Source organism: Plutella xylostella, chromosome 4, assembly GCF_932276165.1.
Source record: "Plutella xylostella chromosome 4, ilPluXylo3.1, whole genome shotgun sequence".
Taxonomy (NCBI): Eukaryota; Metazoa; Arthropoda; class Insecta; order Lepidoptera; family Plutellidae; genus Plutella; species Plutella xylostella.
In genome coordinates, this window is record NC_063984.1 from 1632460 (window position 1) to 1920817 (window position 288358).

At 38.3% G+C, this 288358-nt stretch overlaps 3 protein-coding genes across 4 annotated transcripts; all 3 read right to left on the bottom strand.

Annotated features, from left to right (window-relative positions):
- Positions 1 to 1983: 1983 nt before the first annotated feature.
- On the bottom strand, positions 1984 to 149269 carry LOC119694535 (reticulon-4 receptor-like). Of its 2 annotated transcripts, XM_048630225.1 has the most exons (7): positions 148906 to 149269; positions 107482 to 107521; positions 80223 to 80273; positions 46994 to 47053; positions 10228 to 10287; positions 4706 to 6163; positions 1984 to 4633 (listed from the first exon to the last, which is right to left on the bottom strand). In XM_048630225.1, the coding sequence occupies exons 2-7, from the start codon at positions 107506 to 107508 to the stop codon at positions 4175 to 4177; spliced, it is 2115 nt and encodes a 704-aa protein (XP_048486182.1). In that variant the 5' UTR covers positions 107509 to 107521; positions 148906 to 149269; the 3' UTR covers positions 1984 to 4174. The 2 variants fall into 2 exon arrangements, with proteins under 2 accessions (XP_048486182.1, XP_048486180.1); XM_048630223.1 differs by lacking the exon at positions 148906 to 149269 and adding an exon at positions 115985 to 115999 and having other exon boundaries at positions 4501 to 6163.
- A 22548-nt stretch (positions 149270 to 171817) lies between these two features.
- LOC125489949 lies at positions 171818 to 173322 on the bottom strand. The gene has a single exon (XM_048627641.1). The coding sequence runs from the start codon at positions 173320 to 173322 to the stop codon at positions 171997 to 171999; it is 1326 nt and encodes a 441-aa protein (XP_048483598.1). The 3' UTR covers positions 171818 to 171996.
- Positions 173323 to 174166: 844 nt separating this feature from the next.
- LOC125489951 lies at positions 174167 to 179091 on the bottom strand. Its single transcript, XM_048627649.1, has 3 exons — positions 175655 to 179091; positions 174360 to 174597; positions 174167 to 174189 (listed from the first exon to the last, which is right to left on the bottom strand). Exons 1-3 carry the CDS (start codon positions 177521 to 177523, stop codon positions 174167 to 174169), a joined length of 2130 nt encoding a protein of 709 aa, XP_048483606.1. The 5' UTR covers positions 177524 to 179091.
- Between the last annotated feature and the right edge of the window lie 109267 nt (positions 179092 to 288358).

Below are 288358 nucleotides of genomic sequence, written 5' to 3' on the forward strand. Positions count from 1 at the left end.
ATACCTACTTAATATAAAATGGTCGGATGGTTTATCTATGAAATGGTGAAACACAGTTTAGGTGAGTGTTTTATTGCCCATAATGCCTAGTAATTGCTCACTGGGCAATCTAAATTGCAAACAATAAAGCTTAATGAGATTTATAACGTAATGTCCCAATAAACGACTGAATAGTTTCATCTAAAACAACCCTGATTACACCTACCGAGTAGAATGGTGACACAATATGCTGGGCTGATCCGCTACTGTCTCGCCACTCTAGTCGGTAGGTGTAACAATGGTACATATATGTATTCGGTCGGTATTATATTCTAGGAGGGAATCTTTACACCTAAGTAGATCTTAAGTTAGAGCTCAGCCATCCTAGTGTGAGAATTCTGGTTTTAAGACTGCATGTTTCAACTTCTGAGATAGGTGCTCGGTTGAACTAAGATATAACTGCAATAGGGTGAAAAGATAAGAATGGCGTTGGAACTTATCGATTTTAGACCCTGCCATAACTAAAATTAAGGCTTGTATTTAAACCTCCACCAGAAATTATATGATACTGCCGCCAATAAATTCGAAATCTCCGCCAAAACGGATAAATCATCACCAAATCATGCTTCCCAAAATATTTTTGAAATGAACCAAATTATTTTTTACTGCATACTGTAAAACTATATTGACACCATTAAAATTTATTTCAAACCAAATAAAGTATATCATCGCTATATAGATGTAACCAATATATTCTTTTATCAGTATCATTTTAATAATCCTTTCTAACCAAAAAAAGTAAAAGTAAATATTAAAAATTAAGTTTATACCAAATAATAAATAGCTTATCCCAAAACAAAGTCACTTGTTAAATTGCTTTATGAATTAATTAAATCATTAGTATGTGCCTAGTAAAATCTATCCGTTACGCCATCTCGACTCCCATTCGTGTGGCCGAGGGTTTAAATTTTGCCATGTGCCAATAAATTCTATAGAAATAAGGAATTGAAATACAATTTATTATAGTTAAGTGCTTGGTGCTTGGGGTTTCTCTGATGGATCGTATCAGAAATGAGGTTATCTGTCAGAGGACTAAGGTTATTGACATAGCTGTCAAAATATGCAAGCTGAAATGGCAGTGGGCTGGTCATATCTGCCGAAGAACCGATAACTGTTGGGGTAGACGAGTTCTCGAGTGGAGACCTCGAACAGGCAAACGCAGCGTGGGACGCCCTCCTGCCCGCTGGACTGACGACCTTAGGCGGGTTGTGGTTGGATGAGGAAGGCCGAGGACCGAGTGTTGTGGCGCTCCTTGGGAGAGGCCTATGTCCAGCAGTGGATGATTATTGGCTGATGATCATGATGATGATAGGTAAATGTATGTATATGAGTATGCGGGCGCGGGGGGATGGCGCCGCTCAAATTTGACCTTGTCCAGAAGGGGTGAATTTGCCGCGATGTATTGAGGTCGATGTACTAGACATCAACATTGCGTCCACAAGCATCGCGCAAATTCAAAATTCATGCCGCACCACTCTTAAAGCCGCAAATGCCTATATATTAAAATTAACGGGTAAATCGATTACCTTTATACTATATTTTATATTGTTTTTGGGTAGGATAATTTGGTGATATAAAAAAAAATTGAACACTTAGTTTTGGTGTCAATGTTTATATTTTAGTAGGTATAGCATAATTTGGTGATGGTTTATCCGTTTTGGCGACGAAAAAGATTTTCTATTGTAAACTTGCAATTATTTGGAGGCGTGTTTATTTATTTTGGAACGTAAACGTTTTTTTTTTGGGGTTTCGATTTTGGAGTTGATTTAATTAATTTGGTTTTAATTATTTTTTTTGGTGCAATGTATTAGCGTACAATTATTTTTTTTGGTGATGATTTAAATTGTACCCTAAAATTAAGTACTCAGTAGTTATGTCTGGTACATTGATCTGCGGTGGGGAAGTAGCAATATCAGGTAAAACTAGAGAAATAAAACCAATGAGTAAGTTTGAGGTATGTTATATTTATCGAGTTTGTATGTAGGTAATAACTACAATAAAGTACAGAAACGATCATGAGCTATTACAATGTTTTGTGTTACGCTAATCACATTTTTTCATATGTATCATCATTTTTGTATACTTTAGACAACGCCGCGACACTGGTTCAATACGTGACGTCTTTGGGTCTGATTGAACGATTGAACCAACTTGAAATTTGGTTTTGCTTTTAAAAATTAGTATAAGTATGGGTAATTTACTACAGGTTAGAAAAATAGTACATTGTTACCCTAAGGAGGAACCCGATTATTTAGTCCCCTCCTCGGGTTTGCCGTTTGAGCATAGCAGGGACGATGAAATAGCCCAAGGAATTAAATACAGGGTTCATCCGATGTAGAAAAACCTATGCTTTTAATTACGAATACGATGAAAGTGCATATTGAGCCTTAAGCGAGGTTTAGACTCCCAATATAAATTGCAGTAAGTACTCATGAGTTTTGTCTTGCCACACCACACTTATTTACGCACCGATAGAAGTCACTATTTTATTGCTAGCCTGAACCTCGTTTTATTAGGTATATAAGAGCTGTTAAATTACAGGTGAAGTGTCCTGAGAAAAACTAAATTACAAATCATAGATCCTTGAATGAGTCTCCTACAGTAAAAAGCTTAGCGACTCATAAACATACCACATATAAATAAAATAAACCTATTTTATACAATTTACATTAAAACTTTAGTTTAAGAAGACCATTCTTTTACTGAAGAAGACATCATCTAGGTATTATAAAAGTAGTTACTAATACTTTACTTTAGTACTGTAGTATTTTTAAAAACAAAACCAAAATTGATAATAATTTTGTCGTTCGTTAGTTCATTAGACCCTAAATATATCTTAGTCTTTAATTTCTCCATATTTACATGAAATAGGGATATACCTTCATAAGAAATATAGGCTTACTAATAAGTAGATTACAGGTATTTCAAAACAAAAATAACAAATTGTTACAGTTTTATAAAAGGGTAACAAGAAAATGTAGTAAGTACCTAAGTAAGTGATATGTTCATAGAAATAATGGATAGAAGGATAAATGGTTAAAAGGCAACAAAACCTCATAAGGCAAAAAATACGTAGGTACTTATATTTTTCCGGAAAGAAAAAATATAGTAATATTCCGTTTATTGACCACAACTACACTCTCACATGCTTTATTTGTGTTAACTATGTACCTATACCTATGATAAAGTTATGATAAAGAACAGAAAAATTCGATTTTCCAATGAATGAAAAGCCTTCACAGGTTGTTTGTTGAGATAACAGTTTCAAAATACGAACTGACAATGAAACCGTCCTTCTACCCATTATACTCTACGAACATGATTGAATCAGTAATTACAAACTTCTGAAATGTTTCCAGTGAATTATGAAAATGTTTGGTGCGGTTGCTCCTACGAGAGTGTATAAGTGGGTGACAGTGACAGTAGACCACGTATCAATCGTATAGGATAGGTACCTCAGTCGTATGACAAAATAATATACAATATCTTAAACCCGAAACAATCTCACGATAAGATTAAGAAGGACAAGATCGTATTAAATTTTATAAATATCTTCAATATAGTATAAATGTATTTACAACCGTTATTCCTAATAATATTCTTTATCATATTGGTGTCTTATCTTTTACGCACACGTATCAATCAAAATCCAAATAAATACATACAAGGTAATATTAAAAAGACTGCACATGGAATGGTTTTTTACAAAATAAAATATAATTCCGCCGCACTGGTAGAAATAATACAAATCACATTTTTCGTAAAGTTAATCATACACATCGCGGGCCGCGGCCGCGTCGTGCCGGCGTCGTGTCGTGTCGTGTCGTATCGTGCCGCGCCGGCCCGCGATCACTTACCGCGACTAGTCTGTACATTGTACGAGCTCCTCGCATGAAAGTCTAACTTTCAGCGTCTCCCCGAAATCTTATTGAAAAATAGATCACTACTTAAATTTATAATTTACAAATAAGGTACTCTTTTAAATCGAATACGATGCAGGATAGTCCCCGCGAGCGTGCGCCGACACTTCGCGCTAGAGCACTACGTCCATGTCCGCACGAAACTTAATGGAATGAAGATTTATTGCTAGAATTTCAAGATCACAAACGATAGAGATAGTTCAGTTCACGCACACTCAACAGTTGAAGGTGTTGGCGTGCGAGCACGAGCGCGGGCAGTCGTCGCGCCGCGCGTAGCTCTCCGGGATCACGCAGTACTCGGGCTCGGCGTAGCCCCCGCCCCCCGCGCCGCCCCCACCGCCCCCGCGCCCCCCGCGCCCCCCCGCGTACCCGTTCTCCTGCTTGCGCGAGTAGCGCGGGTCCAGGTTGCGCTGGAAGTTGTCCGGGTGGCACACGAGCCCGTTGGCGCGGTTCTTCTTCTTGTCGGGCAGCGACCGCAGCGAGCCGTTGTTGAGGTGGTGCGCCGGCGCGCCGTTGTTGAGCGTCGGCGGCCGAGTGTCGCCGCCGATGTACGTGAACCCGCTGGCGGGCAGCGTGCCCCCCGCCGCGCCCCCCGCGCCGCCCCCCCGCGCCCGCCGCGAGCCCTGCCCGCCGCCGGACATGAAGAACACGCTCGGGGAGGCGTAAAGCTCTAGCTACAGCTCCGTGACGGGCACGGGCCGGAGCGGCGGCGGCGCGGGGTACTGCGCGGGGTGGATGCCGCGTACGATGCAGTCCTCCTCCGTGGAGATGGGCTTGTGGTACTCGAGGTCCTTGCCCATGGAGCGCTTGTTCCACTTGTAGTCCTTGAGCTTCTCCTGCATGTTCTTGCGGTAGCGGTAGAGGATGAGCACGAGCGTGGCGACGGCGGCGCCGCTGGCCGCCACCACCACGCAGATGATGGTCTGCTGGCGCGAGTCGTGCAGCACGCAGCCCAGCTCGTCGGCCGACAGCGCGCGCAGGGGCCGGTCCCGCAGCGGCTCGGGCGCGGCGCACGTCACGGCCGTGAGGTTGCCGCGCGCCGCCAGCAGCTCGCGCAGCCACAGCACCGCGCAGTCGCAGAACAGCGGGTTGTCGCTCAGGTCCAGCTGCTTCAGCTCTTTCCCCACGAATATGGCCTCGGTCAGAGTCGTGATAGCGTTATCTCTCAGAGTCACGTGCTTGAGCTTGGGCAGCCCGATCAGCGAGCCATCCTCGATCACAGACAACTTTTTGTTGTTGGCGAGCACGAGTGTCTCCAAGTTGATATTGTCCTCGAACACGCCCTTCTCGATCCGCTCAAGCTGCGTCGCGCCCGAAATGTCCAGCAGCTTCAAGTTTTTGAGCCCCTTGAAGGAGTGGCTTTCGAGCGCCAAGAAGTCATTCTGACCTATATAAAGTTCCTCTAATCTCGTAAGGCCGGCTAACTGCTGAGTGGGCACAACGCTCAATCTGTTTCCGAAGAGGTTGAGGCTCCTCAGTCCGGGAAGACCACGGAAGGCATTGTCGCTGATGTTGAAGAGGCCGGCCCCGTTCAGGTCGAGCACGGCGAGGCGGTTGAGGCCGGCGAAGGCGTCGTCGGGGAGGTGCGAGAAGGCGTTGAGGCCCACGTGCAGCTCGGCCAGGCTGCCCAGCAGGCTGAAGGCCGGCGTGGGCACGGCGCTCAGCAGGTTGTCGTCCAGGTACAGGATGCGCAGCGCCGCCAGCCCGGCGAAGGCGCGCGGCTCCAGGCGCGAGATGCGGTTCTGGCCCAGGTTGAGCTCCTCCAGCCGCGGCAGCGTCGTGAACACGCCGTCGTTCAGCTCCTCGAGGAAGTTCCGCTTCAGGTTGAGCACCGTGAGCGAGTTGAGGCCCTGGAACGTGGAGTTGGCGACGGACGACAGCTTGTTGTGGTTGAGGTGCAGCTCCTGCAGCTTGCGCTGGTTGTCGAAGCTGCGGCTGGGGATGTTGACGAGGTGGTTCTGGGAGAGGTCGAGGTGCTGCAGCTCCGCGTAGAACTGCATGGAGCTGTCGATGGTCTTGATCTTGTTGTTGCGGATGATGAGGCGCTGGATGGAGGGGTTGAGCGCGATGGGCAGCACGTCCAGGCGGCTCTCCTCGCAGACCACGACCAGCGTGTCGTCGTTGCAGCTGCAGCCGCCGGGGCAGTTGGCCAGCGCCGCCGCGCCGCTGCGCCACGCCAGCAGCTCGATCGACAGCAGCACCACCTGGAATATACAAATAAAATACGTTTAGAAAAGCTTTTAACCCCACTTTGGTAACGAGTAAATGCAACCCATAAGCTTCTTGATATCTAAGATCTCTCTACCTTTAACCGAGGCAATACTGTAAAACTTGGATAGCTCTGAATAGGAGTTTTTGTTCGATGCAAGATGCGGGGCAGATTCCATTCGCGAACTATTTGAAAAGAGTCCGCCCAACTTTTAGCTACTTTACGTTTGGATGTTTTAACCGTGAGATCAATTCGTTCCTGAACACACACGACTGCTCAATTCGGCGCTGAAAAGGCAGCAAATAAATTGATATCGGTAGATGCTCGTATTATGCAAATGAAATCTGGCTGCGAAGTGTAAGACAAGCGGTAAGGAAGAAGGGAGATTGATATTGGAGAGAGAATTTTGCGCAGTTTTAATTTATTAAAATGTGCTCGGCGAGGCGCGCTCGGCTTCAAAGGCTAGCACTTTTATTATGTTTCCTCTTTGCAACAATTAGCAGGCAGAAGGAATGGAACTACGAGATTCGTCTCAGGAATTAAATGGATTTAACTCTGTTACACTGAAACAGAAGTGCTGACTACAGAATCAACAGTCCCGCTGCTGTCTGAGAGCCAATTATATTAATCCCAACTTTCTTTTAGTATGCAATGTTTCGTTCTCTGATTGAATTTTGTCTTATTCTGCAACTTAAAATGGTTCTTCTAATAAGTTGAAGCGCATTTATTCAATGTTTCCTTTCTGACGCTATGGGTATGGAAAGATCGTCGGGAACCGTACTGCCAGCGCTGACGGCGGCCCGATACATCCGGCGGCGCACATTGCAATGGCCGGTCCAATAGTCCCATTTATACAGGTCTGATCGGCGCCAAATCAAAATTCGATAGGGGGCTATTCGCAAACACGGCAGATGACTCGGCCCGTGTTATTGCTCGTTTTGCATCGGGGCGGCCCGAAATTTCCGTTAAAATCCAATAAACCGGCCAGTTTTCGACATGTGAACGAACAATTTTGAACGTATTTATGAACGTTGGCCGGTAATTCCTTAGCGCTATGAGAATAGAGCGTTATGGCGCCGAATGTTTTGTTGTTGTTCCGGTTCATTGGTCAATCTTGCTTTTCATATTATAAGCTGATGCCTTCATAAATCATAAAACGTGATAGTCCAGTTTCCCTGCACAAAATACTGAAATGCATACGAAAATTTGAGCTATTATTAAATGCGGTACATTAACTCTGCCAATACGGCGAACGTAAACCGCACTACAGTACAGACAACATAGAGCGGTAGTTCTACACAAGCACTTTTAGAATACTAATAAAATTTAACATCTTGAAATAAGCGCGATAACGTCGCCGTTCATAAAATTAATTCTTCAGGGCAGCCAAGTTGTTGTAGCTTAAGCTACTCAAAGTGTTCATAGCTTCTTATTAACAATAAAGTTACCTAATTCGCCTAACTCATACCAGTCACAAAAATCAGGCAAGCTTGTAACTTTACGGCCAAAACAAAGAATGCCCGATGCAATTTAAACTACATGCAACATCGACCATCGAGCGGTCATGTGAGGAATAAAGTGACGAAATAAAACTGCAAAGTGGAGGGAAATCGCTCATTTGTCGATTTGACGGCTGCAACTGCCACGGACCGCAACTTTGTAGCGTTTTTACGAGCGGAGCGTGAGGAATGCGGAACGGCGCAGCTAAAGTTGCGGATTGTATGTCAATAGTACAATGTAGTGGCTACGAACAAAGTGGTTTGCAAAGCGTGCCTTTTAGATGCTTTTAGATTTTGTCCGCTAGAGCTGTTGTTGGTTGGAATGGTTCTGGAAATATTACAAACGAATGAATAATAAAACAAGACTATTTTGTACCTATGAGTAACAACAAGTTTTGTGGTACCTGTTGGAAAAGACTTTAAAAAGGTGTCCAGCAGTGGATGATTTTCGCTTGATGGTGAAGGTTACGAGTATGTTACGGAAATTGTTGGGAATTGTTTGCATAATAACAATAACAGACAACAGCTATTCAGACTTAATTTTTTTAAGTATCTTGTATCTTTTTGCAACATACATGTCCATTTTTCAACTCTTTACATTTAAAAGAAACTTATTTGTGTGTTGTTTTTATTGTGTATGGAATAAATGTAAGCAGGTATTTTCTTTCTTTCTCAAAAGAAAAGCTAACAACATGGGTGATATTTCACATGCCGAGAATGGACAATGGACTTGGGAAAACCGGAAGGGCCGCCAGAAAAAGTACGACCCCAAGTATTTAACATGACAGACGAAACGAATGGAAATTGGCAAAAACCCGGGGTCGGCGGCGGCGGGGGGCGGGGGGCGGGGGGCTATGCTAATCACATAATTGTGAACACTACGTCCGACCGGCCCTTTGCGGATGGAAACTCTTAAATATTCACTGTAAGTATAAAAAGTAGTAATAAAAATGGTTGAGTAGGAGAAGGGTAGATCTCTGTAGGTAATAGGTAAATGCAAACCTAGGTAGGTATATATTTTCGTAGCTTTGCGTTGTAATACTGACACAAACATTGTAGCTTGTAGTAATATCTTTAGACTTCTTCACCTATTGTCGCCATCTTTTGATTAAATTTGAATAAACATTGCATATAAAGGTTATTATGTAACATATAAATATGATATCTTCCACGAAACCGATATAGGACGGAGTTGGAGATGCCACTCTACTTTTAAGTATACCTAATATTAGAATATTTTTAACCCTATCATTACAGCAATCTCGAGAAATGAACAGAATCGTTTAAAGAATCAACAGATAAGTAATTAATGGAGGGAAGTAATTAATAAAGGTAAGGACGGGAAGATCCCCGAGTGGAGTAACCAGTGTTGACACCCTTTATTCAAATTATCACGCAAATTCCAGGGGACCTTATTAAAAATGCGGCGAGCGACGGCGGCGGAGAAGATACGAAAAACTCGACTGCCGAAGCTGAATTATAATCAAAGTAGATTAAATCTTCGTAGGTATGTTTAAAATGCAGACTCATTCCAAAATGACTGCAAAAGTTTTTAATTTGGTTAAAACGTTGTCGGTGCTCGTTGAAGCTCCTCTGTTGCAAGATGGCTGTGTTGCCAGGTGAAAATATTAACCAAACTACCACGTGTAGCGGCAGCCAATGCAGCTGTTGGTTCTTGCATGGAATATGCACAAGCTCAAAAAGCATTATTAATATGCACGCCCTAAATACCAGGAATGGATCGATGCACTTCCACGGAAGTGGCTTAGGATAATATTATTATCATGTATGTATGAAAATTTGATTTTGGAACGCCGACATGTGTTCGATGTTGTAGCAATCGTCTCGGATGCGGTAATGGCGGCGGTGGCACGTGGGAGCGGAAGCGCGGGCGACGCACATGCACCGCGGGATAAATTGAGCGGACCCCGGAATATGGACGCAAACAATCATCGAATTTACGCACAATTAGAGATGCGCCGAGAGCGCGAATTTGTGTTTGCTTTAGCGATAATCCTTATTGCACCTGACCAGTCCGTATTGGTCTCTCGCGAAGTCCCACCGCGCCTGCACCTAAGTCAAGGACGGTGTCAGCGTTGGCTGGCAGAGCGATGCAGCGCTCCGAATATGAGCTTAATTTGTCGCTCAAACAACAGTAGTGGTAATGAGTTCGTCGAATTACTCGGTGTGGGAATCGAAACGCATTTGACCGATCAATGCTCGATGCGTTTAATCGAGAATTCCAACACTGTTAATTGTTATTCGCGCGTTTTGTCCCAAAGTCTCGTATAATTTAATATGCGCTGGAATACAGATTTAATTTAATCGTGTTGGTGCGACAAATTACACGGAAAGTACATAATTTTCGGCGATTTCGCGCGCAGCTCCGCCGTAATCAAGATTTACATCGCGATTTACGGCTGATGCAGCGAGATATTGTGGCTCGCCGGTATATCACGGGGCTCGCCTAGTTCCGCTACAAAGCACACTAAGTCGTTCGATTAAAACTAAGCTGCTTTTTCGCATTTGAATTAAACTGAATGGAGGTCAGTGAACTTACCATGAACATACTGCAGGTGAAGAAAGAAGCGACGCAGCGCCCGCGCCGCAGCCACGCCAACTGCGGACAAGACACAAACACATGATAAATATTACGACTCACGACCGATTACCGACTGCACCCAGTCATTCCAATCAGGAAAATTGTAGCGTTTGACTTGTCAATACTGGCCATAATTCTTGTCTTGTGGACATAGTTATAAAGGACACTAAGTATTGGGTGGATGTATGAGGAATAAACACAGTGGGGCACCTTCCATGTGCAAGCGTTTCAGGCAAGGAAGGAAATATAAACAGTCTGCTGTCCCTGTAATGGCGGCCGGTGCGAGCCGCCGCACATGTCGTCGCATTAGCCGCCATTACGCTATTGGTTCAAGTAATCGCTTTTCATCGGAACTATTAAAGCGCGCATTATGCCGGGAAAGTTAAGAAATTAGAGTACGCGAGTGCGTATTAGTCCTCTTTGAACTCGGACTTTCACCGGACTATTAATTTGATCGCAATTTAATCCAGCCTGCGCTCGGAAAGGGTAAATTGCAGCCAGAAAAACGCTTCCGACCACTTTGACGCAGCTGATGATAGCTCAGGCTAATTTGCCGCAATATGAACTGAGGCTAAATTGCCGCTCCATAAATCTGTTATTCGTCTGGTTCCTACAGGCGACGGCTCAAGACGAGTGCAGCGAAATGTGTGAAGTCATTCATTACACGCAGGACGCGGAAGTCGTTTAAATACTTTGTACGTACATAATTCCACGGAATGGCGCTCTAAAACTAGCAACAATGTGTGAAGGAATACCTATCTCGTCCTCGCACCACGCTCAAGGTAGGCGGCGGCGACGGCGGCAGTGTGTTCGTCGTACATTACAGTTTCAGCTGCGTGGCTATCCGGCGCTGTGTGCACAGCAGCGGCATTATACAGCACTTCCAGCAGATCGCTCTAATTTATGTCCGACGGCGACGGACTCGGCGGTCGTTCGGAGACCATTGTAAAGCGTTGTTTCAAACTTGGAACTTTTAGTTGGCATCGGTTTGTTGGTTTGTTTGCGGCAACGCGCGCCGGTCATTACGACAGTGAGCGCGCGAAATTTCCGCTTTAAAGTAATTTGCTACGTCACTAGGGCCCCGAATTAAACGAACGTATTTGCAAATGCAAAACAAAACGGCTGAGCTATAATGACTCGGCTAGTTGCGAAGAAATATATTCATTACGCTCGTTTCGCTTAACAACAGTGCTAGGGTATTGTAAGGGTAGTGTCATTGTTTCCGAGGAGAAAAGAAGTTTCTTTTGCAAACAAAGGCCGAAAGGGGGACGATGGAGCGCTTTTTACAGGCGATTTTAAGAGTAACGTAGCTATTTGTGATGTCCTTTCTTAGACATTCCCTATCGGTGGCGGATAAATACGGTCCAGGAGGGAGTCCCGAGGGGCTCCGGCCACGCGAGGGTCCGAGGAGGGGACGAGTCACTTCTCGACTTGAACTCGTTTTTTCAAGTATTTGGTAAACATCTGCCGGCGGGTCGGCCACGTAGCGACGACTCCTCGCCTGAACAATTCAACATTGACCTCTGAATACGAGAAAGGGTCCGCTCGTTCCCCGCATGTTGGAGCATGTCTGTCCCATTCAGTATTGACGCACGGAGACTATTCGCACAAGGTTGCAAGTGACACGCGAAATCAATTTCGGAATTGTTATCTCGAGAGATCCCAAATAAATATTTGCCGCTACTAAAATATGAATGAAAATATTATTCGTCTCCGAGTTTCTTCCATTTATATCGTCGGGCTGGGTTTATTTTTATTGCTTCCAATACGTAGGAGGCGGGAATATAATGAACACTGTGACAGCAGCAAACAAGCATACCTCCAGTGAACGTAAGACGTTTACTGCGGCGCGGATCCCGCAATCCCGAAAATGAGCGTCCTCCCCCTACGATCCCGGCTCGAAGGTGATCCCTAATTTTCAGATACATCTCCGGGAATAAATAGGGGATTAGGGGCGCGCCGCGGGCGTAAATATACCGCGTCACGCGAGCGCCCCAAGATAAGCAGCCGGCGAGATTGCCTGCGCCTGCTGGGCGGGCGGCGGGGCGGGCGGCGGCACTAAACCGGTTTTTCTCACCGTAGTTTAAGTTCACATTGCTCTAGTTGTGCTCTGTGACGCGATGAAATGCAATTTCGGCGGAAGCGCTGCGGGCTAACTGCTTTCGGATGCGGGTTTGCACCGCGTGTTTTATTGCACTCAAGATTTTATTAAGCATTTAATTTCTCGTGTGCTGCCGCTTGTTTATTCCGGTGCAAGTGTTCTTAATTTGCATGTTTAAGTAACAATGTAAAAAGTGTTAAGATGTTGCGGAAACTAGCGCAGTTTTAACGGCGGGTTAATGGGGCCGCGGGCGCGGAGTGGCTAACGGGCGGAGGTTGTTTTAGCCCCCGCGGCGAGAGGCGTACTACGGAGCTACAATATATTTCTATGAGTTACACGCTTTCTGTTCAGAACAAAAGGCTTTTAACAGCGAGTAGTTGTGTGGAGTTGTGCGTGCTGATTAGGAAACGGTACCTTCTTTGTTTTCGTTCTGAAACACGCGGGAGCGTCGCAGCCTTGCGTAGTTCAGCAACATTATGCTCGCGAGATAATGGGGTTATGTTGTAACTTGTAACTTGTACATTATGTTGCTCGCTGAAGTTGCTTACGGCTCACGTATGAGCACGTAAAGACTGGGAATTCCGCCTCATTAGGTACCTACCCAAATGGGACGATCTAATTAGATATTTACATGGCATCTTATACATACACATGGTATACATAATACCCTCAGTAAGTAGATGTAGTAAGAAGTGAAGGTGATTCGGTGAGTAGGGTTGAACAGCGCCCTCTGAACCGGTGACCCTTCTTGGAACTAAATTGTTCGTGAAACGCCCGACGGCTTTATACTGGCTACCGGAAAATTGTTACGATAGGTATTGTTTATTCCGGTGTTTTCCCTTCTGTTGTTTTGTAAATATATGTACCATATCTGCACGAAATACTCGGCGAGGTGAACTTTATACAATGCAGAATTGTAACACATAAGGAATTTCATAGTGAGTGCTAATTTTCAATGAGTGTTTATCATAATCAAATAAGATACTCATTCCATTGATTCCATTCTCATTACTCACACGCCCATTTCATATACAGCTTGTAGGGTTGTCAAGTCATATTATGAAAATAAATAAATAACTTAGGTATTGCCCGTGCTTTCTAAAAGTGTGAATGGGCTACGATTCTGACTATTCTAAGGACGTTATACGGCGAAAACGTTGTAAGAGTGCAGCTCAAATCAATCGTCAAAACCAATTATGCCAACTAACTTACTACCTCTAACTTGTTAAATGTCGCAAACCTGCCAGTCACATGCACACGCAACACACGCTATTTTCGCCTTTACTACTTTGCATTTAGCTGGGGGAGAGAACCAACTTCGCGTGGACCTAAGTTTGGTATTTCATTTTGAAATAGTTGAGGGTCCGAGAGTGCTTGAATAAGACACAGAGTTCAACCAGTCCTGCGCTTCCGAAGTATCGAGAGGTCAACTTATTCGTTTGGCATTCGAATTTTGAATCTTTTTGAATAAAGAACGGTAAATTGTGTCGGCAATTCGGGTGTGAGGTTCCCAGAAACCGCCATCCATTCTTCGCTTTCATAAATTAGATTTAGTGAGCGGAAGTGTAATGTAATGTAAAAGCCAGTTACTCCTGGTGTCTTGATTGACGCTTGTGTTAAGTCTTAACGGTGAAGTGAGGAGAAATTCTGAATATTTTACTCATTTCATTGAATAAGTTTCGCAGAATTGATACAAAATCTGTAGGGCCGCGCGAGTGGCTCTGGAAAAATAAGTTTAGAGATCCTTTGATCAATTCAACGATCCTGGGCTGAAGAGTGAGGTTCTACAGGAAATAATTATCCCCCTTGTGCCATCACCTTTGTCCAAGTGTAAGTTTAAAGACACTTCAAAGGCTGGAGTAAGAATGTGGCAGCCCTTGGGTCCCTGAGACCGCGGGGGACGCTAAGAGATTGTTACAGAGCCCTTTTGACCCGTCGCTTGTTAAAATCAAGGCTCTGTTTTGTTTCCTCTTTGGGTTTGTGGATACGCGTGAGGATTAAGCCGCTTTCAGTGTTCCGCTGAAAGACGTAGGTAGGTAAATTAATTAAAATGCCACTCCGACTTACAAGACACAACTGCTGAAGCTTGTGCCTATAGGTAGGTATCGATCACACTTAATAAATAAGGTCTGCATTTGCTCGATTTGAAAGCTTTTTCACTTGAAACTTGATTGCTACATGTGTCTACATAAAAATATATTTTATTACAGATATTTAGGCTCATACTCATACCTAAACAATATTACATATTTGGTAGAATTATTATACATAAGTATCATTGTCGGTACTCCTATCCGATAATATATAGGTAATATACGAAAACCTGTACCTAGAAGTTGGGTCCTATTTGTCGCAAAGGCGTTCTACCTTCAGGTACTTTATTAATGTGCCAGTTGGTGGAACGACGCACGTTAATAAAGAACCCTTGGACCTCTGTTCGGCTAATCTGAAAGGAATTCTGTGTATGAAAAAACCTTTTTTCGTTTTTTGTAGTTTCGATAACATGTTTTTATTCGCACGCACGCGATCCTTTCTGTTGTGAAGAAATATTTTTTTCATAGTACGGAAAGTAGAAAAATAAACCTAACTTAAAAATTGTGGTTAGAATATTTAGGTACTGCAACATCTATAAGCTATACCATAGACTAATACACTTATTAGTCTATGGCTATACCTAAGTAAATATAATGGATACTTAGGATATAATATAAATTATAAGAATGCAGATTACGTAGATATACTACGTAATGTTTAAAAAAAACTTACTGTAAGAAAAAACAGATGCACGACAAAAATATTTGCAAAATTAAAATGCATGTAGTGCAACAAACAATTGAATTTTATGGATAACCCGTTTCAACCCGTTGCCAAACAGTCACAGAATTTGGGGCAGAGAGGTATGTATGCCTACCCGTACCGTTAGAAGAAAACGACCCCAAGTATTTTATACAAATTATGTAGATATTAGAGGAAATTTAACTATGTAATCTTAAACGTGATAAGGATGTTCTCTATAAAAATCCTAAAGTACTTAAAATATAACATACCTCCTTAAGTTATTATCAAAATACGTACCTACTTATGTAAAATGACGGACACTATAAAAAAAAAAAAAAAAAAACACGCACTCACGCCTTGTACTAATGTACTCCCTTGCGGGGTAGGCAGAGGTGCATTGCTGCACCCACTTTTCGCCAGAGTGTTATGTTAGTCCCAATGTAATAGGGGGCGGGCCTATTGCCATTTTACGGGCACATCCAAGACCCGAGAACAAATATCTGTGTTTAAACAAATATCTGCCCCAGCCGGGAATCGAACCCGGGACCATCGGCTCAGTAGTCAGGTCACTAACCACTACGCCATTCGGTCGTCAAATAACACACTATAATATTAGGAATATTAGGATTGACCGTTATAAACGGTTTTTTTTTTCATAAAAATATTTTTATACAGCATGTTTTTGCTGACTCTACATGAAAACAGGGTTAACTGAAAGTAATGCGCGTAGCTCTGATACAAACTATGGCTGCCGATACTCAACACACTTCTGATATATCAATCTAACGAATGATACACGTATAAGTATATTATGAGTGCCTACGTATGGTTTAGGGGGGTTTGCGGCAACCATATCTATTTTTATTACTTTCTTAGGCCCGGGTCTCCTATTTACGCCGTAGGTCTCGTCCAGCGTCACGCCGTAGGCCGCGTCACGATGCTCACTATAGAAATGTACTGATGCGGTCTCCCTCACACGCCGACGTTGGCGCTTAGACGCCGTAGGTAGGCCATAGGACGTTGATCAAAACGTTTACGTCAAAGTCGGACGCCGCATATAGCATAAAATAGGAGACCCAGGCCTTACTGTCAACGATATTTTAATAAAAACTCGATGGAGTATAAGTGCTAAAGATACGTACATCTTGACAAATAATACTCTACTTCTGCCATTGAGCTCTTATTTTGAATTACTTCGGTTAGAAGATTTGTGACGTTATTCATTGGTAACTTAACTCACTGGTTAACTTATAACTTACTATATTGTACTTTTATTGTATTTACATATGGGTTTATTTTGTGATTATAATTTTAATGTAACAAATGGTGACCTGAAATAAATGATTATTTATTTATTTATAACGCGTATTTAAGACAGTAAACAAAATGAGGACAGTTTTTTGTTCTGTTTTTGTATGTGACACACCAACTAGTTCATATATATTTAATCTAAGCTTGCTGTACTGCCGAACCGTGACTGAAATATGCAAATATGTAGATAATCTCCAGTTCTATAAGATATCCTGGTCCACATTCAGTTCTTAACACAGTGTTGTAGCTATCACTGAGAGAGGGTAAAGCCAGCCACTGACGAAAGCTACAAAGAGATATTAACCTAATGGATTTATTATTCATAAGTGAAGTGAAGTGTTATCGATAGAAAAGCTGCCAAACCATATGAATATAAATGGAACCTAAAGGTAAGCGTCCACCTATCGGTAAGTATCGTAAGTATCGGACCAAACGGATTTTCATAAAAGTACCTATGGAGGAATGGCGTCGGCAATAGGTACAGATGTAGTGGACGCACTTGTGTGAATTTATATACAAAGAATAATGAGTGCCATGCCTCCGTTGAGTACGATGTCGAAACGTGGACGCTTACCTTAAATCCACTGAAAAATATTCAGTAGTTTCATGCAGAAAATCAAATGTCAAAAAGCTTCACCCATTCCTCACATCACAACTGTTGGTGTACGTTTTTTATTATTGTTTAGGTTTTATTTTTAAAAGTGCTGGCCACTGGGAAATCAGTTGCGAGAATATAATCTGAACTTTTATAGCCCGAGTTGTGGAAGATTGTTAATTTTGGAGAATAGCTCACTTTCACGAAAGGAGTACGGGGTGAAGTTATTTATAACCTCATTTTAAGGCTCCGTAGGATAAAAATGGTTATTCTGCTTACCGTTCTTTGCGGTAGGAAGGTATTTTATGTTGGGTTGTTGTTGCGTGGTGAAGGGAGTAGCCTGACCGAATAGATGATCAGTACATTTGCTTACACAAAAATTTACAGTTACATGTACCAACCCCTGATTATCCTATGTAATGTCGTACCCACATACCATTATAAAGAAATTAAGAATATTCATACTTTCATAGAAAAATAAATACTAAGCTATAATATATTGTCAGAAGAGATGGTAAAGGTATTATTTTGTATTAAATAATTATGATTTAACTTTTTTTTATATATACATACGATGAATAAAAACTTTTGACTTTGAATCGTATCGGGACATATAAATTTTCTAGCTTTTTATTTCCGATTCCTCTGAGCTTCCGTAGAAAGTAGGTACCTACATGAAGTAACATTGCGCCAAATAACGTTTCTATTTTCCTAATGTATGTGTGTGAGAATTTAGAAATCACCTCTCTCTTTATTTTCCCTGTGAGGAAAGGAGACGGGTGTCGCTAAAGGGAAATATTAATGTAGCTTTTCCTGATTTATTTCTCAAGTAATTCGGGATGAACTTACGCTTACTGCTTACTTTTGTTTTCTTTGTTCTTTTTCTTATGTTCTTAAAGTAATTGGTTGTTTTGCGTATGTAAGTGCATAAGTGTACGTTGTTATTTTGTAATTGTGTGTGACATGACAAAATAACAGCACATACCTTTTGCATGGCTAAACCGATTTTAATGAAGCTAGTGAGGGAAACAAAGGGTCTACGCAGATACATACGCACGTCAAACTTTTATCTCGTGTTTATGCAACGAAAAAAATTGGAATTCTAGACAAAAAATACAAAAATATTAAGTACGACCGAGTATTTCATTCCGACGTAAATAAACTACTTATGCTAATCAAATTTGCCTCCATCTCGAGCCTGCGATATCAGGCCTTTAATTTAGCCAAAAATAAATATGTATGCGGCGGGAATTAGCATTTTATCTCTTAAGCGAGTTAATAATTCATGCATTTGATAGTACATGCTCATGTCGGGAGTGCAGGCTGCATTCATTACGTGTCGCTGCGAGTCGCGAGCGCACGTGCCTGGTGGCTACCACACTGCGGCCTGGACCAGCCGAGCCACGAGCAAGCACGTCTTTATGAAGCACAGAAGTAGCGAACTGCGGTTAGAACACAGCAGCTTAGAAAACCAGGTTGTACTTATACGAGGGCCGGATCACCTGTGATATGATAATAATTTAGCTGGAATTTCTCTCCGAAGGAACTCGCTTGTTGGCGTAGCGTAGGTACCTTAGTGGACTTTGTTCCAAGCATTTTTGTTTGCTTGGTAGAAATACCTTCATATCAAAATTTATTAAAGACCTATTACTAAACTTTCTCGCCACAGTGGTGAAAAAAAGTTATCTAATTTACGCGCCGGAGGCTTTCCCTGGAACAATATAAAAAGGGGTTGGTTTTTTTTCTCTAAAACATCTCGTTACCGGGGATCAAGTGAGCCGAACCGGGGCAAGTTTTAACGAGGCCCTGTCAGCCATCTTTGACACTTGCCAAACTCGCATAACCGGCAATTCATCAAAATAGCTAGCAAGTTTATTTGCACGCGTTTAATCCACTTTCGAGGAGTCACGGGTGAAAGTGTTCAGGGCGGGGAGTCGGTGTGGCGCGAACGCTGCGACCTTTAAGGTCACGACTAAATACTCATTACAAACTCAAGCCGCCATGTATAAAAAAATAATGCCTTTTTTCTTAAAATCCTCTGATATGCAACCTACTTTTTATAGTGCCCTATAAAAGCAGTTCTTCTAAAATCTAGGTGCTCTTTTATTTTGTTGTTACCTCGATTTTTATGAATGCCTTTTTTTTAAAGACGGTTTACAGTGTTTGTCAATTTAAAATGAGAATCACAAATATTAATTGCTAATTGAATCTGCACGCATTTTCTGAGTGCCGCGTAGATTAAGTTGGCTCTCTTAATGGTCGCTTCTTGTCTATGGCTATGGCACCTGCTAACTGTAATAGTGGTATTGAACTTGCGAGAGCGGAAACTGAACGCAGTTCGCACGATTCGGAACGTGTCGTCGGAAGAAAAGCGTTCTGCTTCTGCTAATGAGTCGGTCAATTAACGGACCTCTTTTAACAAGCGACAGAGCGCCGACCAAACGTTGCATTCCTATTTTGAATTTTCATTAAACATGTAAAGTTGCCAGTTAGTAATGGACAAAATAAAACCGGTAAATTGCAAGGCTAGGAGTTCAACTTTTATAACCTTCAAAGCCAAGTTTAAAATTCTATTTAATGTTTGAAGTTGTTACTAAAAAATAGGGGAAAATAAAAGTTTCGGCGTCATGAAGCTTAATGACTTGAAAGCGGGTTCTGAACTCACATCTGGAAAAGTTTTCTCAAACGAATTTATTTACTTAACGTTACACGTTTCGGTGGGCCCCTAACAATATGAGTGGGGGGAGGGGGGCTTCTGTATACTTACAAATAACTTAGTTTTACAAGTGTTTAGAAGGTGAAACGAAGCAGCAATGATAAATAAGTACATAGGTATAAGGATAATTTTAGATAACGTCAGTATTATATTCGCATTGAACCATAACCTAGGCATGACCTACCTATTAAAGTCACCTTATGTAGGTAATCTATTGGGATATAAGAACAAGTGTATATCCGTTGAGTCAGTTAGTAACCAAGCAATTTTTTTATCTCAGCCTAAGTACCAATGTTGTGTAATTTAATTACAAATGGCTTCAGGCAGCGTTTACCCAGTATAAGTAAATGCGTTGGGCTTCTGCCCAGACGGGGGGCTCTTAATAGCTGGCTTTTCTAGCAATTAGACACAATTAAGGTGCTCACGATAATGCCTTTGGGATTCAGACGGGATCCAAATTGAGGCCTAAAATACCTGGATGCTTCGCCGGCGGGGAATCGCTTTAATTTTGTCTGTCAACGGTTAAAGTTTATTTTGCGCGGTCAAATAAAAACCTTTTATTGTTTCAGTAGGCGAAAAAATATTTAAAAAAATTTAGGTAGTTATGAAAATGCTATGGAAATAATGTAGAAATGAAATGAAATCATAATAACTTTTAACAATTATATCAAGTGAATACACAAGTGCGTACTACTACCTAACTAGCACTTTATCCATCAGTTATGGAATCGTTTAGAAATGAGAAATAATAAATGCCCCGGCACATCGACTGGCCGGGCCGTTGCACTTTCCCGATAGTCACCATTCCCCATCCACTATGGTCGGCGGACTATAATTTTGCGGCCAATGAGGTAATTGTGTCGGTCGATAGAAGGGTCAGTTCGGTGAAAGTTAGAAGTGGATTATTTAGCCATAACCCAGGGGTATTAGCTGCAGCTTCAGTCTATATAATCCTGTTTAGCTCAAAGTTCATATACCAATGGAAACTTTGACGTCTATGATATAAATGATATAAATACAATGTAAACAATACATTTACCACCATAGCAATAAGCTTCTGCATCTCCACTACTAGGTACACTTGCTTAACCGAGTTGACCTGTTTTGTTAAAAAAACACCAGCCATTTTAGCCCATAAACTGAATTAGGTAACAAAAAAATAAACCAACCAACTATTAACACGTTCGTTAAAGCATCATCAATTCAACACATCGGACCAACACTTTTAGTATTACAAGCACCGCATGCGTCTGAGCGGGTGGTCCATTCCGTATCGATAGCGGGTACATCACTAGCGATAGTGAGGCGCGTTACTTGTCGATGTTATCTGTGCTTTATCGCGTTTAATTACAATAGCTGGTCCACGGCGGCGCACAATCGGGATGGAGATGATAAGGGTAGGCCTTAGCGTTGTCGGATAGATAAATGATCTTCAGGTTTTCCTCGCGTGTCGTACGAAGGAGGTGGGATATCAATAATGGTAAGTGATCGCTCGATACCGCCAGACTTATGATACCGGTAGTCAACGGCTGATGATAAATGTTGATTAAAGTGAATCGAAATGCTTAGATAAGATAGTGTTCATGTTTTTCATAAAATAAAAGTAGAAAAAGTAAGGTGAAAGTAACCTTTAGACGACGATGTTAAATGACCCCAAAGTTTTCTAATGGCAAGCCAGTTTTCATGAATCACTGCTAACAATACCCTCTCTCTCCGATTTCAGTCAGTTCATAATTTTTGCTCTACATAACTTAATTTCGGTGGCGGTTTCACACCCAACAGCAAGTCTAAGACTCTACATTTTGATCCTCAGCTCTGTACATAGCCGATCAATAACCCTCCAGTGCACAGCACAGTGCACAAGACAAATGGCCGGCTGACCCGCCAGTGAATGCCGCATTATCTCAGACTTCTTGCGACCAATCTCTGCCTCTTAGGTCTATTCCGCACTCCTTATTAAATGTGTTTTATTTTGCAAACATTTTGTGATGAAATAAAGTTGTGTTACCAGTAGTGTTTGTGATATTGGAATGTGTTTTTCAGTAAAATTAAAAGCCTTGAAAACTTACAAATGATTAAATTTTCTAATCATGTGAAAAATCTCAGTTTTTTGTGCGAAAATTACCGCTATGTATCTTGAACATCAAATACAATATGGCTAACCTTTATTATTAAAAATAATATTTTTACAAAATTTCTAGCAGTAGCTGAAAGCAGCAACTAGCGTCTAGGAAACTACCATCTTAGGAGTAAACCTAATCTACATAGTCCCATAACGATAACGTATATAACGGCTGTGATTTATGCAGGTGCACATTGCAATCACGGCCTATTGTGCCGACCGCCGAGCAAGGGTTGAGTCGTCCGGTGTTAGCGAACCACTTTTCTTTTTCTGAAATGGCTCACCACACAACAGCCAGTCTTAGCTTTAGAATTTAGCACTGGTTGGTGAGACAAAAAAAGTTCCTAATACCGATTAGGAACCGATTGAGATTTAAAAATGGAATAAAGGATTAGGGTGGCTTGTAAAAGTATAAAATTATACAACTAAATCCAACAATTGTTAATTCAATGAACATTTCAAGCACATTCGCACACATGGCTTGGCACATAGTCCTATAATGCTAGATAAGTGAGCAATAATGAATTGTAATGGACGAAGAGATTAATAGCTGAGGGATGTGGCTTTGCGCCTAAACGACTGGGACCTAGACCATTCATCAACAACCAGATAAAATCTAGGCCAACCTAGAAATTCCTTCCCATCCATAATTTACACAATTCTAAGCTTTATAATCTGATGTATACGAACGACAATTTGATTGGCGTCGTAAAAGTGTTTTATTGAGTGGAAATAGAGTTTTATGTTTATGGCTCGATATTAAAGATTTCTTCAATCAAATAAGGAATCTTTACTCACAGTAGATTTACCATATCATGGCTTTTCTTTAGAAATCAAGAATAGTCCTTATATAAGTACTACCCTTCTCTCATAATATTGTGAAAAAACATAATTAAATAAATAATTATCGTTCAATAATTATCAACTTCCAGACAACAGCATAACCTATGGGATATAGCTATAGACACGATCTACGCACGCACAATGCAGCAATTCACCAGAACATTAACCAACGGATTTCCAGCCAATGTGACCATAGAGCATGCGCCGCGTGCGTGCCGTGTGCTCCGTGGCCGCGTGGCCGCCGTGGGCCGTGTGTGTTGCATCTCTTGCATTCCGGGCGTGCTAAGACGCACGGCATTCGATGGTCGGCCAAACAGTTTTGTTGGGCGTATCGAAAGCCACCACGAATTGCAAGCGTGTACGTGTAACGTAACGTAAACCAAATGTTTAATTTATGATTTGATATTGAAGTCATTTTATATTTAGATTAGAAGAGTCATCATATTATTTTCCATTAGCAATAAAAATTTGGAAGGTCGTTATTCGGTAGCTTATTAATTTCCGCCGGCAGTCAGAAGCTCAAGGTCTTCTATGGACGCTGGAGCGGAGCGCCCGCACTTTTTGCCCCCTACGATCAATTTGGACAGGGATTATTGGATCCGTATCTCGCCCAGTGATCGATCAACTGGAATAAGTACATTAAGCAGTAGTTAGACGTCCTCCGCGGCTGAAGGCTGATCGATGACTGGCCAGAGCCGCGAGCACAGGATTCGAAAACTCCGTTAACGTTGCGTATTGTCAACTGTCACTGTCAAATGTAAGGTGAACTATACGAGTAGATCCGAATGGAATTTTAACATTAGCGATACAACTTCGTTCGAATCTCTACGTCAAATTTTGATCGTGATCGTAAAATTTCAAATTTCTATGGGCAAAATACTTTCGAATCTATACGCGTTCGTTCGATACTAAGTCTCTCCTGTGATGTATGAAGGTGATTTCCTGATCGGATTTTTTAAGTTCCAAAAGTGACTACATTGGCGCTGTTCTTTTTCCATATGTTTGTGTAGTACCGTAGGACTTGCCACGTTGGCCTGTGATAGGCCTACAGAAATGCCGCGAAACGCTCCATTCATCAAACTTTTTTTGGTGACTCCCCGGCAACGGAAACCGGTATGCAGCCTGCCAATTTAGGAAAATTACCCTCCCAATTACCACTTATGGAAATCGAAATACGGGTAATATCGTTTGAGTAAAAATTGCGAATAAAATTTTACGGGCCTCATTGCATAAAGCGCAATATGAAAATTGTATAATGAAATGAACCGGTATTAAAAAATTTATTCGGTTGATTAAATAAATAGTAACAGTGCCTACATAGGTTTTTATTGTTGCAACCGGAGGCATTTTCGAACTGGGCTTGTTTTCTTTTAATGAGTATATTATTTTTTGATAAAGTTTCAGATCAGAATTAAGCATAATATGCAGGATGAAATTTCATCAGAGAAAAGCTGATTATAGTTTCATTATAATGGAAGTTGCTCATTAAAATGTACCCGACATTGACACATTCACTGATAAAATTTCACCCTGTATAAACAAATGAAGATCCCGGCGGGGTGGTCTGTCAATCGTCGGTACGTTCCGTTGAGCCACGAATGCGGGTGTGTAAATAACTCAATGTAGACGTTAATTGCCGAGACTCCTTGGATGAGCCGACGAGGCTGCTCCGTGTAAAGAAACGCAAAGTTTGATAGGTCCCTACTGTTGAATTTATTATGTACCCAATATAGAAAAAAACGTTATCCGACTGCATGTTTCCTGGGGAATGTTTCACCTGTACATTTCTTATAATAATACATAGAGGTAATTGACTGATTAATCCACATTTTAAGCATCGATTTCGAATCGAATGTATCGAATTCAAGAATGTATAAAATCTATTTTATTTACATATTATTATCAGCTGATGTTTATATCGAGATGCATCCCGTGTTCTATGCTAATTACATTACGACAACACGACTCAATGCCCGCAATAGCCGACTTGCTGCACTAAAACCGATAAAAACCACTCGAAACCGCTTAGAATTGAAAATCAACAAGGCAAAAACAAATGAAACGCGGCGACATCGCATTTGTATGGAAATGGTAAACCAGCTCGTTTTATCAGAAAATACACGACAATTACCGAAAACAGGCAACCATCCGTCCACCTGTTTATCAATCTTCGTCAGACTAATTTAAAATTTATTTTGAAAACCAGGTTTATTTTCGCAAATAAAATAAAATATTCATCAGTGTGAACACTGGCTGTGTGCATTTTTAATCAGTTGGCAATTTTATGGACATGGATGGGCTGCTTCATTTCATCATCATCATAGGTAATGGGGCTGCTGGATATAGGGCTCTATCAAGGAAACCATGATAACTCCATCATTGGCATTCCTCGTTAAACCACAATCGGCTACTTGGTGAAGTCCTAATTACAAAGCGTTTACTCGTACCAACGATTGCAACGATTATCTGTTCTTCGTCCCAACACCGCTTCAGCTGGGGTTACTTATGTACCACTAATTAACAATAATAATTACAGTCCTACAGTGGACTGAACCCGTACGTTATTAAAACGAAAAAAGAAAACATTGTACGTTGCGCTATTAAAACTCTTTCAATTTCGAATTAAGAACGAAATTTAAAAAACTCCGCTGCAATTTCAAGCAAACGCGGACTGGCCGGTAACATAAAATGTTATTAAAAATAAAATACCTACGAGAAGGTACGAGTACATTCACAGAGAAATAACCATTATAGTACGGTAATTTCAGAACTGAATGGTGCTAACTAGGTATTAGAGTAACGGTTAGTTCTGAAATGTAATATAAACTGGATTCGTGAGGGCTTCAGCCTTTTAATTGATATAACCGGAGGGACAAGCAGGATAATCCTCCGGGATTAAGCCGACAAAATGTGAGGATACTTGAAGGAACTCCGTTTAAACGGCCACTTCTCGGAAAAAGAACTACGCTCTCAGAATAAGTGTAGTGAATTTCGATGAAGACTTTAATTAAAAATAAAACAAATAACAGTGACCTAGTCTTGCACGAGAATTATGAAAGTTATCACGTGCAAGTTTAAATTAAAGTAGAGGCAAGATATCTTGTTCACGAGGTGCATTAATTATGCTGTCTCTCAGAGTCGCTGTTGCTTTAGGCAGTGTGCTAGTCATTTATCATTTTGAGCTGCATTTTTAATCTTTGCCATTTGTTAGACTTTTCTTTCTTATCGGTGGATGGCAGGCGCTGTCTTTGGTTTCACTAAATTACCTTAATTGTTTATTTTGTATTAAATATACTAACAAGCCGCAATATGAAGACGCAATTGCGATATTATTACCATCATGTAGAGTGAATATTTGACTTTTAATTAATCTTTTATAGAAGATTAATGAGCAAGTATAATTTAATCTAGGTTCCAGCCGGAAGCGGAAATTGAAGGCAGTATGTTGACGCGGGATATTTCATCAGTGAATTTAATTCAACAGAGCTTCGGCAATACTTATTCGGTGCCTCCAATTCCCTGGGAGCCTAATAAAGCGATTTTATCGATGTAAGGAAATTTCCTTTACGATATAGAATTTTTATTTTGGCGCGATAAAGTATCTGGGGCACTGTGACTTTACGAATATTGGAGTGTTGCCATGCTGTAGCCGCCTCTAACGGAACGTGATAGAGTCGTAGTTAATACAGCGTTGATCTAAACCTTCGTTTACGTAAAGCGAGAGTGTGGCTGCGGGTTTATAGTCGTTCGGAAATACGCGAGAGTTTGCTTGTTCGTCGCTGGCTGGGCCGCGCCGCTGTGAATTTCAGAACCGTTGTAAAAACGTTAATAGCGTCTTAAATTTAGCTGTATTTATTATGCTTATATATATAGCATTATAAATACAGTTACGCACGCTAAGCAAACGAGTAAGTTCATGGCAAATTTTCTCTAAAAGCCTTAATCAATTTGAAATTGTAGTAGATCTGCGGGTAGTCCAATCATAAGATTTTCACCTCAATATTCAGAAGCGGCGCTCAGTCTTTCTTTTTAAAGTCGGTCGGTAGGGTTGCCAGCTCAGTAATAAAGTAATTTATCCTGTGCCGATAACTGCGGATGATCCACGCAGCCACTCAGCGCCGAGAATGGAGAATAAACGAGAAGCAAAGAGATTGAGCCGAACTGTTGACAGCAAGTAGACTCTACCTAGGCTATGGCTGTCTTAAAGTTTGTTTTTAATAATACCAGAATCTTACGGTTCTTCCATGCAAAGCGAGCTCACGGGAAACGGCTAGTACAGTAGTTTAGTATAGTGCAAATATTACTTGAAATAATGGGATATACTAACTTACGGCAAAAGTCTCCTGTTGTAGCCAATACAGGTAGAAGGTAAATTAAGAAAATGCTGAAATCATTTTGTTAATTATTTTTTTGTTTACCTCTTCTGCTAGCGTTAACTGAGTTTAATGAAACGTACCTGAAAATAATAATACAATTTTATTAATAAAATGATCCATAAGATATACAGAATTTTAAAATAATACAAAATTAATATATGGCTACGAAAGAATCCGAGGACTAATAATGATCAATATCGTCTTTGTATTATGGAATAACTTTTACATTTCAAACCAACACTTATTAACCATACGCAATATACACAGGTACCTACGTATATTTGAACAATATACAACATCAACGAAATAATTAGTTTTATTAATAGTTTAATTTCAGCAAAACAATGGCAGCCGTGGAGCTGTTGAAAACAAGGCCGTAGGTCCAGCTCGGATATGCAACAAGATAGGGATCGCCATTTGACTCACAGGCAATGCAGTGCTGTCGTGATATTTGCATAATTATGCGATAAATTTGTTCCATTTTAATTAAATTCCATAACTCGGGGCGATATCTGCGCTCAACGCTGTACAGTGGCCTAAATTGTTGAGATGCACTGGTTTTGGGATTCCAAATACGAATTTTGAAGTGTGGCGGCCGTTGGAATTTTAACGGTTTCTTTTGCCTATAATTTGTTACTTTGTTTAGAAGACTAACAAATGATAAACTTGTTACATACATTTAAATAGAAAAATTAACAATACGTTGACTTAAAGAAGTGAATATCGGACTACTTCAAATAAAAAAAAATACTTTTTATCTAACTGGTAGTTTTCATGTTTTTGTAATAATACCGCAAAAAGTCAAACATATTAATATGAACATTTCATAAAATACAAACAGGGAAGTTATTCTTCGTAAGTCATACAAGTATGTAAATGTTAAGGGGCACGTGTATGTCTGGGTTATTTTAATACAATAATAAGGAAAGGGAAAATGTTAGAAAACTTTTATGGTAACGAGCGATACTACTGTATCTATGTGGCGAGACGAGATTCTGATACTTATGTATTATATAGGTAAATAGAAAAGTAGAAGAATATTATTTTTATTGAAAAAAACCGGTTGAATTGGTTAGTACGATTTTTTAAATCATTTTAGCTGCGATGTCATAATTATAATGTATTAGACGCACAATCGCATTGAACCAAATATGACTAGCAGTAATAATTAACACATTTATTAATTACCACTTTGAATGTTTTTGCGCAAAACTCTTGTAGTTACATCATTGGACGTTATAACAGGTTTGTGCTCCTTTAGTAAATAAACAGCGCTGTTCCAGCCAGACAGTTTAAATTAAAACTTGTTTCAGTATTTAACCGCAACATTTTCAGCTTGACATGCGACAGAAAGAGGTTACTATTAGCCGTGTTTTGTGCATTTCTGAACGAAAATGGTTTGTTTTTTCAAGGACCGCGCGGTGTAGTCAACGCCGGTGTTGCCAGTAATTAAAATTATTTTTAGACTTGTCATGAAATGTGGGTTACGGCTGTTGTAAAGTTGCATACAACTGTTAATAATACACACGCGAAAAATATGCAAGCGAAGGCTTTTTAAATCAAAAATATTTACTACTAATATTATAAATGCGAAAGTTTGTGAGTACTTTATGTGTGTATGTGTTTGTGTATGTTTGTTACTTCTTCACGTCAAATCGGCATAACCGATTTTAACGAAATTTGGTATGGAGTTAGCTGAGAGTCTGAGACCCTGGATTAGCACAAAGGGTACTTTTTATCACGGTATTCCCACGGGAATTCCTACTTTTTAAGGCGAAGCTCGCGGAAACAGTACAGTACAGATACGATATTTTGCGTAAGAACCTCAAATCTTCATCAAATTAACAGAGCTAAGCTAGTACATATTATTATTGTACCCTATTACGGAGGCAACAGATGATGCTGCCCGAAATGGTGATATTATCTAAATAGAGCCACCAGGCAGATTTACTGTGGCTTCCGAGATAGCGGCTAGCCGAATAATGTAAGCGTAATGTCAGTGTTACGTTGTCTCTAGGCCGAGACATGTCGCACACGAGAAATTACGTCTAAAGATTTTGTTTTAAATAATTAAGAACGTGAATAGGTACTTCAGTCATCGACCATAGTTATTAACAATGTCTGCAGACGCGTAGTAATATTAAATAAATTATGAAGACATCTCACTCACGGCCATCAGACCCCAAATAGCCTGAGCTAAGGCATCATCAAATGTTTGAACAGGCGCAAATTAGTAATCAGATGACATTTCGAAAGTTGAATTTAATCGCGTAAATAAATCTCTAACGGTTTAGTAGTAAAATGTCGTTCCTATTCACGCAATGCGTGCTAATAAGCCGGCCGTGTGAACAGAGGCTTCAACAAAATGGCGCTATATTCAAAACAGAACGGAACGCGGCCGACAGATTTATGGTTTTTATCCGATTAACGCGGATTAGTTTTATTGAACATCGTATTTGTGTGACGCTAATACCGAATTATGTTTTAGAGGAGAGCATTTCGGTTCTGCTATTCCGTTAATTTGATCTGCTAATTAGGTTTCGGTATCGTATTCGGTATACTATTATTAATAATTCGACAGAATCAGAGGTCCGAGCAATCTAATATCCCGTATAACCTACTCATATAAATAACCTACTGATACCTAATTTATTTATACCATATGTATGTAGTTTTTGTTACTGGCCAGTCAGCGAATGGCGGTACTCTGAATGGCTTATCTTTTCACCATGGTGACAACCCTAGACGCTCTCTAGTACAGTTCGGTCCAAACTAAACGTGGTGCTTAATTTCTCTTTCGTCAGAACAACTTAATAGTTTTTAAGTTAGTAGTGGAACACTTTTGTGCTTTGTCAAATCAAGGTTTGTTAGTTTGACACGGTACGAAAGTGGATTCTCTCCCAATTTCAGAACTATCAAGTTTTTCGAACCGTACTGTAACTCGTGATTGTCACCGCCAGGCTAAGAAGATTTTACGAACATAACTTCATAATAATTTATACAGACAGACAGACAGACACCGATAAAGGTGGAGCTGATGGTGATAACTTAAGCTTAATAGTTGAATCGGCTTAATGAATCCATCATAGAGCAAGATTGAACCATCAATTATGTTAATTGCTGAATTTGTATATGTATAATTATATACAATCATGCCTATTAACATAGCTTAGATGTATCTTGTATATCTAATGTAGATTTGATTTAGATATTCCATATATCCAGTCTTGGTTAGGGCGTGCAAAACCGGTTAACCGGACAATATATCACGGTTTTTCATAACCGGTTTTGAGAGTTCAAAACCGGAAACCGAAAACCGGGTTTTCACCGATTTTGATCGTATTTTTATATACTTTTTTACATACATTAGAAGTTGAACCCATAAACTCTAAAAATAAAAGAATTTGTATATCGGTTGGCACACTGATGGACACTAGATTAATGCTGAAACTCATAAAAAAGAACTAAAATATTGTATGGAAATTGAGTGACGATTTTCTGGTGCACATGCCGGCACTCTGCCTAGGCGCAGTAAAGCAAACACGACGTCAGTGACCGATGTGTGCGTGTGAGTTCACATTTTTTGCTGTATGAAAACTTATTGCTGTGTGAAAAAAAGGTACTCTGGGTGCACATAATTATAACGTTGAAATCTGGCCCAATAAAGCACAACAAGGTGGTCTTCATACTAACTCTAGGTAAAACAGGATAACAGGACTGCATTGACCGTTGTTGAAAATATAATTAGGCCAAGTGCGGGGACTGCATTCGACGTTATGGAACTTTTCATGAAGTGTTGAGGACGTCAAATCAAATGCAGTCGTGTCCATCAATGAGTTAGGCTTTCTTTCGTTGCGTTGATATGAACAAGTCTGTAATACATCAAAAAAACATTCATCATCTTACTGCTACTATAGAGTGGTCGTAAGAATCAGACGATAAAAGTTTTTTTTTCAAAATCTGCCTGTATGTTTAAAATATACAATTATTTATGATAACAGAACGATATAAAAACACCATTAAGGTGCCACACACTTTTTTTAGATGTGATAACAGTTAGTACTATGATAATTCTTATTTAACTTTTTTTCCTGTTCACTAAATTATTAATTTGTCATATGGTTGATTAAAAATAGGTAAGTATATCATAAAAAATGTTTTATTCGTATGTTTTGTGGATATCTCTATCTAAGATTATGGGTTCCTTGTTTAATTAGTACTGTATGACAAAAAATATTTAAGTAATATCAAAACCGGTGAAAAACCGGTTACCCGGTTTTGAGGCTAAAAACCGAAAATTCAAAACCGGTTTTGAAAACCTTCCGGTTTTGCACGCCCTAGTCTTGGTATATTATTGACTGACTTTGATTTATCAATCAGATCTGATGAGCAATAGGTTGTTTGTAATTATCTGCTGAGATTAGGCACAGTAAGTCCTATTATTTTATGACAATGATTTATTCAATATAGCTGTTCCCGCGCGCTTCGCTTCGCCTTCAAAAGTTTTCCCGTGGGAATTCCGGGATAAAAAGTAGCCTATGTTCTTTCCCAGGGTCTAGACCGTATGTATACCAAATTTCATTCAAATCCGTTCAGTAGTTTTGGCGTGAAAGAGTAACAGACAGACAGACATACAGACAGACAGACACAGTTACTTTCGCATTTATAATATTAGTTAGGATAACGTAAAAAAATGGTATAGTATGCCGAAGGGGGACTCAGATCGTCATTCTGAACAACTATAGCTCTACGACTTTTGGGAATTCGGAATGAAAGTCCTAGAACAAAAGTTGTTAAGAATAAGCCCTTTCCGTCTTTCTATATCACTTTTGCGACATCCTGTATAGAGAGGGAACGCACGCATATTACCTAGTGCCTAACATTGTAGGTGGAACGGCCGATACACAGGCTACGCTCTGTAGACATCTTGTGAAGCTGCTAACCTATGTACCTCTACTAGTGACTAGAGTCGGCACTGTGCCAAAATGGTGCAATATTGACAACACCGTCATTGTAGTAGTACTTCTGAGGTTATAATACATTTTGTATTTTTTCCTGTAAACAATAGGTCATCATCATCAGCCTATAGCAGTCCACTGCTGGACCTAGGCCTCTCCCAAAGCACGCTTCTGGATGCGATCGATAGCTTTCCGCCTCAAGTCATAACCACTTTTCGAAGTCGTCACCCCATCTAGCCGGAGGACGTCCCCCACTACGTAGAATGCCTAGTCAAGAATAGGTACTACTGTATTAAATCTAATTTACTGTATAAAGTTTTGATCATATTTCTAAGTGCCAAAAATAATTCTAGGTGCAATCACAGAATAAAAAGAGTAGAACTGAAAGTAATAAATGAGGCAGCTCACGACGGTAATACGAGTAAGTATCATACGATTAGCCCCAAGTAATAAAATAATTTCATTAGTTCCACATCCACACCCCATACGTACCTATCTACTAAGTTACTTAAGCGATTGCGGTCGATGCCTTCGCCCCGATTCAATTCATATCGATATTATCGATTCTATGAAAAGTTCGAAAAAAGGAAAGAAAAATCATAATACCTATCTACCTAATGGAAGTTCAAAAACCAGCAAAAAAAATCTGAACAAACCGGACCACAACGACGTCTCCATTCTCAACTTTGACTTGATATTATGTTAGACCATATAGTTTCATATAACTGTCTATTTCTATAGGAATAACGGTAATTATCAACATAGTTTCCCCCATGGTTCCGACAAGGGTTGCCATAAACCTTCATCCCGTGATAACGGGATATCTTGTCGGTATATTGGCCAAATTATTACATAAGACAATTCATAACCTCATAACACAATGGCTACATAATACATAACTGTAGTTAAGATATCTATATTACGAATTAATTAAGCAACGTGACCAAAACAGATAGATAGACGGAATACTACACCAAGAATAATAATAAAATGAACAAGTTTAGTTATAAAATAATTAGGGCATAAAAGTCGGATGGATGGACTAAGAGATTAAAATTGAGATGGATTGGATGGGACGTCTTGTAAACGCTTATCGATCGCTGGGCCCGATGGTCCACCGAATATCGATTGCGCTTGAATCGGGCCACAAGACAGATTAATCGCAACTGCAGTCGGACTGCAGACAGTATGTGGAAATGATCGCTTCCCAACCTCGTTAGGAGTTCCGTCCGATAATAGCCGAGTTTTGGCAAACCGATACACCAGCAGAGCAGACTAGCAGCGCCTAGCTAGTAATGTAGCAAGGGGCAGGCTGACCAAAACAAAACACACACGATTAATATTCAACACACGATGAATGTATACCAATATATTACTCATTTGATAAGTAATCTTTTTAAATTAAACTAAAATAAACAAATAAACCTAACAAACTTTGAATTTAGTTTTCATTTTGAATGGGTACGTGCAGTGTTAGCTTTGCCGACGAGTTTTGCGTTTTAGTACCGGATAACTGTGTGTAACCAATGTTCATTTTAAGAATTCATGAGTGTTGCAAATTCTACGCTATATTTTTAAAAGAGCGTAATTCGCCTATTTCTTTTTACCAATTAAACATAAGCTAGGCTAAAAAGCCGATAAAATCCGATACTTTTCCTGCTGCCTCCTTAAATTTCTACTCACGATACACCCAAATAAACCAGCCAGACAGGACAGAACCTTTTAAACGGAACCTACCTCCACTATTTATACAAAGGCGTTATCTGACACAAAGAAACAAAGAGCTTAAAAGCCTAAGTCTTGGACGAAAATACTTAACCCTTAGGGCGCGAGGTACGATTGATTAATCGGACCCGGTCCGATGTGCTGGCTTAATTGAAAAGTCAATGTCTTGCCGCCTGCACGATCAGTTACCGACACCAGTTGAGGGTTAATTTATTATATTTATCAGCAGTGTTGCCAGTTGTGTCGGGCGGACTTAGCTGGTTCATTTCACAATTATTATTATGAGATTATGAAGTTTGTTTCTATAAACGATAACGGAAATGTGCAACACTATAATACTAGTAAAACTATCATGTATTACGATACTACAAAAATAGTTGTTGTTATTATTATTCCTGCAAAAGCAGCAATAACTCCTACTGAGGCAGAAGGTATACTTTAATGGATGACCTACATTCACCTTAACATTATACAAAGACCCGCCTCCTTACAGGAAAAGAAAAGCTGGCTGCGAACTCATTACTTATGTTGGCAACACCGGCCACTACACGCGGTTAATTTATTATATTTGTTGCGGAGGCAATCAGGGCTCGTTCGACGTGGACCCGCACTAATTCCCGCTCGTTGGGGATTATCTGCCGCATTTTGTTTTTTTCTCGCGTGTACAAGACGCAAAGGGAATGGAGAAATATGCCTCAAGAGCGTTTAAGTGTTGCTGCGAGTGACAGAGATGGAACGTGTCGTTGCGTTTGTTTGTGTTCGCTATTCTTTTGATTTCGTGTTAATAAGATAAGGTATGTGATGAGTGTTATGAAACAAACACGGAAGTAGAGGAAAACATTTTGTTTTTAACACCCGACGGAAAAGAGGGTTGTTCTAAGATTAACGTGTCTGTGTATCTTTGTACTATCTGTCTGTAGTAGCACAGCTACTGGTGTCTACTATAAAAGCCAATAAAAGCGGTTTATTAAATTATGACAAATCAGATGCCAGAGGTTAGAACAACTCGATGAGTTAGGCTGAAAATTGCACATTTCAAAACACAATTAGATGTTTTAATGAGTTCCTGAACAAGCGGGACAATTCACAAGTGACCGCGGCGCGTCCGCCATTTTGTGCGAATAATTCAACAAGATTCGCGCCAAACGAGCGAAACTTCCGACGGACGCGGCGCGCAAACAACGCGACATTGTGAGCTCACGTTAATATTAAAATACGTGTTTAAACTATAGCCACAGCTTACTTCTGACGTTTTTGATGGAGTTGAAACATAAACTCGTCATAAAATGATTTTAAATGAATCCAAAATGGCTGCGGCGGTTTTATAGTGCATGAAACGGAACGCAATGCGTTTTGCGTTCGGGAACAATGCGCGGGTGACCAGTGACCTTTTGTCTGGATAAATAAATTTGCTCAGTGCTCGGCCAAATGCGCTCCGCGTTTCCGAGCGGGCGTCTGTGAGACTTATATTGCTTTAACATTGTTTGAATCTGTGCTAACGTTTCTGTTCACTCTATTGTATAGCGTGCGCGCCGGAGACAGATGTGCCCAATATTAAAAGACTGTCTGTAAAGAATTTTCTTTTTCATTAACCATCTTACATGTAGGTAAATTAACTGTATTTGCCAATCATATGCGAGAAAACTAAACACAACTGTCACGAAATAGTATTCTCGCATTGGGTTAAAAGCTTAGGTATCCACCCTTAATAAACTCTTGGTTAGTGTCGGTATATAGTAAATAGACAGGTAAGTTAATAATATAAAACGAAAAATCATAAACACGATTGCTCGTATAACCTACAGGTAAAAAGCACTTCATTAGCAGAGCTCTAGAATTATTCTTAATGAATTCATAAATAACGAGCTAATATTCCCTCTGAAATTAATAAGCGGGGTTCTGGCGTTGCCAATCCACATTAAATTTATTTACATAGTTGAATTTTGAGCTGGTTTGATCTTTGAGCCCTATGTCGCTGGATGGGTATTCTCGGAAGGTTTTTTTTGGGAAAGATCAATTGTTTATACTCTTTCTCAACTTTCTAAATCATAAGATTCATGAGTTACCGGCACGTGGATCAAAGTAGCGTCTATTAAAAACTCATTTTACGAAACGAAGCGTTGCTGAAGCGAATCAAATGTCAAATTATGTATTTTTATTACTCTTATTTCACGTCCATTCTGTTCCGGCAACCATTAAATACCTACTCATTATTTTCTCATTTTATACTTATATTTAGGTCGTTTTTAGGGTTCCGTAGCCAAAATGGCAAAAACGGAACCCTTATAGTTTCGTCATGTCCGTCTGTCCGTCTGTCCGTCTGTCCGTCTGTCACAGCCGATTTACTCGGAAACTATAAGTACTACAGTGATGAAATTTGATGGGAATATGTGTTGTATGAACCGCTACAAAAATATGACACTAAATAGTAAAAAAAAGAATTGGGGGTGGGGCCCCCCATACATGTAACTGAGGGATGAAATTTTTTTTTTCGATGTACATACCCGTGTGGGGTATCAATGGAAAGGTCTTTTAAAATGATATAAAGTTTTCTAAAAAACATTTTTCTTAAAGTGAACGGTTTTTGAGATATCAGCTCTCAAAGTCGTAAAAAGTATGTCCCCCCCCCCTCTATTTTTATAACTACGGGGTATAAAATTCTAAAAAAATAGAGGTGATGCATGCTAATTAACTCTTTCAACGATTTTTGGTTTGATCAAAGTATCTCTTATAGTTTTTGAGATAGGTTGATTTAAGCTACGGAACCCTTTGTGCGCGAGCCCGACTCGCACTTGGCCGGTTTTTTTCCTTTCCTTCATCCATCCGGTTATGATCTAATAAGTGGAGATTTCATATTTGGATGCTTTGGTGAGTATGGTAGACTCTTGAGGTCTTGGATAATATGACATGACTATAAATAATATATAAGCTTGTACCTTATGTACTAAACACATAAGGTATAAGGTACAATCCGCCGGTGAAACCTGGCCAGTCAGCAACTAACGCTAATAATTTGACTGGCTAATCTTATGATAGCAACAACATCTCATAAACCAACCAACACAAAACGAATTTAACAAAACCAACAATAACTTTATTTGAGTGTTAAGTTCGATCGTAAAATTAGAATGCAGTGAGCGGCAGCGCCGTGGGAACCAGCTACTCTAGAAACATGATTCGAACGGGAACGTTCAAATACCTAATAAAAGATGCATTTATTATCGGCAGTGGCGTCGACCCCGCACTCTAGCTTGAAAAAAACTAACTAACAAGAGCTGATATACATTCGCGAGCAATGAAAAAGTACCACTTACTAAATATCAATACCAAATATATCCAATGTTTAAAAAAAATGTTTTTTTATGTTTTAGTCCGTAATATTCTGATGCGCTGTTAAATGTACCTACTTCAATATTGTTGTCGGAGTCATTAAGCTAGACTTTTTTCGTTATGGAACTTTTTCATTGCTCCCGAGCGTACAGTCAGTGTGTTTAATACAAGGAAATAGAGTCATGGTTAGCGCAGCAGCAAGCCGAAACTAGTTTTTTCATAAACTAGCTTGAAACTTGCGTTATTTTCGTAAGCTAGCGTGGCCCGCGCGTTCGCGAGTGATATGTCGCAGTATGAACGACTTGCCGCAGCAAATTGTGGTTATTTCTCCCGTGGAAGTGTTCCGAACTGTTTATTGCCACCTTTTTGTTGCAGGAAGTGGAGAATGAGAGACGGTGAAGAAGATAAGTTTTATAGTCGTGCCTAGAGGAACAGCTACACTAGCAATATAGTATCTCGATATGTGAACCCACCAACCCGCAGTGGACTTGCGTGGTGGGAAATGGTCCAAGCTTAGGAAGGCAGTTTAGACCTTGGGGATATGCACTAAGGTTCCACTCGAGAGAGCCAGGTGCAGGTACTTACACCCCCACAGTGAATATAATAGAATATAGTATTTTCCTAACAGAAACAACGATAACTTTGCAACGGGTAAAATATGTGAGTTTTCTTTTATTAACTAAATATATTTCTGTGTATACTATTTAAGCCTAACACAATTCTGTTATAATAAGTCATATATGGCTGCTAGTTCCTGGGGAATGGAAGCCAGTGTCTATAGCACAGGTCTATTCCTATTATAGGCAATGGCTGTCACCTTTTATGTCACCTCGTATAAATTGAAATAGCCAACTTGTAACGTAACTAATATGTCTTACTAATTTAATTGTAACCCAAATATTGGCAAATAAATTATTAAATTATTATTAACTGTTAGCCCTTAATTAATAAAGAAGAGTAAGACCAAGGAACATACATAAGTACTTTACTATGACAGAAATTACAGATAATATTATAAATAAATGATAAAAAAATGGTGTTGGCACTTGTTTCTATTACAAAGTTAGTGCTTCGGAAGAAATAAAGCATTCAAACCTTTCGATAGAATTCACAGAAAACTTTATAATGATTCAATGTCCATCGACCAATTGACCGATAAATGTGTCTATTACGAAATAATGTACCACCGAAACAAATATACATGAACACAATACGTACAAATTTAACTCTAACGACGAACGAATTAAAAGCTAAAGTAACTTTACTTTTCACGTATTCCCCACTATACAAGTCAATAATTATCACTAACTTTTCATATTGATACAACCTTGATACGCAATTTCCATGGAATATAATTGATAACAAATTGATAGCAATTACTGGCCATGCTATTCCATCTCTAAATCAATAATAGCTCTTCGTTTAGCTTTCGGAATGTCCTCATGTATTACGAGTATTAGTAATCAATTATACCTAATTATTATCAGTAGATTCGCTATAAGACGTATGATATTATTTTTTTCCTTCATAGATAGAGGTGTACCCTAAGTGCATTATATTCATTTAAAAACGGCGATACGGCTCGCGACCTATCATGTGAGTGTAAATGTATAGCGTAAAGCGGGTGATTCGGTTGCGTATGTAGAGTATGTATTATTACTTTTTTTTATTATTTTTGTATTATTAAAAACACACCCATGTCGTACTCGAAGTTCGACCATATTATTCTTTGTTTTAGACCATATGGATCATCATTTCAACAATTATTACGGGGCTTGCAAGCCTCTTGTAAACTGATAGATCGTTCTATAAATTCGGTTAAATAGTTTCTATCGACGAAATAAAACTTGCCGGTGTTTTTGCGAGCAGTTTATACCTATTCCAATCTAATATTATGTTTGTTCTATTCTTTAAATAATACCTACCTTATTCCATGTATCTAAACTAATGTAATATGCATTTATAATAATAATCTTTGAATCTGCCAGTAGGTAGAGGTGCCACTTAAGGAGCTAGTTAGCGACTTGGCAATTAAGTATGGAAATAAAATAACATGGACGCCGTGGAAAATGAAGCTTGTTTTGCCCTATTCCAGCTCTGCAGTTGACATAATAGTATGTTATTAGTGAGAAAAACTCCTTTGTTTATTATTCACCCGTCAAGGAAATACGGTAACTGAGTATTTTTGTTCCAGTACCTACCTACTTACCTTAGGGGCCGTCCATTAATCACGTGAGGTCGTTTTTCTAATTTTTTGACCCCCCCCTCCCCCCTGGTGATATTTGGTGAGGTTTGGAACGAACCCCCCCTCCCCCCCTGGATCACGTGTATTTTTTTGGAAATCTATGTAAAGGCAATTATTGACTAGAAAAAATATAGGTCATACTACAAATCGTTAAAATTTTTGCGCCGTCCAAAATATCGGTTCAGAAATACCTAATTTTTGACAAAAATTAATACACGTGATGTCTAACGAGAACCCCCCCTCCCCCCTCGTGATGTTTCGTGAGGTTTTCAGTACCCCCTCCCCCCCCTTTGAGCCTCACGTGATTAATGGACGGCCCCTTACCTGTTTGCAAGTAGGTACCTGTAGGTATAGGAACCTACAGTAACCATAATTCTGCAGGTTTTAGGAAATTTACCTCAACGATAAACCAAAATAAGAGGAAGAGAAGAAACCTGCATATCTAGATCTAGCACATCTAAATATGTGAACCTACCAACCCGCAGTGGACCAGCGTGGTGGGGAAATGGTCCAAGCTTAGGAAGGCAGTTTAGACCTTGGGGATATGCACAACGGTTCCATTCTAGAGAGCCAAGTGCAGGTACTTACACCCCCACAGAGAATAGAATAGAACCAAAATAAATAAGATAAAACGTTAAGGATACATATTAAAAAAACCATCTGTTGTGTTTTTGGTCAAATATGCTACTGTGCCATCTGTTTAACCGCAATAAAACATAGAAAGAGCCTTTTCCTGTCTGTTTATTTATATTCATTCACGAAAGAACAAAAAACAAAACAAGCCACTATCAGTTAACAAATCGACTCGAAAATAGAACAATTCTAAATTAAAACGCAATTAATTTCTGAGTGGCCAGTTATTAGGTTGAAAAATAAATAGGCAGAACGCGATACAATCTTAGCCGTTTTTATAACAAAAAAGGTTGTGCCTCCCCTCGCGTGCTGGCCGGCCACACTTTATTCGACCAAAGTAAAAAAAAACATCCTACAGCTCGATTCTAAACTTTTTAGCGATTTTGAATTGGTTCCAAGTCTGATGCATGAGATATTATTATTTTAATGAACTTTTTAATGATCGCCACCGGACACAGAATACCACCGCGGCATCATTATACATAACGTAATTTGCCCGTCGTTACGTTATAAAGCTATAACTCATAGAAAAAAAAACCAAACTAATTTTAACTATATACTTACACAATTATATAATAAAAAAATACATTTGTTACATTCTTTGCGCTACCAATATAATAAAAATAATAATAATATAATGTTTTTATTAATTATTAAATTTATTTGAGTAGACTCTATATAGATCTATATTTTTATGAAATCAACGGCCTTATAGCGTAAAGCAATGTCTTCCGAGCTTTTAATAAACTCTCCAGCAGCCAAGTGACCACACAAGCGAAGAGCATTCCACATGGTGACATAAGGGTGCGTTTACACAGAGTAGCACAAAAGCACAAGTGGCTTTTCGTACTCGATAATCCTATTAGTATTATAAATGCGGAAGTTTGTATGCTGGACTGTTACTCGAAACTCGTATTCATTTTAAGGACGTAGGAAGTAGGTACCTTTATATTTATTATGTTCCTATTGTACCTATTATTGTTCTCTAATCTTGTAAGTTAAAGATTTATTTTTGTTATCCGTCCTTTGATTTGATGATGATAATACATATTGATGATATTCTTATTCTTACAGATTAGCATCCGTTACGTATAACCTAAAATCGTCCTGCGATTACCAGGACAACTACAACCACTCAATATATTATGTCTGTGTAAACACGGCCTTACAAAAGCGGTATAGTAGCCTCAATAATAACCTTTGTACCGAAAATTAGCATGCCGCTCTAACAAAGAGTGGATGTCAGCTTTCGGCTAAATGCAACTAATAAATAGCTGTTTCTATGCACTATGTACATTGGTGGGCTTGCAAAGCTCGACACATTGGACTTTGAACTGACTTTTGTTCCCCAAAAGAGTCAAATTTGTACTGCAAAATAAATTTTATGCGTTGTATTCACTTTTAGCAGATTTTATGAAAATACAAAAGTGAAACAGCATATTAATATGTTTTTTTAGTTTGCTTTAATAGTTAATGGAGACATTCAGTTACAGTGTCTAAAAAATTAAAACTAGAGAAGTTTTAGATAAAAAAAAAAATGTCACACTAATAACGTCCGTAAACCGTTAAAAGCCTTTTAACCCATATAACTGACAATGCGGTTTTAATGTCAACCTAATGCGCCATTGGCGCTGGACTAGATACAGCTAGTAATTATAAGCTTACCTATCCGTGGAATTAAATTAGATTACCCCATAAAAAAGTAATTTTATTAACAAACCTCTATAAACAGGTGACACGCGACGGAGATAAACGCTCTATGCCGCCTGAAAACTTCACGAAAATTACCGTAATTAGGTTAAAACACATTCATTTCCGCCATAACGATATCACGCTGTTAATTATTCCGACCTAAACCGCCCTTTACACTGACAACCAGCAGTTATCTTTTGCATACAAGGGGGTTATTCTGCACCTAATTCTGCGCTATCTACCACTCCCCTCCCCTGGGGGGTCACTCTATGTACTCCAACGAAGTTTCAGAGCGCAGCCACGGCTCTTTCTAGTTGTATTAAACGTGCCGATTGCACGACAGCTCTCGTTTTTCTTTAGTAAGTACAGACCCCCCTCACTGAGCTTTTCAATACAGAATACACTTTATTAAGCTCCTTATAAGAGCTTCACTAGGATGCTCCAAAAGTGCTACGTGATCGTTCGTTTTTCGTCAGTATAGACTAACCCCCTGGTTATCTCCCCCCCCTTCTCAATTAATTCGTGCCGCACCACGGCGTTGCGTGCAAGACCGAGTACCAATTTTAATAAGAGAAAGACACGGAAGGTTTGGAATAGGACCCCGCCCCCTAGATGAGATGTTTGTGTGAAATAAATAAGGTTAATTTATTATATTAAACTCCATTCCGAAATAACTGAAGCAACTGGTGAGTGGGAGAAAATCAGTGTGAGTAATGTGAAAATGCATTAGGTTTACATCAAGTTCTTGGTAAATAAATTGTGGTAAATTTATATTCTAAAGAGAAAATATGAAGAAACCTAACTACTCAAGTAAGTACCTACATGGTAAGTACATACGTATACGTACATAATATAATATTTTTATTCTGTTCTCATTTGGAATTCCGAAAATGTCCCGGCTGTACATTGTATCTGAATGTGAAACTCATAATAGAATTCCAATTCGGAAATTATTTCGAAATACAAACTCAAATAATTTCTTAATAAAATCACGCTGTTCTTATTTTGAAATTCATGAACTGTCCACTCTCCGGTGCGTTCGGAACTCGCCATTATTCACAGTCGAAACACGTTATTTAATTTGCGATATGCGCAAACTGCGGAGCGAAATAAACGGATAACGCTCTGTTTGGACACAACGTGTTACACTTATAACTTCATTTGCCTTTGTGAAATTTCAACAAACAGAGACACTAATAGGATAAAGAGTTAAAAATATAAAACCGGAGTTGCTCATGTGTACGGTCCCGTAACGTGGAACAAAGGGAGCTGGACGAATACCTATCCGCTACAAAAAGAGGTAAGTACTTACACTAAAATGGATACTCCGCGGAGTTTTAGAACTGGCTGATGACATAATCACATCGCACGAAACGGAACGCCGGGAAATTTAAAAACAAACTTTGTTCTTTGTTTTTTTACTGGCACTTATTGTTCTTGCCAAACCTTTTTCGTGCCATTTTAGCCTTATTGAGGGCTGATTGTTCGACGTTAATGTCCTTATTCTGAGAAATACTTCCAAATTATTATATTAAAAATCACTGAGTGTAAAATCATGTTACGGTACCGTGGGCTATTTACTTAAATCCGCAGGCAACTGATAAATCCCGGCTAATTTATCTTTGCCACGCGATGTTATAAACTAGTTGAATTAATGCTTCGCTTTCAAGAATGAAATGAGAAAGAGGTTTTTATAAAGCTGGAGGAAAGTTCTCTGCCGGTAAAAGTGAACCGCTGTTATTAACAATGATGGAAATTTATCCTAACTAATATTATAAATGCGAAAGTAACTGTGTCTGTCTGTCTGTCTGTTACACTTTCACGCCAAAACTACTGAACGGATTTGAATGAAATTTGGGTAAGAACATAGGCTACTTTTTATACCGGAATTCCTAGGGGAAAACTTTTTAAGGCGAAGCGAAGCGCGCGGGAACAGCTAGTATTTCATATTTTAGTAAGACCTAACTGCGATGGTTAAAAATCTGTAGACTTGCAGTCATTATTCTACTCAAAAACGAAGCTGTTAGAATGCCAAAAGAATGCTGTTGTTTTAATGCCAGTTTCACAACTGTGGACGTAAACTGATGCCCTATACGATGATATACTATAGGGCGTATAGGCCTATAAGTTTGTAAATTTCAGTGACAAAAAGTTCTCAGGCAGGACTGTGACCGCAGCATAGAAGTCTTCACAAAGCACAAATTGTATCTTCTAACAGCCAAAAAACAACAAAACAAAGCTATCCATTTGAAATGCAGACATGTAATTTCTACAAATGACCTAAGCAGAACGATCTACGAGGGTGCAATAACTCGATTTGAAAATAAATGGCTCGGAAGTTGATCTACCGCGAAGCTGGAACGCAACCCCGCTTCTAAACGACCTTTACTTAATGTCCATATTTCCATTGCCGCCTCACCAACAGCACCAAATATTTCATGCAAACATTGAGCAGCATTGTAAGCAACGCAAAAACAAAACCACATCAGGTGGCATACAGCATAGAATACTCTTTTCTGAACGACCTCTGACTACGCGATTTTCGCGCGCGGATTCGGTGTTTGAACGTTACGCGCCAAATGAAAAATGGCGGCTTAACTGTCTGCCGGTTATTGATGAGCGCGTCTGAAATTTACTTTTGCCGATATCGGATTAGCGGGAGAAAAAATGGTACTTACTTAACTGTAGCTTAGTGACTGCTGAATCCGGGTACAGTGAAAGGGTTAATAACATTTCAGATCACTCTAATTAGAAAGTTAAATATTCCCAAATCCCAGCCCTCTTCTAAATACTTTTACCTTTACTTATGAATTCGTTAATAATCATTACTGAACCAACCAAAAAAACTAAAAAAAATACTACTTACTTAAACTTGATAAACTATCCAACTCGCACATATACCGGGGTTCGCATTCCGAAATCAAGTGATCATGAACGCTAGTAGTGAATTCGAATGTGAGTTTGCGGGTTTGCGTTCTAGTGCCAATTAGTTTCGGAATAGGTTCCGTTAAGCGTCCCTGGGAGCACCCTCGAGCCGAGTGCCACTAACTTAGTGGTCCGTATCGCGTCCGGCCGAACCAACGGAATGCTAAGTAAGAGTCCATTTTTCCAGCTGCAATTTGTATCGAAATGGCAGCTCCCGATCGCATTAACTCGACATCAGACCCTGCCGGGAAACTGCCGACATTAACTAAGCAATAAACTTAATTAACGGCGTTTTTTCCCTGGGGGCCCTAAAGAAAAACCGGCAATTTAATTCGTTGTACAACCCTATGAATCAAACGTGGCTTAATTAGGCCATCATCATAAATTGCCGGTCATCATGGTGACGCAGCTAGTAATGGCGCGGGGCGCGGCCGGCGGTTCATCAGCGCCCGAATTCGAACAAAATGTTAATAATGTGACAGCTTATTTCTCGCGGAAAGTGCGCCCCACCTTTGGCGCGTTTTATTGCCTCTCTCGCGATTCTTGTCACGGCCGCCCCCGCCCCCGCCCGCACCCCCGCGCCTCTTCCACTTTCTGCATCTCCGCAAACAGATCCGAGAGGGTGCACTCATCAGGCCAAAACTTACGAATTAAAACGTGCCCGGATTCGTAGCGCTTAGCGCGGATGGCGAAACTTTTTCACAGAATTAAATCTTTTTCAAACATTTTAGGTGGAGTTTTCGAACGCTTTGTGTTTGAGGGCCACGGGAAAGTTTGGCCGGGAATAATGTAGTGAGTTTCACTTGATTTGTAAAAATGCGGTTTCACAGGCAAATCCATTTGGGGACTTTTAAAGTTACGATTTATTGAGCGTTTTGTCCCGCGGTGGTACTACTTTAGCAACTTAGTTCGGTACAGTCGGCCGCGACGCTCGGCTCAACCCTTTTAGTTCTTATTATGAGGAGCACAATGGCGGGCGTCTAACGTAAAGTTATAAATCAATTTAGGGGTCATAGTACCTACCCGACCTAGAAGAACTTGTTACGGAAGTTTATAGCATTCCATTTATAATCAGTTACATTCAAAGTTGTTAACAACTCTTTCTAAAACATGTTTACAGCTGGAACTGGTGTGTTCTGTCGCGGATTTCGTAACGAACCACAATTAGTTTTTTTTTCTGAAGTCCTGTGGAAGTTTTTTGAAAAAGGAACACTTGGCGTTCTAAAGTTCATTTCGCGCGGAGTGGACAGTGAACAGAGGTGCAATTAGTACAAAAGAGATCGAAAGAGCCGTTTCGCAGTCCGGTCACTCGGGGCAATCGACACGATTTCATTCGATACCATAGACATTTCGCACAAAGGTTTTAATTAAGTTTTCGACAAATAAAGGTTTAATTTTATTTTTGCAAGTAGAAACTTTGTGTTTTGTGTAGACAATGTTATTTTTATGTGCAGCTTTTGCTAACGTTTTTACCATGTCCGTAGTATAAATAATTAAGCTCTTGCTTGTTCACATAAATGTGAATTATTTTGCAATATTAAAGATTTACGATATGCAATCTTAAAGTTATGAGGCTAAATTGGTAATAAATAGAATTTTATGTTTTATAGCATCTCACCAATCTCCTAAATACTTTATAAGTCACCGGCTTTAGTTTCCGGTCAAGTAACATATCATGACTACTAATGCCTTGTACTGTACGCTATTCCCTCGAGGGTAGGCAGGACGACATTACTGCACCCTCAGACTGGTGTGACATTACAATCTAAATGGCATATCCAAGACGAAATATCTGTAATCAAACAAATAAAACACTCTTAGCCGGGTATCAACCCTGGACGTTTAACGCCAAAGGTCCCAGGTTTGATTCCCGTTCAAGCACTGCATATTCAGGTTTTCAAGTAAAGTAACATGCCCATTAATTGCCAATGTTATTATTACGAGGTTCAACCAAAGATTAATAAACGGCAACCCTAGCGCCGTCTAGCGGTAACTCCAGAAACTTTAGATAACCTAACTTAGTGCGCCTAGCTAGCAGCTAGATTGATACGAACCTCCGTAATTATTACTTCGTATGTAAGTCGGAGCAGCGAATACTGAGAAGCTGAATACATAGCTAGTGCGCTTATAAATTAATTAACCCTCTTCTTACACAGCAAATAAATATGGATTTACTGAAAATACGTTAAAATTTATATTTTGTCTTTCTACTCTTTGTCAATAATGTGTGTTTTTCTCGTAACAAGTAGAAAGCTTTTGACGTTACCTACCTACCAAGTTACAAAGACAACGGGCTATTTAACAGTTAGTGACTTTAATTGCCTAATAACTGAGTCAATTAAAATTAAATATCTGATAAATAAAATGAGCTTACCTCTGAAGTTCTCCGTCTAGGTCTGGTCTGGATATGGCTGGTCGAATCTGAATTTAGGCCCTGAAACAAAGAAAGCAATATTATGATTATGAATTACTTAAAATAACTGAGTAATTAATTTCCTTTTAAGTCCGTCTAGACAGTCATTACTGTTCAAGGGGATAATTTTTAAATTAGTCAAGTGTTGTCTGAAAAAATAAAATCCAACTTCACTAGTTATTTTATTTTTGCAAGCTTTTAACCTTGAAAGGAAAATAATACGGTGTTGTTATGAAACTTTCCACGAGTGTAAACTTTGGGTGTCTACAGTAAAGGTTATTAAGCAATTATTTTAATACAAATTTATTTCTGAGAATAGGTGGAGAAGGTGAATAATAAAATCATCAAATTTTACAGCATCATATAGCATTTTTGGGGTATCTTAAAAAAAACTTATAAGGAGCTTATTAAACTGTATTTTGTATTGTGAAGCCCAGTCAAGAGGGTTACTCTATACTGGCGAAATTCGAACGAACGAGAGCTGTCGTGCAATCGGCACTTTTAGTACAACAAGATAGAGTCGAAGCTCGCGAAGCAGCGCTCCGAAACTTAGGGTCACTTTTACCAAACGCTAAACGTATTTAAAATTGTATTTAAGTAAAATTTTAATAACATTTTGTACCAACTGACAAACGTTTGACAGGCTACTAAATACGTTTAGCGTTTGGTGAAATTCCATCTTAGTTTTTCGTCATAATAGCCGTCATATACCCTCCAGTGTTGTGTGACGGACGAAGGCCTACACATGACGGAAGGCGGTGACGTCACACGCGGCGGCATGAGATATTACCTCCTGCGAGCTGCGGGCTGCTCCCGACACCTCCAATAACTTTCACCTCGTGAGAAGAAAGAGGAGTCATAAGTTCCGTGCGTGCAGATATGTACCTATGTAGAGGCAGCGCCAAACAAATTTATACATTTTTGACAGGTTCATATCGATTGCATTACTTATGTTTCATCAAAATCGGTACTGATATCTGAAACAGTTGTGTTACCAATCGTTTTCTTATGCGAATCTTTAGTCGCGTTATACAGATAAGAAAAACCATGAAACGAACATCACCAGACAGGAAAAGCCCAAGCTATCGTGCTCAAATGGGCACCGTTCAGAAATTTACAGACGCACTTGTAAACGTGATTCATGCCGCGCCTTACCGCCTCGTAATAATGTGTTCTGTGCTCCGCGGCCCCACTCTTGAGATCTACTAGAATTAGGGATGTACCGGTCATTTCGCAAACAAGAGATATAGGAAAAAGCAGCATCTGTAATCTGTAACGTTTTGGTAGTTAGAAACCGGCGATAATTGGAATCAACTTAGCGATAGGTACATTACAATAAACATATAATCTTTACATTCAATAGAAACGTTTTAAAAATTAGATTAGTCAGTAAAAGTGATTAATTAATAATGTTCTAAGTTGTCAGCCATATTTTGATAACAATCAATCTCTTTCGGAGATACGGAATACAGTAGGGCTTATTTATGTATTTAAAAAAACAAAAAGAAAATTGGTTCAGCCGTTTCGTGCTACGCTACAGAGACAGATACAAGGCACGTTAAAGTTTAATACCCCTTTTATTACGTCGTCGTCCTGTAATTTAGTGATAGTGCGCATAAGTGATTATCATAATCAACAGTCTGTTAAATAAACAGAAACCGACTTACCCATTTTCCGAAGAGGTACCTTATACCGTCATACTCGCTTTTCATCGGTGTTTAATTATCATAATCATAAAATAATAAATGATTTGTTCAAAAAGTAAGATAATTTCGGTGTATTCTGTCTGGAAGATTTTCAGAGTAGGGCTCGTGAAACGTTCAGTTTCGGGAGCGGAGTTCTAGTTTGAATAATGAGGTCGATAGAACTCGAGTGTCTGGGGTTAGTCCGACCGAGGAGTCTCGAAACGAAACATAGCATTTAAATTATGATAAGTCGTATAAAGGCAAGTGTCGGTACTCTACTATGCAAGTTTGGTATTTTATAAATTACTTATACTTTTAAAAATGTTTTCTACAAGTGTTATTTTCAGATAAAAGAAGGTGGGAAGTAATCAGTACGAAACGAGCGTACACTTATAGCTAGCGTCGCGACGGCGACCGGAGCGAAAGTGTCCAAAACAACCAACTGACATTACCTGAGTTCATTTCCAATACAAAAACTTTTAATGAAACAGGGCGCGGACAAAATACTGGATTAAACAAGTTACCCTCTTGTTGCCTACCGACGTTTATATGCGTACAGAACAGGCACAATTTGCAGTAAATAAGAATATCGGTTTAGCTACATTATCTTGCGGGGGGCGTTATGGCGTCGGCCCTCATAAACGCTTGCTGTAATGAGTAACTGGCCACTTTGAGGCGGCAGAAAAAAAGTATAAGCGTGGAACCTTTTTTGATTGGGGTCATAGAGTTGTCTGTGGTATGTATGATCATGAGTACTTATGATTATTTGGGAAGCTATAAGCCTTCATGGTACCATTTTAAACTTAGATTAATATTAATAATCTCGCTTATTAAGTTCGTAATTTCAATACTAATGTATGTGTTGTGGTTCCTAATTTAGCCAAAAACAGATCATTACCAAATATACCATTTATAGTTAATTAACTAGGGTAAATCATTCGGTTTCTCTTTATTTTAACACAAACATTAATAACAATATAATACACTACAATACACTTAATAATAATATGATAAAAGATTTATTATTAATGCAATATGGTTGCCGGATCCGAACGTAATGTATAATAATAGCGAAATATTGGTCTGTGGCTTCGCGTCATTATCCTGGAGGCGGGCGTAATGACCTGCCGCGGTCTCCGGGAACTGTCCGGAGAGCGACGCCATTTTGTTTTTTGTATTCTTTTAAAGAAAAATCAGGAAGTTAATTGATTGCATGATTCTCTTGACTTTTTACAAAATTTTGCTAATTTATACGAGTAAAAAGCATTTGCAGAGTTGAAATGTTTGGTAAGGACATCATATTTTTATAAAATTGGTGATAAGTAGGTATACCTCTATATGATTTAGTTTGTGAATAAGTACATACATACATTAATGTCAGAAAGTCTGATAGGTACACAGACAACTAAGCGCATAAATGCAGATTCTCACAAAAAGCGCAACTTGCCCACGGCCTGTAGTTACCCATATACGTTCAAATTCAGGATTATAAAGCCCGAAGCGGTTAAATAGACGGCATTTTGACGTTGACCCGCCGACTTGACGGGACAAAGGGGGTCGGTCGAGATGGTTTCTAATTACGACACAGACCGTTATGCAAATCGGGACTCGTCTGGGGAATGCGGGGGAGAGGGGGTGTCTAATAAACATGTACGCCTCTTGTGGTCCTACCGTCAAATTGCTTGCTTTCTACTCAATGTTCGCTCCAAGACTACGGGCTACGGGTCTGCGCATTGAGCGCTGTAGAGAGATTACTCAGTAAGTACAATACGGTCGAATAGATAGTCGGTATGGAGTCCTGAAAATGTGTCTGGAAATTTAAATTCAGATAAATGGGATGCGTAATGATCTGGTATTCGGAGTCGCGACTGTATGGTTTAATAATTTATCTAAACGTGCGTGTCAAAGCGTTTAATTTGTCCGTGGACATTGAATTCCGAGTAAGCCGCGAGCGATATCTGCAAATCGCCGTTTAAACTCGTAACAAAGTTTACAGGTGGGTTTAAACCGGAACAATCCGCAATGAATGGGATTGACAAAGTGTTTTTATGGCGCCGAGGCCGTTCAGGTGCGAAAATATTCATTTTTCACACGCTGACAATATTCGCGTACCGGTATTCGGTATCGGGAGGACAATTGCCGCCTTTTGAGCTCGCATTTTCGATTGCGACCGAGTACAACGACCAAACGACGTGTCGAATATAGGAAGCGGTGCGGTATGAGTGTTGCCAGTGAAAAATACTTATTTCTTGCCGTGTTTATTCTGAGCTTCTCCTTAATCAGAAGTCGCAAGCTCATCCTGCCAGGTGTATACTGTATACACTTTCCTAGATTGCTTCTGTATCTGTGAGTAGTTCCGGGAAGTCACTACACACACCACATTGCTTTGTAAATCAAAGTAAACCACAGAAAATGTTTGTACGTAGAAAAATACGTCAAAGGAATATTTTCTTCTTATGCCATTATTATGAAGTAAATGTGATTATGCCGGCATGGTCCTGCAGTTGGTTTTTGAATCGTTTCGCTATAAACTAGTTTATAGTTTAGGCTACACAGAAAATACGAATTTACTTTCGAAAATATTGTTATCAGATAGCAAAAAAATAACTGGCTGCATAGAATATAAAAAAAAACTCACCCTCACACAATCCCCATAACTTTTTAAAAAATAATGTAAAAGTGTAAAACTTGCCAGTATTTTCGTAGCGCGTTTACATGAAAGTAGTTGGGCGCGCGAGCAAAAAGTATTGCAATAGTGCTGTGTGCAACCTTTGTGACGTCACACCTCCAGGAGATACCATCGGGCGGGCGAATACGACGCGGCTATTTTAAATTTGGAATTCTATTTTGTGGTCTCACATTGCGAGGTTCAAAGGCGTTCGCTACAAATAAATGATATGAACTTGCAAACGTACCTAAAAAAAAATACATATTAAAAGCTACATATTAATTTCTGCAAGGTATCCTTGTCCTCTACCCTACATACTTCCAATAAATAAAATAGGTACATATGTATTTTTTATATTGAACTCTGTACTTAGTTAACGTTTTAAATCAAAAAGCACAAATATATTTATTCGACTCCTTTCACAGAAACATCAGAAATAATTTCGTATTTAATTAAGCAATGTAAATTAATTTGTCGCTATATAATATTTGGCAGCGTTTAGAGTGCCAACAAACCTATTTACCGAACACAAACAACCGTACTCGTATGATTTATTTACTATAAATTATTCAGTCTCATAATTAAAATGGTGGCCGGATTCGTGGAAAATGACGAGACAATTTGAGCTTTCAGTGCGTTCAATTAGAGTATAATCTGCAATGGAACGGCTAATGGGCTGCAACGTGTTTGTTTTATATAGAAATTGTTAATTGCCTGGTGTTGTCGATGTTAGTATTTAATTTTCCGTCGAAACGCGTTTTCGTAGTTCGTAGCGGCTACGCTGCTACGCCGTAGCGCTACGAATGGTAAATGCTACAGGTCTGTGAATATAGCAGCAGAAACTAGCAGCAATTTTTGTATGGCCGAATATGTTTTAAAAAAAGGCAATTGTAGCAGAATTCTGTTAGCACTACATGCTAGAGAATATATCAATGAACTTATAGACATATATCACATTTACCAACGTGCTCCGGGAGATGAATTACGTCACAATTACTTTACGGCGTGGCGTGCGTTTGCTTCTGCTGCTATGTTCACGGCGGTAATGCTACACAAAAACATGAAGGAGGAAAATAAAAGGCTGACAATCTAATAATGTAGTAATAACGTAGAAATGGTGTAATAATCCTTGTTTAATAATTCAGCCCTATGCCGCCCGTAGTATGGAGGGTACTTATTGAAACAGGAATTGGTTATGGCGGTTTTATTACCGATAAATGCGGCCATCACAGTTTAATCGGCTTTTGCGCAGAATACCCTGTATTTACATCAGTTTTGGGACCGTTGTAATTGAGCTATTGGTAGCTACATCGTGTTAGCTTTACATGTAATTACTTGTGTATTACGTGTAAGTAAACGATTCTAATGTGGATGTTTAAAAAGCGTTTGTTAACTATGAGCTTTGACGAGAAAATTTACTTACTGAGTCAACCTTCCTGATTTCTGTTCAGAGATTCCTAAAATATTAAGCAACCACGGCTCCAATTCAACACTTACCATTGTATAATGAAACGAAAAACAACAAATTAATCATATTTTATGATATTCTCTACCAGCCACTATATTTTTTAGCGCAAAGAAAATTCGCCGCGTCAGCACTGGTGCCGAGTCGCCACATCTGTCGTCTTTTGTTATTTTTGTGAAAGAAGCAGCTGCGTCCTGTGTAGTGTATTGTTTCGTCAATTTAATAATATCTGGCTGAATCGCAGCTTTCTTCGTAAACAATGCTCGTCCAGAAACAAATGATACTGCTGATAAATGGGCCGCGCAGGGTTGCCAGCCCGGAGCATCTCTATTTTTAGTAATAAACTATAGTTGCGGTATAGTTTAACCGTACTCTGTACTAGACACATCTTGTTTTTGTATGGTTATGTAGTTTGTATAATATATAAATATAAAAATGTTGAGCATCATTAATGCAACACAGTCCAGTAAATGAGTATTTTACCCGACTACGGCGAAGCAAACTGGAGCTTCATTACAACTACAGTGATAAAAATTCTGAGATTATTCCAATGTGTTCACGAAAACATAAGATAATCCTGAACGGGCTGCCAAGTAACAAGAGCTAGTTAACGTTGGCAGCCCTGAAAGAAAAAAGAAAGTTTGTTCATTCCATTCCTTTGTCCGATTGATTGCGGACAATTCTAGACGATGCCGAGTGGAAATAGGCGGGAAAATTCCGTATTCTGTCATTTTGGACTAAGCAGGGAGCCTATGGGATGTCATTTGTATTCATGACATGATGTTCTGAACGTTTCAGAGGTAGCCGCGATCGCTATCTGGATGTCTAACTGAATATTGTTGAGAGTTTCATGGAGGTAACAGCTTTTATTGTAAGTGTATGAAGAAACAAAAAGTTGCGACGGAAATATTGATTTGTTATAGAGGAATTTGATACGGATTTTATTTGGCCTCAAAGAAGGTATTCAAAACGTTACTTAATTACGTAATTTATATAACTCTATGCAAGGAAGAGCCAATAAATACACATTGCTTCTATAAACTTTATTTACTAATCACGCATAACCTACGTCCACTGCATAAGCACAAATCACAGAATACGGACTAAGCTTTCGGACTTAATAGCGTCATATCTAACGCCCCGTGGTGGAGTGTGTACACCGGCTATAGCGGGACAGTCCCGCATGCATTATGTATAAACCGCTGTGTATGCGACTCTGATTAAATTAATTATTATTATGCACCTGTTGGCTGACTAATTGTCCGGTGGAACCACAATATCGGGGCGGGCGGTTCCCGTTCGGTGACGGAGTGTCGTTTTTATGGAGCCCCGAATTCATAGAAGGAAGTTTACAAGAGGCTTGGTAGCTTATATTAACAATATACGAGCAAGATGGTGTCTGTTAGTAAACATTTTGAAACTCCTAGTAAGACACCAAATGCATCGAACACCGTTGTGTGATATATGTTAACTACTATTCTAAAAACACAATGTACCTATACCATACTGAAACATATATAATATAGTAAGAACAAAGCAAATAACACAAGTATGAATACTAGTGAGTGGAGACTGGAGAGGAATGAACCGTACGATATTCGGGCTCTGTTGAAATAGTGAAGTGGCTTGATTTAGATTCGGTTTGTTGGATTGTAATTGGATTTCTGAGAAGCTCGATTAAGTATTAATTCATTGATAGGTTTATACTGACATTAACGTAGGACGAGTGTGGAGGTAGCTCTATTTGTACAGGTAATAGATGTATACTATGTAAAATATAGCATGATTTCATAGCATGTTTGGTTGACAGATCTTTATGCCTGGTCACTAAAGTTTATTTTCCATTGAACACTAACAAATGAAGAATAAAATTTATGGATTTGAAGACTGTCACAGGGCTCATGCTATTTTACAAAGGACAGTTCCATTGAGCATATTTTAATTATTACAGTAGGTAAAGATAAATATTTTTAGCACATAAATTGTAAAAAACAGCGCAAGCAAAAAAAATAAATGTTAATTTCTATAAAAATATAGATAGAGCTTATAATTCTCACATAAAAACCCACAAGTTTCTTAAGTAGATCTGTCGACCTGCACTTAACCCCTCGAGTGCAGCTGTATATAACAAAGTGCCGCGGCCAGACAGACCCCAACTCGCAGGTGACACACATAAATATACACCAGCCTGTCCCTCGCACGCGAAGGGTTAAAAATGGCCCGCGATGAAATATTTCGGCCCAGTTTCGTAACTCTCGAGTTTTTTTCGCGTTAAGCTCATAAAACTGTAGTTATGGGAGGAAAATTAAAATTTAAAAGACCAATAAATAATACAAAAAGTTTTAGTGAGTAAATGAAAGTGCGAGATAACCCTACATATTATTTAAACCCTAGTAAGATTATTATTTGATTGCATTGAGAAAGTACTTTGTTACATAGGTACAAGGCAGCAGTACTTCTAGACCAAGTTATCCGAAACAAATGACAGATCAGAAGATGTCGGCATTTCACAGATAACTAGAAACGCAAACATATCCGTTTGCGTGAATTATCGAAAGTTTCACTCAGCATGTGGCTAGGTACGGTGGCCTGCGCCTAAAAGTATACAGGCGGAGTTTTTAAAATAGTGATCTCAAGCTCACATGCTGCCCAAGCACATCCACATAAACACCACTGCTGCACACATCACACACAACACGTCCCCTGATTTATAACAGATGTAGCTGGTCCCTTCATCATCAAGGATCGCTATTTTAAAAACTCCGCCTGTATACTTTTAGGCGCAGGCCACCGTACCTACACTCGGTACACAAGACGTCTGCGGGCGTATTTGAACCACTGTTGTTGACCTTCCGGTGTTGTCCACGCCTCCATATGTGAGCAGGTCTAAGAGCAAATAATAGGTAGATCTACCGAGTACTATGGTTTGTGTGTTGTGCTATGATTGAATCTTATGATGTATGGAAAAGAAATAGTTCTGCAATTTCCGCTAGATGGAAATAAAATACATACTGAACGGAACTCTATACATCCTTTCTCTCGAGAATTTATAAGCTTCTCAAAATCGCGTCTTCTTAAGCCTTGTCTCTGGTTCTCCCCCACACTGCGAGCATGTTATCTGCAGCGAGGAGCTTCTCGTTAAAACATGACCATTTCCATCTGATCCCGCACTCCCTGATAGGACCCTTATCTACAGCCCTCCTTGCCGACGCTCGTAAACCGCGCTCCTGAATAACCCCCCCGCTCGCCGATCAGAAAACGCATAAAATTCAGTTTAGAGCACACGCTTAGCCCGGCTTCTATCTTTGTATCTAAATACGTTCGGGATGAAATGCATCAATGAACCCTTTATACGAAAAGGTTTTAGCTTCGGTTCTCTATGAATATATCATCAAATAGCACATAAAGGTATCGCTCGTGTAGCCAGAAAATGGGGACATTACGCGAGTATATCATACGAGAAGTATCAGCGGCCATGAGTGATGCATCTGGCGACAAAAAAGCTCTTAAAATCCAAGACGCGAATGTATGAGCTCCTCAAGCAACGACTCGTAAAAGATAAGAAAAACTTCGCCTCCATTGTGCGCAGTACAATACTAATACTTCTAGGAGACTATCCGTCATCCATTAGGCGCTGCTCAGTGAATGTTGCTAATGTTTCGGGTGTAATTTTAATGGCAAATAGTGTATTTGTATTCATCTGTCTTGGGATAATAGATTGGCGGAACGGAAATTGGGGGTTGTTTGCGATGGCGGAAAATGGCTGCTCTATTTTGATGAGCCATCAGCGTGTATTGGGGATAAATGGAATGTAATTCAATTCACGTTTCCCCGAATTTAGTACCGTTTAAAAGTCCAATAAAGTTTCTGCTGAACAGGTAGGTAGCTGTAGAAAGTGCCCGAACTTAACGACATCCGAGAAAATATTCAATTAGATTTACTTTTAGCGACGCAAAACACCGTTAATAGCTATCAACAGAAGCGGCATAGCGCGGTGGCCATAAAACACGCTTTTATCCGCAAACTAAAATATATTTGGAGCTCAGTAAAAATCCCCTATTACCTTTGGGCCTGCGGCGATCTCCTATTAAGTTAAAGGCGACTTACACCAGAGTAACCACGGTTCTAGGATTCTCTTATAATTTCTTTTTGATACCGGAATAAGTCCGGATCGGGCCGAAGTTAAATGATAGTGTCCGGACGTCCGGGGCGCTGGAGGCCCGTATCGCGATGCCATCGAGCGGGGTATAAATCCGGGATGTCGCCACCGACGCCATATTGGATTTTCCGGAAAGTATTCTCTTAAGTTTCATTAAGCGATTCGACTGATAGTGATAGGATTGTAACGTATTCTGATCAGTTGGTTTAAAAGTATGAAGTTAAATGTTTTAATTCTATTAAAATTGTTGGAATTTCGAGGGCCAACGAGTTGATGTAAAAAAACCGACAGAAGTACCTAGCTTGATTTTTAAAGGAATCACAACAAAAAATAATCTCTGTCTTATTCAAGCGGTTTTAAGTTAACGTGCTTATAACTTTTCTTGTCTTGCTTGTCGTTAATTATATGGCTGCTCTTGGCGTGCTTTTTGCTTTAGCACTAATAAAATTTCAATGTATGAAAATTCAAATTTACTGAAGAATATAATAATCCGATATCCCAGATATATCTAGTCGCTCAAGTCCACGGAAACTTTGCTCAAGGAACCTTTACCACAATATCAATCGGGAAACATGATCAGTCGATTCTTCTATCTGATAAGAGAATTCCAAATGGATGTGGAATCCTTTCGGCTGCAGTGGGATAAATGTCCGCAGGATTACCTTAAAGCTTGGTCACCCTACTGGAGAGAACGAACGCGCAGTAGGTATGCCATTTAATGGTTTATTAGCTTAAACGGGGATACCGTAAAATTTTGGAAAACCTACATAGTTTTTGATTCGTATATTGTACGAGTGCGTCTAAATTAAAAGGAACTCGAAAAAACGTATATATTTAAAAACATAATAATCTTTTGATTTTATTAAATCTAAATGTTAAAAGTTCACCCAGTATTCTATATCGACTCACGTGTACCTTTGGTTGTAACTGTTTTGAGTTTGAAGCTATACGGATGTATGTAGGTATTACCTGGAAAGATAAATAACTTTATTAGTATTTTAAGTCTTTTTATTTCAATAAAACATATTTAAAAAACGATAACTGATTAATCAGGATAAATAACTGTACCAGCAGATATACCTATACCTGTAACTGAACTATTACTGTTAGATGTTCGCTCTAGGGATACTAATATCTTTCATTTACAAAAACGAGAACAGGCACAAAAATCTCCGAAACAGAAGCCACTTTTTGACAGAGTCTGCACATAAAAATATTCATTCCCTATTTTATTTTATCTTTTACCCGAAACCACGTAATAATAGTAGCCATTATGAAACGTTTATTTGCTAAAGTAATATATCACGGCCATTGACAACACAATCTCCCTTATCCCCCCGAAATCATAATCTCAGCACCTTTTGTAAGCGAAATTGCCTCATTCCCCCCACTTTCCCCCAATTTAATAACACGTAGACAGTACGAATAAAATTCAAAATTAATCCTCACTAAATTAGGTAGGTAACTTGAACATTATACTACCGAAATTATGGCTTTTTATTTCTTACTGGTATTATTGCATATGATTATATCATCTACCTAATTATAATTTTTTTGGTCAACAGATCCGAAGCAATTTATAGTAGGTAATATACAAACACGTTGTATACCCTGAGGCCCATTATGTAGTATACCACCACAGTATATAATGTACATGTCACCATTCACACACCACATAACTAGGCTACAACTAAACATATCTGGCAGCACCTAGGGCATAATTTCATTAGTGGCTGGCCCGGGTTCGATTCCCGGTTTGGCATGCGAGCGATTAATCAACGTCGTCGAAATTACCACTCGGGACGGATGGCGCCTGCCCCTCCACCGCCGTCGCATTGCCAGTGTAAGGTTCTATTATAGCGCAGGCTATCGTTAAATTAAACTATGTTTAAGATCTACGTCTATGTCTGAGATTACCCGGATTGCTATCCAAAACCAGAAAATAACGCAATTTGACACATTTATACTGCGTTGGACAGCCTCTTGTCAGCGTTTAGCATGTGGCAGGTGAATGTTGATGGTTAGGGCCGTATAATGTCAGTGCCGGGAGGTCAAGATAAAACTAATAAAAAGTTGCGTTATCAATGTACGATAGTTACTTAAATATAAATTCCTCTTTTTGGAGTTAGTGAAACAAATCTAAATGAATAATATGAAAATGACCCGAAATATATCATACCCGAAAAAAATGCTGTGAAAAGCTTATACAATGCGGCGTAAAAGGCCGTTTCGGCGCGAAATACATTTTAATGCTCGCACAAACCAAAAAGACTGCGAAAATAAACCTCTAAACTGAAAAGGTTATCCTAAGCGCAATTTGTCACAATCGACACGAGGTCTACCCGGAAGTGGGTTGGAAAAGTGTCTTGGAAACATTCGCCCGCAGACTTCCGGTTGGCGGCCATCTTGAAAAAAAATATCTTGGCGCGCGCACTGAAACGTAACAGGAAGCGGCGGTTACAGCGTTTCCGGTCGCCGATTCACTCACTGAATTATGGATTTGAAAACAGTATTTATTTTAAGCCGCCTTTTTAATGTCTTTCAGTTGCAGTTTTGAAGTTAAGGCGGTTGTAGGAGTATGTTAAAAGACCCATCTATTTTAGACTAATAAGTTGAATCAGGGGTTAAAAAGTAAAATACCTTGATCTATTTAACGAATTCGATTAAACACGGACTGAAACAGTTAGGATTTATTAAATTTTCATGAATTTATAGACGGACCCTAGCAGTTATATTTAATTTTTTAAGCGAAACCATAATGTATTTTAAAGTGAAGTGAAACTCGCGGGAAACAGTAGTAAAAAATACTTCCGAAGCCGCCCTCAAGGTTTTATATTTTCACGCAAAATTACCCTCAACAATAAAACAAGCCCTTTGTGCAGGAAATGCCCGAATCGTAATCTATCCCGGAAATACGATCAACAATAAATACGAAGATTAAGAAAAGAAAAAATACATTAAACAAAGATTCAGAATTTGGTAGCCTGCTTTTGTTTTCTTTTGATATCGTAAATTAGAAATAGGTTTTTTCTTGTACACTTTTATAAACTGTTTATTCTTCGTACCGAATATATTAATTTGGCGGAGTAAAGTAAACATTTTGCACAATTATACATTTTATTACATTGTGTAAAACATGGGTCACATCAAATGTACTATACTGTCTATACTATAACTGACTATAACTCATAAATAATGTATATTTGCTGACAGCAACTTGTGGCAACTGGATTTCAATATCTCTAACTGTACTATAGGATTCCCTGTGCCACTCTCTGTCATCTCGTCTCGGTAAGTTGGCACCAATACCCTTCGCTTACATTTAGCTGGGAAACGAACAGCGCAATCCCAGCTCCCCTTTCTTATACTTGCAAGGAAAATTATTGCCAACCGAGTAAACAATACGGGACCCTCCTAAACGTCTAATGAAGCTTGCAGTTTCTGTATTTGCAGTTAAAGCTCCTGGTTATTTGTCAACCTTTGTTGAAACGAAAAGCTGTAGAAAGTCTCGCGTCAAAATGTACAACCGGTACTGAGCGGGGACGGTGCCATTATTTCAGAATATCTGTTTGTTAAACTTGAAATAGGAAATATAAGTATTTTTAATAGATGGTGTTGTTAAATGTTATAGTTAGTCAAGACTCAGGTAGTTGAAAACCATTACTATACGACTTTTGATTTCTTAATTTTGAAGCTTTACATTTCTATAGAGAAGCCATCAAAACCATATGAATAAATAAAACATAAATGAATACATTACAAGTGTTTAGATTATAAAACAAAATATCCCCTTAATATTTATAAAGCCTAAACATTACATAAGCAACAATAAACTCGCGCGTTCAATACATAAATAATAATTTCGCGTAACTTTAGCTCCGCGCCGTGCGTAGCGACTTGGCGCTGAAGCCTTCAGTTTTTCAGGCAAAAAGTTGTAATATACAGCGTCACATGTTGCGACAAAGTTGGATCTAAGATATTGCTGTTACAACGACATGAGATTTTTGGGCCTGGCTCAGTTCAATAACTTACCTTCAGGATTGTTTCACTCATTTGGATTATGGCTTTATCTATTGAATAAAGTTGTTTCTCAAAAATGTTGTTAAGGTAATAAAAAGCTATAAGCGAAAAAAACTTTTCCTCTGTCATCTGCTTATATTTTCTGTCAAAAGTCATCTTTCATGGCAGTTTTTGCTGAGAAAACATGATCATTTCTCGTTTATGCCAACTAAATAATATAGTATGATGTGGTTTAATATAATTAAAAATAAATTGTAATTTCGAATGACAAACTCTGTCCCTTCACGGCATATGAAAACCTTGTTAATGCCATTTTCAAATATCGCATTAAAATAACTTAATCAGTTATGATGTACGTGAATGAACAACTATTCCAAATATCTATTATTATCCTATAAACAGTTCATCTCATATCTGGAGCAAATCCTCGGAAGAAGAGGCGGCGACCTCTCGAGGGTCGCTTAAAAACTCTTTATTTAGGACCTCCTTCAAACAAAAGACAGTCGCGCACAAAAGGGAAAGGTTGTGTTGTCACTCATCTGTTTAACCTCAGGACGGTTCTTGGATTTCCCGGACAGAATTTCAAAGATTTTTCCCTCCCTTAGAAGAATATTAATGGGAGGAATTTCTATTATTAGATATATTGGCTTGAAAAGCTAGGATTGGAAAAAATAATTATAAATGACTGCTTAGCTAAGAACCGTAATGACAGAATACTTATTGCATATTGGTTAATTAAACAATGCCAATAAAAATGTGAATTTATTGAGTTTAATTTTACGTGGAATATTGAAAAATATAGGTAGCTATTTTAAAAGAGTCCCAAAACACAAAATTTATGTTCTTAAAATTTTTAAAGTTCCTGAAATATTATATTGGTTTTGGTTGTTCTGTGTACTTCTCAGTATGAGGCGTTCATATTTTTCGTGAAATCCTGGAAATTAACCCATCCAAATATTTACCTGAACGGACGAAGTTATACAAGCGACCATGCAATCTTGCTTCGCAACTATTTAACCTAGATATTTAGCAAAGTATATCTAGAACCAAAAACAAGATTTACCAACTCGACGCCTGTTGAGCTCCATTTGCATTTCTCTGATTGATTATTCAACAGAACACCCTGAAGTGTCCTCCCCCCGCCCCCGCGACCCGCGACCTCCGCCCCACCCCCGCGCGCGCCTGCGGTGGACGCCGCCGCATAATAGATACATAATTTAATGCTAATTTAAATTAGAGAAACGCGTCCAGAGGTGCTACTCTAAACAAGCACGAGATATCCTTTCCTCAGATGCCCGCCTTGTTTAAATCATGCAATTCCGACCTACGGATGTAAAAGCTTCCGTTTAAACTTTAAAATAAACACTTGAGCATTCACTGGCTCTTTTATCAAGGCACTGCCCGTCCATAAAGTATCGAGACACTCCATAAAGAGCGGCGCTGGAGTGCGCGGCCAACATTTATATCTCGAGCGGAGGTGCAACCTGTGGAGATACAACCCGCGCTGTATATAGATCGCTTCCCATTTTCTTTGCGAGAATATGCATGGTATGTGCATGGAAAACGGATCTGATTTTCCTTCACCGCGCCAATATTTGCCTCTTATTCAGAGCCTCGAAACACAACGAATTGCCGGCGATAAATTGAAATGCGAGGCAATCTTCCATTGTTCCAATTTCAAGTTGAGATCCGCTGCGAAGCCGTCACCTCGGCCGCCTGAGTGCCACGCGCGCCGCCCGCCGGCCCGGGTGAGCCCGGGTGAGTGACGGCTGCTCCATCCGCCGCGAGCCGCCGTCCGTGGCAGCCGGGGCGCCCAATCAGCGAGGAGCAATATCGCGGAACGCTTTTTCAATCACCACTCGTCCGCGACTCCTCGGGAAATAGCTCCTTCATGAAAAATTTATGGGTCGAGCCAGCGCCGCTCGTGGGCAGCCTTTTTTACTCCCTCTACGCGCATAACAGACCGAATAACATTAGTTTATGGATGCCGCCGGCACTGAGAGGGCACTAAAATGCTTCCACAAAATTTAATGCTCCTCCGCACGTACAAGATCACAATGTTGCCTTTACGACGGAGGATGCCGTAAAGTCGCAACTAGGATTATTATGAATTGACAAATCGCCAATTTCATTGAAATCGTACAAAGGCGTCTCTGTCCTACGCCGCTCTCGCGGGGTTGACTTCGCTTCGATAACTCGATATTCAATTTGAGTCAGTTAAATTTTCGCCGCGACTCGCGCTGCCACCGGGCCCTTGACGCGCTGTGATTGAATTATTGCCGACGAGAATTCGCTAATTATTATTAACGCAAGTTCCCGGCCGGGACAAAGTGGTAATTACGACTGTGTGAGGCGGTAAAAATAATTGCCATTTACGCTCCACGTAATTTAGACTTGCGTTGCGGCGTGCGGCGGCGGCGGCGGCGGCGGCGCTAGTAGCGCCAGGAATTATGGTCGTTGGAAATTAACATTCTTCCACAATGGCGGCGGTCACGTATGCCGCCCACTACAGCGCCCCTTTGTGAAGCGTGCCTCGTAATATCAACGTATTAGTTATGTTACGAGCTATTTTGTAGAGCCTTGTACGTCGTCATAACTACCAACTTACCTCTACTTTGTAATTAAAGCAGAGCAAGATTCCCGCGTCGCATGAGAGTGTTTTGTTGAGCCGGCGCGAGGCGTCCTTTTGTGAGCTCACGTTACGAAAAAACACCTTGGAATGTACTCACCGGGAACGTGTTTGTGTGAAAGGAAACACGTCATCGTTTTCACTTACGTCGTTTTGGCCTCGTCACGCAGTGGAGGCGTTCCATGCGTAAAGTAACTTAAGTATAGTGTAACTTACTGAAGCTTCGGCTTGTGTGTATTTTAAACTTGGCAATATCCATCTCTGTCTTGTAACATTGTCTGCCGTCGAGTGTCTGGCTGCCGTCGTTCTAAGACGGAGTTTCCCCGTACATCAACAACAATGTTTGCAGTATAACGCATCTCAGCAGTCAATTAACTCGGGGCTAAATAAAGGCATGTTCACACGGCGAGTGGAAGCGTGCGAGAAGTTTCGCCATATATTAGGTTTTATGGCGGGCGCGAGGATCGGCCGAAATGAAAAAAATATAGAACTCGGAATAATGAACCCGCGGTGGTCTCTCTCAAAGGGTCGTTAGACAAACTTTTCTTTATGAACACAATAATGTACAGCTAGGCTCACTTCACCGAGTTTCGGAACTTGCTTAATTCCTTCGTCGTAAGAGTTAGATTCGATCTGCGAGTGTCGAGATTGGTGCGTCTGTATCAGTACTTTCGTGTCGGTATCGGCGCGGTGCGGTTGTGTTGAATTATCGAGACGTTTACGGCCTTTTTGCGGGTTGTGTTATTGTTCACAATTTTGTTTACTTATTGCTAAATTTTTGGTCTGCGTTGATGATGGTATTTTTTATTCTCCATAACTATCATACTTTTGACAATGTCAGCCTAACAAAAGGCAGTTATGATTTTCAAAAATGAATGTAATGAATTTACATTGATAATAATGAGTGAAGCCAGTGCAGTAGGTATGTCCGGGAGTCACGTTCCATTCGCATATTATTTATTTTCCAAAACCGCGCGTCAGTTAGATTTAGTTCCACAACTATTTGAATTCGGAACGACAGAATTCGTTGTGTTTGCGTCAGCTCAGCCAGTAAAATACGGGCAGGTATTGCCTGCCAGTGACAGGTAATAGTCCATTTCAACGAAATACCCACATACGAACGCGTGCTTCGGAAGCCGATCGAAATTTATTCTGCACCTTAATTAAATATCCTCAAACGAACCAAACGCTTCTAAATCACAGAAAAAATCTCTGTAATTCCGAACTTCACTTGCCATTCAAAGTAAATAAACAGAGAGCTGAAGCAAAGCAATATCGCTGGCCGTCAAGTGCGGAAGCAAAAAAAAAGAAAAAGAAGAATAAAATCAATGCAACCGGCTCGAAAGCCCGATAGTGGCCATTAAAATATCGTTCGGTTTTCAAAAGGCGGAGACGTTCGGAATCCCGATAGTTAGCCGCGCGGCGATGCCAAGACGTATCGGCGACTTCGCCCGAAATGGACTTTTGATGTAAGTTTTTAAACGCACCTCTTGGCTACGTCCTCGCCGATTCGATTTATCGATGTTTTTCAAGCGTTCTATTAAACCTTCGTAAAAATACGTTTCTCGGCTCAAAGTGTAGATGATAAAAGCTATGGTAATATGGCTTTCGTTTGATCTTACTTTATAGAATAAAACCTTCAGCCGAAAATGCTTAAAAGAGGTACTAAGCACTATTTACAGAAAAACTAATAAAACGGTTAGTAAAAATCCACGGTAAACGATAGCTACTACATTTCCAAAGCAACCCTTCCTTTATCACTGGACGCATTTAATCGAAAGCTCTGTAATTAAAGGTATATATCGATAAAATAAGACGACCCTAGCATGGATCCCGGGACCGCATCGATATTCCGGCGACGTGCCGGCTACGTTCCCCTGTATTCACGGCTAATTGTAAACTACCCCCGAACTTGAAGCTGCAAACGATACGTCCAGTAACGAAGAATACTAAAATGTTGGAGCTGAAAATCCTTTACCTCCATTTTGTTGTTAAGAAAATGCACATTTGGGTAAAAGATGCGCAGAATAATTAATTATTTTCATTTAATATAGGCAATACTAAGATTCAACCAAATTGAATTTTAGTTGTGTGTGATAACTTAAATTTGGACCATCAAAATAAGATGGCGTGCCCATGACCAAGTTGAATTTTGTACTAAATTTTGGTACCTTTTGGTAAAATTTTAATTTAGGCCTTTGGAATCGCTACGAATGTTGTATTATTATTTCTCACTCGCGAGCACTACTGCCTAATATTGAATATTAATGTAATCCGTCTGAGGTCGGGTTACATTTTGGATCCGGAATTCGAGGTGCGTTCAGCATTAATTAATATCCAAGTTTATGTGCTGAGCTGGCTCCAGTTGTTAGTTCCACTACATAGCAAATTAAACTAGAAAAAAAAATACTCGGTTTGTGGGTTCCTCTAAATTAGTATATCATAATATACTTAATTCGTATTCACGTAACGTGGGACGTCATCCGCTGGCATGGACCGACCACCTTAAACAAGTGGCAGGTAGTGGATGGATGAAGAAGGCCGACAACTGAGTGTTACGTTATGCTGGTGAAGATGATGTTGAAATATTATTAAACAGGTCCATGCTATTATTAATCTTGATGGTGATGACTGCGATTACATGTCATGTTAACAGCCAATGATAGCTCTGCATTAAACCAACGCTAAACGCGTTGTAACCATTCAAAGCTTATTATTCCTTTATCTTTCTTCGTAGTCTTCACTGGCCTTAATGACAGCTCTTTAACAACCGTTTAGCGACTACCAGCTTTAATTGAATCCTGCCTGTGGTCTCACATTTTCATATCTCCTCTATTACGACTGTATAAGGACTGTGTTATTAGCTCAATGCGGTAAAGACATGTTTTCGTCTGAGGGACTGTTTTGATGGATGTGCATTGTAATTATAGGTGAAGGTAAATTGTCATTGTGCTTGGTTCTTGTATGGGTTATTGTGTATAGCTGAGTATGGTGACTAATATTAATTACTTGAAAAATATACAGGATTTCTAGGTACGATATTCGTTTTTGTGGCATATTTTGACCTTTTTGAATATTACGCCCGGTTAATACCTTAAATTACTTAAAAAAATATAGAATTCGATAATGTGTTTTTATGAGTGTAAGGCCTTAGAAACACTTCTTATTTATACGATACAAACATAGAACAAATATTTAACAAACCCACGACCTTCGGCATAGCAGTCAGGGTCACTAACCACTACACCACTAGTCGGCGGTAGTCATTTGTGTTATGTAGATACTACAATAAGAATCCCCCTTATTGTGTTGTACTCTTATAAATAATGTAAAAGTTTTCTATACCTATAAATAATTTAAGAGTCCTGAAAGCCTTCAAGTATATTAAATGTACGTTATTACGCGTTTCGAAAAACAAAGAAAATAAGGAAAACTTATTCCACTCCTTTTTATAAGCTGTCGCCGAACAATTCGCGTTAAAAATTGCTCATAAGCACACGAGCCCAGATGCGTACCGGCGTATATAAAAAAAACATGAAATAAGGAAAGCATTTTCAGGCGTCCTTATTCGATCAGCACGTTTTCTTTCGACTATCATAAAAAAATAATCAAATTGTGACAGTGACATATATCAGAATTAGCCACATGTTAGCTTAGCTACTACCATAGAATAACAAGTACAAGTTAGTTAGTTTAGGCTAGTCTAGTTATTCTATGGCTACTACACATGCTAGCTTAGCTACTTAGGTACCTACTTTAAGTTATAAAAATTACTTACGTAGGTAATACTTGATTTAACCCGTTGAAGCCTGTGAAATAGACACAGTATACATCTCTTGTTTTTGATATCGTGACTGCGGGACGCGAAAGGTTAAATCATATTCATGTTTGTGTTATTAACAGAATGCTGAGCTCTATAAGTGTTGCGGGATTTAACTTTTAATACAAATTAATACTCAGTTTGAACCTATCTCAATCACCACTGACGCTGCGTGCGAATACAAACACGCGTATCGTCACTTGTCTAACAAAGACCGGATTATCGAGTCGAAATGTATCGATTCATCAATAGAATATTAGTTCAGGGGTACCTTTTAACCCCTCGGCGGCAGCTTGTGTGAAATCGACGCCATTATTATTGGAAATTGTTACAATGGGGTGCCACGCGGCCTACCCTATGGGAACTAGTGTAAACTCACTTTTTGCAAGAAATAAAGCAAATATTTTACGTCAAAACATTTGGCGGGGTGAAGTGTAGTGTTGAATCTCGCGTAATGGAAGCGAAATAACCGTAGCTTTATAGTTAGCTATAGACTTTGGTACCTTAGACAGTTGTTTTAACGTTTATTATAAGTCTTATAATTACGTGCATGCCTTATTTTTTATTCTTCAAATAATTTATTTATATTACTTTATAAATAAACCTTTTAAACTGGCTTCAGTATTAATCGGCCGACGACACCACACGTCTTAAACTTAACCCTTTGCCTAAACCTCGAGTTGAGGCATCCCTTTATTTTTGTTTAGCTAATCGCGGGCAATTAGCACGGCACCTGGCACGGGACTTTCATTAGTTTAATCCCGGTAATAAATTGCGGCCACGAATAAATTTACTTGAGAGTTAGAACGAGCACTTAGCAAAGAAATTAACCGCCGCTTAATTGAAACTAGGCGAGTTTAAAAAATCCCAGCGCTTCTCCGCCCGGATGCTGATAAGCGACGGTGTAATCCTCTTCTAAACAAGGTTTAGAGCTGGTTAACTTTCGTTTAGTTGTGCGGGGCCACCGGGCTTTGAGCGCGTTGCTCCACATTCGGAAAATATTTTAATGTTCGTTATACTCGGAGTGGATATAAACTTTCGCAAAAATGGAATCGTACTAGTGGAATTCGAATCTTTTGCTACATATTTATTTTACTGCTATAATTATGGCGATTAGCATTTAAAGTCCTCTTAGAAACGTTTTTAATTAGTGCTTGGAATCGTTGAAATTATGTTACTGAAAGTTTTCTGACACGAAACTGGGTAACAACATCATACGTTTACGCAACCATAATCAGACAACGTTTAATACTAGAACAGTAATGAGCGAGCTTTTTTTAATTAAGCTGGTTCCACGTTTGTCATCCTAACTAATATTATAAATGCGAAAGTAACTGTGTCTGTCTGTCTGTTACTCTTTCAAGCCAAAACTACTGAATGGATTTGAATGAAATTTGGTATACATATGGTCTAGACCCTGAGAAAGAACCTAGGCTACTTTTTATTCCGGAATTCCCACGGGAAAACTTTTAAAGGCGAAGTGAAGCTTGCGGGAACAGCTTAAGTTTAATATGAATGATACAAATGTGGACCCAGCTTCAGTAGTCACGAGTCATCCATGTGCGATTGGTGTGTGCTTCGAACGAAGATTTAACCAATTACTATATAGACTCGCTATCATACCCATTCTTAGATTAACTATATAAGTAAGATGGAGTGTCAGAACGAAAGAACCGTCTCGACAAATAACACTCCACTTCTACCACTGAGCTGTTTTCAAATAGTTCAGTTTGTAGATTTGCGAATTTATGCATTGCTAGCATCATTAGGTTAAACTTAAAACGGTTTGACAGTAAATAAAATGCGGACAGTTTTTTTTGCTTTGTTTTTGTATTAGACACTCCATCTTGTTAATATATTTATTGTTAATACAAGACGCTAACGAATTAAAATAACTCATAGCTGCCGAAAAGTGTTCCTCCAAAATGACATGTTGGCACAGTCAGCTCTTAGTTACAAGTTTCTGCCTAGTAATTAGGCACCCACCTCAAGCACTAAGTTACATAAAATAACTTAGGTAGACCTAATGAGTGACGGCCTAACAGCCTACCGTCTTCACATCTCGTAAGACTTAAATGCTAACCTTCAAGGTATTTCATAAGGCTTCAGAATCTAAATTGTAGGTACCTTACATACAGAGACCTCTAAGATGTCTTAGTCAGAAACATCTTGGGATTCATGTGAATTTAACAATTTATGCTAAATGTCTTTCAAACTTTGTGCCTATCTGAAATAGGTATATGTTTAAGATGTTATGGTAAATGTAGTATGTATTGTACCTTATGGCATACCTAATTTCTTAAAATCGGGTTGGCTAAGATGCCTCCTCGAGTGACGTGTTAACTGTATGCGGCTGACGCACCCTGGGCATTCAGCAACTGATTAGTTAGTAGTTAGTCACTTTACAACTGTACCTACCAAGCCATAGTCTAAATTTAGTGTTTGTCACCACAAAAAAAGTTGTTGCCTGAATACATCTACATAGGTATACCTACTTATACACTGCATTACGCATAACTGCTAATGTCCAGAGCTGTGGATCTTACCTGAAAGAAAACATACACACATTATAGTTTATAAACGTATGTAGAGTACCTACGTATAAATCTTTATATAAGTATGTATGTATATATATAAGTATCTATTATATTTGTATGTATGTATCTAAGTATTTATTATTAAAACATAAAAATATCACTAGTATTTAAATGCAATACGTGTACACCTTCCTCTTCTACTCAATAAGTCTCTCATTCACCCAAAGGTTGCCTGGAAGAGATCGCTTTTAGCGATAAGGCCGCCTATTGTGCTTACTCCTTTTGTAATTTAATGTATGTTGTGTGTTTTGTTCAATAAAGTTATATTGTATTGTATTGTATTGTATTGTAGAATAGACGTGTAAGTCATAAAATAATAAATAAAAATCTAGAATTAAAAGTGTTGGACACAGCTTATACAGCATACAAAAATTGATTAAAATGTTAAATAGAACGGAAAGCTGACAATAAATGCGAATAGCGCTAGAATCGACACAATTCTCGATTTCAAATGAATCGATTCTACAAACAAAAACTCTTTGAATACTGTCAGCCATTCGAATGATTACAATCCGCGAGTGAATCGAACTTATTCGATTGCGGAGGGGCTTCTATTATCGTATCTAAAACACACACTTACAGAACAGGGAAAAATACAGGAATATAAATATTAATAAACCAAAATTACAAGGACGACTCAAAACTGAGCCGATTTCCTTTAGACTTTATACTTTGTTCATTAAAATAAGTATAGGTACCTAACTCATATTATAAACGATCATGTGGGAATACTTATTAAATGTACATTTTCTCAACATTCAATGGAAATTTCATTAGTCGTATCACTCAACAGTAATACCCGAAACAAAGATAACCCCATTTCTTTGCAACCCCAAAAGAGACAATACGTACTTAAGCTACGCCTACACACATGCGATGTATAGACACAATACAATCAGCATTAAGCAAAGAACAGCTGGCTGGCAACCCTTCGGCAGTGTTCGCTTGCCCGGAACGAAGGGCGCCGAAAAAGAAAAAAACTGTCAGTTAAAAAAGAAAATTGACAGTTTAATCTAGAGAATTGGGAAACTGGCTGAACACTGGCTGGATTGGCGCGGTGTTAGTGTGGATTAAAAAAAAACAACCATTTGATGGAGTAGAAAAAATGTCAGTTAGTCAGTATGTATGTAACAACTGATAGTGTTTTTTTATGGAAATGATAACTTTTTAAAATAAAGAAAAGTTATTCAAACTTTGTCATTTTAGAAACTTATTCAATGTCCTTTATTTTCAGGGCATATTAACAGCCTCCTATAAAAGCCTTTTAAAAGATTTATTCAGGCCGCTTAAGGCAATTTAGGAGCTCAAAATATTCTTGCATAAACGAATTTTCGATTCTATAATAAATAATTTACCTTCTCTTTCGAGAACAATGTTTTGTAATAAGCTGGCAGCTAACAAATTGTCAAGAAATTTTGCAAACCAGGTAAGTACTCACTTTGTATATTTTTTACCACATAATATAAATATTAGGTATTACGACCCAAAAATACCCGATTATTTATTTATTATTATCACCATATCTTCGGCCTTTGTCATTGTTTTGTATTTGTATCTGTATTCTTATAAGACAGAACAATAAACGTAACATTACATCGTATAATTGAGAACATTGTAAACATAAATAAGTACAGAAACGGGACAACACTGTATGATGCAATTAAATTTTGAAACAAATTTATATCGTGTTGATTCATTTATTGGCGTTCAAACAGCCAACGGCGATACACGAACACAATAGTTGTGAATATTGGGTATTGCTGAGTTATTGTTAGCAGTAGTACTCCACTCATAAAATTATATTTAAAAAAAACAGACATTTCTAATCAGACATTTTTTTAAAACACCATGTTTTAGCTATCCAAAAAAACACAGGTTAGCCTAGATTTTTGACCTACAATATTGATACCCCAGATACTGTAGTTTTAATTCTCTGTCACAATGTTGTGTAATTGCATATTTTGGTCTTAATAAATTAATTATTATTTTATTATAGGTATTTTTTTACTCTCGTGTAATAGACTCTACGGTTGCTGCACGGACGAAAGCCACAGAATAACATATTTGTTTACTCTCCCGCCGCTGTTGTTTACTCTACAGGCGCGTGCATAGTGTCTATGGTTACTCTGTGAATTACACGCACGTGTGTGAACGTTGCCTAAACATTCGGATCGAAGACCCCAAGCTTACGAGCTCTAATATTTGTATCCTGTTAGAGGTGAATGATACACATGGAGTTGCTGTTGCCCGCAAGCTTAGATTAACAATATATACGAACAACAAAACCAGAACATCTAGATTGAGATAAATAATAAAAGTATTAGAAATATTCTAAAATTTCGCTTTATGGATGTCTATTATTCACACAAATACAATTATCTAGCAGGGCTCAATCTAGGTGTTCTGGTTTTGTTGTTCGTATATTATTAATAAGATTAATTAGTTAAACTACACCGAAAAAAAAACCAAGTACCTACTGTAAAACTAACTGGCTGCTGAAAAAATATGAACGCAGTTCACATGCAACCTATATGCTCTTGACTTCGTGAAAAATATTTAGTTACACACTTCAAAACTTTTCAATTTGCAAAGCCCTACGTTATTTTTGCACCGCAGGTCGGCTTTTGCTAATTAAAAATTACAGTTCTGTTACAAAGTTTGCGGGTAAACGAGGAACGAGGCCAAAGTTATTTAATTTACATTACTTAACTGGAAAATATATTTATTAACGAACAGTATTAATGCCCGGAATATGTGAAATAATATTATAAGTATGTATGTTAAATGTTTGTCACTCGTAATCTGATGTTGATGTTGCGTTGTTCTATATTTATCACGGATGCACCTTTTTTAATTCAAATAGATTTATTCATCAAACACATTAGCTGCTAAAAATTATCTATGACTGAAGAAATTCGCTCTTTTTGTGTAAGAACTGACGATTCATCAAAACCGGTTGAGCCATTCAAATGCCTCTCATTTATCATTATCAATCGTTATTTAGACAGAGCTTAGTTTCAAATGATAGCAATATTCCCAATAATGCTCACCAATATTTGTTCGTCAGCTTCGGAAACCTATTCGGACGTCAGAATTGCCCCTCCCCTCATCCCCTTTTCTTACAACAAGAGGGTAGTTTGCAAATACGGGCTCGAATTAACAGAACGCATCGGACCCTAGGGATTGGACGCATGGGTTTAAAGTACCAAGATCGATCGTTGCTCCCTGTTTATGGGGTTAGGGTAAGACTTTGTGAGTAGTTTGCGTCATAAATTGTGACGTTAAAATGACGTAAATTATTATCTGTGTGCCTATCGCGAACTTGTTTTGACAACGATTTTCGGATTCAAAATGAATTAAATTTGACATTACTTAATTACTTCGTAAATGTTTCTTCGTTTTAACTTCGCGATAGGGACCCCGTTCTGTCGTGACTTAGATAACATTAACAGAAATCTTAGTTAATTCTAAAAGTTACTCCTACACAGTTAATTTTATTATTTGTGTTGTGTTATTTTATCTTTCAAGTATCCAAACCTGTGGTGAATATTCATTAGTGATTCAAGGTAACTTTGCCAAATACTCGGACAAGACTACTCAATATGGACATGTCGATACTCGTATTCATACAAAGAAACGGCTAGACAAAAAAAACTTCCCGGGTATATTTAAGTTAGTAAATAAATAATTAATAATACTCTTTGTATAGTTACTACTTGTATATGTGTCTACGCTGATGATTGAAAACCGACACTGTTTTCTTCTGGAAAAAAAAGTTTTCTGTGTTTTCTTTACGAGAGTAAACTCACGTAAACGTCAGCAAATTATGATCGAATTATAGTGGATTAACTAAAAAGTGGGACACTGAACTGGCTACTTAAGACATCATGAAAAAAAATAATTAAATCGTTTATTAATTTTCAAACATGACATATACATTTATGCATAACACCCCTAACAATACAATTGTTTCTCGGGGTAGTACACTCTGATATATAAAAAATGTATAACCACCGTATATTTTTCACAACTTCGCATCCGTCCCACCGCCCGTTTCTGGCTGTGAATGGGTAATTGGTACAGGGTGCTGCAATTCCAACAGATGCGCGTTCCCTCGTGCCCTACAGGGTGTCCCCCGGCAACTTAGCCGTCATTTGCGCTAAATCTTGTGACGTTTATTAGCCACTATTGTTGAGTGTGGAAAATTGCGCAAGGGTTTTATTATTTTGTGTGTATAAATAAGATTAAGAATGTAATCTAAAGTTAGCCAGAGTGACTCGCACGTGAAGTTCAGAACAAATATATTTTTAGGGTTCCGTACCACAAAAATCTCTTTATTGTCCGTATGTCTGTCTATTTTATAAAAAAATCTATATAACTACTTTTTTTCGAAGTACTGTAGGCGATTTTTTGACCCACAATCTCTTTTAAAATGAAGCAAAGCTCGCGGGAATATCCTTTCACAAAAATTAAAACATAAAACATAGAGAAACAAAAACTAACTCCAGTAACGAATGCGGCGAAGCCAGCGGTAGTTCAAAAGGGCCAAACAAAAAACTATACTAATAGTTTGTTAAGTTTATCTAGTTGATTAATTAACTAAAGTCCGAGGTTAAGTTAAATGTTAAGATAACTGTGCCACTATCGCTCCGGGGTAATTTGTCTAAGTTATTTATTAACCACTGTTTGTTTACTATAACTATAATATGATTTTCTTTGTTCATGTATCTTACAGTGTGTTCAGGGATAGTTAGACAGATGAAAAAAGCTATTATTTGTTAGCTAATAACAAAAAAAAATAATGTTAGAAGCCGATTTAAAGCTACGCTACCAAAAACATACACAAACAGACGAGGTAATCTTATAACACCCCTCGTTTGCCTCGCGGGTTAAACATATACTCTGTCACTTTTGACCTCCTTTAAAGGTATGCCTTTGTAGGAGCTTATTATTCTGATTGATAGTTTGATTATTATTATAATTTACAATCTAGCTTAGCTATTAAATATTTAGTGCTGTAAAGTTAGTTAAGAATATTATGTTCGGAACTTTGAACCTGCATATTTAATTTCGTACTTTGTTTCTTCCCTAAGCACAATTCGTGGAGCGTGTATAATAAATTCTGCAAAAAATGCAAACTAGATCGTGGACATATGATTACTTTTTTACGTACAAAAACCTCTATTTCTCTGTGTCTCTGTTTCATGAATTAAAAAAAACAGTCTCTCAGGCTTTATTGATGAATGTAAAAAAAGGCAAATAGTCTGGTACCTATATAACTTTTTACGGATTAAACAAAAAAGAGTTCTTGTAACCTGAAAAGTTACTCATTCATTGACAACATTTTTTTATGATTTTTTATCACAAACTATGTTTGATTCGATATTATTTTATAGCTGCAGGCCTATTCTATTCTGACGACATTAAATTCTACGTCAATCCCTCTAGACACAGAATAGGTAATTTTAATATTCTCGTTGCATGATGGCAGATTATACAACGAAAGGATGTATTGTCCGCGCAGCCTGCTAGATTATGGTATTACGTGGAACTTTAATATACATGAGCATTACATATTATGTAAATGAAGGGTCTAGGAAAGATCTATTCCCGGCGAAACAGAATTGGGTTAGAATTAAGAGATTAATGTATTTGAAACTCATTAAACACAAATCTCAGAGGTAATTTCTAGTTGTTGGTTTGGTTTGGACTGATACACTATAAATTAAGGCTGAATTACGTCATCAAAGGAGAATGGACATTTCTCTAAGGCGCCATGGCCCACCAGAGCAGCTATTGATGAAACATTTACTGATGTGTAGTCTATGACGACAGTATATCCTGGTGTAAATTTTATTATTTTGAGGCATGGGAGAACGAAGGTATAGGTCAAGGCAAGATCAAGTACTGACTGACTGTACTGACTAGATGTTTCCTCATACTATGTTTATTTTTTAAACCGTGGTTTAGATTTTTTAAAATATGTTTCCCTCATTTAGAGCACGTTTATCATTGAATAAAATATAGGTTTGCTTAGTGGCTGAAAAGCGGGTCAGATTTGTCCATTCTCATTTACACGCATATATGCACGTCTTGTTTTATTTGTTGATGATAATTTAACAAACACTGGCTTGTCACCTTAGTAAAGGGAGTGACCAGATTAGCGTCTGTCGCTGACTCTCTGGGGTGCGTACGCCTTTCGTACTGTTACGTCCGCTTTTTTGTACTGTTTTTTTTTTTAGTTTTTTTTTGTATTTTTTATTCTTGGTGCAAATAAATCGTACTGTATTGTAAAGAACCTGTGTCATACTTCACGCAGGAAGTCTCCTTACTGATCTGACTGGCTCATCCACTAACCTAGCTGACAAACCTAGTCCTACTCTATACTCTAGCTAGTGTTTGTCACCAACACGCTAAGTACGCACCGTATTGCCTATTCTGTCAGACTGTATAGCTTATGTGATTCACCAACATACAGCCATTCATAACGCCCTCGCGATGGCAACTGGGGGGGGTCACTGTACTGTACGAAAATTAAAATTTCGGTTCGCTGCTGCGCTCTATATCGTTGCATTAAACATGCTGTTTCGTTATTAATTCATTTAGTATATTCATTCAGTAGATTCATTCAGTAGATTCATTCAATCGTTCATTCAGGTATTCATTCTTTAATATCAGTAACCTATCCTTATCCTTACGAAGATACAGTCCACAATAACACTGACCACATGCCGATTGCACAAGAGCTCTCTTTCGTTCGTTTTTCGTCAGTATAGAGTAACCCTTCTGCTCTCTATTCGAAGAACTACTCGAACCTACGTATAGCACTGAAGAACATACAAGAGAAGGCGACGGAGGGGCGCGCCGGGGGCGCGGGGGGCGGGGGCCGAGTGCCGAAACAAACACCGAGCGCAGAGCTGTTTGTATCACAGTTGATAGAGAAATACCTATCTTTTGTATGCTGCAGGTAATTCCAAAGAGTTCCTCCTCTTTGTGCCTTTAAAGATTCTTTCAAGTTTGAAATGTAAGCGGCGGCGCTGTTTATTCTAAACTTGTAGCTCTGTCTGACTTCGTATTATACGTGTGTGTCGTATACTGTAGTGAATGTAGACTAGTAGTGTAGTTTATCTGTGGCGCGCGTTTTGTAAACGTTTTCTCTTATCTGGAAGTACTCCGATGGGGATGCGGGGGGAGATTCTAAACGTATCGTAAGTGTTAACGAGGGCCGCTGGTAGCAATGGTATTACAATTCGAGTTAAACACTGTCCAGTTTTTAGGTTCATTGTGCTTATTATCTAGCTAATTGTGAAACTATCCATGTATTTAAATGCGATAAAATTTTACCTAATTGCCTAATTGCTAAAATAAAATAACAAGTCTGAAATAAATAAATTGAATGGTTCGGCAGATCCACGCTGCGGCATCAACGCATCACTGCCTACCCTACAAGGGACTACGACATTAAGGCACGAGATTTTTAGAACAGAATAGACTTAAAGTACATAAGACAGTATCTTATCTTGCAAATAAAAGTTTAAGTGAATAAAACTTTCTCATCTCCATTTCTCGGGCACAGGGCTAATTTAGCTTAACAGAAAAACGCAAGAACATTGTCTGCCATGCAATCGAAGCGATTAACACAACGAGATAGAGTGGAGCGCTTCGAAACTTAGTTCTGCGTAAGCTAAAGTTACCCCTATGGACAAAAAACGCGACAAACAAACCTAATAATGTATTCAAACAAAACAATGGACTGGCCAAGTTTGACTTTAAAATCGGGTCGAAACACCGCGCAGGAAGGAAAGAGAACGCACAAACTTCGGTCGAGGGCTGAAAAACTCCCAAATTTCACACAAACACTGGAGCCCGTGTCAGAACAACGGGGTTAGTGGAAGAGATCACTACATAAGAGTATTGGATAGGGATATATTGTTATAACTAGCCTAAGATCCCCTAAAAATCCAGTGACAATTAGGACTAAATTATAAACGGAAAAAGCTAGCTTTATTACGCCGTCGGAAATATTGAAGTAAATATAACGGCGCATCAGAATATTACCAACTGATAACGTAAATATTTTGTTCACATTTTAAAATAAGTTAACAAAGAAACCGGAGTCATTTGGTGTCAACATTTTTTATGTGGAACTTTTTTATTGCTCTAGACTACTCTAGAGTGTATTATAGCAATGTATATGGTTGCCTGTAAGAGATCGATCTCAGCGATAAGGCCGCCCATTGTACACTAGTTCTAGTCTAATAAGTATGTTTTTGTATGTCTGATTTATGTGGTGTTCAATAAAGCAAGATTCTATTATATAGTTATACAAATGTTACAATCTTTTTCTGTCTTAAGTTAGGTTATGGACGGCCGAATGGCGTAGTGGTTAGTGACCCTGACTACTGAGCCGAAGGTCCCGGGTTCGATTCCCGGCTGGGGCAGATATTTATTTAAAGACAGATATTTGTACTCGGGTCTTGGGTGTTGATATTTATATTTCATATGTATCTATCTATGTATTTGTGTAGATATATCAGCTGTCCGACACCCATAACACAGGTTCTGCCTAGCTTGGGGTCGGATGGCCGTGTGTGAGATGTCCCCACATATTTATTTATTTATTTATTTAGGTTAGTTTAGTAAGACTGTTGAGCCTCAACGCGCTTCTCTCCAGCTTGTCCCGCGGTCCCGGAGTCCGCATAAATATTATTCGGAGTTTTCTTTTATGCCCCTTGTTTTAGTATTTTATTATGTGCCGTGAGGTGAGTGAGTTACGGGCCGTCACCGCGCCCTCTCGCGGCCGTTCCTAATATTTTATGTCTCTGCACCAACCTCTGTTTCGTACCTGGGAGGTCACTCTACTCGTAGTTCATGAAAAACAAAGTTTCAGAGCGCAGCAGCGGTAATCAAGTTTCTATGTTAGCTCGTAGGGTTGCCGGGAAGAGATCGCTTTTAGCGATAAGGCCGCCCTTATTGTATTATAGATTTTAAGTCTTAAATGTTATTTTAAGTGTTTTATGTAACATAAAGTTATACTACTACCATGTTTCGTTGAATTAAACGATTGTATGACGGCGACGGCGAGAATGAGAGTTCGTTAGTTTTTTGTCAAGTTAGAGTAACCCTGCAGCTCTTTTTTTTCACTCCTCATTCCGCATCCTCTGAATATTTTTGCAAACAAATGGCCTTTTAATACCCCATAAAGTTTGCGAAACTCAGCCACAACCACGGTTTATCGCACACGCGAAGAATTCCCTAATTTCGAAAGGAGAAAAACAATGATCTTCGAATGAGATTTTAAACTTTTTGCCGTTTACATTAAAAAGAACAAAGCGACACAAAAACTCGTCTAATTTATTTTGCTTTCGTCTCCTTCATACCCTCTTCAAAAGAGTAATTGACAAATTTTAACAAACACAAAAATAAATAAAAATGTTCCTATTCTGTTAGAAAAGTTTTTTTGACGGAAGATTCCGTTCTGTATAATTAGCATGAGGCAGGCCGTATCTTCCCGATATACAACCTTATTGCCGTTGTATCGTCATCGTCTGGCGAGCAAAGATTCCCTAGTAACGAGTCAAGACATTCCTCTGATCTCCAAATGGCATTTGAAAAAAGAATAGGGGGAATCCCATCGACTTTTTAGTGGAAAGAAATTTCGTAATTTTGCTCTTCTAAGGAGATTTTTGGGCCGAAGCGGGAGGCAGATGGCCCGATATTAGTTAGGGACTAGTTTTATGTGCAGAAGCTTGCAGCAAATATGGGCCCTTGGGAGTGTCGTAAAACAAGGAGGAATCTGTCAAGGGATCACATAAGAAGGGTGGATTTTCCTTTACGTCCGTAAAGTTAGCCGTCAAGTTACGTGAATGGTGTATGCAGCCTTGAGGGATCACGTCCCTACGATTGATATTTAACTGAAGAAGTATGGTTTATGAGAGAGACTTTCTAAGTGTAAGATCTTTCGTAACAAATGACACATTAATGATTGAAATAGGTATACATATATTCTCCAGACAGCAGGTAAGCGTAGAGTTTTACATACATTTAATTCCGTTGTCCAGTCTAAAGGGACCTTACAGGCATTAGTAGCAATTGCCTATTACTTATGAAGTCGACGGTAATTTTCCATAATAATTTATTAACTTACCATTGTAGTCCTGTAGTTACACGTGAGAGCTGATCCGTCCATCAAATTGTCCTGCAACAAAACAAACAGAAACATGAGTACATTTCTTAAAATTGCATCGTTTATCTGACAGTTTACAAAGGGGAAAGGATGCCATTATACTAAACTGGGCAAGAAAATGGTATTATTCGTCAGCGGGAAGTGCAGAGTAGACGCAGTATAGTGACGCTCTTCAAGTTTATAAATTAGTATAAATGTTGGTAGCAGTTTTCATAATTATCTTATTAAACCATGTGCTACTCAGTGTAAGTAAATTAATGTTTGTTTTTCTTATAAAGTTTAGTTTGCGTTAAATGATTTTTCATTCATAATTACCAACATAGATATTTTGAGGATGTGATCCACAAGCCACAGCCTACCCTATTTTTTAAATCTCACTTAACACCACACACTCTACTCTACAAGCAAGAAAGGGGTGCTTGGAAGACAAAACTGTTGATTCGTGCGAACAATTGCTTCCGACTTGGACACCTGAGCTTAGCTCCATACAGCTTAATGTGCTTCGGCTCCGTACCTTTAGAACGGGACAAATTATCTTCATAGCAACTGCGGGTACAACACAAAGGGGTTTTAGAACAAATGAAACGCGACACGGTTCGACACATTGACGCAATGCGTTAAAAACAAAACAGATTAAATTCTAAATTCAAATTCGGCGGCAATTCCGGTCCGCGTATAAAATAAACAACGTATTCTATTTAAAATCGGAAAGGCTTGTAGCGGCGTACGGCCATATTTCACTAGCCCCGCGTTGTCCCGCTTGTCCGGACGTGTGTGCGCCTCTTTGTGTCCGTGTTTTAGTTGTCGTGTGGACACCGGGCCGGCCGCGGCCATGTTCTGTGGTGTATGGCGAGCCGTGTGTGTATAGGCAAAACACGAGCGGATAAATTGTTTTTAGGATTGAATTAATGTCGGACATGATCGGCTGGGATGGCGCTGATGTCATCTGTCGTTGCTCATCGCATTTCCTCTGTACTCTACATTTGAGGCAAAGCCCGGCAAAGACGATGGTTGGAGACGACCGTCATAAAACGTCATCTAGTTATGTTTAAACTGCAGCGCTTGGTCGGCGAGCTTAACAACGCCCTCTGCAGTTCAAATCGCGCAACAAAGAGGATGCACCTGCGAGATTTCACAAATAAACCCAACCTGTATGCAACTCGCTGGTTTCATGCACCCTGTAGAATTCACAACATCAGCCGAAAAATGGAACTGACGCCGCGACTATGACAGCTTAGTGCGAATTGTGTGTTTTTCTCTAGGTACCTACTACAGAATTATGTTATGTAGTATGAATAAGGTCGGCATGTTTTAGTAGGTACTCACGTTGTAACGTAACTTTTATAACATGACTCATGTCATAAAAGTTTTAAAACATACCGAGCTTACTTGTATTCATAGCCTATTTTATTTTTAAAGTGTGTACACAAGGTCGTTTAGTTTTTTCTCCACTAATTACTGCGACGAGTGCCGTAATGACACTTCAAGGTTGTCACAAACAATATCACTAAAATAAACGTTACAAAACAAATATAAGTAGCAAGTACTTCGTAGGTAAACGCCAGCTAGCACCTACAAGAAACCAGCAGATTTATCTAGTCGGCGCGCCGCCTAACCAAACAGACACCTATTCTCAGAGACAGCATGAAAAATGAGGGCTGACACCGCAGCGCGGAAATTATTTATGAAAACTCGCTGCGAGACCCGGTACTCCGGGAACGCCGCCATTAGACCCGGGGGAGGGACAAATCGCGACTAGAAGCGGGACTAAACCATAATCTATTAAGCAATAATAGGCGCTTCTAGAGAGGAGCGGCGAATGCCCTAACTTACGACTAATTGGCGGCGAACAAAGGAGCCCAGACAAAGCCGGCGAGGAACATCTTTATCCGGAACTATTTGGTGCTTCGAATCGTCGCGCATTGGGAATAGAATAGCCCCCCGATTCACTGTGCTCGCTACTTTAACTGTGCGAGTGTGAGTAGTAGATAAAGTTTTTCAAAGCTCCATGTGGAGCTCTCTGTTTGGTCCCATTAAATGTTTAAGTGAACGTTGTAGTATATTTAATTAAAACATGTTTAAGGTAATTGATTAAACTGCTAAAGCGTATCGACACAAATACCTACCTATCTATAGATTGACATGCATGTACGCATTCCCATATCGTAATCCCAGGAAACAAACGTGCAATATAAGCTTCAAACGCTCGCGCTATCAGCCGGTAACCTTAGCAATGTAGGCCCGAGCCGCACAGTCGTCCGTCAAGCGCGCACGGAATCAGAAACGCACAGCGCACAACTATAAATACCAAGGGTTACTCTAGCTACAAACAGGAGCTGTCATTCAATCTGTACGTTAAACGAGAAAGAGTCGTATTTAGCGCAGCAGCGTTCGGAATCTTGAGTGACCCCCGATACGCTAATGCATCTGACGCGATCTGCTGACGTACGAGCCAAGATTGCAGCGAGCGTTCCCGGACGAACGAATGTTCACGCGAATTTCCGATCGGACTAACGATGTTAGATTTCACGCGGCCGTAAATCTTGCCCGTGGCCTATTCTTCTTCTGTACGTCGTAGAATATTTGATTATATGTGGCGGTTGGTACGAGTTCGTGCCTACCTGAGGTATGTCTATCTATCTTCAGGTACGTACTAGTTTCTGAGCAGTGTACACCTTGCCTGACGATAATTCCTCGCAGTGAAACTATTCCGCAGCTGTATTTTCCATTAGCAACTCCAAGCTCAGACGCTTCACTGTTGAAAATACGAGCATTCTGTGAACTCCTGGTACCGGAGTATGTATAACACGGAGATTTTCGATGCAATGCAACCCTAGTGTCACATCGAATTAAGAGCTGTGTGCCTGAATCCCGGATTTCGCGCTATTACGCCACTTTGTCTCGCTGCTGTCAAAACAGCTTAGCCCTTGTTCCAGTCACAATATTTCGGCAGACTCACGCTTGTTCATGATCAAACAATGAAGACTTCATTTGGAAGAGGTATTATGTAGCTTTGTGATAAAATATGAAAGGGTTTACTGGACTTTAGAGTCTCAATGAGACTGTTCTTAGCAATGACGAATTGAAGGGTGTTTAAAGTTTATTAAATTATCTATGTATTTTGAGGAGTGGACGATTGTTGGTTAGGGTTGATGATCATGATAACATTTCATCCTTAACAAATTAGGCACCGAAGACTTCTGAACAAATATGCAGAAATATACGACACAGAAGGCTGTGCGCCTGAAAAAAACTTGGTGACAGTCGGGGCAACATTTCGGCAGTCGCGGCACGCCTTGTCCCGCGGGCTGCGGGGCGGGCGCGGGGCGCGGGGCAGGCTGGCAGACTGTGCAGCAGACAAGGACTCGGTCGGGGATAGGTAATGCATAAAATTTCGGAGTTGACGCTCTGTGGCGACGACGACGCCATCTTAAGTGCCCGGAGTGAAATATTGTACGCTATTACGCGCGCTCCCGCGGGAAGCGAGCATATAACGTTTTGTTGTGTCAATATTTTTTTATTTCTCCCTGCAAAGTATGAATATAAAGCGGCCAGGATTAATACCGCGCCGCTATGGGTGCTGTAAAAGACTTCAAGACTTTTTCCTTATGAATTATGTTAATAACTTTTTTGTACATCGCATCACTACTAGGCCAGGCTGTTGGCTAAATTTAATATTCATTAGAATGTCGGTCCGGTGTGATTTATGCATAGAATTGGAAATTTATTTTATGTCGAAAGTTTTTTCTCGTATGCAGAATATTTTTGTAGGTACAATAGATTATTTAGATAACAATTCTGATTCAATAAAAGTCTGACATGCGTGAAATACCAACAACCACTCCGCCTATGCAGAACATATTTTTGAATTTTGAGTACCTTTACGGCTTCCTAACTTGTTAACTCCGCTCCGTATTTGTATGCATGTGAAATGCATATTCATTTGTGTATTGGTAGCTCAAATTGAAGTAATTAAAACATTAACCACTTGTATATTTATTAAATGCTAAAAAAGCATACTTCTTCAGTATTTCGCTTCATATCTATATTAAAACTAGCATATCGTCAAGTGCGCGCTTGCGACACAAAGGTGGAGCAAAAATGGCTTCCACCGGCATAAAGCTCGGAGAGACATTTTTAATCAAAGTGGCGTCCATGACGGCACACCAGCATTTGCCTAATATGGCGGCGAGACGGAAGTATTATTATTTTATTAAAATTGTCGTGACAGGTGAGGACTCGCGCCGACGACGGTCCTTCGAGACCAGTCCGTCGTATTCTGGACTTTTCATTCCGTTTCGCATTCGATTGAAGTTGTGGGAATCTTTCGAGCATCCTCGGGAGATGTCAATTGGGTGTCACGAGGAAATTTCATATTTAACAGTTATTTGGTACATAGACTTAGTATATACTAGCGTATAGACGAACAAAGCGAGCGAGAGAGAAGAAAATCCCTTACGGAAATTTGGCAAGATAGAAAAGGATAGCGAATCCAATGAAACTGTGACTGGTTTTGAATGACAGAGCGTCACAATTCAGCACGCGGAAAATCAACACCTTAGTATTTTGGATTTTTTGCGTACATCGTGGTTTATTTTCAGTAAATCTAATTGTATTCAACAATGGTAACATCTTCTGCGAGTGATTGTGGCGTTAATCATAGAAATAATCCTGAAAATTGCTCATTTCACAGGTAAATACCAAAATCGTCATCACTGCTATGACGCGTATATTTTTGGTTAAAACTTGTCTTTTATCCTGTATTAAATATAAAATAATGCCAATGCTGTTGTTTACTTTCATATTTTGTGTATGTGGAAGTCCATTTGTTAATAATTTACAAGATTTTAGTGGATATATTTTTCATCAATTTATTTTACATGTACGCTAGGGATTGACTCAAATTAATCGATATCATTATCGATATTTTATCTTGAATGTTAGCTATAAAAATAAGTCAGGGCAAGGCACATCTTTTAACAAATACATAAACTAATTATTTTCTATAATTTGTCCAACAGATTCCCTCTATAGAAATTATAATAAGCCGAAAGTGGTTGAAATAAGTTGGACGCGTTGGTTGGAATCCAAAGAACTCTACCATTTGCACCAATTCGACTTAAGAATGAAAGTAAACTTCATAATTTAGGAAACGAAACTGTAATGAACCAGTTAAATAAATAAATATGTGGGAACATCTCAGACTCGGCCATCCGAGGCAGAGCCTGTAATATGGGTCAGCCAGCTGATATATCTAAGATTGTTCTGTTTAAAAGTCAATAAAATAAGGAGCGAGGAAAAAAGTGTTTTTATTTTAATTTATGCATTTTTTTACACTATGTCAAAATTATAATCTGGACAACAACAGTCTATGGAACAACTCTCCAAGGGTCGAACATCGAACTTCAATAATTTATCGATGGTCCTCCAAAGTAAAGAAAGGTACATCACTAGCTAATGCACACACTGAAAAATCAAAATTGGTCACGTTTTATCGAGCTGTCAGTTCGTCTATACGCTAGTATATACTAAGTCTATGATTTGGTATACAGATATGTTATTTCAACGTGTCTAAATCAAATTGACATGCTACTGGCAGCCAAGGGCGTACCCAGGATTTCAGCTAGGGAGGGGCAGCTCATACCTGTTTCATTTTGCGCAGAGTTAGGTGATACGTTTTTAATTCCCACTTGGCAGGAAAATTTACGTTTGTTTTATCTTCTAGCCCTTTCGAACCTGAGTGATACGAATGTGCGCTCGATTTTGCACATTTTTTTAGCGTTAAACTTATTTCACCTTTTTGAACCGAAACGCATCGTTTGTGCTTATTGTTTTTAATGCCTAAAAAAATTGTGGTTGATATTTGAAGTCAGTTTGTCACAAACATAGAACAACGCGGACTCGGATGGTCACAAATGGCGGCGTACATTGATCCTGACACCGGGCGAGTTAAGAAATTAATGTTATTTTGCAGTTTTAGTTAATTTTCTTTAAGTACATATTTTATGCTACATTGTTATCTTTGTTGTAAGCATAGTAAAACACAATGATTCTATGATTATATTTGTTCGACAAAACAGCTAGGTAGTTACAAATGTGCAGTTCCGGTTCAAAATGCACAAAATTGTACTTCTTGTACCATGAACCAGCACCAGGGTCCCAAACACGAGGAAGGCGTTCATGGAGCCGAATTATTATGTAGAGACCCGTTAGACAAAATATGTAATTCTATATTAAATGTGACTCCAACCAACCATATTATATTCCCTGCTTAGACTATACAATTAAACCCAAAGAAAACCCCCAGTTAGTGCAGGACTATTCTAAGATATGGAAAAAAAACTGATAAAGGGTTCTCACTTCTCACACAAGGGTATACAACATGTTGTTTTTCGAACCCGACAAACTTTAAGGGGGGATTCTACGAGTAAATTCATCCCCGAGAAAAAACCCCCATATGTGGGGGTAAAATCTCAATATTCTAGAAATGGCGGCCATTTTAAAGTTTTAGATACTTAGTTTTCATAAAAAAACATATCTCGAGATTTAAACGCATTACGGACATGAAATAAAATGCTTTTATCCGCAAAAAGTCATCTCTATCCAATAAAAATATGCACAACTGCTAAATAGTTGAATAAAATTAGTTACAAGAACCGAAGCTAGTTTTTTAGACAAAAAAAACTGCAGGTAATATATCCTTCTACGAGTATTTTTGCTCTAGTGAAACACCACTCAAGCTAGTCAAGCAAAAGGTGGGAGATCCTGTTCCTCTTCAGTGTTTTGGACACCAAGATAAAGGCAAGCCAGAGATGAGTAACAGAGGTCCTCCCTCTGGAATCTGATGTCCCTAATGCCCAACAGCTGGCCAGAAGCTGCCCTGCCCCTTTATGATTATCATTATTATTATTTTCAATAGGTATTTACCTAATAATAGAGACTGAAACTGAAGATTTGGGCTAATAGTGTTCTCTTTTAATGTTTCACCCCTTAAAGTTGTCATTTATATGATAGAAGTCCAAACTATCTCATTAGAATAAAAAAATAAGTAAAAAAGCTAAGTTTTCTGAATTATATTTTTGATTTTATGATATATACCTAGTTGCAATGATTGATTTAAGAAAGTCATCTAGGGATCGTACTCTAAAATAGGAGCGAAATGACGAGAGTTGAATACGTTTAAAGTTCTATATTGTACTAATATTAATGCTTAAAGTAAATGATAATGAGTACACGGCGGCGATTGATTATGAACTGATTTACCGCTGCCGGGCGCGCGTAAACTGCTAACGTAGCAATAAAATGTAGGGCAGTGTCGTACAGCGATTAAGTAATTTATATTTTCTGTTTTTAGGGTTCCGTAGCCAAAATGGCAAAAACGGAACCCTTATAGTTTCGTCATGTCCGTCTGTCCGTCTGTCCGTCTGTCCGTCTGTCACAGCCGATTTACTCGGAAACTATAAGTACTACAGTGATGAAAATTGATGGGAATATGTGTTGTATGAACCGCTACAAAAATATGACACTAAATAGTAAAAAAAAGAATTGGGGGTGGGGCCCCCCATACATGTAACTGAGGGATGAAATTTTTTTTTTCGATGTACATACCCGTGTGGGGTATCAATGGAAAGGTCTTTTAAAATGATATAAAGTTTTCTAAAAAACATTTTTCTTAAAGTGAACGGTTTTTGAGATATCAGCTCTCAAAGTCGTTAAAAGTATGTCCCCCCCCCTCTATTTTTATAACTACGGGGTATAAAATTCTAAAAAAAATAGAGGTGATGCATGCTAATTAACTCTTTCAACGATTTTTGGTTTGATCAAAGTATCTCTTATAGTTTTTGAGATAGGTTGATTTAAGCTACGGAACCCTTTGTGCGCGAGCCCGACTCGCACTTGGCCGGTTTTTATTTATTTCAGTCAATAAGTAGGTATCCTAAGTAAAATATCGTAATGCAAAAATGTGTGTTAGTGGTGTTGAAACCCAGATAGCACGAATGTGATGTGCTATGACTCTTGGAGAAAACGGAAAATGTATTTAAATGTTTTTATAATCATTTTTCCCTAGCGCTTTTAGGCATAATATAAGGTGATATTATGCTTTTTTACATATAATAGGAAAAAATCTCAGGTTCGAAATTGCTAGGGGGGGGCAGCTGCCCCCCCCTGCCCCTACCTGGGTACGCCCATGCTGGCAGCTATAAAATTTCACAGAGTGGCGGGTCCTTATACCTAACGGTTACGCACCCTGGACAGTTAGCATTACCACTGACTGGCCAATCCTTTCACTACAACGGTAGAACCTACTGTACTCTTCTGTTTGTTAGAAACACTTATTTAACATGGGATTATTTTTTGAAACACCACATCGACTCTCACTTTGTAGATATAATGTACTATGAAGTCATTAAATCAATCAGCTTAGCATTTGATAGACCCACAGAATCTCACATAACTGTATTTCTTACAAGAAATCGGCATAAACAGGTAGGTTATTTTCGTAAAGAGTGAGAATCTCATTAATGTTAACCCCAAATTTGAACAGTTAAGTTTTGACATTGAAATTTCTCAGTGACGCAACTTCATGTCTTCGCAACTTCAGTTTAGTATTAATTGGAATATATCTAACGATCCAGAATACAGAAATGACTGGGGCTAAATCAAAATAACTGAACATTCCCTACAGGAGAAATATTAGTTTTCCCCGCCTACATTTATTTCTATCCAGAGTTTTTCTTTCCCTTGTCGATATTGGCCTTCAGTCATTCGTCCGAATTTCGCCTCCTAAAATATTTATGAAGGTATCAGAAAAATTGACAATCTTATAATCTACACTAATATAAAGAGCTACATTAGAGTCGGTATTGTATACTTAGGTATGTCTGGAAAATTAATACTTATTAAGTATTTTTCGTAATAGTCTTATTATAGTGATACATTACGTAAAGGTATGTACTTATATCCCTATCGTTGAATAATAAGCTCTTACTTAAATTAAGAAATGTAAGTACATACTTGTGTTATGTATACATAATTTATACTGTTATACATGGTATAAGCATTAGGAAATGCAGTTTACGAGTTCGTATGTTGCAAAAATATAATAAAATGGTTAATAAATTTATTCTACTCTCAATTCTTATTGTTCACTGAAAAGCTATTTGAGTTTTTATAGACTTTGAATCGTAAAAACTATTAATGGTTATCAGTCTATAGTCTTACTTGTATAAGTACATAATTATTATAAACTAAAAGGTTATAATAATGATATGTTAACGGAGCGGTGGTGGTAGCTCAGTCGGGTAAGCGCCCGCTTCTCACGCAAGAGATGCGGGTTCGAATACCGGCGCTGAAATGTACCAATGAGTTATTTTAACTTAAGTACAATGAATACCATCGCTCTTACGGTGAAGGAAAACATCGTGACGAAACCTGCATATCTAGACCTAGCACATCTAGATATGTGAACCCACTAACCCGCAGTGGACCAGCGTGGTGGGGAAATGGTCCAAGCTTAGGAAGGCAGTTTAGACCTTGGGGACATGCACAACGGTTCCATTCGAGAGAGCCAGGTGCAGGTACTTACACCCCCACAGATAATAGAATAGATATGTTAACATTGTCCTGTCTATCCATTTGATCAAATGTTACGGTAAAATTAATAAACCACTCCTTAACCGTTACTTCAGGGATTAATAAAGAACAAAATGTTCAATTTTATTAATCGTGACACAAAGAAGTATTATTAGTACAACTAATTAGGTGCTAATTAATATTGTGCCCAACCTCATCCCACGTGGCACACGAAAACTAATGAAGCAAAAATAAGGTATGGAAAAATATTATATTATTATTATACTAGCTGTTCCCGCGCGCTTCGCTTCGCCTTAAAAAGTTTTCCCGTGGGAATTCCGGGATAAAAAGTAGCCTATGTTCTTTCCCAGGGTCTAGATCGTATGTATACCAAATTTCATTCAAATCCGTTCAGTAGTTTTGGCGTGAAAGAGTAACAGACAGACAGACAGACAGACACAGTTACTTTCGCATTTATAATATTAATATATAGTTAGGATTATTTGCCTAAGGGTTCGGACTAATTATTTGTATGTAAGTTTACCTACGAAGGTGGAATTTCACCATACGCTAAGGTTCTGTTTCACAATGTCTGGTCAGTGGCTACCGGTAAGGTAAAATACATGCTGTCATTATTTTGTTTTTCTTTGTTATCATTTTTTTGGCAGTGACAGTAGGTATGTATTTTATTTTACAGGTAGCCACTAACCAGACATTGTGAAACAGGCCCTTAATGTATTTAGTCGCCTGTCAAAAGTCTGTCAGTTAGTAGCTACAACATGTATTTAAAATTATATTTATTTCAAATACGTTTCACTCTTTTATCTCACACTTCTTTATATAGACTATAAATAAAACAGCTATTCAGCTCATCATTTCCATTTCAGACAGTGTTTATAAATTAATATGTAAATAAAATATAAACAGAAATAAACATGCGACGATAATGATACAAATCGCTAATAAATTCCGCTCCAAATAGGATAACAGGTAGCAAGTAGCCACAGACCGGATTAGAACCTGCACCCGATAGTCTCGGACGATTCAGAGGGGTCTCTCTAGCATACGGAAAAAAAAACTTTCAGAGATTTGCTTGCTATTACTCTACCTCGTTGCATTAAACGTACTGATTATATGAACGACGACCGAATGGCGTAGTGGTTAGTGACCCTGACTACTGAGACGAAAGTCCCGGGTTCGATTCCCGGCTGGGGCAGATATTTGTTTAAACACAGATATTTGTTCTCGGGTCTTGGATGTGCCCGTAAAATGGCAATAGGCCCGCCCCCTATTACATTGGGACTAACATAACACTCTGGCGAATAATGTGGGTGCAGCAATGCACCTCTGCCTACCCCGCAAGGGAGTATTCAGCTCATCATTTCCATTTCAGACAGTGTTTATAAATTAATATGTAAATAAAATATAAACAGAGATAAACATGCGACGATAATGATACAAATCGCTAATAAATTCCGCTCTAAATAGGATAACAGGTAGCAAGTAGCCACAGACCGGATTAGAACCTGCACCCGATAGTCTCCGACGATTCAGAGGGGTCTCTCTAGCATACGGAAAATAAACTTTCAGAGATTTGCTTGCGCTATTACTCTACCTCTACCTCGTTGCATTAAACGTACTGATTATATGAACGACGACCGAATGGCGTAGTGGTTAGTGACCCTGACTACTGAGACGAAGGTCCCGGGTTCGATTCCCGGCTGGGGCAGATATTTGTTTAAACACAGATATTTGTTCTCGGGTCTTAGATGTGCCCGTAAAATGGCAATAGGCCCGCCCCCTATTACATTGGGACTAACATAACACTCTGGCGAAAAATGTGGGTGCAGCAATGCACCTCTGCCTACCCCGCAAGGGAGTACATTAGTACAAGGCGTGAGTGTGTGTGTGTGTGTGTGTGTGTGTGTGTGTGTGTGTGTGTGTGTGTGTGTGTGTGTGTGATTATGTGAAAGCTCTCGTTCTTTCACTTTTTGTCAACCTAGAGTAACCCTTCAGATGTATTTATTAGTACAGCGGCAGTGTGGGCGGCGGACCATAGAGACAAGAATGCGCCAGACAGGACTTATAAGGCGGTGCAGGCGGCTCCGCGCGACTAATGGTTATTATCTCGAAATTGCTTGTTAGATCTATACAAATCACTGGATTAGCTGTTAGTGGAATGGCGAGGCGCTTGAGGTTATAATTAGACTGTGACGGAAGTCATATTATGTAGGTACTTATTGGTGATATTAATTGCAAAAAATGCATTCAAAAACATAAGTAAATAGAATTTGATGTAATCGGCTCAGTAGCCAAAATATGAAATTATTGTTTAAGTTTTTTTTTTAAACAAGTATTTTTTTTTTTGAAAAGATGGCTCAGGATTTACCTTCTTGCCTCCGTTCTTCTCCTAAGACAGACAGAGCCCCCACTTATCCGAACGGAGAGCAGTTTGTAAAAAATTACATTCATCAGAAAATTTTATATTTATACGATGAATAAAAATATTTGACTTTGAAGATCTTTACGAAAACTTACTTACTTTGGCTAACCACCACTCTATATCGTTTTCATAATGTTAGCAATGGCATAACTTCATACTTGTTCAGGAAAGACTAGCCCTCCGGTGGTCAGCCCACGGCCCACCGTCTTTATCATAAAATATACTCACAAGTAAATAGGAAACTCATATTTTGCAATCAGTACGATGCGATGTAACGACCACAAAACGGTTAGCGGGCAATAGATAATCTATTCATAGATGTTTATGATGATTCGTTATAAAATGTTTAGTATAAAAACTTGTTAGTAAGCTCTTGAGAGCTTTTAGAGTATCGCTTAGGGCTAGTTTTATAAGGTTGTCTCTGGTAATCGTAAATAAAATACCATTGCTTCGTAAATTATAGCATTAGGTAGGTATCTGCTATCACGTTTGATTGCCAGATGCTTGTGCCAGGTAAATCAAGTTGATTTTCAAAAAGGAACTATTGACAAATAAAGTATATACTTGTATAGGCGCATGCTACATGTTTTACAGTGCTCCAAAATTGATAATGCGCATAGAAATCTTTGACAGATCGGTTGTTTTCGATTATGTGACACATGATATTGAGTCCTATTTCTTTCGAACAAGGTGCAAAATGCAAGGCAATTTTTAAGGCTCTTACGATTTAATGATTCGGATGTGAAGATCTACATGTGCATTATTAATTTTGGACAAGTGTACTTGGTTTTCTCATATTTTTTCTCGATTGTCAAAATGTTATGGAGAAAGCGTGTGAATTAATTTATCCGTGTTGGTGTTTACCTGCAAATATAACGTAAATTGTTTAATTTAGCCTAAACACACAAGTTAATGTTTATTTGTCACTTAACCGTGGAAGCTATTAGCGGCGCCAATAACATTTGAAGATACGATTTCAAGCTTGAAATAAGCGTAGGCTGAAAATGCATATATCGTATAGGAAAGTTGTGGAAAATTGTTGACAATAACAATTTTCCACAACTTTCCTATACGAATATAACATAATATTAGGTACCTACGTTATTGAACACTACATAAATCAGACATTAATAAGCATACTTATCGCTAGGTGAGCTCTCTAACAAGAAACCTTATATACATACGTATATTGCGGAAACAAAGTAAAAAATTAGAGGGTGCTATCCAAAAAATATAACTATATACCTATTTATAATACTCATGTTTATTATATTATAATTATATAACCTAATAATAAATATAAGTTCTTGCCAAAAAGCCTACCTAACACGATTTGAAAGTCCATAGACTTACAGCAAATAAATCAAAATGTAGCACCAACTGTCCGGCGATTCCATTTTCAAAATGGCCTCGCGTCCACAAACGGGACATTAACCCTAATATGCATGCGGTTTTGTAAAATACACAGCGAGCAAGTTATTTGAACATTCTAAACAAAACCTGCCAGCGACCGTCGACATCTCGATATCGATAACTCATGTGTCCCGCGACTATAAATCAACGAGATCTTCCGGGTTAAATCCCGTTTGTCCATTTGTTTCGACTTGAATGCAATATTTTGCGGCTGAAGTCAAACCACTCATAATAGCAGGCTGCGTAGTGCCAACTTTCTTTTGAAACTTTACAGTTTATTTATTTATAACGGCAAATTTGACTGTGTGAATGACTTATCTAGGAACCTATTAAGATAATTTTAAGGCGAGTGTTTTATTCAGAGGTTCAGTAGTGACATACTATGTCAAAGGCAAGTGCTACAAATACTAGAACCTAGGTCCGATAGGTCGGGTTTTCACAAATAAGGGTCAAATCAATTTGAGACAGACGGGGACATTGCGACCTTCGTATTAGCATCGCGATAGTGATGCCCACACACTCTACCTGACTTGTCAATAAATAATGTCACCGCAAAGGTGTGCCCGCCATCTTGAATTTTTTAAAACTATTCAGATGAAAATTTCACTTAAAAATCAGTTTTTTTCTTAAATATTAAAATGCTAATTTATGTCTTCGGAATTGTTATAAGATATAAATAATACTGATTAAATGATGGCCATCTATATTTTTAATAAACTTGTAGGTTAGAAATAGACCAAGAGTAATTATCCTCACAAAAGTTTAGTTAGAAAAGTCAAGAGGCTGGTTTCAATTAACTGTGTCAAGCTCCCTCGCTGAACAAAGCGAATAAACGTAAGAAAACATTGTCAATATCTAATTTCGTGTCATTTTTCCAGGAAGAGAACTCCAGAAAGGTTCTTGATTAACTTATTTCATTTGAAACGGCAACTCAGAATATATAAAATTAAATTAATAATTAATAATTCCGTAAATTTTAATTACAAAGTATTTACTGCCGAACAAATAAACAATTTCTGTTAACTTTGCCATCAGCATTAGCGTTAACGGGTTAATTAGGAGTGAGGGAGACGGAGCTATTGAATTCTCAGTATTAATATTTGAAGTGAGTGGGACAGGTATACTCTGTTGGCTCTCCTCAAATATTAGGCTTGTCTTGTTGAATATTTTCCGAGTAGGCTGAGAAATAAGTAAGATGAATAACTGTCTACACCGTTCGTTAAGTTCTTGAGTGAAGATCATTGTAAAGAATTAAGACTCCAATATTTGTTATTTGACTTATGTAAATGATTACGTATACTTAGAGCCCTTCGTATTAGTTCCCACTGATGATGACTGAGCTTGATGAATCTATGGGAGAATGTTTATATGTGAATATTACAGAACTCATCTAATTGTTCGGAGTAAGATGATGATGTTTGAAAGTTTTTACGCAAATTATAAAAGTTTTCATTTTCTCGCATTCAAAGTGTAATGAAATATTTGACATATAATGACGTAGACGAGAGAAGAAAAACATCATTTTTCACGATCAGCAGAGCGATCCGGAAAAAACGCAGCACATTCTATTCGATAGTCTATTCGAAAGTGCTGTCAACCTGTGCAGCGATCACAGGATTCGATACTATTTTCGAAACTCCACAAACATATGGAAAAAGAACAGTATCGTCAACTGTCACTGTCAAAATGTAAGGTAAATTTGTCAGTTCCAAAAGTGACATTTGTTTTTTCCATATGTTTGTGTAGATTCGAAAATAGTATCGAATCCTGTGCTCGCGGCTCTGTCAACAACAAAATGGCGGTGTATAGATTTGCGAAAGTTTGACAGCTATCATTCCATAGGTCATTGTCAGAATAATATTATGTACTCTGTGGTCATTCTTTTCGAAACTCATTCGAAAGGTAAAAAACCGGCCAAGTGCGAGTCGGGCTCGCGCACAAAGGGTTCCGTAGTTAAATCAACCTATCTCAAAAACTATAAGAGATACTTTGATCAAACCAAAAATCGTTGAAAGAGTTAATTAGCATGCATCACCTCTATTTTTTTTAGAATTTTATACCCCGTAGTTATAAAAATAGAGGGGGGGGGACATACTTTTTACGACTTTGAGAGCTGATATCTCAAAAACCGTTCACTTTAAGAAAAATGTTTTTTAGAAAACTTTATATCATTTTAAAAGACCTTTCCATTGATACCCCACACGGGTATGTACATCGAAAAAAAAAATTTCATCCCTCAGTTACATGTATGGGGGGCCCCAACCCCAATTCTTTTTTTTACTATTTAGTGTCATATTTTTGTAGCGGTTCATACAACACATATTCCCATCAAATTTCATCACTGTAGTACTTATAGTTTCCGAGTAAATCGGCTGTGACAGACGGACAGACGGACAGACGGACAGACGGACATGACGAAACTATAAGGGTTCCGTTTTTGCCATTTTGGCTACGGAACCCTAAAAAGTGATTCGAAAGTGCTGTCAAGTTGACAATACTCGTAGTCGCACTCGCATTCGATTCTATTCGTTAGCTCGAATTTTCGTGATACGGGTACAGTAGTGAGTGTTGTGTAAAAATCACTTGCAGTTTACTTTCGCAATCATTATAAGCATGAATTATTGCCCTTTAAAAGAGGTTTACCCACTTATTCTTGATATATTTTAAGCTAAAGGTTTCCAGAAGTATATTTCGTATCACTTTATGTAAACGCTGGCTTTAAAATGTGAAAGTTGACAAGTTTCTATTACGAAACAAAGGCATTTGGAGTATTTCTAAGGTAGGTACTTACTATCAAGTGATAGTTTTTTGTTTATATCAAACCCTTACGCATTTGGTATGCATCTATGGATAGATGTTAAAAAATATAGTGAAGTACCTAATAGGGACAATCATTATCTTAACTGAATACCTATAGTGTACGCTTATATTATATTATAGTTCTTATACTCTACAACTAAATTGATTAGATACATACTTAAGTATAGCTTCCATTAACCGAATTATTATTTTAGGGAAAACCACTAAACAACATTTCACCAAACACACTACCCGAACTAATCTTAACCTTCAAACCGTCCAATTTGCCAATTTGGGGCCAATATTTGTCCAACAACGCATTAGCATAATTCAAGTTAAACTAGTACAGTGCTCTACAGGGTGATCTGGCGGTGCTACGTGCCGGTGGCAGCGAGCCAAGCGCAGGCATTTGATTCCACGCTATCCACGATTAGGTAACACGATTTGGTTTGTTCGACAAAAGAACACCCCGTAGGTAGAGGGTAGTGATGGGAAGTTGGCAGTCTTATAGTGCCGGGATTACTGATTAGTATTGAGATTTCTTTTTTAAATTACCTTTATGATGGTGCTATAGATGCGTCTGTAGGTGCATAGTGCATGCAGAGTTAATTATTTAGGCTGCAGTCCCAGTAGGGAAACTGTTCGCCCCTTAATAGGCGTTTTGTCCTGCAAATTGCTTACAGTGAGCGCAAAACTAGCAAACTGTAAACACTCGACATATAAAATCGATACCGCGCTAAATCAGTCGATGGCTAAACAGTTTGCTTACTATGAACGCAGCCTCATGGCGATAGAAGTTCGTAGTAATGGCCACTTCAGACGGAATAGGGCATTCTGCGTTTGTTAGCACCAATAACCCGTCTATGGAAACCTTCAAACTTGAATGACAGTTCTGTACAAGCAACAAGACAAGTGCATTTAGGACACATTGCCGAACATTACACAAGATCTTTGTTCTAACGAGGCGGCACGGACGACGGTAATTGGCTGTTTGTCCTAGCTGTTGTTGTGGTAACACTGTTGCGCATATATTTGAATTTAGAATCAGCGGGTCTAATCTGGCCGGTTTATCCCCACCGAAATCCTTTCCTCTTTCCATCCTGTTTTGCAAAATTTGACACATTTGTCTAACATTCTGGTTGATTCAAAGGTATTCAAGTAATATTACCCATAAGGGTGCTTTTCCACCAGAGATGTGCTATGCTACGATGCTATGGATGCGTTTGATATCCACCAATCATATTATTGGTGCACATAGCTTAGCACTGGTGGAAACGGATTCAACTAAGATATGTTTTTTGTATGGAATGATGCGTGCTATGGATGTGTGCTATGGATGCGTGCTATGGATATGTGCTATGGACCATCGCGAGTGGTGTAGCTATGTATGTGCAGAGCAGACCTACAGTATCTTTCTCGCACAGCTACTTTGCGGCGGCGCATCTTCGTAGCGCATCTTCCTCGCACAGCTACCTAGCGTAGTATTGGTGGAAACGGTCACATATTTTCGTAGCGTAGATATCACATCTTCGCAGCATAGCTGCATAGCACATCTCTGGTGGAAAAGCACCCTGATGCAGATATAATAAAGTAGCTTGACAAATATTGACGTTCATAAAAAGTATACATATTTATACGATTGAGTTTGGGTTTTTACCTATTTCAGGATTTTCACAAAAGATGTCAAATTAGTTTAATTGAATTGAAAGAGAAAGGCATTTCAGTGTGGACAAAAAAGCCAGATTAGACCCACAGGTGCCATGGGACGTACATTTGGGGACTGCTTAAACGTTTTAGCACAGTTTTGATTCGATCTTAAATCATGCGGTGTACTTCTGTACAGGTCTGTTTTGTGTAAGAGTTGGTTTAGCTAATAGATCGAGGCTAGCAATTATTATCCAATTGTTTTAGATGACAATATATTTGTGAAGATATTCAAAACAGGTATTTAAATTAATATTATTATCTTTCAAAGGGCATTATTTTCAATCACAATTCAAACAGCAGTTTTTTCCACTATTACTCTGAATGAATTATTGTTTCTTAACAGAAACATAAAGTAACATCCCTCGGGATATCAACATAATAACCAGATAATTTTACGCACCAAAAATACATAATTTAGATCCGTAATAATACCCATTCATACTCTGTAAACAAGTGGAAAATGAGTAATGACACTCACGTAATGACCCATAAAATGAGATAACACATTATAATAAACGTAATGACGAGAGAAACTTGTCGTATACGAGTTTTATGTCAAGTAAAGGTCAGTGCCTGCCCGGGCAGATCAAGAACATGAACTTTAGTAAGTCACTTGTGCAACATTCACTTACGAATAGCACTCAAAAGTAACTAAGTAGCGTTTTAAAGGATAATTTATTTAATAGCAGCAGATTAATAAGTTAAAAAAAACTGCAACTTAAGAAAGAAAACGTTTTGCCGTCTGGCAACATTTTTCTACGATATGGAATACGTACTGGTCGTTATTTCACGCACCTCGATGAATAAAATAAAAACTATTCCATTTTCAAATTATGATATATTGCAGACATATCGGTCTTGCACAATATCAAGTTCTTGTTTACAGCCGAAGCCGGAGGGTTGGCGCTTCTCCAGCAAGTCTTATATTGCCTGCAGTTGGAAATAAATATTCAATGCATGGCTTAAAAAAGAACGAGCGTGCGAGAGTTTTGCACATGGGCCGTACAACGGAATACGACAGGGTAATACTGCAACTATTTGTAAACAGGCCTCGGTGACTATATTTTATTCCTCAGCCTGTATCTATGCGAGTGAGTAGAGCGCGATGGACTGCCAACGAGAAAAAATAACGTGAAGGAAATGCCACAACGCAACGATAGTTGGAATGGATTTGCAAATTTTTGAACATCCAACTTCCAAACGAGGTTTACATACCGGTACAGAGTTTACTGCGAGCCACAAATGAAATTAGTTTACACTGGCAAATGTTCTGATAGGAAACTCGATTAATTAAATTTGATCAATGCCGCTAGTTGGCAAAGATCAATAGAAAATGTATTTGTTACAATGGATACGTTGGGTAGCTTTGCTGATTATACTCGGTTTAATTACGGATTATCTATAGGATAAGCTGTTAGAATCTAACAGTTAGATCATATAATATTTCGTTGTGTATATTATTATAATGTACTTGCTTTGTTATGTCTAACCTCATAGTAAATAATTATAATCCGTAGGCACAGTACAATTAATAAAAGGAACAATTATAAAAAATGCCAGCTGGAAAATTTACCATAACATAATTACCATTACCAATAAAATAACAGTTACTTACAGTATGTGTAGATGATTGGACGGTATTATTTCTGCTACAATAGAGCCATTGGTTCCCGCGCGGTGGCAGTTACGGCTAATGGCCGCACGGATTTAAATTTGGAACCGTGGAATGGGCCGCAAAGAGGTGCGTTAGAATTGTTTTTTTTTCTGCTATTGGCAACACTGCGGTGGGCGGTTTTATTCTTTCCCTGAAAGGCGTAATCGAAAATACAGACGGGATAAAAGCGGGATTACTTTGTTTTGTATGTTTTTGCTATTACTTACCGAGTATAGGTACAGGTGGAAAAACAGGAGTTTGTAAGAGTGGGTTGTAAGCATGTTGTAAGCTCATGCACACACCTACAAATTTTCCATGAAAATGTTAATACTGTGCTTGTTAAAATTTTCACGGTGAAACAGATTAAGCCAAGTGGAATACCTACCTACTTACTAGTTATGAAATAGTGCACTCCGATACTTAACACTACTAGTACCATGAAAGTGCAATTTAACGACCCACTTATGCAATTTTAAATGTGGAAAAATCTCAAGAACTCTCTTAGTTAACCCCTCAGTGGGACACTATGCTTATCTGAGTCCCGGGCTATCGGGAACGTTACCAAACCCGTCGACACCCCCCTGTTGGGGGTTAATCGCGCCATTGGAGCTGCAGTAATGGCATTCACAGTCCTCTAAGCACTTACTCTATGGTTCCGCGGGTAGCGGGAGGTTACTCTATATTGACGGAAAACTCTATCTCGTTGTATTAAACGTTCCGATTGCATGGCAGCTCTCGTTCGTTAGTGTTTCGACAGTGTAGAGTGTAGAGTAACCCTTCGGAATGAAAAACTTGCGTCAGTCTTGTGAAAGGTTATAATGGTTCAAGTAAAGGTCTTTCTTTCGTACGTAAGTAACTTATTTTTCACAAGTTATTGCATTTTTTTTTTATAATTATTATATCGATGTTCTGCCAAATTCCGTAACTATTGCTGAAGACACTCATTAATACCTACTTACTACTTTTAAAAAACTTGCCAAGTAGGTATGTATGTATATAGTAGTTATGTAAGTAGGTATGTATAGTATTGTATAGTATGTAAGTATTCGTCGAATGGCGCGCACCGCATATCTGAATTGTTCCGGGGCCGTTTCGTTTTACGTTCAACGGTTATTTTCGTGTAGTGCTGTCGGCTGCAGCCCGAGAGCAGCCTGTATATGCGAAACTAGCGGAATTTCACATATGCGAATGTTTTCGAATGTTTTTCCAGAAATTAACCGGCACAAAGGCCCGCTCATTCTACTGGATAAGCGGTGTGGCGGCCCCTTAACACATTTACCGTGAACGGGTTAAGCGAAAAAAATGGTTGTCGAGCGAAATTGTTAAAAAAGGCGAATAAAGCCATGATAGCGAGAGGATTCACAAAGTACACAGCGTAAAAGGCTAAGAAATAAGCAATATCTACGGGAACGTAACAACGATACTCAACCCTTTAGTTGAAAGGGCCTCGTAATATTTCACCGGGCGGGCGGGCGGCGGCGGCGGCGGGCGGCCGCGGTGAAATCATAATAAAAGTCTTCGAGGTATCCTCCTTTTCAGTGCTGAGAGCTTTGAAATCCAAAATTGACGATTTAAGAGCTCAACCCGAAAGAAAAATCATATGATGAGCTAGAAAATTTCGTCTCTTTGATGTTGTATCGGAAAATTTTATATGTTTTTTTCAGATATTTTATTACTTTTTGCTAGTAAGCTAGGCATATAAGAACACAAAGGGTTTAATTTTACCTTTACGTACGTCGTGGTAAAGACAAAAGACGTGCGGAAGCAATAATAGAATACATTAGGAAATCAATGTTTTGATAATATTGTAAGATGAAAGGCAGAAAATTATACCTCTCTAGGAAAATTCTTTTATATACCTAAGTGTCTACGGAAACTTTTTCAAAGAAAATATTTATATAACGAGTGTTTACACGAGTGGTACTTATATCGGCACATTAACCCGTCAAGTGCCTCCATATTCCCATTCTTTCGACAAAATCACTGGAACTTGTTACGTATTCTGCAAATTAAATCTTAGCTAAATAAATTACTTGGAAATCTGAACGTATTTTTTCCCAAAGAGGGCGCGCAAAACTGAACTTCCAAATTTAAAATGCAAACTTTCGCCCAGTTCAGGAATTATAACCCCGTAATCCCGCCGTGAGGACGTAAATTACATTGAATGGGTAATTTTCTAACTACCTACTGATTATACGGTAAGTTATCGAGTAAAGCTAATCGATTGGAGTTGGCAAAGTAGGTCGTATGCCTTGCGTCGATGACTGTACGGCGTGTGTATGCAGTTCTGTGTGTGTGTGAGTGACGTGTGCTAGTTAAAAGTTCAGTTGCACGAACTTTTTGTAACATTACCCTGTAATGAAAATGATTGTCATATATTTTCCAAAAACTATATACTATCGATCATTTCGATTATCTATTTAGTTTTTTTTATTTAACGTGCCGCGGTAATTCAAAATGTGTATCTACACAAAAATGGTGCCAACAAATGCGGTTTAAAATTTAAACATCTAAATCTCTCCTTCCACACACAAACAGACAATTGTACACAACTGAGGCATAATTCACATCGCCTGTTTTCCATTTTCAAGCGAAGAGCGTTTATTCAGTGAATCGAATGTTTATCGAATACACACCTGCGAGTCGATGTATCGAGTCAAAGAATCGAGTCAAGGAATCGATGTCTCGCATTCACGGCTTTGCAATTTATTTTATGGCTGTGTGTTTACATTGTTCTCTTTAAGATGTTTCTTTTGGTTTTAGAATATACGTGAGAACAGGGTTTGGTGAAGTATGTTACATACGCACCCTGCATGGAGAAACAGTTGGCTAATTCTCTTCGTTACTAAAAGAGATTAAATTCGGAGCTGCAACCTGTATTTTATTTTCTTAGCTTGTCGGTGGTAGCTACGAGACACTAGAGGTCATCTAGGGCCTGGGGGTTACTCTAAATGACGAAAAACTAATTTTCGGAGCGCCACTGCCCGAGCCACGTCTCTATATCGTTGTATAAACCGTGCATATTGCTCAACAGCTCTCGTTCCACAGTATAGAGTAATCTTCCTGTAACCTTTCTGAAAGGATTAGCCTATCATAATGGCGTCAATCGCTGATTGCCCAGGGTGCAATGGAAGTACCTATACAAAGTACAGTTGGTCAGTCTGGGAGGCTTATTCATGTGAACCTCATACGCACGCACAAACTTTCACATTCATAATATTAATGCTATGTGATTGAACTTTTGAAATGATACTTTGCGAGTCCTTTCACGACGAATTAAATTAATTATGTTAAAATTGTCACTTCCATCCAAAGGTTGTCTGGTAGAGATTGCTTGAAGCAATAAAACTGCCTTTTTTGTACTATTTTATATATAAGTTGTGAAATTGTAATGGTGCAAAATGAAGAGGATTCTATTCTAAATTTATCTTGTCAGAACAGAAACTGAAGCAGCATCTGAAATAATGTATTAAACCCGGTTTATTTTTAAATCCTTACAGATCAAATTCAATGAAAAGGGAATAATAATAATGAGCTAGTTATTTCTCATTTCTCAATAATTATTGTGAACTGCCCTGAAAGTGGGATTTGATATTGAGATCATCCATTATTATACTTTGAATGGCAAACGAGGATCTGAAAAACCGTTTCTATTTATATTTAGATATTGCTGATTTCGTTTGAGTTACTAGGACTATTATATAAAATTTGAAATGATATATTAAGAAGTGATAAAATGATGAGCTCTCGGTTTAGAGTCAGTAGCTTTAGTTGACAGGCCCGTTCGGATCCTGGCTGAGAAATATGTTTGCAATCATATAGTTATTTGCTCTCGGGCTTTGTTTATGTACCTTATGTATGTGGAGTGGTAAATTTTACGTACTACTTTTAGTAATAGACTCAGACATAGATTGTCATACATAAAAAAAACGTACAGACGACTTGAGAACCTCCTCCTATTTTCGAAGTCGGACATAGGCGTCTCTGAGGGAGCGCCACAACACCCCACACAACAGTGTATTCAATGCGCCTCATGAAATATTAACACTGGGATAAAGCTGGGTTTACACCGCGCTGACCGTAAGTAATGTCACCCGATTCACTGGACTTAGGTATACGATGTGTGGAAGCGCAGCATGCCACTAAAGACTTTATGGCAAAGATATAGATATCTTTTCAGAATGGCAGCGGATAGTGCGCCCATTGAAAGCGTAGAGTAATTAAATAACAATCATGTGTAACTGAAATAATGATGCAGTCTTATGGTACCCCAGAGGTGCAGAGGGTCTGCGCTAACGTTCACCTATCTTCGGCTGTAGTTTTGGCCTCGCTCCAGCCGAGTCCAGCGGCTCGTAGCTTGGTCAACGCTTCAGCACCATGTTTGGACAGGGCGTCCACGAGAGCGCTTGCCATTTTTTATAATAATACGTATTTTTACATGAAACTGTGAGTTTGAGAGCGGTGGTAGCTCAGTCGGGTAAGCGCCCGCTTCTCACGCCAGAGATGCGGATTCGATCCCGGCGGTGACATGTACCAATGAGTTCTTTTAACTTAAGTACAATGTATACCATCGCTCTTACGGTGAAGGAAAACATCGTGAGGAAACCTGCATATCTAGATCTAGCACATCTAGGTATGTGAACCCACCAACCCGCAGTGGACCAGCGTGGTGGGTAAATGGTCCAAGCTTAGGAAGGCAGTTTAGACCTTGGGGATATGCACAAAGGTTCCACTCGAGAGAGCCAGGTGCAGGTACTAACACCCCCACAGAGAATTGAATAGAATACATGAAACTGAACAAATACTACTTATCAATATACCTAGTTCTGTGCATTGTCTGAAAAACATCTCCAGCGCATCCTTTCGCATGAACAACTAAGCAATGCCATATTCAAATTCAAATGCCGTGGCTGTTCCCACGGGCGCTAAAGGTCGCCTCCTGCACTTTGCACACTGCCTGGTATTATGCAAACTGCGCGGCTTCCGTGCGTTTCCGAGGCGGTCCGCGCGCTGTCGACCGCGTAAGATCGTGCATTGTGAGCGTACCTTTGTTTTCTATTCGATATGCGATGGGCAAGTGAGGTCACTCTATATGACGAAATACGAAGTTTCCGAGCGCTGTTGCGCGAGCCACGACTCTGTCTCGATGTGTTAAACGAGCCGATTGCACAACAGCGCGTTTTCGTCAGTGTAGAGTAGCCCTCAAGATCGTGCATTGTGAGCGCATCTTTGGTTTCTATTCGATATGCGATGGGCTTGTTGTAGCCACCGTGGGATTTTGGGAAGATGGCACAGCTATTGGTACAAACCTAACGGTGTTCTTGAAAGTGTATGATTGGATTAAGTTCTTGCGTTGTTCCAGGGGATACGGTGGATTGCTTATGAGAGGACAAAGATATATGTTCATGACGACCGAATTGTGTAGTGGTTAGTTAGTGGTTCCATTCTCGGCCGGGCATATATTTGTCTAAAGACTATATACTCGTATACATACATCTATGTATCTGAGTAGATATATCAGCTGCCCGACACCCATATTACAGGCTCTGTCTAGTTTGGGGTCTGATGGCCGTGTATGAGATGTCTCCACATAATATTATTATCATCTCGTTTAATAAAACGTAACGATGGAATTAGTTCTTTAAAACTTCGTTAATCGTCACTCCAGAGTAGCTCTCCCAGACCACAGAATAAATTAACAGGGCAGAGACAATAAACTGAACCGATCGTTAGATAAATATCTGTGTGGCTTCAATAATACTATGCGGTTGACCAGTAGAGGTCCAATCAATATAGAGTACGATTAAAGTACATACGTTTTAAAGATAAGGAAATACGGAAAAATTAACAACAATCTGTATTTTTACAGAAAATAATACAATACACGTTGCTGTTCAGAGTGTCAAAAACGCACCAGCTCAGCATGTGCTGTAAACAAAAAGGTCACAGCGCTGTTTTGGAAATTCTAGAACTTTTCTATATGCATGTAGCTTTGTAATAGTTTGTATGACTACTAGGGCATACTGAAACTGTAATCGTTAAAGTATAAGGGGATCTCAAAGTTCCTTCCCACTTAAGGTAAACTAAAAGGGAACCCTTAAAACTACTGGCCTTAATGATGGACTCTAAAATGTCCTAGGGATAATATTCTAATAGCGAAAAATATGAATCTTCTTATAATACCGCAATAAGCGCATCCAATTCTAATTCAGAACACAAACACTTCAAATTAACCTCAATCATAAAATACAAAACGGCAATAAAAGTCATAGGCAGTCTGATTAGGCATTCACGGCACAGAATGTATGTGAGAAGCAAAACGTATGCGTTTTGCATGCCACAGTACTATGTACGTACATTATACATAACTACGGTATAATGTAATATGCGTGTGCGCATAAAAAGTGCACTAAAATAATGTCTTCACATCGCGTCGGGGCATGCGCGACCGATGTGACCAATAGCGGTTTTCTTACGATTTAAGTTCACTCTTAGTTAATCGGTATTATAGGCTAATTATTAATTTATTGATATTATGAATATTTTTTGCAAAAAGGTGCTGGTTTTGACTAGATGCGAGAAGCTATATATCGTCCCCAGTGGCGTGCTTTGGGAGAAGCCTACGTCAAGCAGTGGACAGCTATAGGCTGTTAAAGAAAAATTAAGATTGTTTGGAACCTTCAACACATATTCACGGTGCCTCTGAGGTAATTCGTCAGAGAACTCAGATAACTGACATTGTAAAATAATACTACCTATATGCTATAAGTAAGTCATTTCGTTCAAATGCGATCTAACAAGAATAGCGAGAAAAAGAGACACAGAACAGAGCTAAATAAGGTGACGCACAGAGTAAGCCATCCAGTAAAACATCCACTTGCAATCTAACTCTTATGCCGTACGTATTAAGACCGATACAAACTTCACTCGCCAGTGTATAAAGAAGTTGTGGAGACAATCAAACAATACACCCCTCAATGAACACAGTTGGCTCGTTTCATTTCTACAAACACACGGATGATGTTTAAACCGCAGCGAAGAAGGGTTGGTGTTGTACGTTTGACTTGTATGTGTGTGTTGGTTTAGCTCAAAAATAGATGCTTCAATTATTTTATTGTTGTGTTTTGTTTTTACAGGAAGTGCGGAAATTTTGTTTAAAAGCCAACGAGTGAGCGATAAGATGATGAGATTTTTAATCGGATAGTTATAAATATTGTGATTGTGAAATAAAAGCTCAATGACACAAAGTTCATAATAATAATAACTACTCGCGAACTCGCCAACTAGCAGCTAGTAAACTGTGCAAGTGTGATGGAGGCTTTATTATTATTATTTAATTCTTTATTGCACAAATATATAATAAATGCACAAAAGGTGGGCTTAATGCTAAGAGCATTTTCTACCAGCCAACCTACAGGAGGTACAGGAAAACTGGTACAAAGATGTGCAAAAAAAATTAAATAAAAATGCATTTTAATACTTATATATATTTATATAAAGGATACATAACTATAATAGGTATGGAATGAAAATAATATAATATAATTTATCAATATTCCTACCAACCAACGCTTGGCCGTCTACCTAACTAATGTAAAGGAGATCATTGTTACTGATCTTTGGCCACTCACCTCACGTAGGCGCGGGCTGGGCGACATGGCTGCACCAGATCTGGAAAAAAAACATATTTTTATCAGACATTTGTAGAAAAAAAGAACAGAAAAAACCTTAAAACAACAAAATCCGTGCCAAATGGGTTACCAGCCAACCAATTACAATAAGGGCTCTCTAAAAAACCTCTATTAATAATAAAAAAAAATCATCTCTCGGAATTCAAAGAAAGCGAAGATGTTGACGGTAAGTCTCTATTCAGGCCGAATGAATGGGAGTTCAATTTATTTTTTTCAGCCGGCGCGCCTTAGAATATTCGCGCCCGTGATGGATGAATGGGGTTAGGCCTTTGCCTCGTCATTCTTTTATATTGCGAGGTTTATTTTAGCTGGCGCTAATGAGCTGGCCACCCCGCGCGTTAATGGCAACCCTTACACGGGGAAGTGCCTACTTACTGCTCTACGAATAGCAGAGGGCGCCACTTGCTAGCTATGGAACGGGTAGGTAGGTGAGGAAATGTTATGTTGCAGTCGCTTTCAGAATAGAACATAATATAGCTTTATAATAGACGCCATAAAGTAGACTTACTAAAAAATATACATAAAGACTTGAAACAATGTATCATAGTCGGTCTTATTGCTAAGAGCGATCTCTCACAGGCAACCAAGGTAAATGGAAACAATGTAACAAAGTAGAGGGTCTTATAGTATATTGTTAAAAAAACATTATTATTATTATCACTATCTACTAAGGTTTCTAATCAAGGTTTGGTATGGCAAGGCAAGATAGTTCTACTATTTTCAAGACAATTTATGTTCACTACGTATATTCCTCAATATTTTTCACAAAACATTTTACTTACGGTCAATCTGATGATGTTAGTTCATAGAAATAGCTGCAGCTAGCTAATGACCGAAGCTGAGATCCTTGTAAACGGAATGAGGATAAAAACTTTAAATCAGCAAAAGATTTTTGCTGGAAATTTTTATCTTGAAGAAATACTCGCGAAGTTCAAGCTGTGTTCAAGGAGTAGGTAATATAGCAGTCAACTCTACATCTTTCTCTATAGAATTCGTCTTAGAATTAGTTTATGATGAGATGAGAACCCATGAGTAGGTACTTATTAAACGCAATGTCTAAAAATATAAGTTAAAATCTCTAATGCAATAAAAAGGTCATTCGAAACATCTACAAAATTATCATAGTATAACATTAAATTAAATAATTACATTACCAAATAACATTCCAAATATATGTTTACACAATACGAGTGTACGTTATACAGTACGTTTAGTAGGATTCCTCAAAGGGTTTAAGGTTGCCCTTCCATAAACTATGGTCACTTCAATAGCTGAGTCCGCCGTAAGAACCGCACTAGTTTCTAAAAGTTCGTCATTAACCCTTAACGTGTTTTGAGCAATGCCAAAGGGCATTAGTAGGGTTCCCTCGTTAATGGTCTCACAAAACTTACTGGACAGTTTTGTTCTGAAGTTACAAGATTGATTACTGGTTTACTACTTTGCGGAATCTGCAAGTAAATTATCAACATAACAAAATCACAAACTTTTAAAGAATACATATAAAAACGAATAAACCATGTTGTTTAATGTGAAATGACTCTTATATAAAGACAATGTTTCTACCGAAAAGCAAAGTTTACGGCATAGGTACCTACCTACCTAAAAAAACCCATAAACTGATATTGCATTCCCTACATGAAATCGTATAGCGCTAAGAGATTTTTATCAATGATTTACTATAAAATTATGCTAAACCGTTCACTGAATCAATTCGAAACTAATATTATATTATTGTAAACGAGCCGATTTACAAATTATCTAAATATATTTCAAACGTATATATCTCCACGTGAAATTGTGTGTCAAATATTCAAACGCGTATTGAATTATGTAAATGGGATAATTTATGTATAATTACTGACTGCGATATATCATTGCCTACTTAAAATATCTACATTTTAATAACTTAATATTAAATTATCAACTCAGAGTAAATTATATTTAGTTTCACTAAATAAAACTATCTGACCTATTGACTCCGTTCTAAAAGAAATAATAAATCATGTAAAAAAATACTTTAAGAATTCCCACGGTACGCGGTGCTATAATTCAACGTCTCTAAGTATTGATAAATTCCTAATACAAGTCGACTTCTTAAAATATGTAGCAAAATGATCACATATTTCATTGTATTAAAATTGGTGACTGCTGGACACAGGCCCAAGAAGCTTTGAAACACTGTCCTCGACCTTCATCTGCCACTACAGCCTTTAGAGGGCATCCCGCGCTATGATAACCTACCCGCCACTACAGCCTTCTTTCAGAGGGCGTTCCACGCTCACCTATTCACGGTCTCCACATCGATCATCTGTGAAACGGAGTAGAACAACAACAATAATGAACAGGCAGTAAACACGCTAAGCTAATAGAATCCACTCATTCAGAAACAGTAATGTTGATAATATCGGTAATTGAATTGCTCTGCGGGCTCTGTACAAGGATTATAATTATCTGCTCAGTTACCTCATGAGTCTGGCCATCCGTCTGTGTGTTGTGTTTGCGATATGTACTAATTATTTGTTGTACATGTAACGTATAGTTATGCTGAATGTTATTCTAGTTATTATTATTAAAAGCCGTTGTGCGAGTTTAATTTTTAAAGCATTTTCTTGGGAATCTATAGGGATTTAAATTATGTAAAGTGGGTATATAAGTATTCTCTCTTCACTATCTTTGCATAAAAATAGCGTAGCGACGAGAAACATGCACAAAAAATAATTTTACTAGGAAACCGATGAGTTTAAATCTGCGTAAAACGGTGAATTATTTCATCTTTTGACTTCAAGTAATAATTTAACAATATCTTTCGTTGGTTCGAAAAAAGTAATCGAAAACAAAACCTTACGCCGAAGACGAAGGCAAGGAGAAAAGTGACGAAAAATATAAATCAAAACTCGGTCCCAACTTGGAGCTGTCAATAACAGAAAATAATGTTTCCGACAAAACAAACGGCGGTCAGCCGGCGGTACCGCCAGAAAAAAAACACAGAACATAAATTACTTATCACAGAGTCGGGATCAACAAATCATCCGGGTGTTATCTGGATCTCGGGGTGACAAGTTGACGTCTTCGCTCCCTAGATGGCGCTACAGTCGCGCCGGCGCACTCGCATCTAGTTTGACCACTAACAGCTAGGTTCTATTTAAGGAAATTCTGATCTGAATCTCACACGCAAAAGGACATCCGATTAAAGATTGTTTAAAGTGAACTATTTAATTTGCTTTTTATGTGTCTTCACGTGAGATGGTGTGGGATGTTGCGTTTAATCATAAAACATTATGTGAATGGTTAGGTAGTACGGTAGCGCGGTGGTAGAGCGGTGGTAGCTCAGTCGGGTAAGCGCCCGCTTCTCACGCAAGAGATGCGGGTTCGATCCCGGCGCTGACATGTACCAATGAGTTCTTTTAACTTAAGTACAATGTATACCATCGCTCTTACGGCGAAGGAAAACATCGTGAGGAAACCTGCATATCTAGATTTAGCACATCTAGATATGTGAACCCACCAACCCGCAGTGGACCAGCGTGGTGGGAAATGGTCCAAGCTTAGGAAGGCAGTTTAGACCTTGGGGATATGCACAAAGGTTCCACTCGAGAGAGCCAGGTGCAGGTACTTACACCCCCACAGAGAATAGAATAGAATAGAATAGGTTAGGTAGTACGGTATGTACCTAGGTAGGCTCGTGTAAAGATATGGAGAAGCACAAGTGACTTCTGAGTGATATGAAAACCAAATCGCTAATAGGCTCGTAGTCGTGTGATTATTGGCTCATTCAAAGCTGACATATTTATGTTCTATAACAATCAATTTAATATTAATTTTTTACATATTTAGATGTTCTAATTTTAAGCTAAAACCTAAAACAATCAAATTATTATTATTCCTATTTCGTCAAGCAGCAGATTCAAAATTAGAAAAGTTTTTTTCTTTCAATTTCATTATCTCGGGAACGAAGGCTGCGTTTAGAATTTACTCAAGCTATAAGTGTAAATTAAATAACATTAGGACGCAGCGGGATGCCAGTAAACTCGGGTTTTTATGTCAACGGTATAATTTAAAAACATTCCAACATAGTAAAGTTGCTATCTTTTGGGAAACATAACATCCATTTTATTTTGTTATTACAATAACCTGACGAGAAAATATGTTATGTTATGTTATTATAGCAAATTAAATGGTAAACATATGTCTTGATAAAATGTACGGATAAAATTAAAATTAATCAAGTGTATTGGGAAATCAGACCCCTATATGAAAGTTTCACAGTATTCCGGCGTTTCCTGACGGCGAGAAGATCACTAATCAAATTTCACCCTGTATTTATGTATTTCAAATATTAAATAAAATGATTTGAAAAATTTGAAATTATTGGTGTTTGTGTTTTGTAATTGTAACTTTTTCATTGTTAGCGAGTGTATTCAGAATAAGATAAGAAATCAATTGAATCACACATTTCAAAGCTCGAAAGTTCAGAGGTCAATGTAAATATAAATAGCAGCGATCACAAAGAAGTTATGATTTAATAACGGGCCAGTGACTGGCACTTCCGTTAGTTTCCATTGAGTGACAAGCAGATGTCTACAGTTTTATATCTACAGTGTAAAATTGTGAGAAGTATAACCCCCTTATTCATAGAGAAGTCTTGTAACTTTTCTTTGAATAAGGGTAATTTATGTGGTTTGTAAAATCTCTAATCTTCCTATATCTATACTGATTTTTATTTTGATTGTAAAACTTTTTTATACTATCTATTTAAATAACTATTACAAACGATAGCCACGAGGTATTTCTTTAAAATATTCGTCTGTATTATACTTATCTGTACTCTAACGGAATATTATTATATTAATGTATTGTATCTGAATTGATAATCATACGGCTCTACATTTAGCTAGTAAGTATGAAGCAACAGTTATATTTTCTCAATGCTAACGAATATTATTGAATTGTTGGGTGTGACGGAGCTGAATTGTAATTTTTATGATGCCGGTTCATTGTGAGATGATATGGCATTTATAAGGTAAGGCAGAAATTATATTTTACTTGTCCATATATTGCGGCTGTTGGAAATTTAAACGAATAAACTTTCTATTATACTATAAACTATGTCATTAGACAATAATCTCTATAGCAGAGAACATTCTCATGATATTTAAACATCAAATTTTTATAAGAAAAAAAAAACCTACTGACAATTTCAACATATTATTATATAATAGTTGTTTATCTCGATGCTATCTTTTATAAACATTATGGAGTTAATTACGATAACTGGACGCCGAAGAGGGTTTTTAAAAACTCAAATAGATTTTTGAGATATTTAATTAATTAATAAATGATTACATAGAAGTGATTAAAACTAATTTATAACTATCTGATCTCGATGATCAGAGGATTGACCTTCGGCTACCGCGATTGGAGCACAAAGACACCTTCAACACTAAAAACTGTCCCACGGAACTTTTGGAATTTACTTGTCAGCACTAAATGAATAATGAAGCAATCACAATACAGTTCCTTTGAATATGGGTATGACGAAATATGTTGTAGAGAGGGCTTGCACTCGTAACACCTCCCCTCCTAGACGAGTGACTATTTGCTGACGTGTACAGCAAATGTCGCGGCTTTCCTTTCCTCCAGGGACGTCATGGACTCATTCGTAGAAGAGGGCAGCTTCGTCTGAGCATTCGACTGCAGCTTTGGATTCCATTTTATGTTTCTCCGACGGCGTTGAATCAGTATAATAATTGTCAGTACAGATGCACCGGATAGTATGATGATATACACAGGTATAGTGGTGTGATACAGTGAACTCACATCAGCAGTATCGAGTTTCGCTGGCGATTCTGTCATAATTTGTTGTTGGATATTGTGCAATTTATTCAAGTCGATTGTTGTAAAGTTATAGCGAACTCGTGATTTTGATGACTCCGGCAATTTCTGGGAAGCGGTGATTTCAACGGCATATCCAAGAACTTTATTTTCGATGTTTTAAGCTGTGAATTCTGGGGATTTTATATAGCAATTATGTGGAATTGTAGCTAGGAAACTGCCTTCTAATAGTCGATGTTCTTCTTGACCGCATTCGAGTTGCACCTTAGTTGGTTTCGGGAATGACATGATATAGTGTTGACTATCTAGCTCCAGTAGAGCTTCCTTGTACAGAGAGATAGGCGTGGGGTGGCACGTTCCTTCTATCTCCTGTTGGTAGATGAGGTCATAGACGCAATCTCGATGTTCCTTGTTCTGGATCCGCGCTTTATGATTGCAGATGTACCACGTAGCGACTTTCTGGCATTCAGCCTCCATGTAGACAAATTCCTTGGAATTAGTTGCCATAAAAGGGAGTGTGGGTAGGATAATTTGGGAATATTTGTTAGGTACGGGACAGAGTCTATAGAGGTCATACGTGGGCAGTAAAACTAAAGGAAACTTTAATACTATAACTATTTTTTTCTCTATGAAATAGTATCCTAAGCTAATTAAATCATAGAAATACCTAATGTCTAAACTTAAAATATTATCTGAAGTATATAACTGTTTTAATTTTTTCAACATTCCTTTCAGATCTTTGCTAGATAGTAAAGAATGATGAATGGATTTAGTGCGGCTAAATGCTAATATATTTTCTATTCTACTAATTTCTTCGGAAAGCTTTTGAATATTATAGCTTAATATCGTGAACAGTTGCGACAGCTGCATATATTTTATTGAAAGGTCCTTATCAGTACTAGTGACATTAACTATGTAACTGATAGCCTTTTCTAATGTTCGCTGATTACTACTTATGTTATTCAATACCTGACTTTGCTGTAAGGATAGTTCCTCAAATAGACTAATGTGCTGAGACAAACTTTCAGACAGTAAATTTTCATTATTCTGCAGAATTTTGAGTGCATTTTCGAATCTCAGAGCGTCATTGTTATCTAGGTTTCCGGATATACTTTTTATAAAGGTGCCTAACGGGTTAAATAAACCGCGTTTAACTCGAATGGGTTCAAAAGTGCTGATTTTAGTTGAAATTTCGTTTAGTCTATTAGTTAAGTGAAAGATAATGTATTTAAAAGATAGGAAGTGCTGATTTGGAATCCTGTTAGCTAAGTCAGTAAGTTGAAGTTTTATAAGATCTATTTGTTGGTCTATTTTTTCAAGGTCTATCTCTTCAAGGAATGTGTGGTAGTGGGAAATAATTTTAGTGGGGCCAAGTCTGAAGGGTAGTAGTCCAGGGCTGTCAGCTAAACTGTCAAGTCGGATGTTGGTTGCTTGTGGACGGTCGGCTTGTGCTTGGACCACCATTAGGGTCATTATCGGTCTGTAACAATTGAGTTTTATTAGGCCTTTTAATTCTAGCTTTAGCGATGCGTCCGCGCTTTTTTGATGTATAGATGTGTATAGGTAAGTTTGTTACGACTTTATCGTGAGTGTATCGCGGGGCGAGCTTTTGTCGCTGTGCGGCAGGGTTTCGAATATATATCTCCTGGTTGACGTCATAGTCTACTAGAGGTTCACGGCTAATGTTTCGCTGTGTCATTAAGGACTCGCGGTTTGACAGTGAAGACTCATGAATGACACCATATACTGTTTCCATTGCTCGACGGTGATCTTGTATGTACTGTTGGTATAATCTTAGATTCAAATCTAAGTCAGTGGGGTCTCTAGGATCGTAATGTCCAGTTATTAATTCGAATGGTCTAGCTTTGGTCAAACTATGTGTTGAACTGTTATACGCTATTAGTGCTATTGGGATAAGGTTCGACACGGGCTCGTTTCGGTATTGTAATCTTAGTAATCTCAGGTGTTCAAGCAGTGTACTATGAAAACGTTCTATGGCGCCGTTCTCGTTTGGGGCGTGTGCTGCTGTGGTGTGGTGATGTATCTTGTGCAATTTGAGGAATTCGCTTACGACTTGATTATTAAATTCAGTTCCGTTGTCTGTTGTGCAAGTAAGGGGAAAACCGTGATGACTACTGAATAAGATAAGAGCTTTTACTATGTTCGGGGCGGTACAATCTGGTAACCGGTACGCTTGGGCGTATTTTGAAAATGTATCGATTATGGTTAAGTATTTTTCGTGCTCAATAGTTAACACATCCATGTGGATTATTTGAAATGGCTTTGAGGGCGGGGGAACAATCTGAAATTGCTGACGCGGGGGTGCACGATCGTACTTTGCTCGTCCACATATTGAACATTCATTAATAAATTTTGTGACACTCTCTTTTAACTTTGGCCAGAAATATCTTTGAGATAAAGAGAGGTGTGTTTCATTTATGCCACGGTGGTTGGTTTTTCCTGTGTGATACTTAGATATGATGTCCTGTTGTACTAAGTAGTCGGTTATATCTTGTAGTTCTCTTTTAACTAGGACGAGGTTAAGGGATGAACTCTGTATAGTTTTTTGTAAAATCGGGACGATAGTATACATTTTATCTAACGGTTCTACCAGGATTGCTGTCTTGAATTTGGGGTCAATATGATTTTTTGCCACTGAAATTATGTCATTTTCGAATGAATTCTCGCTGACTTCTATTATGGTTTTTTGAAAATTATCGAATGGTTTTGTGGTTTTTGGTTTCGCTTTATTGATTTTATTGACAATTTTAATGTGAATTTGTCTTTTGAATTTATTCAGGGGGTCATCAGTAGAAGGTATTTCTAAAATGGGATCTTCTACACTAGTGTGAGCTGTAGTTACGGGTAAGTCATTCTGTAAGTCGTCATCGAAAATTGGGTTTTGACTGGGGGCGGTATCAGTTGAAGATTGACTCCGCAATGGTCTTTCATCTGGGGCGGACAAGGTAAGGGATGACCGTCTGGATGATGAACTAGAGCTTATGTTCACAACTACTGACTCTAATTCATTATTATTAATTTCGATCCGGGATAGTGCATCCGCGTTCGTATTATTTTTCCCTTTTTTATATATAATAGTATAATCATAGGCTGATAAGCTGAGTCGCCATCTAGTAAGGCGTGGATTGGGCTCTTTAAGATTCATAAGCCACTGCAACGGCTTATGGTCGGTGATTATTTTAAATTTTCTGCCAAAAAGGTAGGGCCGAAAGTATTTAACGGCCCACACAATAGCGAGGAGTTCCTTTTCGATAGTGGAGTAGTTAAGCTCACTATCGTTAAGCGTTCTTGACGCATAAGCTATTGGTCGGTCAGACCCAATTGGTCCCTGCGACAAAATCGCTCCTAGGGCCACGTTACTGGCGTCGGTGGTTAATAGAAACTCTTTACTAAAGTCTGGGTAGATAAGTACGGGATCATTAGTCAGTAAAGTTTTACAGTGTTCGAAACACTTTACGTAGTCGGGTGACAAATTAATTTTCGCGCCTTTTTTCAAACAAGCAGTTAGCGGTTTGGTTAGACGAGCGAAGTCGGGGATAAAACGCCTATAGTATCCTAATAGCCCGAGAAAACCTTTTATTTGTCTGGGGGTCCTGGGGATGGGATATTTAGTTATTGCCGAAATTTTCTGTGGGTTGGGTTTCACTCCCTCGGGTGTAATCACATGTCCTAAATATGGGGTCTCGCGTTTTAAAAATTCGGACTTGTCCATTTGAATTTTGAAGTTAGATTGTCTGAGTCTGTCAAATACTTTTCCGAGGTTAACTACGTGTTCTTGCAGTGAAGTACTGAAGACTAATATGTCATCCAAGTAAACTACACAAATCACATTCTGGAGGCCTCTGAGGATGTTGTCCATCACTCTTTGGAATGTGGAAGGGCTGTTCTTAAGACCCATGGGCATACGGAGAAATTCGTAGTGCCCATGGCCGTCGGCTACGCTGAATCCAGTCTTGTGGATGTCTGCTGGATCCATTTCAACTTGGTAAAATCCACTACAAAGATCTATGCTAGAAAAATAGTTACATCTTCCTAGCTTATCTAAGATGTCTGAGATATTAGGGATGGGGTACTTGTCATCCACGGTCTTTTCGTTGAGCTTCCTAAAGTCAACTACTAATCTGTGCTTTATTTTGCCAGATGCATCGGCTTTCTTGGGTACGATCCATATTGGTGCATTCCAAGCAGATGATGAGGGCCTAATTATGCCTTGGCTAAGCATTTTGTCTATCTGATTCTTAACTTCCTCCCTATGAATGTAAGGGTACCTATAGGTTTTGCTATGTACCGGGATTTCGTCTTTTGTGATAATTTTGTGTTTGATTTGGTTGGTAAAAGTCAAAGGCTCGTTTTCTAAATAAAAAATGTCAGAGTACTCATTACATAATGATAATAAGTTGGCTTTCTCCTCTGGGTTCAAATGGTCGGTGCGCAACCGCGATAGGACTTCTTGGAATCGCTCGGTCTTGCCATTGTTATAATAAGTGCATGGCATAGTCTGTTCGCTAAATATATGTGCGCGCATTGGTTCGCTTAGGGTGAAAATTTGGTCATTGTGGGTCGGGTTGGAAATTTCTATTAGGGCATGACTATTTTTGGCAGTAGACAAACAGTCTATGATATTACAACCACTAATCGTTTGTCCGTCAATAGAAACGTCTCCTTCAGAAATGTCAATCGGCACATGTATTAGTTGGGTGGACTGTGCGGGTATGATAACTTCAAGTAAGTTAGTACTTTGTCCTGATTGATACATGTAAATGGGATTTTCTGTATATTCAGTCTTTAATGATCGGGACTTAAGGTCAATTTTTGAATGCCACTGTTCCAGCAGGTCGCATCCAATCAATCCATCAAAGTACTCATGAAATCGATAGATATAGAGTTTGATTGGTTTTTCGTCTTTGATTTCCGAAAAACATGGGATGGTTATAGAATAATGATTTTGGGTTGTCGCGTGAATGTTGGTCACTGTGAACGGATCATAATCGGGGGTAATGTCGGCAAAAAAGCTTTGTACTGCTTCGGGGCTGATGAAAGATTTATTCGCGCCTGTATCGATCAATAATTTTAATGGTGGGTTATTGATTTGGATGTACGGTAAGTTACGCTTATTCTGTGAATTAAGTTCTATTCTGGGGCCGTATTCAACTGGTCCTTGCAAAAATTTTCCTCGTTTTGGGTAAAATTTTCAGTCTGTGGTTCGCTAATAGTAACTACGTTTTGGTCATAGTTATAGTCAGTTATGTAAGTTTCTGGACAGTATTCATAGTAATTGTCTGTAGCATAGTCGAAGTCGCTGAAATAAGGGTCACATGTTTCATTAACATTAAGCTGCTGCTGCTGACGGTACTGCGGTGTAGGAGGCAGCGTACGGGCGGGTGGGTGAGTCACGCCACTCATAGGCCTAGGGTATTGCTGTTGAACGCTGTAAATGGGTTGGTGCATGTTAGGGCGGGGGGGAATCTTAAACCCTGTGCTCATGTTAGATCGGGGTAATGCTTTCATCATTTGCTGTGTCCTAGAAATACCCTGAAAAGGAGGTCTGAAATTCGGCACTTGTGGTTGTTGTTGCTGATTGAATTTTGGTGAAAAGTTAGAATTAATATTCTGCATTGGTACCATGATATTAGGCCTAAATTGTCCTTTAAACGGGTGATTAAATAATTGATTTGCACTGGGGAAATGGTCTTGCGAGTTGTACATAGATTGTTTCCTAGGATTGGTGCCATAATTATTTTTACTTTGCAAGTACATGACATTTAATTCTTCTTGGGCAAATTCTAATGCTTTTTCGAGTGAATCAGGACGCATGCAACGAATGCGAGAACCAAGTGGCTCGCTTAACCCACGAATATAGGTTTGTAAAGCTAGTTTTTTATATAGTTCGCGCTTAGCTTCAACAGTTGTTGAAACGGATTCATGCAGTTCTACATAGGTCATGATGGTACTTAGTAGATTTTGTACACGCTCATAGTATACTTGGGGGGTGTCAGATTTTTGGGTTAACATAGATAAGTCGGTATATAATGCTGTTTCGTCTCTGTGATCCGAAAAACTATTAATGAGGGCATTTCTTATGCCATTCCAGTCCCTGGGAATGCCATTTGTTGCTAGCATTCCAGCAGCGGGTCCCGTGATTTTATTGAGGATACCATTCAAAAGGGCTGAGTTAGTAAGTTCATTTCCAGGGGCTGGGTTTATATAATTTAAGATCAGTTGATCGCAAATGTCTAAAAATCTGACCAGCACGTTAGTGTTACCATTAAATTCAGGAACTAACCTAAGAGCTCTCCAAATTTGGTCTGTGACGTCGTGCATGTTGCTAGGACGTCCTTCTGATACTACACTCGGAGTACTGGAGGGTGTTCTACTCTCCATCTCTGAGTCTTCTTCTAACTCTTCTAATTGATCTAATAGGTGTTTATGAAATCTAAAAGATTGTCGAAGGCTAGTTGTACTGGGTTTAGAACCCTTATTACTCCTTGGGTGGAAAATTTTTACTACTTTAATTTACTACTAGTTAAAAATAGGATCTTAATGGGTAGGGAATGGGAATAGCAACTAATAGGAATATTGTGCTACTCACATTAACAGATGATTCTGCATAGCGCCTGGGCTCATCGAGGTTCGGATGAAGACGCGGGTGGGTCCTCTGTCGGCGACACTTGTAGGTTCGTAGAGATAGTCAACGCGGCGGCGATGCTGCTATCAGTAGATCGAAGTTGGATTCACTGACTCGACTACCTCTCCGTCGACTGCGCCAATTACGATAACTGGACGCCGAAGAGGGTTTTTAAAAAAACTCAAATTGATTTTTGAGATATTTAATTAATTAATAAATGATTACATAGAAGTGATTAAAACTAATTTATAACTATCTGATCTCGATGATCAGAGGATTGACCTTCGGCTACCACGATTGGAGCACAAAGACACCTTTAACACTAAAAACTGTCCCACGGAACTTTTGGAATTTACTTGTCAGCACTAAATGAATAATGAAGCAATCACAATACAGTTCCTTTGAATATGGGTATGACGAAATATGTTGTAGAGAGGGCTTGCACTCGTAACAAGTATGTAAATCGTTACAGTCACGTCAACAAACAGGGTAAACACAAAATTTTCCGGTAATAATTCTACGCCATTATTCAGTTTGACGTTTGCAATCAGTGGGACCAAACGAGCAAACATAGCACACAAATACGGCCCGAATCGATTATTGACTCGATTCTGTAGGACAAAAACATCGATTCTCCGCGTTCCGTTAATAATTTAACTGGTGTTGACTGAGCACGGTCGCTTCATGTTGGTAATTATGCTTTCATTATACTGCTTATTGTTCCCTATTTGATTATTCCGTTTTACTGGCTCTTCATTGATAGAATGTCTGCAATAATTTTCCAACGCGCCAATAATTGTCAGTATCATTCTATAAAAAGTGCGGTTAGTTCTAGACAGACCCTTCGAGTTTCGACCCTTGAAATTTAAATTTAGAACCCTTTCGGATGGCCGTTATTTCGCATGCACGTCACAGAGTAGCTCATTGGGCGCAATCAGTTGTGTAAACTCGCGAAATTTCTTGTCCAAACACAAACAAATGACAGCGCAGCCAATACCGCGATCGAGTCCACAAAACGAATGCCCAATTAGGAAAACACCAATAATCATTTGTCAAAACAATGGATTAACATTTTTACGTGCATACCAAGTGAACCTTATTCAGTGAGAGTTAAATGTCGAAATACATTGACTAAACGCGGTTACAGTGGCATATTTGAAAAGCCGAAGTTGGATTGTGAAAGTTAGCGAAATACTCTGGGCTTGATAATTTGGTTAAGCTTCGATGCTAATTTTAGATAACATTTATTGTTTCAAGGAAATATTTTGGCGCTATAGTTGCATTACATTTTTCGTGGAAAATTCATTGATTCATAAATTTAAGCTTCAACGTACCTACCCTGTTAAGTTTTTATATTCAGATATTCACTCTACAAAAATATTGTAGGTATTTACCTTTATATTTTATTTACCATATAATATATATAGCTGGATTACCACTGACACACTGACTGACAATATATACAATTGAAAGTATATAGGTACCTACATAAACCGAAACTCGCAAGGGGGACTCTCACCGCCAGAAGCAACATACCTGGAACAAAAACAACGCCATAATTAGTGAGAAAACTCATACAAAAACATCACATCATTAAACCAAACATTTCTATAGGAAAACGTGGAAATGTGGCGTGGGACGCCCCTCGCTCTCAACGACACTCCAGCAACCAAAAGGCCTACTTTTCGGAATTTCATGCCTGAGTGTGGCGCAATGCAATTTATATTATTTTACACATTGCACCGGAAATGAGGGGTGTTGTAGGTTTGTAATATTGTGTTTAGAGTCTAGGGAAAGTGGAAATATAATTTTATGGTTGGATATTAAGTTAGAATATTCAGTTTTAATTTGAATACATGGTGTTACAAAAGCGGCTTAGAATACCACTTTTGAACTACCTTTACCTTTAAACCGCGGGTTATACTACCTACCTAATACAATTTTTTTTTCTCAATTAGAAAATGGTTGAACATCGAGGCGGGGTCTAGAATCCGTCCACGGTAAGTGTACGCCGTAATTTTAATTTAGTGAATTGAATAGCTTAGCGAGTAGGGACGCCGTGCAGTATGAATGAATGCCTTTGATGTTCTTTTTATACTGAAGTTGGGTACATATCTAGTTAAATAAAAACAGTGAAGCGAAACAAAAATACGTAGAAAAAGAATACTATGTTCTGTTACATTTTGTGTATTTAAAGCTTTGTTTAATTGTAATAAAACACACACACTCACGCCGTGTACTAATGTACCTACTCTCTTGCGGGGTAGGCAGAGATGCATTGCTGCACCCACTTTTCGCCAGTGTTATGTTAGTCCCAATGTAATAGGGGGCGGGCCTATTGCCATTTTACGGGCACATCCAAGACCCGGGAACAAATATCTGTGTTTAAACAAATATCTGCCCCAGCCGGGAATCGAACCCGGAACCTTCGGCTCAGTAGTCGGGTCACTAACCACTACGCCATTCGGTCGTCGGTTTAATTGTAATGTAGAGAACATTAAGCTACTTATATTTAATAATTTACTAGTTAATACCCATACATAAACAAAGGCTGGGAAACAAGGTAAGTATTGCAGGCAGAATAATTTTCCGTTAAGTCGAATTCGAAGTCATTATTGATAGAAATTCGAAATTCTGTGAACAAGAGAGATTTGAGGCTTTCAGTTTGTGATGTAATTAGATCCATTAAGTGCTGATGGACAAAGTTTCAGTTAGGTACAGTAAGTGTTTACAAAGATTTGTTATACCTGAGTATTTGTATAAGTAAGTAGATAAAATAGATAGAAGAAGGTAATATTCTTTATTTGTTAAATACACTTAGATGAACAATATCGTTTTTTCTTTATCCCCCGCACTAAAAAAACCAATTCAAATACCTTCCATCCTTAGCGTAAATTCCCCAATATTGCTCCAGAATCAAGATAATACATGTCGTGAGCTGTCACCGGTGGATTCCGTCCAACATTGCGTCAACGTCGACGTCAACGACGACTACTCAACTCGCACTAGTCTCGAGTGCGTGATCGACGTGTAGAGGCAACTCTGGCTTACGTATGAGATGAATACTAGGGGCGGTTAACCACTGTGTTTATAGCATAGCTTTAGGTTACGTGTTCATGTTTTTGGTAATATCCTGATTCTCTGATAAATGTACTTCTATGTTGCAGAAGGCGTCATTAAGCTAGACTTTTCAGTTTAGTAGTAATTTGGTGTTTTTCTCAGTGGAACCTTTTCATTGCCCGTGAGTGTAAAAACAAAGATAAAACTAATCGTATTTCTTTAAATTTTATTTCGCTCTGACATCCATCTTATTCGTACGAGGTTTATGAAAACATAGAAATGAGAATTATCACGATTCGAGCTCGAGGGGACAAAAACCACGACGTCACGCTCTAGCTCGCTATTTTCGTTCGTCGAGGTCGTTTTGTACTAAAATAGCAATAACTTTTTTGTTAATTGAAACAATAGCAACGTTTCATACCATTTTGGAAACTGCATTAAATGAGCAATCTTTTCGAATAAGGTGCCAGGTTTGCGTGGTATATTTTTTTAGGGTTCCGTAGCCAAAATGGCAAAAACGGAACCCTTATAGTTTCGTCATGTCCGTCTGTCCGTCTGTCCGTCTGTCACAGCCGATTTACTCGGAAACTATAAGTACTACAGTGATGAAATTTGATGGGAATATGTGTTGTATGAACCGCTACAAAAATATGACACTAAATAGTAAAAAAAAGAATTGGGGGTGGGGCCCCCCATACATGTAACTGAGGGATGAAATTTTTTTTTTCGATGTACATACCCTTGTGGGGTATCAATGGAAAGGTCTTTTAAAATGATATAAAGTTTTCTAAAAAACATTTTTCTTAAAGTGAACGGTTTTTGAGATATCAGCTCTCAAAGTCGTAAAAAGTATGTCCCCCCCCCTCTATTTTTATAACTACGGGGTATAAAATTCTAAAAAAAATAGAGGTGATGCATGCTAATTAACTCTTTCAACGATTTTTGGTTTGATCAAAGTATCTCTTATAGTTTTTGAGATAGGTTGATTTAACTGTAATTTTGCTGCTACGGAACCCTTTGTGCGCGAGCCCGACTCGCACTTGGCCGGTTTTTTACAGTATGTAGAGTCAAAATTGTTTATAAAAAAATACGATTACCTTTCATGACTTTGAAAACCGTGTTTTTTTAAACATACAGCATTACTCGATATTTTTTTTGACTGCGATCAATAGCAGGGCTATACAGGGTGATGCAACACCAAACAAATTCTAACAATATGGATTTTTGTACCGGCGGCACGCAAAACACTGATCCAAGGTGTCAATTTTCAGCAAATTTATAAAAGTGTCAATATCTCGAAAATTATCGAGTTTTTACTAAGGTCATATTGTGATATTCTGGCCTCTCATGAGCTGACCTCTCAGCCCTTTAAGGGATGACGTTGACTTTTGGGACACCCTGTATATCGCTTGGGACACTGGAAGAAAAACCTAAGAGCTTCGTAGCTCAGTGCTAAGCGAGGGGAACTGTTGCCGATATGTGTGTGTGAATGTGTGTTTGTGTGTATGAGTGTGAATGTGTGTATGTGTGACGGCTGAAACGAGGTCCTGCAATGTCGAGCAAGGTTTGGGGAAGCGTCTAACCTTTAGCTACAGTCAGTCTAGCTAGAGCCATAGAGTGACAGTGAGTCACGGGAAGGGTCCCTGCTGAAAATCAGCGCTGCAGGTGTATTTATGTACGTGTAGCATATGCTGAGCTCGGGGCCTTTTTGGCGCTGCGCTGATGCACCACAAACACAGACTCGCTAGGTACTCCTTATTTGTTTCTTGTGTATTTTTTATTTTTTTATTTTTTGTATGTATCTTAACAATTTTTTTGTTTTGTGTTTTTGTGTACTATCCTGTGTTTGTGTTATTAGCGTATATGTAAATTGTTTTTCTGTGTAAGTGGTGTATTCGTGTAGCTCTAAATAAATGTCTTTTCTTTCTTTCTTTCTTTCTGAAAAATTTACCTGCATAGTCCTTGGTAGTATAAGGCAGAAAAATCTGACCCCTCTCAGAAGCTTTGCTACTATGAGAGGTGGGTCAGGTTTCTCTGCGCATGACCGTACTGAAGTGCGTAAGCGTAAGCTTCGATTACTTTTTGTGTAGTAGACTACTAGGTTCACTAGTAGTTATACTAAAAGGAAACTAACTGTCAAACCGTTATAAGTTCAACCACGGTTCAACCTAATGACAATCGAAAACAAACCACCGCACAATTTTTGCTCTACATGCTCGAATTCACTACTAAAGTTCTAAACTAGAGTAATAATAGTAATATTTATGAGCCTCAACTGAAGGGCACTGTAGAGAGTAGTCGTCACCGCAGCGCTCTGGTTTCACGATGCGTCAAAGAGTTGGGAGAAAGTTTGCAGATGTGACATACGGGTAAAGTTGTTGTGAGGGGTAGCAGTTGTTGTGCCGCTGATTCGGAGAGGCGTATCTCTAGAAGATAACGAATACGGGCTGATTATGGTAATAATAAGGGTGTAGAGTTCCTTTCTGGTGTATGTAAACCTAAGCACGAATATGAGTTGCTCCCTGGCAACTTAACCAATGTACACGTAGTTTCACGACATATTTTTTTAGAAACGCCTAAGCCCATAATTAGTGGGTATGAAATATTTTTCTAGCGACATTTCACGTCGATATTGGTCCTTGGACCAGCTTCCATACATTTTGCCTGTCCTCCTTTGCTTCTCCATATAAATTTTGATGGTCATTTTTACCACTTGGAGTTTTTACCATGGAGGAGCAAATATTTTTCAAATAAAATAATAATACAGCAGGTATATCATATAAGTACATGAATCTATGTGACCAATCTACACTTCCTTGTTCTTTGGTTCGGTGTTAAGTTACAGCGCCAGTACCGCAGATTTCATATGCGAAGTGAAAAGATTCGCACCGACAGACGATCCTTGTCGGGTAAGCGGGCGCAAGCGGGTGTTGATGAAAAACTGTCACTTCTGCTGGATGTGTCGCTGTTCTTTGTTTTTTGGTCGTTGACAACAGCTTTGTTTTGTTTCAGTCGCTCACCGTATCGATAGTGTTTTGTCTATGACGGTATTCCATGGGGGGTAATCGAAAGCTAAAAGCATCGAAGTAGAAAAAAAGGCAGAAGGAAGCTTCCTTACTAAAAAATGAGGCACCCTAAGTAAGTCAAAAGTTTATGTTACGACGAGCCGACACACACGCAAACACACATTCACACGTAAGTCAGACCGCTTAACTCTTTTACATATTAAGGTAGGTACAAATAAAGTGGAATATCACTACTATTCTATTTAATAAATGTAAGTATCTGGGATCACATTTTACATTTCTATAAGCACACCTGAAAATTTCAATGAAATGGATATTAATATAAATTCGAAACTTCCCATAAGAAGCTCAAATGCACTCTGAATTTGAGCAGAGCGATCCAAACCTTATCAGTTAATCCAATTGACCCACTGCCTAGGTTTAGCAGCTAGCCTAGGCCTAATCCTGTTAGAAATTGATCAGTGAACTAAAATCATCTACTAAACAGTACTACGTCCGTTCATAATTATGTGACCTGTAGCTTTGCTTTCCTTGATCCGTATGCTGAGTGGGGAAGGGTTGTTTTTGTTTAGGTTCAGAGGACCAGGTGTAGTGGGGTAATCCTGTGGAGACACTCACGCGTGCAAATACGTATTCAATCATCACGGAGTGCGTGCATGTGACGTGGGGCGTTGTGGAGTCATAGTGGGCCCTAGATAATCCGTATATCCGTGTTATTAGGTAGGTACCTATGACCTATACCTTGTATACTCAAATAAATATTTCATTTCATTTCATGAAGGCAGACAGGTACTTCTAGAGTAGCCTAGTTCTGGTCTCTTGACCAAATAAGTAATGAAAATAACCAAATAACCTAACCACCGTTAAAAATTGCCCGACATTCAACTCTAAAAGCCGTATAACTTTTGAACGGCCGATTTTGGCAAAATATGGCTAAGAACACTCAAGGTAACATTACTAATACCAGAAAAAACTAATCAAAAGTCGTTTCAGCCGTTTGGGAGCAGAACAGAGACATTTCTTTTGTCAGGGCGTTAAAAATATACGTACATATGAAACTGTTAGTGTGACGACAATAATATTATTATGATTTTCGCAACAGAATGGAAGAATCAGTTTCATTCAGAACGACTTCCTCAGCGATAACAACTGTAAACATTCAATTCCGAGAACAACAGCCTTGATTCAGCAGTCTTAACACCTCGAGTCTTATCGCTTATCGAGCATTACTCACAAGTTATTTTAATACGTAGGTACTTAGGTATCGAATGTTCTGGTCTGCGAACTAAACAATGCAGTCAGCACGACCCATCACGTCCCCACTGCTGGGCACGGGTCTCCTTCCAATGAAGGAAGGATTTTAGGCCTAAACAATAATACCTATTTATATAAGTAACACTCGCGAACAACGCTAAAGTCCCAATGACCTAGAAACTTACATAGGTATTTGGTACTTTTTCATTGCTCGCATTTTTATTTCCACTGCGTTTTACGTGCAGAAGCTCTATAATACTCAATATGGCATAAATACCGACATCCCTCTTTATTCAGCAAAATGACTGTGCCGCGGCTTCAATGGTGGCGATAAAATAATAATAAGCAACCATTGTTCCACGGCAATCATCGACAACACCTGCCTATTACGACTTTTGTTCTCATGTGTTAAGTGCGGTCAATAAAGAGGCCATTTTATTATGGTGATTGCGCTTTTTGTAAACGACGCAGATTTTTTAACTGCAGCAGTAGGCGGAGTGGTGGCAGCTATTTTGGGGCAAAAGGTTGTCAAGATGGTACAGTGCCACAAACTTATCTGTTCCGGTGAGAGTTCACATAAATGTCTAATATTTCTTAATTCTATAAGATTTTAAGTTGGCGCGTTGGTGTTAATTCGCTCTTGCGGTGTTAATAAACCCATCTAATCTTTTACAATATACAATTCATAAGTAAGTAATGAGATATGGATCAATTTAGTTCGCTCTCACCGGAACAGATAAGTTTGTGGCACTGTATAGTGATAGGCCCTTATCATTTTTTTAAGTAAATTAATAGTAGCCATCATTAAACATCATCAGTCACCTGCGCAAAGTAATGCCCGGCGGACGCGTCGCTAATCGCGAGACAGTGACCCGATTGTGAGGACAATGACCTCTAAAACTGTGAAATGTGCAAATTGCAATGTTGTTATTAGTGAGCTTTTGGCGTTTATTCGAAATGTCATGGACTTCATGGATGAAGAAAGTATGCATCAGCTGTGTACTACTGCTTTTTCGGAGGAGGAAATTGTAAAAGCCAAAACACTGCTGTTTGAGTCATTGCCAAGTGGGAAGAAGATGCCAGTTCGCCGTAAGGAAGGGAAGAAAAGAATGTCTAGAGATCTAGATGACATAATATCCCTGATGAAGAGTGCTAAACCAGAGATTTTCCCTATTTTTGTGGCCCAGAACTTACATAAACTCCCTCCGGTCACTTTCGATCATGTTGATGTGACCCGGCTCCTGAAGGATATTTTATATCTAAAAAATCAACTTGTTGCCTTGGAGGAGAAAGTCGTAAGTACTGAAAAATTTGAAAAACTCCAGCAGGAAGTCATGCATATGAAAAATGCCTCTTTAATTGAAAATAATGCGTCGACAAATGTTAATGTTAACAAAAGAAATCCATGCTTTCAAAATATCAGTTTCCAGCTTGACAGTGGTCCGATTGGTTTACAGTATATGCCTGAGTTTAGATCACCTGATTTATCAGCTGTTAATAAGGCTAACGACCTGACGGGGCACTCGCCCTTGAAAGCAAGCATAGATAAGGATGTCTCTTTCGAACGGGAACGAAATAAAGCGATAGAAGATTCTGCAGAGCGCGTGGAGGCCAGTACCGCGGTTACGAACGGAGTGAGCGAGAGCAGTTACCGGGCAAGTCCCATACGCGACGTCACTACTGGAGTAAGCGGGACGGAACGACCTTCGCACGTGGAGGCCTGTACTGCGGAGCACGCGCATCAAGCTACCTATGCGTCTACTGTGGCTGCGACAGGTTCTTCCACTAACGTAGACCTAACCTCGGTTTCGCGCAAACTAAACACGATCTGTGATACAAAACTGTGTGCGCGCGAGTTGGGTGTGTCGGCCCTAAACATGAACTGTGATCAAATGGTGATTAATGAAAAATCTGAATGGACTGTAGTAAGAAATAAATCGGCTAAGCAATATAAGCTTATCGGTCAAAAGGGTTGTGCTATAAATGAGCCGAGCGGTAAATTCAAAGCCGCCGAAGAGTCTAAGATACCGCTGTTAATCTCAAACGTTAGTAAAGAGACGTCGGAAAACGATATTGTATGCTATATAAAGGACAAAACCAATGAAACTGTATCGCTAAAATTAATAAATATGAAGAAGGTTAAAAAATATAATGCCTACAAGCTGTATGTTTGTAAAAGTAAACTTGACTTGTTTTTAAATGATAATTTTTGGCCAAATGGCATTATATTCAGAAGATTTGTCCGTTTTAGTAATTATAATAATGCAAAACCAGAGGATGTAGGTAGTAAAAGCTAATTAATATTTTAATAATAATGAATCTTAATTATAATTATAATTCTAATTTTAATGAATGCTTTAGTTTAGTAAGTTTTAATTGTAAATCTGTAAAGAGATCAATGGATGACGTACGAGATCTATGTAAGAATTTTGATTTGGTGGCTCTTCAGGAGCATTGGTTATTTCCCCATGATCTGCCGCTTTTAGGTACTATATCAAATGAATTTGATTATACTGGGAAGTCGGCTGTGGATACGTCAGCCGGCTTGCTGGTTGGAAGACCTCATGGGGGTGTGGCCATTCTCTGGCGAAAAGGTATTTTCGACAGCATAACTGTGTTGGAATGTAGTAGTGTTCGCCTGGCGGCAATCAGAGCGACAATTGGCGAGCGGTCTATTGTTGTTGTAACCGTTTATATGCCTACCGACTCGTCAGATAATTTGCCCTTATACACTGAGTTGCTGGCGAAAATAAACGCTATAATTGAAAGCGATAACATTGAGACAGTATTTGTTTTAGGTGACTTCAATGCCCACCCTCACGAACCGTTCCACAGGGAGCTGTCAGACTTCTGTGGTGATCAGTCTTGGGTTTGTGCTGACATTGAAAAACTCGGTATCGACTCCGGTAGCTATACATTTGTGAGTGAGGCCCATGGATGTAGACGGTGGCTGGACCATTTTGTAGTGTCCATCTCGGCTTGGCAAACCATTACAGATGTAGGTATTGTGGAGAATGTTTTTGTCTCTGACCATTTGCCTATATTTGCCAAGTGTGATTTTAGGATGGTTAGGCCTAAAATCAAGTCAGACGGCGGCTTCCACAGCTCAGTAATTTGGCGTGAGAGAGATGAGTCCCAGATTACAAAATACCGCCAACTATGTAACTCCAGACTACGGGACATTGATTTTCCAACTGAATTTACGGAGTGCAGCCGTGGACTCTGCAACTTGGCTGAACATAGGCATGTCTTGGACAAATTATACAGCGACATAAGCTCTATACTCTGTGTCGCGGCCGTAGAGTCGAGTGGTGAGCGTGTCAATGGGAGTAGGAAAGGCAGACATCTGTGCGGCTGGAACAAGCACGTTCACACTGCACACGCGGAGGCCAGGTTGAGTTTCGAAACCTGGGTATTATGTAAAAGACCGACCAGTGGCGTTGTATTTGATGAGATGAGCCAGGCTCGAAAGGTTTTTAAAAGTCGGTTAAAGTGGTGTCAAAATAACCAGGACCAACTGAAAATGGATATTTTGGCTAAACACAGGACCAATAAAAATTTTGGCAAATTTTGGAAAGCTACTGGGAAGCAAGAAGCTAAGCCTGGCCTCGCAGCGTGTGTAGATGGTAAAAATGAGCCTACTGCCATTGCTAACATGTTTAGGACTCACTTTAAAGTGCAGTCTCTCCTTGGTCTCTCGCCCTCGCAGGTGCCCGCTGAGTCTGTCCGTGTGGGGAAGGAGAAAACTTTCACTCATTTTACTGCTGGACAGGTCACAGATGTCCTTAGGAAAATGACAGGTGGTAAATCCCCTGGACACGATGGACTCAGTGTGGAACACCTCAAGTATGCTGGTGTACACTTGCCGAGAGTACTCGCTTTGCTTTTTACTATGTGCATCAGTCACTCATATTTGCCAGAGGACCTGACGAAGACCATAGTTGTGCCCATAGTAAAAAACAGAACGGGGGATATCTCGGACAGAGGGAACTACCGGCCCATCTCACTGGCAACGATTGTTGCTAAGGTACTGGACGGCTTGCTTGATTCTTGCCTTCAAAAACACCTGAACTTACATGACGCGCAATTTGGGTTCAGATCTGGACTTTCCACTGAAAGCGCGATATTAAGTCTCAAGCATGCTGTTCAGTACTACACAAAACGAAGTACACCGGTATACGCCTGTTTCCTGGACCTCTCCAAAGCGTTTGACTTAGTTTCATATGACGTGCTGTGGGGTAAGCTAGGTGACAGGGGGGTGCCGGTGGAAATCATAAGTATGTTTCAGTACTGGTACTCTAGTCAGTCAAACTATGTGAGGTGGGCTGGCTCCCTCTCGGAGCCATATGTGTTGGATTGCGGGGTGAGGCAAGGGGGGTTGACGTCTCCCAAGCTCTTCAACGTATATGTTAACGACCTCATTGTTGGGCTGAGCGGCACCCGAGTTGGCTGTAGTATAGGGGGCGTAAGCGTGAATAACCTAAGCTACGCGGATGACATGGTGCTGCTGAGCCCAACTGTGGGTGGTCTTCGAGAGCTCTTGGCAATTTGTGAGAGATATGCTGCAGAACATGGCCTCGCTTACAATGTAAGAAAGTGTGAGTACATCGTCTTTGGGGCCCCCGGTAAGTGCCAGGATAGTTCACCTTATATCACTTTGAATGGCAAAAGTATAAAAAGGGTGAACAAATTCAAATATCTGGGTCACGTCATTGCCGAGGACCTTAAAGACGATGCTGATATTGAGAGGGAACGTAGGGCTCTAGCGATCAGGGGTAACATGCTTGTCCGCAGATTCTACCGGTGTAGTGAAGAGGTTAAGCTAACCCTGTTTAAGGCGTATTGCCAGAGTTTCTACACCGGGAGTCTGTGGGTAGACCATACTAAAAGATCGCTGGATGTCCTGCGTATCCAATACAATAACATCTTTAGAATGCTGTTGGGACTGCCTCGCTTCTGCAGTGCATCGGGGATGTTTGCCGAATACCAAACGGATGGCTTCCACGCCATCATTCGGAAAAAAACAGTATCCCTGATCAACAGAGTGCGGGACAGTCACAACAGCATTCTGAAAACAGTGGCTGATGACCTGACGTCCTCCCTGTGGAAGTGCTTGGTGAGGAGGGTCATATGATCTTTTAAGAGACTAGTCTGAGTTCAATTTAATTTAATTTAATTTGTGTAATTTAGTTTATTTAGTTTAATTTAATTTATTAATTTTAATCTGAATATTCAATATTATATTATTTCATTTCTTTTTAAATTGTTTTAAGTATTTAATGTAAGATTTATAATTAATGACTGATTTTATACTTATATGGACCTCATTGTCTGAAATAAACGATTTTTATTTTTATTTTATTTTTATTAAAACAGCTATGGACACCAGGCTACCATGACGAAAAGGTTTTATTCTTATTTCGTAGATTAGGCAACAGCGGGCGCAGACAGCGATTACGTTACGGCACATAAAAAATATCACCAAATCGTTGAATGTCCACAATTTATTTTTATCATAAAGATAATATTAACGGTTTAGGTGAGCGGCAGTACTTTTGAATGCCATGAAATTTTCCCAATTAGTAAGGTTTTCTATCAAATTAATAGCACCATTATGGTTTACAATGCGGAGATGTGACGGTCGTTAAGACTTCGTTTACATAGATGATTTTCTAGTTAAGGCAATGTCACCGAGTCACGGAGGTCGTTAAACCTTTACTATCGCTCGTTTTCTAAATGTGAAAATTTATTACGTTTACAGCGTAACTTTCGTAAATTTTGGCAAATTGTAATAGGTTTTGAAATTACTTTTTCTTTTTGCTTTTGAATTACTCTTTAGGGTCAACATTTTGATTGTTTCTGAAATTATAATCATAAGCCGCGGTAGTTGGTCGGGCTAACAACCTAAATTCTAAAGCCATTTGATAGAAAATTTTTACACCAATGTCCAATAGTTGCCTTTAACTAAGGAATTGAAGAACAAAATTATTACGTGTCCTTATAATGTAATGAATGTGTGAAAATTTCCCAACAATAGGTACCATGAGACACTCGAAATTTCGTAAAAAAAAAATATGCATTAGATTAGGATTAAACATTTGAACTTTATCAAAGTCAAAATTGAAATAAGGAACGCAAAAAATTTGCTTTTCCAGCCAATCATAAAGTAAAATTTCAAACAAATAAAAAAAAACATAGTTCTAAATTTAAAATTGCTAGTAGGTAATATCTCCCCCTTAAAGTTCTCCAGTCTCAAGTGACAGTATAAAGTGACAAGCAAGTATTCCAACGCGTGGGCATTTTGTGTGTAGACAATTTGTTGCTTTTAACCGCAACTTCATTTTAAACACATTGACAATGCGTTTAGTTGCATAGAAAGCTTGACGTTAATAGAGAAACTGTGTTTAGAATTTGTGTCATTTTGAACTTTTGATACGGAATACGCAACTAAATTGTGTTTAAATCATTTTTTTTATGCGTGGGTCTTCTATTTGGTTCTATTTATAGTGATGAGCCTACCTTAGACAGGTATCTAGGTGTAGAATGCTGCATTATGACCATTTTACGCCGTTTACTCCAGACTTACAAGTCTTTCAAACCACATTAATTCCAATCCACTAAATTGACAAAGCGGTCTTTTGGCAACCATGTCATAATTAATTAATAAAAAAACTGAATCCAGCCATAACTCAAATGAAACGATTTGGCATTGTCACTGCAGCACTGAACGCTACGGAACCGGCAATTATGTGTGAGTCATAAATTTTATTGTTATTTCGCGACTCGAGTGCATGGCGCAAGGCCTTCCTGTGCCATCCGACGTGACCTTATTTTACCCTTGACCATAACTTTTTGTTCAAGTATATATTTCAGTACTGATGATGATGATGGTGTCAGCCATGCCGATGCGGCTACAGGCTACTGCTAATGGTTACTCAGGCTTCGTTGTTGTGCTATTGCAGTTTGCAGTAGGAACTTGTAGACTTGTCAGCCAGTTCATCATGTCGGTGACAGACACAAGACCTGGACTAGGGTCTGTCACCTAGGTGAAAGGAATGATCATTATAACACTAGCGTCAGTCTCTGACTCCTCAGACCCATAGATATAGAAAATGCTTTTAGCATTAAGTCCTCATAATTACTTCTGTATATTGTGCAATAAAAGAATAAATAATAATAATATTAATATAGGTTAGAGTTAGGATACGCACAGGTACTTCTACAAAATGCAAATAGCCGACCCCACATACACTTGTCTTTATACAAACGATTGCATATTTATGTAGTCGAGATACTAACTTAGCATATATCACAGATTAACTTGTAGCTATAAAATCAGCATAATGATCCAGTTGTTTAGAAAGTGGCCTGTGCTAGACAGTGGGCCACAGACCAGACATTACACCTTCGCATTGTGTGTTTACGTACTTTATAGATGAAACAAGATTTTACAGCTAGCTTCGCCTTAATAAATGATTTTTCGCGTGGGAATTCCTGGATGAAAAGTAACCCAGGATGTGATGTATTTATAGGTCTACTCTACTTCCGCAAATAGAAAATCGTTTAAATTCAATTCAAGAGTTTAACCACGATTCCTATTTATCGTTTTTTCCTTATGAAAATTATGTTCTACGTTGCAATAACAGAAAAATACTACCATTGGCCATAAAAATACACCGCGAAAATTTTAGTTATTAATTCCCGATAACCATAAACAAAAATTTAAACCGTCATAGACAAACAAAATACATTAATTGAAATGCTGCGTGTAAATAGGGTTCAACCCGAGGTCTGGATGGTAATTAACCTCGAGGACGAGGGCCTGGTCCGTCCTGTAAGCACCTGATTACCGACCCCACTTCCTGAACTCTATGCTAAGTTGCGACCATTTAAACAAGAGCTATTTGATTACTGATTAGAGCTTTGGACGTAAATCGGGGCTGAGGTAGTTTGTAACAATGGACAGAAGGGTCACTATAGTTTCGAAAAAAACCGACGAATGAGAGCTTTCATGCAGTGGGTATATGTTTAATACTAAAATGTACAGTCCAACTATAAAGTCGTTAAAACGGAAGTGGATCCTAACTAATTGTTTAAGATCGTATTTAATCGATCTGTTATATTTATTAAAGGACAAATCCGTTAAAAATCCATGATCAATCAGTAGGTATTTTATTTTTAAAATGTATGTAAAAGTAAGTAAATAACTGATGATCATAAAAAGTCTTAGCAAAATCTCACTCTTTGAAGTCAGGACTTTATAGTTTGACTGTACATGCGTGCGTGGTTACAGTGACCCCCTGTTCCAACGTATTTTTGGGATTTTTCATTTGTCATAATTATCACATTGTTTACAACTTTGATCTGATTAGTCGGATTCCTCGGTCCTAATTCACACAGGGAACTTATGACAGTCTTCTTTTCAGCCATGGGTGAAAGACCTAGCACAGAGTAAATAGAACAGTCCACTTTTATCACGAATATATATCGGCGTTCGACCGATACGGCGTCGATAAACCCGCGATAACAGAGAAACGATGTTATTCAAATAACAAGCGTTTTGTTGCAAAACGACCGAAGTTATACGTTGTAATATTTTGTATCCAGATTATTTGCGAACAAAAGTGTTATTATTATATTAGAGGTTGTTTTCAATGGTAACAACCTAGGTAGGTGTTGCTTGTAGCTACGGCTCATCTTTGCATGTTGGTTTTCTTTTAATTTTACTTAAATATTATAATGAATGGTCTTTTATTATAATGAATGGTCTCACAACACAATGGTGTAGAGTTGACTTTAGACTACGCATCACTTTGTTAAAGTTTTGGTTTAAAACTTACTAAATCATGTACTTAATTATACAAATAAGTAACTATCTAAAGCACATCTGTATTATATTAAATTAATTAGAAAAAAAAACACAAGCAAAAGTGGCAAGAATTTAGTACAAACATTCAAGTTTAATTTAAGATATTATAATTATAAGCGTGTGTTTACAATAACAAATTACATTTGAGTTAAGTATGTAACTATCGTTATCTATATCACATTACTATATTCGATATATTTTTTAACTTACATAAACAACTTAGCAGATATTTGGTAAATAACGTAGTAACTGAACAAACTCAATTAGAGCTGAGAGCCAATATTTACATTCAATATTAAAGTCTCCCACGATCTCAATTATTGCCGGCTATCTCTATAAAAGCCCCAATTAAATAATACACGTGTCGTTTATATTTTTGTTCCATATTTTTATAATAAAGAGCACGTGGTGTAGAGTTTAATAATAAAATTGCAAAACCGCTTCAATAACAACAAAAAAAACTAAATGTAACGTGCTACATTTTTAATAACCCGAATCAATAGATAGAAATGCTTTTTTAACGAACGTTTAATAACAGCCAACTGGAAAAAGAGTAGTTATTTTTATGTTTGAAATGACGTACCTACTGCAATCATGAGCAATGAAAAAGTTCCATCCTGCCATTGACATTGCATCCAATGGAACATTTGCATTGCTCGGGAGTATAATAAGGTACTATCTAGAGCAGGTTCAAACGATCAGTAAGTAACTTTTACGCGAGCTACTTGTACGCATAATCGCGACTTCACGCTCCAGCGACCAAAGACGATTCAGACGCGATAAAACCATATTTTCAAAGTCAGCTGCTCTCCAATCAAAAAACGGCCCTGCTGCACTACAGCTAAGGCTTCATATCGCGCAAACATTGACTCCAGTCTACACAGGAACGGTCCTAGAGACACTAGGTGGATAAAAACATACATTGTACTGTACATGCAGGATGTATTGCGGTGAACAATGATGCTCTGTGAGGTGAGGAAAGCATCGAAGTAAACACGGGCGAGACGGCGGGCGGGATATTTACTAAACATCTTAAGAGTTTGTGGAGACGATACGTCGGTTGTCGGCATAAGTAGTGATTTTCAATGGTTATGGTGAAAGACATTGATGATATGAATGTATGAATGGTATTTATAAGATGACGTCATCATTTTCAGCCTACACTATCAAGGTGCTTCGGTCTTCTTCACAGGTCTTCCGCTTTCAGTAGCAACAGTTAGGTATTATTTACTCAGTAGGTACTAGATAGTATGATTTATGAATCTTCTTAACGAAAAGAATTGTTAATAGGTACATAATATTGGAGTTATGTGTTACGTTCGGTTGAAATCTCCGAGATCGGTAGCCAAAATCAAACGCACCGATTTCGAGAGAGGAAAATAAATATTGCACGTTGCAAATAGCAAATGTGCATCTAGCTCAGCCCGTGACGTAGATAGAGAGTGTAGTTTTGCAACTTTTATTCTGCTCTCTAATACTGTATGTTTCCTTCAGTTTAGCCGATAAGTGTGCCGTTCAGAATAAGGGGCGATTGAGAGCTGCGAATGGGGCGCGTCTGTCTTTGATGTTGTGTATTGTTCGCGGTCGTTGCGAGAAAATATTATGCTATGTACAGTTCAAAGCTCGTTGGGGCGAATATTGGTCGGTTTATACCTACATTAATACTTTATTTTAGTGTGATTGTGTTTGAGAGATGGCAGAAAACGGGCGTTTTTATTTAAAAGTTAATGGACAACATTTCAAAAAACTAAAGCTGCTATAAATCGAAAACCATTTCGAGATTTAGCTCTAAAGGCCACAAACAAAATGTTTTTGTATTTTTTGGATGTATCATTTTCGAGAAAATCATAAAATAGTAAAAAAGTGCTGATGACGTCATGCATCAGGTGCGATGCATTTTGATGATCAAAGCCTATAGATTTAAAAACAAAGTAACTGTCACTTTCATTTTTGATTGACGTTGACGTTTTATCGTGACGTTGTTGTTTATTTGGGTCATTTTCATTAATTCTGTTCTGACACTTTCTGACAATTTTTTATATTTATTATTAAGAGATGAACTCTATATAATATGTCCCAGAGCATGCCACCGCCTACACAGCTGAAAAAATGCTTCTGCTTATTTTTTTACATGATAAGTACCTACTTTCCATCATCAGAAATATCAAGGTTATTTGAAAATGACCCATTTGTTGGTTGGCATGTAAACAAAGTTTAAATGTCACTTGTCAGTGTCATTTATGTTTTTTTGCGAGACTCAGGCAATAGACAAAAATAAAAATTGAGGCTAATATGTGACGTCACTTCCGGTTTTAAAATAATTAACTTTAAAGTTAAAAATAACATGCAAAAATTGATGTACATACAAAATAAAAAAATACGGGTCCCCTAATTTTCTATAAACTTTCCGAATAACTAATAAAAATATAGGGTAAAGAAAATGAAATGTTGTCCATTTATCAAGTTTTATAACGGTGTAACGTAAAGCTAAAAACGTAAACATAAGATATTTTAGATGAACTCACGTGACAAAACGTATATATATGTTCACTTTATTGTCACATCTATTGACTTAACGTTGATTTACCATAAATGTTAAAATTTTCCATGACATATTTTTGGTTTAAATATTAAAAAGTATGGTAAACATAAACATAAACAACAGGTACGATGCAATGTTTTTACAATGCCGATGTACAGACGTAATTCAAGGTCGTTTGTTTTAACCCTCATAAATATCCATATCCAATAGGCAGCCAGCTCGCTCAGGTGCAAAACATACGTCTATATCGGTTCACAATCATCGTCATCAGCTAACCCGCGTGAAACTCAGTTCAACTTCACTAAAACCATTTGTGCAACAGAGCACTTAGCTCCTAGTCTCCGTAATTTCTGTTCAATTTACTCCAACACAGCCGACCTCCAGCCACCCCCCACTAGGCGTCCCGACGTTATTGGCCGCGTAAAATTTATGATCGACGCGCAATAACCGCCTTTAACTGGATACGAGCGGATAAAAGCAGACATAACTAGATGTAACCAGACAGCTGTCGGATTTCGGGGGTTAGCCGGCACTGCGTTGATTTCGTTAGCTCTACTTTCACGGAAAAAGATACGGATTTGAACCATAAATCTTTGGATGTAAATAGATTTTTACGAAGAAAAACGGTTTAGGATTTAAATAATACAGCTTACCATAAAGCATTCTTCCTTAATCGGGCTAACGCAAAAAAGTTGCGAGTCAACCTCGGCTTAAATTTCTTCTGTCATCCCGCATGGCAGTAACAAATTAAATTTCGTTGAAAAAACTCCTGAACTATCGTGGGTGTATTGAGTGCCCCGCGGGCCGTGACGTGACGTATTCTGTGAGTCGATCGATTACTCGATTACTCACCCGAATCGACAGATGGCCCGACTAATCATCGGTAATGAGATCGCGGCAAATGTTCGACTTGAAATCTCTGTTCATTGAATGCAATCGACTGTGTAATGCTACGCTGTGATGAAAAAGTGTTCTGATTGCTGATAATACGCGCCTAGTTATGTTAGGTCAATCGTCATTTTGTTGTATTATTCTTTAATTTTATTGTTGTTTTTATGAATTTTAACAAAATTATAGTTTGTTATTAGTATAGACTAAAACGACGCGATGCTGCAGTGCAATCAGATATTTTTCTCGGGTATTGGTTGTGCCCTAACGATGGAAAAACGGCTAGTCTTAATCATATTAGGCCTAAACACAAAAATGAATCTTTGCCTACCTGCAAAGAACTACGGTTAGTATGTACAAGACGTGAGTGTGTGTATGTGTATAAACATAAAGGCTAAAGTGAATAATGAATCAGTTATGCAGGTACATCACTGAAAGCAATTCCAATAATCGGGATTGAATCGAGAAACTATTCGATATCGAAAGTATCGAGTCGGGATCGCATAATTGGTTCAGTGTTTCCGACTGTTATCTGATATTGAAATGTTGTTTTGAAAGGCCTGCTTCTGCCCCGGCCATTGTTTTATAGTGACACATCCAATTTCGAATAATAAATCTTTCAACGTTTAATGTGTTCATTCAACACAATAGGTAGTCGAAGTTTCCTTGAATTAACTTTAGAGGTTTATATATATCTCTATACGGATACTAAATTAAGAAAGTATATCATTTAACGTTCAGTTATAAAAATCCAAATAGATTTTTACAAACGTAGGCATCGTTTCACGTTTACGAATGCTCCAAAGTAAAAATTGTCGGGAGACGCAATGGACAACCGCAACAGGAGACCCTAAAAAATTCAACATTAGGGTTGCCACCCCTCAAAAAAGGAATATAATAACAATTCACACAACGAGATAAGTTAAAATACGAGCTTGTTAAACCGTAAAAAGTAATAATAGGGCGCCAGAGTCAACAATGACAGATTCGCGACAAAATTATGCACACGTGTTAGAAAATGTAACCAGCACTTTGTGACTTGGGCCATCCCCCTTCTAATTTGTTACGCATAAAAATTATACTTGACTTTAATTCAAACAGGCGCTCGGATATTGGCTTCCATGCTATTAACTATGAATAATGTTTTAGATAAAATTTCCATCTGCCGCGAAAGGATTAAGACGTGTTATTCGGATATTTCCAACCACAAACTCACCGCATTTCCTGTGAAATGGAAATGGTTGAGTTAAATCAGCGGGCCCATTTATTTAGTGCCTTCCAGCTTTAAAGCTTTTTGACGAAAGCAAGGCAACATTTTTATTCACTGTCAATCTGCTGATGTGCAGAAGATGAAAGTTTATCGACCTCAAAATATTGTGAGTGATGCTCTACATTGAATGAAATATTAAATCCCAGCACATCGCCTGGCTGGCTGGCGTCGTCGGGCGGCGGCGGTGGCGGCGGCGGCGGCATTGTGGATCCCGCTCGTCGATTAATTCGAATTTCGAATGAACAGATGGCATCCGCAGCTTTAGTGGCCAGTGTTTTCAAATCAAATAATCACTGACTGTCAATCAAGGTCTTTCGTTCGAAACTCATTTGGGTTTGCACTTTTTTTCCTTTTGTCTTTTTATTGATGGCCAGTTGCTGTTTAGCAATAGCGTGCCAGCTACTTTAGCCATAAACGTCAATGGAATATAAATAGCAAAGTTCGTTATGAATTTAGTTCTGTATCTTCAAGTCCACTTTAAGGCAGTGCGCGAAAAAGCTTTTCCTTGTAATTTAAAAAGGAATCCGAGCGATTTATAGAACACATAAACATGTCTCCTGAGCATGCTTTTACTGGGTTATTTCTTACTACCTGCACTTAAAGGCAGCGTCCGAATGCATCATCATCTGTACCCTGTAATTATTGTGGCTCGAACTGACCGAAGAATTACGACGAAGCCGGCAATTATGAAACCTAGAGACGGGAGAATACGGGTTTTTAGTGGGCGGGGCCATTCCACTATTGAATGACGGCTCCCATTATTCGCGCGCGATGACGCCGAAAAAAATAAAATGCATTGTTCCATTTTCAAATGTGAGATAGTTCTCAATTCGAAACGATCAACGCTTTTATCATGCGAGTCATGGTGTAATGCTCAAAAGTAATTGGTAATCATTAAAAGTTATATTAAAAGCAGTTGTAAGGTTGGTTCATAAAAAACTGAAGAACGTCATATAACACTAATGCATTCCGAAGCCAGTGCCACCCTGTAAACTGAAACGAAATTGCCAATCTACTTAAAATCACAATAAACCTTACCCATTAATTTCAAATGTATCATGTTAAGTGTAAAGTTATATTTAATATCTTGCCTAAAATAGGTTTATGTTTGACACCAACTTCACCAATCAATAAACAAGACACAATGACATCGATATCGGGGCTATCATCATTAACATACATGGAAGCTCTCACCGATCATTCCTCTTAAACCGGTTCCGTGAATTGGAAGTGAATATCTGAACCTTAGATTATAAAGCAAATTAAAAGGTACTGGGCATTTTAATCCTTATTACTTTGCGTTAGAGATTACGTGATATTGTAAATGTTACGTACAGTCAGCTGCATAAGTTGCTATACACTTTTGTACCTTGTCAAACTGACGAACCATCAATGTTTCTATGAATGGATAGGCGGTTTCATATTGACAAGGTACAAAAGTGTACAGCTACTTATTTATGCAGCTGACTGTACATTGAAGGTTGTAATCAAACATACGATCGGACAAGTTGTAATTAGGGAGTGCGTTTAGAAACTTGCATCCGACGCCGATGCGGGCGCGGCTTGACTCGACATTAAATTGAAATTCATTTATTTTAATAATATAACATTATGTTAGATGTAAATATAAATTGCCCGGTCGTCATCTGCTGTGAAAAAATATATTTTAATACATATCCTTACGTTTTAATATAAAGGTTAAGTAAGTGCATAATAAATAAATAGGTATTTTTCCTTTGACATATCCACTACTGGTAAATAAGTAAGCTGATTAATATTGAATTATTATTCTATTAATATACTAATATTCTTCCTTCCGAAGATCCTTGTTGAATACAGACGCAGCCGGGTAGTGCCACTATAAAGCTATAAACATTATTATGCTAATAGTAATTAAAAAGCCGGAGGGCGATCGTATTTATTTCATTAATCACTTCTCTTCTCCGCCAGAGGTCAGCACCGTTTGATCAGAAAGAAAAGATTCATTACGGAATAGCAGCGCACTGGCCGATAGAAACCTCTTATTTACATTTGGAACAGAACACCAAATTTAAATTTTGGTTTTAATTTAATTAAAGCCGAAGATTGGAGGAGGTTTTAATTAAACTTTTTATTCCATTTGAGGTGTTCATATTTTTCTCTGTGCGACTGAGTATATTATGTTTTGAATACGCGCTCTTGACCTGGAGTAGCTTTCGGAGACTTGTTTTGATTTATAGTCGTAAACTTTCGTGTAGGAAGATGCACAATTGACTCATTTACAACATTTAATAAAACCTAACCAAAGAGTTTCTTAATGAATATTAATAGAACACGATCCTTATGTAAATTCCAGCCCATTCGCTGCCCTGTTAATGCTGTGAGATTATTACTCTGTAAATAAGCCAAGATTTGTGTGGGACGAAACTCTAAGACAGCGAATAACTTAAAATATTGTTCATTGTTTTGAAGAACGGGTCCAGAGGAGCTTAGGGAATTTAAAATGCGGACTTTATATGGACTTTCTTAATACAAGTTTCTTCATTTGGCCATACACTTGAACAAGTTCACTCTGAATCTTATTACAGTTGCAAATTAATGCATAACACAAGCTCAATTGGTTTCAAGTCGGTTAAATGCACCCGAGTCAGCATGGTTAAATGAGTTGTTTTGTTTATTAAACATGGCTTGAATTAAGATTTTTTAACAAGTGCCCATCAAATATCCTCATTTGAATGCTCATAGATCTACGTGACCACAAAAAGAACACACATTCAATATACCTATACATATACATATTTTTATTTATTTTGGTTACGGAAAAACAGCGCCAAGCAAAGCAAGTACATAGGTTTATCAAACAGTTGACCTACCAGGCGCACAGAGAGCCCAGCGTGTACATACAAGTGTAATCGACTCGCCCATCGGCGCAAGAATGCAAATCGTAACTACCAAGTCGCACGTAACACCTACTTATCAATCTCGAATACGTGATCCGACTTCGGAATACACCCCGCACTTTCTTACAAAGACGAGGGGGGAAGAAATCTCAAGGCTTTTTTTGTCTCTCCTTTTATCATTGCCGATTCGTCTTTATATTTGATTTTGCCCAGCGTTCGCGGAATATTGTAGAGTTGCTACTTCTCCGGGACTGGATCTAGAACTGTTTTATTACTGTCTCTACGTTCGCGTTTTATTGAAATCAATAAAAGTAGGTTGCTTTATTGTTATTGTTGCTAGCAGTTGAGTATTTGTGTTTGGTTATAAATGTATGACTATAACACTACAGCAAAATGCTATGCATTGCTTGCAATAATAATGTAAATTCCATTTATTATTTAAACAACATCCAATTAAAAATAATAAATAATCTAGGTATACAATAATGTGTTTAATTTTAATCCGACTTGCGGTGAAAGCGGTACAAACCTCAATAGCTGTTAATTGAAAATATTTTTGCAACGTTCATAATTTGCCCCACTGACCCAGTAGCGCCTGTATACCTAGTTTATTAGCTACAAACATTAACTGAATAAAGCCACCTTTATACCCTAAGGTGTTCTTCGCTAGTGCTAATAAATTATATTCTTAATTGCGATGTGAATTATGCTTTCTGTAAGTTTGAATCTGCAGCAGTGACGTCAGGTGTTAAAAACACACACACACACATTTTTATTAAAACCTTTGCAGTAGTCCTGCATTTATAATAATAATACCAAAGATATTTAAAGTATTACATTAATTGAGACAATTCACTTGACTTGACTAAAAAACATAATTCGTTACTTATTATATGAAAAATAATTTCAATTTACCGCTGTTAATTTCGTGGCCATAACTTTTGATGCGACCAACCGGCATAAACCGAACGCAGCTCATAAACCAATAAAAAATGTTTATTTTAAATATAGAACTCAAACCGACTGACAGCTGCCAGCCAGGACCCAGCGGCAGCGTGTCTGTTGCTTGCCACGGACGAGCAAATGAACCGTTAAAAATAACAATTTTCTCCTGTTATAACATGTTACACTGTTTACATAACCATTTTTCCCCAGGCTTTTAGTCTCGGTCAATTAAGTATCGATACATTTTTTATGCTTGTAACTAACTTTGTTCCGTATAACTAATGAATGATTGAGCGAGGAACCGTGTGCCGTACCCATGTTTGCTCTTTAGTAGCACGTGTTAATAAAAAACGCCCATTTAAAATAACAGACGAAGGATAACTCATTTTTTATGCTTTTTAATTTCATACCACATGCTGCGGTGTATTTTTTTTGTTCTGTTAGAGTACCTATAGTAAGTTTAAAACGCACAAGTAACTAACCAGTTAGTGAAATTATTATTATGCTGATCTAACAAAACAGGACTAGGCCTAAACCCTTCCTGCATTGGAAGGAGACCCGTGCCTCGGCAGGGGACGTGATGGGTCGTGATAAACAAAATAGTGCACTAAAAACTTTAGAAGTTACCTTTGAGTACGTAATGTATAATAAGAGAGATCAGCGACTGAACAATTCAATTTCCTCCTACCTTGGCCTGCTTTTGAGGAAGATTACTCATTGAACTCTCCAAATTCTCACAAAGTTAAACTATCAATTAACAATATGAACAATTTCAGGCTACGGTTCTAAGCAAGCACGTAATAGAAGCGAACGTATCTAATAACAAAGTAAAATTCATAGTCAAAACTAAAATACTTTAAAATTAAATTATTCACTGAAAAAATATTTTGGAGAAGGATGTACTTAATAAAATAATAACAATAGAATTAAATGGAATTCTTAACTTTAAGCGTATTAATTAATATTCGCTTACGTTACAACACCTTAAAACGGGGAGTACCTGTAAATACAATGGGTATATTAACTGTTGATGATACCAAATTCATGATGGCCGCGTTGTAAACACAAGTTTATTATTTCATTAAATATGGGTACAGTTATTACTTTAATACATTAGAATGTAGAAGAAGTAGATAATTTAAGGGAGTTTTTCTATTCGTGTAAGATCAAAATTTTATGTACGCTTGACGCTTGATATTCTTAAAACAAAATACCTAGGTACACAAACCAAAAAGCAAAATGGTGGTACAGTTCAAAATGTGATGGATCCTAATTGATATGTATAATTACAATTGACAGCAATTAATTTAATGAATAATAAAGATAGCAACAAACGCAATGTAATTTTCAAGTTAAAGTCTTAGCTATAAATTAAATTTCTGCCCGTGAACGTTTCGTTGCAAGAATTAATTTCCTTGGGTCTTGTCATAAATTAAAAGGTAGTAAAAGATGGCCCTTGATTTTAACGAAAATCATTTTGGTTATGTTCTAAGATATTTTTAAAATACATTTTATTGCATCACCATCCTAACCCATAAAAGTAATATGATGTGATTGTCTATTGTGGTCGTTTACTAAGTTATTTCTCGTTTTAAAACCTAAAGTATCTAGGATATTTTATGACATACCTGCTTACCCTATTTTTCTTTCTTAAATACCAAGTCTTCATTTAGATATGTTTTTCAACATAATTATTTATTTCAAAGTAAAGCTATGCCAAAATTATAAAGCACTGATAATATATTTTCGAAAGGTTTATAAGGTAAGTTTGTATCTTTAAATAGTATCTGTTCCGTCAGTAAAATAACGTGATAGCTAAATGGCTAATACTAATAACTTACATCCATACAATTTCTCAAATGATGGATAATCAGGGATTTATAAATCGTTCGGTTGACTCACACTTACTTTACGATAACATGCTAAATACATATATAGATAATATATATAGTTCAGTTTCTTAGGTATTTTATAGATAAGACGGATTAACACTATGATTGTATAAATAATGACATCATCCTTAGTACACAATTACCTACAGTTTTCTGATGTTCATAATATTGCTTTGTACATAAAATATTTATTTATTTATTTATTTATTTATTTATACATTTACCTACATGTACTTAGATAATTATCAAGACTCAAAGACGTAACTCACATAACTAACTACACTGAGACTTTTAATACAATTTATAAATTAAGAAATGTAAACAAAAACCAATCATAACAAACGACAATGCAATGTAATAAAATTATCTAGTGACACAGTTAAATAAGCAGCGGCCAAGCCCCAGTGCGCCAGTTATCGAGGTGTCTGATAAACAAATGCCATCTAGAGATGTCTTTCATCATCACAAGTGCTCTTAAAATGAGTTCTCTTTGAAATGTCGTGTACCGAAGTATCTGAGATAGCCTTTAAGTTCAGGAATCCCTAATTAGAAACAATAACGTCAGTAGATGCGGAATCACTAGAAGCAAAGATGATGACGGCTGAATGGTGTTGGTTAGTGACCTTGACTGCTATGCCGAAGGTCCCGGGTTCACTTCCCGGCTGGGGCTGTTTAAAGACAGATATTTGTATTCGGGTCTTGGGTGTTGATATTTATATTTAGTATGTATGTAATTATGTATTTTGTGTAGATATAATCAGGTGTCCGACACCCATAACACAGGTTCTGCCTAGTTTGGGGTCGGATGGCCGTGTGTGAGATGTCCCCACATATAAAAAAAGATACACTAGGTGGGTACCTACTCAACTTACTAAACCAAATGGGAAATTACCCGAAGAGTAATAATGTAGGAATTGTTATTATAGATTGAAAGGGAAAATACATAGCTGATATTTCTGTCAACATTGCGAATGTTGTAAATGGTTATTGAATAAAAACAAACGGATGCTGTCGAGGAGAAGCCGAACAAATAGAAATGGGAAATGTCCTACGAACCACAACCTATCTGGATTCCAGCCAAAATAATCAAGTAACGGATGTAAGTATAGTTTTAGTTATATTAGTTATGTACCTACCTAAGTTGGATATTTTATTGTAGGTGCCTTCTAGCAGTGTGGTTTTGGTCCTTGCAGGGTTTGGGCAGTAATTTGCTACCCATTAAATAATGCCATTTAATCATATTTTTTTAACTTGACCTAACGTTTTTGTTAGCTTTTTGAAAATTTAAGCAGGTAATAAGTATGATAAGGATGAAAACATAGTTGTTTTTAGTTAAGTAAGTAAGAAGTAAATAAGGCGTGTGAATTTTTATAAATAAGCAGATTGAAAACAGTCCGGTTACTAATTACCTATGTGCCCTTGCAGTAACTAGGTACTCTGTGAAGCGATGGGCTTGCAACCTGTCACTATACCTAGTCACTGGTAAAACATCTCCTGTAGAGCTATCCGGAAAAAACGCAGCACATTCTATTCGATAGTCTATTCGAAAGTGCTGTCAACCTGTCAACAACAAAATGGCGGTGTATAGATTTGCGAAAGTTTGACAGCTATCATTCCATAGGTCATTGTCAGAATAATATTATGTATTCTGTGGTCATTCTTTTCGAAACTCATTCGAAAGGTAAAAAGTGTTCGAAAGTGCTGTCAAGTTGACAATAGTCGCACTCGCATTCGATTCTATTCGTTAGCTCGAATTTTCGTGATACGGGTACTGACTAAAATACAAAATGTGGTTATACTCGTAGAATTATCAACAAGTTTTTTTTAATTGTTTGTAATTCTTTAGCCTATTCCACTCTGGGAATTAAGGTGTGAGTTTGTATTTTAATAATACTTACCTACTTACAAAAATTTAACACTCTCGAGCAATGAAAACGTTCCAGGTTCCAGTGACATGGAACGTTAATGGCAGGTGGAACTTTTTCATTGCATGTGAGTGAGTAGTACCTAACTAATATCAGTAGTAACGTTACCTTTTATTTGTGTTCTAAATTTCAAGGTTTATGTTTGTAGTTTGTAGACTAGTGGATTTGCATAATGCCTTTACCCAGTTCGACTAACCTCGTTCTACACTCATTTCTTGTTTATAAAGCAAAGGTATCATATAGGTACCTATCTACCTCTTATCAGCATATCGCAAGACTAGTTATTGTGGCTTCCTTTCATAAAAAGTTATGGACCAATCTGGTATATTTACTAACCTCAAAATGTTGTGAATCCACCTCAAAGGTCTCTTTCCAAAATATCATTCACACATCAAATGCATTGAGTTCACTTTGAGGCTTTTATCGTTACACAGGTCGGCACGCTCGCTGAACACACATAACATCACATTTTGCACTTGCGAACGGAACAAAAAGAACCAAAAACCAGATCGGATCCAGTTAACAGACTGCTGTTCCCGGTGGAACCGCGGGACACGTGAACCGAAGCACTAAAACCAGTCACAGTTTATTTTAACTATTAACGATGTTTTGTTGGGAATATACGCGGAGGCGATCGGGAGAAAAGAGACACAAGCTCTCACAACGAGAGCTGCTGAGCGACTGACTGGTTCAGCGGCGGTGAACGAATGAGCGAGCGAGACGGCGCGAGAGTGAGCGAGAGCGTCGCCGCGTGCGTGCGTGCGATCGCGGGCGCGAACCCTAGCTACAGAGTGCTACTCCTACGGGTGGAAGCACCAGAAATAAGTATCATTATTACTTTGAACGTCGGCTTACCTTCACGGCAGCTTTACTTGTCGCCGCTCCGTGTTTTTGCATGAGAACCGAGACTTTTTTCAACCACTTTTTAAGGTGCCACGCAAAATGGAACAAGTCTGCAGTTTTTGCCTTCGTCTTTGCGGTTAGCTTATTGATGCTTTTGTGAATGTCTTTAAACTGACTTTAATAATAAAGAGTGAAATATTTTTTGGGGTGGGTTCAAATTCTGCCAAATTATTCCAACGATTTTTTTTTATAAATAAATAATTTATACCACGTAATCTTACTTTTTTTTTTTTTTTATGTAGCCATTTCAGTGTCCCACTGCTGGGCAAAGGCCTCCCCATGTTCACTCCACACGTCTCTATTGTCGACCACCTGACGCCAATCCGGCAAAAATCTGTCCAGGTCGTCCCGCCATCTCCGCCTAGGTCTACCTGGGCGCCTGCGTCCGTCGCTCGGCACCCACTCGGTTATAATTTTTGCCCACCGGTCCGGGTGCATTCGCATGACGTGGCCTGCCCAGGCCCACTTCAGCTTAGCGGTCTGTGCACCTACGTCTTTTATGCGAGTGGCGGAGCGCAGTGTGGTGTTTCTGACGCGGTCTAGCCTGGTCACACCCAGTATGCTACGCTCCATCGCTCGTTGGCAAACCTTCAGCCTAGACTTCTGATGTTCCGTCAAAGACCAAGTCTGAGCGCCGTAGGTTAGGACGGGCAGGATACACGAGTCGAGGAGCTTCCGCTTGAGCGATAATGGTAGCTCTCCCTTCATTAAAGATTTCATAGACCAGAAGCTTTTCCAGGCGTTTTCAATCCGTCTTTCGACTTCTTTGTCTTGCCGGTTATGAAATGAAGCTATCTGGCCTAGATAAAGGTACTCCTCGACATACTGTATCTCCTGACCATCTACCTCAACCCTACGTTTTGCACTGTTACTCATGACTTTAGTCTTTGACCGGTTCATCTTCAGTCCAGCCTCAAGGCTCGCCGTGCTAAGGTCTTCTAGCATTGTTTGAAGTGCTGGTGCAGAAGTGGCGAACAGGACTATGTCATCAGCGAAGCGAAGATTTGTGAGCCTTCTGCCACCAATGTCAATACCCCTGTCCGTCCACAAGACCGCTAGCCCTTTGAATATTTCCTCTAAAGTGGCCGTAAATAATTTAGGAGATAGCGGGTCTCCCTGTTTGACTCCTTTTTCTATTTTAAATGTTGCCCCGGTTTGTTGCAGTTTTATGTCAGCTGTACTATTGTTGTATATTTTTTCTAAAATTTGTATGTAGGTACACGGGTTCAATATTTTGGTTGGTAAGAGCTGTAATTATTGAGTCATGATGGAGACTATCAAACGCTTTACTAAAATCTACAAATGCTAAATAAAGGTCCTTGTTGTACTCGTTATATTTTTCAATTATTTGGTTAAGTGAGTGTAAATGGTCGGTTGTGGAGAAGCCCGGGCGAAAACCTGCCTGCTCAGGTGGTTGGTGAGAGTCCAGCTTGCTAGCGATGCGGTTTTGAATGACTTTTATAAAGACTTTGTATACATGGGACACTAAACTTATGGGCCTGTAGTTGTCCACACTGGCCTTATCACCTTTCTTATATAGTAATACTATATGAACGTGGCATAAGTTTTGTGGAAGTGTTCCTTTGTATAAAATAGTGTTGCACAGATTCGTGATATGCGGAAGCAACACGGATTTTCCGACTTTTAGTGCTTCAGTGGTGATACCATCCTGACCGGGGCTCTTGTCGTATTTCATGCTCTTGAGAACAGCGTATACCTCTGAACCAGTTATTGGGTGGATGGTATCTGGACAGACATAGTTGGTAGTAGTGGTTTCCGTTTTACTTGTATCCGAGTAAAGGTTTTTATAAAATTGTGTGCATATATCTAGTACTTTGTCTACCTTGTTGTGTTTTACTCCTTTGTCATCTCGGAGGCCCGTTATCCATTTTTTACATGTCTGAGCTCCGTTTTTTGCGACTCGGAGAGAACTATGGGTTTGCAATGCTATTTCGACTAATTTTGTGTTGAATGTTCTTATATCTTTTCTTATACTGCGTTTTACTTGTTTGTCTATTAAATTATATTCTTCCGTACACTTATCATACTGTTCTCTTTCTTCTATTAATGCAATTGTGTTCTTACTGAGTTTATTGTTATTTCTTCTATCTGGTTTTATCCTGGCACTTGCTACTTTTAAGGCCTTTTGAAATTTTCCGTATTGATCATTTACGTCATCTATATCTATCGTTAAGTTATCAAATTGGTTTTTTAGTTCTAATTTAAATTTATCTGCATTATTTATTAATGTGAGTTTATCTAATTTTTTAATCTGCTTTTTGAACTGTATTTTTCTTTCAATCTTTACATTCAGAGATATTTTGGCTCGTAAGGGTCTATGATCTGAACTGAACTTGAATTGATTTATAACACTCACGTCCTTGACAATTTCCAAACTGGAAGATAAAATGTAGTCAATTTCGTTTTTCGTGTTGCAATCAGGTGAAACCCAAGTCCAGCGACGTTGTTGTTTTTTGAAGAAGAAGGTATTGGTAATCTTGAGGCTTCGACCAAATGCAAACTGGATAAAACGCGAACCACGATCGTTTCGGCTTCCAAGCCCGTGTGGTCCGAGTATATCTGTATTGTCCAGCTCTTGCCTCAGGCCAATTTTCGCATTAAAGTCGCCAAGGACCATATTCCATGTACCTCGGTGCTCGTCGCATGCTTTATTCAGAAGATCATAATATTCTTCAACCTCATCATCGCCGTGTGCAGATGTTGGCGCATATGTTTTATTTGCTATGTGTAGTTTTAAAACAGCTATTCTTTCCGAATAACCAATAAACTCAATGATATTGTCTTTCCACTTTTTCGCCGTAATCTTACGGTGAAGGAAAACATAGTGAGGAAACCTTAACATCAAGATTCGAAATGTATAGCCTAAGCTAAGTGCATTGCAACCGCGATACGGATCGCTACCTATAACACGAGTACAGATGTACAGCGAAAAGCGGGTGGCTCGCCTGCGAGTCACCTCTGTCTGACTACCCCTTCGAGGATTACAGTCGTGCGTGAGCATAAATGTAAGTATGTAAGTATTAAATTTTGGATGTCATCTTATTTAGGTCTCGTGTAAAAGATGTACTTACCTATAAAACATAGAGGTCGACGTCGACGGTGATGTTCTAGAGGGTTACTCTATACTGACGAAAAACGAACGAACAAGAGCTGTCGTGCAATCGGCACGTTTAATACAACGAGATAGAGTCGTGGCAGCGCTTCCAAACTTAGTTTTTCGTCATAAAGTGACCCCCCTGGACTTAGGACTGTGACTCGGCAATAAAAATGTTACGAAGCTGAACGAAGGTGGGTATTTCGACCAAATATTTATGATCGGCGTCCCAAAAGGTTTGAAGCTCAAAGTTGTATTCACCACCCAAGAATTTATTGTATGAAATCACACAATAGAAGAATTATATCCCATATCCAATGAATACATCTCTGGCAGATGTTGAAGATATCTATGATAAAATGAATTCGTATGATCAAAACATTCTGCTAAATCATGCTGTCAGAAAGTAAATTGAAAAAGGTATCAGGTAAAACATTAAAAAAACTATCGAAGCAGTCAACTGCAAAATGGAAATATACAAACTAATCAAACCATTGAATTTAATATTGTGACGTATGTATATCGTTTATCCGAAGAAAAAAATTGGCAAATGAAAGCCAAACTTTTCATTACCATTCTTAAGTTGACGAGGGAAAGTCTGTAATAGCGCTAAAAGTACTAAAACTGTATAAGCGTGAAATATCGTCATCGTTAACCTTATTTATTGAAATCTTTAAGTCCTCGTTTATGATCAGATGAATGAAAATAGGTATTCGTAAATCATTATTGACATTCATTCTGATGTTAACCAGTCACTTTAATATGATTACGCCGAGTGCCCTCAACTTTGCATAAAACTTAATTTTCGATACAACGTCCGGAGAGTTATGACAGCTTTTATTGTGTTTATTAACTTTATGAAAAGTCACTGAAGCGATATGACTGTAGTGACGTGTTTGACTTTGTCCCCATTTAAGCTTCCTCTGAATTTATTTAATTAATGAAAATAATTATGTAGGTAAACGATTACGGTGTGTTGCAAAATTGTAAACTAAGCCTCTGGGAGGTGAACTTTTGTTCTACAAACTTTTATTCACACCTTACCCATTTTCTTAACATTATTTTACCTATCTATGTGGTTGTCTGAAAGAAATCATCTTAGTAATAAGGGTACCGATTGTGCTATTTATTTTCTGTATTTTTTATATGAATCAGTTGCTGTTTGTGTGCAATAAACAACATTTTATCTTATCATTATCTAAATACATGCCCAAAATAATCACTACGTAGTAAAAAAAATAACGATACACTGGTTCTTGAGACCAAGAGTATTCGCATAAGTTTTCTCCTAAGTATCGGTTTTGTCGTCAATATATTGTACTAGCTGTTCCCGCGCGCTTCGCTTCGCCTTAAAAAGTTTTCCCGTGGGAATTCCGGGATAAAAAGTACCCTATGTTCTTTCCCAGGGTCTATACCATATGTATACCAAATTTCATTCAAATCCGTTCAGTAGTTTTGGCGTGAAAGAGTAACAGACAGACAGACAGACAGACACAGTTACTTTCGCATTTATAATATTAGTTAGGATGATATACAGGAATATTTCCTGAAAAGCTAAAAAGCTTTCCATTGACTCCATAGTGAAAGAGCAAAATATATTCTTACATAACGATGATGTGGATGTAGGAACGCCGAATTTCTAATCTACAAAAGAGATCAACTAAAGTCATTTATCATTTCTAAGAAGCTATTCGGCGGGACCGTACGTAAACAGGGATACATTCAAATCACGTGGTACAAATTCGGAAGGCGAAAATACAAACGCTATTTTCTTCTAATGGATAAAACGCTCAAAGAACTCCGCACCTAAGAGAGAAATGGTGGGAATTTTATCTTCGTTTATGGAAAAGTAAGATGTGTAAATGTGTGTTTACATATTGGGAGAAGTTTATTGTTTTTGACCAAGCTTGTTATTTATTAGTTTTATTAAAACATCATAAATAGTTAACGAATCTTATGATTCAGTATGTCTGTCATGAAGTCAATTCCTGAGTTCCGACATTGTTTCTACTAATAGAAGTAAGCGACTAGTCTGTGCAGACAAAAAATAAAAACGCAAAATGCAGTTTCAACTTCTGAAATGCTATCTGAAAGCCTAACTTTACCTTTTGTGTTGGAGCAGATTCATTGTCTCAATCCTTTATATTGTCAGACGGACGGAATCGTCTTCCGCCAGTCGACTCCAACTTATCAACTTTCCGTAACAGCTGAACAAATTAAAAGAAGTACTAAGACTCATCGAAACTCATTCTTTGGTTATTGTACCACGTCTCTGCATTCCGTTTAACCATTAAGTGGTCATTTGTCTAGCTGTAATATTTCGACGTTGTATTTAAGTTCGATGTTTAGACCGAGCAAATAATTATTGTGTGTTATGAAGATACTTTATGATGAAGACAGTATAAAATGGTTTTATGCAGCCACAATGCATATCAACATAATATCATGAAACATTTTTAACTCGCTTACCTACACATATACACAAACCTATTCGATTTAATTAGTGATTGTGTGAGAACAAAATGGAATCAGCAATCGCATCAAGCGGCATCGTGGCCTACGCTGCACAAAAAATAATTAACGAAGTATTCAATGCGAGCAAAATGCTCGTTCTTTTCTGTCCAGGAATAATATTATCGTATTTCACCGCTCCATAAGGCACTTTTCTCATATCGATATTCGTCTGCCCTTTCTTTCATTCCGTCGTTCCGTTTCGGAGCCATTTCACAATTTTGCTCGGGACCGAGTGTCAATGAGAAAGAATAATAATCTCTGTTTTGGCATAAAACCGCGAGATGAAAGGGCCTCCGGGGACCGACGTCCCTTTTATTCGAACATCCGGCACACGTGAACGTACAATTATTTTGACGGTACAGCGATCAAATTCCAATAAAAAGTTCAATTTCAAAAAGGGAACGAGATTTATATCTGCCGCGGTTACCGCCATTGTCTCTAAGCGGAATGATTTAATCACGAGTACATTACGTTTTATGAATATAAGTTTCTATTATAAATAAGCACAAGTTTCTCAGAGATTCTTTAGACTAGCCTCCCATTGTTTTAGCATTATAATATATCATTACTTGTTTTTCCAGCTTTGAATTAGACATGGACAGTCAAGTTTTGGAAAACTTGCCAACAAAAGTAAAAGCCATTCCCCAAGTCCAAGTCAATTCGGTTTCGGAGAAAGTAAAACTGCATTCAACAGCACATGCTCAGTTGCTTACAACTTGTATCGACAACCCCAAATGTCCGAAACCCGCTTGAAAACTGACCGCTCATTCAATGCGATACCCAAAGACCTGGTGACTTTTAAACGCCATCCAACTTTTTCTGACCACAAACCGGTACGCCGGACCGCCAGCCGACGTTATTATCGATCTTTATCTCCGCATACGGGCCGCTGTATAAATTCGACATGCATTATTTATGCGCAAGGGGAGGCCCGACGTTTATTGAAATCATAGGAAACAAATATCGCGGGACAGCATACTTTCCCCGTATCTCGGCCGGTGATCGACGGAGCGATTCGGGCCTCGTGTATTGCTCCCCTAACATCGTGTTTGATCGACCGATACGGTGGAAATTTCTACAGGGTCTTATTAATCTTGATTAGTTAATTAGTGGTGTGGAATGGGGGTCCACATTTGTAACTTGGACTTTTACAGAGTTTAGGAATGTCAATAAGGTCTTATTCTGTAAGGTTAAGATTAATACGGCTTTGTTTACCATATTCTGGAGGAACCAATCGATTGATAAGTTGTCTATTACAATAATTAATTTATTAATTAAATCTCGAAACTCATCTGATTATGATTTACATATTATGGTTAAGTTTTTTTAAAGCATTTTGTCCTTTGCCTACGTGTCCGAAGTTTATGACGCCAATTTCAGGAAAAGTTCTTTAGTATTAAAAAAAGAGACATCGCATTTTATTGTTGTCGAAAACTTTGTAAGTACGGATCTGACTTTACGATACGGATCAGGAACAAGCACTCTTTGTCTATGTACCTTTAAAAATGTAGTAAGTATAGATCTTTTGCTCTGCCAGGTATTTATGTAGAGTCTAATATTTTATATGATCTATAAACAATCACTAGAAACAATCCTTATTTTCTATTTTAATTTCCACAAACATTGCACATTCCTGCACGATCGCTCTCATTGTCTGTTGCTAAAAACCAAAACCTTCTCTAAAACATTGCACAAATTCAGACCAATGACACAGTCAACTTGGTATCCTCTGCCCCAATTCCGATAGATACTGTATTGCACTGAAAATTTACGAGCTAAATGAACAATTGAATCAAAACACTGGCTCAACGCCCGTCTATTGTTGCCGGTCCTATATCTGCACCGCCCCGGGAGCTACACCACTGTTTTGTGAGACCAGAATTAGACGCTCAATTATGCAGAATCTGACAGTTTTAATATAGATCTACTTTTGCGATAGCTCATTGGCTGGGACGTTAAATATAGAAGATTGGGAATAAATGTCTGGAGTAATGAACGGGAGGTCGTGACCGCCGGATGACACGCATTATGATGGCAGGAGTTATGAAAGGAACCTGTGAACCTTTCCACACAGACAGGGGGGTCACTCTATATGACGAATAACTAAGTTTCGGAGCGCTGCTGCGCGAGCCAGGACTCTGTCTCGTTGTATTAAAAGTGCCGATTGCACGACAGCTCTCGTTCGTTCGTTTTCCGTCAGTATAGAGTGACCCCCCAGTAACCATACACCTCCTCATTACGGTCCTTTCATCCCGTGCTGCTTTCATTTTGTTCTTCACAATAAACAGATTTTTGTCAGCTTTCTCATTAACGCGTTCAATGCTCACAAAACGATGCTCATCAATCCACTTTCGCAAACAAAGCTGTGTGTGATCTTTGTAACTCGTTATTATCATTCAGGTATGTTTTCCCGTATTTTTAACGATGCAGACCTACTTTTCAAGAGGAATGTTGAGTATAGCTCTGATACCGATGTACTGATTTTATTTTGTCGTTGTTTGAGAGGTAAGTCATACGATTATCGATTAAAGCTCTTTAAAGCTACTAATCATTAAAGTGTATTTAGCGGTTGAAAATCATCGGAGGTTTATATATGCAGCTCTAGTAGTAGTAGTATAACTTAACTGTACAAAAACACAAAAAAAACACCCTTGCTTAGTGAAGAGTAGTCTCAAAATCAAATCAAAATCAAGCATTAGTGCCAATTTCTCCATAGTCGGTTATCTAACCGACAGCGATTGATTTATAAATTAAACGTCTACTCCATATAAAATTTATGACAGATGTGTCAAAAGTCAACCACTACTCCCTGGTTATGCTCTAACCGACTATGGAGAAATTGGTACTTAAGTTTAGGGTATTTTCTATTCATTAAGGCCTGGGTCTCCTATTTTATGCTATATGCGGCGTCCGACTTTGGCGTAAACGTTTCTATCAACGTCCTATGGCCTACATACGGCGTCTACGCGCCAACGTCGGCGTGTGAGGGAGACCGCATCAGTACATTTCTATAGTGAGCATCGCGACGCGGCCTACGGCGTGACGCTGGACGCGACCTACGGCGTAAATAGGAGAGCCTAACAGTGCGTCGGTGACGCGAACCGTGACGTCATGACGTGGCCCGAGAGTGTGGCGACGAGAACAAACAGAGGTTGTCGGAGTTCTATTAATCTTTATACACAAACACTCAAGGATTGGGCGAGGGAAAGGGTTTTTTGGAGGAAGCCTAAGTTTAATGTGGAGGTTTTGGGTTAAATAATGACAATGAGTTAAAATACTTCGAATATGTATATATATATATTGTATATAAAGCATGAGCCCTATTTTTTTCAGTAATATACTTACTGAGAAATTTTAAAAATATGTTTAAGTATCCATAATATCTCCTTCACTGTACTGAACAGAACTCAATAACATCTAAGCGCCAACCGACAAGAGCAATTCAACACTTTTACAGCTCAAATAGCGCAAGTCATAAAAATATTTAACAAAAGCACTTGCATAATATTATCTTGGCATTATTACCGTCAAAGGAAGTGCTCATAAAATATATTGTACCTCGACAGTACATTAAATCGGTTCTACAGGGTGTTGCGAAAAGAGTAAAGTAAGCCGAATGCAAACTTTCTAAATTTCCATGTGTCATAAAAGCGTTTTAGTATGACCCACAGAGTCACCTCACTTCGACTACAATTGTGAAACACCCTGTATATTACACATCTAGATATCCCGCCAAAAATGGTTCAGGTTCACAATTTACAATTCATTTAGCAAATTAAGTTATCATATTTATATAAACAATACCACAGGACTAAAAAAAAACAATATAGGTATTGGTTTTTTTTTCCCACGTAGTTTTTAATGTGTAGCCCCTTCTACAGATAAAACCTTTTTAAGGTGTTACAAAAGACCACTTATTGTATTGTTACTTGTTAGAGATAACAATTTCTTAGAGGAAGCGGATTTTTGGCGGGTTTACAAAGCTAAAGTGAAAGAAAGATATAAGCTCCTAATTTTGTAAGTACAGTAAAAAGTAAGGTAAGTAGTAGTAAGTATCGACGATACTTACAGTAAGACGACCGAATGGCGTAGTGGTTAGTGCCCTGACTACTGAGCCGATGGTCCCGGGTTCGATTCCCGGCTGGGGCAGATATTTGTTTAAACACAGATATTTGTTCTCAGGTCTTGGATGTGCCCGTAAAATGGCAATAGGCCCGCCCCCTATTACATTGGGACTAACATAACACTCTGGCGAAAAGTGGGTGCAGCAATGCACCTCTGCCTACCCCGCAAGGGAGTACATTAGTACAAGGCGTGAGTGCGTGTTTTTTTTTTTTTTTTTTTTTTAGTAAGTATCGAATAGTTTGTTTCCGTTGTACCAAGGTGGCCTACAGGAGATCGCCCTTATGGATAAGCCCTTCTATCATACATTGTTTCTAACCTGTGAGTAGATTATTATATTTTATTCTAATTGTGGTTTTTGATGAAATTAGATGGATACTTACCTATTATTTTCTATTCACCCAATAATAATACATTTTACCAAATAAATACCTAACTGTCATCAGGTTGTTACTATAATAAATAATAGCTAAACTCTGTTCAATATCTCTTTTGTTCAACTGCAATAAAAAAAAACCACCCAGGTACAGACTTGCCACTACTGCTAGCAGTTTAAATAGAATTTAACCATTGCGACGTCAAAAATAAGAACTAACCAGTGATAATGTGCTTCTTTACTATTAATTCCGTCGTATCTATGTCTAGTGCTGTATCCGGTGTTAATTCTCCCCTAATCTCTTTCAATCCATGCTATTGTGTCAATCGAACGGTGTTAAATACGTTAACAATTGAGTATTGAATGACACCATGGATAGATTAAAAAGGTGCCTTCCATTTAAAAGTGACTACCTACGACACGACAGCAACGGTTGTATTTTTAATCCCTGACGAAAAAGAGGGTGGTTACGTTCAACGTGTCTGTGTAACTGTGTATCTGGGTGTGGTACCGTAGCTCCCAAACGCTCATCCGATTTTTGATTAGTTTTTGGTCATAGATAATGTTACTCTAAGTGTTCCTATAGCCATTTTTTTTTCAAAATCGGCTTAGCCGCTCAAAAGTTGTGCAACTTTTAGTGTTGAATATCGGGGGCTTTTATTATATTTATTATTTATTTATAATAACACGCGAGAAGGTGAGACTAAAAGGGCATCAACGAAAGAAAAAATAACAGAGTGACACTCAAGCATTCTCGGCGCGACGTCTCTCATTGTACAAAATAAATTGATCGAGAATGGACGCCTTTGTAACACGCCTTTTAAGACCTTAAAAGAAGTCTCGTTGAAATTGAATTTGAGCTTCGATTTGTTTTATATCTGCCTCGAATTGGAATTCGTTAAGGGGTGCAAGAATTGCTTTTTTGTATTGGATAATTACTATTGGAATTACATTATTGTTAAGAGTGTTTTAGTTTCACTAATAAGCAGTAGGTAGGTGCTTAAGTAGATTTCAGTTTTGTTGTATTTCATTGAATCTAAAGTGCACACTGTAACTTTGTTAGTGAATTTCTAATGCTACAGGCCAACTTACTCGACACCCTGTATATAGAGATGTACCTACACTTATACCATACCTAAATGACCGCCAATTTTAACTTATTAAGGCCCAGCCCTAGATGTCATAATGACATTCACGTCTCCATCAAACTATTACCCTTCATTAATCATTTACAACCATTTAACTCGGCCTTAGAGCAAACAATCGGTACCCTATTTATGACGCAGCAATTCGGTCGTATTCGTAATTAGTTGTAATCCTGCGTTTATTGCTTGCGTATACATTAAACTGCATGAATGGAACGCAATTATTACGTCGCTATCAAACTGAATTCAGGCCGAGAATAACCCTCCCTAGGCTATACTGCTGACCCGATTAGTGTTCGCGTCTCTAGATAGTTATAATTACTGTCTAGAATAGCTATATCTTTGATTGCTTTGATTTAATTATCTTAAAATACAGTAAGTTGGATGGATCGTGGCACGTAAAGATCTGATAGTCTCTTTTGTAAGGTATTTTCATATAAGTAGGTAGGTAACTGCCTGCAACTCACCTCTGATTAACACTTCGCGGATTGCAGTCGTCAGTATATGTCTGTAGGTATTTTTAATAGGTACGTAATAATATAATTATTACCACAATCAATCCTCAAAAAATCCATAATCCATTCATTTATTCCACAACAAAACTCGAAACTAAACCGGCACTTGTTCACTTTACACCGGTCACTGGATAAACACCGTAATGAAATTTGATACCGGCGAGTGTAAGCCGTAAAGACTTGTAGGACTTTGTTTAGAGGTCGCATATTTGCATAGGGCAGCGGAGGCCCTTCTGAGAGTAAGATACGAGCTACAAGAGGATTTGAAAAAAGGTTTTCCGTTAATAGCAGCCATGCACTTCGGCTTATCTTGCAGGTGGTTTATAAAATCTACAGGGTGCATTTTTTTCTGCGTTCGTCCAGACTAGACCAGAAAAATCTTAGTAATAATGGGGATATACTTTAGTTGTTTATTAAGTACTTAGGTTAGGTACCTACCTATATTTTATATTTTTGTGTATTTCATGTGGCAATAAAATTTGATTAGTGGTAGGTTGTTAGAGTAAAGAGCCCCCCCTTATACGAACGGAGAGTAGTTTGTAAAAATTGATGTTCATCAGAAAATTTTATATTTACCTATACGATGAATAAAAACATTTGACTTTGACTTTGTTATGGAGTTGGTATTTAAACTAATTAAGTGTTCATTACTTAGAATACATTCATATATACTGTCCGTTTATTTGCAAGATCTGTGTCCAGCGTACTACAGACTTGTTAGAAACTTGTAGTCCAAGTCTTGTGCCCTCGTGTAGGCCGGCGGGGTTACTCTATCTTAACAAAAAACTGCCAAGTGCGAGTTGTACTCACAGTGGTTCAGTTACGAACGATATTAAAATTGTAGGAACAAAAGCATGAACGAAAATTGTATCCAAATATAGAAAAATATAAAAAAACAACGTACGATAAATTATTAAACGTTACAGTACAACAAAAGTCGTGGTTATCTCTGGTGAAACGAACGAACGAACTAGAATTGTACGCGACAATTCTCGTTCGTTCGTCGATTCAGAGAGTAAATAAATAATAAATAAATATGTAGGGACATCTCACACACTGCCATCCGACCCCAAGCTAGGCAGAACCTGTGTTATGGGAAGCGTCCGTGGTCGAGCGGGCCTCAGTGATCGTAACTGATCGCTGAGGTTAAGCAACAACTGACACGGTCAGCCATTGGATGGGTGACCAATTTCAAGTGGTGCTTTTCTGGACGCTTCCGTGCTTCGGACGGCACGTTAAGCCGTGGGTCCCGGTTGCTGCTTCGGCAGCAGTCGTTAAGCCTAGTCAGAGGCCTTCGGGCGGCTTGAAAACATCTGACAGTCGGGTTGCCCACTTACCCGACAACTCTCTCAGCACAAGCTTGCTTGTGTTGGGGTCCACCAACCCGCACTTGGCCAGCGTGGTGGACTAGGCCTAAACCCTTCTTTCATTGGAAGGAGACCCGTGCCCCAGCAGTGGGGACGTAATGGGTCGTGATGATATACATATTAAATATAAATATCAACACCCAAGACCCGAGTACAAATATCTGTCTTTAAACAAATATCTGCCCCAGCCGGGAATCGAACCCGGGACCTTCGGCATAGCAGTCAGGGCCACTAACCACTACGCCATTCGACCGTCTAAAGTCCGTGAGAGTGACCCCCTGTAGTGGTCCGAAGCTTCGTTTCTCGTAAGCTAGAGCCCTCGCGTGCATCGGACATGGCGCTGGCCGGGGGCGACTGTGTTGACGGTACATTGTTGGTGGAACGTTTCCATTCACACACGACATAGAACAACGCGGACTCAGACAGTATACCCTTTTAGCAACACCCTGTATTTTTTTGGAAGAAGAGACACGATCAAAAATTGAGTTTGCGGTGGATGACAACATAGTAAGGAAACCTGCACATCTTGATTCTAGTAATCTAGATAAGTACGCTAAGTGCATTGTACTCATTAAATACGGCGATACGGCTCGCGACCTATCACGTGAGTATAAGTTTTATGTAAACACAGCGAAAAGCGGGTATCTGTGACTGACGCTTGCGAGTCACCTCTGACTACCTCTTCGGGCATTACAGCCGTGAGCATATGTATGTATGTATGTAAAATATCATTTTATCATTTAATATCATTGTATCGCCGGGACCTTCAGCATAGCAGTCAGGGTTTCACAATTGTCGTGTACATCCTATGGAGCCGCACCCCCGCCAGCAGCCGCCGGCGATCGTGTCGGGCCAATAACGCCTTCGTCTCGTCTCGAATCAGGAATCTCCCCGGGTACGTATCGTCCACATCACGGAATGCCTATCTCTTGCACTGTCAACCTGAGATTGGGACGCCGCGGGGTGTACGCCACATTGTTTTATTATACTGCCTTATAGTTATAGTTTTAACTATTTGTTGAGAAATCGTTGCCGGTGAAAGCCTGCTGGTGTATTGTCATTCTCCTCCGTAAAAACAGTCACAAACTAATTGCAAATTGTCATTTTTAGAGCTCATACGTGACGTTTTCGAGCTCGAATTAATGCATTCGCCAGTTGATGTTCGGAAGTCAACGTTTTTAATACAGAACACGCCGCGCAGTTTTATTAGTAGGAAGGTATTTGTTTAATTTTCGATGTTCAGAACTGGACAATATGAATTTATTTGTTAAGTATATAATGGCGTGAGCGTCGCGTTTTAAAAGACGTTTCTGAGACCTTCGTGCTCATGAATTCCGTTTTGGTTGCATTATGGTCGCAAAACTATATTTGTGACGTAATCTATGCTCTGGTTACGTTCAGACTTTGTCACTCCAGACGTAGCTCTCTACCGGTTCTAATTTACTTACCAACTTTACGAGGGATTCCTAAAAGCATCTTGGCTTTTGTGTGGCTGGGTTCGTTTCGTTACTATGTAAGTTTGTTAACAATAATGGGGTTTTCGAAGTTTTATGGGTAAGCGAAATATTGTTGAACTGATAAAATATAAAACGTTAGGAATTAGAAGGGTCACTCCATATGACGAAAAACTAAGTTTCAGAGCGCTATCTTGTTTAAAAAAACCGGCCAAGTGCGAGTCGGGCTCGCGCACAAAGGGTTCCGTAGCTTAAATCAACCTATCTCAAAAACTATAAGAGATACTTTGATCAAACCAAAAATCGTTGAAAGAGTTAATTAGCATGCATCACCTCTATTTTTTTTAGAATTTTATACCCCGTAGTTATAAAAATAGAGGGGGGGGGGGGACATACTTTTTACGACTTTGAGAGCTGATATCTCAAAAACCGTTCACTTTAAGAAAAATGTTTTTTAGAAAACTTTATATCATTTTAAAAGACCTTTCCATTGATACCCCACACGGGTATGTACATCGAAAAAAAAATTTCATCCCTCAGTTACATGTATGGGGGGCCCCACCCCCAATTCTTTTTTTTACTATTTAGTGTCATATTTTTGTAGCGGTTCATACAACACATATTCCCATCAAATTTCATCACTGTAGTACTTATAGTTTCCGAGTAAATCGGCTGTGACAGACGGACAGACGGACAGACGGACAGACGGACATGACGAAACTATAAGGGTTCCGTTTTTGCCATTTTGGCTACGGAACCCTAAAAACGTGCTGATTGCACGACAGCTCTCATTCGTTTGTTTTTCGTCACTATGGAGTAACCCTCCATGGTTGCCACAACTATCACAACTAATCAAGCAGCGCCAGCCATAACTCGTCAAATTAAGAAAACTCGAGGGAAAAGTTTTCTCTAATTCCGCAGATTAATCAGGTACAAGGCTGTTCAGGATCTCTACGCAAATTGAGGTCTTAAAGATTTTCAATTTGTGCATAAAGCTGGCGGATTCACGCCTTCATTAGCATTGCAATCAACTTGGAGCGAGTGAAAATTTCCGATTTCGCTGGAAGAAGTTCAGAGAGTATGCAGAGAGGAACCACGATGCAGACATGCCATCTGTTTGATCAGTAAGTAGGTATATATACTTACTACCCCACTGGGGTTACCACCACTCGACTACAGCAATTAACAATTCTTAGGCAGCTTCGCTCGCTTGTGTAATCTGACGTTACTTGTATGGATATGACAGGCAAGCGACGCCGCTTATGGATTGTCAATTGCTAATTGTGTCGGTGGAGGTACGGTAGATGTACTCAATGGTGATGGTGATCATTAATGTCCTGCTTTTTTACTGATGACAATCATAAATTAGATTTTGTTTAAAGTGTATGGAATGGATATCTTACGGGTACGCATTGAATTGTCAGTTTTTTTTTACCTTTACCTACCTTAGATTAAAATTAAATGATTGATCACTTTCCCACCTAGAAAATCTTATATGGAGAGTTGCAGAAAGGAGCATTAAGGCATAAATCTAATGTCTGCCTTTTTCTGTCCATATACTATCAAATCAAGGCGGCAATATATTTATGCCGACATACTTAATAGTCCTTTCTGCAAGTCAGCGTTAATCTTTGCTGCAACTGCACCCAGATCGCAGCGACGTATAAATGAATATTTTAGCGGAGCGGGCCACACGTCTTGGATTAGGTTGCAGTAATGAGACGGCGGCGTGTGTAAGCGTTTACTTTTAATTTTCTCAAGCGCGCTTAGATCAACGATATACCGATCAGATGGAGTGTGGAAAAGAAACATCTCGTCAAAAAAAACCTACTTCTACCACCGAACTCTTATTTTGAATCAATTCGGTTAGAAGATTTGTGACTTTATTCAATGGTTCAATGGTTGACATTAGGTGGAACTTATAGACGTTTGATAGTAAACAATGCTTTGTATTTGTATGTGATACACCATATTGTTAATCTAAGCAAGCGGGTGTGTGTATGTGTGTAGGTATAGGTACCACGAGTGTGTGGAGGTTATTGAAAACCAACGAAGGGAATGTGTGTTTTAAAATTATCCTTTAAAAATATACGTCGGCGGTTGGTTATAAGTAGGGAAGTTTTGTTCGGTTTTTATACGTTGTTTGGATGGGGTGTGGGAATATCGTAATCAAATAACGTTTTATTTAACAATACCTATTATGGAGATAAACATGTGCAAAAATGGTTTATCAAAAATCCTTTTATGGGACCCTCATTCAAGTACCTAGACGTTTTTGTGTAAAACTTGAATGTACAGAATTATCTAATACTATGTTTGTGCAACGTTGTGTGTGTGTGTGGGGGTTGGTTGAGTTTTTTTGTTTCTTTGCAATATACTCTTCCACATGCTGTGTTTATTCCGATCACGCAGCATGGCGAAGCTGGGTTATGGACTGGCGATAGTCTCTGATTGTGAGGTCAGAACTGTCTAAAAAATACCAGAATTCCTTCTGCTGTGTCAGTGGCGGGACACAATTACCAACTAGCAGAACCCGGCCAGTCCGCTCTATCCACGTCCGCGCCGTGCACCCTGGATACTGCTACAGCCGCACTTCGGTGCGACCGCCACCTAGTGCTGTAGTTGCCGAGGATAGAAGGGCAAAGGGCGAGTATCCTGCGCCTTAAAACAGGATCTACTCACAGGGAAGGTTACCCGTACTAAACCGAGCCGGTCTTAAGGCTTTGAGGTGGCAGCCCCACTAATAGACTAGGGTACGACGGGCTGATAACTCATCTACCTGAAACACCATTATCACAGAAACCGAAGACGAAGAAAAAAACCGGACCGCTAAAAAAACTACGACCTTTGGCATGAAAACGGACACCCGAATTGGATGCTGGAATGTTAGGACAATGCACAAAGATGGAAAACTTGAAGAAGTTCTTCGGGAGCCCAGACGGTACAGTCTTGACATTTTCGGCATCAGCGAAGCTCGTTGGAATGGTTTTGGTGAAGAAACAGTGGGTGATGGCTATACCCTGCTATACTCTGGAAAACCAAATGAAGAGGATAAGCACGAATATGGAGTAGCCCTTCTCCTAAACAAGTCTGCAAAGCAGTGCCTTCTCAACTGGAAACCAATCAACGAGCGTATACTTACCGCGCGTTTCAAAACAAGAGCTAGAAATGTCTCCATTATACAATGCTACGCCCCAACAGAAGATACTGAGTGCGAAAAGAAAGACCACTTCTACCTGCAACTCGACGAGACCCTTCGCGAAATAAAGAGGAAAGACATTGTAGTACTGATGGGAGACTTAAATGCCAAAGTAGGGAGCCAGAATAGAAGCTTAGAAATGATCATGGGGAGACACGGTGTTGGAACCATGAATGACAATGGCGAGCGTTTCATTGAAACTTGCGGGATGCATGGCCTAGTCATCGGTGGAACCTTGTTTCCTCACAAGGAGTGCCACAAGGTAACTTGGGTATCACCAGACGGACGCACACAGAACCAGATCGACCACATCACGATCAGCAAGACCTGGAGGAGCTCACTACTAGATGTACGGAACAAGAGAGGGGCTGACGTTGGCAGTGACCACCATCTAGTAGTGGGCAAAATCAGACTGAAGCTAGCCGCTGTTCATAGAAGAGTTGAAACTCAACCCAGAAGATATGATGTAGCGAAACTTCAGGATGATGAGACCCGGGAACGATTCGGCGAAGCGGTGCGAGAAAATCTAAGGAACCTCAACTTCGATGAGGAGGATTCTCTAGATGTTATGTGGGGCAAGGTCAAGGAGGGATATCTCGAAGCCGGACACAGAATTCTTGGCACCACAAGGAAAACTACCAAACCTTGGATCACAGCTGAAACATGGCAACTGATAGATGCGCGAAAAGAAGCCAAATCTCTGCTGCACGGGAACACGTCTGCGGCGCAGTACAGGGACATGGAGAGAAAAGTGAAACGGGGAGTACGACGTGATAAAAGAAAGTGGGGAGATGACTTGGCTAGAAAAGCCGAAGATGCAGCGTACAAGGGAGTAACCCGTACACTCTACCAAGTCATAAAAGAAATCACGCGGAAACCAAGAAAACCCTCTCGCCCTGTTAAAGATAAGACAGGAAAGCTACTGTGTGAGCCTGGCGAAGTATTGCGAAGATGGAAGGAGTACTTTCAGGAGTTACTCAGAGTCGACCAACACGATGGGGTGGAAGCCGAGCTGAACTGCGCGAGGCACACTCAAAATATAGACTTCGACGCTAGTCCACCTTCCATAGCTGAAATATTAGCTGCGGTAAAGAAGCTCAAGAGTCACAAGGCACCAGGACTCGATAATATTTCAGCGGAAATGCTCAAAGCCGATCCGCTTGCAACAGTAGGCATCCTGAAACCAGTCCTCGAAAAGATTTGGGAGACAGAGAAGATACCCGAGGAGTGGAAGAAGGGGGCAATCGTTAAACTCCCAAAGAAGGGTGACCTAAGTGACTGCAGAAACTGGCGAGGGATCACATTACTGCCTATAGTGTCCAAGATACTGAATGCCATCATCCTCTACAGAATCCAAAACCGGGTAGATGAACATCTTAGGAGTGAACAGGCAGGATTCCGCAGGGGAAGAAATTGCACGGACCAAATCAACACACTCCGCATAATTCTGGAAGCATCAACAGAGTGGCAAAAGGCCCTTTTCCTGACATTTGTGGATTTTGAGAAGGCCTTTGATAGGGTACACCAGTCAGCGATATGGGATACGCTGAAATATTTTCACGTTCCGAATAAAATGCGAAACCTTATTAAAGAAGCCTACAATGGCTACACTTGCCAAGTAATCCACGAAGGGAAGCTGAGCGAACCAATAAGCCCCAATATTGGCGTCAAGCAGGGCTGCATGTTATCCCCACTACTCTTCATCATGATTACCGAAGTAATTTTGGATATGATGGAGCAGAATGGCAAAGGAGGTTTGGATTGGTCCGATGGAACATCTCTGGAGTATCTCGCTTTTGCGGACGATCTTTGTCTTTTCTCCGAAAATAGCGCTGATATGCAAAGGAAACTCAATGACCTCGTCTATTTGGGTAACCGAGTGGGCATGCATGTCAACAGAGAAAAGACAAAGTCAATGCGAGTAATGACTGCGGACCGTACTCCATTTAAAATCAACGGCCAATCAATTGAAGATGTTGACACCTTCACCTACCTGGGAAGCAAAATCACACCAAATGGTGGAACTGACGAGGATATCGGCAACCGCATCAACAAAGCCCGTGGAGCTTTTGCCATGTTAAGCCCAGTGTGGAGGTCTTCCGCATTCCGTCTCCAAACCTAGATCCGCCTGTTCAACGCGTGCGTAAAGACCGTTCTCCTCTACGGTTGCGAAACTTGGAAGAAAACGGTTCAAACCACGAACAAGCTACAGGTTTTCGTAAACAGATGCTTACGCAGTATCCTAGGGACCCGTTGGTTTGACTTTGTCTCCAACGAGGAACTTTGGCGCAGAACACATCAAAAACCTGTAGCAGAAACCGTAAAAGAACGCAAATGGAGATGGATAGGACACGTTCTAAGGCGTACTGAAGACGTCCCAAAGGAAGCGCTGACATGGCACCCCGAGGGCGGTAAACGAAGACTCGGCAGACCGCGAGAGACATGGCAGCGCTCTGTGAAAAAGGAAATGGGCCAGGCGGGGATGTCTTGGGCGGATGTCTCTGAGCTGGCCCAAGATCGTAAAGAATGGCGGCGCTTCACTTCGGCCCTTTGCTCCCCAGCGGAGATTGGGAATAAGTAAGTAAGTAAGTATGTTTGTGCAACACCTTGTGTACATTGCATACACTCCATGCTGTTGCGTTCGTGGTTAAAAGACATGCTGACACTCTCTGTAATTATGTTTTAGACAGTGACAGTGCATTTTATCATACAGGTAGCCATTGTACAGACATTCTGAAACAGGCCCTTAAAATAAACTTTTCATCATCACGACCCATTACCTCCCCACTACTGGGGCACAGGTCTCCTTCCAATGAATTTAGGCCTTAAAATAAACTTATTGCAAGACTATTTAACCGCGGGTATGATAACAAATTGTCGGCTAAAGAGCCGTTAGCATCATATTCACATGAAACGACCAGCGATTTGTCATTCAAACGTAAAGTGCATTAATTTAAATTAACTTCTCAAACAATTACTGTGGTCATTCGCAGAATGGATGCTGTGGATTTATCATAATTGTTTTCAGCTCGATTTAAATATGTTCCGACCGCGCTCTATTTGCCGCCGGCTATTTTCATATTCCATTATTTTGTGGCCATTTTGAATCGAAAATATATTTTTCATTTTTGAAAAAATACGGAAATTAATTACTTAAATCTTATATCAATGCCACTTTCAACCGGATTTATTAATAACTCCCATTTCTATGGTAGGTGATGTAAGTTATTTGTTGTTATAGTCACAGTTTTGTCCACATTTTGGTCGTCATTTCTTGGTTTATTTAAAACTACTTAGCTGGGTAATTTTATGCTTAGCTAATGGGTAAAGCGGAAAAAGGCGACAGAATGAAAAAACATAAAATTTTAAGGCGAAATAAAAAATCGCTATCGCAGTGAAAATGTGCGTTTCGTCCGTTGCAAAATTGTTTATTGGACATTGAATTTATAACGGCATTCGGATTTCTGCATTTTTATATTCGTTAAGCAAATAAGCGCTTTAATGTTTCACCGAAGCGAGCGTAAGTACCAGTAAGTACTTATAAAATTATTTAAATTCCGCAGTTTTATATTATAATTGTGAATTAAAACAAAAGCTAGAGACATTATAGAGTCAAGTTACTAAAAAATCCATTAAACCGAGTTGGAATGTGTAATCTAATGATTAAATCTTAGTGATGGGAGAAACCAACCGGTAAGTGTATTACTTATTTATTGATGTGAAGGGTTACTGCTAACATCCAAAAAAGATACATAATTACAGTTACGAGCAATGAAAGAGTTCCACCTACATAATACCGACACCAAATGGCCTCAGTCTTTTAAATAATACATACATACATATGCACTCACAACTGTAATCCCCGAAGGGGTAGTTTGAGGTGGCTCACAAAGCGAGCCATCCACTTTTCGCAGCACATTTGTAAGCTCACGTGATAGGTTGCACTAAGGATACACATCTAGAATCTAGATGTGCTGGTTTCCTCACGATGTTTTCCATCGCCGTAAGAGCACGTGGTATTATTGTACTTAAACTTCTTAATTGAAAACACAATTGAAAGAATTGATTGGTACAGCCTAGGATTTGAACCTGGACGAGGCCTTGTCCATTACGCCACCACCGCTCTATATCTTTTAAATAAGAAATAAAAAAAATATGCACAATATTTTATTATGTTTTAGTTGGTAATATTGTGATCCGTTAGTTAATGTACTAATGCAGACGGCGTCTCCGTTTAGGAGTTTATTTGGTGATATGTCACTGGAACTTTTTCATTGCTTACGAGTGTAGTACATAGGTAATATATATACGTGTTCACGATGGGAACAAAATAAAAGATTTGGGTTGACTTCAGTTGTAGTGCTATATTTTAAATTAGCAAATAATTAGCGCTTGTACAATTAGACCCGACAATGGTTCTTGCGTCGCGGTAAGTAGGGAAGTGACGTTGGATCGGAAACCGCATACGTGTCTAATACGCAGTGCGGATGACTAATTGTGTGCGTTTAGAAATTATGTTAGATTAGTTATTAGAATACTTTACGCTTTATATTTATTTACTTTAAATTATTTATTTATACAATTCTAGTTTTATTAATTATTAATATTTATTATTTACTTTATATAATGCAAGACGCACACATTATTAAATTTCTGAATTTAAGTTAAACTAAAAGACCGGCGTAGACATCTTCCCGGCCCTTGAAAGCTTCGGCTTTCAAGATTCATTGGCTTGAGGAGTAGGTAGGATGCAGAGACGATTTAGCGCTCTCCGCACTGTGCCGTGGGTAGTGCGCACGTCGGCGACGCGAGGCACGCCGTCGGAGCCCGGGTACAGCTTGTCGACTCTGCCGAGCCGCCAGCACAGGGGGGGAGCGGCGTCTTCTTTGATGAGGACCAGGTCATCCAGGAGCAGGTCCGTGGCTCTCGTCTTCCACTTCGTGCGCTGCTGGAGTTCGGCGACGTACTCGCTCGACCACCGCTTCCAGAAGTGTTGCCGGTACTGCTCGAGGCGCTGGAAACGATCGAGGCGATTCGGATTAGCTTCCAGTAGACACGGAGATGGTGAGGCCGTTAGTGGCCTGCCTATCAAAAAGTGGCCCGGGGTAAGGGGAGAAAGATCATTTGGTGAGGGACTGATTGGACATAGGGGACGGCTATTTAGGATAGCTTCGATTTGAGCAAATAGAGACGCCAGTTCCTCGAAAGTTAAGTGAGTGTCTTTTAATACTCTATGCATGTGGAATTTGGCTGACTTTACACCGGCCTCCCAGAGACCGCCGAAGTGAGGAGCGTACGCAGGTGAGAAGCGAAATTCAATGCCCCGACGAGCTGCAAAGTCAGTTATAGCGTCAGCTTGTGACGTTAGGAAACTACTTATCTCTTTAGCTGCAGCAACAAAGTTTCGGCCGTTGTCACAGCATATTGTTTTTGGCTTGCCTCTACGACTTATAAACCTAGAGAGAGTGAGAATAAAGGAATCCTTCGTTAGGTCACTTACGGCTTCTAGATGGACACATTTGTAACGGAAGCATACAAAAATGCATAGGTAGCATTTGGTTATTTTGCAGCCTCTTCCCTTGCGATCAGTTATTAGAAATGGTCCAGCAAAATCAGTGCCTACAGTGTGGAAAGGAAAATCAGGTTCCACTCTGTCAGAGGGTAAATTTCCCATGATATTGTTTAAAGTCTGACCCTTAAATCGACGACACACGAAACAATGACGAGTAACGCGTCGTGCTAGTGCTCTACCTCCGATTGGCCAATAGCGCTCTCTCATAGAGGCGAGGAGATGTTGAGGTCCAGCGTGCATTAGTTGTTCGTGCTCTAACTCGAATAACAGTTTTGTTAGATGGTGATCTGACTTTAAAAGAATGGGGTGTTTTTTGTCATAGGGATAATTAGATGAGCTTATACGACCCCCAACTCGCATAACACCTTCGCAGTCGATAAATGGGTTAAGGGATGCGACATTAGCTTGAGAGACAGGTTTATCTTTCTTTAATAGGGATAACTCATTTGAGAAGGACTCTAGCTGAGCCATTTTTATTAAGGTCCTTAGGGAGTTTTCTAATTCGTTTGATTGTAGGGGACCTTTTCTTTGCGATTTAGGATCTTTAACAGAATCAATAAATCTTAAAACATGAGCAAATATTCGTTGAAGACGCACGAGCCTTGAATAATTTGTAAAAGTTATAATTTTGTCATCGCTCGAAGACGATGAAGCCTCCGCCACGAAAGCGGGATTAGCTTTCAACTCTGGCAAATTGATTACTTCTGAAAACTCAGAGGATGGCCATGAAGACTCCGACTCCTTCAGGAACGCAGGTCCATGCCACCAAATAGTTGAGCCACCTACATGTTGGGGATCTACTCCGCGGGAAACAAGATCTGCAGGATTTTCTGAAGTAGGTACATGGCGCCAGGATGAAGCATCGGTGAGCTCTAGGATTGCACATACTCTGTTGGCAACAAATGTTTTAGCCTTTTTGTTAGATTTCAACCAACCTAGTACGACACTTGAATCTGTCCAATAGACGTGACGATCGATATTGCGATGAAGAGCCTGTGACACTGCTGAGCTTAATTCGGCTCCAAGCAAGGCAGCGCTAAGTTCAAGGCGAGGAATAGTCATCAGCTGGATAGGAGCGACACGAGATTTAGCTGTCAACAGACTGACGTTGACATCACCGTTGGAATTAGTGGACCTCAGATAGATGCACGTTCCATAGGCGCGTTGCGATGCATCGCAGAAACAGTGCATTTCAATAGACACAGCATTATCTATTAAAACTCGCCGAGGTCTGTGAAGGTTAGACAGTGAGTCTAAGTTTTTGGTGAAATTTGACCAGGAATTATGGATTTCCGTAGGGACCGGCTCATCCCAGTCAACTTTGAGAGTCCATAGAACCTGTAAAATAATTTTAGGTTTGATTGTACACAATGACAAAAGACCAAGTGGGTCAAAAATTTTAAATGTAGAGGACAAAATCGACCTTTTAGTTAAAATTTTGCTAGGCGTGTACTCAATTTGGAAATGTAGCATATCAGATGGAGGAATCCATCCAATACCTAAAGTACTGGTAGAGTTGCTGATTAGGAGATTATCTTTCTCTAGCTCCTCGTTGCCGGAGAAAAGATTAGTTAGGTTAGACCGGTACTTTCGCAAGTTGAAACAACCCTTGGCAAGTTCGCTGGATACTGAGCGCTGAATGTAACGAAGCTGCTCCTCTGAATCTGCACCTGTTAATAAATCGTCGCAGTACAAGTCTCTCTGAATGATGGACTTGATAGAGGGGTCACTGCATTCTTCGCCTACCTGCCATATGCATCTGGTTGTAAGGAAACTAGCACTTGCAAACCCATAGGTGACTGTACCGAGTTGTAGAGTCCTCAGTGGCTCGTCTTCGTTGTCTCTCCATAAAATTTGCTGCAATGGACGATCTGACTCTCTTAGAGACACCTGCCGAAACATTTTCTCGATGTCCCCAGATAAAACATACTTGTGGAGTCGAAATCGAAGAAGAATGTTATAGAGAGAGTCCTGTATAGTAGGACCGACCATTTGCAGATCGTTGATGGAAAATCCGGAAGTAGACCGAGCGCTAGCGTCGAAGACCACACGAAGTTTAGTTGACTCGCTACTGTCCCTAAAGACAGGGTGGTGAGGAAGAAAATACGAAAGATTAGGCTTCTCTACTGGGCACTCGGAGAGATGACCCAGCTCTTCGTACTCGTGGATGAAGTCGGTGTAGGCTTTTTTCAACTCTGGTTGTCTCCTGAAACGAGCTTCTAAATTCAGAAACCTTTTTTTAGCCAGACTGTACGAGTTACCTAGGCAATCTGGATCGTCTCGAAGAGGAAGAGCTACACAAAAACGACCATCTGTAGAACGAGTAGTGTTAGAGAGAAAATGTTGCTCGCATTGTTTTTCTTCAGCAGTTAACGGCTCTACCTGAGGAAAACTCTCAATTTTCCAAAATCTACTTAACTCGTCATTTAGGCTGTCAAGATTTTCATTGCTTGACACAATATGTTCTATTCTATTCTATTCTCTGTGGGGGTGTAAGTACCTGCACCTGGCTCTCTCGAATGGAACCTTTGTGCATATCCCCAAGGTCTAAACTGCCTTCCTAAGCTTGGACCATTTCCACACCACGCTGGTCCACTGCGGGTTGGTGGGTTCACATATCTAGATGTGCTAGATCTAGATATGCAGGTTTCCTCACGATGTTTTCCTTCACCGTAAGAGCGATGGTATACATTGTACTTAAGTTAAAAGAACTCATTGGTACATGTCAGCGCCGGGATCGAACCCGCATCTCTGGCGTGAGAAGCGGGCGCTTACCCGACTGAGCTACCACCGCTCTTTTTACTGAGCGACACAATATGTTTTTATTTGAATTTTTATTATTTTTAGTAGGTATAGTTTTAGTTATTATAGGACCTGCGATGAGCCAGCCAAACTTGGAACTTCTTAAAATTGGGTTTTTCTCGCCTAACGAGTGCTGTTGAGACCCTATTATGTCCCAAAATAGGTCAGCACCTATAAGCATTTCAATAGGGGATGGCTCATTGAAGCTGGGGTCGGCTAATGAAAAGTCAGATAAATTTAGATGCCTAATATCGAATGCAACTTTAGGTAAATTATCTGAAATCTTAGGCATTATTAGGCACGTCATTTTGACGTCATAGGATGAGTCATTGGACTGTAGTTGGAGTGCACAACGCTCCGTTTTTAAATTAATTGGGGTGTTTCCAATACCTACAATGTTGGTGTTAGACGGCTGAGGGGTCAAACTTAGTTTATTTTTTACAGCTTCGGTAATAAAGGAACTCTGGCTGCCGCTGTCCAGTAAAGCTCGAACCTTGATTGATTGGTTTGTCGCAGGATTTATTAATTTAACCATGGCAGTGCACAACAGTACTTCTGTCGAAGACTGCGCCGACATTGTTAGGGAGCTTGACTGATTAGAGTCGGAGACTTCATTTGATTGGTGAAGTAACGAATTATGTTTTTGTTTACACAAACGACACGAGCCTGGTAACTTACAATAGCGTGAATTGTGACCTCCTCTTAAACAATTAGTGCATAATTTTAGTGCAGTGACTAAACTCATTCTCTCCTCCGGTTTCTTAGACTTAAATGTGGGGCATTCATACAGACGATGATTAGCTTTGCATTCGACACATTCAAAATGAAATTTAGGTGGGGAAGATGGAGCTTCTTTAGAAGTCACTACCATGGCTTTGGTTTGAGCCCTATTTTGGGAATTGAAATTATGATTGTTATTAGGTTTAGACCTATCATGCTGCCGACTACGCTGCACGGTTTCGAGAACATCGGCACGGTTCTTCAGAAATTGGAAAAATTGTTCTAGTGTGGGAATATCTGGCAGAGTGTTCCTGTTTTCCTCCCACTTAAAAAATGTACTGGGATCTAATTTTGCTGAGACCATAAATATAATTAGCATATCCCACTTGTCTGTAGGTAGGCCGAGAGTGCTGAGAGCCCGTAAGTTTTTTGAAACATGATCAATAATAAACCTTAATGACTTATCGGTCTCTCGCACTGACTCGAAGCTCAGAAGTGACTTTAGGTGGTTATTAATTAGTTGCCGCTTGTTGTCAAATCGTTCGCACAGGAGTTGCCAAGCCTTGACGTAATTTAGGTCATTCACCTCTAAATTGCAGATAACTCGAGAGGCCTCGCCTTCTAAGTAGGAGTTAAGATAATGAAATTTATGTATGTTTTTGATTTTTTCATTATCATGAATTAATGAGGTAAAGGTCTCCTTGAACTCCATCCATTTATAGTATGTCCCGTCAAAATTTGGGATTTTAATTATAGGTAATTTGAAACCTAGTGTCTCATCCGGTTGGTGATGACACTGGGAATTGGCGGAACATGATGGGTTGCTTACGTTGTCCTCCTGCTTAGAAGGCGACTTGGTCTGAACAATATTTTGCGCAACAGCGATGGCCTGATAAAAATCTTGCTCAATTAAATCTCTGGTAGCTAACTCAGAGGAGAGATTTAACTCATTTAAAATCTCGATTTCACCCTGCAACTCGTCGAACTCATTGAATAACGCCTCAAATTTCGTTATTTTCATCGAAAGCTTACTTAGTTCGATGGAGGAAATGGATTCGGTAGTTAGCAAATCGACACTGTTCTTAAATTTAGTAACGCGTCCTCGAATAGAACTACGTTTAATTAGCAATTCCTTTAATTTGTCCTCCATGATTGCAAGCGTGCGATGAACTTAACGGTATAGATCAGCTGATGTTAGTTATGAATAATAACAAAAGTTGAACGATACGCTCCTCACTTCGTTGTCGCTGGGCAGCGCTGGCCGATAGCAGAACCGGTTCGTCGCCAGGCGCACGGCGCGCGCAGGCAGCGGCCGCTCGACACCAGCAGTCGGTGACTATGCGCTCGCGCAGTGAACACGGTGTCTCCGCGCTTGGAATGCACCACACAGTCCGCTGGAATTGAGACGTTCGTTGTGTTTAGCAGCTGATTATAAAAGTTATGTTTTAGTTGGAAGCTAGGGAACACAGATAATTGCAGGCGAGATGTAAGCAAGTGAAGTTATTAGAAACGCTAGGAATAAGTGTATTTAATTAGGCAGTGTTTAATGTTTAGGTTTAATTGTTTGCAAAAGCGTAGATATCCGCAGCAATAATAATTACGATAGGTGGATACAGTTTAGTTGTACAATGACTTGGAATTGGAATGCAAAATTGGGATGAAATGTAGTTGCGTAATAATACGTAAGTATTTATTGGCTTTTTATAATGATTATATTGAGAATAGTTTAGTTTACTAGTAAGATTAGGCCTTTGTGAAAGATAAGTGCTTTGTTTAGGCGATGACTTGCAAATAGACTCGATGACGTAGAATGAGATGACGTAACAAGCCTTAGGAATTTATAAGCTTATGAACTTGCGTTTAAATGCGTAGCTTAAGCGGATAGAAGGCACGTTTAGCTAGATATATCGCAAGGCGACTAGGATATCTAGGTCTAGATCACTCAGTATTTCGAGAACAAGCTTCAATAAATGCACGAATCAAATAGGAAAGGTAGGAAATAATAGGAACGGGCTCACAGTTAGAAGGGCAGGCAGGCGGCGGCGGCGGTGGCGGCGGCGGTGCGTCGCGGCGGGCGGCGCGGGGCACGGCGGCGCGGCTCTGGGGCTGGCTGCTGCTCACGTAGGCGGAGTCCCGGGTTCGTTCCCGGAGTGGGCGCGGGTCGCGGCTGCACGGCACGGGGTAGGCTCGGCGCTGGCTGAAGTGGGATGACCCGTAGTCTTCTTAGACCAGCTCCAAGGTGTGACACGTGGCGATGACCTCTGCTTGGCTTGGGCGGGAACGTGGACCTGTGCTCAGCAATCAGACCGAATAGACAGCAGGTCCTGTCACGGTCGCCACTTTTTGTTCACGATGGGAACAAAATAAAAGATTTGGGTTGACTTCAGTTGTAGTGCTATATTTTAAATTAGCAAATAATTAGCGCTTGTACAATTAGACCCGACAATGGTTCTTGCGTCGCGGTAAGTAGGGAAGTGACGTTGGATCGGTAACCGCATACGTGTCTAATACGCAGTGCGGATGACTAATTGTGTGCGTTTAGAAATTATGTTAGATTAGTTATTAGAATACTTTACGCTTTATATTTATTTACTTTAAATTATTTATTTATACAATTCTAGTTTTATTAATTATTAATATTTATTATTTACTTTATATAATGCAAGACGCACACATTATTAAATTTCTGAATTTAAGTTAAACTAAAAGACCGGCGTAGACATACGTATTAAAGCAATAACAAACTTGTCACGTTGAACGCTCTTTGCGATGTATTACTCCACACTATTCTTACTCACAATATAACTTTACTTTTTTTTGTCTCTGTAAATTTGACTTTAAATTTTAAAACATCACCTCAAATTAACCGAGTGTACCCGAAAATTACCTTGAAAAGGGATTTATTTGCCGGTTTACACCTGCGGAGGCGTCGAAGGCAAGTAAATAAATAAACAAACGGGGAGGAGCGTTGTTTTGCATATTTTACTGCAAACCAGACGTACTGGTGCCAAATTTCAAGGGTACGTCAAACGATTTCTTTCGGTATTTTGAATTTAGGTGTTTTGAACGTCGGTATTATGAACGTAGGTTTATGATGTGTATCCGTGTAGGTACATGACTTGCCGAAGGCATTTAAATTTCATCCTGTAAGTACCTATTTAATATTTATTAAAATATAGCTGTTCCCGCGAGCGTGGGAATTCCGGGATAAAAAGTAGCGTATGTTTTTTATCAGGGTTTAGACCATGTGTATACCTACCAAATTTCATTCAAATCCGTTCTGTAGTTTTGGCGTGAAAGAGTAACAGACAGACAGACACAGTTACTTACGCATTTATAATATTATATAGTTAGGATTAGGATTAGGATAGGTTATAAGATATATTATCCTTAAGGTATATTTTCATCTCGGAATAAAATGTGAAAGGCCAGTGATCACGAAATTTGGAGCAAGTCCTATTATCCAGGCGGGTGGATTATTTCGTTAAGTTGTCGGTCTGCAAATGTAATTCCATCGAAGTTACGGTTTCCGTTTGGCCGAAAATAACTTTTTTCTTTCGGTTTGTTTTTCGAAAGCATTCTTCCAAATGCTGCTTCGTAATTAAGTTTAAACGGGATGACATTTGTGTTCTTCCTAATGGAAAATCTTGAAGAGATTGTAAAAAGTATTCGCCGGAATTAACAATGAAATATTTTATTTTTCTTGAACCTCTAAGGGTCAATTTATACTAGTACAGAGTCGAAGCGCATCGAAGCGTCTATTCAATACTGAACATTACAAATACAACATTAACTCCACAGCATAACGCACACATTGCTACTGAGATTTTAAAAAGTCGCGCGCATTCTTCGCCATTCGCGCGTCTACGCGTGACCAACGCAACCAACCATTCGTGCGGCTTTGCTTTAGGCCCGGGTCTCCTATTTACTCCGTAGGTCGCGTCAAGTGTCACCGCCGTAGGCCGCGTCACAATGCTCATTATGTCTACGCGCCAACGTCGGCGTGTGAGGGAGACCGCATCAGTACATTTCTATAGTGAGCATCATGACGCGGCCTACGGCGTGACGCTGGACGCGATCTACGGCGTAAATAGGAGACCGAGGCCTTAGTTGTGAAGAATTTGACGCTTCGCTGCGCTTCGACTCTGTCCCAGTATAAATTGACCCTAAGAGATAATGTGTAAGAGAGTCGCATCATAGCATCTATCAATATCAGTTAGTTAATCCTTATCAAAAGGTATATGTTTATCTCTCACCTTTTTGCAAATTACGTAACTAGTTACTATTGGCTGTATACCTACATATATATTATAAAAAAGAAAATATAGCCTGATGAACACCTACACAGATTTACCTACCAGTTTTAGGAAAAAACGCTTTTAAACAGAAGTTAGAAGATTTTTTTGCAATTACGGCAGCACTTGTTTTTTATTGTTACAGCATTAACTTTGGCTAACAATTTCAATTTTACTATATAGGTATTGTATGTGTTTTCATACAAAATGTAAATTCATTTTGTCTGAAAACACAGCGATACGGTTTGAATCTGAGAGAAATTAGTCACGTAGGTAGATGTTTCTGGGAAATCAATCAGTAATCTTATTCTCTTAGTTGGGGGCCTATGAAAGATACACTGCTTTTACTATAATGGAGGTAGGAATGAGGTAAGGGGGGGTGTTGCAAAAAGGGTATACTAATCCGAAACCTACATGTGCATTGTGCATTGTGCAGCATTATATGTCAGAGCCCGAAAATAAAATCAGAATTTCAAACTTAGTATACCCTTTTTACAACACTGTGTATAGACTAAAGCGCGTTCTAGATAAATCCCGTACCTTCCACTATTACATTACTATACACTAATATACTTGTAACTAACATTAACACATGAGGAAAATCAGCTGATCCCGCAAAAGATAAGAACTAGGTTTGAGTGTAGAATTTGTATAAGGATCGAATGATCAAATTTTACTGATATGTTTTGCCTAGTTCTTATTTTTTTGCACAAATAAGTAGGTAGCAGTAATATGTAGAATGAATCAATTACTGTTGTATTTTTTAGAGTAAGAATAGCAGTTTATATTATGAAGTTTGCATCCGTGGTCCATTACTACCTGCATGGGTAAGACGTGCGCGGGAAGCTAATTTCGTGATCAATCGGTTAATTTCGTCGGGTATAACTGAATTATTTTCGGTTATTTTGGCGAGAATCCCGCTGACTTTGTAACGGATTGTTACTGGAAATCTATATACCTATACATGTTTTGTTTTTGAGGTTACAAAATAGAGATAAAATAATATAAATGAATGCTCCAGTTCTAAAACTCTCCAAGTCCTCGACGGTCGAAACAACGAAGCAAGGGACACATGAGCGATTTTTTTTCAAATAAGATTTATATACATTGCCATTGATGAAAAATTTGCTGATTTCTGGGATTTATATAAATCATTCTCGACAAAAAACGCCTAATTTATTTTTCCTTTCCACCGTTTGAGGACTTCGTCACTTTCAGAACATCCAAATAGAACTGAAGCCCATCACGCACCATCCGGATGCTTTCCAGTGGGAATAACGGTTCTACCTTTTTTGGCATAAGATTTTTTTTCCTAATCTCGTATTGCATAGTAACGTTTGGTCAAAGTCTCGTTACGCCGAAAATCGTATGGCATAAATCTCGTTTAGTAAAAAGTTATTTCGCATAACATTGTTTAGCCTAATAATGGTATGGCCAAATCTTGAATAGCCTAATAATGCTATGGCATAGGTTTATACAAAGTAATAATTTTCGTTTGGCTTTAACTTTGACGGAGCGTCTCCCTACATAGCGCAAACTGGTGCCTTGTATTGTTTCCGCTGTTTGGAAAACGCTCCGCTCCGCCTCGCTGCGCTCCGCTTTGGTTTTGATGAACATGTGCACCTAACACGCTCCTCCTCGCTTTGCTCGTCGTCGCACCTATTTTTAGGTTTCGATCTCATGGGGTTTGTAATAATTATATTGGTCGTTAACTTTCGATTTTTTGATCATACAATATCGTGATTTTCGGGATCTAGGAGAAAAATACCACAATTTGTACATTTACTACATACTTAATATATTATTTATTAAGATAACATTAGGAGAAACAAGATTATACATAGGTATAGACGAACATAAATTTGAGCAAACGAAACTTAGGTGTTTAAAGATTGTGCCTAAAGAGTTTTAGACGAAACGAGCCTTATGCCACATAAGTCTTGGCAAAGTGATGGTTCGGTCAAAAAAGTTTAGACCATACGAGTTATGCGAAATGAGTTTTGGTCAATAAAGATTATGCCAGATGAGCGGAACCCGGGAATAACAGCTTTATTTCTTCAGAACTCAAATCATCAGTACCTGGAACTTGCCTAAGGTCCACCATCGGTAAAAAAAATACATGAAAAGTACACCCCCAAAGCAAAAGCTTTAAAACAAACACGGCGCACTATAAAACTAACGACCTTTTTTGTCGCTGAAAAATTCCATAAAAGCGCAATTGTGCTAGTAAAGTCTTTAATAAAAATTACGTTCCGTATCAGGACATGAAAAAGGGGACATTAGTTAGCGAACTCGCGTAAAGGCATCGTCAGCCGGATCATCTGGGTTTTTACGGGCCAAGCGGATAGATATCAAACTACGTATAGTGCTGTCGATAGGCCAATATCGATAGTATATCGATAGCCTATCGATAGTCGAAAAAAACACGATAGCATCGATATCTTTGATAAAGAGCAATATTATTGATGACATTGTCGCTCTCAACAAACTATGGATAGTATTGATACTACTTATGGTACTTTATGGTCTGCAATATTGAAAAGACTTAGACTATCAGTTATAAAGTATATATCGATACTATAGTTTGTCCTATCGATAGGGTACATGTACCTATTTATGTCGTTCGATAATCGATTGCAAAACTAAACCTTTTTCAGCATCACTATATCAAACGCGGGGCAAAAGCCGAAAATATATGCGGGAATAATATCGGTATATATGACCAGTAACCGTTGAATTAAGTGCGGGCGAGGCGTCGCTCGCTCGTATAACTCGGCTGGTTTGAATAGCCGTTTTGTGTGCGTTGCCAACGCGTTATAAAAATGTTTATTGAAAATATGCAACGGGTATGATGAACGGTTCAATGGCGGTACTGTTGTAGGGGCATAGCAAATTGGCTGGATGTTATTCTGTAAATGAAATAAATAAAGAAATATGTGGGGACATCTCAAACACGGCCATCCGACCCCAAGCTAGGCAGAACCTGTGTTTGTCGGACAGCTGATATATTTACACAAATACATAGATAGATACAAACATTTTAAATTTAATTATTTTACTGGCTAGTACATGTGTTCTTGTGGGCACTTGTGTGATTAGGAGGGAATTGGAGGGACATATTTTAATTAGGAATTTTAATAAGAGTAGGTATATTTTTGTATATCTGATCAGGGCTGCATGTATTATTCTGAAACATTGTCGAGCTGGTCACTTTTCGGCTTCCTAATACTTTTGCAGCTCCATCCAGCTTAGCAGGCTCGTGACCTAACAAAGACATAAATGTGTGAAAATATTTTAATTAATTCGTTTATTCAATATTCATACAGAATAAATAACTTTATAATTTGCCGTCATTCAATCTCACAATATCGATCGAAGCTCACACGTTTGTAAGGGTATTATTTTTATTTATTTACAACGAACTTGTTAACACGTTGCCAAGTTTGCATAAAATATTTACACTCGGACGCTTCTGGGGGACGATTCTGCTGTTCACAGCTAATAAAAAAATAAATTATAACCAACAAAAATCCGACTGCACGATAAAAAGATGACAACAAGCCCCAATGTTAGGGTGCTTTTCCACCAGAGATGTGCTATGCAGCTATGCTGCGAAGATGTGATATCTACGCTACGAAAATATGTGACCGTTTCCACCAATACTAGGCTAGGTAGCTGTGCGAGGAAGATGCGCTACGAAGATGCGCCGACGCAAAGTAGCTGTGTGAACAACAATTCATCTTCCTCCATGAGTTCTTCTTCGCACATTGCGAGATACAAAATAACTTTTTGCTTCCACGATGGCATGTCTACTTTCAGTGAAAAACGCGGGCATACTGTAGGTCTGCTCTGCACATACATAGCTACACCACTCGCGATGGTCCATAGCACACATCCATAGCACGCATCCATAGCACACATCCATAGCACGCATCATTCCATACAAAAAACATATCTTAGTTGAATCCGTTTCCACCAGTGCTAAGCTATGTGCATCAATAATATGATTGGTGGATATCAAACGCATCCATAGCATCGTAGCATAGCACATCTCTGGTGGAAAAGCACCCTTAATGGAAAGTATCGCAGGGGGTGACCAGCAGAGAGTTCACCATTTAGCTGAATGTTACTTAGATAGGTAGATACCTTGCGTTGTGGTCAAGTTGATCCCCGCCTGCGATACTTTCCATTAACATTGGGGCTTGTTGTCATCTTTTTATCGTGCAGTCGGGTTTTTTGTTGGTCAAAATCTATCAAGTCGTTTAGACTACAGGAGGGAACAAAGAAACAGACATACATACATACAAACATACAATCGAAAAACATTACCCTCCTCCTTGGGCAGTCGGGTAAAAAACAATTATGCATTAAAAAAATATTGTCTAAGGAAATTTTGTTCGTTACGTGTCTTTTTTTACAGAAGTTGACATAATCATTATTGACAAGACTTGAGAACTCATCTATAGTAATAATAAAATATTATAATGGACACCATGCAGAAGGTAAATCAGCAGAATTGCCCAAAGGCTCCGGGCAGTGTGAAGTTTATCTTTACATCTTCATAAAAAGCCGTTATGCGGGAAAGAGTTGCTTCAAAACTTTTTTTTATTGATTTTTTTTTCGCGACCCGGGGTTATGCGAACTTATTTAAGTTTCGACTTCTTGGACTCAGTCGTAATTCCGTTTCTGTATCCGTATTGTTGAGTGAGCCGTTGGTTTATTTGAGGACTCATTTTATTTATTTATTTATAATTGTACTTAGAACGAAAATTTGGTTTACATACATACATACAACCGAATCGTGGTGGGTTATCATCAGGGAACTTTTAGTAATAACAATTCAAAAATCTTCAAAGACATTATAAAAGTTAAATAATTTGATTTTTACTTTAAAATTACAATAATACTTACATAAAAACCTACATGACTATCATCTAAATAAACCCCCATTCCGAGTACATAAGTACCTACATAGAACCCTGACTTAACCGTTACACTGCTTAACGGTTGGTATAAAAAGCCCCGGGCACATAAAACATTTAACTAATCTTTACTCTGAAAGCGGTATTGTCTTTTGTCAGGCAAAAATAAGGATATTCTGGCCCAGTTTCAGCCGCAGAGTATTCATCCTGAAAGACAGTGAGACAGGTTGTTGAAATAGAATAGAATGTATTTTTATTTCAGATAGTTTTAAGTAAGTAGCTCAAACCAAATAAAAACATTAAATTGGCTTGTCGATTGCCTCTTTGTGCCTACAATGCATACTACACTACTAATACTACAACATTACTCTTACGGTGAAGGAAAACTACTGCATAATAATATAGATTTAGTCTGTACAATATTGTGTGAACCCACCAACCTGCAGTGGACCAGTGTGGTGGGAAATGGCCCAAGTTTTTTATAAGTAGGTATCAGCTTATAAATACTCTACATTCCGGCTATAAAATGTGCGGACTTGTAATAGGTCATTTACGGGTTAAAAGACCTTGCTTGCCCGACGGCCCTCAAACACGACAAAGAAAGATCTTTTACTGGACCCCTGTTTTAGAGTTCCGTAGTGGTTACATAAAACATCACCGTTACTTACTGAAAAAGATAGCGTAAATGATGTGGTTTCGAATTCATTATTTCAAGAGGAGAATACAGGGTTATTGGTAATTAGACCGGATCCTTTCAGGAGGTGATTGAGGAAGGCATTTCCAGTCGATTGAACCCAATAATGCATTATCCTAATTATAACCATTTCTAAGATATTAAATATTTAAGGTTTTTTAATTTTTTTGCCAAAATTTTATGCTTAAAACCGAAAATAATAAAACTAGCCACATTTCAATAATTTTTTTGGTTGTTTTGCATAAGTAGCACCTTAATAAAGTAATTAAAATAATCAAATGTGCATTATTCGACTTAAATTAGACAAAATACCTCAAAATAGTTAAACATTTTGAGAAAATATTCAAAACGCAAAAACAAATAAATTAAATAAAAAAAGATTTTATACGACATTTTTTTGTGCACTTCAGCTTAAAAACATGGCCAACCAATAAAGCTTTCAAACAAGATAATTCAATACTAAATCGATTAAGGTATCACCAAGATAAGGCCAAAACAACAAGAGAAAGCGGAGAAAACTCAGCAGGGGTTTCCATACTAAAGTCAACAGGACTGAAAACAATCACACTTTTTACCTTTAAATTGGGCTAATTTTGTTAGTTTTCCTGTTGAATTTTGTCCGTCTGTGCTACAACCAAACAAATTATGGAAATGTGGCTTAATTTTTATTTTCGGTTTTAAACATAAAATTTTGGCAAAAAATTAAGAAAACCTTAATATTAAATATCTTAAAAATGGTTAAGTTTAGGATAATGCATTATTGGGTTCAATCGACTGGAAATGTCTTCCTCTATCACCTCCTGAAAGGATCCGGTTTACTTACCAATAACCCTGTATAATTATAGTCTTTTGTGCAGTTAGAAATATTTATAATGATTGGCTGCTTAGATAAGTTAAATCCAGTTAGTCATTAGCCATTAAAAGCATTAAACAATATAATTAAGTAAATCTCCAGTACAAACCACAAAATATGTTATGAACTACCTATAAAACCTACCTAACCTACTCATATTTCGCGTCAAAGGTTAATAAATGACCCAAATATAATGATAGATGGAATCTGTCACGAAAATGCACCCGAAATTCTTATTTCCAATTTCACCATGAAATATAACAAGCTGCTTTCTATGGCGGGGTACGACCTTTGCTTTAATAAGGTGATAAATCTGGGCCACGAAAAATTACACCATTTAAGTCCTAAATTCACACTTATAAGGTCCTCTTTGCCATAATGATAGAAACGTGCCTAAGGTTTTAATATCCGTTGTTGATTGATCTCATAAATTTATCGAGTGATTTCTAGGAGCATAGACTAGTCAAGTAAACCTTTGGTGCGAAGTTTGATATGATTAGGTTTATGAAAACATTATTTAAACGGTTGGAATATCTTTGTGTGGTGTGTGTGATGTATATTTTAATTTAAGAAGAGCCTCGGACTAAACAAGACACTAAGCCCAGATCTCCAGATTAAATAGTAAGGCAAAAACTTTGGTTAAAAGTTGCCTGATCCTGCCTAACAATATACAAATATTTTCTCCCGTCCGTGCATGGTTGGGCATGGGCCTAACTACAGTTCATTACGGGGATTACTTGAACCTTTGTCGGACTTAGTTTTATAGGAGACCTCGTTATTACATCCTTACAGTTCCATGTCAGTTCATTTTTTCCAATTTAATGTATATGTAAGAAAGAATATTTCAACTTTTGATACAATTGGCAGTAATCATGACATTAATACTAGGAACAACCATAAGCTGGCTTTTCCAGCGATGCGTCTGGCGAAAGTTAATAAATCGTTTTTAGGGTACTGTATTAGATTTTATAATGGGCTTCCAACAGAAGTTGCTCAAATGCCAGAGAATAAGTTTAAGTGTTACATTAAAGAGAAACTCTGTAAAAAAGCTTATTATAAAATTGATGATTACTTAGAGGACGTTAATGCATGGCTGTGATAAGTAGTTAGCTCTGCTCATATTATTATAATAATAATTATTAAGCTTATAAGTATTGTATACCAACTAGTTTTAAGTCTTTTTTTTGAAAAGATGGCTAAGGAGTTTCTTCCCTCAGTTCTTCTCCTTAGACAGAAAGAGCCCCCCCTTATCCGAACGGAGAGTAATTTGTAAAAATTGACGTTCATCAGAAAATTTTATATTTGTACGATGAATAATTTTTTTTGACTTTGACTTTAACTTTTGACTTTATTACAGGAAACACGTGTAGAGTTATGAAAATGACATAAAATTTACATTACATTTTTGAATCGGCGGATAGCAAACTGTTAGTACCTACATAACTACTTCTAGTAAAAAGTATTTTACCATCGATTAGAACTTATTTCCAGCTTTTTAACTGTAGTTTATGCAATTATTTTAGATAAAAATATTAAAATAACTACTAAACATCCTTATTTTAACATTTTTATAATAACTTTCGCTACGGGACTCACTTTAAATCATACCTGAAAGTTATAAGTACTCAACAAAAAAATATGAATGGAGTTATTATAAAATATCATCATCATCATCATCATCAGCCAATAATCATCCACTGCTGGACATAGGCCTCTCCCAAGGAGCGCCACAACACTCGGTCCTCGGCCTTCCTCATCCAACCACTACCCGCCACCCGCCTAAGGTCGTCAGTCCAGCGGGCAGGAGGGCGTCCCACGCTGCGTTTGCCTGTACGTGGTCTCCACTCGAGAACTCGTCTACCCCAACGGTTATCGGTTCTTCGGCAGATATGACCAGCCCACTGCCACTTCAGCTTGCATATTTTGACAGCTATGTCGGTAACCTTAGTCCTCTGACGGATAACCTCATTTCTGATACGATCCATCAGAGAAACCCCAAGCATAGCTCTCTCCATAGCACGCTGAGCGACTTTAAATCGGTGGACCAGTCCTACCGTCAGTGTCCACGTCTCTGCACCATACGTCATCACTGGCAGGACGCACTGGTTGAAGACTTTTGTCTTCAGGCTCTGAGGAATGGCCCAGGAGAATATGTGACGAAGTTTCCCGAATGCAGCCCAACCCAGTTGGATGCGCCTTGCAGCCTCCTTGTCGAAGTTGCTTCTGCCTAGCCGAATAGTCTGCCCGAGGTAGACATATTCTTGCACAACTTCGATTGTTGCCTCACCAACGGCGACCGGCTCCGTTTTGATGTGAGCATTGTACATGACTTTCGTCTTGTCCAAGTTCATACCGAGGCCAACACGTCGGGAAGCAGCATTTAGGCCACTTAGCATCCAGCTGAGTTCCTGCAGAGATTCTGCCATAATAACGATGTCGTCCGCGAAGCGGAGGTGTGACATGTACTCGCCATTTATACATATGCCATGTCCTTTCCAGTCCAACGTCTTAAAGACATCATCCAATGCATTGGTGAACAGTTTCGGAGATATCACATCCCCCTGTCTCACTCCACGTTGCAGTTGGATAGGTCTTGTCTTGTGGTCCTGTACTTGGACAGTCATATAGTAGCGGCATTGTACAGACATCTCAACACTTCGATATAGCGCCAATCGATTTGGCATCTCTGCAAGGATTCCAAAACTGCCCAGGTCTCGATGGAGTCGAAGGCTTTTTCATAGTCAACAAAGGCTAGACACAGAGGCTGATTATACTCTTCGGTCTTCTGTATAATCTGCCTTACTGTGTGGATGTGGTCTATTGTACTAAAGCCTTTTCGAAACCCAGCCTGCTCTGGGGGCTGGAACTCGTCTAACTTTTGGGCAAGACGGTTCGTGATAACCTTGAGAACAGCTTGTATACATGGCTTAAAAGCGAGATCGGTCTATAGTTCTTCAGAAGGGTTTTGTCACCCTTCTTAAAGAACAATACCACGACGCTCTCAGACCATGCCTCCGGTGTAATGCCATGGTGAAGAACCGAATTGAAGAGCCTCTGGAGCTGTTCGAGGATTGCAATACCTCCAGCTTTCAGAAGCTCTGTAGTAATTCCGTCTTCACCCGGAGCCTTGTTGTTTTTAAGCTGCTCAAGGGCTATCCTAATCTCGCCTATGTCGACTATTCTGACTGTCAATTATAAAATATAATTGTAGAGTATTATAAAATATAATATGGTTTTGAGTAACCATGAGTGTTCAAATTTTCTTATATCTTTGCTTTGTTTAGTTGATATTTATTAACACTAGCTAAATTGGCAAAACCTTTTGCTTACAAAAGGTTTCTGTTTGGTTTTTTTAAAACAGTTTTTACCTTAAAATGTCGAGTTATACCTTATACCGTATTAAATCCAACGCAAAAAAATACGTGTAATGATTTTTCTTACCTTAACAGCTGCTTTATAAGATTGTAAAAAGGTACTTACTTACGTATTTTTTTTTAAGGTAAGTACCCCACTCACCTTTGATATTTTAAAAGAAATACACACACACACATATACTCGAAAGGTGCTGTTACAATTATAAAACAGTAAGGGCCTGTTTCATAATGTCTGGATATCTGGATAATAACTACCTGTAAGATAAAATACATGATCTCACTGTCTTTTTATCCCACAGGAATACATTATTTAGACATTTTGAAAGTTTTAGGTTATTATTGTTATACACATAGGTATGTAACCTTATACAGGTTTCTAGACATGTAACTTACAACCCATAGTTTAGCATGTTCTGAACATTTTCTTTATTGTTATTTTCACAACAAAAACACACATATACGACACAACTAAGTACTCTACATACATAATATACATAATATACTACCTACATATATGTACACACAGAAAGCAATCTTGCAGAAAGGTTTCGTGTCGCACCCGCTAGTACAATGTAGGAAATGCAAACGACTTACTTCAAAACTTATATCGTTCTTAATTCATGCGTGATAAGAGTGTCATTCCAACAGAAAGGTTGTATTTACTGAAGCGCTCTGCACAGTACAAGCTTGAAATATATTTTTTTACAACATGCAAAGAGCCGCACAACTTCAACCCAGAAAAGTTTTTCAACATGCCACAAGGTAATTGCTAGGATTAGCTACGAGCAATGGTGCACTAAACACGTATTCGAGAGAAATACGACGGAAATACCTACAAAATGTACCCAAAACTCGAATGTGAAAAAAGCATACTCTCGACGAATTTGTTTTTTTTTAAACCTTTGTCTTTTTTTATTTAAATAGTCTTCTTAGTTACGATTTATCAAAATGGAGTCAAGGATCAGTCATTAATTTTTTTTTCATTTTGGTGGCGTGGTATATTTAACTGTCTTTGATAATAAAAGATTGTTGATGTTTGTTTAGTCCCATTTAGTTGTATAAGCACTCACGTGATAGATCGCGAGCAGTATCGCCTTTTTGGAATGAGCACAATGCAATTGCAATACATCTAGGAATCTGATGTGCACGTTTCCTCGATATGTTTTCCTTCACGGTAAGAGTACGTGAAATAATTATATCATTGGTACATACATGCCAGGATTCGAACACTGGGCTTCCCGAGAGAGTCGATCTACCATGAATTACCCACATCCAGCTACCTGTCTAAAGGTGGTCTAACAGTTGCGTCTTAACCAGAGCTTGTTACGCAGAAACGAGGGATAAAACTTACGTAAAACCCCAACATTAATAGAAAAAAATGCATTCAACAACATCGGTAGACTAAACTATCAATTTAACAGAAAAAAAACCGGCCAAGTGCGAGTCGGGCTCGCGCACAAAGGGTTCCGTAGCAGCAAAATTACAGTTAAATCAACCTATCTCAAAAACTATAAGAGATACTTTGATCAAACCAAAAATCGTTGAAAGAGTTAATTAGCATGCATCACCTCTATTTTTTTTAGAATTTTATACCCCGTAGTTATAAAAATAGAGGGGGGGGGGACATACTTTTTACGACTTTGAGAGCTGATATCTCAAAAACCGTTCACTTTAAGAAAAATGTTTTTTAGAAAACTTTATATCATTTTAAAAGACCTTTCCATTGATACCCCACACGGGTATGTACATCGAAAAAAAAAATTTCATCCCTCAGTTACATGTATGGGGGGCCCCACCCCCAATTCTTTTTTTTACTATTTAGTGTCATATATTTGTAGCGGTTCATACAACACATATTCCCATCAAATTTCATCACTGTAGTACTTATAGTTTCCGAGTAAATCGGCTGTGACAGACGGACAGACGGACAGACGGACAGACGGACATGACGAAACTATAAGGGTTCCGTTTTTGCCATTTTGGCTACGGAACCCTAATAACATGTGTAAAAAGGGCCCACGAACATACTTTTAACATAATTAACGCATTTAAATGTCGAAACAGGTTTAGTATTTTGGTTTCGCAGGTAGCGGCGCCTGTTTGAATGGACAAAAAAAAAACATTGGGATCTTTTGTAAATAAATAAATGGATAGAGAGGGTGAGGTATAACTATGCTATATATTGATAATTTTGAAAGTTTTGATAAGTTATATCCTGTACCTCAATTGTTTTTTTCTTTAAATGTATGTAGGTAATACCTACCAAATTTACAACTTGGACTTAGCTGGAACGAGGCCAAAAATACAGCCGAAGATAGGCGGAAGTGGCGGTTAGTGGAGACCCTTTGCACCTCTGGGGTGCCGTTTTAGGACTGCAACGAAGTAAGAACATAACTGTCGGCACAAAAGGCATTCATATTTTCTACTCCAATAGTTGATATCAGGACTAGTGACTACGTCAATCAAATAATTAACCTTACCTAACTTCTACGTACATTTACATCTAAGAGTATATTATTATATCATGCATCTAAATACATTAGTCCATAATAATATGTACTTAAATTCATCTACAACTATGAAAAAAAAAACAGTAGCGCATTGGATGTTTTAGCCGCAGTAAAGAGTATTTAGGCTTTTTATTATTTTTCATTTTTTAATTTACATTTGTATTTTTTTTTAAAATGAAAAAGTTTATTACCCGTCTTTGTTATCTTACTTTAAAAGGGTTGTACTTTGAGATTGTTCAGGGTGAAATTTGTTCAGTGATGGACCTCTGAATCTGATTCCTAATAAATATAAGTAAAGTTGCTACCCGATATGATGATTAATATGTTTTAAAAAAATGCACGCATATACATAGACGGTCGAATGGCGTAGTGGTTAGTGGCCCTGACTGCTATGCCGAAGGTCCCGGGTTCGATTCCCGGCTGGGCCAGATATTTGTTTAAAGACAGATATTTGTTCTCGGGTCTTGGGTGTTGATATTTATATTTAGTATCTATCTATCTATGTATTTGTGTAGATATATTAGCTGTCCAACACCCATAACACAGGTTCTGCCTAGCTTGGGGTCGGATGGCCGTGTGTGAGATGTCCCCACATATTTATTATTATTTATTTTATATGCACTCACGACTGTAATCCCCGAAGGGGTAGTCATTTTCGCAGCACATTTGTACTCACGTGATAGGTTGCGATTTGCGAACCAAATCGCCGAAAAAAATGTAGGTTTTATTATACCACAGAACTATATCTTGATATAGTTATATATTATATACAGAACTATATCAAGATATAGTTCTGTGTATAATACTATTATTTTGATCATAGTGCAAGTGCTCACACATTTCAATTAGCATTGAAATTGAAACGAGCTAGAAACACAAGTAAGTTATGAGATGCGTATCGCCGCGGACTACTCCTCAAATCAACTCATGCAGCATTTGCAACTCAAAACTCAAACTCAAACTCAATTTTTTTTATTCATCGTACAAATATAAAATTTTCTGATGAACGTCAATTTTTACAAATTACTCTCCGTTCGGATAAGGGGGGCTCTTTCTGTCTAAGGAGAAGAACGGAGGCAAGAAACTCCTGAGCCATCTTTTCAAAAAAAGACTTAAAACTAGTTGGTATACAATACATATAAGCTTAATAATTATTATTATAATAATATGAGCAGAGCTAACTACTTATCACAGCCATGCATTAACGTCCTCTAAGTAATCATCAATTTTATAATAAGCTTTTTTACTGAGTTTCTCTTTAATGTAACACTTAAACTTATTCTCTGGCATTTGAGCAACTTCTGCTGGAAGCTTATTATAAAATCTAATACAGTACCCTAAAAACGATTTATTAACTTTCGCCAGACGCATCGCTGGAAAAGCCAGCTTATGCTTGTTCCTAGTATTAATGTCATGATTACTGCCAATTGTATCAAAAGTTGAAATATTCTTTCGTACATACATTAAATTGGAAAAAATGAACTGACATGGAACTGTAAGGATGTTAATTTCTTTAAATAGTTCTCTCAATGAATCCCTGGAACCAAGTTTGTATATAGAGCGGATGGCTCTTTTCTGTAATACAAATATAGTTTCAATATCAGCTGCTCTACCCCAAAGCAAAATGCCATACGATAATAAGCTGTGGAAATAACTAAAGTAAACTAATCTGGCGGTTTCAACGTCGGTCAGCTGTCTAATTTTCCGTACAGCAAAAGCTGCGGAGCTCAACCTTCCAGACAATTTTTCAATGTGAGGTCCCCACTGTAACTTTGAATCTATAGTCATCCCAAGAAAGACAGTATCATTAACTAGGTCCAATTTATTCCCATCTAGAATAATGTTAGTATCGCATTGTCTAACATTCGGCAGTGTAAATTTAATACATTTCGTTTTCTTAGAATTCAATAGAAGATTATTAACGGTAAACCAATCGTGTATGTCAGATAGAATTGAATTAATTTCATTAAAATTATTTTCTCTTCTTTTAACTTTAAAAAGCAAAGAAGTATCGTCAGCAAATAAAACTATATTAGTCAATTTTTCAACCATAAAAGGCAAGTCATTAATATAAATGAGGAATAAAAATGGTCCTAGAATAGATCCTTGAGGGACGCCTATTTTTACATGAGCCCCCTGTGATTTAGTATTGTTAATATCGACCCTTTGTTGTCTCTTGTCTAAATATGAAGATATCAAATCTAAAGCCTTTCCTCCTATTCCATAGTATCTAAGTTTCGAAATTAAAGTCTGATGGTCTACACAATCAAACGCCTTCGACAGATCACAGAAGACTCCAATAGCATCGTGATGGTCTTCCCAGGCGTCAAATATGTGCTTAATCAACGCAGTACCGGCATCGGCTGTTGATTTGCCTTTTGTAAAACCATACTGCTGGCTATGAAACAATCGAGCATCATTGAAATGCAAAAGCATCTGACTGAGTATGACCCTCTCAAATATTTTACTCAAAACTGGAAGAACCGAGACAGGCCTGAAATTTGCAGGGTCCTCCATATCCCCACTTTTGAACAGAGGTATAATTTTACTAAATTTCATAAGATCTGGGAACACACCTTCAGCGATACATTTATTAAAGATGTTAGCTAAAATTGGGGCGATTTTATTAATAATAGAAAGAACAAATTTAACTGACATTCCCCACAAGTCTTCAGTTTTCTTCATATTTAATGACTTAAATGTTTTTATAATAGTTAATGTATTAATATATCTGAATTTAAATTCCTTATCAGTTAGATTAATCGTTAATTCGGAATACTTGTGTTTTTTGTGAAAAATTTAATAAATTATTGCTATCAGGTAATACCTAGGCATTACATTTGTGCATATTATTGTGGTTTGGAAGAACTATAAGTGTGAGCGATCGGGAAGATTTGACCAGATTTTCTTCATAAGGGCTACCACGCTACGTCGTCTCGCCAGCCTGCATAACCCAAGGTATTTATATCTTAACGTATATGTATAGCAGTCACAGTCAGTTGGCTCAAGATTAAAATTTCGCTGTACATTGTTTCATATAAAGCGAAGGCTTTCCAGCTGTGACGTGACAAGGGTGAGGGCCCGCACTAGTGTACTCCGTAACCCAAATAATATTGTAGGGAGATTGTAGGTTAGGGTGACTGGCTTGTTTGGGTGTATTGCTTAAGTAAACTAGAGTAGGTGGGTAAACAAGTATACATTAGGTAGTTATAGGTATTTGCCCACAAAGTGTAAAAGATCCTGATAAATTGAAGCGCACAATCCACTGCCCAATCTGAACATCTTTCCAGTCGAAACACATAAACAAATTTTCGACATTTCCCAGTTAATTTTTTAAAGGTTTTACTTTAATATTTGAAAGAGTGGCGTTTGTGTTGTCTTTTGGTTTCATTTAAATTAAAGTCGTGCTAGTCTAACTCAATTCTGAAACAAGTGTTATAAGTGATAAATCCTTTAGACATTCAGTAAAACGTTTCCCGACAGACAAAGGTATTGAAGTATAGAGAAGAGGACACGGAAGCTCGCTAAAGACGTAAAACCATTAAGATTTGTCTGTTCCAAGCTATAAGGTAGAGCGTATACAGGTATTTAATATGTTTAAAATGTGTATTGTATATGTAATACTCAATATTACATATACTTGACATCTCAGAAACTCTTCTACATCGCGGAATAGGTAGGTTTTAGCCGTAGGTATATAAGCTGTGTCAATTGAACTATTACCTCCGGGTGACCTTGGGCTTGTTCACTTAGTAAGATTCGTAAATGTGCTGTTAAATGTAATTGAATATTGGAGAGGGCGTCATTAACCTAGCCTTTTCCGTTTAGGAGTAATTTAGTACTTTTCTCACTGCCACCTTTTCGTTGGTTGTGTGTATCATCATGGACCAACTTTAAGGTCCAAACCTTCGCCTCCGCATGTAACTTGCTCCGACATGTAGTCCAGCTGAAGCGGTATTGTCCTGAACAAAGGCCTGGAGGTGCTTTCACCCGCTAATAACCGCTCGCCGGCACTTCTACTCGGCTAACGCTCAGCTATCGATTCTACAAGTAGGCCATGGGTCGGGCATAGGGCTGTTTACCCTAAAAGTGGCAGGTCTTTATAAACGCGGTTTTGTGTTGATTTGATTGAAAAAACAAAACAAACACTCACGTCCTGTACTAATGTACTCCCTTGCGGGGTAGGCAGAGGTGCATTGCTGCACCCACTTTTCGCCAGTGCTATGTTAGTCCCAATGTAATAGGGGGCGGGCCTATTGCCATTTTATTTGCACATTCCATTTATATCCAAGACCCGAGAACAAATATCTGTGTTTAAACAAATATCTGCCCCAGCCGGGAATCGAACCCGGGACCCTCAGTAGTCAGGGTCACTAACCACTACGCCATTCGGTCGGTGGCATAGGGTTGTTTACCCTAAAAGTGGCAGGTCTTTGTAAACTCGTTTTTGTGTTGATTTGATTAAGTGATTTCTTAGTTCGAGCTGGTTTGATTTACCTTTATTATATCTATATACTGAGATGCTTTATCATTATCGTTGCATCCGTTTATATTATGGATTATTTATAACTTTAATCCTTTGGAATATCCAGAGATTTCTTTAGCAAGTATATACTTACTCCTGAAATTGTGGTTACTTTCTAGTTTTGTATGAATAAGTATAGCTATTCTTCGGTTGTTCACTCACGAGCAACGAAGAAGTTCCAGTGACATGGAACGTCAATGGCAGGTGGAACGTTTTCATTGGACGTGAGTTTATAACTAATAAAATCCCCACCATGTATGTAACATAAATAAGTAAGTATACAAAAAGTATAGCAAATAATAACATACCACCATATTTAATAAGAATTCTTACGATTATAACATTTGACCTGGTTTTATAAACGCTCTTCAATAGTCAAAAGAACTTCGAATACATTTATTATACAAAAGTGTCGAATCTAACCGACCATAATTCAGTAATTCTACACATAAAATTTAAAATTACTTATTATTAAGTAACCCCTAATTTAAATTCGGGACCCCAAAAAATTAACATGCATGAATGTTATGTTTATTGTGCCTTTGTGACTTCAACTTAAAACGTTTACAATTATAATTTTATGTTTGCTTTGAAATGGGATAATGTCACTACAGGAGGTCGTAATTCCAAATAGCTACATAATAAAAAGGGAAAATAAAACACTTCTTTGTTAGAATTGGCTACCAAACGCGGTGTTTTAGCTTAGAACACTAGGTAGTGAATAAATTTTGGTAGGTAGGTACTTTTTCACAGATCAATACGATTTTTTTTAGGTATTTTATATTAGAAACTTTGATCGTCATGTGACTTTATACTATTACGAAACAATTTGTTTTTTTCAAAAAGAGCAAAAGTGGTTCAGATTGAGTCACCCCTTTCTTACCTTACCACTGCATGCATGCTGCATGCTGCATGATTCAAATTATAAGCATAAAACTTATGGTTTTTAAATACCTGATACCTTACAATTCTCAACTTAATGTACAATTTCGCTGCTTTCGTCTGTCTGACCAACATAAATAGCTGGGAATCGAACTTTGACCCTGTTTTACATGATACACGTGGACTACTGAATGGAAGAAGAAATGTTAAAGTATAATTTTATACATAATTAACAGAAATATAGGTATTTAACCTGTTTCATTTATACTCGTTTACTCGGGAAATGCTTTGCGTGTTTGATAACATCCCATTAATACATTTGTCAAATAATAAACAAGCATTTGGAGTAGCGCATCAAATTATTACCAACTAAAAACGTAAATTGTTAATAAATTTTAATAAAATGTTTTTAATAAGTTAGGTCGTATGATGTCGGCTTTTGTGGGTGGAATTTTTTTATTGCTCGCTAATATAATTGAGAACCTTAGTTACATAAAATTGTAAAATACTAACATTTCACTTCTCTGTAACAAAATAATCTGCATCGCAGTTAAATAAAAATATATTAGGTATATAAAAGTAACGCAGTATTTATTTCAAAAAATATGTCTGCGAATACCTACCCAATAAATAATTATGTAGTTGAAATATAATTCTTAATTCACGCCTTACTTTTGGATCTTAATTTATGCACTGTAAAGTTCATTATGGGTTGCAATTATGAATTGCGGTGACCATAAATTTTGTAACGTGTGCTGTCATTACACACGCCAGCATGTAAGTTTTAAATTCTTATCACAGAGTTTAAATAAATTATGTCTTACGTTAAATATCGGTTATGAGAACTGACACAGTTACGCTGGGCATGTAATTAATTCTTTTGTCGTTTTTAAAATTAAATAAAATTTTCGGCAAGAATAAAATGATTTATAAAAACGTATAACCGTATACGCATACAGGCTGTTATGACGTTAATGTAAATCGAATTGGGGTCAAACAACTCGTAATTTTGATGCATCCTTTTTAGTTTAGTTTAGTTGAACGTTTTATAGACTCACGCACTGGATAGTTACTCTATACTGTCGAAAAACGAACGAACGAGAGCCTGTCTGAGTGAGAAACTATGTTTTTGTCACATACAGTAACCCCGATATATAGGTACATGCTACTTTTTTGCAGCAGCTTACTTGATAGAGTGACCATGATCTAGGTCACCGCATAGGAGACTATAAAGTCTGGGTAATAAAAGTTGGCATCGTCACAGTAAACTAATCCACGTACCAGCCATAAATACTGTTTTATTTTGAAGAAAAATACCCATTAAGAATGTTAATCCTTTAATTTTGTTTCTTCTGCATTGAAATTAAAAGGCAACAATCATAAGCAAGGGATAGTAGGGATATTCCTCCCAACGTCTATTATGAAATCGTTTATATCAAAAAACGTCGATAATTTGAAAAACGTAGGTACGTATTGAGTGCGATTCTGAATGTGGCATTCTAAAATTAGCGCTTTCAATTACCTTTATAATTTTTACTTTAAATTTAATTTATATTCTGCAGAGGCGCTGACATGTACCAATGAGTTTTTTTAACTTAACAAAAAAAAAAAAAAACACGCACTCACGCCTTGTACTAATGTACTCCCTTGCGGGGTAGGCAGAGGTGCATTGCTGCACCCACTTTTCGCCAGAGTGTTATGTTAGTCCCAATGTAATAGGGGGCGGGCCTATTGCCATTTTACGGGCACATCCAAGACCCGAAAACAAATATCTGTGTTTAAACAAATATCTGCCCCAGCCGGGAATCGAACCCGGGACCATCGGCTCAGTAGTCAGGGTCACTAACCACTACGCCATTCGGCCGCCTCTTTTTAACTTAAGTACAATGTATACCATTGCTCTTACGAAACATCGTGAGGAAACCTATCATAGCATAGCATATCTAGATTTAGCACATCCAGATACGAGAACCCAGCAAGCCGCAATGGACCAGTGCGGTGGGAAATGGTCCAAGCTTAGGAAGACAGTTTAGACCTTGGGGATGTGCACAAAGCTTCCACTCGAGAGAGCCAGGTGCGGGTACTTACACCCCCACTGAGAATAGAATAGAATACATATTCTGAAGACACCATAATTAAAAAAGATAGACTCGTCATTTTTAATTTGAATTTCACAGATATTTGAATGTTATATAAGATATAGGTTAAGTGGTCGAATTGGTATTTTGATTTGGTCACCTTGTTACTCGTAGAGCTGTCACTTAAAATTAGAGATTTCACCACCTTCTGATTCGATCCCATTGTATCAATCCAGCATACATACTCATAAGCTGGTCAGTCAGCCATTGACGATAATCTGATTGGCTAATCCTTTCCCGGTGGGGACAGAACAAAGACGTGTTATGTTGTGTGTGTAAACATTGTCACTCCATATCGCACCAGTCACAGTTATTCCTGAAATAGTGTAGTGTCGTAATCGTCTAGTCTAGATACTAGGATCTGACCTGACAGGGGCGTATAGAGAGGCATGTTTATGACGATAGATCGTGATCCAGGGAAATTTATAGTGTTGGGATGTTTTCCCGAAATCCATGTCGTAACATCGTGCTGGGGCCAGGGAATAAGCGAATGCGCTTATTGGTAAGTAAAATCCAGATCAGCTAAGCAAGTATTATAATAAAATAATATGCCGATATTTAAATTAATTGGACATTTGGGCAACATAGTTTAATTGTTTTCGCGTGGGAAACATTGAAAGTAACCTGTGTTACTCAAGGATGCTCTTCTCCTGTATACCAAATACCTACCATCAAAATACGTTCAGTAGTTTTGGCCTTACAAACATCCATATCAATTTTATCATTTATGTATGTACTTATAAGTACTAAGGATACGAACACCCGAATTCATACTTTATGTCTTAGGGCTGATTTTTCAATGGTCAGATAAGGGTTATCCGAGGAATAATTCTGATGCTGTTGCGTCAAAATGTTTGTGTCAAACAATGTCGGCAACAATTTTATTCCTCAGGTAGCGTTTATCTGACTTTTGAAAAATCTGCCCTTACACAAAGAGTCGAACTTCGAGTATTACGATGACGCTTGCAACCCACTCCCACTATTTGTAAACTGTCAGTTCGTTCTATGAATTCAGGGGTGTTCACTCTGTTTCCGAGGCCCCACACCCGGGGTTTCCAGATGTGCCGCGCACTACACTAACAAAGAGACGATATTTCTCATCCTCGACGACACGAGAGAACATTTTATACGTTCGCTCGGAGCGGGAATCTCTTAGATCCTTTAAACTTTTATAAAGTTCGCTGCGAAACGATGATTAGATTATCTTAGCTGTCTGAGGAGTGTTAGCTTGTAACGTACTACCGAGTCGGATTGCAAGGAGGTTGTAAGATGTTAAAATACTTACCTGCCTGAAGGCGGGAAACCTCTACAGAAAGGTAACTGTCAGGTTTATGGTAACTAGTCTAACTAGTTTTTTTTTAAGATGTACTTCTTGTTTAATATGTGTTAAATCAAAGTTTTACACTTTTCTAAGGCATTGGACAGCATTTAGCATGTGTCTAAGTTTTTATAATAATGCCCAAAGAGTATAATCGATGATAATGAAAATAAACTGTTCAAAATGTTTGCTCTCATCATTGTCAAAAAGTTTGCAAGCTTTGCCCACGTTACCAACATAAATGTTGCTTGTTACCAGACTAGCATATCGATTGAACAAATCCCCGGTAACACAACCAGACTTCAAATTAAATACGGGGATTCCCGAACCCGCAGTAAACCAAATAATTTACTCCCTTTATTAAATGAAACCAACACATTAACCTTATCCGACCCGCTGTTTGAGTTGGACTCTAGACGCAAAACGAAACACTTAGGCAGTCAAGAATATTCAATTTTCTGTAAAACGCTCCACGCTCGAGCCGTGAGTGATATTGCGGTTTGATGCTGGCGTGGTGGGTGCGGACTCACTCGACGTTGTCATTGGGCCGTCTACTAGGAATACAATTTGATACTTTTTTTGTGTATTTTCATAGCACATTAAATTCCATTTATGTACACTTACGGGCAATGAAAAGGTTCCACTGAGAAAAGCACCAAATTACTTCTAAACGGAAAAGGCTAGCTTAATGTCGTCTTCGGCAAGATTGCAGTACATTTAACAGAGCATTAGGATATTACCAACTAAAATCGGTAATATTTAGTTCAAATTTTAAATAAATCTTTAAAAATTTGGGGTCGTTTGTTGTCGAAATTTTGTGAGTGGAACTTTTTCATTGCCCGGCAGTGTATAAGTGCTTGATAGCATTTATTTTAATAGTATAACGAGTTACGCCTTTATTTATCCATTGCGTTATCTTTCTTTTCTGTCGTAGCTAGCGAACTTGTTGCACTTTTGAAAGTTTATATTTTTTTTGGATAATCACTGTCATACATCACTATGGTTATAAAGTTTGTTCGTATATACACATTATTGTTATTATTTAAAGCCATATTGTTCAAAACAATCCTTTTATATTTACTGTTGTATTCTGTGGATGTGTGTATGATAATATGGTTTATTATTATCATAAAATAAAATTAAATAGACAGGACAAAACTTTGTTATGATACAAGTTCAGTTCCACCTACGACGAAAAAGTTTATTGCCTGCTTTAAACGTCGCGTCGGTCACATTTTTATTGAAATGCGCATTTAAAAATAATAATATAGGTACGTCTTGTAAATGTTCTGATACATTTTAACTGTGTTATTTAGTTTAGGCCACATTGCTAATTAACGAAAAATTTGATGGTAAAATAATTTCAAATATTCGTCATATAGACCTTGGAAGATTACGCAATTATTATAATTTATTAATGGCATATCCAATTAATATTTAAACAACAACAAAAATGACAATGGACTCTGTAGATGGGCCAGTAAATGGCGGTTTTACCCTATATTTATTATAAATCAATAAACCAAAAACTTAAGTGCGAACTTTTAAAAAAGTTACATATTTTTAGTTGCACCCCGTAAAGATTTATTTTATTACGTATTTCTCGAGTGAAATATTTCTACATTTTACTGTGTTTTTTAAAATGGATTCCTTCCTGGTGGTTTCAAAACTTCAGATGGGCGCTTTCATGCTTGACTCATGTACATAAATACTCTACATACTTAGTTTCTACATAATCATTTTGTTACTAAGTAGGTACATACTTCAGGTAGTTTTTTTATTGCAGTAAAACTTTTCCAACAGCCTACTAACATTTGCAAAAGATTGGCTAAATGTTATCCAACTGTTGTCGGAATGCTGCTGGCATTTTACCAAGTTGTGCAAAACTTCAAAAAGCCATTCCCTGTACGTAGGTAGGCACTTCACAGAACTTATAATGTGTCTCATTGTTGCAACATGGAACTTAAAGGTTTAATTTGAAGTTGTGGTAGAGTAAATAATAATTATCTAGAGCTTTTGCTAATTCATTTTTGTTAGATAAAACTCTTAGCTATAGCACTCTGAGGTAGATTAAATATATTTCTCTGCTTTTTCTTATGCATCCCGTAGGTATATAATGGACCAAAGGAAGGTGAGTTATTTATTAATTGAAACTGGAACACTAGCACTATTATTTTACGGGACATCCTGTATACATATCTTCCAACCAAAGTCAAGAGAAAGTTACCTCTCCGAGTGACGTATCAACTGTATTTTATATTTTATACGCGTCCGGCTCATCCTGGGTCGTCATTGACTGATGCTATTCGGACTGCCGCTGCTATTTCTCCATTGTCGGTTATCTAAACCACAGGGATTGATTTAAAAATTAAACGTCATCTCAATATAAAATTCATGACAGATGTGTCAAAAGTCAACCACTACTCCCTGGTTATGCTCTAACCGACTATGGAGAAATTGGCACTAATAATCCTTTCACCGCGGTGACAAATCCTACCCACGCTCAGTTCGAAGAAGCAAGTCTCACATTCGAACCACGGACTAGCAGAAACCAAGCCATATCAGTCACAGAAACAACACAATATCGTCCATTCCCTCGGGTCTCCGAGGATTGTAAACTGACCTGATAAATGGATATGGAACGATGTTTATACGGACCTTACAGCTGTTAACAAGATGGAAAATTGTACAATACCCTAGTGAGAGGCCACTTTAGAGAAAAGTCGGGTTCCGACTTAAATGCATGTTTATAACGATAAAGTGCATGTTACTAGTGTCCTATTTTTCTTTGTGAAGTCGCAGAAGAGTTGTGTTGTCTTTTAGCCTGTCGTCGAGTAAATAATGGATTAATATGTATTTACCGGCTGAATGTTACAGAATGCTAGTTTCTTGTAAAATATCACGGGCCCGTTTGACATCGATAAAAATACAATATAGCTTAATAATTAAAAACGTTCGTAAAAAGTTGGTTCTTATTACTTAAAAAGGCAATCTGTAGGAGTACATTTTTGGATAGATGAGTTTTCTGAAGTACCTACTGATATAGGTTGAATAATATTGACAAACGCAAAATACTTACCAATACCAACCTATTAAAATTTTACAGCTACAATGCTAACCACTAATGCACATTTCTAATCAAATATTTCAAATACGGCAGCACAAATCGCTCAATATCATCATAACATCCCCCACATAATCGCATAACCCGTTTAAAACATCCATTTGAGTTCACTTTCCGTTGCAAATTTTTAAATTTTCCCCGCCAATGAGCATTCTTTGCAATCTCGCCTACAATGTAGCTGTGAATCAATTTTGGACCGCATGAGTTGGCAAGGGGTTGCTCGATAATTGATTTTTAATCACATTTCAATACTCTACCGGCTTCTAATAGAATATTTCGTATGTTTCGTTTGAGGAGATTGTGCGCCGGTGGTTTCCTGTGTGGATATTGTTTGAAGTTATGAACGAATTAATGAGTTTCTTCATACCCACTACTTCATTCAGGATGGGGTGCCTAGCGTTTAATTGAATTTTTCATTCGTAACAGCGTTTTCTATTCGTTTTTATTAACAGCTAGTGAGTTCTAAAAATCCGCGTCCGTAGTCGAGCGGGCCTCAGTGATCGTAACTGATCGCTGAGGTTAAGCAACAACTGACACGGTCAGCCATTGGATGGGTGACCAATTTCAAGTGGTGCTTTTCTGGACGCTTCCGTGCTTCGGACGGCACGTTAAGCCGTGGGTCCCGGTTGCTGCTTCGGTAGCAGTCGTTAAGCCTAGTCAGAGGCCTTCAGGCGGCTTGAAAACATCTGACAGTCGGGTTGCCCACTTACCCGACAACTCTCTCAGCACAAGCTTGCTTGTGTTGGGGTCCACCAACCCGCACTTGGCCAGCGTGGTGGACTAGGCCTAAACCCTTCCTTCATTGGAAGGAGACCCGTGCCCCAGCAGTGGGGACGTAATGGGTCGTGATGAGTTCTAAAAATGTAGTTAAGCTACATTTACACCTGGTTCGAGCATCTTAACTTTTTGGTCTGCCGGAGATTCTGCTTTAGAGTTAATAAATACCCAGAGATCCGTTAGCCGTCCATTCGGCATTGGTTATGAGTTATAGACAACATTGGGAAGCGCGATAATATTAACATATTAGTGATTCCATAATAAACATAAGTAGACGACAATCTTTACTAACATCTAGCTTATGGTAATATTATGTATTCCTAAAGCGATTCCATAGTGAATCTTTTCGATAAGTACCTAATAAAACATAATTATTAAATCATGAGTACTACAAACTAAGATGATTTCACATTGTATTGAAATGTGATTCGATCTGCGGAGCAGTTGGCGCGGGACACAATGAAAACTTTGGCGACGAGGTACAGGTAAATTAGGGTTGCCAAAATTACCAAAACTAAATACTTAATATACCTAAATATCATTTAATCATTTTTTTATCAACTTAAATATGAAGCTTAAGTCAGCCGTTCCTTAGATTCTAATATTGCTATCCATTCCCAATAACTAAATTGGCATCAAATATCATGTATGAAAACTGAAACAGCTGCATTTGTTATGTATGTTTACTTTACAAATGATGTCATCCGTAAGTTCAAATTTTATCCAGCAAAACAAATTCCAAGCGTTTACGGTACCCCGAAACCCAAACCAACTTCACAAAGATCTACGAACCTTTGATGCAATTTTTCACCTCACACTATAATCCTATTTCCTTCAACCCTTGCACCTACAAACTCTCGTAATACTACTTATTACTGCGGACTTAGCTGTGGGATCCGAACAACGCGAGTATACCACCCTAACTTTGTCCCCCGAATCCGACGAGCCACCGTCTGCATCTCACTCTTACTGCACCACAATACGACGTATTTCCGTTCGAGTGAACATGATACAAGAGAATAGTGGTGGGACTAAGTTATAATGAATGAGTGCTCGAAAATTTTCCAGTTTGAAACGCGGCGAAGTTTCTAGATTTCGTATTGAATTTGCGCGCTCGTTAGGCGTCGAGCCCGCGGACTCACGCCTTCGGCTGTGCCGATGCGTCTATTGTTTTACTTACAGCTGGGTTTACCTCGTGTATTACCGATTTGTATTGTTAAAAATAAATATATGGTCAAAACAAATATGTCTACAGAGTATCTGGCACACGATATACACTCATGTACAGTTGTGTTACTTATAAATAAAGTAATTTTGGCTCAAAGGCTACAATAAATCCGCGCAAAATCAATTAAGTTAAATCTTAACAATCAGCAAATTATAAATTTATGATGAAAACAGTTGGCAGTAAGCATAAAACAGAGCAATCAAACTTTAACGAGTGAAAAGTGAAGTAATAGATTTATCGTCGTCCAATCTTCGCTCGCATCGCTGGTCGCCGACTCCTATACGTGTTTACGTACATCGCACAATAAATATCAGTTATCTCGAATATATCTGACGTGAGGCAATTTCTCAGCACTGGAAAATACGAGGGTATATAATAACTACGCAATAAACATCGTCGGAGGACAATGCGTTATGTATAGATTAATTTGGAACGTCATAGCAGTCGATAGCTGTGCAAATTTATTTATCGCACGATATTAATCCCCGTTATAGCGAATAGGATGAGATTTTGAATATTTGAGCTGGTTTTAATAGAGTGGTTTCTAGATGAAAATCTATATGCAATAGGTTTATTTTAAGATTTTGTTTGTGCTTAAAAGTAATTATAGAAAATAGAGTCTAACCCTAAATGTTTCAGTGAATTGTAAAAAAAAAATATTTGCATACTTACCTTCATTACTTGGCTGAGTTTATGTAAGAACTTAAAAAAAAAGAAAAAACTTATACTTACTACTAAAATTTAATTATAATTGATATTTTATCTAGCTTTTCAGTTTGTTATGACATGTTCTGAAAAAAACTCCCGCCCATTCTCCACATAATCACAAGCAACACACACGGCCACACAGAAAAACAAATAAGAAACTAATTTTAAAAAAATAACACACGAAACAGCAATAAAACCCAGCTCTCTCGAGCGGATAATTCAAAAGTAAAGCCGCAGCTTACTCAAAAAGAACTGCAGCGATTAAGCTCCTGAGAGTTTTCTTGAACAAAGTTGACCGTCGATCGTGAGTTGGGAACTCCAGTCCAGTGCAGGTGCCTCGTTTGATGGATGGCGGCGGCAAGTCTCGACTGAACGAGGCATAGAGCACGGGAAAATCTGTCGAGCGCTTTTGAAATTTTAATTTTCCGGCACTCTAGCTGCTGCCTGGGTAATAAATGAAAATGTCTAAAGTAGTAATGCAAAAAAGTATTAATATCTAGCTTGTTATGTTGAAAATGCAGAGGTTTGGAGACTAGTTAGACTATAATGACTGTCGTCATAAAAATTCAGTTGGTAATAGAGTGGGTTGCAATCGTTTCATATGGAATGAGGCATCCTAAGTATATAGGTAGGTACTTCAGTGTAAAGGTACCTATTTATAGTGTTACCGATCATGCCATATGGGTCAATACTCTCTCCGTATTCCTTTTACATAATATACTTAATACACTCGCGATGAATGAAAAAACAGGGGGAACTTTTTTATTGATCGCAGGTATATATTATTATGCTATCTTTTATAATATTTGGGGAGTAAACGATACATTTCGTGGGTTTAGATATTCTTGTTCGTAGGTTTGTACTGTAAAAAGGGTTAATTCTGTATTTATAAGTATAAATAAACAAAAGCTCAGATATTAGGTATGTCTATTTTAGCTTTGTCTGAGCCTTACGTATGGGTTCAGTAAGCAATTGGCTTCGTTGTGTATTATTTACTTACACGTGCCACTGTCTTTCCTAGAACTCTAGCAAGTTATTCAATTTGTGAAGCAGTCTATAAACTTCTGAAGATGTATTAATTTCTAATATAAATGTTCAGATAAATATTTTCAGAGGGTGTAAATGTTAAGGTGTAAGGGTAAAAAACATGTAGAGAATAAAAATGCCTGGTTAGATAATAAATACCTACGATATAACTATACCTAATAATTTATTTATTCCGTACTTTTGTTATGATTCTAATACAGTATATTTTGTTAGCATGAAATTGCATAATTCTATTCTATTCTCTCTGGGGGTGTCAGTACCTGCACCTCTGGCTCTCTCGAGTGAAACCTTTGTGCTTGGACCATTTCCCACCACGCTGGTCCACTGCGGGTTGGTGGGTTCACATATCTAGATGTGCTAAATCTGGATATGCAGGTTTCCTCACGATGTTTTCCTTCACCGTAAGAGCGATGGTATACATTGTACTTAAGTTAAAAGGACTCATTGGTACATGTCAGCGCCGGGATTCAAACCCGCATCTCTTGCGTGAGAAGCGGGCGCTTACCCGACTGAGCTACCACCGCTCCTAATTGCATAAATTTTAACACAGTTTTTATGGAACACAAAACATACAGATATATAAGTACCTATACATATGAAATTTATTATTTTGCGGATTTGTAAGTAAATTGATTATCCCAACTATACCTATAGATTTCTATTTTATGATATTTGCGAAGTGTTTTACTATTAGTAGCGAAGTGTTTTACCTACCTATTTACTTAAAAACAATATTATTTCGGTATTGTTACTACACTAAGGGCCTATTTCAATGTCTGGATAATCGGTACTTGTAGCCTAAAGTCAGTGACAGCATGTATTTTATCCCACAGGTAGCCATTATCCAGACATTGTTAAACAGGCACAAAGTAGAAAATCCTTCTTCCTACTAATATTATGAAGGCGAAAGTCTGTGGGTATGTGTCTGTGTATGTTTGTTACCTCTTCACGAAAACGGCTGAACGGATTTTAATGAAATTTGGTATGGAGTTAGTTAACATTAATATATATATACCTAGGTAACACATATTTTTTTTCGTGAAATTTCCACGGGAAAACTTTTTAAGGCAAGGAAAGCTCGCGGGAACAGCTATTATAAACTAAATTGCTATGTGGAATTCATACGAAGCACCAAAACAATTTTGAAGCAGTCTTTATCGATTCCTACGCAATCGGGTGCATTGGCGAAGACTTACTGCTCCAAGGTTCTAAAGTTGGTAACACTCCATTTAGTATTCAATTAAACTGGAGGATTGGCTGCCCACTGGGGTTCCTGTTTCCATTCAATTAAAATTATGAAGATGTGTTGTGAGGTTCGTATACAGGTAAAAGGGGTTGTTGTAAAAAGGGTATACTAAGCCGAAAGGGGGTGACTCAGGGGGTCATTCTGAACAACTTTTGTTCTACGAGTTTTGAAAACCCTTTTTGCAACACCCTGTATGAGCATTTTCGATGTTGAAAACTGGACCATATGAATTTATTTGCCCCACAATTGGCGTGAGAGTCGCGTTCTATAAAACGTTTTAGAGACCTGAAATGAATCCATCCATGTTTTAAGGTTTCATATAATAATGAGTCGCACCTGTTTTTGACATGAGTATCTAAGATCAGATTTTTATAATAGTGTTAACCGAAGGCGCACTATATCAAACTTACACAAAAGCTAGTTTTACAGTCTCACCAGCAGAACTACTATACCTAGATACTGTATTAAATAAAGCAGTCACATTTCCACCTGAGAAACCTTCTGAAGCCAACTCCGTGTCACGTAGAGACCAAGAACATTCCCGGGCAGGGACAGACCTCGTAAATAATTTTTATAGCATCTGAACTATGATGTAGTGCTAAGTAAAATGTAGGTATAGCGTTTTAAAGCTGCCGGGTTTCTCGAGTTTCGAGATATATTATGGCTGAGGAAAGAGGGGGATTTTGACTTTTAAACTGTGTTTTGTGGATTTCTCTGTAAAACGCGAACGCACAGCCTGTAAGTAATAATCCATTGATGAGGGGTCACTTTCATAGAGGAACGACGAATGTTAGTTTGTCATTTAAACGAATGTTAATGTGTAATTTAGAGAGTGACCCCCCAGGGCATGACCCTCCTCCAATAAGGTTTTTGCGATAAAAACCCACGCTTGGAACGTCACTTGGAGATATTACTCAATAGTTATATATTTACATCTATTATGTATATAAATAAAAAATATTGATTTTAAGTCGCTAAAATTGTGATATAGATAGTTTACCTATGTGTTATTGTTATTATTAATGGTGTAGGTACTTATTTTATTATTACTTGTACGGTCATTGTCGGTAATCATAACTTTCTACGACAGAAATCTTATTGGTGAATATTTCTCTTCTATAACGGCTTGTTTGTCCGTCCGTAAACATGTTAATAGGTAATCAAGGTTCTTAGTAAGACTATTTCCTCCGTATTTCACTCTTAAGTTTCATTCGAGTAATATTCAAAACTTAGTTAATTATCTCGCCAACGAGTTTCCGTCTGAATATATACCAGCAATTGTAGCTATTTCATAATAAATTCCATTTAAGTTGTTAAAGTTTACTCGGCCCAGTTTCGGTAATAGTGATTTAGGTGTGATAGTTATTCCTATAATAATCCCACTTAATTTAATTCGGTTAGAGATCACGATATTCAACAACACAAACAAAATTTTCATAACCAATCCAATAAAATATCTCCGATACATGCTATCAGTCAACAGTAGACTGTTTTAGATACCTACTAGGAAATACATAGGTACATTATACACTCACGGGTAATGAAAATTATGTCGACACCAAATGACCCAAATTTTAATTCATTCAATACAGAAATTTGATACAAAAATCTACGTTTTTATTTGCTAATGTTCTGATGCGCTATTAACATGTACTTTAATATTGTAGACGATTTCATCAAGACGACCGAATGGCGTAGTGGTTAGTGACCCTGACTACTGAGCCGATGGTCCCGGGTTCGATTCCCGGCTGGGGCAGATATTTGTTTAAACACAGATATTTGTTCTCGGGTCTTGGATGTGCCCGTAAAATGGCAATAGGCCCGCCCCCTATTACATTGGGACTAACATAACACTCTGGCGAAAAGTGGGTGCAGCAATGCACCTCTGCCTACCCCGCAAGGGAGTACATTAGTACAAGGCGTGAGTGCGTGTTTTTTTTTTTTTCATCAAGCTAGCCTTTTCTGTTAACGACTAATTTGGTGCTATTGTCACTGGAACATTTTCATTGCTCGCGACCGACTCTCGCGAGTGTAGTAGTAGACTCATGGTTGGCGCACAGTTGCAATAACCATAACATAAAGGAATACCGCAGTACTTGCACATCCGAAGCAGAAGCCTAACTTGCCAAGTTTGACTAAACCAAAATAACTTTTGTCTTAATATTCTGTAAACTCTAACGGGAAACCTAAATTATCCAACCACTGCATTTGAGCACTTAAGTAAATAATTTCGATGCAATAATTTGAAATAAACTACATAGGTAACTAAAGTACAATAAGTAAATCGGCTAAGGGCAGATTTTTCAATGGTCAGATAAACGTTATCTGAAGGAATAAAATTGTTGCTGTCACTGTCTAATACAAATATTCAGAAGCGACAGTGTCAGAATTATTCCTCAATAACTCTTATCTGACTATTGAAAAACCAGCCCTAAGCAGCTTACTGGCGCAGGTTAGTCGTAGGCTTGGCGTGTGTCAAAGTTCATTGCAAAATGATACTTATTATTATTGCACTACGACTCGCCATGCTTGGAGTCCTGCTCACGACAGCTATGCGATGAGCAATGGAGGGAGGGTTACTTCAGCTTTTCAAAATACAAACTATGGAGAGTGGTCATGCGACCAGTAGAGTAAGTTTAAGATAGAGTCAGTCTAGGGCCTGTGGGGCCATGCACTCTCTAAATGCACGAAATCGAGACATAGAGAGATTAGAGAGAGAATAAGAGATAGAGACGTGGTTCGCGCAGCGCTCATAAGTTTAGGGAAAACAAAACTGCAGCGCTAATCACGATTCCATCTTGTTGAATTAAACGTGTGGATTGCGTGAAAAATCTTGTTCGTTCGTTCGTCTACTTGGGCTGTTTTTAACAGCATGCGGATTTGATCATGCACGCAGGATTGCCCCGCACGCGTTCATACAAGTAGTATGTAATTGTAACGCGTTGAATATGTACGCGCGACGCGGGAAAATGGCGTGCAATCCCGCGTGCGTGATGAAATCGGCATGCTGTTAAATACAGCATTAGAGAGTGACCCCCTGCGGTGCCAGTACGCAATAACACGCATGTTCGTGACACTTCCTGCCCTTCTGTCTCACTGTCGTCTACAACTGTAGTCTGTAAATAAATAAGACCTTTATTCTGTAGTAAGTTTAAAAACTTACCTAGGTATATTAGGATAGGATAGGACACAATTATATCTTTCGACGCAAGTATAAATATGAGTAGAAATATAAGTTAAATAAATAAATATAAATAATAACCATTATTCTGTATTATATTTAAAAATTACCAAATTAATGCAAGATCGATAAATGTAAGAATGCATCTGTAGTTTAGAAAGTAATAATTACCTACCTTTGTAGTAAAAAAGTGTACCATTGCGCACTTGCGCAGGCGTCCCATGGCTATCCGTTCTTTCGCAGACATGACTGAAAAACCATACCACATAGATACAACCACAGACATGCACGTCACACTAGATTCCCCTAGTATACCTACGTACTGCGCGTGTCAAAAGGTTGATCATATGATCAACTTTTGGTTCATAAATTTACTTCAGTCTAGCTGTCATTATCAGTGTCAAAAATAATATCCTAACTAATATTATAAATGCGAAAGTAACTGTGTCTGTCTGTCTGTTATATACTCTTTCATGCCAAAACTACTGAACGGATTTGAATGAAATTTGGTATACATACGGTCTAGACCCTGGGAAAGAACATAGGCTACTTTTTATCCCGGAATTCCCACGGGAAAACTTTTTAAGGCGAAGCGAAGCGCGGAAACAGCTAGTTTCCTATAAAAATTTCGGCACGCCCGGTTAAACGGTAAAAATGAGTGCATTTGTGGAATTTAGTCATATATATGTCTGTAGGCACTACATATTCGTAGCAGTGCAGTGTAAAGTACAAGTGTTCAATGGCACACGCGCCCTCGGAGCCCCCGCCCGGCGCCCGCGACCGAGCGTGCCGCCGGTTTGATTCCCAGATAACACAAGGGTGCGACTATTTACGAATGTTTTGTTAAGTTTTATAAAAAAGTTATTTTTTCGTTATAAATCTCTGTGAGGCACTGATATTTGAATCTAATGGAAAACGCATAGCATACCTACAAAAAAAGGGTCGAAATGGAGGAGGCCTGGACGGCCAATGTGCTGCAAAATCTACGCCAGTGGTTCCACCTGAGCACTGAAGAATTGTTCCGTGACGAGGTCTCCAAGAGAGACATCAGCAAGATGGTTGCCAACCTCCGCTATGAGACGGCATTTGAAGAAGAAAGAAAAAAATATAGAAGCTCTTATTCTTTCTTAGGGTGCAATCTCTTCTTCTTGGCGTGTGGTGACAAACGCTAGTCCAGCTTCATACATAACTTTTAGTGGTGAAAGGATTAGCTTATCAGAATATTATTTGTTGCTGACTGCCCAGGGTCGCTATCGCGAAGTCAAAACGAAGTAATATCAAATGCAATGCAATTTGAATCCGTAAATCGTTGTCAAGTTCGCGATAGGCCAGTCAAGCTGTAAATAAATAATTAATGATACGTCACCCAGGGAGACTCTTCACCCCCCGTTGTGAAAATAAACAAAAGAAAGTCGAATTCGGAGCTGCCCGTTTGAGATAAGCCAAAATGCATGAGTGGTCACTTCGTTATGTTAATACTGCAGTATCGGCACTACGCATCTACCCTAGTGCGTTACTCTATGCCTAAAGTGCTGACTTATCGACGAAATATTACTGCTAGCACGGACGCAGGACGGAAAAGATAATAAAAGTTAAATAAAAAAGATTAAAGTCCTATAAAAGTTTATGTGAACGGACTGGGCATTGATAGTGGTAGCTAGAATGGTGGTGTTATTATAGGTATAATTGTATTTTTCGAAACAAAAAATATTATTTCAGTAGTTTTTTCACACAATCTTTGCGTAGTCTTAAAGGGTGTTTTCAAGCTTTACTTATAACGAATTGGGCATGAAAAGCAATAGGTAGAGGTAGGTAGATTTAATTTAATTAAATAATTTACAAGAATAGATTAGAAAATTATAATGTATAGTTAGTCTAACTACACGAGTTCTTTAAAATAGTTACACCCCATTTCAATTTAAAAGCTCTATGTCATTAATTCATAAGGTAATTAAATCCTAACAAATAAACGTCATTATTAAAAAGTCTGATTTTATCAAAAAGTTTTAAACTACTGTGCGTTATGTTCGGGGGTCACCCTAACTTACGAAAACGAAGTTTCAGGGAACTTCTGTGCTAACTGCGACTCTATTCTATTCTATTCTCTGTGGGGGTGTAAGTACCTGCGCACCTGGCTCTCTCGAATGGAACCTTTGTGCATATCCCCAAGGTCTAAACTGCCTTCCTAAGCTTGGACCATTTACCCACCACGCTGGTCCACTGCGGGTTGGTGGGTTCACATATCTAGATGTGCTAGATCTAGATATGCAGGTTTCCTCACGATGTTAACTGTGACTCTATTTCGTTACATTAAATATACCGATTGCATGAAAGCTCTCGTTCGTTAGTTTATTGCCAAGCTGGAGTAACCTTTATCACTTATCAGATATGAACGAAATTGTGTATTCCACGTTGAGTCAGCGTTTAGAATATTTTAATTTAATCATGACTTAATTGTAATTTAACTAATGGTGTTGGTGTGACCCTTTAAATATTTTTTTCGCTTTGATATCTATGTAAATACAAAACGATTTATATGATATTCGTTAGGTATGTTCGTTAATTTAATATTATGTGAAAATATATTTGAAGTAGGTATTGAGCTAAGTATTTTAAAATAAAATGAAAAATATATTTGAATATGCCGTATAAATTATTTTTTTCGCATAGTATGTAGGATTAAATAAATTTTAATTGCATTTTAAATATAACGAATACATTTAATTCCGTAAATAAAATATTTCATCCTAATCAAGTATCCACATTGCCTTAGTCTTAATTCAACAGAAGTCTTATAACAAGGGATTGAAAATTATAATGAATGTCAATATTGAACAATTTGAACAAGTGATTCTGTGAATATAATAGCGACGGAATTATTTAAATAGCAATCAGTTCATTAATCTTTGTTTAAAAAATGCCTGCCCAAAAGGTTCCTGTATTAAATAAAAGGTGAAATTTCAATTAAATAACAGATGCTTAGAATAATCTTTTTTATGTGTATTGAGTTTTTTATAAGACAAGATTGCATGAATTCATACGTATTACTTATGTGTGCAGCTACCTACTTTCCCAAAGATACATAACCTCACAAATATTTTTCGAGCTTTTTCACCCTAATTATACAAATATAAATAAGTACTATACAAATAAAAAGTATTATATCTATCTATATACATAACTTGTTAATTTTAATACTTCAAATTACATACTTATTAGTTTTGGCGTACAAATAAAATGTATCCTATCTATCTATATATACAGAGACAAATAACACCGATACGTTTTCAAGCACACATGTGTTTTCATCCCGTCTGAAATAGTATCCGTAGAAACACAGCACACACTTAGCCAAGAGTTTAAAAGCTCCGAGTTCGCAATGTAGCCAATCTTGGCGTTCAAATATGGTTCTTTATTTGCCCACTCCCTGCGTCTTGCCGCTAAAAAGTTGAATACAGAAGTTAAGCTTGTGAATAGCGCTATAAACCCCGTGAACTGGGACTTCTCGATGCCCCTGAAGCTTTATCCTGGGCCACATGACTGCTATAAATAACTGTCAAATAATATCATGTTTTGGTGTTTTTATCCAATCTAGGTACCTACAAGCTACTGACATCTACAGGGTGTTGCAAAATGGGTCTGCTAAGAAAGAAATATTTCTTTCGCGAATTTCCAGAACACCTAGAACAAAAGTTGTTCAGAATGACCACCTGAGTCACCCCCAAATTCAAATTCAAATTCAAATGGTTTAATCGACGTAAAATTTTACAATTATTTGTCGATAGTCATCTACCACCATTTCACAAAGGCCCCGTCATTGAGAAGGAAAGAAATGGCGAAAGAAACTCCTCGAGCATCTTTTCAACTTTTTCCTTATAATCTATTACAATTTTTACTTATATCTAGTACCTACAATTTTACTTAAGTACCTATATCCATTTCATTTTTTCAATAGCCTTAGCTGAGGTGGACAAGACCACGCGTTTTTGTCGTTTAAATAATCATTTATACTAAAGTAAGCTTTACTACATAATGTAGCTTTAACATAATTCTTAAATTTTTGCTCAGTAAGGTTTATTGCTTAATTTGATAATTTATTATAAAAGCGTATACAGTTCCCCATGAATGATGTGTTTGTTTTCGAAAGTCTGAGTGTGGGGAAAAGCAACTTATTTTTGTTTCTGGTCTCAATACCGTGAGTGGCTCCTACTTTACTAAATGAATTTAAGTTTTTACGAACATACATAATATTTTCATAAATATATTGGCATGGAACAGTTAGTATACCTATTTCCTTAAACGTATCTCTTAATGAAATTCTAGACCCTAATACATATATGGCTCGAATTGCTCGTTTTTGCAGAACAAAGATTTGATTAATGTCAGCCGCTCGTCCCCACAATAGAATTGCCGTAAGACATAACACTATGAAAATAACTAAAATACACAAGCCTGGCTGTATCTACATCTGTTAACTGTCTAATGGTTCTAACCGCATAAGCTGCAGAACTCAATCTACCGGCTATCCTCTCAATATGGGGTCCCCATTGCAACTTTGAGTCAATTGTAATACCCAGGAATACCGTTTCATTTACTAACTCTAGCTTATCGTTATTCAATGTCAAATATGTCTCTACTTGTCTTACATTAGGCAAAGTGAATTTAATACATTTTGTTTTCTTGGAGTTAAGAGCTAAATTATTTACAGTGAACCAATTAGCAACTATGGAAAGAGTACTGTTTGCATTGTCAAAATTGACTTCTTGTCGCTTCAACTTAAATATAAGTAAAGTATCATCAGCAAACAGTACTATCTCACATAATTTATCTACCAAAAACGGTAAATCGTTAACATATACAAGAAACAAGAATGGTCCTAAAATCGAGCCTTGGGGAACACCCATACTGACAGGACAGCCAGCCGAACGCACTCCATTTATGTCAACTAGTTGAGTTCTGTTGCTCAAGTATGATTCCAATAATGTAAGAGCTTTGCCAGTTAGCCCATAATATTTAAGTTTCATAAGTAGAGTGGCATGATCCACACAATCAAATGCTTTCGATAGATCGCAAAATACACCCACAGCATCAAGACGTTCCTCCCAAGCACTAAATATGTGTTTGACCAACGCGACACCAGCGTCAGTTGTAGATCGACCTTAGGTGAAACCGAACTGTTGGTTATGGAGAAGGCCGTGAATACTAAAGTGCGAAAGCATTTGATGCAGCATAATTTTTTCAAATATTTTACTCAGTACTGGCAAAACTGATACAGGCCTAAAATTATTGGGATCATTTTTCTCACCAGATTTAAAAAGCGGTATTAGTTTACTAAGTTTCATCAAATCGGGGAATACACCGACCTCAATGCATCTGTTAAAAAGATTAGCCAAGTGGGGTGCTAGGATATCAATAACATGACTAATAACTTTAACGGACATGCCCCATAAATCTTCTGTCATTTTTAAATTTAATTTTTTATAAGTGGTAATTATGGTCTGTGTATTTATACCATGAAATTGAAAGTCGAGATCGCAAGGCGGTGCATTCCCTCTTAGCAAACGTTCAGCTTCAGCGCAAGATGAATCAAGGTTCTCAGTTGTAGCTATCGGTATACTACGGAAAAAATCTTCAAAGACGGAAGCCACTTCTTCACTAGATGAAACAATTTTATCATTAATTTTAAGTTCAAAATTTAAATCACGTGGTTTATTCTTCCCGGTTTCAGTATTAATGATATTCCATACGGTTTTAATCTTGTTATTAGAGTTTTTAATCTTTCTATTTATATAATCTGATTTAGCTTGGTGGCAAACGGCTTTGAATATCTTTGTATATTTCTTTACATAATCTCTAAAGTTATCGTCATGAGTAAATGTACGCTGTTCATAGAGATCATATAATTTACGTCTGCTCTTATAAATTCCCGATGTTGCCCAGTCCCCTTTCAGCTTACCTTACCTGTATAAAATCATCAAAACATATTTTTGGCCGAATGACATCTCTCACGAGAAGGGTCGGGAATCTGAAGAGAACAGTGTGCCAGAGACACTAGAGTCAACAATAACCTATTCGATAGAAGTTTGTACCTATGCGTTTTATTGCCTACTGATGGTATTGGTGACAGTTCCATATTGAGAGATGCAAGAAGAGTGTGTGTACGAAGCGTGATGTCTGTACTCCCTGTGTTGGACGGTCTCAGCCTGGTTTTACTTATGGGCTAAAGAAAACATTTCAGATGCGCTTAAGACAGTCGCATCTTACGTATTTGTTTTTCATCTAATAATGCAATAGTTTGTACAATATTATTTATTCAGAATAATTTTTTTTAATACTCGTGATAGCAATTTTCTATGTATTTTTTTATCAGTTTGATAGCCATTTTGTGTAATACTGATATGAAAAGTATAATAATAACATGATAATCCTGAGCATACTCTGGTTTTAGTAATGATAATAATATCACAAACTACTTAGATGAACAATGATGCTACCTTCTCTAGAATATAATGATTTACCATAATGTCATAAGATTATTAACAATTTGTTGGATACACCTTTTCTATTGAGTAAGATTAACTTTAATTGTCCGGCTAAGTTAACTAGATCATGTTTAACGTTTTCAATACCAAATGCTAAAACGAATTATTCTCAGAATTCTTTTCTTATCAGAGCTAGTAAATTATGTAATAAAGTTTGTAAAGATTTAGATTTATTTATGCTATCAAGCAATGTTCTCAAAAATAGATTAAATAACTTACGTACTGACTGACATACCTTATTTAAAAATAGATAAAATAACTTACATACTGACTGACATACCTAATTTAAGTTATTCTTAATGTTTTTTTTTGTATATCGGTAGGTTAATTAAAATTAAAATATACTTATATATATATGTTTTAAACTGTCTTAACTATCTAAGTTATATTATAAGTGGAAACTGTTTTTGGTTTAAGTTATAATTTTCTGTCTAAATTATTTTTAAATTATTTTTTTATATGTAGGTAACTGTTGGTTTTCCATAAATAAATAAATAAATAAATAATATAGCCACCAATATAAAGTGCTTACTTCAAAACCTGAAAGCCATCATGAATGCACTATCCAATGCAAATAGATGAATACGTTAGCACAATCAATAAAACACAAATTCTGCAAGACAAACGGCCGGGAAACTTGCAGTCTGCGTTTGATAGTCAAAGGAGTAAGTTTAGATCGGTAGCGCCTCGGGTTCGAAATGGGGGGACACTCTGGTTTTACGAATATTTTATTCGTTGTTGTGCGAAACAGATAAGATCTGCCATGTACAGAAGCATTGTTACTATGAGAGGAGGGTCAGGTTTATTTGCACCTGACCGTACCAATGACATCTTTAGTAATAAGGGATTTAAGTACAATTATCTTACTGAGAAAGAAAACATAGTTAAGAAACCTCTATTCTAGATAATTATGTAGTCTAAGTGCATTGCACTCTTTGGAAACGGCGATACGGCTCGCAACCTATCACGTGAGTATAAATGGTCAGCAAAAAGCGGGTGGCTCGATAGCGAGTCACTTTTGACTATCCCTTCGGGGATACACATCCTGAAAGTTTCCTCCACGGGTGTAAATACCCCTGGCAGAATGGAACCTTTGTGCATTTATCTCCTTAAGGTCAAAAAGTATTCGTGAATCCGGAGTGAGCCGGTCGCTGAACTAGCTGCCGGCTTTGTGGGAATCTATTTATTTATTTAAACTTCCCGGGTTCGTTCAGGGATTAGACAAGGGACTCGGAAATTTATTGGGATTTAATTTGTCTTGTTTAAATAAAGTCGGAAATCACCATTTGTAATGTTATAGCCACTTAGATAACACCTAGGTACCTATATGTTTTATACGTGATAAAGATCGTACTTACCAAACGGTTGAGCAAGCACATAAATGTGTTGAGAAACAGCGTCGGCAACGCCGATGAAGTGGACGCACTTGTGTGAATTTCTATACAAAGATTACTGAATGCGATGGGTCCGTTGGGTAAGATGCCGAAAGGTGGACGCTTATATTGAGAGTTGTTTCATGTTATCAGCTTCCTACAAAAGCTCTTGCCTCTTTTATTCGCTGTAACAAAATATGGTCATTGATATTTTTTATCATAAATCTTGACAAAAATAATAATTTAAATTTTTAACCAAAAACATTCTTGATACAAACTTCTATTACAACTATGTATTACAAGAGATAACAAATCAAATTTCTGTATCTGGAAAACATAAATCAAAACTTTATACGAAAACGAATACACTTACGTATGTACACCTATCCGATATCTAGAAATTCGATGATACGATAACCTTTGGGAGTTGTTCAAATATATCGTTGTTAGGTTCAGGACCCACCGAGACCTTTGTAAAACTGGCACTCGATCGAAGAAACTGGTGATAACAAATGAACACGGCCACGTGCTATTTTAGTCGCAATATACAATAAAAATATCTGCTACCATAGACTAAATAAATAAAAGTATCCCTGCATTATACTGCGGGTTCAAAACACAAATTTATTTCATCCATTCCGTCGGTCTGCATTAGTTACATATTTACACGTTTCATACGCACCAAACACGTCAATCTTGTGACGCCTACGCCCCGTCGCCCTCAGTGGCGCACCCGCCTAAATGTAATATGACACCGTCACCTAATCTAGATCTTGACGTTTGACGCTTCGCCACTCGGCCGTGTAATGTGAAGACGTATCGTGATACGGAGATGTGAGGTTATTCCGACTATTTTAGTCGCATTTTACTCCGAATATTCGAGGAAATGAGGCGGATGACTGATGAGGTCGAGTGCCTTGATAGCCACGCGTGCTGGAACTGTGTATAAGTTATTGTGTTACAGCCAATTAGCTTGAAGTCAGATCCGCCTATATTGAATTGAATTGGGCTCTCTAACCGTGGTGTAAGCTATTCAATGTTGAGTCTATACAATTTCAGGTTAACTAGGTATTGTGATCTCATGGCATTGTCATGGAGTCTATCTATCCCTGGCTATCTCAATACAGTGAGCTGGATTGCGGTGTATCCATTCTAACGGATATGTCTCCAAATGACTGTCCTAACTGATATATTGGTCTATTTTACCGCATACAAATGTCATTTAGGATCTTTGCACAGTCAGGAATTAGACTCGGTTTTCTAAGATTTTTGACCGTTTTCTGACGAAGGATATTATGTCCAGAATAGTGTTCTATAGATAAGATATATATAATATATTATCTATATTAAAATAAACTAGGTTATCAAAACTTCGATATTGCTTCAGCCTTGCATTGACCTACAAAATCGGATTGAAACTCTTATAGCTTGCATGTTTTAAAAGAGGTAATTCGAAAGAGTTTTGTTTCGTTTCAGACAATAACAGTTACGGCGCAAAGTTTTATCCTTGCAGGCAGCGAGCTAAGTTTGACACAGTTCCACAGTTCCCATGTTTATAGGTGTTTCAAACTCCCTCTCGTGCCAACTGGTTGTGATCTTAGCTTACACATGACAGATGCATTAAGCTGTTTCGCTTTGTTTCAACTCGGAGGCCATCGGAGGGTTATGCGGGCTTTATGTTGGTGGACAAACGATCGTCTCGTTGCCTGAAGACAATCAGGACTTGGTAAAACGTGGTGGTTTCATTTTATGTTGTTCTATACGTATAAAGATACACAGATATTCTATAATCAGAGAAACTGAGGTACAATTTTTCCAAGCAATTTCTCAACTACATTATTTTGTTGTAATAAAAATGAGGTAAAGTTTACCAAGTACAAAAATGTTCAGTGATATTACTGACAATTTCTAATCATTAATCTTTAATGTAGATGCCCAGTCATATTACATATCAAAACCTGTAGAAAAACTGTATTTCCACCACCATCAACACGCAATGCAAGTGACAGCCTTAACAAATGGAACAAAACCAAAAACAAAGATCAACCAACCACAGAGCGGCTGCACCAACGCATGCTCCAATAAATCTAGCGGCTACCAACAACATAACTTTGGCGACAGAACGGGGGAGTAAGCATTAAGCCGCGAGAACAATCTGAGTCGATAATTCTGGCTGAAACCTCAGATTCAAGTTGCGGCCAACAATGCCACGACTTCCAAAGCGGGATTGGTCCGTTCTTTGACCTAATGATTGGCTCAGAAAGCCTGCTTTTATGCTACTCGTATTCCATTATTTTAACAACAAAAAAAAATGATATAACTAAACTTATATCTATGACTAAAGACGAATTTAAGTGTTAACATTAGCTAACTAACCATTTAAAGATAATAAATATCTGTTATCGTACTCAATAGTCGAAAGCATCATTAATAATTATTTTCTTCTAAAACTGTATCATAGTCTTTTGGAACTCATAGCTCAATGACGTTAGTAAATCCACTCCCTGTATAAAGGCATTATTTTAATTTTTTTTTTTTTAAACTTACGTCAAAATAAACCACGCCTTCTGAGCTTACTTATCCAGCGGTGCTAGTAGGTACCTACCTAGTGTTTGGAAGCCAGCAAAGTCAGGGCAGGCGGGACAGCCAGGATTCTTGCTTGTGATCTCCGCGCTATGCCGCCTTTGGCGTTTCTAGCCAATGTTCCCCGGACGAACGGATGTTTTGCCGTTGCCATTGACAGCATTAAATGGAGAGGAAGTGAAGATAATTCCGCTGTTAATATATAATAAAGTAGGTAGGAGTAATGAAAATATAAATAAGTAAATAAATATTTATTTGCCATCTTGTAATATAATCTAAAACGAAAAATATAGGTACTTAGTAATTTTCATCATCAGCCCGTAGTTGCTGGACATAGGCCTTCCCCAAGTAGCGCCACAACACTCTGTCCTTGGCCTTCCTCACCCAGCCACTACCGGTCAAAGGTATCTTATAAAAGTAAAAATAATTTTATACATACCCTAGAGCTGGACTTAACACCTAAAACCTATAATTTCATATCATCTTCAAAGCAGTGATATAGGTAATCTTAGCGGCATGCCATCACATTCCACTTTAAACTCCGAGGCCTGCTTTAACCACAGCCACTAACCACACAAAGAGTTTCCTTTGCAAAAAGGCCTGGGGGGTCACTCTACAGGATGTTGCAAAATTGATATACTAAGCCGAAACCAGCATGTGCAGCATGTTATATCTAAGCCCGAAACTGAAATCAGAATTTCAAAATTAGCGAAAAAATAATAATTTTTCATAGAAACTTAGTTGGTCACGTGACTTCTTACTATGGAGAATGAATATTTTTTTTCGCGAATTTTGAAATTCTGATTTCAGTTTCGGGCTTTGATATAACATGCTGCACATGCTGGTTTCGGCTTAGTATACCCTTTTTGCAACATTCTGTATAACACTACATACAAAGTTTCGAAGCGCTGCTGCGCGAGCCACGACTCTACCTCGTTGTAAAAAACTATATATAATATTCCTTTGAGTAAGTACACTGTACCCCATTTATATCTCTTTTAGTCCATGCATCCAAAGGTTGTCTGGAAGAGATCGCTATAAGCGATAAGACCGCCTTATATACCGCTGTTAAGTGTCTATCTAAAATTGTTAAATATTTCTTGGTGTACAAATAAAGAGTACTCTATCTATCTATCTAAATGTGCCGATTGCACGTCAGCTCTCGTTCGTTAGTTATTCGTCAGTATAGAGTAACCCTCCAGCAACATTTTAACCCATCATTATTTCACGGGACCGGCGCATCACACGGGTAATGGGGGGTTCGTTGCAACTGCGGAATGGTTATCTTAAAGTCGGGCTACTCCCTTCTTTGGGGTGTGGTGTAGGGGATGAAAGGAAGGAATAACAGTTATTTGCGCTGTCAAATTTAATATGAATCTACCTATATTTTAACTAAAACCGTCTCAAACAATCTTTAAATATGGATGTTCATTTACCAATTTATTTACATAGTTTGCTTCATCACCTGTGTACTCGCGAATATTTTCGAATCTATTCGATAGGTAATTCGATAGGCGGTTCACCGCAATTTTTATGACATTTTAGTGATGGGATATGGTGCTGTTTGACAGGGAAAAGAGTTTTAAACATAAGACTTTCGATAATTATACTCGGCAAAATGAAACTTCTAAGTTATTTGAAGCGATTAAAAACACATTCACTAACTGAAACAAAAACCTGAAAAACTTGGAACACCAAGAATAGCTTTAAAACTTCAAAAAAAAATCCACAAAATAGTCTAAAAATCTAGTAAGTAATCGCTTTTGCCTACACCTTGCACAGCGACCATAATTGTTGCGCACCTCTGCCCCACCCGGCTACTTTCCGCTTCCATTGTCGGCCGGCCAGGGGTTGGCAACCTTTCCCGAGCATTGTTGTTAAGCATTTAACGAATATTATTTTAAAAGTATAAACCGATAATGGCTACCGCAGTCGCCAATTTTTCTTTTCCCGTGTTAAAATTTCATTCCGCTGCGTTATAAATGGAATGTTTTGTTTATGTTGTTGTACTTTTTGCGCATTGTTTTGTCCATTTCCGACTGTTAAATCGGAACTGTTATTGCTTGTTTTCGGTATTTAATTTGTAGTTTTTAGTAATGTGCTGAAGTTTTGATGATTTTCTGAATCTGACAACATTTGTAACCCTCGACAACTGTACGTAAAAGAGGGGTGTTATTGTTATATCTATAGTTTAGCGTGTCTGTGAGTATCTGTCTGCTCTGACTAATTTAGATTTAAAAAACATAATTAAAACAACGCTATGTACGTCTACCTAAGTACCTATACTTAGTTATGTTTACATAGTTATGGGTTTATGTATGAAGTACCTAATAAAGACAAGTACTACCTTTATGAATCCGTCAGGAAAGCGTTTCCCGCCCGCAGCTGGTACTCATGTGAAAGTATTGTTTTTCTTGTATGTACCTCTTTATCTTGTACAGTACAGTCGTAAACAAAATAACTTCATCTGAAATAAAAATTTGCGGATGGTAATACGAGTAATTACATACAGTCATTTTAATATGCCACACAATTTTTTATCTCCAACTTAGTCATAGAAAAGTTATAAGGCTATTGAACTGTTTTCCCTCTCTAACTCAGCAGAAATTGTTCTTTTACAGAGAGGGACAACAGTTCAATAGCCCTATAACTTTTCTATGACTAAGTTGGAGTTAAAAAATTGTGTGGCATATTAAAATGACTGCATGTAATTACTCGTATTACCATCCGCAAATTTTTACAATAGCTAAAACGTTCTATAACTTTTCTATGAATAAGAGGGTTATTTAGGTAAAGTTTACCTTTCAGCCAGTGAAAATACCAACCAACGACATCTGATTCTACTTTAACAACATTTCTTTTGTTTTAAAATTTTCTTACCTACTGTACGTCCAAAGTGAACCTTATAACTCAGGCCTGTAATCAGGGCCCATAGAGGCCGCTCGCTAAGTGTCGCCCGAGGTGCAAGGTGCAGACAAATCCATCTCTCCACTGCGGGGTCACTCTATATCACGAAAATCTAAGTTCCGAAGCGCCGATGCGCGAGCCACGACTCTATCTCGTTGTATTAAACGTACCGATTGTAAGACGGAACTTGTTCGAAAGTTTTTTGTCAGTATAGAGTAACCCCTCCCGGGCTTCTGTCGAATGACGCAAGGGCGGGTAAAATGTGCAAATATTTGAACCCCAGCCCAACATGGTCAAAAGGCTTTCTTTTGATATTGAAACGCTGTTATGGATATTTTTATTGAAAGATCGTGCGCCTACGAGGAGTTTGTGATGAGATGTTTGTGGCTTTAGAAAGCTTATTGTAATGTAAAAGGGACCTAGGTCGACTAGGTCATCTAGGTAGCCAGTGGTGGCTGATAAAGATTCGAAAGAGACGGTATTCGGAAGGTATTCTTTGTATCTAATGATTATTGTAATGAGATACCTACTACAGACCAGAATTATCTACCATTTGGAATCCTCATTTTGAATAATTGTATGTAACCCTTTCCTGAGAGCTTGTATACCTACATAACGTAACCTAACCTACGTTAAAAACCCCCGACATTCAACTCTTAAAGTATAATTTTTTAAATGCTGAACCGATTTTCATGAAATATGGATAAGAACACGAGCTACCCGAGCTAACTACGATTTTAAAAAAACAAAACGAAAATCGGTTCAGCCGTTTGGGAGCTATGCTACCACAGACACATACACACATATGTTAAACTTGCAAGACTCCTTTTTATTTCGGGGGTTAAATATATGTACCTATTAGGGACAAATGTACGTTAGTCCTCAGCGTCCAAGTTTAATCCTATCACCGTCACTAAGCCTAAGCCGAGATTCTGAATACATCCCTCAATATGAACAATTGAACAATTGCTTATCGCATCGGGATTGTGTCTCGTGTCTCGAGCGACACAATGCGTCGTTGACGACACATGACGACACATGACGACACATCATGACGACAGTGTCGGAGGCAGCCGGCGGCATTGGGCCCTGTACGTCTAGTATACAGGTTTGATAGTATGTCGAAAACTATAAAAGTTTCCGTTTTCTCGCATAAAAAGTGGCGCATTTAGCGGAAACTATCGCCAAACTTTTGACAGATGTATGTAGATGACATCACATAACTGGATGAGTGTAGCACAGGACCGTGGGACTTGGCATAACATGGAGGAGGCCTATACCCTGCGGTGGGTTGACATAGGCTGATGATGATGATGATGATGTAGATGACAGAAGAAAACGTAAACTTATTTCGTTTTCCTTTTCCTAATTTGCAAAACCCGTACTAGAGGCCCTGATAGAACTGCAGTCAGCACCATCCGGCTACACTCGGGAGCAATGAAAAAGTTCTTCTTACAAAATGTCTACACCAAATGGCCCCAATTTTTTAAAACATTCAATTTGGAATTTGATCATAATGTTTACGTTATTAGTTGGTAAGTAATATTCTGATGCGCTCTTAAATGTACTTCGATATTGCAGAGGGTAGCTACTTCAATGTACATTTTATAATACACTCAAACGAGGTAACATGACTATGAGCTTAAAGAAACGAAATATAATAATGCCCTTGACTTACCCAAACATAAATAAAAACAGTAGTTATACCACTTTTCTTAATTTACACAAACTTCCCTTCTCGTCTCGGCTTAACAAATTAGGAACATCCGACATTGTGATATTAACACGAGACACGGTTCGACAGACTGAAACTATACGAAAACCAGCCTTTCCTACTACATGTCACACTGTCTCAGCAACTATCACCAACAGACAAGCTAATTGTTACCTTATTCCGAAGACTGTAAGACACAAGACGGATGCAAAAATTACACAGAATATCCTTAAGTTCGCCTGTAGGTTCGTGGGGAAATAGACGTTCGTGTACTAAATTAAGTTTCTGTTAACTATTACAAAGCTGAAATTATTCTAACTTGTTGATTAAGATGTTGGAGCGTGTTTCATGGGAGAATCCGTGTGCTTGTCACGGGTGTGTTTGTCGAGTAATCTGGTGTAGTATTCAGTGTTAGCAAGGTGAATTTTCGTTAGGAATAGTAACATACGCACAATAATTAAATTGCGCAATCCTGCATTTTCCAGCTAGCTTCGATTCAATTTTAATAGTTCCTCCGTGTGTAAATGAAGCATATAATGAATCTACATAATACGCACATAAAAGTAATAAAACCAAAATGTGATAAGGGAAAAAATAACCTTAACTTACCTACTCATCATACCTTGGTATAATTTAAAAAAAAGCTCCATAAATCCCAACCGTTACAAAATATTTAAGACCACTCTCAGCCACACCTGAATCGATTCCACAAACCGTAACGTAAATCGCAATCGAATCGAAAGGTCACTCGATTATCCAATCGAGAACTTAAATTTGGTATTGGGGACGCTAAAGATTTGTATCTCGGAATTCTCCAAGAACAAATAGCTCGTAAATTGCTGCTGATATTTACGTTATTGAATGTAAACTTTTATTTCGAGAAAATGGTTTTATTTATGAGTGTTAAATTGCAACTGATCCATGAGGCAAGTAAGTGCAGCGTGTGACACCCTCAGCCCTCAGCTTTTCTGGACCTTAAATGTATAGCTGAAAGTGACAGGACAAGACTGACATAATTAATATAAACATGCCTAAATATATGAAATAAAAACTGGCTATCGATATTTTCATTGTACTTACAATATGATTTCTGCCAGTTGTATTTCAGGAAAACATTGCCGTTGAAGCTATCTTATAATAAAAGACAAAGTAATAATCTAAACGGGGCCAGTCTTTAGTGCAATTTAAATAGCAATAACATTCAAATGTAGAAGCGAATACGGCGAAGTAACTTCTGAGATTGAATCGAGGGAACATTACATCTGATTTAGTAACCGAAAACCATCTTAGCGAGGCCTGTGAAATCGAAGGAGCCATTGTGAGGATGTGGCTCTTAAATACCAGTTTAGTAAATTAAACTTATTGTTTAATTCCATGCCAAAGGTTTTATAAATCAAATAAATAAAAACACATGAAACTGGTATCGTTAGTAGTAGTGTTAGTATTTTTCTATTTTCATTTGTTTTTGATAGTTTTTATGACGCAATAGTATATTTAAGATTCGATTTAATTCACGATTCATAGTAAAAATCGTTTTTTAGGGATTTTTAAATATATTTCTTCGGTATTGGGCGAAAAATTGATATTGATAGAACTTGAGCATGAACTTCCTATAACACTGACATACACCATTTATAGCCTTTCTTGTCTGTATTGTATAAGAGTTTATTTTAAATATAATAATATAACTTTACTAAAATATACCTACTACTTGTTCACCGCTTCTTTCCAAGCCACAAAATGAAACGAAGCTCAGAAGAAAGGGTCAAATAAAATGGTCTGTTATGGTAACGAATACTTCGAGAGACCCCTGATAATATCGGCAAGGAATATGCATACAATAGCCCGCCTGATGCAAGGTGTCTCCACTACCACAGACCGACTGTACCACAACTAACAACACCCATTGCTGGTTTTATTCCCTTTGAGGTTGGGGTTGTTGAACGAAAACGTCGATGTAGAGGGATTTTGGTTGTATGGTCGGTCGCATCTGATAAGAATTGCTGTGGTTTGTGGTTATTGGTAGAGGCAACAATGGTTTTGCTACTTAAGTTTGGCATCTCTTTACGTTGAGCGTGTAAATTAAATAATTGGATAGCATTTGCTGTGTTTTTGTGTTAGATACTGACGTGTATTTACTATATTTTTAACCGATTTCGAAAAAAGGACCTCCTCCTCTCTGCCATATTTCTTCAGATTACTTTGTCACCGCACCAACTTCAAAAACGAACAGTTCCTGCTTAGGTACCTATATTTAAATTGTCACATAGAATTCTTACTTTTTAGTGGTTTTTTTAAGTCGGTTTTTTATTTTTTTTAAATTATTATTTTATTGCATATAAGCTATGTCAAAATGTCAACTAAAATACTGTAAAATTAAAAATATTTTTAGGATTCAGTAGATTTAAATCACATACATTCTTTAATCTTCAATCATAAAATAGAGAGTACGCTATCGATCTTTATAGCTAGGTATATCTAAATTCATGTTTTTTCATTTAACTGAATAATCCCTAAAAATAATAGTTTGTTGCATTTAAATTTTGAATAATAATTAATATAAAAATTAAAAACCTTTAATGTTGAATATGAAATATCTATATTAGTATCTTAAATTGTCATTGAACAGGGCTTGGAATATCCTCATGGGCCTTCATCTTAGAATTACATAAGAAATATTTTTTAAATTGTCTAATTTACTTTGCATAACCAAATTATACATTTTACTTCTTTAATAATAACTTTATGCCATAAAGAGTGACACTTCGGGTTTTATCTCTAATATTTTAAACAGTCTTAAATGTAAAATGTATACTCGGTTCTAAGTATCACATTTTCATACAAAACATTCTTATTCTGTACATGCTCCTGTATATGATTAGGTACCATTAATATTTTTACTTCTTTACAATCAAGTTATTTTACTATTAATTAAATTATGTAAGCGTTTATTTAAATTATGAAACAGCTGTTATTTTAAATTTAACCTGTCACGTGACACGTGAGTGGTATTTTTTTAGTCACTTGATATTTACACGTACAGTAAAATATTCTGAATCGTGTCTGAAAATGCCGCCTCTTTCAGAATAGTCCCCTTCAGTTATAACGGTCGAAAATTAGCATTTTGCCCGAACTCGGCCGAGATAAAGTTTTTATTTTCACCAATAACTTCTCTTCGCAAAGCCCACACATTTGCGGTCCGAAATAATGTATTTACGTATGTAGGTATACTAGGCATTTGTGGGAAAATGCCCTTTGAGAGGGCTTAGTGTAGGTTTTTCAGAGCTGACCCCTTAGCATGAATTTTCATCGTGAACCTGACGTGAAATTACTCGATGAATTTTGTAGGGAAATTTTCTGAAAATTCTACTATCGACCGCCAGGGGCGCTCTTCATATTTTCATACAAAGTTACTCGATGAATTCTACTTCACGTTCACGATGACAAATTCATGCTAAGGGGTCTGATCGAACAGTGAAACCTAACGCTAAATTGTATGACGCGGAGCTGGTGCAGTGTAAACGCTAGGTGGCGTCGACTCTCCCTCGCCATACAAATGCCGCTTTTCGAATGGGTAAAAACTCGTATTCCACATGCTGACCACAGGGTCAAAGTTCTTTTATCGCTCATCTATGACTGCTGCTGCGGTTTTACTAAGTGGCGCATCTCCAGCGCCATACAAACCTTGTTTAATTTTCACTTCTCGAACCGTGCAAAAACTCCCACTAGGCCTTTAGCACCGTGGGGTCCAATACTTGTGAAGATAAAACAAGGCACTGGAAATAGAGAAGGCTATAGACAAATCCAAATTTATGAAGCTCATGTGGAGCTTGGCGTCGGTAAGTATCTGGCTTTGTAAAAGATAACAAGTAGACTTTTATATTTGTCGGCTTGATACCTCACGGGCAATGAAAAGGTTCCACTGAGAAAAGCACCAAATTACTTCTAAACGGAAAAGGCGAGCTTAATGCCGTTTTCTGCATTTAACAGAGCATCAGGATATTACCAATTAAAATAGGTATTGTTTTGTTCCAATTTTAAATTAAATCTTTGTAAAAATTGGGGTTGTTTGTTGTCGGCATTTTGTGAGTGGAACTTTTTCATTGCTCGGCAGTGTAATTTTTAGCCCATTATCGTCGACTGCTGAAAAACGCCTCTACCTCGTAAAACTTATAACTTTTTCAGTCGAGGGTGAAATAGTCTGGAAAATAAACACTAAATCAATTTAAATGATAATAAGTGTCCGCAGGATCAGAGGGGTCACTCTAACTTACGAAAAATTCAGTTTACAAATAGGAAATATGCACGTGATTCAAATAAAGGTCAAATATTATTTTTAATAAACTTGGTTATTTCAAAATTATGCCTCCATCAATGTTTTTTATTATAATTAATTTTTACCGAGTAAATAATTGTTGAAAAGTGCAAAAAAAACTTTCGTAAATTCAAATCTTTGAAACATGACGCATTTTCATAGAGCGAATGTGACGTAAAATATGTTGATATGTCAATCTCAGAATAATCTTTGCCCATAGAACTGAGCGTCGGTGCAACTGGCGAAACTCATTGTTATTAGCCGAATAACGAGGGTATGACGTCACACAAAGTTTTATGTGATCGTGTCGGCTATACATTTTTAACTTTCTTTAAAATTTAAATTACTTTTTTTGGCGTTGAATTTGTTTTAATATATAATAAAGCAATGTAAATCTATCGAATAATAATATAAAAAATGCATGCATATTCCCTATTCTCGTTCTCGTTCTCTCGTTTTACGTCAACCTAGAGTAGCCCTTCAGGATCTGTAATTAGTAACTTAGCGGGAAATCGCCCGTGGGATTAATGCTTTTTTCCCCTTTTTATCGGTTTTTAGATTCAAAATACTTGGAGCAATAATTTTTGTGGGGTTCTTTTGGTTTCTTCTCGATACTGAGAGAAGTTTTTTAAAACATTATTTTAATTTACTAATAATTAACAGTGCATTTATTTTATTTAAAGCATCATAAAACAGGTCAGACACAATTCATTTCAAAGTAAATAATTATGTAATTTAACAAAAAATCTAGTGACCAACCCTTAAGGATATGATGACTAAGATATATATGATGCATTAGAATATTACCAACTAAAAACCTAAATATTTTTATCTACTTAATTCAAAATTAAGTGTTACATTTTGTAAGTGCAACTTTTTCATTGCTCGCGAGTGTATCCTAACTAATATTATAAATGCGAAAGTAACTGTGTCTGTCTGTCTGTCTGTCTGTCTGTCTGTTACTCTTTCACGCTAAAATTACGGAACGGATTTGAATGAAATTTGGTATACATACGGTCTAGACCCTGGGAAAGAACATAGGCTACTTTTTATCCCGGAATTCCCACGGGAAAACTTTTTAAGGCGAAGCGAAGCTCGCGGGCACAGCTAGTAATCTATAAATAACTAATGATTTAAAAACAATCTAGTTTCACTATAGCACAGCGATGTCATTGGTTTCTAAATAAAAACACGGCCGCTAACCAACTTATCTCATAGCCAGAGGCGAATCTAATTACGTTCGACTATAATAGAAAAAGCCGTAACTACATTTTCCTAGCTCAGGTGATGACAAGCGACCGGGAGGTAAGTGGATTTGCATTTACTTACTTTGTTTCATCGGGCGAGGGAATTTTCCTCAGGGTGTCAATAATTATTATAATATGAATGAGGTTAAATATAGTTGTCTCATGATAAAACAAATATGCAAATAGCTTTAGCTACATAATAAGTTTTAGAAAATGAAGCTTTTATAACCTCTGACGGAAAATGGGGTGATATAACTTTAACGTTTCTGTGTATCTGTGTCTGTATGTGGTAGCGTAGCCCAAATGACTGAACCGATTTTTGATGCGGCTGATGCTAGTGTCCTTAGCCATGTTTAATGAAAACCGGTTCAGGAGTTCAAGTTATGCAGCTTTTAGTGATGAATGTCGTCGGTTTTTAACGTTTATTAGATTAACGAATGACCACTGACTCTATTGATGAACACCGACTGAGCGTATATGTTATATACGTTATACAGAATGTTGCAAAAGCGTATGGTTGTTCAGAAGTCTTTCCTCTGAGTCCCCCTCCCCCTTTCTGCTTACTTCACCACTTTTGAAACACCCTGTATGTTTCCTATTATATAGAAATTATCGGGATTACGCCCTGACGACCGAATGGCGTAGTGGTTAGTGACCCGACTACTGAGCCGAAGGTCCCGGGTTCGATTCCCGGCTGGGGCAGATATTTGTTTAAACACAGATATTTGTTCCCGGGTCTTGGATGTGCCCGTAAAATGGTAATAGGCCCGCCCCCTATTACATTGGGACTAACATAACACTCTGGCGAAACGTGGGTGCAGCAATGCATCTCTGCCTACCCCGCAAGGGAGTACATTAGTACAAGGCGTGAGTGTGTGTGTGTGTGTACGCCCTGTTTCGGTGCTACAAGGCTCACCATTCGGGTATCCGGTACAATCTGTTACTGGATTGTCGTCCATGACTAGAATCTTAATAACAAGCACCAGAATAATCAGGTCTCTGAACGGACTTGCAATTTCCCCTGAATCTCAAGGGAAAAGTTTTAAGTTTGACACAAAGATCAGAAAATCTAAGTACTTAAGGATGTTATATTAAAAAATGTGTTGTACTAATTTTGTAGTTCTTTGGGAATTCCTGAAATCTTAATAATTAATTACTGAATGTTATTGTTTATTCACGTACCATACTCCCGTCGCAGTCCATCATCTATTCCGGCTGCCATAAACTATACACAATCTAATTAAAACCGAAACCACACGTCCCAACTTCTCCTCACTTACAACCGCCGAACTTCTGCAAACACTGGAGACCTCATTAATTGAGTCAAGTTGGCACCCCTGCGAGACAAAGCGCGATGATTATTGCATGTAATTGAATTAGTAGGTATCGGGCCGAAACACTTTATATTCCAAGCCACGTCCGCTAGGTTGGTAACGAGCGCAGTAAAGAGGTTGGGAAATAAATAGGTTATAGAACTGCTAATTTGCCAGCCCTGCGTTCGATTTTTGAAAAAAGAATAGCGGGTAATGCTTCATTTGGCGCGCTTCCAGAATGCTGGCTGAAAGTGATTGTTTATGCCCAAATTAAAGTCGTTGAAACGGGTAGTTAGAGCTCGGGTCATGATTGTGGCTTCTATTATTATTATTATTGCGTTGTTAAGTTGTTATGTTATGCAAAATAAGAAAGTAAATTATAGTACTTTGTCTTTAACACGGTCAAAGAAAATCGAGTAATTTGCTTATAAGTAACCTTTTAGGTAGATTATATAACAAATAGATAGGTGTATACATACTTAGGTTATATTTATGATGGCTTTTCATACGTGATTAAAACTTTTACTGGTCGGGAACTACACTGCCGAATTTTAATAAATTCCCACAGTAGTGGCGGGGATAATTATTATCCTATTGCAAATCAAAATACGTTTAAGTCTAACATAATTACGTATAGTCGTATATTCTATTATTTTTTAAACAGCACTGATAAGAGTTCACCCTGTGTAAAATGTTTTCATGTAAAAAGATCTTTAAGTTATAGTAAAATGAAAAAGTTCCACTAACAAAAGCACCAAATTACTCCCAAACGGAAAAGGCTAGCTTAATGACGCCGTCTGCAATACTGATAAACATTTAACAGCGCATCAGATTTTTTTATGTAGCCCGCATCTAGTCCCACTGCTGGGCAAAGGCCTGCTTAGAAAATGACCACCCTTCACAATGTTACCAACCAAATTTAAAAAAAATTGGGGCGATTTGGCATTTTGCGGGTGGAACTTTTTCATTGCTCGCGAGTGTAGGTACTTATAACCGCAATTTCCATATCCAGACAGGCATCCCTTTTTCTCCCTCGCTCTCCTAAAAATAAGCTTCATTTCCTATTCATGCTTTTTAAACAGAGTGCCTAGCAAACATACAGTACAGCCTATTAGTATTCCGCCTAAATTAAAAATGTATGTCGACAAGATTGGCTTAAATGGAGATTACAGTTGGCATCGACGCTTTCAATTAACGCATTTCAAGGCCCGTGTTAACATGCAAATTGGTTCATCCGAATTTTGTGAACCCGTCCCTCGGTTTATTATAAAGGAGTTATAGTATAGACATGATCGCTTAATCATGTGTAGGTGGAGTTTTTTGCATGCATGCTTAACCTCGAATTAAATACATTAAAAAAAATCACAATAAATTTTACAAATGATGGTGCACCTCACATGAACTCACATGAGGGTGTCTCTCTCTAAGGCCTGGGTCTCCTATTTACGCCGAGGGGCGCATCCAGCGTCACGCCGTAGGCCGCGTCACGATGCTCACTATAGAAATGTACTGATGCGGTCTCCCTCAAACGCCGACGTTGGCGCGTAGACGTAGTGAGCATCGTGACGAGGCCTACGGCGTGACGCTGGACGCGACCTACGGCGCGTAATAGGAGACCCGGGCCTAAATCAAAGAACAAACGATCAAGACATGTGATGCAATTGTCCCGTTCCATATTATAGTACCTAGGGAATCCAATCCATCTAGAATCTAACCCCTAATCTATTCATAGATAGAATCTCTCTCTAACTCAGAATAAATTGTTCGTTGACCGAGAGGGAAAAAATAGTTCAATAGCTAAAACGTCCTATAGCTTTTCTATTAATACGGGGTAAATGTTCAGGTTTCCTCACGACGTATATTCAATAAATATATTCACCGTAAGAGGGTTCAGCTTTCTCAATAATCCTAATCCTAATCCTAATCGTAACTAATATTATAAATGTGAAAGTAACTGTGTCTGTCTGTCTGTCTGTCTGTCTGTCTGTCTGTCTGTCTGTCTGTTACTCTTTCACGCCAAAACTACTGAACGGATTTGAATGAAATTTGGTATACATACGGTCTAGACCCTGGGAAAGAACATAGGCTACTTTTTATCCCGGAATTCCCACGGGAAAACTTTTTAAGGCGAAGCGAAGCGCGCGGGAACAGCTAGTTATTGTAATATAAAATCAACCAATTGAAGGTAAACCGTGACTGTAACTCCACCATACAGTCCTTCGCTAATAGGAAATGGACCTTTCCGTTATTATTCTCTTTGTTCGAGCCTTTGTTTTGTGCTCGCGGAGATTCGGAAATTATCCCCTGGTCGCCTCAAATCGTCAACTTTTGCCCAATGAGGAATTTTCAACCATAGACAACCACCGTAGATAAATCTTCATACTAAAAGTATAGCATATTTTTTCTGCTTTCAATGACCAGCCGTAGATTTGTGAAGTGTAACGCCAAAACCTTCATACTAACAGTATAGATTTTTTGTGTATAGATTAATGACCAGCCGTAGATTGGTGAAGTGTAAGGCCAACCAGCGCCGTCAATTTAAATAAACTTATAACTTCAGTTTGAAAGCGTTTACCCCAAAACATCCCATTTTCATGGGCTCTTAGTGCAATTTTTTTTTTGAAAGCCAATACCCAGTAACTTCAATGTAGAAGTTTATGTTAAAAACCCTAAAAACTTTCGTTTCTACAAAACACAATACCGGCGGACATCTATCGGACAAATTTGGAACTTTTTTTTTAAAAGCTGTTCTGAAAATTTCTCATTCACACCGGAACTTGTAAAGCTGGTATTGTTAGGACAATTTGTGTAGAAATGTTTCCTGCGATAGGGTTAGCGTGTTGTCTCGAATTAGCGAAACAGTTGCGATGTGGAAGGGGTTTTAAATTTAATAGGTATAAAACGGTACGTATGTAAAATTAAAAAAAAACCTTGTGAGTTTTTCTGCCTAACGATGTTTGCTTTCTGTTTTATTACAATACAATTATTATAAGCTACATTCACTTCGTGCACAGTGTGGAAGGAAAAAGGGGAGGCCTTTGCCCAGCAGTGGGAAACTAAATAGGCTTTAGAAAAAAACATTCACTTACTAAGAGCATCTAAGAGATAAGGCTTAGGTATAGCTGTTTCGCACTACAGAAGAATAAGGGTTGCCTTTACTGTACTTTAAAAAGATAAAATGCAGATGTTTACGAGTTTGCATTGGATTCTGATCAGGAGGGCTTACTCTAGCTTTGCAAAAAAAAACTAACGACTAGCAGCTGTAATACAATCAGTACGTTTACTTCAACGATGTATTCATCAGCGCAGCAGCACTAAGAAACTTAATTTTCAACCCTCGACGGAAAAATAGAGGTTTTATTAGTATAACGTGACTGTGAATCTGTCTGTGGTAGTGTAGCTCCCAAACGACAGAACCGATATTGTTTTTTTTTTTTTTTTGGGTCATGTAATGATAGCCCGAGTATTCTTAGTATCTTAGTCTCCATGTTTTTGTAAGCTAGAGACTAGGTGAACGTTACCGAGGAGAAAGTCCCCTATATATTATATTATATACTATCACCCGAACGCACTATTTCAAGTACACCAACTTCACAAACCTTCAAAACCCAGTGGCCCGATAATGAATGAAGTCGCACAATAAATTTCCCGTCGTCGTCTCCAAGTTCGAAGTCATAACTCATGTGGCAGGTTGTTCCAACATGTCCTCGTGACCAGGGAGGTTACTCTACACTGACGAGAAACGAACGAACGAGAGCAGAGGTGCAATCACAGGATTCGATACTATTTTCGAAACTACACTAAGGATCACTTTTACCAAACGCAATTCCACCTTACATGGAAAAAACAAATGTCACTTTTGGAACTAACAAATTTGCCTTACATTTTGACAGAGACAGTTGACGATACGCAACGTAAACGGAGGTTTCGAATCTAAGGCCCGGGTCTCCTATTTACGCCGTAGGTCGCGTCCAGCGTTACGCCGTAGGCCGCTTCACGATGCTCACTATAGAAATGTACTGATGCGGTCTCCCTCACACGCCGACGTTGGCGCGCAGATGTAGTGAGCATCGTGACGCGGCTTACGGCGGTGACACTTGACGCGACCTACGGAGTAAATAGGAGACCCGGGCCTTATAATCGCTGCACTGTCGTGCAATCGGCACGTTTATTACAACGAGATAGAGTCTTGGCTCGCTCAGCAGCGCTGCGAAACTTTGTTTTTCGTCATATAATATAGAGTGACCACCCTGGTTGTTTCAACATGTCCTTGTAACCACGTCGCGTCTTAACTACTTGCGCAGTTTAGCGCACTTTATTGTGGCGACGGAAAACTATGCTCCGAACGTAACTTGTCAACATTCTGCAGGTGACTTATTATGGCTCTGGTAAAATCGCATAGTTTTTCAAAATGTATGAAATATCTATGTAGGTGTGTTTTGGCGATTTTGAGTTGGACCCATGATAAATGTTTTTCATAAATGGTACATTCACCATCTATTTGATAAGTTGGTCGATTATTAAATTGGTGGAGGCTCCTTTCGTGCGCTATTTTCAGGATACTCCAGTAAGAGCATAATGTATGAAAGTGATCCAAGTAATAGCTACTACTGTTGATACTTATAATTTTACTATTTGGAAATACAATAATATATGTTGTCTAAGAATCATAACTTTGTTTTTGCGTAGTAACGATAATACACAGGACTTATTTTCTTAATAACATGAGAACTGAAATCTAATCTAACCTAATAATATTTGCTATTATTATGTCTACGACCCACAAGTCTTTCAGTATTGTACAACGTTGACAGTGTAGGTAACCCAATTTCTCTATAATACATACGCAATGACGACATTAACATAATGCTGAGTGTACAGTCTTGTCCGGGCAGACTGGACCAGGATATACGAAGGCTTTCATAATACCGAATACGGTGTGCGAAAAAGGCCAGCAAAGCCATTGACGTCATAATGCTCGGAAATGTGATGATAGAAAATTTATAAAAAATATATATTTTGCAATAATTTTGTGATATACCTACGCCAGATTTGTGAAATAATTCTTCCCAATGTAAGGTCCAACTTTCCCAATCATAAAATATATGAAAATGTACCCTATACTGCAAGATACACTCACGTGCAATTAAAATGTTTCTTTAAATATAATAAAAATATGTAAGTTATTATACATAATGTATTAGTAAAAACCTAGTAGGTAAAACTTGATATTGTTTAAAACTAATAATAATTATAGAAATAAATGTGCAAGATAATATTTGTACCAATTGCAGTTAATGTATAACTTTATATTATAACTTATATCTGCAATAGATTTGTTTTGGAATTTAGAACTTCCAGTCCCAATTCATTAATTAGTAGAATCGTGACATGACTACTTCGTTACGATTCTCGATCGCAGTTTGGTATTTTGTGCAAGTACCCTCAAGTTACAATGTAACATTACTTTTATAATATTCACTTTTTTCGCTTCTCTTTTCTTCTAATGCCCTAAAATGTAACTAAAAAACTTAATAGTACATGTGTAAAAAAATATTAATTAACAGTGAAACCACTTAGTATGTTTAAACATTTATTGTTATTTAAGTTGTTTTAGTTGGTCATGATATAAGTTTTTTGTAGGTGGTTAGCCTGGTAAAAACAATCTTTTTGATGTTGTGTGTCGACTCGATTTCTATTTTTTTTGTGTCAACTGTATTTATATTTATTTAATAAAGAATTCCAAAAATCAATCAAAATCAATTAAAATGTTTCAAATAAAAAAGTTCCATTGATATAACAGAACGTCAATATCCCGTTAAATCAATGGAACTTTTTCATTGCTTGTGAGTGTAGTCCAGAGGACCTGATTCATGAAAAATATTTTCCGTATACCGTGAAAAACACATAAAGTTATAAGAAAATACATTTTCTTCCAACATCATTGTACAGAACATCTCATTCATATCGGTTCATATGAAATTCTAGTTGGTTCATTTTATTCAAATGTGCTAGTATCAAATATTTATTCATTGTCAATTGAGCGAGGTTGAATAAGTATGTTTACGGAAAGAGAATGTGGGAAGTTTTGTCACATAAATAAACGATAATGATAACATAGTGTTTCACTAGTTGTGTATAAGTGAGAAACTCGTATGGGGGATCATTGATCAATTCAATTCTTCATTGCAAATAGCTTTTAATTTTGTAGCATCTAGTATTACATATTGTTTCATATATATATATATATATATAAATGAAAAAAAAAAACCCTACAAGCAATACAGAAGTTCCAGTGACATATGGTACGTCAATGGCAGGTGGAACATTTTCATTGCTCGTGAGTGTATACAGGATGTTGCAAAAATGCTATACTAAGCAGAAACCTACATGTGCAGCATGGTTTATCTAAGCCTGAAACTGAAATCAGAATTTCTAAATTCGCAAAAAAAAAACATAGAAACTATGTTAGTCACGTTACTTTTTACTATGGAGAATGACTTTTTTTTCGGGAATTTTGAAATTTTGATTTCCGTTTCGGGCTTAGATACCTATACCATGCTGCACATGTAGGTTTCGGCTTAGTATAGCCTTTTTGCAACAACCTGTATATTTCACATATTAGGAAATTTAAGTACCTATAACAAAATATTTTCAATACCATAAATAAACAGTACAGGAAACCAGTCGGGATGCATATTTAGCTCGCGTGTCCATTGTCCAACCTTTTTCTAAAGCCAGTGGAATATTTCAAAATTCGAACGCACCTGTCCCAATCGGTTGGGCGACAAAACTGTCAGATTTGACGTATGACGTCACAGCACACGACCGCAGCTCGCAGCCCATATGTTATTTGCCCCATACGTCAACTTTGACGTTTGACAAACGTTGTTATGCACATTTGTATCGCTAACTGGAAATATTTTTCTACCTGTATGTACTCTACGTACTGTCCTGGTTTGGGAATCTATCTAATATGGGGATCTAATAAAATAACGTTACGTACACGTACAGTCCATATATAAAGTAATGAAAACGGAAATTGATCCTAACTAATTGCTTAAGACAGTATTTCATTAATTTATTGAGTACCCTACCTTTATTTAAGCACGATACAATAAAAAAATATGAATTTGTACTTAACAATAATTTTACTTCACGTAGGTATATAAATGACCAATACAAAAAGTCTATCCGAAATCGCTGTCTTTATTTTCACGACTTTAGATGGACAGTAATGTTAAGTAACCAGTTACTAACTTTGGATCCTTATTCTAGTATTTAAGACTCTAAAATAATATAAGTACCAGAATAGCAATCCAAAGGCTAAACTACTTTGTCAAACAACTGGTTATTGTAGGAGCTACGCCTCAAAGATTTATTAGTATTGTAAAACTTTATTGACTGTACCGCTATAATATTCGAAAACCGTTTTAGTCAATGATTTCAAAAGGAAGGATACGCCCTTCAGAACATTTTACTCAAACCTTCTTCATACAAGCAAAATAACTGCCATCTGTCATAATTTGTTGGAACTATGTCAGAGCCGAGCTACTTATCCTGACGACGCAACCTTGTACGTGCGTTCATATTTTACCGTCACCGGACAGTAGGTACATAATAATATGAGTGAGTTGCATGCGGACGTCCATACAAGGTTACATCGTGCGGCCATTGTAGACTTTGGTAGTAAAATAATTATCGCTTTAAAATGTGTTTATTTATTAATTAAGGATGATACGATATTCCATATTCCTTTTTGACCTTCGTATCATAGTTTTTGTAGCCTTTCACAACAAAAATAGGCATATTTATCACAAGAAACAAAGACTATCTCTCCGTCACAGACAACTGTCGACTGAGGACCGTTGGCCCTAAAATGACTATTTTAGGGCCAACGCGCGGGTGCCATTTTTTTGAGTGGTTTGGCCTGTCCTTACGCAGTAATATATATGTCAATGGTTTTAGTATACACTCACGGATAGGCACTTCTTAGTTTACTCACGAGCAATGAAAAAGCTCCAGAGTCAATAGAACCAAAAAAAAAAAAAAAAAAAGCTCTCGCCCTCTGCAATATTGAAGTACAACAGTTTAACAGCGCATCAGACTTATTACCAACTGAAAACGTAAATATAAAAAAATTCGTCTTTTGGTGTCGATATTTTATTAGTGGAACTTTTTTATTATTAATAATAATATGTGGGGACAATTCACACACGGCCATCCGACACCCAGCTAGGCAGAGCCTGTGTTATGAGTATTGGACAGCTGATATATCTACAAAAATACATAGATAGATACATGTACAAAAATATCTGTCTTTAAACAAATATCTGCCTCAGCCGGGAATCGAACCCGGGACCTTCGGCATGGCAGTCAGGGCCACTAACCACTAAGCCATTCGACCGTCTTATGCTTATTGCTCGTAATATGCAAAGCTTCAGTCTTAAAAAACAAATGGTGGAGTTTTCAGTGCACTTCCCGAAGGAAGGTCAAACAGCTTTCATCACAGTAAAAACTAGGACATCGAGGTTTTACTAAGCCTTATCGCAGCGACCGATTCGAATGCAGTTTTTATAATAATACGTTCGTGGATCTTATTTGTTTCATTACCTTCTTTAGAAGCACTTTAGTGCCCTTAGCATTTTTTTTTTAACTGTATTATAATTATAATATTTTGTAAGCTTTAAGCTTCCCTCACAGTACTAACTTAGTCATTTCAAAGGATGCGTTTATAGTTTATCCTCTTACGACATTGTTGTTGATAATTTACGACGATTCGTGGTCGCGTTTGAGACGATTGCCCTTGATGAATCATGTCCACAACTAAAAGGAATCAGGTGATTGGTAATAAAGCATTTTATAGCCACCTTTATTGGGTTTAGTTACAGACGAAACTCGTCATTCGACAAAGAGAATGACCATAAATGTTCGTTATTATTCAAAATTTAATTTTGTAATCTCTAAAATGACAGCTGTAACGTCTAGCTCAACAATTTTTGGCTTATATGTATTAAAATACATGGCATGACACAAAGAGCGCGGCATTTTTAGAATAAACAACATTATGCAATAAATTTAAGAATTCGACATTTACTGCACAACATCTTGTGAAAACATTCCTTATAAATAGATACAACTTTATACTATTTGTTGTATCTCTATGCAACGAGAATATAATTCCACTACCCAGAACTGGACCTCGGCAGACATTCAAAAAGTCATCTCCAGAAATCCATATCGGGGCGTCCACATTCGAAATATGCAGCAGCAAAGTACAGTCAAGTAAAAAATATGCGAATAAAATTCCTAAACGCAGTCGAACGAGCAACAAGCCAGATGGAATACAGCGGTGAAATTGTTATCCCGGGAAGGAAATTTCTGCGTGCGGCAAAATATTAAACGTCTCCAATCGAGCGAATACGGTGTGCATCCGTTGTGCGCGACTGTACCCCGCTGGCTGCACCAATCACATGCATTGTGGTACAGTCGAGTGGAAAAGCCAGTGTGTTTGCGTCGCCCATGTAAAAGACAAGTGCGTGTTGAAAAGTATGTAGAGCTTACGAAGATTTCTATCCTTCGGGTACCTACAACTAACAAACTTAACCCTTGACTGGCGATGACTACGCATATAAATTCAAAGGGTCAAGATATAAGTCAAGGATCAAGGTGTGAAGTAAATATCTGTTCCAGCCGGGGATCAAACACGGTGCCCTCAACACAACAGTCACTAACTGAACGACGCCAACGAGTTCCTAACCACTGCGCCACAGCCGCCCAAAAGTGGGACACTGCAACTTGCTTACAAAGTTTTAATCGCTAAGAAACTCTTTGTTAGGCGCAGTATATTGTAAAAATAAAATGAGGCACTAACGTGTACCGTGTAGTTAGCTAGTTGAACACACGGCTTAGTTGTATTTTTAATGAGTTAGTTTGAGGCCACGCCAGGGGGGCTATTCTAGCTTACGAAAAGCGCTCGTGAAAAAAACCGAGATATTATTTAATTATTTATTGTACAAATAAAAGTACAAAGGGTGGACTTAATGCTAAAAGCATTTTCTGCCAGTCAACCCGCAGGAGGTACAGGAAAAATTGGTAATAAGGTGTACAAAAAAAAAGAAAAGTAAACCAATATAAATCAAAATATAAAACTATATGTTATGTATTTGAGCGCTGCAATTAGGTGAATTGTCTTTGAGTAGGACTTAAGTTCATGCTTAGGTAGATTTACTCAAGTGATAAACACGACCTCTATATCGAATAGATAAATAAAATCCTTTTCTTTCTTTCTTTCTTTTCTATCGATGCGAATGTACTGAATGCGTGAAAGCTCTCGTGCTTTAGTTTTTTGTTAAGCTAGTGTGACCATGCAGGTAAAAGGACAAAGTTCGTTTAAAATGACGTAGAAAATTTAATTTTCTTTTTCATTGTACACTGGATGTTATGGTTAGTTGGTAGTATAGGCAGTATTTTTATTCCAACGGGCAAAGGTTAAAAAGGTCTGTAAGTATGTAAAAAAAAGTTTGTAGGTAGGTACATGGTATGTTTGAAAAATTATAAAATTATACAATCAAAAAAATTATAAAAAAAACTAATCATTTATGAAAATAACCTCCGTAGGTATACTTCGTTTTCAAAGGCTTTTTTTCAAAAGAGCAAGAACCTGAAAATAAAATAGCTGTGAGCCAACTATACCAATTGACCCACTTCAGGCAGTTTGCTACTCCACCCGGTGTTTTAACGTATGTACGAGTATTATGAAAATGGCTGTACCTGTAATAGTAATATATTTGTACTGTTATAGTAATATATTTGTAACCTGTCTTGTAGGCAGATTTTAACAAAAGATGACAAAAAATTGTGCCAATTTTTTTTATTGCTCTTAAAAGGCGATGTTTATGTTGCCACTTGTGCCACCTTTGTCTTTGGTAGAAAGAAACAATCCAATAATGCATATTAGGTAAATTATAAAATTGACTCACGAAAATTGGTCAAGTTACATATACATATGCACTCACGACTATAATCCCCGAAGGGGTAGTCAGAGGCGAGCCACCCACTTTTCGCAGCACATTTGTACTCACGTGATAGGTTGCGAACCATATCGCTGTTTTAGAATAAGTCCAATGCACTTAGGATACCAATCTAGAATCTAGATGTGCAGGTTTCCTCACGATGTTTTCCATCACCGTAAGAGCACGTGGTATTATTGTACTTAAACTCCTTAATTGAAAACACAATTGAAAGAATTCATTGGTACAGGCCAGGATTTGAACCCACGGCCTCTCGATTGAGAGGACGATGCCTTATTCATTACGCCACCACCACTCTCTACTATACTCATGCTATTTGTACATCGATATCGTCATGTTTGCGGATCGCATTGATACAATCATGTGATTCACTAATTCAATACCGACAACGAGTCAATCAAATGATCAATCGGATTGAAAATTTACCCCGATTCGCCCCATGAAGCCTGCGTTTAGTAAATACGTAATATCTAGCCTGATTTTGAGCTGTTTGGATATTGGTTAGGTTATAAACCTAAGGTTAGTTTATTTAGTTTTAATTATAACCTGTCTTGAATATATCGTAGCCAGAGTTTGAAAAACAATACGTCGGCACGTTAATGTATTCATTAAAATCAACATATTAAAGCAACTTTTACTATTAATTTTATTGTACCAACGACCAACTTTAAAGTAGAGAAAAAAAAAGTTCAGTTTCAACAGTTCTGCTGTCTCCGGAAAACTATTCTCTGTATATTATTATCACGATTTTTTCAATCCTGGCCACTAACAAAAGAATCGAGAAGAAAAATTCCCAAGGTTCAAATTTTCTAAACCGCCAGAAAGTTCCAAATTCAAAACCTTGGGCATCGTCGCGTCGGGCCGTCCATCCATAACCCAATTACGGCAGCAATGGTCGGATGATTGGTCCCAATGGAGACTTCGCACTTTCAATACCGCCACAATTCTATTTTCGGACAGATTTCCTTCGCCAGTTCGGAAATTGTGTGTTTTCGTTCCGAATTTGTCTCTCAAGTTTCTGGGCGGGTCTGTTTTATTGGGCCCTTATACTGATACGGTCGTATGCCCGTGTGTAATGTGTATACTGTCTGATTTACGTAGAGAAATACAGGTCCTCGATAAAATGATTTTCTACATATATATTTTCAATTTTAATAACGTTAGACAGGTGCAGATGTACTAGAGGCTTTTATTCTAAAAAACATTTGAATGTAAAACCTGTAATCTGTAGCTGTACCTCTGTAAGTTACATAGATAGATACATGTAGAAAAATATCTGTCTTTAAACAAATATCTGCCCCAGCCGGGAATCGAACCCGGGACCTTCGGCATGGCAGTCAGGGCCACTAACCACTAAGCCATTCGACCGTCTTATGCTTATTGCTCGTAATATGCAAAGCTTCAGTCTTAAAAAACAAATGGTGGAGTTTTCAGTGCACTTCCCGAAGGAAGGTCAAACAGCTTTCATCACAGTAAAAACTAGGACATCGAGGTTTTACTAAGCCTTATCGCAGCGACCGATTCGAATGCAGTTTTTATAATAATACGTTCGTGGATCTTATTTGTTTCATTACCTTCTTTAGAAGCACTTTAGTGCCCTAAGCAATTTTTTTTGTTCAACCGTATTAGTAATATAAAGTTTTGTAAGCTTTAAGCTTCCCTCACAGTACTAACTTAGTCATTTCCAAGGATGCGTTTATAGTTTATCCTCTTACGACATTGTTGTTGATAATTTACGACAATTTGTGGTCGCGTTTGAGACGATTGCCCTTGATGAATCATGTCCACAACTAAAAGGAATCAGGTGATTGGTAATAAAGCATTTTATAGCCACCTTTATTTGGTTTAGTTACAGACGAAACTCGTCATTCGACAAAGAGAATGACCATAAATGTTCGTTATAATTGAAAATATATTTATGAAAGCCCAAAAATTTAATAGATGACTCACAGTATGTACTTAGCCAAATCTTGGCGTATAAAAGCGTAGCGAGAGCGCAGCATTATTAAATTTAAAACTAGCTGTTCCCGCGCGCTCCGCTTCGCCTTAAAAAGTTTTCCCGTGGGAATTCCGGGATAAAAAGTAGCCTATGTTCTTTCCCAGGGTCTAGACCATATGTATACCAAATTTCATTCAAATCCGTAGTTTTGGCGTGAAAGAGTAACAGACAGACAGACAGACACAGTTACTTTCGCATTTATAATATTAGTTAGGATAAGCAACCTTCAAGAATTCTACATTTACTGTGCAATATCTCGTGAAAACATTCGTTGTAAATAGATACAACTTTATACTATTTGTTGTATCTCTATGCAACGAGAATATAATTCCACTACCCAGAACTGGACCACGGCAGACATTCAAAAAGTCATCTCCAGAAATCCATATCCTCGTCCACATTCGAAATATGCAGCAGCAAAGTACAGTCAAGTAAAAAATATGCAAATAAAATTCCTAAACGCAGTCGAACGAGCAACAAGCCAGATGGAATACAGCGGTGAAATTGTTATCCCGGGAAGGAAATTTCTGCGTGCGGCAAAATATTAAACGTCTCCAATCGAGCGAATACGGTGTGCATCCGTTGTGCGCGACTGTACCCCGCTGGCTGCACCAATCACATGCATTGTGGTACAGTCGAGTGGAAAAGCCAGTGTGTTTGCGTCGCCCATGTAAAAGACTTGAACGTGTTGTGCGTGTTGAAAAGTATGTAGAGCTTGCGAAGATTTCTATCCTTCGGGTACCTACAACTACTATGACACGAAAACAAACTTAACCCTTAACTGGCCATGACTACGCATATAACCTATTTCTTTGCCCTTAATTCAAAGGGTCAAGATATAAGAAAGGATCAAGGTGTGAAGTAAATATCTGTTCCAGCCGGGATCATCAAACACGGTGCCCTCAACACAACAGTCACTAACTGAACGACGCCAACGAGTTCCTAACCACTGCGCCACAGCCGCCCAAAAGTGGGACACTGCAACTTGCTTACAAAGTTTTAATCGCAAAGAAACTCTTTGTTAGGCGCAGTTTATCATAAAAATAAAATGAGGCACTAACGTGTACCGTGTAGTTAGCTAGTTGAACACACGGCTTAGTTGTATTTTTAATGAGTTAGTTTGAGGCCACGCAAGGGGGGCTATTCTAGCTTACGAAAAACGCTCGTGAAAAAAAACTGAGATATTATTTAATTATTTATTGTACAAATATTACAAATAGAAGTCCACAGGGTGGACTTAATGCTAAAAGCATTTTCTGCCAGTCAACCCGCAGGAGGTACAGGAAAAATTGGTAATAAGGTGTACAAAAAAAAAAAAAGTAAACCAATATATAAATCAAAATAGTTCATGCTTAGGTAGATTTACTCAAGTGATAAACACGACCTCTATATCGATGCGAATGTACTGAATGCGTGAAAGCTCTCGTGCTTTAGTTTTTTGTCAAGCTAGAGTAACCATGCAGGTAAAAGGACAAAGTTCGTTTGAAAGACGTAGAAAATTTAATTTTCTTTTTCATTGTACAGGTACACTGGATGTTATGGTTAGTTGGTAGGTATATAGGCAGTATTTTTATTACAACGGGCAAAGCTTAAAAACGTCTGTAAGTATGTAAAAAAAAAGTTTGTAGTAGGTACACGGTATGTTTGAAAAATAATAAAATTATACAATCAAAAAAATTATAAAAAAAACTAATCATTTATGAAAAAACCTCCGTAGGTATACTTCTTTTTCAAAGGCTTTTTTCAAAAGAGCAAGAACCTGAAAATAAAATAGCTGTGAGCCAACTATGCCAATTGACCCACTTCAGGCAGTTTGCTACTCCACCCGGTGTTTTAACGTATGTACCTATTATGAAAATGGCTGTACCTGTAATAGTAATAGTAATATATTTGTACTGTTATAGTAATATATTGTAATATATTTGTAACCTGTATTGTAGGCAGATTTTAACAAAAGATGACAAAAAATTGTGCCAATTTTTTTTATTGCTCTTATAAGGCGATGTTTATGTTGCCACTTGTGCCACCTTTGTCTTTGGTAGAAAGAAACAATCCAATAATGCATATCAGGTAAATTATAAAATTGACTGACGAAAATTGGTCAAGTTACATATACATATATGCACTCACGACTATAATCCCCGAAGGGGTAGTCAACTAGTCAGTGGTGGCTCACAAGCGAGTCACCCACTTTTCGCAGCACATTTGTACTCAAGTGATAGGTTGCGAACCATATCGCCGTTTTAGAATAAGTCCAATGCACTTAGGATACCAATCTAGAATCTAGATGTGCAGGTTTCCTCACGATGTTTTCCATCACCGTAAAAGCACGTGGTATTATTGTACTTAAACTCCTTAATTGAAAACACAATTGAAAGAATTCATTGGTACAGGCCAGGACAGAAAGAGCCCCCCCTTATCCGAACGGAGAGTAATTTGTAAAAATTGACGTTCATCAGAAAATTTTATATTTGTACGATGAATAAAAAAAATTGACTTTGACTTTGACTTTGACAGGATTTGAACCCACGGCCTCTCGATTGAGAGGACGAGGCCTTATTCATTACGCCACCACCACTCTCTACTATACTCATGCTATTTGTAAATCGATATCGTCATGTTTGCGGATCGCATTGATACAATCATGTGATTCACTAATTCAATACCGACAACGAGTCAATCAAATGATCAATCGGATTGAAAATTTACCCCGATTCGCCCCATGAAGCCGGCGTTTAGTAAATACGTAATATCTAGCCTGATTTTGAGCTGTTTGGATATTGGTTAGGTTATAAACATAAGGTTAGTTTATTTAGTTTTAATTATAACCTGTCTTGAAAATATCGTAGCCAGAGTTTGAAAAACAATACGTCGGCACGTTAATGTATTCATTAAAATCAACATAATAAAGCAACTTTTACTATTAATTTTATTGTACCAACGACCAACTTTAAAGTACAGAAAAAAAAATTCTGTTTCAACAGTTCTGCTGTCTCCGGAAAACTAGGTAAGTTCTGTATATTATTATCACGATTTTTTCAATCCTGGCCACTAACAAAAGAATCGAGAAGAAAAATTCCCAGGGTTCAAATTTTCTAAACCGTCAGAAAGTTCCAAATTCAAAACCTTGGGCCTCGTCGCGTCGGGCCGTCCATCCATAACCCAATTACGGCAGCAATGGTCGGATGATTGGTCCCAATGGAGACTTCGCACTTTCAATACCGCCACAATTCTATTTTCGGACAGATTTCCTTCGCCAGTTCGGAAATTGTGTGTTTTCGTTCCGAATTTGTCTCACAAGTTTCTGGGCGGGTCTGTTTTATTGGGCCCTTATACTGATACGGTCGTATGCCCGTGTGTAATGTGTATACTGTCTGATTTACGTAGAGAAATACAGGTCCTCGATAAAATGATTTTCTACATATATATTTCCAATTTTAATAACGTTAGACCGGTGCTGATGTACTAGAGGCTTTTATTCTAAAAAAAAAACATTTGAATGTAAAACCTGTAATCTGTAGCTGTACCTCTGTAAGTTAAAGAAAAGTACACTACGCATATGTATTGTAAGAACGAGTATTTGCGTGAAATATAAGAATTTCTCTACATTTTTCTTTCACTTGTACACTTTGTGTGGCCCGGTGACAGGGCACTAATATAGCCCTATACAGTGGCGCCGCCGCGCGGGCTCGTGAGAAATGAAATGGAACAGTATTGTTCGCTTTCTTGTGTGTTATTTTAATATTCTCTATATACCTACCTAAGTTCCAACAAAGCTAACTTTGAAGCAGGTAAAAGTTTTTTTTTTTTTTTTTTTCTGTGGTTTTAATCTGCGATCGGTTCCTTAACCATAAGCAGGTTTGATGGAGGTATCAGGCGTTTAGAGTTACTTGTCCAGTGACAAGTACTCTTCAATCAGCAGGAAGCAAAGGTTTCGTCCAGCTCCAGTATTGCATGACGTTTAAGCCGACGTTTGTGGCTGTGTAGAAGGAGATCTTGTGCCAAGGGATTGGGATGATTGTCCAGGCGTATTTTATATTTGGAGCATGATGTAGCTATTTCTTGCTTAACAGTTGGCATTCCTAGGAACTCGTGGACTTCTCTATTGGTAATAAACCAAGGAGCGTGCGATATGGATTTCAGAAGTATGTTTTGGTATCGTTGTAGAATCTCTATGTTAGAGTTACAAGCACTGCCCCAGAGCTGAATGCCATACGTCCATATTGGCTTGAGAATAGTCTTGTAAACTAAAAGTTTGTTTTCTAATGATAGCATTGACTTTCTTCCAAGCAGCCACCATAGACTTCTGTATCTCAGGTTTAACTCATCTCTTTTCTTTTTTATGTGCGTTTTCCAGGTCAGTCTGCGGTCTAGGTGAATTCCCAGGTACTTGACAGAATCAGAGTGTGGGAGTGGTTCTCCTGCCAGCTTAACTTCAGGGCAATTTCCTTTCCTCAGTGTGAATGTGATGTGGGTTGATTTTGAGGCACTAGATTTTATACGCCATACCCTTAACCATTTGCTTATTTCGTCCAGTTCAGATTGCAGTAGAAACGAGGCGATGGAGGGGTCTGAATTATTAGCCAAAATCGCAGTGTCGTCAGCGTAGGTTGCAGTCAGAGTATGGTTAGTTTTTGGAAGGTCGCATGTATACAGGGAGTAGAGCGTAGGTCCAAGAACAGACCCTTGAGGCACGCCTGCATTTATATCATAAAATCTTCACATGGAACCGTTCTCTTTTACGTGAAAAACTCGATCACACAGGTAAGATTGGATCAGCCCGAAGAATGCGTGAGGAAGATATTTCTTGACCTTGAATAGTAGCCCTTTGTGCCAGACTTTATCAAATGCCTGTTGGATGTCTAAAAATGCTGCTGAGCAATATTCTTTGTTTTCAAGCGCATCTCTGATTTTTCCACAGACTCTGTGAACCTGCTCTATACTAGCGTGCCTTGACCGAAATCCAAATTGATGGTCTGGAATTACTTTATTCTCGGTTAGAGCAGGAGACAGTCTGCGTAGGATTATCCTCTCGCAAATCTTTGAGATGATGGGCAGCAAACTTATTGGCCGATAAGACGTTACCAGATTGGCTGGCTTTCCGGGTTTGTAGATCATTAAGATCTGGGAAACTTTCCAGTGTTGGGGGAAGTAAGACATCCTTAGAATTGCGTTAGTTAGTATAGTTATGAAAACGATTGCCTTCTTGGGAAGTTCTTTTAGAATTTTTGGCGTTATTAGATCGAAGCCAGGAGCCGAGTGAGTCTTTAGGTATCTTATTTGAGACCACACTTCCCGTGGTGTCGCAAGTTTTATCGAAGAATCATCTCTAAGGTCTTGGGCGAGTGAAGATTCAATAAAGCTTTCATCAATGCCGTCAGCAGCTGCATTAGGGCTGAAGACATCCGCCAAGTGTAGAGCAAAAGCTTCAGATTTTTCCTGACTAGATCTAGCCCATTCACCATCGGTCTTTTTCAGAGGAGGCTTGCAGTTCATCGGCTGATTTAGATGCTTCGTTGCTTTCCACAGGGAATATTCTGAAGATTTATCTGGAGTCAACGATTCAACGAAGCTTTGAAAAGTTTTGTTCTTTAGAGAGGCTATGTCCATCTTCAACTGGAGACAAGCTTTGTTGAGTGCTTTCTTATCATCCGGATGCCTACTTGTGTGCCATATTCTTCGCAGCTTTCTTTTCTCCGCTATTTTCTCTCTTAGATCTGCATTAAGGTTGAAGCGCTCTCTTTTGACATCGTTCAATTCGGGGGTGTTTTTCCAAGCAGCTTCTTGAATGAGACATGTTATGTACTTGGTAGCTATCTCGATGTCATCTTCTGATTTGAGAGGAATTTTAAGCTCGATATTTTTGTCTATGTATTCACGAAATGCGTCCCAGTCGGTCTTATGATTATGCAAATAGTGTGAGTCTTCACAATTGATTAAGGTAGAGCTCATGGTTACTATGACTGGAGTGTGACCGGAAGAGCTGTCTAGGCACGATTTTATATCAAAGTAATATTGTGAAATACCTTTTATCACGAAGAAGTCTATTAGGTCAGGTTGTTTGTTGCGATCAGTCGGCCAGTGTGTTGGTTCGCCAGTAGACATTGGAAGAAGATGGTTTTCTTCTATGGACTTCTTTAGTTCTCGGCCTCTCGTAGTGACAAGACGTGAGCCCCAGTCGGTATGTTTGGCATTCCAATCGCCACCCACCAAGAAGCGATTGCCCAGGGAAGAGAAGTATTGACTGAATTGATGATCTTTGATTTTGTGTTTGGGTGGGCAGTATACCGATGAGATGGAAAAGCTGCCGTCCTTACTCTCGACAGTTACTGTGGTAGCTTGAATATGATCAGTCCTGAATGCATGTTCTTCATGATGTTTTATGCAGGTTTTGATTAATATTGCGGTTCCACCATGGGCGGTCCCGTCCGGGTGGTTTGTAGAGTAGATTGCGAAGCCTGGAATGGTAACGTGACTCCTTTCTGTAAAGTGTGTTTCCGATATTAAAATAACATCTAGCTTGTGACATTCTATTAGAAGGGACAGCTCGTGTTTGTTTGGAGGTAGTCCATTTATGTTCCAGGTAGCAATCTTTAAACCAGTCACTTTGAGATTTTGTCAACAAGAGATACTATAAGCCCCATGAGGGAACTTATTTGTTGAAGGAGTAAGTCAATTTTTTCAGATTGTTTGTAAAGGAGCTGTTCAATTGAGGGGTGTTGAGGGTTGGCATGGGGCTGGTTTTTCAGCATATCTGCATAAGATAGTGGCTTTTCTGTGCTGGATTGTCTACTGAAAGTCCTTGGACCAGCTGTAGCTTTTTCCTTAGTTTCATTATTCTGAGTTTCAGTTTTATTGTTGGCTTTAGCAACAAATGGATTTCTAGTTTTCTCTAGTTTGCGTTTCTTTATTTCCTGGTACACATTGCAGCCTTTGTAGTTGGCTGGATGACTGCCAAGACAAAGGACGCATTTAGCAGGGCTGTTACGATCCTTCTTAGGACAGTCGCTTGTTTTGTGTGGAAGGGCACATTTCACACACCGGAAGGGTCTGGTGCAATTGTTTTTTGTGTGACCGTATTGTTGGCAGCGAGTGCACTGGACAACGGTTTGGCGTTTTTTGGGATCTTCAATGATTGCTGTTCGGGACAAGAATAATAGTTTTGACTCTTGTTATTTGTTAATAAATAAATATGTCTCTGGAAGTGAGGAAACTAGCGCCATCTAGTAGAAAGTAGCCTAACTATGTAGTTCATCTATTCAACAATAGATGGCAGCACGGAACTAGAAGTTTCTACTAAGAAGTAGAACATTAAGTCTTTTCTAGAGCTTTCTGGAATACTCTATCATCCGTAGAGAATGGTATAAAAGGCGACGCTCGCGCCTCACAGTCAATCAGTTAAATAGTAAATAGTGAACAGAACAGTTCAAAAAGAAAATAGCATTCAGTCTAATAGTAAACAGAGAACAAAATAGTTCTAACAGTGAAATCAGTAAAATAGTAAACAGAGAACAAAACAGTTCTAACAGTGGATTCAGTTAAAAAGCAAACAGCGAAGAAAGAACAAGAAGAAGAACAAGCAAAGCAACAGCTCTAGCTCTCTCATTTCCTGCCGGTGATCGCAACGAAGCTTTTTCATTCCTCTTCCGCTGCCGTGAAGAAGGAATACCCCCGCAAATTTGGTCATTCGGAGCCGGATACTTCGTCGTTGCAGGAAGTCGGATCAAGAATGCCGATCACCACGAGAGCCGCCGCCGTCGCCGCTGCCGCCGCCGAAGCCGCTGTCGTCGCCGAAGCCGCTGCCGCTACCGACGCCGCTGTCGCTGCCACCGCCGACGCCGCTGTCGCTGCCGCTATCGAGGCCGCCAACGATGCCGCTGGGCCTGCCGCTGCCGGTGCCGCCGCCGCTTCTGTCTCCGCCACGCCCACAGAAACCTCTTCCGCTGCCGTGAAGAAGGCCGGAGCAGAAGCTCTCACCACTGCCGCCGTTGCTGTCGCACAGAAACCACAGCTCGCTGCCTCGTCGTCACAGAAGTGCAAGTCGAAGAGTAGCAAGTCTGCGCGTGCGCTGCGAATAGCTCGAGCCAAGGAAGAGATGCTGAAAATACAGCTCGAGCTCGCCGCCGCACGCATCGCCGTCTTGGAAGCAGAAAGTAGTGAAGACGAAGATGAAGAGCAGTCGGAACACGCGACTGAAAGTTGGAACAAAGTGGAAGAGTGGCTGAAACAAACGGGAGTGCCACCACAGCTACAAGCTCCGCCGCCCGCACCCTGCGCCCCCGCCGGTGTCGCCCCCGTTGCTGCCGCCCCTGTCGTCGTCGCCAGCGCGGCCGCCCCCGTCGTCGTCGCAGCCGCCACTGCCGCCGCGCCTGCACACGCCGCCCCCGTCGCCGCGGCCGCCCCCGTCGTCGCAGCCGCCACTGCCGCCGCGCCCGCACACGCCGCCCCCGTCGCCGCGGCCGCCCCCGATGCAGCCGCCACCGCCGCCGCGCCTGCACACGCCACCGCCGCGGCCTACCCGACTGACGCCGTGCTGCCGCTTCACTCATCGTACCCACAAGTGGGTACCTACTATGAAGCCCTACAGTCAAGAAGCCAACCGCGGGACGTCGCTGCGAGCCAGCCACAACAGATCAACATCTCCGAGCTGGCATCCGCAATAGCACTCGCCGCGAAGGCCGGACAGCGGGCCACGCCACGCTACCACACGGAGCTACCATACTTCGCCGGCTCTCACCACGAGTGGCTGTCATTCCGTGCCGCATATTACGAAACAGCAGAGGACTTCACCGAGACTGAAAACGTGGCAAGACTGCGACGAAGCCTGAGAGGAAGAGCCAAGGAAGCAGTCGAGAACCTGCTAATATTGAATGCACGCGCCACAGACATCATGCGCGCCCTGGAGTCTCGCTTCGGCCGACCCGACTCCATCGCCATGTCCGAACTCGACCGCCTGCGCGCACTGCCGCGCCTCACCGATAACCCGCGCGATATCTGCGTGTTCGCCAGCCGCGTGCTCAACGTCGTCGCCAGTTTGCGGGCGCCCGACCGCATACACTACCTCTACAGCCCGGAAGCCACGAAGATCACCATAGATAAGCTGACGCCCGCACTACGCTACCGATGGTTCGACTACGCCGCCACTCAGACTACAGAAGAGCCGGACCTACTGAAGCTCTCCAGATTTCTACAGAGAGAAGCCGACCTCTGCGGGCCCTACGCACAGCCAGAGACAGAACCCACAGAGCACAGTCACAACAGAATACAGAGAGCTTACACCACAGCGGCCACAGTCATAGAAAAAATAGTAAAATGCCGCCACTGCGCCACAGAAGGACATCACATCAATAAATGCCCGAAGTTCGCAGAAACAGATGTGAACTCGCTATGGGAAATAGCAAAATCGCAGCGACTATGTTTCCGATGCCTTCGCTACAAGAATAAAACCCACAGTTGCAAGCGAATCCGCTGCGGAGAAGATGGCTGCAATTACTTCCATCATAGATTGCTGCACTTCAGAAGATCAACGGTCACAGCAACAGAAACCGCACCGAAAAGAAAGAACAGCGTAACAGTATCGTCGGTGTGGTCGCCGCGAAAAACACACGCGTATCTCAAGATAATACCTGTCAAGATCGTCGGACCGGCGGGAGAGGTACACACGCACGCTCTGCTCGACGATGGCTCTACCGTCACGCTCATAGACGCGGCCATAGCAAGACAGGCGGGCCTCACGGGCCCCATCGAGCCGCTGAACATAGCCGCCATCGGCGACACAAAGATGAACGCGTGCCATTCTCGCCGCGTCAAAGTCACACTACAGGGAGAACGCGCACAGTACACGATTAACGCGCGGACCATCGACAACATACGACTCTCCGCACAGACGGTGAAATCTGAAGATCTGCAAAATTGTGTTCATCTGCGTGACATCGCACAGCAGCTGAAGTACGAAGCAGCAAGACCAAAGATCCTCAACGGTCAAGACAATTGTCATCTTCTCATCGCGAGCGAGGTGCGACAAGGACAGCAAGATGAACCCATTGCCTCACACACGCCTCTAGGCTGGGTTCTGCACGGAGCGCACAAGATAACTGTGGACAAGAGCCACCATAGGGTTAACAATCTGACTACGCGTGAACCCCTCATTGCGCCCACACGCCACCACAGCAACTTGGAGGAACGCGCCATCAATACTCTCGACAAGCGTACAGAACATACAGAAGCATCACGTTCATATCGCCATTACGCCGCCCGTCGCCACGCCGCAATCGAAGGTACAGTCCACGACAGGCGATGGGCATCGAGGATGAACGTGAGCAACACAGCGCGAGAAATACATAGACCTATAGGGCGCCCCCACAGTGTGGTCCAGACTACAGCCACAGATCAATGCCGCAGACGAAGAGAACCGCCGCGCCACCGCAGCCGCCGCCGCCGCCGCCGTCGCCGAGAACAACTAATGATAGAGCCTACAGGGAGCGACGAGCGAGCTGGCCATCCTGCCCCCCGAGCCTGCAGAGCCAGACGTCCCTCACCGAGATCTGCAATGACGACCACGGCGTCAATGCACGGCGGGAGTAATGTTCGGGACAAGAATAATAGTTTTGACTCTTGTTATTTGTTAATAAATAAATATGTCTCTGGAAGTGAGGAAACTAGCGCCATCTAGTAGAAAGTAGCCTAACTATGTAGTTCATCTATTCAACAATAGATGGCAGCACGGAACTAGAAGTTTCTACTAAGAAGTAGAACATTAAGTCTTTTCTAGAGCTTTCTGGAATACTCTATCATCCGTAGAGAATGGTATAAAAGGCGACGCTCGCGCCTCACAGTCAATCAGTTAAATAGTAAATAGTGAACAGAACAGTTCAAAAAGAAAATAGCATTCAGTCTAATAGTAAACAGAGAACAAAATAGTTCTAACAGTGAAATCAGTAAAATAGTAAACAGAGAACAAAACAGTTCTAACAGTGGATTCAGTTAAAAAGCAAACAGCGAAGAAAGAACAAGAAGAAGAACAAGCAAAGCAACAGCTCTAGCTCTCTCACTTCCTGACTGGTGAACAGAATAGAAGTCTTTCATTCCTGATCCCTGCCCGCCGTACTTCCCTCAACCAGAATAGGTGCACCCCGCACAATTGCTGCAGTATGAAATATGTACTTAATTTCTTTAGCTTTTTTGTTGTTAGGTCCTGGTTCTAAGTTAACAAAGAAAGTCGAAGTTGGCTTTTTGTCCGGACCATAACGGGCATTTATCACTTCTCCAACTACTAAGTTTCCAGATTTTGCTATTTCCTTAATAATCTCTTCATGTGGAGTTGTGTGGTGAAGGTTTTTAATCACAATCCTGCAGCATTTTTCATCTTTGTGGGTGAAGGTATGACCAATTAGGCCCTTTTCTCTAATCAGGGAGACTAGAATTTTGTAGGATTCAGTGTTTACGCAGTTGACTCTTAGTTGATTTTTTGTAATAATCTTGAAGCTATAATCTGTAGGATTTAGTTTTTCTTCAATGGTTTCGGCCAGTTTGTTTACATCCTCAATCCCATACAGAATAAAAGGTGGCGGTTTATACGTTTTCTTTACTGACTCTGATGGCTCAGGTGTGTCCGTGGGCAAGCCATCAAATCTATTTGACATTTGTGGGCTGACGTCAACAGGCGGCGAGGTGGAGGTCCTGCGACGCTTATTGGATCTCATCATGGGAACCCTTTGCCATTCGGGATTCGACTGACTCGGATGGCTAAAGTTATCTTCTATTTCTGTGGTGGTACTGTCTTGTGAATAAGAGTCTGAGCTGGCAGGGGGTTTTGCTCCGGCTGTATCACAAGAGGGTAAGTCACCTGGACTGAGTATTGCACTTCCATGCGAGGTTGATGGAGGATTGGCAGCATTAAATAAGCCTTTATGGAATACTTGTTGTACGTAATTGGGATTTTTCTTCTTTGATTCCATTTTAATCAAAGGTAGCCAGTAACATTAACTTGACGAGAAGCCTGGGCAGCCACTTCAAGCAAGTAGCGGGACATTGGTAGTTTTCAAATTATTTTACTGGCAACATTATTAAAAACAATATTGTAACAAAAAATTTTGGAGGGTAGATTAATATAAAGTTCGAATTGTCAAGTCCAATGTTTGTTGTTGAATTTCACTGTTAATTCACTGTATTTTCGTTAGATAACACTTTCACTAGATTCTGAAGTATTATTTAACACTTTGATGTGGTTTTTAACTAATATTTCACTGGTTTTAGCACAAAATTGAAATTAATTTGAGGAGCAGTTCTACTCATAATGGCGGATGACAGAAGAGTCCCTAGGTCAAAGATGGGCGATTATTATTTTTTAACAGGTAGTCCTAACGAAGATTAGCTTAAACCGGTGCAACACCATAAAAATCAGTCAGATCTTTTTCGTGGGACAATCTAGTTCTGTTAGCCTGCTCAACCTTTTGATAAAATGTTATTTACAATTTTATTTTTTAATAGTACGACTTTATTAGTTACATAGTACTTCTTGATTAAATTATAATTATTAATGCCTAACTAAAACTAACTAATATAGAATTAAAATTAAACTAAAAAGATTCATACTAATTGAAATTGAGTAACGAACATTACTGATACTGACTATTTGATGATAATTATCGAAGGCAGAGTAGGCACTAGGCAGGTAATTAAAACATGCAAAATTTAATTAAGTACGAGTACAACAAGGTTTTGCCAACGTGAAAATGGTTCAGTCTCTCATAAACATTTATAACATCAAAACATAATATTCCCGAATACTTATAAGTAATTTATTGATTTTTAGATTTATATGCAAACGAGTTTTTGATTGGTTTATCTGCAAGTGTGGAGCCGTTCAAAGGCGTAGCACTTAGTATTCATAGGCTGAGCACTATTTTGACTAAAATTTGAAGCATTATGACAACACTGGCAGCATACAAAATTAGAAGTACCTAGTCACATTCTGAGGCACATTTAATAAGTTCAGGTATTATAAGTAACTACTATTACTGGGTTCCCCTCATCTCGCCTAATCTTTATTGCCCAAAACTCGTTTCGCATAAGGTCTAAACTTTTTTGGTCGAATCATCATTTTGCCAAGTCTTACGTGGCATAAGGCTCGTTTCGCCTAAAACTCTTTTGGCACAATCTTGAAACACGTAAGTCTCGTTTGCTCAAACTGTTCGTATAGGTATAATCTTGTTTCTTCTAATATTATATAAATAAATAATATATGATTTATGTAAAATGTACAAATTGTGGTATTTTTCTCCTACATCCCGAAAATCACGATATTGAATTATCAAAATATCGAAAGTTAATGACCATTATAATTATTATACAAACGCCATTAAAACTCATCGGATCGAAACCTAAAGATAGGTGCGACGACGAGCAAAGCGAGGAGGAGCGTGTTAGGTGCACATTTTCGTCAAAAGCAAAGCGGAGCGATTTTTCCTTACATTTTCCGATTTTGTCTTCTATCGATTGAAAACAGTTCCTCGAAATGCTAATTTGAGTTTTGGAAAAAAAGAAGCTAGAGCCGTGATACCTGGTTAATAAGGTGGATGCTCAATGGTATTTGTTGAGTTTTTGCCCAAAAATTCATTCACAATGATGATCCTTGTGCGAAGGCGCATTATCGCGGTGAAAATCTTTCTAGATTTTTTTTCCACAAATCTGGCCTTTTTGTCGAATTTGCTGTATTAAATTCCACATAACCCGCAAATAAAGAAGAATTCCGAGTGTACAACACCATGACAATCAAAGAAAACAGTCAACATGACTTTGACTAACAATCGATGGAAGACAAAAAGGAAAAATCGCCGCGAGTACTAAACACAACTCTGGAAAAAGCGTTTAAAAAAACGTTTTGATGATTGGAAAATTCGTATGTCTATTATGTGTATCTTTTCTGAAGGAGCATACTTTGAAGGTGATAAAATAAATTTGGATGAATAACAAACATTTTTTGTTTTATTGATCCAGTCCCGATACTTTTTACACAGAGTAGTATACGTAAGTATGATAAGATGTAGTAATAAGCATTTTCTATTACACAGAGCACACGCTGAGCTTCGTTTCTTTGTTCTTATTTGACACTTTGTTAGTGAGTCATATAATTTTTCTTTACCACTTTGCAAATTAGAGCCAGCCAGTATTCGTTCGAAATTTAAAATGAAAGTGAACAGCAGTCGGTGTCCAATAAGTGTTCATATCAATAGAGAAGTATAAAACTTCAATCTAACCAGCCAGCGTTTCGTTTGGTCGCACGTTTCATCTCGGCTAGCGGCGGTTATGAGACTTCCGTCAGGGCTGGGGGGTCACTCTACAGGGTGTTGCAAAAAGGGTATACTAAGCCGAAACCTATATAACATGCTGCACACGTAGGTTTCGGCTTAGTATACCCTTGTTGCAACACCTGTATATGACGAAAAACATAGTTTCGGAGAGCTACTGCGCGAGCCATACGACTCTATCTCGTTGTATTACACGTACCCATTGCACGACAGCTCTCGTTCGTTCGTTTTTCGTCAGTATAATAATATATGTAGAGTAACCCTGCTGAAACGACGCGACGGGGTGACGTATTCGGAATTTAATATCGTCTCAATCCCGAGTTCACATTTACGTCGATTCGAACGGTTTAAGTTGACCCGTTTGGAATAAAATATTTATAAACACTTTTAAAACGAGAGTAGGTACTTATTATTATTTTAAGGCTTGACATAGGATACATATACGATATACACTACCAGTATCTAACCTAACATACCCACCTACTGACAAGCTGGCTGAATGGTGTAGTGGTTAGTGACCCTGACTGCTATGCCGAAGGTCCCGGGTTCGATTCCCAGCTGGGGCAGATATTTGTTTAAATACAAATACTTATTCTCGGGTCTTGGGTGTTGATATTTATATTTAGTATGTATCTATCTATGTACTCGTATTTGTGTAGATAGGTATGTCAGCTGTCCGAGACCCATAACACAGGTTCTGCCTAGCTTGGGGTCGCATTGCCGTGTCTGAGATGTCCCCACATATTTATAATTATATTTATTGCTAAGCATACTGGCCGCTGTACTCATAATTTATATTAGCGCAAAGATTAAAACGATGGTAAATGTTAACCGTTATGAATCGTTTCTGTCATATTACGCTCAGTGACAAGTGACAGATTACAGCTACATACCTCCAGGCGAAAACAGTAACACAGGTACATTAGTAACATGCTTAACGGCATATAAATAGAGGCGAAATTTACGTGTTAGAGTAACAAACATAAGTTAGTTTTGTTTGGCAAATAATGTCACTCTTTCTTACAATACCTCAGGGTATTGTAGATACGGAAAACTTACGAAGCAGTTACGTATTTTGTGACGAGTTGCTCAAGATTTTGTTCCTATTTTAATACCTACATACACTGTATAATAATAATAATAATTCTTTATTTCGTATATCAAGATCCATTTAAATACACACATAAAAATATAAGAATGAGGTGCTAAATTAAATTAGATAATTATAGTGAGAATCAACGCATAAATCAACAATAAATTTTGCATTATTATTAGGTATACCTACTTATCTAGATACTTACTTGCGATTTCTTGCGTTTTAAATTGCAAAAAGTGAAAAAGTATAAGTATATTTATGTAAATTACTAATAGTATCCATTCTATGTGAAATAAAATTGCTCTGTTGCCACTGTAACATAAAAATGAAACATACAGTTAGTGTATTTTTGGTTACTTATAGTTTTTTTTATAATAATTTAATCATTGAGATTGAACATTTTGTTTACCAACCGTTTGTTTGATGTTCCAAAATAAACCAAATTATAAATAAGGCTAGCTTCGTTAATGAGTCCATTAATTTATTTCTGAAATTCTATATTTAGCCTTATGAGGAAAATGTTGGGTAAAAAATATAAGTACTCTACCTTATTATAAACAACTTGCTGAAAATTCCTGCATTTTTTAAACAACTTACGGTTTACTTAAAGTACTTACAGTTATAAATTCGTTGATTATTTTTGGATTTAAAGAATAGTAAAGTCATGGTATAAGTAGGTAGGTACTTATATGATCCTTTTTAATTTCTTTAATGACTTAGATTAGATTTTAATTTTTAATGTTTGTATTTTATCACCGTTTGTATTTTGACGACCGAATGGCGTAGTGGTTAGTGACCCTGACTACTGAGCCGATGGTCCCGGGTTCAATTCCCGGCTGGGGCAGATATTTGTTTAAACACAGATATTTGTTCTCGGGTCTTGGATGTGCCCGTAAAATGGCAATAGGCCCGCCCCCTATTACATTGGGACTAACATACACTCTGGCGAAAAGTGGGTACAGCAATGCACCTCTGCCTACCCCGCAAGGGAGTACATTAGTTCAAGGCGTGAGTGAGTGTGTGTGTGTGTGTGTGTGTGTGTGTGTATTTTATCACGATAAAATATACCTACGTAAACTAGGTAGGTACTTATACAAAAAAAAATGTATACCAACTCCTATTTTTAAATACTTAAATAAATATTTTCAAAATTATAATCATCAATATTTAAACTCATCCAACTCAAGTCATTTACATCTCCAAGTCAACCCTAAAGCACTTCTGTGATTGATCGCCTGTTATAAGACGGGGTCTAAATAGACTCGCGAGATCGTTAGAGGGTTACTCGACAGGTTTACGATACTGCTACGTGTGTTACTGTTCTGTTTATTTCCGTTAAGTTTCAAAACGGATGTCACTTCAATTTTGAAATTGAATTTGGAACCATTTTAGAACGCTTTCAAGTTACCGGCCGGTGACGGTGTTGGTGTTCGTGTATTTGAGCCACGGTGTTTATGTAGCTAAGAAACTGATGAAATAACTTCATCGAATATTTATCCTCTTCGGAGTATTTCAGATCTTATAATGGCATCTATGTTCATAATAAAGATGCCCATCAACGTTGTGGGTTGATACAGAGAAAGCATAGAATATAGGTCTCAAATAGCTAGATTAATACCTGCATATCCAACAACCAGATATAAGGCAAACACAAGTGCTCACAAAAATGTTTTCCCTATACCGGATTCGAACCCGTAGCCTTCTGTCCTCAAAGTGGGTTCACTACCTCCGGAGCTACGGTACCGTCAATAATGTGCTACTTTACGTAAAGGAAAGGAATTAATAATATAGAGGATCTGGTATACAAAAATTTAACAAGAAAATCTTATTCACAGTTTCCTTAATACCAGCTATTCATTTCACAGTGGGCGATTCCACACGTAAAGCGAGCCTCACAAGATATTGGACGGACGTCGGGGAAAAAATTGAAATTCTCATAAGAAGGTAGCAATTTTTATTAAAGCGAAAACTGCCAAAAAGCACCTTGTAGTAGGCATCCGCCCTGCAGGGGGCTTTATAAGGCGGGCGATAAATCAAGGGCGGGAAATTTAAAAGCTGTGCCCGTCCGCAGGAAGGCTCTGCCGAGAAACGGAGGAGAAACATAATGTTTATGGTATCATTTTTTAATTAATGAAGTCGTTTCATGTACGGTAGGTACCTATTTGATTTCTGTCACATCAAATCAGTTATTGAGAAGGTAAAATCAGTAGTTAGCTAAAATCAGTATTGTTACTTTGTAATCGGTCGAGTTTATTTATTTTACTAATAGGTACCTACCTATACGATTTTAGTTTAAAGCTATTGGGAACAGCAGAAAACTGTAAGTATATAAATTTACGTATTTTATAATACAAAAAATTAATTTAATGTTACTGTTTCCAACTACACTACCTATTCATAATATATCATAACACAGGATCGTTAACTATTCTTCGCAAATAAAAAAAAACACCCGCTACTGATTGAAGTACGCAAAAAACTCCAAATAGAATCGCTGGCAACACCGACACACGAGTGCATGCATTTCACTCGATGCTCGCGCCAATTAATTCGATTCTGAAACAAAACGATTCCATACGAATTACTCCTTTGATTCGATTCTGGTACTGCGGGATACCGACCCAAGGCAACATTTATGGCCTTCTAGTGTTCCTAATCCTGTAGGCGTAAGGGTTAAATTCCAACTACGAATTGCATTCAGCATAACGTCAACTGTGTGCCCACTAGCATTTTTAACACAGACATTTATATCACTAGATGCCACAAATACACTAATTTCTATGAAAACCGGGCGTGCCCAAATTTTTATAGGAATTTTTATTTTTGACTATGATAATGACAGCTGGACGGAACTAAATGTATGAACGAAAAGTTTAAAATATTATCAACCTTTTGACACACGTACCTGGGGAATCTAGTGTCATATATATGTCTGTGATTTTTAACAAGTGGCGTTTTGGTTTTTAATTAATAGTAGGCACAAAGCCTACGGTTGTGTGTCGTCGTAGTTTTGTTTTGTTAAACTGCGTATAGAAAAACTACTCCATTTTGACAATATCGATACAGCACAGAGAATCCGATTTGGAAAACGCTTTGTTTATAAAAGTTTTTTTTCACTTTATATGTACCTATACTTGTTGTAGGTACTTACAGCGAAATTTGTTTTAATTAATTTGTATAAGCCTCGTAAATTAGATCTATAGTTAATAAGTTCCATCCATGCAGCCATACCAATATTAAAATTTATTTTTCCCTTTTTTTTTACACCTATAGATAAGATAGATAAGTAGATAAGATCATTGTTATAAACAGCTCAGATGTTTGGCTGATATTGTAAATATTAGTTTTAAGGATTATTTTGGTTAAATAAATAAATACAAATACTAAGATTTCATAGAATTTAAACCTAAAGCTCGCATGTGTAATTGTTCAGTGATCAAACCCTAGTCAATACAATTTAGGGTTTTAGTCGATTGACTTCACCCGAGTAGTAGGTAGTAATCCTTGGTTTAGCTTTGCAGTGGACATGTGTTGTACCCTTGAATAGACAGCTAGATTTATCTTACATGGCATTGTAATATATCAATATGTTATAAACTAGCTGTTTCGCGCGAGTTTCGTTTCGGTTTAAAAGATTTCCTGTCATCAGATTGTAAAACTTTGCAAAATAACATACATGTAGATAAAAACCGCGTTAAAAAACCCATTCAGCTCTCACGAAAATGAACCAATTGTTTGGGTGAAAGTATATTCTTTTTATCATTTAAACACTGAAACCAAAATACAGATTGAACCTGTTACTCAAAGAATAAAACAACGCAGTACACAAAACCTAACAGAAATATACGCGAAGAAAACTGTATCAAGCACAAAGAACAAAATCCCAATGGTGGACAAAGAGGAAGAGAAATTGTCGACGTAAACGAATAGCGGCACATCGCAGCACTGCAATCAGGGGTTGCAGACCTAATCCAATGTATTTTTCGTCCCCGTAACACCCATAAGCATATTTCCAATCAAACCGCACAAGGAATCGAGATATATTCTCGATTCTTAATAAAATGTGTTGGTGAATACTATTGTTGCGTTACTGGCAACCCTATGTTCTTTCTACGTGCGCAAGCGAGTTGCAACTTTAGCGCGGGTATATTAAGTTGAAAGTCCAATGAGAGGTATGGTAGTTATGATGCTTTGGGGTTTAGTAAGGATGATGCTGGATCTTGGCGTCGAGTAAGGAACGACGTACATTGCCGTATAAATAACATCGGACAATAAATGTAAGCCAAATCAAGGAGCATTGTTGACGCGGATCTCTTTAGCAGCCGCCGTGTGCGGCAACCCTGATTTTTATTTCTTTATTTGATATCTCAATAAGGCCTCGGGGTGTCAGACTGACTGGTTTGAAGGGGTACGTTTTTTTTCGGAATTTAAAAATACAAGGTTTTTTTCTTCCATTGTTGGAGTGTTTGATTTATAAATTTGAGGGTCCTCTTTTTATTGGGTTACGTTTTTTGTAATAAAGTTTATTGGTGGACTTCTCAGATTGGACTCCATTCTTTGAATTTGTGACTGATTGCATTATTAAAATATTATTTAAGTATATAGGTAGTCGTTTTATAGATGATTTAGCTTTACGGGCGGCATCATAAATATTTCCAACTCTGCAGGTCCGTTGGGTTTTGTAAAGCAACAACTAACAGTCTACAACTTGCATCAGCAAAAATTGAAAAAATCTCCCCGGAAAATTCAATTAGGTTGAGCTCAGCAGCCATATCTCTCCATCACTCGATGCACCGGCTCAGCACTGGCTATCCGGAAAAACACCGAATAATCGATACCAAGTCAAGGTGTATCGAATAAATAATTCGTATTTGGAATTTCGCTCACGTCCCTGGTACCTCCTTGCGGACTGCAAGTGAAGCGACCATGGAGGTCGGATGGTTTGGAGTGGGGAACTTTTTTGATTGAAGTAAAAAGTTTTTGGATATTTTTTATCAATTTATGTTTACGTTTTATTTTATAAATAAACACCGAATACTTGGAACAGGAACATAGGCTTATCAGAGTTGTTTGTTTTCTTATGCAAATAATCATCTCTTTTTATTAAGAAAACTCGATCTTTATCTCCATTGAATGTGTATGAATATGAATACAGAAAAAAACAAGCTGCAAAATCAACAAAAAAACCCGATGCCCCTTCGGAACTATCCAAGACTTCCTAAATCTCGACACTAAGTATGGTGTGTTAGAAAATAAATTCGGAGCATAGTGCGGTTGGCGTACAAATTCCACAAAAAAGCATACAACATGAGGTGTGAGACGCCGCCGGTGTGTTGGCGCGCGATAGCTTTCTGAACGTGCCCCGCTCATGAGCAGTTCCATTTTTGAAACTGCAATGTTATCATTTTTACTGGCTGGTTTGATTGTAGGAAGTTTTCCTTCTTTTTTTTCTTGATTTTCTTAAGTGCATGGTTACTTTTGAATGGGCTTTGATGATGTCAAAATAATACAGATGTTGCAAAAGTAGTACAGTAAGCCTATAATGATGTACAGAAACTTTGTTAATCACCTGACTTTTTAGTAATGATTATATTTTTCGTGAGTTTCCGTAACTCGTTGAAAAAAAGTTGTTCAAAATGACCTCCTGAGTCACCCCCCTTGGCTTAATATCCTATAGCCTAGCCTCCGTTGTAAATTATAAGGTTATTAAATTTATCATGTAATCTAAGATACGTATACATAGTACGTATTTCATCATCATCATCAGCCAATACTCATCCACTGCTGGACATAGGCCTCTCCCAAGGAGCGCCACAACACTTGGTCCTCGGCCTCTCTCATCCTACCACTACCAGCTACCCGCCTAAGGTCGTCAGTCCAGCGGGCAGGAGGGCGTCCCACGATGCGATACGTTCGTGGTCTCCACTCGAGAACTCGTCTACCCCAACGGTTATCGGTTCTTCGTACGTATTTATTCCTTTATTATTATTTTTTTATTGGGTTGTGCGATTATCATTGCGTTCCGCGTGTACAAGATCATGACGTCACACGCGCCGCAACCGCTGCGGTCGCTGCAGCTGAACGCAGCTGTGCTTCAGCGAGATCACTATCTATATGACAAAAAAATATATTATTTTCTTTTCTTTAAATCTGTATTTTTCTTTTTGTTGTTGTTGCTGTCTATATTGTGTCGAATACATGTATCTTTATCTTTTTATCTTTAAAAACGAAGTTTCGGAGCGTTGCTGTGCGAGCCACTCTATGTCGTAGTATTTACCTTGCCGCTTGCACTCGATAGCTCTCGTTATTCGCTTTTCGTCAGTATTGAGTAACCCTCCAGATGGGCTAGTACGGGGCGCATTTAAGACGTGACAAGAGTTTTGGATCGCGCTCACTCACATCGCGCAGCCTCAAGAGGGAGCGCGACGGACAACTTTTATCACGTCTTATTAGCGTCTCGTCCTACATGGCCAGGTAGCAATTAAAAAAACAACGTGAGATATGCCATTTGGTAATGCATATTTGTCTAGTAGAGTCTATTTTTTTATTATTTAAGAGGGGGAGAATTTTTATGAGGATGCCTTTATGTATCAGTAAGGATATACGCTACGGCATCATGATGGCTCTTTCCATATTCACATCCGTGTGTCAACAAAAAGCGTAAATATAGTAATTAAAAGTTAAATTTAAGTATAAAAATAAAATAAATTTCACTACTCTTTAGTTAGTGTACTAAACGTTATAAAAAGAATTAAGTAGAAACTATTTATTTTAATAGCCATTTATATCGCTTGTGCAAAAACTCATCAATTTTAAATAGCAGTCATGAATTCATGATAAAGACGTCAAAATAATGAAAAGAAAGTTTCGCCAGCCGATGCCATAAATTAAATGTCAAAAATCCACCCTCCGCAAGCCTATTATCAAACTCTAGATCTTTGCAATGCCCAAATAGCATTAATAACAAGCATTATAAAATACCCCTCGGATCTAACCCGCGTCACGCATATCAAGAACATAAATCAAAAGAGCCAGAAATTATTTAAATGCCATAATGACTCACGGGTAAAAGTTACCGCTACCCTGTATTTATCACGCCCGGCCCCAGATTACCGAGAAAAGGGTTAATATACGAAAGAACCAGCCAATAATTTATCTGCCAAATTTTATTTGAGCTTTAAATCAAGTAGATAAGATTGATTTTGTGGTGGCCGCCAGTGGAGGTTCCATTTTATTCGTTTAAAATTTGAATGTTATGAACGGCAATCCGTCTTTGTGGCCAGTATCGAATGAGCTGGAATGTTTGTAATTGATTGGGGTAGCTCACCATAGAGGTTATAACATTATGTGCTTAAAGTTCCTACGTAATTCGATCAATTTTATTTTTTATATTAAAATAGAATGCGATATACTTAAACTGCGGCGTACATAAAGGCCATTTGCGTCAGCCAGCATTACTCTTGGCACAAAAAGTCCAGCCAAATAAACAATACTCTTTTCTAGTGGTATTGAACAAAAAGTCTGTGAGACGGGGGGCGGAGAGGGGTCATTTGTTACAATTTACTTCACCGGATGCGGGCTCCCTTGCTAATGGACTATGCTTTATTTGACTGCCAAAGATCTGCCGCTGGAACTGGTAGCGGCATTTTTTGCTGCTCCTTTGGTATGCGATATCGATTTTAGTGTCGGCAAAATTGGTTAGAACTTTATAAGTACTAATTGTACAAATTGATTAACTCATCATTGAAATCACGAAACACTAGCGTGAAATACTAGTATTGGCATAAAGTTCACAAGCTCTGCCTACATAATTTAATTTAATATTTTTTACGTAATTGTACTACAACCGCATGTAATGTTAGTATAATTAAACCTTGCTTATTAAATAAACAATAGGGTATGTTCTCACATGAATAAGGAATAGGCCTGTTAATAAATAAGTACCTAAGTATATCAAATTACAAAGAACATTACATTGAGGCAAGATACTTAATTAATACTCACCAAAGCCAGCTAATGAAATGAAAAGAAAATACACTGTTATTAGTCATTGTGTTCTCGGGTCTTGGATGTGCCCGTAAAATGGCAATAGGCCCGCCCCCTATTACATTGGGACTAACATACACTCTGGCGAAAAGTGGGTGCAGCAATGCACCTCTGCCTACCCCGCAAGGGAGTACATTAGTACAAGGCGTGAGTGCGTGTTTTTTTTTTTTTTTTTTTTTAGTCATTGTGTCTTTGCGTCTTTGTTGCATGTTTTTTTTTTTTATATGCTATTAAGGTAATTTTAGTGTTATTAAACCACAATTTTAACGAATAATTTAATTAATATTGGTACAAAAAAACATGCTTATTATCTCGAACTTACATACATTAACAGAAAAAAACCCTTCCGGATTTAAATATAACGATTCGGATTTCGGATTTAAAGATCTTATACCTTTGCATCGAAATATCCTTCCACCCAAAAGTTGCCCAGAAGAAATCGCTTTAAGCGATAAGGCCGCCATTTGTACATAATTATGTGTTTGATTAAGTTTTTTGTAATTTTGTCCATGTTTTTGTGTACAAATAAAGAATATCTATTATATTCTATACCTAAATCTATCCTTATTAAAAATTACCAACTCACTCTGTTAGTAAAAATAAAACCATAGATAAATTATATCATAATACAGGCCTTTACATAAATGCAACATGCAGACATAATATATTTATTATTTCTTCTCTTTCCCTGACAGATGTTTTTGGGGCGTGTCTTCTGTCACACAATAAATGCAGAAACGAGACTTAAGGGCCCGTACAGGGTGACGTGCCGCGCCAATTTTGGGTTTTCAATGCTCTTCACACAGCACACGCAGTGACACGCACACATGTAAGTTTGCACAGTGGGTCGATAAACTTTTACTCGCCAACTTTATTGACAATTATGTTCAAGTACATTTTGGGTGATTTTAGGGTAAGTAAGTATAATTCTTACTTACACTGGTAGGCACCAGGAAAGAGTAGAAATTAATAGGGGTGCCACTTTACTCTATACTCGGAACCCGATTAGCTTTCTCAAACAAATGTGGTATTTACTTGTAGAAAGGTAACTACAAGTATTAAAGTGTATACATAATAAGTTTCGGGCATTCTCCAGCCAACTGAACCCCGACGACAAAGCAAAGTAAATACATAGTGTCGCAAAAGGGCTATACTAAGCCAAAAGGGGATGACTCAAGGGGTCATTCTGAACAACTTTTGTTAAAAAAATATTCGTTTTCCATGGTAAAAAGTCACATGTCCAACAAAGTTAATTTCCAACACTCGTAGAGCAAAAGTTCAGAATGACCCCCTCCCTGTCTTACTCCTTTTTACCGGACTGCCGAAAGAGGAGGGTAATGTTTTTTGGTTGATGTATGTATGTTTGTCTGTTTCTTTGTTCCCTCCTGTAGCCTAAACGGTTTGATAGATTTTGATGTAGGGGAACCCGGGGTAAGACGGGGTCGCTAAGGGAAAATAAAAAAAACAACAGGTATTTATAACCACAATGTTATCAATTATTTATGGCTCATCAGGAACTTAATGACGAACACTTTGGCACAGCTTTTGCCAAAAAAGTAATCATTACAATTGAATTATTTTAAGAAATGTAAAAAAATGGGAAGTAAACCATCTTGCCCCATGTACGGGGTAAGATGGGGTAAGTATACTATGTGGGACACAAAAAAGACAAACAACACTTCTTCTGTGTTTTTTTCGTCAACACCAACACCTGCAGTGTTAGCCCAACGCCTGCACCTTTGACATCCGACCCAGATTTACGTAGATTTAAAGTAGGACTGTTGATATCCTCACAGTAGAGGTAGACACAGTCATCTTCGTTGTTATTCTTCTTAGTAGGCAGTACGTGCTTTGTCTTTTTAGCCAACCTCCCTGTAGCCCTTTTAGAATCCTCCTACAATGTCAAATATCGGGTTGGGGAAAAAAAAATCTTAACCAAGCTAGATCCGTACCCTATCTTGCCCCTCCAAAAATACCCCTTCTTGCCCCACGTTATATTTTTTATGAAAATAATTCATAAAAAAAATACTTTCAATGTTAAAGTGATTTTGCACATATTTAAACAAAGCGTACCAAACCTTAAATAAAAACACACAATTAACAAAAATGCGACTGTTTCTCTTACTGAGTTGTGACATTGTTTCTACCGGTCAAAAATAACATGTACACTACGCAAAAACAAACAATTGAGCTTACACAAAAAACGCATGCGCTCACACCTGCTGTCACTGGCGCACTAAAGGTTAATCATTTAAGCCTTTCTATTGGCTCATTACTCAGATTCCTAATATGTACAGTTTTGCATATAAGTGGGGGGCCCCGTCTTACCTCGCGACCCCATCTTACCCCGGGTTCCCCTATGAGGTATTGTTAGAAGCGTATTGATGGCGCGATGGTTATAGGCTATGTGACGTTCCATTAAAATGAACATAGCGCCCTCTAGACGACATAACGTGATGGTCGAAAAAATAATAATTCAACTTTGCCGTGTAAGGTATCAAATGAAAGGGCTTGATTTTCACATTATAAAAATATGCATATTGAAGGTATTTAAATAACAACACCAAAATTATTGAAATAAAAAATGATCATGAACTACTGACGTAAAATTTCATAAAATAAAAACAACTAAAAAGTTACAAATAAAAAAATACAATTATAAACAAACGAAAAACCCGACTGTACGCTAAAAACAAGTCCCAATGTTAATGGAAAGTATCGCAGGCGGGGACCAACTTGACCGCCACTCAAGGCCGTTTTCTAAGTAACATTCAGCTAAATGGTGAACCCTCTGCTGGTCCCCGCCTACGATACTTTCCATTAACATTGGGACTTGTTTTCATATTTTTAGCGTGCAGTCGGGTTTTTTGTTTGTTTATAATTTGTTTAGTACTATATACCGCTTTTTCAATACCTACAGTACATTTTTTGGTAGCAGCATAATATTTTTACTTAATTTTAGGGTTTCGAACGTCAAAAGAAAAAAAGCAACCGTTATAGGATCTCTTTGTTGTCCGTCTGTCACCGCCCTTTTTCTCAGAAACGGGTAAAGATATCAAGCTGATATTTCGCATAGATGGGGAGTAACCCAAAAAAAATATGATGGTACTCCCTGTCCCACACAAGTAAATTGGGGCTTATATTTTTTCCAGTTATTTTGATGTGTATCCTTTTTTTTCTTTGATGTTTTGTATAAGTATGTGTTTGTTTTCTTTAAATCTGTATTTTTTTTGTTGTTGCTGTCTATGTGTCGAATAAATGTATCTTTATCTTCAAATCACGCCATCTATCGTTTGTTTTTTTTGTGGCTACTGTCTATAGAAGAAATTCCGTCATTGACAATTTTACGTTACGAATTTATTTTTATTTATTTTATTTCTATTTTTACATTTTCGTGGAGAACCAACAGCATTTTGTTAATAAATAATTATTACTTATGAACACATAACAACTTGATGCCATTAACAGAATGAACTTAGTAAACCCAGTAAACCTAACACATCCAGAGGAAAAATAAAATCTCTTTCTCTCTCTCTGAAAAACATACTAAATAGCCCAAACTCGATGCTTTTAGCTATAAACATCTTTGAAATAAAATTGAGCCACCACCGTGTTACTGCCCTCATCAGATCCTCACGAGACCATACCTCAACCAGCACCAAGAGACTGTATTTTTGATCCCTAACCTAATGTTCGTGCGTATTGTCATCACTTAGATCCATTCGCTATATTCCTGCTCCTCATCAGACCTTTACGAGACTGTAATGTCACGAGAATATTGCACACTATCTAATTTAATTTAATGTATTGAATATACTGGAAGAATTATGCTTCCTCAATTTCAAATCAAATTATGTTGGTGTCATAAAAGTTGAAAAAGTGCAATGACAACCAATGTGCAGTGATTTTGTATCTGTACACGATAAGATCGCGAGCTGTCAGTGCTGCCTAAACCGACGTGACCCTTCTTTGGAGGCCAGCGGCCAACTGAGTCAAACGTCACTTGTGTTTATGATTTTATAACACAGAAAACCGCCATAGATATTTGTATGAAGATTTGAGGGAAAAAAATTGCTCAAGTTTGGGATTAATTTACACAAAATAAGTGTGTGTTTATTAAAAAACAAGGTATTTAGCGCCTAGTCCAAGCCTTTAACTTTATAATATGATAAAAATCATATGAAAATTCTTGATGATTACGACACAGTTGTTACAATACGGGACTGGTTTTTCGTCATATTCTGAATTTAATTTACAGTTATCCATAAGCTTTTACTTAAATTCGAATGATTCAGCACCTAGCTAGACTCTTCGACTACCGGTGTGATTTTTTTCAAGGCTGTAGAGCATCATTTACTACATAATTCTATGACAATGCCAACCCTCGATTGCCTATTGCCGACCCTTAAAGAAGCCGCAAATGGGGAACTAACCAGAGATCTGTGAGTGCCGCATTTTTTACATACGGTCTTTTGGGCGCCAGCATAGGTTGTAACTTTTTATAAATAACCGTATACCTACTTAAGTACTTATTCCAATGTTTGTTTATATTTTTTTGTTAGTGAGGGCAGTTAAGAACTAGTGATAATTTGTATAATCAACGTACTCGAAAATTTACGTTTCATTACTCGTATTGTAATTTTACTAATTGTTTACCTGAATTATTAAAGATGAATAGGAAATACCTAAGTAAATCAAAAATATTGTTATTTAAGCAGGCTCAATTCAATTATTTATTGCCTATTGCCGCATAATACATACTTCTGAATTTAGGTAAAAAAAGATAAATTTATCTCTAAAAATCACCAAGAAACCATTTTACCATCACAGATTTTAAGTATCGTTCTTAATTTTTCCGCTTTACATTATTATTATTTTAAGTACTTATAGGTAGGTATGTAGTTTTTTTTTACTCCACTGGTATGATTATCCGTATTTGTGTGTAATTTCACGCTTATTTCGTAATCGTGTAATAACAGAGCTACAATTTGCGGTTTTGGTGGTTCGTGACAATTGAAAAGCATCTGTTTGATCCACCTGGCGTTTAAGTGTTACGCGACCAAATGAGAGAGGTAGCTTTTATGCTCCGTATTTTGTTGGAAAAATTAAATTATACTCTTTGGCCACTTACAGAAACATATTAAATCTAGATTTAGTGTTAAATCTCGATTTAGTGTCAAATTTTATATGGATTGACGGTTCTTAAATCGAGATTTGACACTAAACCTAGATTTAAATGTTTGTGCAAGTGGCCCTATGAATGATATATATTTGCATTGATGTTTTTAAATTTTAGACACAAATAACTTAAACAAACTTAAGTTAAATGTTTCGTTATTTTGAAGTTAAAAAAAGAGTAGGTACTTACACAGAGTTCACACTATGAATCATTTAAGTGACTGTAAAATACCTACGTAGCTCTTATACATTATTCCATCAAGTTGCAACAATGCCCCATCGTTCTAAACAGACAAATTAATTAGAGATACTTTGAAAAACAGAAGAAACGGCGCTAACCCGTCAGCGAGCGGTAGACAAGAGTTTAATTAATTTAATTACGGAACCCGGTGTTGTGTTGCTTTTTTAAATACTACTTTCTTCGACTGCGAAAGGACATTTCAATTAAGGATTTGTAAGAAAAAAGTAATAGAACTTCCTAAAGGGTAAGAAACAGAATTAGTTTTTTTTGTTCTGATTAAAATAAACTGTGCCGTTGTTATGTTTTATGCTGTGGCTTGCTTATACTGTATAATATTATTTCACAATAAAAGCTAACTGCTCCCCTCCCTTTGTGGTTCCCTCAAAAGGAAATAAATGTGCATAGTGTGAGTCTAGCCGATTTGTTGCGTACCATTTACGTAAATATGTTTTGCCAGAAAACATAAATCATCTTGGTTTTTCAATATGGTTTGTATGAAATACAAAGTTAAAAGGTCGGTATTAACTCTCAAGTATATTTCGAAATGTGCGAGGAATGGTAGCCTTTTTTTTAAGGACTATTCAGCTTTGTCCCTGAGAATTTCATACTTCAATATCGTGAAAAATGTAAACAAAATCGTAAGTACCTCTACATAATTGCAATGGCCCTTGCTATGTTTAAATTTAATTAAGATTCTTATAATTATAGAAATAATAATTTATGATTCCTACTGGACCGACATGTACGTGACTTTATATTAAAACATTAATATTCTATAGCACGTAAAAGGACAGTTCCCAGGGTCCAGATAAATCAAACGATATCATTAATTTCAAAAGTAAAGTCCGGCCACGCTAACTTCGCAACAGCACAGTTAGTTACAAAAGAATTATTAGGAAAATACAATAATCTTTATTTGCACCAAAAGGAAATAATACTAATAAAAACTTATAAACTAGGAACAAACCGTAATTACAAAAAGGCGGTTTTTATTGCATAAAACAATCTCTACGACACAACCTTTGGATAGAAGAGATAATAATAATATGAAATATAAGAAAAAATCAGTATACGTAAAGGTTTACATAACAATAAAAATACGAACCTAAAATGTCGATAAACAATTTTATTACTGCATTCAACAGGTCTACAAAATAATTTCATTTAATCGCAGAAATAAATCAATTCTAGTAATGAAATGGGTTTCCATATTTTGGCCCCACTTGGCCGTAGAAATTGGTCCCTTATTAGGTGCTCTTTATAAAAATCAGTATGGCAAAGTAAAAATATGTAAATAATGTTTTATAGGATAAGTATTATTAGCTGTAATGTAACTAACATAGAATAAGCAACATTGTTACTAACAAATTATGGCTCTTGTTGGCTGAAATAAATGGTTTAATAATAATAAAAAAATAAAAAATGTCTTAAATCTATGAGCCCTTGACAAAATATCCACCTTTCGGCATCGTACGCAACGGACGCATCGCATTAAGTATTCTTTGTATAGAAGTTCACAAAAGTGCGTCAGGCATTGCCGCCGCCGTGTCTCCATGCATTTATTAAAATCCGTTATGTCCGATACCTACGTACGATACGGATGCTTACCCCTATACGTCCTACGTCTCGTCCCATCTATGTGGATGTCTGGAAGAGATTACTTTTAATAATATAAGGTCGCCGATTGTACTATTTCTTTTATATGTTTGTGAAACTGTTTCCGTGCATAAAGAGTATTTTATATTTATCTTTATCATATTGGTGGTGACAGTGGAGTGGGATCAAACATTGAACCTAACTAGGACAAATACTCGCATAATCCTCTCACCGTTTCGGCATTAATTATCGAATGTCATTATTTTAATGAGGAAAAACCAAATCTACTTTTCGCACCATGATTAATAATAGTAAAATGGAATAAATTCGGAAATGACCAATCTCTCGATTCTTCCTGTTGACTTGAGTTTAATTAACGAGAGATTTAAACGTTTTGGCCTTTGTAATGAAAATTCTGATCTTTGAAATTGTTCTTTGAATTAGTGAAATATTTATGCGAAATATATAGTGATACTTAACTATATAACTTTAACTATATATATATTTGATGGGTGAAATCCATATATTTCATTCAAGTAGGTAATTTCGGGCCATTATCATCTAGTTACTTTTATTTTATAGTCTAGTAAATATTTACCTAGTAATACGGTATAGGTATTATTGTATAAAACATCTTTTCAGTTAAGTTCTTATAAAACAACAGTAGGTAATTGTGACATACAAATTTTTTGGACCTAAGTACATTTTCAAACAAAAAACCGCGTTTGCACGAACCATTACAAACACATATATTTAATAAAATAATACCAACTTTACCAAACCCCAAAACAAGTTGCCGCTCTCAAAAAATGCAAATCTTCGTCAATTTATGTGTCCCGCCTGTCCCAAACTAAGTTTATATGGCGCTAAGGGTCGGCGTACACTGCGCCTCGCAAATAGACTGCGGCCCGGGGGAACCATCCGTCACTGAAACTCAACCGGCCCGGTTAGGAAACACGCACACTGAGTGGCCCGGTTGAGGCCGACGCTGATTTTGATAGCTTCGCGCAGTCGTAGATTTAAAATAGTTGTGCTAACCCTTCTTAACTCCTGATGGAAAAGTTTACCGTGTCTGTGTATCTGTAGTAGCGTAGCTTCCAAATGCCTGAAGGGATTTTCGAAAAATATTTGGACATAAAATTATACAAGTCAAAATAAAAGAATATACCTAAACAAAACAAAAAAAAACGTTTAATAATAATTATGAAAATGCTATCAACGTTCCACTTATCTTCGAACTAAAAAGCGCATACTTATTGGAGTTGGGCACTGTGTATTGTGATACTTGTGATCTTGTGATTAGAAAAAAATAACGAAACACTCGCATAAAATACATCCCAGTGTGCCTCGCCCCTTATTTCCGGGTTTAACCAGACTATAATATCTGGCGGTTCACAATATGCCATGTTTATATTAGAAACTATTGCTCTACCTAGAGAACTACAGAGTGTCAGTCTTTGATGGGTTAACGTAGGAGAGACGTGTGAATAGACTGGTGCACAGAAATGACATGAATCTCTAGATCTAGCCAGTTTAATTTAACTTATAAACTACAGCATTTAGTAGTAAAAGAAAATTTTACCTTGTTTTTACCTTTTTAGGAAGGCATAAAAGAACTAGGTACTTCTATACACGAGTCTAAGTCACCAATAATAATGAAATTACCTAAATTGGCAACAGTCCATGCTTTCCGCTCTTTTTCCTTTAGGCAGAGGAAATCATTTTCAGTTTCGGACAACATCACATAATGTGGAGGTCATAGCGTTCGGCACTACGGCGTATTAAGGTCTGAGCACACCTGTGTAGTAGACGGTATGGCTACACGGCGACACCATACATCGAATAACATACCTAATGAGGGAACGTCAGATTAAATATACGAACAACATACAAAGAAAAAGCAAAAAACTATCCGCATTTTGTTTACTGTCAAACCGTTTTAAGTTGAACCACATCATCATCAGCCTATAGCAGATAGCAGTCCACTCCTGGACGTACGCCTAATTTACCTAATGAGAACCAATTGTACCAATGAATAAAGTCACAAATATAATAAGATAATATAAAAGCTCAGCGGTAGTAGTGGGGTGTGTGTGAGATGTCCCCACATATTTATTTATTTATTTGTCGAGACACTTCTTTTGCATTGACACTTCATCTATTTCGTAAGACAATGTATATACTTTACATAGTATATATTAATATTGTTTAATTAATTAAAAAATATATTTGTGTCAGTATTTTATACTATGGGCCATTGATGCCTGAAATAAACGGTTATTATTATTAATATCGTTGATGGAATTACATTATGAGACATCATACACGGACAGCTCTGCCGCTGTCGTTCATTGCTCCGTCCCGCTGTGTGCCCAGACCTTTACCGTTCCTATTCTTCTGCTGTCAAACGGGCAGTTTCCATTGGACGACTGCGAATAGATCCTGTGTTTGATTCGTCCACAATTTGCAATGCACACTCGGAAAGTAGAGTTTATTTGAAAGCTTTATTTGTGCACGCACTGGAGTAAATAAAATATGCACTTTGGACAACGATGTACGAAGAGCAAAGAGGTATCTATAATTAATACCATAACGACATCTCAATACACTGATGCATATTTTTGCCTTTTAAAGCAAATGGTTAGGTTGAATGAAGAGTTTGATGTGTATGAGGCCACGAGAATAGTGGCATTACCATGACCTAGCGAGCGTTTATCAGGATGCCGCGACGCCGACGTAAGGTGCAGTTAAAATTTTATTTCATCTGCCCAGCAAACTCCATCCACTCTAGTCTCACTTATGTAACATATTTCATTTCCATTTTTTTTTATCTGCGCGGGCAATTAAAACTATCAATTTTCAATGATAAAATGGAAAACTAACAAATGTCCGCTCAAATTAACACTTTGTTTTATTTCCTTCCTAAGCAAAGTATCGGGTTTATTTAATTAAATGGTCCGGGTTTCACTATTCCACGTTCGCCGACTGAAAAATTAATAGCATTGAGTGCGCGACGCCACCGCCCGGAACAATTTGAATCCATCCATTGCTGCGAATCCGTTGAGCCCGATTATTTTTATGCAGCCGCCATTTTTGTTAACGTTCTCTTTTTAAATTTGTAAATTTCGAGGGGTTTTTAACGTTGACGCGATTACAGATTTTTATTTTTACCCGTGTCCGCTTTAAAGCTTCACGTTGTTATTATTCAATTGCAATTTTATTGCGAGGAAAAAGTGTGACTTTTTGTTGTTGCCGTTTTTTTGTGTGATCTAAACTTACTCAAATTGTATGTACTTTACCTTCTTCTTAAGGTGTCACCACCGTCGGCTATCATCATGGCCACTTAAGCCCGGAATTTTGCACCTTGGAACAGCTCTAGTTATGTGAACATTTGAACCATTCAGGGAGATTCTGTAGCCATAATAACCACATTAAAGAAAACTAAAATAAATTCTAGGTAAAAAAAAAACTTTTTTTTTATGTAGCCTGTTTAGCGTCCCACTGCTGGGCAAAGGCCTCCTTATAAATTGACCACAAAAAAAAAATACATCAACTAAATGAATTACCATCTAACTTGAAGCCACTGGCCGAGTTAAATTTAAAACTGCATATCTACAAAGGCTTACAAATTAAAAAGACATCTCAGCGGCGCTGCATATAATTTATTCCCAGATAGTTATCTGTTCTTGGCTCGACATAAATATGGCCGATGCGGGATGTGTCTATTTTTTCCGAGCAGCCGCATCCCTTTCGAGCTATGCACGTTTATCATCGGGTGCTTGCATGCAGAGTTGGGCATGAGTAGACATGGCATTTAAAAATATATCATTTTTTTTGTTAAAAGGTATCCTATTCTAATCACTGTAGATTAAGTGTAATGGGGGTGTAATTAAATGCACTTGGTTTTATCGAATGGAACCTTTTCCCCTAAGCTTATTGGACCATTTTCCCACCACTCTGGTCCACTGCGGGTTGGTGAGTTCATAGTTTCATACATCTAGATGTGCTGCAACAGTTAAGTAAGTAGTATAACTGACGAAACTAACAACTAACTGCTGACGAAATGTAAGTAGACAAACATAAATGACCTTTTCCTAAAGAAGTTGTGTGTGTGTTGCAAAAAAGATGAAAAATCTGTAAAGAAAATGCTGTATATTAACATTTTATGAACAATATTTCCAAGATCCTTCCTTCCTTTTCTTACCACAACTATTTTTAAAAGTACCATTTTCTTTTCTGCAACTTTCGTAGCTCTACATAATCAGTGGCGTGCCGAGCGTGCGTCGGACACGAGGTCCCTTGATTTTACACGCCCGATGTAAATGTTCAATGATTAATAGACCAGCCCTTTTGACACTAGACCTCTTGTAATAAGTTGTATTATAGCGCACAGAATTAATCGCTCGCAGTAACCGATGTGTGAAGTTATTGATTATTAAAGGAGCCGCTATGGCTAAAGTACCTAACTAATATTTTTATATTAAGATTTCATCTAAGTTTTGCATGTAAATAAATGTGTTATTTGATATCAGTATCATCATCTCAGATCATAAAAACTAAAGGATCATCATCTTTTGCTTTGCAGAACGACCTACTTTCACTTTCTATGATATACATGTATAAATGGGTGTATAAATGTGTTAATTAAATTGAAATGCACAAAGAAACTGTAGGTAGGTAGTTTGTCTCCATAAATCCATCAGAGTGCTGATTAAAATGACTAAATGGCAGTAAGGTATGTTTTTGACGACAGCTTAATATGATTTGTGGTGAAATAGGTACATAGGCATAGCAACCATAAATTATACACTCGTGATCAATGAAAAAGTTCCAGTGACATTATTAGAATAATATTTATTTATAATATATTATATATTTAAAAGTATGTATATATTTAAGTATATAAGTATGTTGTATGTAGTTTATATTACCTATTACTAGGTATAGATTAGGTATCATTTTATATAATTGTTAATTTTTCCTTTTATAAGTTATGTTTGTAATTTTTTGCACTTTCCCCTTTTCTTTTGTATAATTTCTCTCCTCCGAGGTAGTCTGGAAGAAATTACTCTTAGTAATAAGGCCGCCATTTGTACCGTCTATGTTATGCATATTCTATTGTAATTTCTGTGTTTGTGTACAATAAAGAATTATCTATCTATCTATGACATAGCACCAAATTAACCCTAAACGGAAAAGGCCAGCTTAATGACGCCGTCTGCAATATTTATTTTTATTAACTTAACTAAAACTAAATGTTTTGAAATAATTAAATATATATATTTATATAATAAAATATATATATATATATATATATATATATATATATTTGGTCCTGGCATTTTGTAAGTGGAACTTTATCATTGCTCGTGAGTGTAAACACGGAATTTAAAATGACAGCTACCTACTTATAAAGCTCGATTTACTGAAGTACTCCTTTTCCACGGCTAATTAATACGACTATCCTTTCCCTAATTAAAAGCACGTGTGATAGAATATGAAGGATGTGACATACGACAGAAAGTATGGCACAGAATGGAACCATACAGTAGAGATGATTGTCATTAAAAGAAAGAGATTATAAAATTTGCTAGGTATAATGAAAATTAATCTTAACAAGATTGAATATGTTTCATATTAGTAATTATGTCAATATAAACCATATACGGCGCGCTAACATTAAATACCTATTAGTGAGGTTACTTTAGCTTTAGCCGTCATCTTCAAGCCTTATAATTCAATCACTAGTTAATGAATAATTAATAATCGATACATTTTAAAGTACTTGCAAAATATACTAATTTATAGGACTTATATTGACGACACTGTGTGATGATGATGATTATGTTAATGATTATGAATTAATATTGATACTACTACCCAACTACACTGTGCTAAGCAACAATATAACGGATTTACTATTTTTATCACACACTATGTTATCTTACACCTATGTCAAAAATACACTTCAGTAAATGTATTCATCATAATTAACAAGGCAATTTACATGTGGTGGAAAGGAATGAAACATTTGTGATAATTTCATGACAGGAGTAGGAATATCGTTTTTTCTATTTGAGTTACTTAATCATAAAAATTACTATAAAGTATTTTTTTTTGGTTCTGATAGACGGTCTCCGGTAGCTATAATTAATGCAAGTTGTCACTATAGGTAAAAACACAAGCCAATGATCATGTTTTCTCGAATTTTTAAGTTTACGAGCTGTTCCCGCGAGCTTCGCTTCGCCTTAAAAAGTTGCCCCGTGGGAATTCCAGGATCAAAAGTAGCCTATGTTCTTTCTCAGGGTCTGTATACTTAATTTAATTCCAATCCGTTCAGTCGTTTTGGCGTGAAAGAGTAAAAGACAGACGGGCACAGTTTCTTTCGCATTTATAAATATTAGTTAGGATTTTACATACATAAAGATTATTCTCCTGACTGTAACCCCCCGAAGGGATAGTCAGTAGTTCATTACATTTTGTAATTACGTGATAGGCAGCGAGCCGTATCGCCACCGCCGTTTATTACTGAGTACAATGCAGTTAGGGTACATATCGGTGAAGGAAAACATCGTGACGAATGTAGATATATATCTATTTTTATATTATATATTATATTTTTTTCATAGATACTTAATTAGTTATTTTTAAGAATTGATTATTTTGTATATTGCTTCAATAAAACACCTACCTGCCTACTGATAAATTTTTAATGTCTAAAGTTATCAAATTAGAAACAATTCCAATTTACAAAACAAACAAAAACAGACCTTACGCATCGATAAGAATAAGACGAAACAGGCGGAAAATTTGTGAAAGAAATTAAGCAGAAAATTCACGAAAAACGTTATCAAATGGAATAAGGAACGAGAACTTACTTGGATCACAATAATTCACGTACAAAACGTGTGCCATCAATAAAATGAAGACGAAAATGCTCGAGCTAGTCGAAACTGAACTTGCGAAAGCTCAGAATAAGGAAGGGAATCGTTTGCAGGATGTGAAGCGAAAAACTTCATATTCTGTGTTGGCCCCACACGCCTCCCAAGTCAGTGTAAGTACTCGCAATTCAACCTAGTATTTTATTTCCATTTTTTTTCTCCCCTTTTTCCGTTTTTAGTGTCCCGAATTGAAATGATGTAACGCCATCTAGCGGTGTCAATAAAAATGACTGAGGGTTATATTGAAATTCAGGTGCGCTCGGGGTTCTCAATTTTGTGTTTTCTTTGAAAACTTACCTGCAGGTACTAGTTATTATTCTGTGGTAGTAGCTGGAAATGTGGTAAATAGTTAATTCATTATTATGAGAACTGTTCCGGTCCATGCCATATTCAGGGTCGATTTTATCAGTGATTTTGCCGTCCGCATATGAATGTATTCGCCATACTTACCACTTTCATAAAATCTACCCTGAATACTTAAATACTTTACAAAGTAAACTTACTTACATTGTACGTACAAATTTTGCATAAAATCTTCATTCTGCATCTTTGTTTACAAAACAAATGAATAAAATATTTACATCTATTAAACCTACGCACAACAGACGTTCAAAACAAAAGTTCTAGAAGTTTCTTATCTATAAAATGTATCAGCTCATGAGTTGTTGGAAAACAACTTTACAACTTGAGTAATAAGAGGCATATTCACACGGAGAAGAATGGTGGAATATTTGGCGGCCCTTTTTAAGGCTGTTCAAATAATTCTGAGGGAAGTTCTGAAGAGGTCTCCTTGCCGCAGGGCGCGAAGTTATCAAGTACCGAGCTTAGAAATACACTAGGAAATAATAGACAGGGCACCTGACTTGACTTTCAGTTTTACTGTTTCTTTTTTGGTAAAAAAACTTGGTTTACAATTTAGACGAGAAATGTTGATACTGTAATATTAATAGCGGTGTGATATTATAACTAATATTATTATGTAATTCTAGTAATTAGCTTTGGAACTGACTTTACCATTTGACATCATTCAAGAAATTCTTCTCGCTATAAATTTATAAGTACTTACATAATTTTATTATTTTCACAGGCTTTGAGCCATGTTATTATTTTTAATATTTACTTAATTTTTCCTATCTATTGTCTGAAAGAGATTACTTTGAGGCCGCCGATTGTAATTTTTGTTGTTGTTGTTGTGAAACTATTTCCGTTTGTGTGCAATAAAAAGTATTATATTTATCTTTATTTTTATCCATTGCCCTGTCTAATAGGCCACTATTTCCACTGACTTTGGTTATCGGTGGAGTGACGCGCGCTGTCCTGTGGTTGGAATACTGAATACGGCCTGCCCTTATTGTCACAACCTATCTAAACTCTTTGCTTGAACCCTTTCATCGTGGATTTTCAGGATTTCAGTTAGATCATAGATTTATTACAAGTATAGATTTAGTACACCCTAACTAATATTATAAATGCGAAAGTAACTGTGTCTGTCTGTCTGTCTGTCTGTCTGTCTGTTACACTTTCACGCCAAAACTACTAAACGGATTTGAATAAAATTTGGTATACATATGGTCTAGACCCTAAGAAAGAACATAGGCTACTTTTTATCCCGGAATTCCCACGGGAAAACCTTTTAAGGCGAAGCGAAGCTCGCGGGAACAGCTAGTAGTACATAAGCAGAGGTATACAGCCCAATTACGAGTACGTTTTAGAATATTAGAGTTATGTTTAGTTACAAATTCGAAGTAAACCGTGACAACCCTGAAATAATTTTTGATGACATAAAACATTTGAGATACTCTTCCAAGTTAGGTACAGGATTATAATGTATGCTTTTTAGTTGCTGTGTATAATCTAAAATAACTAAATGCAATAAACTACATTACTAACACTAGTTGCTAGTTATTATGCTGTGGTATACACCTATGTAGTGTGATTGGTATCCCGAAATTCTCACGCTAAAATCAGAAAAGTGAAGAATCAGTTCAGAAAAATATACAATAGCTGATTGGGTACCTTTTATGACAACGGCAAATTTATATTACACTAGCTGTTCCCGCGCGCTTCGCTTCGCCTTAAAAAGTTTACCCGTGGGAATTCCGGGATAAAAAGTAGCTTATGTTCTTTCCCAGGGTCTAGACCGTATGTATACCAAATTTCATTCAAATCCGTTCGGTAGTTTTGGCGTGAAAGAGTAACAGACAGACAGACAGACAGACAGACAGACACAGTTACTTTCGCATTTATAATATTAGTTAGGATTAGGATTAGGATTATATCTGTGTCAAATAAAGTTTTTTCTTTCTTTCTTTCTTAAAGTCTAAATAAACAAACAGAGCTACCAGGACAACATAGGTGGTAAGAATGTAAGTGGGGCTGGCAGCATCACCCGAGCAGCCCGCGTCAACGTGAGACAGAGACGCTTATTTAATCCAGATACGTGAAACCTTTATACCACCGCTTTCATAAATCATAACTAGGGAACACAGGATATGGGAGAGATGAAACACAAGTCCCTTGCGATAGACTGATGTTTAACTGTTTCTTTTTTGGTAAAAAACTTGGTTTACAATTTAGACGAGAAATTTTGATACTGTAATATTAATAGCGGTGTTATATTATAACTTACCTTTTGACATCATTCAAGAAATTCTTCTCGCTTTTGTGTTATTTTAAATCAGTAGCAAAATTGACTTATTTTGACAATATTCGAAAAAGATGGTGTGTGAC

Coding starts and splice junctions, on each gene's coding strand:
- LOC125489949 (XM_048627641.1), bottom strand. CDS start 173,322: ATGGCTCAGCTAGAGTCCTTCTCAAATGAGTTATCCCTATTAAAGAAA.
- LOC125489951 (XM_048627649.1), bottom strand. CDS start 177,523: ATGGAGGACAAATTAAAGGAATTGCTAATTAAACGTAGTTCTATTCGA. Junction 174,598..175,654: donor AAAACATATTGTGTCGCTCA/GTAAAAAGAGCG, acceptor TGCATATGGCAG/GTAGGCGAAGAATGCAGTGA. Junction 174,190..174,359: donor CCTAATCAGCAACTCTACCA/GTACTTTAGGTA, acceptor ATTATTTTACAG/GTTCTATGGACTCTCAAAGT.
- LOC119694535 (XM_048630225.1), bottom strand. CDS start 107,508: ATGTCGCCCAGCCCGCGCCTACGTGAG. Junction 10,288..46,993: donor CTAGACGGAGAACTTCAGAG/GTAAGCTCATTT, acceptor TCTTGTCCGCAG/TTGGCGTGGCTGCGGCGCGG. Junction 6,164..10,227: donor TCACCTGCAGTATGTTCATG/GTAAGTTCACTG, acceptor TGTATATTCCAG/GTGGTGCTGCTGTCGATCGA.